The sequence below is a fragment of the Gymnoscopelus microlampas genome, assembly GCF_963454915.1.
Source record: "Gymnoscopelus microlampas genome assembly, chromosome: 1".
Classification (NCBI taxonomy): Eukaryota; Metazoa; Chordata; class Actinopteri; order Myctophiformes; family Myctophidae; genus Gymnoscopelus; species Gymnoscopelus microlampas.
This window is the reverse complement of record NC_139962.1, coordinates 31,921,695-32,195,203: the sequence shown is the minus strand read 5'-3', so window position 1 is coordinate 32,195,203 and position 273,509 is coordinate 31,921,695. Positions and strand designations below refer to the sequence as shown.

The 273,509-nt window shown below is 42.1% G+C and overlaps 1 protein-coding gene across 1 annotated transcript; it reads right to left on the bottom strand.

The window, feature by feature from the left end:
- Positions 1 to 31,424: 31,424 nt before the first annotated feature.
- On the bottom strand, positions 31,425 to 272,651 carry unc13c (unc-13 homolog C (C. elegans); the record flags this gene model as incomplete). Its single annotated transcript, XM_084046368.1, has 32 exons — positions 31,425 to 31,856; positions 33,635 to 33,794; positions 38,244 to 38,336; positions 48,598 to 48,745; positions 57,795 to 57,875; positions 68,969 to 69,028; positions 70,489 to 70,612; positions 73,538 to 73,675; positions 74,202 to 74,290; positions 85,319 to 85,345; positions 86,221 to 86,298; positions 90,847 to 90,924; positions 92,076 to 92,219; positions 98,213 to 98,309; positions 100,898 to 101,024; positions 128,771 to 128,856; positions 134,697 to 134,830; positions 148,593 to 148,721; positions 153,233 to 153,322; positions 177,522 to 177,590; positions 178,518 to 178,674; positions 192,940 to 193,103; positions 194,159 to 194,280; positions 201,868 to 202,037; positions 208,058 to 208,199; positions 227,788 to 228,015; positions 231,364 to 231,583; positions 242,229 to 242,300; positions 246,848 to 246,926; positions 250,989 to 251,035; positions 252,533 to 252,555; positions 268,514 to 272,651. 32 exons carry the CDS (start codon positions 272,649 to 272,651, stop codon positions 31,571 to 31,573), a joined length of 7,800 nt encoding a protein of 2,599 aa, XP_083902494.1. The 3' UTR covers positions 31,425 to 31,570.
- Positions 272,652 to 273,509: the final 858 nt, after the last annotated feature.

Sequence of the window (273,509 nt, the reverse complement as noted above, 5' to 3'; positions counted from 1 at the left end):
CTCATTCCCTGTATCACTCCTTGTTGATGGATGCTAGTTATGCTATACATATGATTGGCTACATGTATGTTGTTTACTTGTTGCATTATGTATGTTATTTAGATAGACATATACTGTTTGCTTCACCACAAATGCTAAGAACGTTATTTAGACAGCATGTTTACATGGTATCTATGGCTCTTTTCGACCAGAAGAACTAAGCAAACCATGCCCTGACGTGAAACATACCACAGGTTCTGGATTTGTTTCCATGTGCTATGGCTCGGTTCTCAGAACCATAGGGCCCTGCTCAGGAGGTGCTATAGTACTAACCCTGAGTTCTGGGAACCCAGAACTCAAAACCTTTCCTTTTTTTATTTTTTCAAAAATACGGAATCTTGAGATATGCTATGTTTTAAGTTTCCATTTAATGACATACCTCCCACTTCAGGAGCGGTTCTGTTTATAATGAAAACTAATACAAAAAAAAAACAGGAAATCACCAGTTCTGGAAAGTTTCAGGTTCTGGGTTACAGTCAAAGAGAGCCATTACTTGGTAGCACTTAATTGTTTTTCTTCACACACTGTACTCTTGCACTCAGAATGAGGGTGTCTAAAGAAAGAAACATCCAAAAAGACAAACAACCCTCATTAAAAAAGCCAGACTAGACTAGAGATAAGTACAACAATGTTTTCGGCCAATCATTAAAAAAAGAATGAAGCATATGGTGAAGAGTAGCATAACTGGATATCACACAGCAGGAACTTCAGCAAAAAAACGGGAGATTTATGGAGTGTAATGGGCCTTTCAAAAGTCTCCATGAAAACCTTGTGTGTTGCTTCGAAGTCTGTCAGGATGTATCCTGCTGAGACTAGTTCCCTAAACCATTCTCCTCCTTCGCAAAGGGAGAGAGTTCTCCTCCATGCTACTAACTAGTCTCCCGAGATAGACTGCTGGCTCACACAATTTCAAAAATGCTTCCGCTTAACAGTCCGTGAAATCGCTGCAAAATTGCGATTTTAAGTGTATGTCCCGCCTACACAAACTTCCCTTGTTTGCCTTGTTTGCCTTTAAGTACTGTAAATCAAAGTAGTCGAAGCCTATCTAGTTTACTGCTTAGCAGAAATGGAAATAAAAACATATATTGGAAAGATATTTAAAAATATAGGGGGTAGGCAATGAATGTAAATGACAAACAGATGACAGCTTTGTCACAACTTTTTGATACAGACTCTGAAGCATTCAAAGGTTTTGGAAGAGTAGTCTGGCTTGAGGGACTAGCTACAGATCACACATAAGAGTCTGCTGTACATTATAGCAGTGCAAGAGAAGCTTCAGAACAACCAATCAGCTGAAACCTGGCACCAAACACATGCCTGTTCACTTCATTGTACGACAAATAGCCAATCTACAAGCTGACAAACGCATCTCGATGTGATGTGTTGTGAGCTCGTAGACCGGCTCTTTTGATTATTTTCGTAGAAAACTAAAATCCCGACTCCTCAGTCAACTCCACACCAAGACCCTTTTAATTTGTTTAAAAATATTAATAAAATGTTGCAGGACAAAACTATCTTCCAACGAATGCAACGGATAATCCAAGAGCGGAAAGAGAACCGTTTCTCACTGTGTGAGACTCCAGTTGCAGGCATTGGGTGTATCAGAGAGCTCTTGCCAATAAATTAAGGCTCTGGCATTGGTTCCCAGTAAAATGTTGGAACACTGGAACGGATAAACCCCAGTTTCTTGGACTTTTGCAAGTGAATCTTGGAGATACGATGGATTTTATACGCCCAAACAAATAGCATTATGATTGAATCATGTTTTTAAAAGAATGACAGAAAGCTTAATTGGAACATTTTGAAACAATTACTGTACATACACCTGGGGAGCGACACCGTTTTATTCACATTTACATACCCTGAAAGATACTGGCAGGACAAGGTAGCATAAGATAAGATAAGTACTCAGTTGTAATCCCACATAACAAACAGTGTCAGAGTCAAAGCAGGAGTCAGTAATCCCAGAGCAGTTCTCGCAAATCTTAGATTTTGAGGGTCAAATTATGAGGGTCAAACTTGGTTTTGGAGCCTGTTGGCTACTGGCACAAAGGACTCGTCTAGGGCAGGAATTTCATGGAGGATATGAAGGCCATGGCCCCTCAGGTAAGCCTTCTGCCCTCAAAAGATGATATGCTCTAAGGCCACAGTGGCCTTGATGCCCTTTTTAAAGACACTTTTGTGTCTTTTGTTGCGATTCTGAATTCTTAACTGACTCCCCTTCTTCATATGAATCACGTGACTCACATTAGTCCAGGGCTGAGCATGAACCTTTGACTCAGGAGTTCCTACACATATTGATAAGGAGTACCTACAAGTATTGATAATTTGTAAATACCAATAAATAATTTTGAGAAATACATACCTAATATAGTCTGCCCTATGCATTTCACTGCATAGGGTTGTACTATGTATTAAACAATGAATAGGTATTAAACAATTAATACAACAAAGTGATTTAAAAGTCTTTAAACAGCATTGAACCATGTTCCTGAAACAACTACTACTGTATAGTGCTGTCCTTGGCGGTGGTGGAAAAAGTACTCAAATTCTTTACTTAAGTAAAAGTACCAATACTGCAATATAAAAATACTCTGTTACAAGTGAAAGTCCAAAATTAAACATTTACTTGAGTAAAAGTACAAAAGTATTGGCATAAAAATGTACTTAAAGTACCAAAAGTAAAAGTACTAAATATTTGAAAATAGCCGTTCTACAAGCTCACAACGTGTCGCGATGCGACACGTTGTGAGCTTGTAGATCTGCTATTTTCAAATAGCCTATGTATAAAATAGGTATGTATAAGTGGTTAATGTATGTTTCATTATATCATAGTTTATATCTGAAAAGTAACTAGTAACTAAAGTTTTCAAATAATTGTAGTGGAGTAAAAGTACAATATTTGCCTCTGAGATGTAGTGGAGTAGAAGTAAAAGTATTGGAAATTGGAAATACTCAAGTAAAGTACAAATACCTCAAAATTGTACTTAAGTACAGTACTTAAGTAAATGTACTTAGTTACTTTCCACCACTGGTCCTTGGTCTTGAAGCAACAGTGGCGCTGTCTACGAATGACAGCGACACTATCCATGGTGCTGAAATCACAGTGGCGCTATCCAAGACTGAAAAGACAGCGACACTATCCATGGTGCTGAAATAACAGTGGCGCTATCCAAGACTGAAAAGACAGCGACACTATCCATGGTGCTGAAATAACAGTGGCGCTATCCAAGACTGAAAAGACAGCGACACTATCCATGGTGCTGAAATAACAATGGCGCTATCCAAGACTGAAAAGACAGCAACACTGTCTATGGTGCTGAAACAACAGTGGCGCTGTCCAAGACTGAAATTATGGCGGCGCTGTCCGCGGTGCTAAACAACAGCTAAGCGAAAGTCACTTATCCTATATTAATTTCATGGATATGAAATCCCCCGTGGCCTTTTGGGGCCCGCTGTTGCTCCATTCCACAACAAACTAGGCGGCTGCAGTTATGAAAAAAAAGCACCTAACCCAAAACTAATTGCAACAAAACGTTTTTCAACTGTTTCTTGCAGTATTAGGTGTCCTTAATAACATACTCAAAGTTTGCCAAAGTTTGAGCACTGGAAAGGTGTTATTTTCAAGATGGCGTCCAAGATGGCCAAAAGATCTTTAAAATAACCTAACTCCTTCATTATTTATCCTAGACAAGTACTTTTTGTGTCTTACCCTATGTTTTGGGGCCCTAGAAATCCACTGGAATTGTCCAAATTGCAGAGATACAATTAGATAATTGTGAAATCCAATATTTTGTTTGTGACTCTATTAAAACCCTCTGAAATGGTCACCCGTTTCAAGTTAACTAAACTAATTATGTCATCTTGTAGACACAAGATTTTGAAAAACAATAAATAGATTTTTGAAGAACTTTTTAACACATTAGGAAGGCAATCAGTGTGAGTGAGTAAAGAGGGGTGGGGGTGGCTACGGAGGTTAGTGAAGAGCTGTCAAAACCCATGTCTCTACTGGGGGCCTAGGCAGAGGGGAGTATGCGGGGTAGGGATGTGTGAGGAGGTAAAAGGGGGTCTGGTGTAGAGTTTAGAGGGCCTAGGGTTCCCCTCAGGTGGGTGGAGGGGAGTATGGGGAGTGGGGGTCACTGGATTGCTCCCTGGGCACTTGGAGCACAGAAGAGCGAAGTTATAGGAGCCAAGGAGACCCTGAGCTTCTCTCCCCCATGTCCGAGGTGCAAAACCTCCAACAGTTGGCTCAGACATGTTAAAGCTATAGTGGGCCACTTGGGAGCTCAGGACGAGTGCTCATATGGAGTTAAAGAGAATGGGGCTTGTCGGCCCCTGTGGTGGTAGTTCTAAGACCTCCACGTTTTGCATCGCGATAGCAAAATTCCAACATTCAAGTGTCCATCATCAAGTCCTCCACTCCCGCCTTAGCCCTGCCTCGGAGGCAGGAGGTGAGGAGGCAAGGAGTGTAATTTTTAAGTGACAGCAATTATGACTTGTCACAGAGTTGGATTGCTGGACTATTTCGGAGCTCGGAGGGTTGTCATGTGGAGGAGGAGAAATGATACGCCACCACGCATTTCAACAAAGACAGTTCCGCAAACGATACATGAAAGATATACAGTACTTGTATCTTGCCATATTTCACTCCAAGTGGCTTTGGGAGCCTGCGCTCACCTGGTTCTCAGCAAGTCCAAAAGCAAATTAGCATTTGGGATGCAAACAATTTCTAAGTCACGCTGGAGGACGGAGTGAGGAGGAGGCAGAAATTAAGCTTATGCGTTAGGCTGAGAGGAGTGTCCCTATGTCGCCTGGCTCACTGGATAGTCCCACTGGTCCCAAGTGGACCTCCATGCTGGCTCCTATGCCCTATGGCGTGAGTGGCCATAGTTAGTGAGGAGGGACCCCCCATAGTGGTGGTTGTAAGACCATGTTGTGCAGGACTGTGTGTCAGGCAGACAGGGGTGTCCCTATGTCGGACTGGCTCACAGGAGAGTCGGTGACTTAGTGACTTATCATTATGGCTCAGAGCGTCCTTTCCCCTCTCCAGAACAAAAAAAATAGTCTAACCATTAGGTGTATACAGAAAGCAATGCTTGTTTGTTGGATAGCAGCAGGGACACAGCGTGGAGGTCGGTTAGATCGGGATTCTATGGGAGATTGGAGCCCAGGGCGTCATGGGCTGTCTCCTATGCCTTCTTGATGTTAAAATTATCCAGAAAAAAAGATCAAGGTTCAAGGTTATTGCTATAGCAGTACCAATCACAAAATAAAAGACATGTGAAATGAATTTTGCACAAAAACCCCACACAACTACTACAATCTCAGGAATAAGACGATGTCTGTGACAAGCAAATCTGAACCCTCTCCGCACCACACTCCTCCACCACCCCTGCCTAGACACCCAAGACAGCAGACACTAGATACACGTTGTGATAGCTCTGTACTGTCTTCCTCTCCAGGCCCATAAGGGGCCATTTCTCTCCACTGTAATATTTGAGAATTTGGCCAATTTGCTATTAAAAAGGTCTTTGGAAATGTGCAGATACACTTATACTGTATGTTGGTTTGTTTACTGTTGAGTGGGAAAACAATGATGCATATTAAGCTAATCATCTGGGGGGGGGGGGGGGGGGGGGCTGACCCCCAGTTTGGGAACCACTGCCCTAGGGGACTAGGATTATTATTTTATTTTTTTGGCAGACACCTTTACAAACAAAATAGTGAAGAAACTTCTCTGTAAGGAATTTCTTCCAAGATTTGTGTAACATTCCCAGTCTGTCAGTTACAGCCATGTTTTTACAAATGTCACAGTACCACCCAGTAATAATTAATTTAATCCTTATTGTTATCAAAAGAAATCTCCTGAAAGCTTCAACAGTGAATTCATGTATAGGTGATGAATTCACCAATCCTGGGCATTATGGCACGTAGAAAAGGGAGAAATGTCCAATTACATTGTTAAATATGCTTATAACCATGCTTATAACCAATTGCTTTATAATTCTATACTTGTAATCACTTGAATATAATTTATATTATGCTAATTAGATCCAAGATCACCAAAACCTGGGGTTAGGCACCAAAATTACTTGTCTAGGATGAATAATACAGGAGTAATGGTATTTTAAGGATCTGACGGCGGCCATTTTGAAAATCGGACCTTTCTAGTGTTCCGATTTTGGTAAACTTTTGATATGTTATTAAGTACACCTGATACTACAATAAACCATTGAGAAACCTTTTGTTGCAATTTTTTTTGGGTCAAATCATAACTGCAGCCGCCTAAACATGGCACAAGCAATCAAGAAGAATCAAGAGTCAACGTTATTGTCAAATCACTGATTTAACACGTGTAAAGAAGTGAAATTCATTATTTCTTTCTTTATTGCAGAAAGGGAGGAGAAGAAAAAGGAGGGGGAGAGGGGGATCCAGGGGAGCAAAATCTAACCAGCAGACCAGCAGATATACCAGCAGCAGACCAGCAGATACAGTCAGTATACTACTGTACAGTAGGTAAAACATAAGGGCAGGTACAGTATGTGCATGAGATTAGACATAAGGAAAAAACAACAAACAAACAAAAAAACACATAGAGCAGAAACTTCACAGGTAGAAGAAAATCATTAGCTTCCCCCCATTATAAGCAGGAATTGTGTGAAAAGAGAAGACATGTGGAAATGGTTAAATAACACTTGGTCCTCTTGCAGCGTTGTAGGTGCAGTTGAAGCCAGCTTAACTTGGATTGTAGCTTTGTAGATTTTGTAGCAGGTACAACCGTAGGGAATTGCTTTATATCTGTCACTGGCTTTCATCGAAAATGAATGATTGTAGCTTTGTAGCTGCCAGTGTGAACGTAGCATAACAAGATAGCAAAACATATTGCAGGCCCCAGAAGAATATGAAATCTGCTATCAAGAAAAATAACATTTTCATCAACCGTAACATAACATAAACCATTTAAAAATGTTCCCCCAATCTATTCTTACTCCCATTCAAAATGTATTTCAATACACTCCCCAAATCCATCTTCACAATACAAGGTGAGGCAATAATCTTCATCCCACCTTCAGGACAACATTTTCTCATTCTCCTTTAGATACAGCACACATACAGACAGTGTAAGGGCACACATTCACTCACGTGCACGTGCATACAAAATAGTACAAAGTCTTTTGTGGTTTTGTGCAATGAAATTAAACATAAGTGCAAGGATGTCTGTCTGTGTGTGTGTGTGTGTGTGTGTGTGTGTGTGTGTGTGTGTGTGTGTGTGCGTGCGTGCGTGCGTGCGTGCGTGCGTGCGTGCGTGCTTGCGTGTGCGTACGTGCGTGCGTGTGGACTTTCAACTGGAAGATGGAAGCCAAACCAAAGGTCTGCAGTAATGAAGCTTTTGATAGATGACCAGAACAAAAGTCCAACAAAAAAGTTGAGGTATAAAATGCAGGAGCCATCCATCACTGATATCATATTGGTAAAGAAGACAAAACTGACGTCCATTAGGGCCTCGTTTCAGCTGCCAAGACAATAAGAAAGTCCATGCTTCATAAGCAACGTGTATCTGTAGTTTTGCCAATGTTTTGTATCAGATGTTTGTTTTGCTTTGATTTATGACGCTCCTATTGCCTTCATATATAAGCAATCTTGTCTTTCCTCAATCTGCCTGGACATAATAGTAGACACGCAGAGGGCACACCTCACTGCCGGTTCACATCTCTCACCAAAATCCTTGACATAAATCACTGGCAAACAGCCCTGATGAATTCCGGCGGCAAGTGACTAAGCGCGGGACAAGGGAGACAAGATGTTGCAGTCACATTGAAAATCACCAAGAAGAATAGGCATGTTGGCACCGCAGGCCCACCGGCCATGGCTCCCATGGGGCCCCGGGGACCCGGCCATCTGTGTGTGTGTGTGTGTGTGTGTGTGTGTGTGTGTGTGTGTGTGTGTGTGTGTGTGTGTGTGTGTGTGTGTGTGTGTGTGTGTGTGTGTGTGTGTGTGTGTGTGTGTGTGTGTGTGTGTGTGTGTGTGTGTGTGTGTGTGAGTGTGCTGAGGCAGCGTAGCCAGCTGTTCGACCGGAGGAACACCCAACAGAGCTGGTGCATTCAACCTCAGCTTCCCGTAGCGCCTTCAAATATTTGTTCAGAATCAGGAAAGGTTGGCAGAGGACTTGTACATGGCTTGTTTTCGCATGACACTGTTTTATACCCGAGTACAAAATAGGTGTTAAGTGGTTATAGCTACTGCTGGATGCCCGCTCAATGGAACGGAAGAACATTAATGCCAGACTTTAAGTTCTACGTCTATATTTCTTCTCAAACGATCCAGGGACTTCTACTAACAAGTGGAAGTCTCCAATCACGCCTTTAGACCAGTGGTTCTCAAAGCTTTACATTTCAAGGATTCATCATTCTGAGAGAGTTAGAGATCTGTACTGTAAGGGTCCATTTGGAACGCCCTCAAGGACCGCTGATGACTGAGAACCACTTCTTTAGACCAGTGGCGTCGTTAGGGGTGGGCTTCGGTGGCTATAGCCACCAATGTTTTGTCCAAAGCCACCAATAAAAAAAAATGAAAAATTAAAAAATTAAAAGTTTTTTTTTTTTTTTGGAATTATATATCTATCACCCTAACCTAACCCTACCCCTAACCCTAAAACCGAAATAAAGTAACAAAAAACGGGGAAAAAAGCACCCTAATCCGCGAAATCCGCGGAAAAAATCGCGCGCGCGCGCTTCGCGCGCGCGCGGGAGGAGGGGCACATGCACGCGCGCTGCGCGCGCGTGCATGTGCCCGTTGCCTGCGGGGCTAAGCCCCCGACCTAGTAGAGACCTAGCGACGCGTCTGCTTTAGACTATAACCTCACAGGAGTAAACTGGCTGAATGTTATAACACAACCTTTTTGACAAGTGTCTGTTGACAGAAATCACGCACGCACGCACGCACCAAATGGAATGGATCCTTAAGGATCCTTTAGGTTCTATTGTACGCTCTCAGAGTTATGTGGGGTACTTGAAATTAAAACATTTGAGAAGCCACTTGGTGTATGTAGAGGGTTAAGCGTAGTTTTCAATAGTATCCAGGTCCACCTACATCCACCTATACATCCACGTCCACCTACATCCACCTATACATCCAGGTCCACCTACATCCACCTATACATCCAGGTCCACCTACAGTACCACTGACCCAGTATGAGCAGCACCAGGACAAGCCCCCCCCCCCTCCACACCCCCCCACAGTCCCCATGGACTCCCTAGCTCCTCACCTCCTGTTGTCTCCTCACCTCCTCCACCTGCATTCATAAATCTTCTTTATGCCCATGTGCCTATAGGGAGCTGTGTGTGTGTGTGTGTGTGTGTGTGTGTGTGTGTGTGTGTGTGTGTGTGTGTGTGTGTGTGTGTGTGTGTGTGTGTGTGTGTGTGTGTGTGTGTGTGTGTGTGTGTGTGTGTGTGTGTGTGTGTGTGTGTGCTTGTGCGTTCGTCCCAGTAGTGCTCTACAATGCATGACATTGTGCCCTGCTGCGTGGTGACTATGTGTGTGTGTGTGTGTGTGTGTGTGTGTGTGTGTGTGTGTGTGTGTGTGTGTGTGTGTGTGTGTGTGTGTGTGTGTGTGTGCGTGCACGCGAAAGTGTACTTAATAAAATGCTTGTTAATATATGCAGAGCATGCATGAGTGTGAGAGTGTGCACATATGCACATAAACGCAGGCTCGCGCGTACACGCATGCTAACACACACACACACACACACACACACACACACACACACACACACACACACACACACACACACACACACACACACACACACACACACACACACACACACACACACACACACACACACACACACACACACACTATACAATAATACTAGTGCATCTGTAGTTGTGTTAATATATACAGAACATGCACGAGTGTGTGAGAGAAGGTGTGCATACGCATACATCTGCATATATGCACACAGTACTATTATGGTATAGTGTGTGTGTGTGTGTGTGTGTGTGTGTGTGTGTATGTGCTTGTGCGCGTGCACATGTGATTTTCCCCTCTCAGCAGTCAGCCTCAGTGTAATTACAGCTCTGTGAGTCTCGGTGGGCAGAGGAAGGCAGGTCTCGTCCCTGTCATTAGACACAGAGAATGCACTTCTACCGGCCGTAACGCTGAGCCATTAACCCGTTCAATCCGGGAACGTATCTCTGTGATTTTCACATTTCTTTGGCTATTCAAAAACCTGATATAAGCAGATATACAAGCTCATAGCGCGGCACCGAGTGAGCTTGTATATCTGCTATTTTTTGAAAAATCTGTAAAATGTGTAAAATATTTTGTTCCAGGGATCCCCAGAAGCAAAGATTTGAGTTACAAATGTTCGCTTGAAAATATATTATATTCAAAGATTTGCACACATTTTTGCGATATAACTCCAATCTTTGCTTTTGGGGGATTCTACAAATGTCTTCTAAATCCTAACTTTTTTTTTGAAAAAAATTAATGTTGCTATAATATCAGCGGTTCTGAAAAATGATATTTATTTGGCCGTGGACCCCCATCTCAAAACATTTTGTTCCAGGGACCCCCAGAAGTTGTAAGAGTTCAAAATGTTCGCTATAAAAATATATATATATAGTATTCAAAGATTTTCACAAATGTTCTACAAGCTCATAATGCGGCACTCGGTACAACGCTATGAGCTTGTAGATCTGCTATTTTTGAAAAGCCAAATAAATCTAAAAATGATGCAGTCAGATGCTTTGCCAGTCTAAATGGATTAAACACAGAGGACATTACAGTTGTTCAGTGCAAAGGGGAGGAACTCTATGATAGCAGTGGTGGATGAAGTATAGGCTATACTCATAATGTTTTACTTAAGTAAAAGTAGCAGTACCAAGATGTAGAAATACTCTGTTACAAGTATGTATTCAGAATTTTACTTGCGTAAAAGTATAAAGGTATATTGGCATCATAATATACTTAAAAAGTGCCAAAAGTAAAAGTAGTCATTATGCAGACAGTCCTTCAAGATCGGCTAAAATATAAACACGCAGTATAAAGATGGGTTTAAGTGGTTCATGTATCTTTTGTAGTCTAAATCTACAAAGTTACTTGTAACTAAAGACTGTGGTGGAGTAAAAAGTAGAGTGCCTCTGAGACGTAGAAGTGTAAAGTATTTAAAAATGTAAAGACTCAAATAAAGTAAAAGTTAAACTTGTTAAATCGTACTGAAAATGTACTTAACTTCTTTCCACCACTGCTTCTGCTGGCCCAACAGTGAGCCATTAAACACAGAGGTCATTAGTTGCTCAGCAGCAGAGGGGGATGAACTCAGCGGTACATACACTGATCATACTCTGGTCATTACAACCAGGGTGTGATGTGACCCAGTGTAGTAAAATGCACATCGTTACTGCCGGGCAGAAACCTCTTATCTCCACATTCTAACTTCTTCAGTCTTTTCGTAAATTAACGCCCTACTTGATCAAACTACAGCATCTCACAAAGGCATCAAAAGTAGCCGATCTACAAGCTCAAAAGCTCGTCTTGGACTTGTAGACCTGCTACTTTTGCTATTTTTGGTATATTATCAGTATATTTTGACATTAACACTTTTGTACTTTTGACATGAGTAAGATTTTGAATGCTTTTACTTAACAGTATTTGTACATTGTGGAATTGTTACTTTTACGGTACAAAATCTCAGTACTTCTTCCACCACTGGACATTAGAAGCTCTGTGTTTGTGTGTGTGCGTGTGCGTGTGTGTGTGTGCGTGTGCGTGTGCGTGCGCGCGTGCGTGCGTCACCTCGCTGCCATCGTGCCGTTACAGGGTCCTCTTGCTCTAATAGATGGGATGCTGGGCTGAACCCTGGCACCGGGCGGCGGGCTGCTGAGGTCGCTTTGGGATCAAACAAAGCTGTAATTGCTTCCACAGCGTGACAGCTTTATGGCGAGCACACGCACATGACGGAGAGGCGGCGAGGGGTGGGAAACGAGGTACGGTGGAAGGTGGAGGTGGGCCGTTTATTTCCTTACCCTAGAGTACAGTCATCTGGCCACAGTTTATGAAACACCGAGCGCGAATGGATGCCATTTCTCAATATTTATGCACGGCCATAATTTGGTTTCTGAAAGGTGAATGATGTAAGATTTTTGGGTCAGAAGAGTTATTGTGTTGTTGATGTGCTATTTGTCGTACAGCGAAGTATAAAATAGGCCGTAAGTGGTTAAAATCTCTCCGTACCTCCCTCTCTGTTTGTCTTCATTCTGTTTGCTTGACAAGCCTCCAGAGACAAGCCCTGTGGTGATCGACCCCTCCAAGCAGGTTTTGACGCTTGTTCAAGGCCACCATAGTGGCACTGATACCAGAGCTCAACAACAAGTCTTTATTTCGTTGTTGCCGGGTGGAAACCTCACAAGTCCATAACCATTCCTTTTTGTTATGATTTTTTAAAAACGATTATAATAGTGAAAATAGACCATCTACAAGCTCACAACGCATCTCATAGCGACACGTTGTGAGCTACAACTTCAATGCCTTTGTGCAACACCCTTGTTGGATGAAGTAGGGCATAAATGTACGAAAACACGTGAACATAACATAAACATAACTGAACTGACTAAAATAACGAAAATATTAACCACTTTAACCACAGGATCCATATTGTGGGGAAAGCTTTCGCTGTAAATAGCAGATCGACAGCGGTTCCGGTAGGAGACAAAAAGGAGACTCTTTGAGTCTCCTACCGGAACCGCTGCCGGTCATCAAATTATTAGCTCAGGAATGCGACAAAACCAAAAACAATATCCATGAATTTAAGTCTCCATGGGGTGGCTAATCGATTGAAAAAAGGTAATTTTGGGGGTGAACTATCCCTTTAAGTGGTTAAGATATAAGGTTTCTGCCCGACAGCAACGATTTGTATTCATTCTCCTGCCGTATATCAGCAGAGCAATATCAAAGCGAAGAACGAAGGACACGATGAGCACAGCAAGCATAGATATATTGTGCTCAGTCTTCATCTCATGGGAGAGAATGCTCAACCACCACACACACACTGCTGTATAAACCTTCTTGTAACCTTCCTAGCGGGGTCAGGAGACTCTCAGTTTCGGTTTACGCTTTGAATTTGTTTTTTCCCCCCCCGCTAAATTGCTGCCTTGCGTCCCCAAGAGACATCACTCCAACAAAGTGAGAACAACTTGTTCTCACTTTGTTGTTTCTTCAATTGATTTTTCACAATTTACCCTGGCAGTTGCTTGAGGGGTACTGTACTGTAAATGTTAGATCCGTCTAAAAACTAAAAACCCTATAAATGCCCCTGACGTTGCGGCTGGCGCCTTGCATGGCTGCCGCTATGGCAAGCCGTCTCAACATTTAATAGCTGGATATATATACTGGATATGTATTCCAAATAACTGCAATTCAATTCTTGCTTTGCGGAAGACTTCAATCTTCCATTGGATATCTAAAACATATCTCTGCTGTCCGGGAGAAACCAGCTCCAAAATGTTCATTTTTCAGGAAATGACGAAAACAAGTGTTAGGAGTTAGGAGGTTTTGTTCATCATTGATAAGAACAGCTGAATGGACCTCCAAGCTCACAATGAGGTTGGAGGTCAAAAGGGGGTGGAGCCTGGAGTCAGCAAAACCAACTAACTCCACCCCACTTTGGTGGAGTTAGCTTAGATCCAATGGAGTTTTTGTCAGAAGCACATTTTAATACTTTCCATTGGTTCAATATTTTTTGAATCAACGGACGTAAAGGGTGTTCAGCACTGATTTATGGGGGAAAAAATGCAAAAGCGGAAAAATTTAGTTAGTTAGTGGTTTCTGCTGGGTAGCAACGATATGACAGATACTGTAGGAGGGTGGTTCAATGGTGGTTCAAAGTGGTAAATGTTAAAACGGCTTGCCATATGCCGATGGATTCGGCAAAGATGATGTCACTGGTAGGCGTGTTTCTGAACTGTCCACAGCCCTCTGAGACACAGAGTGAGTAGACAGAAATGGTACCATATTATAATGACCATTAGTGAGGACCAATTATATGAAGACAGGTTGAAAATGGGTAAAGTAGTCCTTTAAATGGAGATACAATATTCATTAAATTCAGTTAATAGAGATGGAGGGAGAGAGAAAGAGATGTGTGCGTCTGTGTGTCTGTGTGTCTGTGTGTGTGTGTGTGTGTGTGTGTGTGTGTGTGTGTGTGTGTGTGTGTGTGTGTGTGTAATGAAATATGGAGAAGAGCCCTCTTGTCCATGTGCGGCCTCTTAAACCCAGCCAGCGTGACACATATGTTCATAGGACGGAACGCGGCCTACACGGCCGCTGCGCCACGCCGGCGGCTCCATGACAGTTCAGCTATTAATCATAATCAGGGGCAGCTCCGTCACCTTTCACATTTCACTGACGTTATCACGCTCACTGTCTGTGGGCCTAACCCCATTTCTCGGGCATGGCTCTAAGACGGCGCCGTGCGAGGCAATGCATAATTTCGCATATTAGCTTGAACTTTGAATGTTTGCGGATAACGTGCGTGTCATCCCCTTTCGTCACACGTGCACTCAGGCATGGCAAAGAGGGCCAGCGTGGCAGTGGCATATGGCATCCGGCAATCCTGCAGCTTGTCGGAGCCGCAAATATCAGCGGTGACGTTTTGAATACGTACGGCGTCCCCAGGGGTCATAGCTTCCACACTGTGACACTGGTTCTCAACGGCGGGTCCGGGGGCCCACCAGGGTACATAATCGTTGCTGTTGGAGCAGAAACCTCTTATCTCCATATTCTAACTTTTGGTGTTTTTTTTGTAAATGAGCGCCATACTTGATCATACTACAGCCTCACACAAAAGCATCAAAAGTAGCAGATCCACAAGCTCGAAACGCGGCGTGAAGCGACACGTTTTGAGCTTGTAGATCTGCTACTTTTGAATTTGAATCCTGAAAAGTAACAGTTTTGGACATTTCCCCCCGAAAGCGGCGATATTCATCTTGCAGGTGTTTCTCAGCACTTTTGTTTTAACCACAAAATATCACTCACAGCACCTTTAAGTGCTCTGGGGGGGGGGGGCATCTCCCAATTCCCACGCATGAGGATTTAGTTGGTGTTGATTTGGCCTTCTGTTCTTCCTGAACTTCAAAGCTGGAACTTAATGTGAAGGTGATGAGACTCACAAAAATGTTGATTTCTCACTTCCAAAGTCAGCCAAAGTAAACCAAGGTTTCCCACAGGGCTTTATATTATAGACGGCCATACAGACATGCAGTGATGCGAGTATAATATTGATTTATTTTTTATTTTTATACCATGTTTGAAGGCCAAGCCATCTGGAATTATCTCATGTAAATATGTCTGTATTAACTCCTTTTGACTACGGAGGTTAACCCAGAACCTTCCATAAGGTATCAGTATCCTTGGTGTCAGTATCCTGGTCTATGACTATAGAGAATACTAGATGACTATAGAGATGACTATAGGAGATGAATAGTACATGTACACATACATTCCTCCAGGATTGGGGTATTTCAATAAGAGCTTTTTAGTCCACAAAGTGCCCTATAGTGCCTAGAGAAGAGAGTAGAAACCACAATTAGTTCTATTCAGTCTTAAACAACCCATAAGGTGAATGGACGCCGGAGCCTGCGTCCATTCACCAAGGGAGTGAGTTTCATCTGAGGTGACGTTCAGCTAACATTTGTAGGGCTGGGCTGATCAGACCAAGGCTGTCACCACTCTGGCAATCAGACCCCAGGTGTCATCATATCAAGTTGAGTGAGGATGCCCCAGTGCTTTGCACTGTCTTTGGTGCTGAAACCTCTCCTCAGCTCTCTGCTGGCCTTGGTGGAGTAGCTTAGCTCGGGCCCCAAGCGACACTCCACAATGTACTTTCAAAAGACCAATCACAGCTCTCGCTGCTACATACATGACATCATGAAACAGCCTAGCACCAACATCGTTATTTCGGTGTTCTTTTGTCAGTGAAGCATTCACAACGGTGACTGATTCCATTTGGCCAAAGGTGACAGACCGTTGACACACTAGTCAATAATATGCTAACAAGCAGTCAGTTTATCAATGCAGGGAAGGCCGTGCAAAACAATGTACCCAGCTCATTATCAGCATATTATTTATCATGATACTGTATGGATTATCCAGCCCACACATGTATCTCAGTTTATCTGTTGCACATCGGACATTAGAGTCCCATAGCCAGCGGCGACGCCTTATCAAAGTGAGCGCACTGAGGTCCCAAATGGCAATTGCAACACACTAATCCCAAGCAGTGGTGGTAAGTAAGTACATTTACTCAAGTACTGTACTTAAATACAATTTTGAGGTACTTTTACTTTACTGGAGTATTTCCAATTTTCTATACTATTATTTCTACTCCACTAACTCGGAGAGTGTATGAATGTGGGTCCATTTAGTTCCATTCGTACACTACTATAGCATTTAGTTCCATCTCTTTACCTCTGAGAGTGTACGAACGGAACTAAATGGACCCACATTCATACACTCTGCGAGTTACAGACCCGTAAGGGTCCATTTGGAGCCCCTGGTATAAAGGGACAACATCATTTTAATTGTTAAACATACAGTTTAACAAGGATAGTATTAAACTAGAAAATGTGCCCCTCGGAGCACAGGTCTCCGCCAGTACTGTTCCTGATTAATCCTGTCTTACCTCACTTCAAAAGATATAAATGATCTTTTGAAGTGACACACCTATTTATAGGGCTCTATTTCATCATGCGTCTCGCTAGCCAATCAAAGCACACCCTTTCAACATATTGTCACGTGTCACGTGAAGCTTGACCGGTTAGCTTGGTAGACACACGGAAGGACGAGAACGAAAACATAGTCTCCTGGCGGAGACAATTAGTCAGTTTAACAAGGGTAGTATTAAATTAGTCAGTTTAACAAGGGTAGTATTAAATTAGTCAGTTTAACAAGGGTAGTATTAAATTAGTCAGCAAAACACCATTAATCAAATATGTCTGTTGTTTTGTTATTTTATGTTATGTTTTGTTCTGATTTGTCTCTCAGGGGGAGGAGGGTGTGTGGGTTATTATTGATATTATTATCCTTTATGTTGTACTGTGTTATTGAAAACTCAATCAAAACATTTTAATAATAATAATCATTATGCAATCTATGTGACACTATGTCCGTAATGAAATAACCATCACTTGTTCCTTAAATTAAACCCTTAAATGAAACAAATAGTGGGCACAACCGGGGGAGTGGAGGACAACATCTACACAAGGGAAGGACCCAGACACAGACGACTCAGGATGGACAGGGGTAGCTCAAGAGATTTATTAAAAACACACAGGGCCGCTTATGGATAGACGAGCCAGGCAGGGGTCAAACAACCAGGACGAGCAGTTCAGTAAAGGTAAACAAAACCAAAAGGTTAGCAGGCGGAAATGAGTCCAAGAAGGTCAAAATGGAGAAGACAGAACAATAACAGGTAAACAAATCCATAAAGAGCAGGCACCGACCCAACATCACAGGTCACAAGCAGTGGTGGAAGAAGTATGCCAATTTTAAACACTTAAACCTTGCCTGTATTGTTGACCGGAGTCCCTCATGGCTCTATGCTAGGGTCTTTTCTGTTTTCTGTTATTGCGGGGAAAGCTTTAGCTGAAAATAGCCGGTTTGACAAGCTCACAACGCGTTGCGACGCAACGCGTTGTGAGCTTGTCGATCTGCTATTTTCTGCGAAACCTTTCCCAACAATTCGGATGCTGGGGTTCAGGTGGTTAAGTAGCAATGCCACAATATAAAATTACACTGTTACAAGTTATTGGCCTGTATTCAAAATGTCAAAGTACAAAAGCATTGGCATCGATGTATACAGTACCAATTTGAAGTGCACAAAATGTGTCTAAATGTCAGGATCTGTCTCCTTGTACCTTATTATGTAGTATCGTTCCTAATGTTTCCTGTTCTCCTTGTACTTTTATTACCTTGTACCTTGTACTTCCTTGTACCGCTGATGACTACGAAGCCTCATATCAGACTGTACATGAAAAAAAATCCAAATAACAGTGGAAAGAGCATGACCCTCATTTCTCCCAGAATATGACAAAGGGCTCCAGAAATGTGAATTTCACCTAGTTTCACCACACTCTGCAAATGACATGAAACTAAGACTCGAATTAAACCCACGCTCCCCAACGCACTGACAAGTGCACCGCTACTCCACAACGCTTATGTCTAAATGTCAGACAGAAGCACTGCGTTCAGGTACGAGCAAACCACTCTACAAATACAACTCTTCACCTTACAACGGTGGAATTAGCCCGTCTGGCTATGAGCGTCCTCATTAGCATGAAACCACTCGTGCTGATTGGCAGAGGGCAATAGTGCCCCTCTGTCGTTGCTGTTGGGCAGAAACCTCGTATCTCCATATTTTTTTATTTTATTTTATTTTTAAATATTTGTTATTTAAATGTCCTTTTGTGAATTACTACTCAGTGGTGGAAAAAGTGCTCACATTTGTTACTCAAGTAAATGTACCAATACTGCAATGTAGAAATACTCTGTTACAAGTGAAAGTCCGGAATTCAAAATATATATATAGTAAAAGTACAAAAGTATTGGTTTCAAAATGTGCTATCAAAAGTTGAAAGTACTCATTATGCAGAATGTCCCATTTCACAAGTTTTCAAATGTATAAAAGGTAGACTAATCTTTTGAAAATAGCAGATCTACAGGCTCACAATGCGTAGCATCACGACACATTGTGAGCTTGTAGATTGGCTATTTTCAAATGGCCGAAATATATATAGGGCTGAAGGGGTTAATATATGTTTTGTAATTGTAAAAAGTAAAAAGTAATTGTTGTGGAGTAAAAAGTACAATATTTGCCTCCGAGATGTAGTGGAGTAGATCAAAAGTACTGAATATTGGAAATACTCCAGTAAAGTAAAAAAATACCTCAAAATTGTACTTAAGTACAGTACTTTAGTAAAAGTACTTAGTTACTTTACACCACTGGAATTACTAAATTGTCACACAAAAGTACCAAAAATAACCGATATGCAAGCTTGCAACGTGTCATATCGCGATGAGTTGTGAGCTTGTAGATGCTCTTTTTGCTTCTTTTTTAAATAGTTAAAGTGGTTAAGTGTGTATGGCATTCATAAACATTGAACCACTGAAAAGTATTAACAAGATCTTGGGGCTAAATAATAACTGCATTGCATCAAACACAGGTTGCTTTTTCCATTTCCTGAAGAGCAACGGTTTTGGACATACAAGGTTTCCCCCTGACAGTGACGCCACGAATATGTGACCCATGAGTAAGACAGGAGGAATACAAGGGAGGAAAAAAAATGTCTGTCAATTCTAATTAATAGCAGGTGACAGCTGTCCTTGGTCAAATGCCGTTGGTGTATTCCAGTTGGGAACGATGCCCGTTCCCAACACGGGTACCCGTTGTACCCGTGGTCAGAGTAGGCCTACCCGTGGTCAGAGTAGGCCTACCCGTTGTACTTAGTGCAAGTACCTTTATCATAGTACTTATAGGCCAGTCTATGACAACTCCATATATGGGGATTTGTGGATTTATTGACGTTTTTGGAGATCCACTGATCCGAATGATTTCCCAACGGACATGGCACTAACCGGCAGTGTTAGCTACTTTGAAAGCGTAGCTTGTAAAGATACAAGTACTAAGTTCACCATGGCAGCAGACTAGTTCCAATAAACTTTACTTATACCCCTGGTTTAAATGTAGTTTATTACAGCTACATAGTAAAACAAAATATGTGTACAACTATGCCTCTCAATTGAGTTGTACAACTGTAAAAACAGTTGACACCTTTTTTGTTAAATAAATAAAACAAATAAAACAAATAAAACAACTTGGTTCTTCTGGGTTTTTAAAGTAAAGACTAGAAACTTAAAGGACAAAGAAAAAAATTACCCAACATCAGAAATGTACTCAAATATGGCCATAGTTGGACCGGTGACCGGCTGATCCATAACTAGATGACTATAGAGATGACTAGAGATGATAGTAGTACATGACTATAGAAGATGAATAGTACATGTACACATACATTCCTCCAGGATTGGGGTATTTCAATAAGAGCTTTTTAGTCCACAAAGTGCCCTATAGTGCCTAGAGAAGAGAGTAGAAACCACAATTAGTTCTATTCAGTCTTAAACAACCCATAAGGTGAATGGACGCCGGAGCCTGCGTCCATTCACCAAGGGAGTGAGGTTCATCTGAGAAGACGTTCAGCTAACATTTGTAGGGCTGGGCTGATCAGACCAAGGCTGTCACCACTCTGGCAATCAGACTCCAGGTGTCATCATATCAAGTTGAGTGAGGATGCCCCAGTGCTTTGCACTGTCTTTGGTGCTGAAACCTCTCCTCAGCCCTCTGCTGGCCTTGGTGGAGTAGCTTAGCTCGGGCCCCAAGCGACACTTCTGTTAAAGTTTTATTTTATTTTATTGTAGTTTGCGTTAACTATAATAACCCTGGTACTTACAGTATACATTCCACCGCTGATGTGGGGAGACCTGCTGCCTGGCCAGGCTTTATGAAGGCACCTTTGTCATTTCACTTCATCAGCACCCACTGTCTCATGCTGCTCTATAGTCCATAACACCACCACAGTTTTCTTTGGAAGGTTCCCAGCTTTAATGAACCAGATGGCCGGTGCCATGTGTTAAAGTCTCATCAGCTAGGAGAGCCAAGTCAATCCTTAATGTCTTATTGTGTTTCTTTCCTCGTCTTCTCCCGTTGTGATAGGATTTTAAGTGACTGCAGGATCGGTGGGCGCTGAGATTATTGGCAGAGGCATCTGTCTGTCTGTCATTATCTATATTATGCAAGTATTTGCATTCTCCCAGTCATTCACGTGAAATTCTGTGTGGGGACCCATTCACTGATACACTAGAAGATAACATTGCCCTGGCTACTTGATGCTACCCCATGGCCCTGGCAAGGAAAGCCCAGAAAACATAACTGGCACATCCTGCGTGTAATGATATTACAACTTTAAGGCATGCAGTCCTGCCACCCACGCCACAAGAGATGCTTAGTTCTATTCCGGACTATTACTTGTAATGTATTTCTACATTGCAGTATTGGTACTTTTACTTAAGTAACTTTTAAGTACTTTTTCCACCCCTGCAAACATACAGTACATATAAACCTGAGTCACATAGTAGAGCACGAAAAGGCAATGCAAAAGCAGCAAACATGGTCAGGGAGTGGAGCTGGGTGTTCCACCCTCCTGGTGAAACCCCTCACTGTCCGGTGAACTGAAGCACACAACACCATGTGTATTGGAGAAGAGTCAGGGACGTGCTGGCCACTGGGAAATTTGGGACAATTCAGACAGTTTAAAAAAGAAAAAAATCGCAGCAATATTTCCACGCACTTTACGGGCCTCTCTATCTGAGATTCCCAGGCTGAATTAGGGGCCCAGCACGTCCCTGCACACGCTGGTTTACATCACACCCAAGACCAACAGCAAACAGCAGAGGATGGTACTGACAGGGAAGGCATAATGACCAAATTGGAGAGAAAATGGAAAATAAACCACAAAAAAACAGTTGAGCAAAAGTAGCTTTAATCGTTCATAACAATTACTAAAAGAAGACACCCCAGGCTGCTAAAATGCTCACTGCCTGACCGGGAACCTTAATCATGAAAATAGAAATAAATTAAAAAAACAATAGAAAAAGAATGCTTGCCTTAATAAAACAGAATAATATTAAATACTAAAGCAAAACAAGGGAAAGGGACATTAATCTCTATGAGAGAGCAGGAGACTGCCGTTAAAGAGCCACTCAGCCTCCTCTTCTACCCATGATGCATCAGCACCAGTAGACCACAGTTTGCACACTTATCTTAATGTCTTTGTGCGACAGGATTCCTTCATTTCCATCAGCCCCTGTACAGAAGATGGCTGTTGCAAGCGTAACTTTGTGTTGTTTTTGTTTTGTTTTGTTGTTTGTTTTTACTGCGTAACGGTGATGAATGTTTTTAACTGCAGGGCATGGAACATGAATGATTCCTCTTCGCTGCATAGAGGAGGACAAATGAACACATTAAAGAGCCGGGTCATATGAGGACACACTCTGGCTGATCAGAAGAAAATGACATACTGATGCAGGTATAGATTTTCTCTGATGGTGTGTTAGTGTTATTGTCCTCCTTTAGTGTTAGTGTCACTGTAGCCATGTTTGAAACCCATCACTCATTAGTCCTCTGTTAACTCATCCAATTATAATTATTAGTAAGAGGCAGTGTTGTCATAGAAAAGACTAAAAAGTATAGCAATACACCCATCACCCTAAATGGTGGCCCATGTGGATAAAACATAACAGCGAACTTGTTCTATTTTGGGCAAATCCTCTTCTGAAATTATTAAAGTTTACATAAATAGCAAAACATAAGCAGATCTAACCTCTCAAGGTACAAGCTGTGAGCTATTTTGTTGTACAACAAAGTATATATTAAGTGGTTAAAATAAATGTCTATTTAAGCTCACACAGTGCTACTAAATGTTGTTTGAATAGCCTCCCATTCGTCCAAGACATAGTGAAGTTGTCACAGTATAGCCCGACATACAATTACAATTATGATTTACAATGTAGGCATTTAGCAGACACTCTTATCCAGCGCGACTTCAAATAAACAAATAATCCCATACAGTAATACTACCAGGTAAACAATGACCCTAGCATAAATATATGCTATCGGTCATATCTGACAAAACATTCTGCTTGGACCAGAGAAATAGTCTCTCTTTAGCTGTTTAGTCCTCAGACTAAATTATTCTTAAGTACAGTAGGCTACTTGAGTAAATATACTCACGTTCACTCATTATAAGCTGCTCTGAATAAGAACTTCACTAATCAGTGAATCAGTGCTGAGAGATTTTATATGTATCCATTGCGCCTCCTACACAGCTATTGAGTGTGTGTGTGTGTGTGTGTGTGTGTGTGTGTGTGTGTGTGTGTGTGTGTGTGTGTGTGTGTGTGTGTGTGTGTGTGTGTGTGTGTCTATATATATATATATATATATATTATACTGTATCATTCCCTCTGTTCATGAGAAACAGCCTTTAGTAGTCTCTCGGATCAGACCCTAATGATCTATCTATATCGATCAATACGAGAGATTGCCAATAATAATAACAATAATAAAAAACAATAATAACTACAAAAAGTGCTCCTCGGAGCACAAGTCTCCGCCAGCAGACTTGTGTTGTGTCCTATCCGTCTGTATAAGTGTCCTATCCGTCCTGTCTATGTAAGTGTCCTATCCGTCCTGTCTGTGTAAGTGTCCTATCTGTCCTGTCTGTGTAAGTGTCCTATCCAATTGTTACAGTATCCGCCATTTCTCAGCCATTTCGTGATTATTCCTGTCTTACCTCACTTTGAAAGAGGCTAAGACTCTTTCAAAGTGACACATGTATTTATAGGCCGCTATACGTCACTAGCCAATCAGATCACACTATTTCACCGTATTGTCACGTGTCACGTGAGGCTTGACCAATGTTAGCTTGACATGTGGAAAGTGAAAACAATGTCTCCTGGCGGAGACAATAATTACAGCCTATAGGTTTATGTTTGCCAAGCTGACATTATTAGCGCAAATGAGAGACCTCTATTAAATCACTTACTGTATAATTTCAGAGCTTTTGATAAGTGTCCGTTTAGACCTGCATGGGGTCTGCAAAATATTCATGCAAAAGGCTGCTGACGCACTGCTGTCAATGACTGTCACATAAACATTACATTATGAGACTTATGTTGGACATAAACATCCAGGACAGGGTGGCTTCTGGGCGACAGCTCATTAAATATTTAAGGCTAATACATATAACCACATTACTGCAGCTATGAAAAAGATTTAACAGGAGCCATAGAAAGAAATCTCCCAAATGTATCAAACCTCAGGTTAAAATCTCAAACTTGAGTCCTTTCCTTCGACAGTGCATGCAGGCAGTGTGACAGCAGTTAAAGAAGTGGGGAAAGTACTGTATAATGGGGGAAGAGATGAAAATGAGAAATGCTCTTCCATCAATAACTACTGCAATCAGCCAGCCAATAATGGTGGACTGCGTTTGGCCGTGTATGAAATGAATGTGGAGAAGAAAAAAAAAAGTGTCTCTTCTTTTGTGACTTTTATGTCTTCAGAGGTGTTTTAGGAGAAACTCAAATTGGGGATTCAGAAATGAGAAACATGATTTAGTTTCTTTAGCAACAGAATGAATAACACTGGGCAAAAAAAAGGCTTATTTTATTTTTATGATAATGGTGATACTACTATTCTCCGGCACCGATCGGCATGAAACGGCACGCATACTTCCTGGAGGCCAAGGAAGAACCTCTGCCCCAAATGTTTCACATAAGCCTGTTATAGCGCCACCAGGAGGAAAACATTTTTTTAATATTACTCCTCGGTACACATTATCGTCATGTGATCAAGACCTCTCAGTCCGATTTTTCATATTCCATTCTGATTGGTTAAGATTGGCTTTCAAATTTACAGGAGTGGCCCATATTGAAAAAAATTACACAAATCATAAACGCAGTGTCCAATTGTGCGCACATTCCCACTAGGCCAAGGAAGAATTAACACCCTACATTTTTCATGTTGACCTCATGGTGGCGCTATAACAGGCCGATTCACATTCTGTCCTATGACTCTTGAACCGTAAAGTCATATAATCCAAAATATTTTTTTTCCCTGGATTCCTTGGACCATTACGCAACTCCCCAAATACGACACGTCCATTTCCACCTGACACGATTTTCCGGCATGTTGTGTTTTTTGCAAAACACACTATTTTCTACTACTACTACCGATTTTGTCCAAACCTCACCTAAATTGGTATACCATATATCTCTGTAGTCACCTCACAAATGTATCGTTCCACATAAAAAACTGTTGGGTTCCACTATCTTGCCATGCCTCTGTGGTGCAGTAGATAAATCACTGTTTCATAAACACATAAGGTTGTTGGTTCAAATCTGGATTGTGGAACCTTTTCACTCTTCATCTAAAACGGTTAAGTATTAAAATATCCTTAACATCTCCCATGCTTCTATAGCATGAGAGATATGTCAGAGTTTTATAAACACAAGGACCCCCATTCAAGCTCGGGTCCGCACATAATTTGTACTTATGCATATATCCACACCTTTCCACGTACAGAGTCTGATTCATCAAAAACTAGAAAAAGTGCTCCTCGGAGCACAGGTCGCCTGTCCGCCAGGTCAGGTAGGTTATTGTGGCCTCCTGGTGGCGCTTTAATAGGCCAATGTGCCATTTCTTTTTAGGCCTTTCACGACAATCGGACACTGCATTCATGGCAAGGCAAGACATAAATGTTTTCGTGGATGTTGGCGGACGCGCCATAAGTTATTCTTCATGCAAAAACAATCAATGGTGCCAAGCCTCAAATAAAATATTTATGTGCCCAACATTTGTCATCACATATAAAAAATAAAATAAAAGATCTTTGGACAATCTATTGCTTGGATGCATAGACAATTAGACATGATGCAAATTCAACCGATTATTATTGTCTCCGCCAGGCCGAAAGGCATGGCGAGAGAGTATGTTTTACCCTCCGTCCGTCCGTGTGTCCGTCCGTGTGTCCGTGTGTTACCAGCTAATCTCCGGCACCGTTGGCCCGGTCGCTGCGAAACTTTGCACACACACTCCCTGGATGCCAATTCAGAACCTCTGCCTCAAATTTTTCACATGGGCCTGTTATAGCGCCACCAGGAGGCCGATTTGTGCAAAACCCATTTCTTCACATTACTCCTACAGTTTTTAACCAAACGTCATGCAAATCGGTACACAGTATCTCTATAGTCATGTGATCAACCCTGATCTGTCCGATTTCCCATATTCCATCCTCATTGGTTAAGGTTGGCTTCCAAAGTTTGCAGGATTGGTCCGTTTTGAACAAACTGCCTCAAACTATGCACGCAGCATGCGATTTCCGTGAAATTTCAAACGCACATTCCCACTAGGCCGAGGAAGAAATGCCACCCTTTTCACATTGGCATGTTATAGCGCCACCAGCAGGTCTAATTTAGCAAACCACATTTTTGGAACAAAATGCCTCAAATCAGGAATGCAGTGTTTGATTGCAGTGAAAGACCTAAGAATAAATGGCACCATTTTCACATTGGCCTATTATAGCGCCACCAGCTGGCCAGAATAACGTACCTGACCTGGCGGAGACCTGTGCTCCGAGGAGCACTTTTTCTAGTTCATTTTCAGTTGACTGAATTATTAGGTCCCACAGCGTGTTTGCCGTTTATGTAAGTGTGGTTATTGGACCAATGTCACACTATTTATAAACGTTTAATAAGTCTTACCATCTGATGAGAATACAGTAAGGATGGAATCTAACCGTGTCCATTACTCCATAAAATTTGGTCTGATGTCATGCTGTTACAGTCATGACAGACGCCATATTTAGGAACTCTATATATGGTTATGTCTGAGTCAAAATGAACTGTAAATGGTTATGTCTGAGTCATAGTGACAGGGCGGTGGTCATTATAATTGTCTTTCTGAATTTGTAGGACAAATTTAATATTTTGAGGTATCCATATTAGCAAAATGTACTTTTCAAGGCTTCGCATCTATACTTACTGAAATGAACCTGTTTCCAACTGTACTAAGTCTGCTCTGCTTTCCTTCTACACTGCTTCACCCGAAATAGCATTGTGGATCTGATATTTCTGGCGAATGTGTGTGTGGGGGGGGGGGGGGGGCAGGGGGTTAAGTGGTTAACCAAAGGATGTGTGTCCAGCACAGATTTTTTTTTTTCTTTGATAGTGCTTAATTGTGTCAACCATGTTTGAAATGGATGTCATCAATTTATTAGTCCAGTCCTTTCACAAGGCCGCCCACCAATACCCACCCACCCATGTCTTACATGAAATTGCCAAAGACCAGTTGACTTACATGGGCTTGTCTATTCCTGTAAATTCTAAGCTCTTTTAAGATCAACCTTTGTATTTAGTTAGACAAGCTTAAGAAAGGTATTGATTTTGGGTGGTCTTTGCTACTTTCGCTTAACCCATTTAGACCTGTGGCCGATTCTAAAAACGCCTTCTAAATCCTGACCTAAGTTCCCTGAAAAACTTCAAATATTTATTCAAAAATTACAACAAATGTATGTTGCAATATACTGTACATAGCAACCCAGTTCCTGTCCTGAAAGGTATAGTTACAGATAGAGGTAAACTGAGGTATTTCTAAAAGTGTGTGTCACACACCTCATGGTGTACATCACCGTCCCTAACCTCAAACTCTAATCATGACACCCTGTCACAACATGCCTAACATTAAACCCTTAATCTAAACCTAACCCTAAAATAGCCCCGTGAAAATAAGGACCACCTCTGCCCATGATTTTACGCATCTTTATATCTTTGTGAGGACCTCTGGTGCTGTGCACACACACACACGCACACACACACACACACACACACACACACACACACACACACACACACACACACACACACACACACACACAGACACACACACACACACACACCATCAGCTATGTGAAGCAGCAGTATAGGAGTTTACATGCAAGTCAGAGGTGAGTGTTGCAGAGGTCATTCTGCATTCTTTCATAGCTCTATGAGTTTATCCCTGAACTCGCTCTGTATCTTCCCCAGGTCAGGTCAGAGCTTCTTATACTCCTACTGTGGATATTTCATCCTTTTAAATTGCATCATTCAGCAGTTTGATCATACAAATGTAATAGGATATTGCGCTAAGTCACCCTCAGATCGTCACAAGAAAGAATAAATGCAGACACTCGTATCCAGAGGGATTTACAAAGTGCAAAATGCAACGTGAGGGCAATGTGATGCAACACGGACCTGCCTAATGTTGGGTCAGTGTGAAAGGTGTCGTGTATGCAACATTGCTACAGTAAGTGTACATATTCAATGTCTGAAATGAATTATAATTCTGTAGCCATGCTACTGTGCCTAGTGGTGCTGACACAAGCAAAAAATAGAAAAAAGGGGATTTTTGGTAAATTATGCCAATTTGTTGCTGTTAATCATTGAGTCAGAAAGATAGTGTGGAAATGTTACCCCGTCATCTATCATTCACTCCTGCGTGAGGCAGAGGCAACAGAGCTTAACTACAAATATTTGTCTCCACATTTCGGCATCTTAGTCTTTTTTTTATCACTCTCACACTCTTACTCTCTCTTTCTTTCTTTCTCCCTTGGTCCTCTCTCTCTGCCTCCAACTACTGTACTGTATCTCTCCCTTTCCCACTTGCTTAGCAGAGCTGTACGTGGCTCTAAAGTAGAGCCGATACAATGGCATTGATAAATGGAGCTACTTTGTCTGGCCTGATTCGTTCAGGTGATCGGGTTCTGTGGGTTCTTGACCATAACAGGTCCTATGGCTACAGTAAGCAGCTTTGGCAGCATGCTCCCAGACCGGTTAAAGTCAAATCTCAATAGGCTATTGATATCTTGGTTTGAAGCGAGGAGCTTTAATACTCCTGCAGCCCAGGGCTTAAATGAGATTTTCCCAAACCTTGGCATGTCCCAATATAACCACACTTATTTTGTGAAGATGGTTAATGTGGGTCACTGAACTATTTTGAGGTCCTAACTTGAGAAACAAAACCATAAATCTGCCTCTTAAAACCTGGTTCATGTGTGTCGGGGGCAATAACTGCTATACTCAGTCAAGTCTACTGTAACCAAACCTTCTATATATTTTGGCTCTGAATGTTAGTGCTTTATTAAAAGCATTGTATAAGCTACTGGTCCCAGGAGACAGGTACAGAGTCCCCTTGGCAAAGAAAAATATCTATAGAAAATAGTTTGACCCGGCTGCCATAAATTATACTAATCAATAAGTACTTTTCTTTTTTTCAATAAGTACTTTTATAAATAAATACTTTTTGAAGCTACTGTAGCCTGCTTCACACAGCATGTGCCTGCCGTTCCTGTTTTAACATTGTTTCTATTGTATGTTTACGTATGCTGTCTGAATGTAACATGTTGTGTTTTTTTATTCAATCTGCTTTTAACATCATACCTCTGCAGACACAAGCAGAGACTTAATGTCTACCTTTTGCATAGGTGCAAGTATTTTCTATTCAGTTCAAATTTTCCACATGAACCAGATATTTTACCAGATTTGTGACATCCTTATATACATTATGAATAAAAGGAGACTTTTCTTTTGTACAATATCTCACTAAATATATTTACATGACATACAATTCGCCATCAGTGCAATACATAGGAATGTTGCATATTTACCAAATGTTAGACTCTTTCCGTTATGAAGAAAAAATAAAATTGAGATGACAGAAGCTGGTAGAACTAATGTGTAAAAGTAACATGTGCAACTTTCAATATTGATCGACAGCTTCACGACAAAATCATAAAAAATAAAGTCTCAGAACCACCCTATTGACAATCAGATATTTAGCATTGAAAAAGTAAATAGATCCACATGTACAGATATATCTTCATTACAGGTAATGGATTGCTTTTTTGTACAAACATCTTTATATAACTTTGGCAGTTTCTCAGGAACAAACCTAATGGTAAAACATGAAAGGACAAAATATCAAACCGTCAATGTTAAATGTAAGCTCGCCTTCCAAAGCTCATGTTCACAGTGGTCATCCAGAACAGTGATTCTCAAGCGTTCTCAAGGACCCTGGTTTAGTATGCAAATAGGCCACGGACCCCCATAACTCTGAGAAGTGTACAAATGGAACCAAATGGACCCGTATAAGGGTCCATTTGGTTCCATTTGTACACTCTCAAGAGTTACAGACCTGTAAGGGTCCATTTGGGTCCTAACTAGCAATCCTTTAGCTATAGGGGACACCTTGGAACCCACTCAAGGACCCCTGGAGGTCCCCGGACCCCACTTTGAGAACCACTGATTCAGAAAGGCTGGAAGCCAACGGCCGAAAGAACGGAGACAAAAAGAAAAGCCAAATAACGCGTCGTAAAACAAAAAACAAACAAAACAAACGATCACACAAAAAACAAAAGACATTTTTTCCATCATCTCTGCCAAGACTGTTAGCACTGGAGGCTGTCATCATTGTTGTCATGGTAATTATAAAATTACAAACACCTATGAAGGTTTACATAGCAGTCATCGCCCTTTTTTTTGTTGTTTTTTTTCAAACGTCTTTAAAAAAATGGTCTCTTTTTTTTTCACCAGGTGGACTTAAAATACAAAGAGTTTGGAAGGCGTTGGGGGGGAAGGGAGCCCTGCCCCGTGTGGTCAACTGTGGAATCATGGGAGAAGAGACCGTTTGTTTGAGCGGGTCATGCACAACAGAGTGCTGTGTGTGTGTGTGTGTGTGTGTGTGTGTGTGTGTGTGTGTGTGTGTGTGTGTGTGTGTGTGTGTGTGTGTGTGTGTGTGTGTGTGTGTGTGTGTGTGTATGTGTGTGTGTGTGTGTGTGTGTGTGTGTGTGTGTGTGTGTGTGTGTGTGTGTGTGTGCGTGCGTGTGCGTGTGTGTGTGTGTGTGTGCGTGTGTGCTTGCGTGCGCGCGTGTGTGTGTGTGTGTGTGCGTGCGTGCGCGAAAAGGTAACGCAGCGCAAAATAACGAGGGTGCCAAAATTAACAACTCAATAAAAATGAAGACTTTTTTTTCTCTTTTTTAAACCACTTAACCACAACAATTTTCTGTCAATCATTTCTATAATAGCCAATCTACACGCTTACAACACGTCACATCGCGACACATTGTGAGTTTATAGATTTGCTATTTTTAGAACAATTTTAGAAGTTTTTTATTTTTTACTTTATTCATTTTATTTCCGCCTATAATGACATGCCCAGACCCGGGATGCCAGGGTACCAGTGGTTAACAATTAGAACGCCACACAGTCAGAGGATGATGTTACACTGGACAAAATAATCGAGCAAATTTCAAACATACTAAGTTCACCATAATTCATATATTTTAGTTTTGTTCTTTTTTTTTTCTTCTTCTTCGTCTTTTTAACTCTGGTTTGGCACTTTATTGGAACAAATTTCTGTTCAAAAAGACTAAATGTTGTACAAAAGGTATTCCATGTCTCGTTAACATAACTCGTAGTAATATAGTACTTAATAGTAAGCATACGGTAAGTAAACACTTTTACATACTGTAGTTTTAAAATCAACATTCCAACAGATGTTTTTTACGCACATGCACAAAAACAAACGAACACAACTCTCTCTCTCTTTCTCTCACTCTCTTGCTCTTTCAATCTCTCTCTCTCTAGCTCTCTCTTTCATCTCGGGCACTGCCGTTCACATTGGACAGTCCTACTCCCCCCTTAACTGTCTCCAGCCCCCCTCACGGACAGCCCAAATCTTCTGCCACTTCAGTCTTTCTCCTTTCTCTGTGTCACCTTTTTATCCTCACTCACTCTCTCTCTCTCGGTTAAGACATAACACGACATTTCGGTATACTGCATTTCACGGGACCCTCATCATCGTAATCGTCGTCATCCTTTTTTTTTCTTTTTACGAAACCTCCTCCACCGAGCGCACGTCCGACTTGAGACGGACAAACTCTTTGGCCACCTCGTCGTGGGTCCTTTGAGAGAGTATCCTCATGATGGTCAGGCCCGTCTCGTCCATGCAGATGCTCTTCACCAGCGGGTAGCTGGCCGAGCAGCTGGCCTTGTCCGCCAGCTCGCGGAGCTGGATGACCGTCATGCCGATGATGCGGTCCTCGCGGGCAAAGCAGTAGTCCTTCAGCGAGACGTGCAGCTCGTAGGCCTCCGGGCCGTGCTCGTTGCTCAGAATGCTGTGTGGAGGAGGAGGAGGGAGACACGAGATGTGCAAGAGTCAATGCATGCTTTAAACCAGTGGTTCTCAAACGTTTTTCGTGTCAAAAACCCCCAAATTGATATATATTTGTCCGCAGACTTCTCCCATCTGAAAATGTTTTGTGCCGGGGATCCCCAGAAGAGAAGATTTATGAAAGTTAGACCCCGCCCACTGATGTGTACACTGCTGGAATGGTGATTTTTGACACCTGGATCTCCATCGCACTCCGTGCTTTGACATCATTATTTTGGACGTTTGGTGTGCGCTATCTCTCTCCATGGGTGTCAATAAAGGCTTATCTTATCTTAAACTATTAAAAACATAAGCTATATCATTATGTTATGATATATAGTGTTCATTTGTCTCTGGTCTGACATGTACTGTACATGTTGTTAACAATGAACCAACAGGCATGATAGAAACAAACACATCCGTTGAAAGCCTGATGAAAGTATCATTCAGGCAAGACGTATTTCCATGCATACCAATTGCTCGTAGGAATGTGACATTTGACTCTGTTCCTGGATGCGTATAATTTGTCAGTAAAGACTATGACTGGGCTGACATTTCAGGCTGAGAAAGGGGGGTTGGACCCATCGTACGTGTGCCCGTCTTGAGATAATGTGCTCACGCTTAGCGAGTGAATTGGACGTCTCCATTCATGGTGAGCCATTGCTACCAGCCTGCAATTTCTTTAGGTTGTATTCTAATTATTGCCCCACGTCAACTTAATGGCCTCTTAAAATTCAGATGGCACCGCTGTGAGTGAAATTCATATGCGGCCTGCGTTGGGCATACATTGATCTCCGTGGTATTGCTAGGAGCTCACATTTTAACATCAGTCTAACTCTATTACTCCCGCTGGCCTGGCACAGCAAGCATCTGTGATGGAAAGTAACTAGACCTACATGTATTCAAGTACTGTACTTAAGTAAAAAATGTAGGTACTTTTACTTTACTTGCGGATGTACATTTTTCAATACTTTATACGTCTACTCCTACAACTCAGAGGCAATATATTGTGCTTTTTACTCACTTTACAAGTTACTTTGTAGATTTAGATTATTATAAAAATGAAAACACTTAAGCACTATTTTATAATTTGTCTATTCGAAAATCACAAGCTCACAACCCATCACGATGTGATACATTGTGAGCTTATGCAATTTTAAGTATATTTTTAAGTAACACTTTTGCTCGAGTCAAATTTTGAAGGCAGGACTTTTACTTTTAACAGAGTATGTCTACATTGTGGTATTGCTAATTGTCAAACACCTGAGTTTTTTCCCCCACCAATGGTGGTAAAGGGTATAGAATGTGAGATCAGAGCAGAGCCATCCCTTTCTCCCCCCCTGCCAGCTTTTTCGACAAGGTAATACTGCTGAACGAGCACTGCTCCCTAGAACAGACGTGACTAAAACAAATGACAGAGTTAGTGCATGGCCTGTGGTGGCAGACCACCTCCCACCACCTTCTATTTCGTCGTTGTCGGTGCAGAAACCTCTTAACTCCATATTCTAACCTTTTGTGTTTTTTTCGTAAATTAACACCCGTCTTGATCATACTCAGTGGTGGAAAAAGTACTCAAATGTTTTCTGCAGATCTACAAGCTCACAATCTATCACATTGAGACAGGCAGTGAGTTTGTAGATCGGCTATTTCTCTATCTTTCGTACGACGGAGTATATAGGGCTTAATTAAGTGGTTAAAAAGACAGTACCTGTTAAAAACATAATAACCAAAGGGTTAACTCACTATTGGAATGTTTCATTGTACTTTGGGGACCAGTTGTTGTTCTTGGTCTTGGTGCTGAACTTGCGCTTCTTGTCGGCCAGATGGGGCCCGATGGCGTTAACCTCCACGAAGGGCCGGAACATGGCGTTGGTTTGCCAAATGATGTTGTTTACCGCCAACACTGGCAAATGGCAAAACACAGAGTAACAACACAAGCAACATTACACACAAGCAGTGGGGAAGGCTAGAAATTATCCTGTTTTCATTGGGGGGGGTTTGTCATTAAAAAAAATAAGGAGATTTTTTTTTGTTTGGCTCATAGCACTTAACCCATTAAGACCTGAGGCCGATTCTACAAATGCCTTCTAAATCAGCAGATCTCAAACTTTCAAGATTTAAAAAAAAATGCCCAAAAATAGCAGATGTAGAAGCTCGCAGCGCGGCACGAAGTGACGCGCTGTGAGCTTGTAGATCTGCTATTTTTGAATAGCCAATGCTAGAATCTAAAACGACACACATGCTTTACCGGTTTTAATGGGTTAATGATGTGATTATTTGTTATGTTTATCCCAACCAAACACATTGAGGAGGTGGAACACGAGGGAGCATGAATTTTAACAAGCAATATAAAAAAGGTGCAGCAGTCGGCTGTTAATGACCTCCATTTGAAATGTAAACTGACCAGCGCTGGCGAGAGCCCTGTAATGAGCTGCGAGGATGATGGGGCTAATATGCCTCCTACTGAAATTTCATTTCCAATAGCCTATTAGCTAATTTCTGGGAGCACTAGAAGCGATAGTTTTGAAAGGGGACGTTGAGGTGCATGCTCTTGGGGGGCATTTGTGTTTCTTTCTTTTTTTTTATACCAGTTTAGCATATTGAGTGCAAATTTTCATCATTTTTCATCACACTTCTGTTCATCATCTAAGACTGCAGTGTCTTAGATGGAGTGTCTGTGTGTTTAATTGCACGGGAATGTCTATTGGTGTAACAACCACGTAGCTGGGAGTCTGATATTGCTAGCCGGTTTTAGTCTCAATTACTTCCCAACTTTGGCTTTTTGTTAAAAAACAACAACAACACTATTCAATAGCTTGTCAACAAGAGATGAAGTTGAAATGACCCAAAGCTCATTATGCATATCAGCTATTCACTACCATTAGGGCTTCCCAGAATCATCAGTCTGAGAGTGCCAGTCAGGTCAAGTTCTCTCATTTGAATGGAGCTTTTTTTGCGCAGGTGGAAGCATGGTGGGACTACTATAGGCCTGGGGTCCGTTTACCAGAAAGTTGTCTAATATTAGTCGGTGAAAATCAAAGCTGGGACGAGCATTCGCAAACAAACAGCATCATGAAGTTGTTGACCTGTTGTTAGAAGTATTATTCCGTTTTCTACTTGACCGCCGCAGTGTTGATTTTGACAGTGCATTTTGATTTAGTTTTAGTCATAGTCTTTTGAATACAATTCCATTTAGTTTTAGTCATATTTTAGTCACCTGAAATGTTTTAGTTTTTGTCTAGTTTTAGTCGACTAAATCTGCAGTTGATTTAGTCGACTAAAACGTATTTTGGCGGGCCTTGACGGCGTCATAATGGCTGATTTTACACTTGTTTGCATGCTGAAAATAGCCAATCTACAAGCTCGTTGTGAGCTTGTAGATCTGCTATCTTCAGAGCGCAACACCCGAGCGCAACCAAACATAAAATGACTTGTTTTCTAGTTCTACTGGATCTCTTCTCCACTAGTCCCTCCCTAACATTTTAGTCTAGTTTTTATTTGTTGATGAAATTGTCACTATATTTAGTCTTAGTTGTAGTCATCGTAGTTTAGTTTTTATTAGTGTGGTTGCCCAACAGGGCAACCAGACTATAGTACTCTATACACTTTATTTATTTATAGATTAACAATTTTCGAACCGCATCTCCTCCCACAGTTTTTATACCCTAATGTTGTGCCATATATCAAAATGACCGTCCTGAACGGGAATCGTGCGCTTGTATTTTGCTAAGAGATTGGTTGAATACTTTAATTGATATTAATTTATTAGTGCCATTAAATGTCCCCATCCACTTTCATGGAAAAGTGACAAAACTCAAGTTGAAGTATTTTTTTCTCAGAAACCGTAAGAGCTAGAGTTATCAGATTTGGAGGGATAATTCATAATATTGTCCGAAATTATTGAAAAAAATATCACACCATTCGGCCTCATGGTGGCGCTATAACAGCCCCCTTTACGTTTTGGCCCGTAACTCTTGAACCGTAGGTCCTAAAATCAAAATTTCTTTTCACCTGGATTCCTTGGGTCACTACGCATCTCCCCATATAGGCCACGCCCATTTGCGTCAGGATAGATTTTTTGATATTGATTTATTTCTGCATTAAATTTCCCCATCCACTTTAATGGGAATTGCAAAAACTCCCATTCAAGTATTTTTTTCTCGGAAACCGTAAGGGCTACAGTTACAAGACTTGGAGGGGAGGTTAATAGTTTTTTGCAAAATTATTAAGAAAATAATCACACCAGTCGGCCACATGGTGGCGCTATAACAGCCCCCTTTACCTTTTGACCTATAACTCTTGAACCGTAGGTCGTAAAATCAAAATTTCTTTTTCCCTGGATTCCTTGGGTCACGACGCATCTTCCCATATAGGCCACGCCCATTTGCGTCAGGATAGATTTTACGCCATTTTGCATTTTCTTCAAAACACACTTTTTGCTCCTTTTCCTTCAATTTTTTTCCAAATCTCACACAAATCGGTACACGTGATCTATGGACCCCTGCGATAAACCTATCCAAACGGCATTATGATAGTCCTTACCGTTCGTCTGTAAATTGTTTCCAAAGTTAGCAGGAGGGACCCGTTTTACCACAAATAGCAAAAATCACGAACGAAACGTCCAATCGATCCCAAATTTGAATCACATGTCGAGGGTGATTTACTCAACGAGTCCCCAAAAGCATTTCCACTTTGACCCATAGGGGGCGCCACGAATGCGCAAAACGTCACCGCTTGATGCAAAAACATGAATTTTGGGGGGGTCAGTCCCTTCAAAATGAAACGCAAGCGATCTCAGGAGTGACGTGACAATGTGATTGGCGCAGTCTCCCACGGTATTCCTCCCGGCGTATTACTCGAGTCCCGACCGGCGTCGGCGCAACCACACTTTGCAATTGCCAATTGCGACGCGTCTAGTTTTGTTTTTATTTTGTTTTCCTCATTGAAAAAAGGTAGTTGACGAAACATTCAGAGTAACATATTTTGAAAGTTTACCAATTGCACCATAAATGCTGCATCTTTTTTGGGGCTGCAGCCATCATTATGGAAAAATCTTTTATGTTGTTCCTTATTCAGCAGCCACAAGGTCGCTCATCCATACTATCTATTATCCATCCTATTTTTTCTACTGTAGCAGTGCCGGGCAAAGAAACAACAACACTATTTTCAATAGATTGATGACAAATGCAATGGATTCAGCAGGCCTGTGTATCCGTATAAATAGCGAAATTGCATAATAACTTTGTGGTGATTTTAACTTGCAGTGAATGCAGTCTATGGGAGAACAATATAAGGTGCGCTGAAAAGTAATCCATTGTGCAGTGGTTCTCAAAGTGGGGTCCAGGTTTACTTGAGGGGGTTTGAAATGGACCCTTACAGGGATGTCACTCTGAGGGTCCTTGAAATGTAAAAAAAAAGTTTGAGAACCACAGAAGCCATTGTGAGAGGCTATGCAGAATTCTAAACCACAGCTCACTGGAGCACAGTCCCTAATGCTCTTGTGTATTTTACAGAGGAACCATTATTGTGAATTCATCTTGTTTGCTATACCTGCACCAAATTATCTTCTTTTGATTGCTGATTGTGATCCATGACGAGACCAAATTAGAGTTTGACATTCCCACAGTAAACAATGATACCTATTTTATGAATATACAATGCTACTTCCAATAGTCACAGGCTTTTTATTTATGCATTTGTTTTTTTCTCCTTGGAAAGTAGGCTAATAATCACATTTTAACAGCCCATTTTAATGTTAAATCTGGAATTTGGCATTGGATGTGAGGCTAAATTATAAGCAACACAGAATAATAGATGGGAAATTCAGGGGCAGAAACCTAGCCTAAATTGTAATTGGGTTTGGTAGGGGGAACTGGATATTGGATAGGGGGGCACTGGCCCCAAAAAGGTTGATAACCACTGCTCTTGAATCAAAGTTTTGAGAATAATTCATCTGCATATCAAACAGAAACAAGGTCTATGCTGAGGCCCAAGTTTTCTGAAGAATTGTTTTAATGATGCCTTCTGAGTACTGTGCTAGCTAAATGCTAATTCCGTCATTATTCCCAGACACACAAACACCCCAAAACATGACATGTAGTCTGCTGGTAATAATACATTGTAATAATAATAACATCCATGAAAACACAACACCACAACCATTCACACCGCCCAAGGCCAGTCTTTTAACATAGAATTATTTTGTGTCAATTTGTTGAAACCTGCATGAGCAAGATTAAGTTGGGAATTGGTTCTAATAATATAACATAGTTTTGATATGTTGTGGGTTCATTGCCCCGCCCTGCGTGTTGGAACAAGGAGAGTGAATGGGGCACAGTGCTGGAGAGCTCACCCTTCACGCTGACTTTGTGCTCTCCGGTGCCGGGGTGAGAGATGAGATCTACCTGCATACACACCTCCCCCATGGATCCATTGGATGACTGACCTGGATACACACCAACAGAGAGAGAGAGAGAGAGGGGGAGGAAGGAAAGAGGGGGGGAGGAAGGGTGGGAGAGAGAGAGAGAGAGAGAGAGAGAGGGCGAGAAGGAGTTAAAGAGAGTGAGGACAAAAGTGAGAAAAAGAGATAGACAGGGGGAGAGCGAGTGTATGTGTGTGTGGGGGGGGGGGCAGTGAGAGAAAAGGAAGGGGAACATAGAAGGGTTGACAGGAAGAGAAGGAGATAGGGGGAAACGAGAGAGGCAGAGAGACAAAGATAGAAACAGACGCAGAGGGAGAGAAAACAAGTCAGTGAGAGAGTGCGAGTGTGTGTGTGTGTGTGTGCGTGCGTGCGTGCGTGCGTGCATGCGTGCGTGCGTGCGTGCGTGCGTGCGTGCGTGCGTGCGTGCGTGCGTGCGTGCGTGCGTGCGTGAGAGAGAGAGGGATAGAGTTTTGTTTCCACACTGCTCTACAAGCTCACACCGCGTTGCAATGGGACACGTTGTGAGCTTGTAGATTGGCTATTTCTGCTTTGTATGCGACTTTTTCTTCATGGGTGGTTCTTCTGGTTATAACGCAAAACGCAAACAAAAAAAACATTTCAGAAGAACTTCACTGGTTCTGTAAAGTTTTAGGTTCTGGGTGACCCTGTATAGTGGAAAAGAGCCAAGACATTGATCTGAAGCAGGAGGAAAAGTGGGATCCTGTGTACCATGGCTACAAAATAAAACCAGTGTGGAGCTGTAGCACGCCTCATTCAATACCCCCTACCACCACCGCCCCCCACACACACACACACACACACACACACACACACACACACACACATACATACACACACACACACACACCACATTCAACACAGCCAGGGGTCCCGCTTCCTTTCATGACAAAACACGCATGAAAGACACAAACAGAAGGAAACACACGGCAACCCGAAGGATAAATCCATCTCCTTGGTTCCAGGGGTATGGAAAGAGGGCATGGCATGTGGGCTCGGTCGTGTGGCGCGTGCCGCCAGCCATCTGTTACAACAAATCCTTTTCACTCTGGAGTGAATGGAAAAACAAAAAAACAAAAGGAAAGGCTGTGAACCGCCGACAACACTGATGACAAAGGCCGATGCATTTGACAGAGCGGAGCAGACAGGGACAGTGGTGGAAGAAGTACTCCGCAATACCACTATGTAGAAATACAAAGTATGCGGGAGTAAAAGTACAAAAGTATTGGCATCAAAGTATCGTTGCTGTCGGGCAGAAACCTGCTATCTCCGTATTCTAACTAACGAAGCAACACGTTTTTGAACTTGTAGAGCTCATGCTGTAGAGCCAGCTGATTTTGAATGTGAATCCTGAAAAGTAACAGTTTTGGACGTATGAGGTTTCCACCCAACAGAGACGATATACTTAAAGTACCAAAAGTACATTTTTTTTGAAGATCTACAAGCTCACGATGTGTCATATTGCAAGGCCTTGTGAGCTTGTAGATCTGCTATTTTTGAATATTGAAGTATAAAATACAGCTTAATTGTTTTTTTTTTTATAATAATAATCAAAATCTGCAAAGTAACTAAAGCTGTCAAATAATTGTAGTGGAGTAAAAAGCACAATATTGGCCTCTTTAAGTATAAAACATACTTAAAAAAAGTAAAAAAGTACATTTAAAAATGTACCTTAAAGTAAGTAAATGTACATAGTTACCTTTCCACCACTGACTGCAGGGTTCCTACACATTTTCCATTTTAAAATGCCATATACTTTTCCAGACAAAACTTTCGGGAATTCTCAATAGATTTTTCCCATCCAAGTACAAATAGCTAGATGTTTATGTAAATACATGCTTTAAAAATCCAACTGTTCATTAAATGAACAGTTGGATTTCTGACTATGTAGACTGCTAATATGTTGCCAAATAATTTCAAGAAGATTGCATGTAGCTTGGTAGCTCATACAAATCAAATGTTGCTGTCTATGCAGCCTCATTTATTCACTGTGTCCATGAACTTGACATTGAATGCAGCCATAAAATTATGATTTCCTATCCTTATGCAGAAATGATAGTTTACCTTTTCTAATAACTACATCAATACATAGCTCATAAATGTTCCCTCTTTTTTCCATACCTATCCAGACCTGGAAATGAATAAAATCTAAAACCCATACTTTTCCGTACTCGTGTTGGAACCCTGTGACTGTGAACTGCTGACAACACCGATGACAAAGAAAGGCCAACGGGTTTGACAGAGCGGGGAGCAAACAGGGACACATGACAAGTGAGACGGACGGCGTTATAGCGAGCGATGAAGACAGACATTATGAGCGGAGTGACGTGACAGCAATTCACAGGTCAACTGGTTGGGCACAGCTCAATGTCCAACAAGTGCCCGAGGGGCTGTTTCAGGATCGCTGCTTTAATGGAACTGGAACATTATGTTTCCGGGGGAAAAAAAAGAAAAGAATGAAAAAAACAGCAGACCCAGCATTCATCCATTCTGTTGCCCTGTTGCTCGAAGCGTTTTCTCCTCTTTTGACGAAAGAAAAATAGCAGAGGCACTCCGCACTCGGAATGAAAAGGCTGAATAGACCAAATTCATTTGCATCTAATATTTATTGGCCGGCAAGTTTCGGGCACAAGCCCTTCTCGACGGTGTCAAGGTAAAACTTGCAGTAAGGCTTACCTGCCGATATAGATTAGATGCAAATGATTCGACCGTCAGCTATTCAGTCTCTTTATTAAGAGAGAGGGGCTGCAATATTTTCTATGATTGAGCTGTCATTAGAGAGCCGATGCACCACATAGGAATAAATAGAGAAGATTATTGCAGTGTAGAGGTGAGGACAGAATCTCCATTTTAAGCACTTTTTCTTTCTTAGAGGGAACAGTAAGGAGGCATCGGACAGGTAGGCCACCCCACAAGCCATTTGTGGGGTATTGAGTATGCATTTTACATGAGTAAAGGTACAAAATATACACAGTTCCAAAGTGAAAGTAGTTGATAATCTTTTCCAAAAATAGCTATTTTCAAATAGCTGAAGAATAGCAGAGCTTAAATGGTTAATGTGTGTTTTGATCAAAATCTTCAAAGTAACTAGTAACTAAAGCTGTCAAATAATTGGGATATAGGTTCAGTGGGCACCTAAACCTTGTGGGCACCTCAATGTTAAATTGGCTGTTTTTTTTTGTTCTGTTTGTTTGTTTAGTTTTTCCCAAAATGTAAAACAAATTAAGAATAAATGTACACTTTGAAAAATGGTCAGAAATAATGTAAAGTATAGATGATTTAACATGCACAGTACATCATAATCAGACATAAATGTACCCTTCAACTTCTTGTTTATGCCCAAAATGACCATATAATGACCAGGAGCAGGACGTTGCTGTCGGGTGGAAAACTCATATGTCCAAAACTGTCACTTTTCAGGATTCAAATTCCAAAATATCAAAAGTAGCAGATCTACAAGCTCGAAACACGTCGCTTCGCGCAGCGTTTCAAGCTTGTAGATCTGCTACTTTTGGGGCTTTTGTGTGACGCTGATCAAGTGGCGTTAGTTTACAATAAAACACAAGTTAGAATATGGAGATAAGAGGTTTCTGCCCGACAAGCAACGATATTGCATCGTTTTACAACCAGGAACCTCGAGGTCAATTGTTACGACATTATAGTTGATAATAAAATCCTCTATGGAGAAAAGGAGGCCTCGTTACTTCCGGAAACTGGACTGTTAAGCCCTAATTGGGAGCCCAAGGGGCTGTGGCCCCCTCTTTAAAAACCCGTGCCCTCCACTGCTCAATTGTTCCCCTCCAAAACGCCCCCAGACACAAACACAGCATTGCGTCACTACCTGGCCTCAGACGAACAGATGTTAAGCACTCTCAGAGGCAGGTGCCGCTGTCGGCACTTGATGAACGTGCATGTTGATCCAATAGCTAATCAATACGTGCCAAACAAGTAGTACCCATTACAGCTGGTAATGAAGCAACAAGCTTCCTGACTTATGATAATGACGAGGCTTCAGAGAGAGGTTGGAGTGGGTGGGGTGGGACTGGGAGGGAGTTTAGGAGAGACAGACGTGACACAATTAAAGGCCCCAGGCTTGAGGGAAATCAACGCAGCCACACGTCATTGGAAGCTGCTATCGACCACGGATAGAGAGCAGTCAGGGAACATTTCCTACTCGACAGTCAACAACGTAACGCAACGCCATTTGACAAATGTCTTTGTCAAATGGGAACCAAAGTCTATTAACGTCCCAAGTAGCAACGCACAATGAAGTACGCTACTTGAGGAAGTGAAGGGAGTGGAGTGGGGAGAAGAGGAAAGAGTATATTAAGAAGATAAAGGAGAGGAGTGAACAGCAGTCAGTGGGGGAAGAAGTAGTCAGATGTTTTGCTTAAGTAAAAGTAGCAATACCGCAGTGTAGTAACATAATCTTTTACAAGTAAAAGTCCTGTATTCAAAAATTGACTTGAGTACCACGTTGTCATGCTCATGTCACTCAGACATATTGGTCGGATCGGCAGTGTGATGTAGGTGTGAGGGCTCTCACATTGCTCTCTCTTCATGTTGCACACTAGGGCATTAACAGAATTTTTTTTTTAGATTTTTTTTTTTTTAGTGGCTTTTCTGCAGCAGACACGCAGCTGTGAGCTCTGGTGTGACGTCAACTCGCATTCCTTGAGTCCAGTCATCAATGTCATTGAAAAAAAAAAAAAAAAAAAACTTTTTATTTTTTTATTTTTTTATTTTTTTATTATTTTATTTTTTATAATCAAATCGATTAATCGAATATTCGAATACTTATAGGTCGAATAATTCGAATACTAAAAATCACTATTCGTGAATGCCCTATTGCACACCTTGTTCAACCAACCAACTTGCAGCTCATTTCTCTCCAGCAGACCGTATACATATCAGCCATTTTGACATGACATAGTAGGATAAACACAGGTGTTATCAAGGTTCAAGGTTTCATTATTTCCTCATTTGTTACACCTTGTGTACGAGTACAGAAGTGTACAATTATTTTTGTTCTGGCCTCCTCCTGACAGCAGTAATACTAATGAAGTTGTGTTCCATTCAGGTCAAACAGAGTCAGGGAGCAGCTTTTGTGCATGTTAGCTTAATTAGTATCACACCAGTGTTTTACCCTACTATTTCATTTACAAAATGGCTGCCGATAGTTGCAGCCCTACAATAAAGTATTCACTTACACACCTTGTTAGACTGTAAGTACATTAAGTTGAGGCCTCTACTGTGTAATTGAAACTCTTTTGTAAGTTAACCACTTGAACCCCAGCATCCCTATTCTGGGGCAAAGAGTTTCGCAAGCAAGCAACTCAGGTCTGTCTCATTAAGACTATAGCGCAGTGCTTCTCAAGTCAAGGACCCCCAAATTGATAGGTATTTGGCCGCAGACCACAATCTGAAAAGAGTTTGTGCCAGGGACCCCCAAAAGAGAATCTAATTTAGAAAAAAAATAGACACCCCCCCCCCCCCACCCCGGAGAACCATTGGACTAGAGCAGGGGTCTTCAACAGAGGGTCCTCAGAGATACTACAGGGGGTACACCAAATCTTTGTATATGGGGAACATTAGCCTAACATAGCAAGCAAAACACTGAAGACCCCTGGACTAGAGAGTGGTTAAACACTGTAAGAAAGGTGAATGGATGTGCAACATGCCTCCAAGTCTCTTTGGGGTTTATTTGGTTTCCTTCATTACCCGGCATCACCACGACGCCACCGCACCGCATAACAATCGAAAAGGTAATCACATGCCTCCCTGCGCGCACGCTTTGCTAGAATCATCTAATGACCTAATGCATGTGTGTGCCCATGCAGGCCCGAGTGTGTCTGTGTGCTAGGGTGCACGTCAGTTGCTGTTTTTTTTGTTTTTTTACTTAAGTAAAAGTAGCAATTCCACGATGACTTCTGTTTCAAGTACCGGTATTCAAAATTTGACCTGAGTAGAAAAACTAACATTTTGGCATCAATTATACTTACGGTGCCAAAGTAAAAGTTGATGGATGATGTCTGTTTTGTAATACTAATCTAAATCGACAAAGTAACTAATAACTAAAGCTGTCAAATAGTAAAAGTACAACATTTGTCTCTGAGACTGATATAACGATAAGAGGTTTCGGCCCGACAGAAACGATACACTTTCCACCAGTGGTGTGCGGTAAGCATGCAGCACCAGGCCCAGTGTCAGGCCCTGCTGACAGACAGTGTTTACCGGCCTAATGCACGTCACACAGCTCACTGCACACACTTAAGGGACATTTAGGCCAGCTCTCACACCGTGTCAAGAGAGAGAGAGAGACATCAGAGAAACAAAAAACACAGACTTAAAGGAACATTTCACTTGGGCGATTTGACTTCAAATCATTATCACAAATTATTTAAGACTTTAGCCTCAATTACAATTAATGACTGATTATAAAAAATAATAATATATATGGCGGAAATAGCCAATGTACAAGCTCACAACGTGTCACGTAATCGGTGCGTTGTGAGCTTGTAGATCGGCTATTTTCACTCTATTTACTCTGTTCAAGCACTTTGTAACTTTGTTTGGAAAGTGCTTGAACCGTTGTACAACAAACTATAATACAGGGTTATGTGCTCAATCAGACTAATCAATTTAGTCGATTATAATTCCAAAAAATCTAATCTAAAAAAAAATCTAAAAAAAACTACTTCTCAATTATTCAGTCATAAGTTATTGGTTATAAAAAAAAGAGATAAAATACATTTCTGTCTACTCGCTCTATAGGGCTTCTTCTATCGTCATCATGTCCAAGTCAGTGTCATTCAGCCACGCTGTGGTCAGATCCTAAAAGGAGATTCCAAGCTAACAGAAACAAAGGGCTTTCTCTGACTGGAATGTTAGCACACTGAAATAGAAGCCATTGTTCTTGCATTAATGAAACATTTTAACAGCAATTACTGTTGTTCGATAATTGTTTGCAATTATCAAACCTGTCTACCTGGTAGGCACGTTTCTGAAGTGTCCACACAGCCCTCCTCTCAGACAGAGTGAGTAGAGTAGGGCTGTGCCATCTTATAATGAGCATTAGTGACGCCCAGTTTCAAGAATTGAAGGTTGAAAATGGGTAGTCCTTTGAGTCTGATTTATAGATCCTCTTACGACAGTGTCGTTAGCCACAAATAGCAGATCTACAAGTTTGTAGATCGGCAACGTTTGCCGTGCGACCCTGGCAAACAACTAATGCATATCGTCTCTGTGGAGTGGAAACCTCATGTGTCCAAAACTGTTACTTTTCACAATTCAAATTCAAAAGTAGTAGCCGATCTACAAGATCAAAGCGTGTCGTGCCGCTTCGCGCTGCGTTTCGAGCTTGTAGATCTGCAACTTTTGATAATTGTGTGTGACGCTGTAGTAAGATCAAGTAGGATGTTAATTTACGAAAAAAACACAAAAAGTTAGAATATGGAGATAAGAGGTTTCTGCCCGACAGCAACGATATAAGTTATGCATTAGAAAGCAAGAGAGAGTAATCTCAGCGGTACACAGGGTGAAGACTCCTGGCTAAAACAGCGGGTCTTCTATGGCCCATCTGCTTGTCACCGAGAGAGACCGGCTGACTGGCTGAATTGCTGCCTGGCTGGCCTGCTGATTGGCTGTCTCCATTCACGGGCCCGGTTCCTGCCCGCGCTGTGTTCTGCAAGGCTGCACGCCGTCAGGCAAGCGGGGAGCTCAAAGCTCCACTGGACCCGCTGGGCTCAATACCCTGTCCAATCTATCTATCTATCTATCAGGCTCCATGACGTAGATTTCACTGCCTTGTTGCATATGCAAAGACATACGGAAAAAAACAACTGTTCCATAGATTTCTAGAGAAAGAGTGAGAGTGAGAGTGAGAGTGAGAGTGAGAGTGAGAGAGAGAGAGAGAGAGAGAGGTGGGGGGGGGGGTATTCAAATCAAAATGTAATATTTCTACTCATTTCCTTTTCACAGTGAATGAAGGAAATGCCAATAGAGGACTCAATTACAATGACCACCTCCTACAGTCACACCTCAGAGAGAGAGAGAGACAGAGAGAGAGAGAGAGAGAGAGAGAGAGAGAGAGGGGGTACATACACACATGAGCGTCAACTTGACGCCCGGAAGTCGGAAGTCCCGTCCACTCCCATGTTATAGGAAAAACCGGACCGGAACTTCCGGTTTTTAACTTAACATGAGAGTGGACGGGGCTAGCGTACCGTAGCGTAGCGTTGCACGTCAGCATACGCTCATGTGTGTATGTACCCAGAGAGAGAGAGAGGTCCTTCCCCTCCTGACACTTCAGCACGTGGAATTGACTTTCTTTTCCCCCCGAACAAGTACATTTTTAGCCCCTTTTTCTCCCAATTTAGTCAATGAACCCTTCCTCACACATTTCTGTGTCACAACTAACACTGGCTCACCTGCCAGCCAGAGAGAAGCCCCCACCGGGAGGTCCTCCTGCTCAACACCCCCCGCTCACAGCCCATAGGAGTCGCTAGCGCAGCGACAAAGATCACCCTACCCACCTGAACACAGCCCATTGTGTTCCTATAGATAAGACCAGAGATTCCCATCTGGTGGGTCATGAGGATATTGCAAGTGGGCCCACAAATAATTGTGGGCCCACACTAAGATTTTAAATGATAATAGAACATTAATATAAGAAAAATAGTGTACCTAGAAAAGTGTGCTCCTCTGAGCACAGGTCTCCTCCGTCAGGCCGGGTTGCCTACCCAGGGCCTGCAAACAGGCAGTAGCCAATTGGAATGGGATCTGAACAATCTGACTCATACATCTTGATCACATGACCCCAGAGATAATGTGTACCGATTTGTGTGAGACTGTAGTGGAGTAGTAGCACAAAGTGTGTTTTGCAAAAATCGTCCTCCTGGTGGCGATATAACAGGCCAATGTGACACCTTTGGGGCAGAGGTTCTGCTCTTGCCTCCAGGGAGTGTGTGTACTGTGCACAGTTTGACGTCGATCGGTGCGGGAGATTAGCTGTACACAGACGGACACACACACAGGAACACACATGGACGGACGAACAGGGGCAAAACATAGTCTCGGCCACGCCTTCGGCCTGGCCTGAAAAAATCACAGTAATTTTTTCTTTAATACCTTTTCACTGCGACTAACCCTAACCCTAACCCTGTCACACGGATATATAGCACCTAAAAGTATACTAAAGTTCCATTGATCCAACCCGGAACTCAATCGATTGATCATTACAATAAAACATGCTCTAAAAATGCACACCCATCTGACGTAATGTGAAGTAAAGGTCGGCCCTGAGTCTATAAATTCCATTGGGAGAAGTGAACGCGAACACAGCTTCTGTCCGATTCTGTAGCACCATGGTCCCTCAACTAAATATTGGACCCATTCTTCACAAGCCACACATCTTCCCCAACATTCTGACACTGAAATGGCATTTTCTCAGATAGACGAATGAGGAATAAAATCAAGGTTGTTATCGACCTTTCTGTGTCTCAGCAACGCACTCTCACGAGATCCGGTAACAACATTTATTGCACAACCAATGCTTTCATCCACATGCCGTTCACAGCCAGGGAGAGATGGCGGGAGAGGCAACCATTTTGTGTGCCATTTCTTGCCTGGTGGCGGAGCATGGGAAAAGCTTGTGTTAGCATGACGTGTAGACACTGTTCATGACATATCGTTGTTGTCGGGCAGAAACCTCTTATCTCCATATTTGAACTTTTTGTTTTTTCGTAAATTAATGCCCTACTTGATTATACTACAGCATTACATAAAAGTAGCAGATCCGCACACTCAAAACATTCCGATCTTGTAGATCTGCTACTTTTGCTACTTTTGAATTTCAATCCTGAAAAGTAACAGTTTTGGATATATGAGGTTTCCACCCGACAGAGACAATATCACTGTAGTAGCCCAATGTGTTTAGAAGTCGCCTATTATAATAATAGACAGGGATTCAAGGCAGTTAGCCAGATTAACTGCTAATTAATTTAGTCATCTGAATGCATCTTCAATCGCACAAGGAAAGCCACACTATTATTAGACTGTGTGTGTTGTTTAAATGCGAGTGAAGAAGACAGTGTGCAGGAGTCTTCTTTTTTTTCCTATGATAGTAATCCCATCAATTTGAAATGTAGCACAGACACTGTGTGGTTTCAGTATTGATCGTGGATTTGCTTTTTAATGTTCCAATGCACCGCTCTTATTGTATTGGACAATGACGGACAAAACAAACGATGCAATTTTGTCTCCTTACCTTGAGAGGGCTGGGTGCATATATATTTCTTGATCAAGGCATCTGTAGGCTGAGTGTAAAGGCTGAGAGCATATTTCAGGGACTTCATATCGGAGCTTTTCTCAAGGAAAGTCTTCTTCAGACCGTTTCCTCCGGCATGGAAGTATTGCTAGAGGGACACAAAATAAAGAAAGAAAGAAACCACCATGTTTAGTCCAAACATTTTCATGTCAAAGATGGTTTGATTGGTATGGTTTAAAATATGCACCCAGTTCCCCAAACTGCTATGTATTTGAAAATATTTTGCGCAAGGGACCCCCATAAGAGAATATGTGTGTAAAAGAAAAAGAGAGCAGATATACAAGCTCACAACACGTCACATACGTTGTGAGCTTGCAGATTAGCCATTTTTCCATGGCCGGAGTATAAAATAGGATTAAAGTGGTTAAACAAAATTCTATGCTATGTTAAGTAATTTAGCTGGGGACCCTCTGGAACCCCCTCAAGGACCCCAGGGGATCCCGGACCCCCACTATGAGAACCGCTGTATTAAGTTACCACACTGAATTTCATGTTGAACTATAATGTAATGACGGGGTTTCTTTAGTGCAGTGGTTCTCAAAGTGGGGTCTGGGACCCCCAGGGGTGGGGTTCCAAGCTAAATGTGTTAATATAGCATCACAATCATCTTAATCACTGTATCCATTTATACTTTGGCTATTCAAAAATAGCAGATGTATAAGCTCACATCTGCTATTTTCGAAAATATTTGAAAAATATTGAAAATGTTTTTTTTTAAATTTAATAGTGCACTTTTCTTTTACATGAATCTTGTCTTCTGGTGGTCCCTGGCACAAAACCCTTTCAGATGGGGGTACACAGTGAAATACATTTCAATACATACATTTTCGACACAAAATGTAACCACTGCTTTAGTGAGCTCATAGCCAGCTAGTTATTGCACCCGGATGGATAAATCAACAGCGAGTATTTTACTGTGTGTTTTACAGTGTGTTTTACTGTGTGTGTGATGCAGCGTTGGATAAGACTGGCTGGACAGAAAGCCTTTTAAAAGGAGAGACCCTGCCGAGCGTGAAAAAGCAGCTGGGAGCCAGCTCTAATAGCTACCTCCACCAGGTAATTACCATGCACTTACAGCACAGGGGCCTTGCTTGCAGGCGGCGATACGCATGTGTGCTGATCGGTGGTGGGAATATAGTCTATCCCCTCATTTACGAGACTATTTTCATCCCACACATCTGATTCGAAATCTAACAATCAGTCAGTTTCACAGAGCACGGAGGGTTTGCAGTACCAGACACAGGTTACAACACACAAGCAACTGATTTGACCAACAGATTCATGGAAAGAGGGTATAAACAGGAATGTGTTGATGTTGCTGCTGATCGTTTTAAATCCATGACGCAAAAGGAATGCTGCATACCTAAAACTAAACCTAAAAAGGCCAATTCTCCTTTCTGTGTTCACAGGTACTCGCCCATGGGGATTGAATTTAAAAAGATAATTTCAAAACATTGGCACATAAAGAAGACATTCCCGATGGGAACTACTGGTGTGGTAGCTGTGCCCAATGTTACATCAAAATGTAAGACTTAGACACATCCCACTGTGGAAAACCTGTTAAGATTCGTGGCGTGATCACCTGCAGCACCACTAATGATAATCCTGTGGCCCTGCATTCCCAGAGGAGGCAATAAGGAGCGTCGCCTTTTGCAGAGAAATGTTTCACATTCATTATCTCAATACAATGGGTCCTCATGGTTTAAACGAGGAGTTCGACATCAAACCATTCCTGTAACATGTCTTGTCTTTTTAATATTGCATTTTAACATTGCATTTTTATTCTGTAGAGCTGACTGTGTACGATTCTCTGTTTAGTTCAGGGAGCTTTGATTATTTTTCTATATGTGACAGGTATTTTGTATGGACACATTGATGTCTGTGGGTATGTGGGTTTGTATTAAATAATTATTTTCCTGATGGCCATATAGGAACAATGGCTTATGCATCTGCTCACTCTGACACAGACTATTATGTAACTTCATTGTCTGATTGCCAGCGCATCGCGAGTTCGAGTCCCATTCCCGACAATCTTTGCTGCATGTCTCTCCCTGTTTCCTGTCCGTCTCTACTGAAAACTATGAATAAAGGCCAAAAACATACATATACTGTACATTGCAAAAATAGCAGATCTACAAGCTCATTACATCACGAGCCGCTGTGAGCTTGTAGATCAGCAATTCTTTTGGCTGTAATGTGTTGTGAATCAATAGCCTTCGCTGTCCACGATACCATCGTCTCTGTCCGGTGGAAACCTGATATGTCCAAAACTGTTACTTTACCGGATTCAAATTCACAAACGTCAAAAGTAGCAGATCTACAAGCTCAAAATGCAACGCTTCGGGCCGCGTTTCGAGCTTGCAGATCTGCTACTTTTGATGCTTATGTGTGACGCTGTAGTATGATCACGTACAGCGTTAATTTACCAAAAGAATAAACAACACAAAAAGTTAGAATATGGACGTAGGAGGTTTCTGACCCGACAGAGATGACATAATACCTAGCGCCTCTTTAAACATCACCTTGAGCTGTGTGTGAACCATGCTTGGATCCTGTCCCAGGGAGGCAGAGAGAGCTGTGTCCAGGCACTTAAATGCATACTATGCACCTTTCAACAATACCTTTTTCCTTAACCCCTTCAATCCGGGAACGCATCTGTGTCATTTTAATCTTCAAAAATAGCAGATATACAGGCTCATAGCGCGGCACCAAGCGCTATGAGCTTGTACTGTAGATCTGCTATTTTTGAAAAATCTTGAAAATACATGTTGTTCCAGGAACCCTCCCCTCCCTTTCTCAGAAAATAGCAGATCGGGGAGCTCACAACGTGTTGCGTTGCAACGCGTTGTGAGCTTGTAGATCTTTCCCCACAATAACAGAAAAGACCCCAGTATAGATCCCTGAGGGACTCCGGTCAACCATATGGGGTTTAAGTCGTTAAGTAAAAGTAGCTATGGCACAATGTAGACATACTCTCTTACAAGTAAAAAGGCCATGTATTGAAATGTTACTTGAGTAAAAAAGTGATGTCACCGAAATATACTTAAATAAGTAAAAAGGACTCACATTATACCAAATTTGCCCTTTTTATTTTTTTTTATCAGACCTACAAGCTTGTAGATCGTCTATTTTTTTGTGCACTAATTTCCCAGCACTTTGGTCAAATCTGCCATTTGCTTTGTAAATAAAGTTGTATCGTATTCCCAAATACAGAGGCAAATTCTATACCCCCAAAAATATATATCTTAACCACTTTCAACATGGCGGCCCTATTTTGGAAATGTCATTACAGGCAAAAAAATCACACCCTGTGTGAAGGTAGCGGCGCCTTTGAATACATTATGTCATCGATATGTGTTTATAATGTGTTTATAGCCATGTGTCACGTGAAGCTTGACCAATCACTTTGTTGACGGGTCTGACCAATCAGAGCGTTGACGGGTCTGACCAATCAGAGCGTTGACGGGTCTGACCAATCGACGGGTCTGACCAATCAGAGCGTTGACGGGTCTGACCAATCAGAGCGTTGACGGGTCTGACCAATCAGAGCGTTGACGGGTCTGACCAATCAGAGCGTTGACGGGTCTGACCAATCAGAACGTTGACGGTGAACACGGACAAAGTCAGGTATAGAGCGGCTAGCGCCGCTAAAAATGTACATAAATAAGATAAAAAATAAAACACTAGAAAAAGTGCTCCTCGGAGCACAGGTCTCCGCCAGGCTAGGTAGGTTTTGTGAGCCAGCAATGTTCGGAATTCACCAATCAGGACGGAATATGGAAAATCGGACGGATCCGTCTTGATCACTTGATAATGTGTACCGATTTGCGTGATGTTTGGACAAAATGTGTAGGAGTCATATACTGTAAATCTTTGCAAAAAACGGCCTCCTGGTGGCGCTATAATAGGGCAATGTTAAAAGGGTGGCATTTGTTCCTCAACGCAGTGCGAATGAACGTGGAAAGTTTCACCGCAGTCAGACGCTGTGTTCAAGATTTCGGCCTTTTGTTCAAAACGGGCCACTCCTGCAAACTTTAGATGTCAATCTTAGCCAATCAGGATGGATTATGAAAAATCTAACAGATTTCTCGTGATCACATGACTATATAATGTGTACCGATTTGCATGAAATTTGGATGTAATCTAAAGGAGTAATATCAAAAAAAAGTTTTACATAATCCGGCCTCCTGGTGGCGCTATAAAAGGCAAAGGTTCTCTAGGGAGTGCGCATACAAAGTTGTGCACAGATCGGTGCAGTTATAGGTAAAAACCTAGAATCGTCCTGATATACAGAAGCACCACCATGAGGCTGATTTTAAAATGTTCAAGTGGCATTTCTTCCTCGGTCTAGTGGGAATGTGCGTGCATTTTCACAGAAATCGCACGCTGTGTTCATGATTTGAGGCATTTTAGTAAAAACGGCGCACTCATGCAAACTTTGGAAGCCAATCTTAGCCAATCAGGATGGAATATAAAAAATCTGAAAGACCTGTTTGGTTTAATGACTATAGAGATACTGTCTACCGATTTGCGTGATGTTTGGAAAAGATCTGTAGGAGTACTGTCAAAAAATGTGTTTAGCAAAAATCGACCTCCTGGTGGCGCTATAACAGGCCCATGTGAAAACTTTGGGGCACAGCTTCTGCTGTGGCATCCGGGAGTGTGTGTGCACAGTTTCGCTGCGATCAAGCCAACGGTGCCAGAGATTAGCTGACACACAGACGGAGCCACACGCACGCACGCACGCACGCACGCACGCACGCACGCACGCACGCACGCACGCACGCACGCACGCACGCACGCACGCACGGACGGACAGGGTGCAAAACATAGTGTCAGCCATGCCTTTCGGCCTGCCAGAGATAATGAACGATTTGGAAAAAAAAGCTGGATTTGGCGGAGGAGAGAGAACAAGCTGCCTTTCATTTATGTACTGACTCACAGGTCAGGGGTTAAAGTGAAGGAACACATTGACGCATTATAGCAAATTACAGAAGCTCATTTAAAATTGAACCAATGGTATCGACCTTCAGACGCAGACACTATGGAGGCAAGTGTTTCCTCCAGAATCGGAAGCCATTTAGAGTTCAAAGGTTCACAGCTCATTCTCTATTTCCTCCAGGGTAAAAGGTTCTCTCCGCAGGACAATACACTCTATTCTCTCACAGTCAAATAGTAATAAATGCTTAGGCGTGTCGGCACGGAGCCGTCTTCAACGTTTATCAGCGTTCCTCAGGCTCTGTGCCGAAAACACTCAAGTGCTTTTCTTTTGTGATGAGAGCCAAATAAATAAGTGAAATGTGAGTATTTTTGTCCTCCTTGACTTGGGGGAATGTGAAATGTGGTACCTTTTTTTTTTCTTTTTTCGCCCGAATATGCTCACTGGATTTGGGGGTTTAGCAGTCCTCAGAGAATCCCGCTGTTGGAATCGCAACCTCTTTTTCAAACTCAGATTTTTTAAATGCGCTTGGTCAACTAGTCAAGCAAATCTCATATGGTCTCTGTCGGGTGGACACCCAAAAACTGTTACTTTTCGAGTTCAAATTCAAAAATAGCAAAAGTAGCAGATCTACAAGCTCAAAAGGCATCGCTTCAAGCCACACTTCGAGCCGCACTTCGAGATTGCAGATCTGCTACTTTTGATTCTTTTGTGTGACACTGTAGTTAAAATATGGAGTTACAAGGTTTCTGCCCAACAGCAACGATATGTTATTATGGTCTATTTTTCATTGCTTTTGTTTGTTTGTTTGTGTTATGAAGGTCAGCACATTCAAATGCAGCATGTGTTGATTGGTTGAGGTCCTTGGGGTACCATTTTGCGGCGTTAGTTTAGGATTACTTCCATGTTCTACTAACTTATTTGACTCGAGTCCATTTCTGCCTCTTTCTCCATTTGTTTTTGTTCACACCGCTGGCATGAATGTAACCTTTCCCGGCCTCCTGGAGACATTACCGAATTGTGGTGTTAATTGGCTGTTGTCGTTGGAATACTGATGAAGAGAAATGCAGCTTCACGATTGATCTAATCTCGAAGGTGGTCTCCTTGGAGATGCTAGAATCAATTTGTTTCCTCAGCACTTTCACAATATAGTGTTCCCCCCCGGTGGCACTTCTCCGTAACTCTCCACCTGCCCTGGGTAGAGTTAGAGCTTTGTTTTCAAATTGCTTCACTGCATGCCGGTAAACAGACTGTGTTAACTCATTAAGACCTGAGGTCGATTCTACAAATGCCTTCTAAATCAGTAGTTGTCACACCTTCAAGATTTTTCAAAAGAAATGTAAAAACTAACAGATACACAAGCTTGTATATTTGCTATTTTTTAATAGCCAACGCTAAAACCTAAAATGACACAGATGCTTTCCCGGTTTTAATAGGTTAATAAGGGAACGGTCCAATTATTCTTCTGACACACCGCTTTCTCTCTCTAAACATGAACCTCTTTTATCAAACTACCCCCAAGTGTCTACACTAGATTACTCAAAAGATTCAAAGAGGTTTTATTTGTCACTCACTCATACAAGTACGTGTGGAGAAATGTTGTGACCATCCCCTCAGACTGTAGCCTAATAACAATGTCTACACAACAAGATGTAATAACTATAACAAAAGTTTAAAGGGTAAACAATTAAAAAGTAAAAACTTTAGCAACAATAAAGAGAGAAGTGTACAGAATGTAATGGGAGATACAAAGTAAGTGCAAAGTACGATATGTGCAGGGGATTTGACCCCCCAAAAATGTAAAGAATAAAGCGTGTGTAGAGGTAGGGAAGATGTCTAAAACCTCTGCTATCAGCCTGTAAGGCAGTGCTGCAACCGGACATTTTGCCCAAAAGGTGAGGTTAGAGGAAAGGCCATGCAGTCATCTAAATCAATAGGGTTCATCCTGCAATCTGCCGATCAGACTATGAGATGTCTTGTGTGCAAAGTTGACATTTTGGCCTGAGGGTGGCGTGAGAGAAAAGGTCATGGGGTCACTCAAATAGCTAGAGTGCATCGTCCGGGGAGCATGAATGCAATCAGCCAGTTTCATAGCAATCCACCCAATACAATTTGCCATGTCTTGTGTGGAAGTGGACATTGGCCTAAGGGTGCAAAAGAGGAAGGGCATGGTAGCAGGGTGCATCCTCCAGAGCGCATGAGGGTGCTCAGAAAATGGTATGGCAATCCAGCCGGTAGTTTTAGAGATAATGTTGTTTGGGACAAAAGTGGTGGATAGGCAGACAGCCAACTGACAACCAACATTGCCATCCTTTAAAGCCTAAAACGTCTATGGTGTTGTTTTAGAATGTGTTGTTGTTTGGGTGTATATCCGTCTTAGCCAAAAACCTTCTCCTACCTACATAGAACCCTCAGAGAATTAGAGTATCGTTATTAATCCATTAAGACCGGGAACGTGTCATTTTAAGATTTATTTGGCTATTTTGGAAAAATCTTGAAAATGTGTGCAAATCTTTGAATATATATATATTCTAAAGCGAACATTTTTAACTCAAATCTTTACTTGTAGGGGGTCCCTGGAACAAAATATTTTGAGATGGGGGTCCACGGCCAAATACATATCATTTTGGGGGTCCTTGACATGAAAAAGTTTGAGAACCATAGTAACATAGTTTTTTCCTAAAACTGTAGAATCTTTGGGAATTCTATGGAATCCCAAAAAGACATTTTTGGGATTCCATACATTCCAGACATTTTGTAGAATCCCCAGAAGCAAAGATTTGAGTTACAAATGTTCGCTTAAAAAAAAAAAAAAAAAAAAATATATATATATATATATATATATATATATATACAGTATATATATATATATATACTGTATATATTAAAAGTTTTGCACACATTTTCCATTATCAAAAATTAATAAATAGCAGATCTACAAGCTCATAGCGCGATATCTGCAATTTTTTAATATCCAAAAAATGACACAGATGCGTTCCCGGTCTGAATGGGTTAAAAATAACAGTTTTGAACAACACTTTCTAGCTCGTTGTTACAAAAACAGAATGTATTTTGTCACGTATGTGATCCACAAAGGCGGGTGTGAGATAGGAATGCACTACATGGGGGCTAGCAGTGGCTCCGGAGGCAGAGTGGTTGTCTTGGAGAAGGTTTCCGGTTCAATCCCCGGCTCCTCCCGTGGCTTTGACGCCAACGTGTCCTTGAGCAAGATACTGAAACCCCAACTGCTCCCGATGAGCAGGTTGGTTGGTGACTTGCATGGTTTCCAGTATAGAAATACAGACTGTTAACTAAATCGTCGGGTAGAAACCTCTTGTCTCCATATTCTAACTTCTAATTAACACCCTACTTGATCATACTACAACGCAACGTCCCACAAAAGCATCAAAAGTAGCAGATCCACAAGCTTGTAGATCTGCTACTTTTGCTTTTTATTTTATCCATATGTCTTATTTTGGACATAGGAGGTTTCCACCCGACAGAAACAAAATCCTTGTTTAGTCCAATTACTTCAAATAACACAAATAACAAACAAAAAAAACAGAGGACATGAGCTCCCAATAGTAATGTTCCAATCAATGCCGATATGCTGAGCCAAAGCTCATAAGCTCCCAGTGTCTCTGATCTTACTACTCGCTCATATTTGTTGCACAAGTAGATATGGTTTTAAGGGCGGATTCAGACTGGGTCTGATTGATTCCAACCGTTCCCGAGTACCCACTCCCCGCTGGCCAGCATTGACATTGGCCATGATTCTTAACTGTAATGGTACTTATGTGCCTCAGAGGGGCGCTGTGGACTGTGGGGCTTTGGGAGATAGAGAATGTCAGTTGATAGAAGAAGAGTCACTTGTCAGAGCTTAGAGTGAATAATAAAGTTTGACTGTGTTCCTGACGTTGTCTTGAGTTGTAATAATAACAAACAACAATACACAACCAACGGGCCGGCGCTGACGGTCTTTAAAACATCGCAATGTAACATCCTCTGTAATTATCGTATGACAGTGACGTCACTGACGCATCCTTGGTATCTTCACAGTGACGTCACAGACTAATCCTTGGTATCTTTATCCCAGCAGCAGCGCTCGCTATACATGTTTTCTGTTTTTTAAGCTCAGCAGTTTGCCTCCCTCCATGGGGGTTTAGGACTGACAGCAGTAACACAGCTGGACACTCACCTTGATGGTGGGGAGCACCAGGTCCATGGCTGCACACTGCCGTGGAGTCAGACTCCTGGCCTCCTCTCGAGTTACATGCTCCTGGAGAGAGACCCAAAACACAACAAATTGGGAATCAGTGGGATCAAGAGCATGAACCAAAAACAGAACAAATTGGGGATCAATTCAGTGGGATCCGAAGAGCATAAAGAGCACACAAAGTGCACAGCCTTTCACAGCACAGTAGTTTTTTACAACCATGTCTTTCAAACTGGAGTCCCTATTTTGAGCATGTCTTTGCCAGACACAAATAGTCAAAAAATGAAATTGTAAAAACAGAGCCACTGTAAAAATAGCCACATCTACAAGCTCACAACTGCGTGAGCTTGTAGATTGGCTGTTTCTGTCATTTATTATACGATGACATACAGTATATAAGGCTCAAGTGATCTTAAGGTTCCGAAAAATTTATGAAACAAAGCAACACGCAGTGTTCATCACTTTTCGCAGGTTATCTTATGAGAAAACATTGTAATATTGATTGGTTGACTGACATATCTTTTGGCAAAAATACATACAGAGTAGACATTAACATATATATTGTCTCTGTCGGGTGGAAACCTCATATGTCCAAAACTGTTACTTTTCAGGATTCAAATTCAAAACTAGCTAAAAGTAGCAGATCTACAAGCCAAGTTTTCTGATACTTTCCCCATCAAGTACGACGTTAATGTACTAAAAACACACACAACGTTAAAATATGGAGATACAAGGTTTCTGCCCGACAACAAAGATATACAGTACATATCTGTAAAGAGGGTAAAACACACAAAGTCTTGAGCGCTTATTTCCACTGTGGTCCTTGGTGAAATAACTTCAAAAAGCATTTCATACCTGCAGATATTTACGTAGTTTGAGGTACTTTCATAAAATAATTCACATAATTCCAATACCATATAGAGACACCTTCTTATTTCCCAGGAGTTGCCAGTTCATTTTGAAGCCAGATTGAGTAGTGTCCTCGAGCATTTTTAGTACATTTTAATGAACAGAATTGGTACAAAAGCTAATTTTGTTGGCAGAAGTGGTGCTTAAGTTGTAACCTCTGTCTCATTAAATGAAAGCGGTATTAAAGTTGTAACTTCTGTCTCATTCTCTTCGTATTTTTGTGTGTGTGTGTGTGTGTGTGTGTGTGTGTGTGTGTGTGTGTGTGTGTGTGTGTGTGTGTGTGTGTGTGTGTGTGTGTGTGTGTGTGTGTGTGTGTGTGTGTAGTGAATGAAGTAAATAACAATCACTATTCAGGCATTTAGCAGATGCTCTTAATCCAGAGAGATTTACAGTAAGCAAGGTAAACACGAGGTAATACATCAAATGCATAGACATAGTCATCTCTAGGATAATAGGTAAACCAATATCATCGTCAGTCTAAAAACAGTATAATATCCAAAAATAAATGATCTGTACATTGAAACTATACAAACTATTATGCGAGGTGAACAAATGAACCTGGCATCTGTCTACATAACATGCTATCTAAATTACATTAACGTCTTCAGATTACGGGAGATTGGGAGTGAGTCTGCAGTTCTAACTGCTAAGGGGAGTTCATTCCACAGTTTGGGAGCATGAAGGGAGAAGAGTCTGGGACGTGTGGAGCGTTGTCCCGGATGTTTTAGGGAAGGTTCTGACAGCTTCCCTGTGTTTAGGGATACCACATGGCTTTTTAAACCACAACCCATCACTTTTCATGGATCAAAGTGCATTACGTTTGGAGGATGCGTGGGTATTAACAAACTGCAGCTCATTAATTCCTGCTCATTAATCACAGGTCTCAGAGAAACAATAACCAACATCCTGTTGTTAAGAGGTTCTGAATCAGTGGCCAAATTGAGGAAACACTACTGGGAAGGCAGAGCACACACCCGATTAAAAGGAAGATTACCTTCAGGATAACTAGAAAGACAACACGTTACTGTTTTTTTCCATTACTGCATTAGTGCAGCATAACTGCATTGGTACTGATTAAGAGTTGAGCATAAGTGATGACTTTGCAATGTTGAGTCACTTTGTGCCGCGCTGCGAGCTTTTACATCTGCTATTTTTGAAGATCTCTGCAAAAATATCGTGTTTGGAAACCTTTGAATAATTTTGAATTTTTCAAACACAAATCTTCTCTCCTGGGGGTTCCTGGCACAAAACATTTTGAGATGGGAGTCCGCAGCCAAATATATATCAATTTGGGGATCCTTGGCACGAAAAAGTTTGAGAACTATATTCTACAGTATATCTGTTCAGAGACGTGATGCACCCAGAGTCACGACAAGACAACAGCGTTTGTTCTCATCTATATTAGTCTGCCTGCATCCAGCACACAAACAGTGAAATGAGGAGAAACAGGGACAGAAGGTGGGAGTCTTTCAGTTTCTAATTATATTGTTATTCTATACTGCTCTCTGGCTCTCTCTTCTCATCTGTAAGGGTGTGCATGTGTGTTGTAAACTTAATCCATTACGACCGGGAACGCGTCTGTGTCATTTTAAGATGTCTTTGGCTATAAAAAAAAGCAGATATACAAGCTTGTAGCTTGTAGGTACAGAGTGCCGTTCTGCTAATAAATATCTTTCTGGTGAAAATGTGTGCAAATCTTTGAATATATATATTTTTAAAGCGAAACATTTGTAACTGTCTTCATTCATTATATCAGTGGTGCTCAAACTTTTTCTTGTCAAGGACCCCCAAAATTAACGTTTTTGGCCGTCGATTCCCATCAAAATATGTTGTTCCCGAGACCCCCCCCTCCTCCCAAAGCAAAGATTTTAGTTAAAAATGTTGTTTGAAGAAAATATATTTATTCAAAGATTTGCACAATAATGTTCAAAACATTTCAAAAATACTGAGTGCTGCGCTATGAGCTTGTAGATCTGCTATTTTTGAATAGCCAAAGAAGTACAAATGACACAGATGCGTTCCCGGATTGAGTGGGTTAAAACGTGGCATATGGTGCAACTCATTGTGGGCATAGCAAACTTTTACTTGAATTACTGACTCTCTCTATTTAGTTCTTTCTGTGCTGCAAATTGGCTGGCACAGAAGGGCCTTTCAAGCATAGAGGAAGCTGAAACGGGGAATCAAAATGAGTGTTGTGAATTGTTATCTGCTTTTCAGCGTAATTGTTAATATTTGTAGACAGATGTTGACTAAACTGCTAGCTCCCTGTATGTGAGGAGTTACATTTAGTCTCTGTCGGGGTGGAAACCTCATATGTCCATAACTGTTACTTTTCAGGATTTTTAAAAGTATCAAAAGTAGCAGATCTACAAGCTCAGTTTGTAGATCTGCTACTTTTGATACTTTTGTGTGATGCTGTAGTATGAAGTAGGGCGATGTTTCCACATTGTCATGTACTGTAGCATGTTGTCCATTTAAATACACTATTAAACACAGTTAACAGCAATGTCATCGTAAAGGAGGGGGCGGGCGGGTGTATGACCCTTGTGAGATCCATCACCGCTGTCTCGGACTTTGATAAACCCCTGACTTAGATTATTGTGCTGTTATTGTCCATTCCAAGCTATTACTGAGTGATGGAAGTTGCTATACAGTAGCTCTTTACAGCACTGGTTCTCAATTTTTTTTAATTTCAAGGAAAAACTTCATAACTCTCAGAGTTACAGATCTATAAGGCATTGGATCTCAAAGTGGGGTCTCAAGCGAAAGTAGTTAATATATTATTATTTTTTAAAATATATTTTTGGGGGCTTTTGTGCCTTTATTTGGACAGGACAGTAGGCTGACTTTGGACAGGACAGTAGGCTGACAGTAAATGGGGAGAGATATGGGGGGAGACATACAGCAAAGGTCGTCGGGACCGAGAGTCAAACCCAGCTTATGTGGTATGCGCCTGGACCACTAGGCTAACGGACGCCCCCAGCATCACAATCATTTTATCATCTACAAGCTCACAGCGTGTCACAAAATCACAGCGAGCTTGTACATCTGCTATTTTTGAAGAAAAATAATTTAAATATTGAAAATGTTTGGGAAATTTGGAATCATTTTGATTCTTTTTTTTTTTTACACAAATCGTCTCTTCTGGGGGTCCCTGCATGAGGGCCCGCAGCCAAATATATATCAATTTGGGGGTCCACAACACGAAAACGTTTGGGAAGCACTGCATTAGCAGCAGCTTTGACTTCAGTCTGACGACACAGAAGATGTGGCCTGATGTTAGAGCAATAAACAGCATACATAGAGAACAAAGTACGTAAAGAAAAAAAGAAGAAAAATCAATACTGGAACAATCAGTTATGATTAGGATTAAGCAGGAGTTGATGGATCACTGCGGCGCTTATGGGAAGCAGACAGGAACCATACCATCTGCACGCTAATGGAGGCCTCAGATGTTCCCTCGAAGGACATCTCAGAGTGTCACACACGCACGCACGCACGCACGCACGCACGCACGCACGCACGCACACACACACACACACACACACACACACACACACACACACACACACACACACACACACACACACACACACACACACACACACACACACACACACACACACACACACACACACACACACACACACACACACACACACACAGCACCAAACCCCAAAACACACATGATCATGCAACCATGAAGAGATATATCAACATGTACGTATGTGCATAATGTACATACATATAGCCCTAAGCCCCAGCACACACACTCACCCATAATCATACCCATGGAAAACATATTGTAATCAACATGTGTGTACATGTGTACTGCACACATGCATAGCCCCAAACCACAGAAAACACACATACACTGACTATGCACATAAAGTACACACTAATGCATACATTAATGTATGTGTGCATGCAAGCAACAGAGAGAGACACACACACACACGCGCACGAGAACCTTTCACTCAAACCACATACATGCACGTAGACCCGCACATATCGTTTCTGTCGGGTGGAAACCTCATATGTCCAAAACCCTTACTTTTCAGGATTCAAATAAAAAATCACACCCTGTGTGAAGGAAGCGGTGCCTTTGGGGCGGGCCTTAAGTCATTGGTGGTCTGAGTCCACTTACCAAATTTGTACTTGGTAGCATGCTGCAAACTGGAATGATGGCTGTTTAAAGCCCAGCCAATGGGCAGACAGAGGGGGCGGGGCTTAAGTAATGACAGTTAGTCCCTATTGCTGGCTTTAGTCCATGTACAACATTTGTACTCCATAGCATGCTGCGAACTTGAGTTATGGCTGTTTGAAGGGCAGCCAATGGGAAGACAGAGGGGGCGGGGCTTCAGCAATTCATGCTGGTCCCTATTGGTGGTCTAAGTCCACATACCAAATGTGGACTTGGTGGCATGCTGCAAACTGGAGTTATAGCTGTTTAAAATCCCGTGCTCATCCCGTGCTCATACGGGCGCTGGGGGTCCCTGGACCCCTCTTTGATAACTTCATCAATCCATGCTCGTGCCTATTGGTGGTCTAAGTCCACATACCAAATGTGGACATGGCATGCTGCAAACGGGAGTTATAGCTGTTTAAAATCCCGTGCTCATCCCGTGCTTAAACGGACGGACGGCCATAACATACGCTGGGGGTCCCTGGACTCCTCTTTGATAACTTCAGCAATTCATGCTGGTCCCTATTGGTGGTCTAAGTCCACATAGCATATTTGAACTTGGTGGCATGCTGCAAATTTGAGTTATAGCTGTTTGAATTCCCGTGCTCATCCCGTGCTTAAACGGACGGACAAACATAACATACGCTGGGGGTCCCTGGAGGCCTCTTTGCTAACTTCAGCAATTCATGCTCGTTCCTATTGGTGGTCTAAGTCCACATACCAAATGTGGACTTGGTGGCATGCTGCAAACTGGATTTATAGCTGTTTAAAATCCTGTGCTCATCCCGTGCTCATACGGGCGCTGGGGGTCCCTGGACCCCTCTTTGATAACTTCATCAATTAATGCTCGTGCCTATTGGTGGTCTAAGTCCACATACCAAATGTGGACTTGGTGGCATGCTGCAAACTGGAGTTATAGCGCCGTGCTCATCCCGTGCTGAAACGGACGACGGACAGAACATACGCTGGGGGTCCCTGGACCCCTCTTTGATAGCCAGTGGCACGTGTGGCCAATGAGAGGAGAGTTGGCGTAGGCAATCTCCAAGTCCGTGTGTGTGTGTGTATGTGTGTGTGTGTGCGCGTGCGTGTGTTTGTATGTGTTTCTTCTTTGCCGTCAGGCTCATACGGACGGACGGACGGACGGACGGACATACGGACAAAGTCAAGTGTAGAGCGGTTGGCACCGCTAAAAAAAAGTAGCAGATCTACAAGCTGAAAACGTGACAAGCTTGCGGATCTGATACTTTTTATGCTTTTATGTGACGCTGTAGTATGATCAAGTAGAGCGTAAATTACGATAAAAAAAACGCAAAAAGTTAAAATATGGTTTCTGCCCGAGAGCAAGGATATGCAAATACAGAGGCCTACACAAGACCACACACACACACACACACACACACACACACACACACACACACACACACACACACACACACACACACACACACACACACACACACACACACACACACACAGATCACGGCATGTCTCACTAGTAACACATCCTGTTTGACTGTGTTGTAATGGCACTCCCACGCCCGGCTGGTTAGTAATAGAGCATTGTGGTGGAAAGGCTGTACATTGATGCATTACAATGCCTCAGTGAACCTGCTCCAGCAGAATAAATATCCCCGGGCTCAAGGACCAATTACTACCCAACCTGCTGCCTCAATGTACACATTTAGCTGGAGCCACTCGCCATCTAGAGCTATGCAGTGGCGGAAACAAGTAACTAAGTGCATTTTTTACTCAAGTATGTAATGTAAAATGCTGAGCTACTTTTACTTTACTTGATTATTTCAATTTTTAAATACTTCTACTCCACTACATCTCAGAGGCAAACGTTGTACATTCTACGCACGCACGCACATATATAGTCGGGCAGAAACCTCTTATCTCCATATTTTAACTTTTAGTGCTTTTTGATAAATTAACGCCCTTCAACCGATAGAGACGATATATATACAGTATATATATATACACAAACTAGGGATGCCAGGATTTATGTGCTTAAAAAGCGTAAAAAGGTTCAAATTGGGGGGCACGTGGTGCAGTCGGTAGCGATGTCGCCTCACAGCTAGAAGGTCCTGGGTTCGATTCCCGCCAGGGACGCTGTGGGCACTAGAGACGTGTTCTCTCCTCCGCGTCATCAGCGCCCATACCCTAGGTGGGGTTGACGAAAGGGCCTACTCTGTGTGGAGTTTGCATGTTCTCCCTGTGTCCCCTAGGGTAGGTACCCTCACAAACGCCTGATGGAGGGGAAAGGAACTGGTTGGAATAACATGTTACTTCCACGCGCTACGTCTAACCAGGGAAACTTCCCCCTGTCAGGTGATAAGAAGCGGCTTGCTATCTCTCATGCATTGAAGGAGGCGGTGTTCACTCTCCATTCCGACATCTCACCACTCCGACTAGTGGCTTCCGCGTGCGGTTAGGATTAGGGTTAGGGTTAGGTATAGGGTTCGTCAACGTCGGAAAGGCGACATGTCGGAAAGGAGAAATGCACCCGAAGGAGGCATGAGCTTGGCTCTAGGCTCTCCCTAGGCTGGCAGAGGGAGTGTAGCGCCCAGGATAACTTAGATAATTGGCACTGGGTGAAAAAATGGGTTACAAAAATCGTGGGATAAAATATTTTAAGAAAAAAAAAGGTTCAAATTGTAATACTGCTGAATTTAACAGCACAATGGTGGCAAAGCCTGAGAGAGTGAGGTTTGTGCGTTCTAGAAGGACTCCAGATGGACGTGCATATTCATATTAGATCATATTCATATGTGCATTAATCCATGGCAGAAGTGTGGATAAGGTATAGCTAAGTGTCAGTCTACCGTAACAGATGCATGTTCCATTTAATATTCAACAACTTCAGCTAAGCTGCTGTGTTATACTGTAAATCCCCTTTGCAATCACAGGGCATTTTCACTCTGATTCTCCATAGAGTAACGGTGTCGCCTTGCCAAAAATGACAGATTTTCAAGCTAACAATAGATCGCAATGCAACATGCTGTTAGCTTGCAAATCAGTTTTTAGCTGCAAGCAAACCCCATGGTGTGATGGAATACTCTCATTGTCTGGTAGGACCTGGACACCCAGGTATTCCAAGTTACCAAATTGTCGCTGTCGGGCCTCTTATCTCTATAATCTAACTTTTTGTGTTTTCTTGTAAATTAACTCTTTCATTGCCATGGACAGGAATTCCTGTCCAGTTCTGCGAATGGCTCACCTTGCCACGGACGAGTTTGGACGAGAATTCGTTTTTCAGTGGTTTTCCCACTAGATGGCGCTGTTACCTATCCTATGGATGATGCTTTCACTTCCTGATGACGACAGAGCCGGAAATTAGGTTGTTTATTTTTTTTTTTAAATGCTTGTTTACTTCCTGTTTATTTCCTACAGTGAAATGGCCATATCTCTGCTAGATCTCCGTTCCTCCTGCTTTACGGCAAAACAAACCTCATTGAAACGGCCATAGCTCTTGAATGGAGCGGCCGGACAATATTTTTTTACGATTCTACCGGACCCCCCTGCGTGTAATGAGCCGATCTCAGTGAGGACCGCGGTCACAGAGAATATTCCATGATTTTTCAAAGGTACAGTAAAATCGCCGTTTTCGCTGGCAAGGGGACGGTAATTAATTAATTCCGTGGCTGTGCAAGAGTTGACACTCTACTTGATCATACTACAGAGTCACACAAAAGCATCAAAAGTAGCAGATATACAAGCTCAAAACGCAGCACAAAACGACACGTTTTGAGTTTGTAGATCTGCTACTTTTGCTATTTTTGAATTTGAATCCTGAAAAGTAACAGTTTTGGACGTTTCCACCCGACAGAGACAATATGGTTAGTGGATCAAATAATACTTTCTATCAATCAATCAATCAATCAATCAATCAATCAATCAATCCACCCACCCATCCATCCATGTTCAGCTTGTGGACTTGGTACACACTGCAGTGCACTGGTGACACTACCAGTCCATTTGCTGAGAACAGTGGTGGAAACAATGTAGAAATACTCTGTTAGGGCACGGTCACACCACGCTTTTATTTTACCTGCTTTGTCAATGCAAATGCGTGGATTCATGGTCTTGCGCATCTTTCACTCGAATCCACGCATTTGCATTGACAAAGCATTGGCAGATTCTGCCCCATAGGTAAAATAAAAGTGCGCTGTGGCCGTGCCCTTACAAGTAAAAGTACGGAATTCTAAATTTACTTGAGTAAAAGTACAAAAGTATTTGTATCAAAATGTACTTAAAGTACCAAAAGTATTAAGTGCTAATCATGCAGAACATCCCATTTCACAAGTTTTCAAATGTATAAAATGCATGAGCATCTTAAAATAGCAGATCTACATGCTCACAAGTTGTCACATTGCAACGCATTGTGAGCTTGGAGATCGTCTATTTTCAAATGGCCGAAATGCATATAGGGCTGAAGTGGGTAATGTATGTTTTGTAATAATAATCAAAAGCTACAAAGTAACTAGTAACTAAAGTTTTCAAATATTTGCCTCTGAGATGTAGTGGAGTAGAAGGAAAAGTATTGAAAAGAGGAAATACTCCAGTAAAGTCAAAATAACTCAAAACTGTACTTAAGTAATACCCTGGGTTTGAATCCTACACAGAAAGCTGTTTTTGCATGTCAACCCTCCTATCTATTCGCTCCTCCTGGCCTCTCTGCCCAGGCGTGTCTAAAGAAAGGCGAAAAATGTCTTAATAAATGGAAGAGATGTCGTTTCTGTCGGGTGGAAACCTCATTATGTATTCATATATCCTGTTACTTTTCAGGATTAAAACGATATATAGGTAACACTTGCAATGCATCCCATGTCTATGATACATAAATGTATAAATATATCAAAAGCAGCAGATCTACACGCTCGAAACACGGCGCGAAAGAGCTTGCAGATCTCTGACAGCAACGGTTTCCAGTGGACATAAACCAGTGGTGTAAAGTAACTAAGCACATTTACTTAAGTACTGCACTTAAGTACAATTTTGAGGTATTTGTACTTTACTTGAGTATTTCCAATTTCCAATACTTTTATTTCTACTCCACTACATTTAGGATCCAAATATTATACTTTTACTCCACAACGTTTATTTGAAAACTTGAGTTACTAGTTACTTTGTAGATATTGATTATTATACATACATTAGCCACTTCAGCCGTACAGTATATACATTTCGGCCATTTGAAAATAGCCGATCTACAAGCTCACAATGCGTCGCGATGCGACGCATTGTGAACTTGTAGATCTGCTATTTTCAAAAGATTTGTATACATTTGAAAACTTGAAATGGGACATTCTGCATAATGAGTACTTTTACTTTTGGTACTTCAAGAACATTTTGATGCCAATACTTTTGTACTTTTACTCAAGTACATTTTGAATTCCAGACTTTCACTAACAGAGTATTTCCATATTGCAGTATTGATACTTTTACATTTGAGTACTTTTTCCACCACTGACATAAAGCACGTTCAGCAGAATTGGGGATGAGGTGCATAAATCTGAGCGCAGTGTCACATAATGTACTGCAGACTGTGATGACCAGATGACAGGAAGCCTGCTAAGCCGTGAGAAAATCCCTTTGGAAGTGTTGGGGGAAAAGGCCATATCGTCTCTGTCGGGTGGAAACCTCACATGTCCAAAACTGTTACTTTTCAGGATTCAAATTCAAAAATAGCAAAAGCATCAGATCTACAAGCTCAAGACGCTTTCGATCTTGTAGATCTGTCACTTTAGCTATTTTAGTGTGACGCTATAGTGTGATCAAGTAGGGTGTTAATTTACGAAAAAGCATTCAAATATGGAGATATGGAGATAGGAGATAGGTTTCTGCCCAACAGCAACGATATGAGGTTTCTATGGAGTGTGTGACTTGAGAAGGATTTCAGCAAACACACACGCACACGCGCACACACACGCACACACACACACACACACACACACACACACACACACACACACACACACACACACACACACACACACACACACACACACACACACACACACACACACACACACACACAGGATTTCGGTGTGCCAATTACCTTCAGTTTGGACAGCTGTCCCAAGTCCTTGGCTGCAGTGAAGAGCATCTGAGCTCCTGCCTGCAAGGAGAGGCAAAGGAGAGAGACCCGTTCAACAGGAGCAATCACTAGTTTTACCTGCCCGCCTGCGTGCGTGCGTGCGTTTTCAGTGGTTTTCAGTGGTTTGATGTGTTTTTGTTTTAGATTTGGGATTCTTCTTTACTGATTGTGGATGTGTTTGGTACTGTATCTGTGCGTTACATTGAAACACTATTGTCAGTGCACAGCAGGTTAGTAAAGCCTTTACATCCCTTTATTTACAATAATGACAGTGCTTTGTTAAAGTTGTTCTGTGCAAATTTCCAAAAAAAGACTTTTAGCAGCCTCTGCTGGTCATTACCGTCACTGCAGGCCGTTCGTTTATCCTCTGTTACCCAGAATTCCATTCGTTTTCACCGGAAGACGGAAGTGTTTCAAAAAGCGTTCTTTTAATTGTTTTATACGATCTGTGGATCGTTTCTCTTAGCCAGTGGAGCTTTAGTTACCGTGAGCTGTGTTTTCTTTTTCTGTTTTTTTTTCGTTCTTCAAATCATACAATCTCTTACAATCAGCGTGAGTTTCCTTTTGTTATTAGCGCGGTAGTTCCTGGACAAACAGGAACCCGGTGGATTTCCGCTTCCATTTTCCGGCCAGACGACGTCATTTTCGAGGGAACGTCATGCTCGACAGCGTTCAATAGAAAATATATAAATAAAAGGCTTTCGGGGGTGAAATTCATGGAATGGGTGAAACATTTGCCACTCACAAAAGATATACAATATAACTTTAGTTTTACTGAAAACGTTACCTAGTATTACTTTAACTGAATGACTGCCAGAATTATTTCAGATTTTTTGCTGTTTTCTGCCAGAGATTTTTCATTGAAATTAAAAAAGTACTCAGGAGCCGAGATACAGAATTTTTAAGTTTTGAGTTAACAAGGAAGTGGATGGGAGTCTAAATCTTCGAAAAATCATATCTCCTTGGTCTTTGGGTCAAAAAAACATTTTTTTCAATTTTTTTAATTTTTCAATAGAACGCATTTATGCGATCTTGGCGGTCAAGTGCGCTATTTAATAGATCGCATTTATGCGTGATTGGCAGGAATTGAGTTAAAAGCATAATGTTTGGGGGTGATTCATACTCTTGTTGTGTGTACAACATGTAAGCAGCAAGCATGCATGCATGCATGTGTACCTGTTCAGTACAATACACCATAATGTTCTAATCATTGCATAATTTGTGCCCGTGCATGCGTGCGTTGTGTCTGATATTCCATGTCTGGTAGGATTACAAAACATTTAAATAAGCCCTTTTTTAACAGAAATGTGAAGCTGAGTAGACAGCTTTTGTTTCATATTATGTGTGTGTGGATGTAGTGTGTATGTATGTGCAAAAGTCAGACAACTAAGGCACAGAAAGGGACAGAGTGACAGACAGACAGACAGACAGACAGACAGACAGACAGACAGACAGACAGACAGACAGACGGACAGACGTACACTCTGGTCAGAGAGCGGGGGCAGGACGATGGTGTGCTCGATGGTGTTCAGCACTTGCTTCCACAGCTCTTTGAGGACTCGTTTCAGCACGGTCTTCTCACAAATCTTGGCAAATAACATCAAACTGTAAAATGAGAGAGAGAGAGAGAGAAAGGCCATCTGTCACGTCCGGGGACTTTGATGGCATATCATAATAATAATAAAAAAAGACACAAAGACATTAACATTGGCTGGAGGTAACTAATCAATCCATTGAGGACGTCATCAAGCTCCCCCAGGTTGAACAACCAGTATGAAATAAATGCAACAGCTTTAAACTTTAATCTCACCCTATTGTATATTTAAAAAATATACGGAGGAAGGTTTTGGCATTTGCATATCATTAAAGGATTTACCATAATACCCATAATACCCCATTGGCCTCAATGTTGCTTTGACAAGTGGCTGAGAGCAATAATGTGCAGGCTTATTCAAGCCGTACTAACGTTATGGTTCTCTCAAGCAGGGGTGTCATTTGGGGTCCCTGCGGGATGGCAATTATTGTCACCCTCTAGCATTCACATTTAACCTCAAATTCAGCTCGTTTAAGCATAATTTTCTCCACCTCTGAACATTTTTACATTTTTTTGATTTTAGATTATTGAGCTGAGTAAGTGCATCTCATTCCAAGCCCATCCATCTAAATGTGATATAATATAATGTGACACACACGTTATAAACACATGTTTTCTTCTCTGCATACAGTAACATACATTAACCACTTTCTAACCTGGTGTCCCTATTTTGGCCACGTCACTATAGGCAGACATTTTCAAAACTCACTTGAAAAAAAACAAAAAAAAACATTTTTAAACAACATATTTACTAGCTCACAAAGTGTCACATTGCAACGCTTTGTGAGCTTGTAGATCTGCGATTTAATAGCCCCCCTCTAATACTTAATGAAATGTCGCCTCTGCTATCAAGTATGCAAAAGAAGTAGCCTAAACACAATCCCCCAGGTTGAATCCTGGATGGAGAGACAAGAACAGGTGGTGCAGCTGTTCGGGAGCAGACCGTTTAGAAGGTAATTTAGATCATTTTGAGGGCTGACACGCGGAGGCGCCTCAGACGAGCACGGCCTGTAACTGAGATGAAATTGAATTGAATTGCGTGTCATGATGATGGGAGAAGTATAGGAGGCTTCAAGAAACAGACTTTGAACGCAATTTAAAAGTCTGATCTTCTAGCGAGGCCATGTCTGTTTATTGCTTATTACCGATCCCCATTAGTCATCACCTTAACAGTGGTTCCAGAAGAGAAGATTTTGGTTAAAAAACAAATTCAAAATTATTCAAAAATGTCCAATACTTTCAAGATTTTCATTTTCTTTTCCAAAATAGCAGATATACAAGATCGCACAAAGTGATGTGCTGTGAGCTTGTAGCTATTTTTTAATAGCCAACATATAAAATAGGGATAAAGTGGTTAAAATGATTGCAATGCTGTATTAACACATTTTGCTGGGGACCCCCTGGAACCCCCACCAAGGACCCCTGGGGCTCCCCGGACCCCACTTTGAGAACCTCTGCCTTACACTGTGTGAGATCCCGTGTCACTCACGCTAGGTGACCGCTGGTCTCTGTAGCGGCAGGACAGACGGCAGGACAAATCCCTAAACCTACAGTATGGCATGCCATGAACAGACTAGAAGATTTAAAATCTCAGATTTGGACCTGAATATAGACACAACGGCTAATATTCAGCATTGATCAGAGTCTGATATACAATAGAGATATGCTGTAGATGGATAGAAAGAAAGACAGACAGACAGACAGACAGACAGACAGACAGACAGACAGAAACACAGATAGATAGATATTAGGCTACATTTCTAAGTGTGACACGAAAAGGGGACTTATGACACTTGTGTTATGATGTGCGCTGGTGTCAGATCTCAAGTATTTTAATAAGACTTTTCAAAGTCTTCTAGAGCATGGTAGATGTGAGAGGGGCCAGAGTGTAGTCTTTTAAAAGTATTTTCCAAAGTATTCAATTGATTAGTAGAGAGATGTCAGAGTTTAGTCTTTTCAAAGTCTTAGTCACTGTATTCATTATATTGTACTATATAATGCATTCATTCATTAATGTATTCATTGACAAGTGTGCTTGACAATGACTGGAATCCGCAAAAGTCGTTCAGTATGTGTGAAGCATACTTTTCACAGTTTTAAAAGTGTGAATAGCCAATTATGTCTTATCCTTTTTGTTTCCACATTATGCTAACTCCTGAATTCCCGTACACTTATAATAATAATAATAATTATAATAATAATGCATTTTCTTTGTAAAGCACTTTATATTTGAACCAAATCTCAAAGTGCTATTTTGTATTAGTATCAAAAACAAAAAATTACAATAATAATAATAGAACAGTGACATGAATACAATTCAGATCAAAGGTCAGCTATACACAACACAGCTAAGAAAAAGTTTTAAAAAGTTAAACAAAACATACACGGCATCAATGAGTCCAGGCAATCTAGGCAAATGCCTTGTTAAAAAGAAAGGTTTTTAGTGCCCTTTTAAAAGCGTCAACGGACTGTGGTGCTCTCAGATGGTCAGGGAGGGCATTCCACAGCCGAGGAGCAGCTGAGCAGAAGGCCCGACCCCCCATGGCGTGGACGCGGAGGTTTGTCTTGCGTGTTGTCACTGCTATTATACCCTACTGGCTCACCTGCCAGTGAGGAGCCCCCACTGAGGACCTAGTGCCTCCATCCTTCTCCTCCCTTTCAACACCCCCCCGCTGACAGCGGGAGAGGAGATTACCGTCCCGCGAGCACGGCCAATATTTGGTGCTCGTATTGATGCTATGCCAAGCCGCGGAGGGAGGCACCACGATGGATTTCTCTGGAAGTTCATCAGGCATTATTACACTTTTCAAAGAGTGTTTGTAATACCGACCTAGGAATGAACTTTATTGAGTTTTAAAACTCCGTCACCATTTTAGAAACCAAAACTTTTCGTGCCTTCCTAGATGTTTTGTAAAACGAAATTCCCAGAAACTCACTTTTTATCCAGGAGATCCATGAGCGGCCTGAGGACAGTCTCTGCATCCATGGCCGGGTTGCTGCCTTTGATGGGGCCTTTCATCTGGACCAGCTCCTGGTTCATCTCCTTCACGCAGCTTTCGATCACTGGTTTGAAACTGATCACACAACACAAAGTCATTTAAATTTCTCTTTTGCGGGGGCGCTAGTGGTTTAAGGCGCATACCACATATAGGCTCTGATCCCCCATACACGGCCCTTGCTGTGTGTCACTCCCCGTCTCTCTCTCCCTGTTTCCTGTCACACTCTACTCTGAATTAAGCTTCAAATGTATCTTTTGGGTCTTGTGCTAAAACCTCATTCATTATGTCCAAAACTGTTACTTTTCAGAATTCAAAAACAGCAAAAGTAGCAGATCCACAAGCTCAAAAAGTGTTGCTTCGCACCGCGTTTCGAGCTTGTAGATCTGCTCCTTTTGATACTTTTGTGTGACGCTGTAGTATGATCAAGTAGGCCGTTAATTCACGAAAAAAACACCAAAAAAAAAGAAAATACAGGGAGATAAGAGGTTTCTGCCCACGACAAGCAACAGCAATATACACCAACATCAACGTCCATCCCCCAGTTAACACAGTGGGCTGAGTGACTCTAACATCTCCGGAGACACAGAGACAAACCCCTCACCTGGAGCCGAAGACGGCGCTGAGTTCATCCAGCACGGTGTTCAGCCTGTTCTGCAGCTCCTTGAGCAGATCACTGGCTTCGGCATCCAGCTGTCGAGGAGAAGAGAACGACACGGTGTCACCGTTTTATACCGCATCATGTCACACATCTACGACTCTCTCGCTTCTCGCTTCTTTTTTTTTTACGACAATCTAGGTAGAGTACATCCTCGGGAGGATATGCGCGTTATGCCTCATCCGTGGGGATGGGGGTGGGTGGGGGGTTTGTGGGCAGTGGTGGAAAGTAACTAAGTACATTTACTCAGGTACAATTTTGAGGTATTTTTTACTTTGCTGGAGTATTTCCAATTTTCTGTGCTTTTACTTCTACTCGACTACATCTCAGCGGTAAATATTGTACTTTTACTCCACTACAATTATTTGACCGCTTAAGTTACATTACTTTGAAGATTTTGATTATTATTACAAAACATGCATTAACCACTTCAGCCCTATGCATACTTAGGCTATTTGAAAATAGCCGATCTACAAGCTCACAGTGAATTTGTAGATCTGCTATTTTCAAAGCATTTTTACACATTTGGAAACTTGTGAAAGGGGACATTCTACAAAATGAGTACTTCTACTTTCAGTACTGAAGTATATTTCAATGCGAATGCTTTCGTACTTTTACTCAAGTACATTTTGAATTCCAGACTTTTACTCGTAACAGAGTACTTCTACATTGCAGACAGTATTGATACTTTTACTTAAGTACAAAATGTGAGTACTTTTTCCACCACTGGTTGTGGGTAAGGTTTGGTGGCAGGCACAGAGAAGAGAGGTAACACTGCCTGCATGTCTTGCCAGGCTTGGCGGTGATGGCCCTCCCCTCTCTCCCTCTCGTTCTGCCTGCCATCTGTTGCCCGAGCGATGCTCTGAATACAAATTAATGGACGGCTCGCAAGCAGCAGAGCCGGTGTGCACCTGTAATGATTACTATATAGTGTCTGCCAAAACGTCATGAGGCGGCCGTGGTTGTCAGCGATGGAAGGCATGGCAGCAGCAGCCAGGGACTAGGGAGTGGTTGAGTGAATTGGAGGGCATTTTATCTTGCGTGTGCGCGCGCGCGTGTGTGTGTGCGTGTGCGTGTGTGTGTGTGCCGCTGTTTTACTGTTATCTAAGTCAGTGGTTCTCAAAGTGGGGTCTGGGGACGCCAAGGGGTCCTTGAGGGGGTTCCCCAGCAAAAGTCGTTAATATAGCGTCACAATCATTTTTAACCATTTTATCCATTCATACGTTGGCTATTCAAAAATAGCATATATAGCACAAAATGACACGCTGTGAGCTTGTACATCTAGTATTTATTTTTTTGAAAAACATTGAAAATGTTTGGATAATTTTAAATAATTTTTATTTTTATTTTTGACATAAATCTTCTCTTCTGGGGGTCATGGCACAAAACAATTTCAAATGGGAGTCCGCAGCCAAATATATATACATATTTATATATTTGAGTGGTCCTTGGCACGAAAAAGTTTGAGAAGCACTGATAAGTTACAGTAGACTCTGTTCAGTAAGGTACAGAATATCCTAGGAAATCTGTAACACCCCAAAGCCTAGGAGGTAATAAAAGCCTGGGATATCGCAAGGGCCTGGAGCTTTTTTTTTTCTTTACAGTGGAAGATTACTTTTTTTGGGGGGGAAAAAAATATATAAAGATATTAGAGAAAGTTCTACTTGCCTGACTTTGGCTTCGATGTACTATTATTGAGAATTCAATCAGGATTTTTTTTTTTGCCACACGTGGGCTGATTTTAATGAGTTTCTAAATCAATAGCTTTGGGGTATACTTAAGCTGCTACCCCTCCTGACCCCCCCCCCCCCCCCCCCCCGGGTCAGAATTGTCTCTCAGCAGTGATAGAGCAATAAACATAATATAGACTCCAACATCTCCCTGAGTGGACTAGTAATGGAGTTATTAGAATGCTCAAGCACCTTGCTGAGCACCTTCCTGGGCTTAACGCATTCAAACCGGCAAACGCGTCAGTGTCATTTTAAGATGTCTTTGGCGATTCAAAAATAGCAGATCTACAAGCTCATAGCGCGGACCAGCTACTTTCTGAAAAATATTGCATTTTTTTGCATATCTTTGAATATACATATATTTTTAAAGCGAACATTTGTAACTCAAATCTTTGGTTCTGGGGGGGTCCATAATCTAACGTTTTCTAAATCCTAACAGTATGTTGCTATATCAATGGTGCTCCAACTTTTCCATGTCAAGGACCCCCAACATTATGTATTTGGCAGCGGACAGCATCCATTTTAAAGTATGTTGTTCCAGGGACCCCCCCAGAAGCACAGATCGGAGTAAAAAAATGTCGCTTTAAAACATATACATTCAAAGATTTGCTCAAATATTCCACGATTTTGCAGAAAAAAAGATATACAAGCCCATAGCCGCACTATGAGCTTGTATATCAGCTCATTTTGAATAGCCAAATAAATCTTAAAATGACACAGATGCATTCCCGGTCTTAATGGATTAAAGTCTGTATCACCAGCTCATATACCAGTGTCCACTCATAACTTATTTATAAGATTCCCCCTCATCGGAAGCGTCCTCGACAACCCATATAATCAGCTCTGCAAACAAAATTAATTCAATAAGCAAGTAAACGCGTCCGTGCACTGGCTTGTCGTTTGGCTCGTTGTGGCAGGAGAACCTTCTGGTTTATGTATTGTGGATGAGGGACAGGGATGTGCCGGAATGTTTGAGCGTGCGTTTGTGTGTGCAAAGGCATCTCTGAGGTATTTTCTGTGTTTATCTTACTTTTTCTGCTTATAGTATCTGGGATTTCTCTGCGCCTGTGTGTGTGCGTTTGCATGCTATATTGCGTTATGTTTGCTTCTCTACGGATATCGATGCCTGGGAGGGGGTGAAAGAGCACCAGAATGTTTGCGAGGCGCGCAGTGGTGGAAAGTAACTAAGTGCATTTACTCGAGTCCTGTACTGTTCCATTTTTTGTTACTTTTACTTTACTTGAGTATGCCCATTTTTCAATCTTTTATACTTCTACTCCACTACATCTTAGAGATAAATATTGTACTTTTTTATTTTACAGGGATTAATTGAAAACTTTACTTACTAGTTACTTAGTATATAGTTAATGAATTATACTTTGGATATTCGGAAATAGTTTATATACTGTACAAACTCACAAGGCATCATGATTCAATGTGGTGTGAGCTTGTAGATCTGCATTTTTAAAATGTAATTTCTTAAGTTTGACAAAGTAGTTTTACGTTGGGAACTGATAGCCAATAGTTTTGTAGACTACATTTACACAAGTCAATTTTTGAATACAGAAATTATCCTTGTATAACAGAGTATGTGGTATTGCAACTTTTTACTAACGTAAAAAAAGAAGAAGAATCAGAGTACTTCTTCCACCACAGTGTATTGTGTTATGTTTGTGTGTCTACAGATATCGATGGAGAAGGACGAGTCGCCACTACAAGGTTCAGTGCTTGGAGGAGATGGATGCTTTGCGAGGAAGGCTTGGCGCCGCTCCACATGCATGACAGATCATCACATTAGGACCCATAAAAAGCCTCATGCAGCCACCGAGCTGCTCATCTCATACGCCGTCGATGTTGTGGCGGAAACATCGTATGTCCAAAACAAGCCTTACTTTTCAGGAAATTAAAAATAAAAATCACCTGGGTTCTTATTTAGTCAAAAGCTCTAGTTAAAAGGATCCCTGGCTAATAAGACAAATATGCCTTAATACATTATAATTGTCCTCTATAACTAAAATGTAGAATTAAAAACACCTTAAATATTTTATTTATTTTAGAAATAGTTCATCATTCACTCAATAGGGGCAACGCCCATCGCAAGTTGATGATGTCATTTGTCCATGTGTGGTCTAAGCCCTATGGAATTTATGGAATGCATGTGCAAAAAAAAACATTTAAAATATTGATTTGATGCTATCAACTATAAGTATTAATTTTTTTTTTATTTTCACATGCATTCCATAAATTCCATAGGGCTAGACCACACATGGACACACCTTTTAAACCACTCAAACCCTATTATGGTTGACCGGAGTCCGCCACGTTTCTCTGTTATTGAGGGGAAAGCTTTCGCTGAAAATAGCCGCGAAAATAATCGTGTGCCACTCTTGTATACGACGACGTACAAGACATTAATTTAAGGGGAAAAATGCATAAAACGCTAAGATATGGAGATACAAGGTTTTCTGCCCAGTGACAGTGACAACATTCTGATGGCGGATGTCTCAGCTGGAAGGAGGGGGGTGGGGTGTGTAAACGCAAACCATTTATAGACCTATTAGACCGCAGTCACTCTGCCAGGGAGAGAGGGATCTGACACTTATATCTAGAGGTATGTGCATTCACACGCGCGCGCGTGTGTGTGTGTGTGTGTGTGTGTGTGTGTGTGTGTGTGTGTGTGTGTGTGTGTGTGTGTGTGTGTGTGTGTGTGTGTGTGTGTACATTTGTGTGTACATGTGTGTACATGTGTGTGTACATGCTGTCATCGCTATTGATTGTTCAGACCTTGTGTCACTGAGGTAATTGCCCATGCAGGTTTGGAAATGGTTATTTCAGTATGTCGCTAAACAGGTAACATCTCTTCAGGTCCTATACCAGAAATATTATGACATTCTTACTCCTTTTCTCGCCTCCCATGGGGTTCTAACTGGTAACCTTTTACAAAATTGAGATTCTCAGCTCTGTCAGGCCACGTGTATATATATATATATATCTTTTACCGGGAAGCCAGTGAAGGAAATCCAGGGCCTGGTGTGAGAATCTATAGATAACTGTCACATCCCTAGTGGTGATTTCCATACTGAGCCCATACGGTAGGGCGACGGAAACCAACATTTAGAACCAATAAACGACTTAATCTTGCTCATGTAGGTTATTTGAATAATCAACTAAATTGATTAGTCTGATTAACAACTTGATCCTGTATTATAATTTGTTGTACAATTGTGGCGTACTATAATGGTGAGAATAGCCGATCTACAAGATCACGACGTGCCAAGTTGTGAGCTTGTACTGTAGATCTGTTATTTTCATATAAAAATCATTGTTTAATCGTAATCGAGGCAAAAGTTTGAAATAATGGTGGTATTGATTTGATCGCTCGGCGCTAGCCCATACGGTAGCTGGTGCTGCATTCAAATGTCTTTTGAACACTTTGGGCAGCCTAAAAGAACGGTTTGGTTTACAGTACAAAAGGCAGAAACTGACGTTTCTAGGTTTCATCCGGAGAGACTGCTAGGCATTGTAAAAAATATTCACACCGTTTTTCTTCCAGAAATGTCAGTCTGTAGTCTATTATGGCTCAGGGGATTACCCTGGAAATCCGGCAAGAGATTGAATATTGAGTGTTGTTGATATGTATGGTCCGGTGTTTCCCCTACTGTAGACATCAATGCCCTGAACACCAACTGATCACAACATACATACACCATCCCTAACTAATAAAACATTGCTGTGGTCTCCTGTCTATTATACTGTATGTCTTGCCCAGTCCAAATGCACCATGCTATGTAAGTTCCTGTTGTCCTTGCATCATGGTGAGTCAGTATAGTTCTCTGAACCCACACACTGTTTGTAACTATCACCAACAATGTACCAGACAAATCTACAGTGTATCGTCTCTGCCGGTTGGAAACCTCATATGTCCAAAACAGCTACTTTTCAGGCTTGAAATTCAAAAATAGCTAAAGTAGCAGATCTACAAGCTCAAAACGCGTCGCTTCGCGCCGCGTTTTGAGCTTGCGGATATGCTACTTTTAATGCTTTTGTGTGACGCTGTAGTATGATCAAGTATAGGGCGTTAATTTACAAAAAAAACACAAAAAGTTTGAATATGGAGATAAGAGGTTTCTGCCCGGCACCAGCGATATCTACTAGCGCCCTCAGTGATTACATTCAACAAGTCTGGTGGGATCCTGGTGGGATCCTCACTGACTGGCATTGGTGGAGGAAGTACTCACATTGTTGTCAATTAAAAGCAATATGTAGTGAAATAAAGGTTGATATAAAAGCATAATTATAGTTTTATCAAGTTTTCACACATACAGTATTGGATAAATAAATGGACAGTTCCTCTGTCTGTCTCATGTTCTCTCACATTAAACTGGCTTCACACACCTGACCTATTGAGCCTCAAGAATATTCCTCTGGACATGAACATTTGCGGCAGAGATGTCGTATCTAATTTCGCAAACTTAAGGCTCGACATTAACCAAACACCCGATTGTCACCAAGCAGTGATTGAGTGACTACAACCGAAACCTGGAACATTCTAATTTCAGAGGCCTTGTCTCCATGGAGCTCCAAACACAATGAGAGAGACACAGACTTGCCCTGAAACGAAGGATCTTGTTTTATAATATGGTCTCCCCTTTTGGATTGTGTTATCATCCCACAGATCACACTCTGACTTATTGATAACCATTTATGTCATAATGTTTGAATTAATCATTAATCATGATTTTGAATGTAATTATGACATTCACTATATGTGCTTTTTCCAATTCATTCATCGTATTTTACTGCACCATGAGTGGAGAATGCATCACTGAATCGTTGCCTCAGATGGACGTGTGTATTTCTGAGAACACATGTGTTGCAACCAAGCCTCAAGTTACATGCAGCACAATACATATATAATCTATGAAGCCCTCCTTATGTTTTCAGTGGCCGGAAGGCCATGCTATGCCTGGCTCTAGCCAGATGCTCTTCGACGACTATCTCTGCCCATAGCCCGATGCGGCTCTTTTCTCTCTTTCTCTCTCTCTCTGACAACCTTTATACAGTATATAGGACGATGCGGCTCGGGGTTCGGCATTCATACAGACAGCCCAGTCTGTCACTGCTCCTGCCTGCACTCCGGTGTCTTTGCTGAGACCAAAGGAGTAGCCTACAATAAGCTTCCAATGACAAATTGACAACTACAACTTCACGCTTTCAACCAAAATCCAGCATGAATTTAGTATTGAAAAGACTGAGCTGTGCAACTGCCAATGATGTGTTCCTGAAAGTCTACCACCAGTCACAGCCTGCCACCACGTTGCCAGGATAGACACGTTCATCACTGGACCCTTGACACAACACGACTGTAGTGTCTGGTAACTCAGGAACACCTTTGAATTAAGATCAATTCAAGCTGCTCATGGCATTTGATTATTATTTAATTTAACTTTGTCATTCTTACAGGATTAAAGTTAGGTTTAGCTACCATCTGAATCCAGCTAAAACCTTGATTACATTTAATGTGAGTTAATGAGTTTTCCATTTTGTTTAATACTGTCTAGCTTAGGTTTCATTGAATACAATCATTTAAATCAAATCAAGTTTAATCATTGCTCAAGTTGAATTATTATATTTCTTATAGAACACACTGCAATGATATGTTGACACATATCAGCAAGGCTATGTTGAGTAAAGAACCTTTCCCTTCAGATCTTGTAGATTTATTGGTATACTATAAAATAATAATATTTTATTGGTGGTTTTAAAGTTAAGGGTTAAATACAAATTAAGCTTGTGATTATTCATAAGCGGATTTTAATGGTGCACCTTTCATTTCAAATATCTTCATTTTGAATACTCATAATTCCAAATGCATGATTAATAATTTGTTTATTAATAATACCACCAATTTTAATATCTACCCCCATTCACACTACAAATACCACAATGTAAAATTACTCTATTACAAGTAAGAGACCTGTATTCAAAAAAGTATTGGCATGAAAATATACTTAAAGAACCAAAGTAAAAGCACTCAAATCAAAAAAGAAAAGAAAATTGCAGGTTGTTGCATTGCATTGTGACATGCTGTGAGCTTGTAGATTGACTATTTTTTAATAGCTAAAGTATAAAATAGCACTTAAGAGGTTAATGTTTTGTATTAACGTTCTAGATCTGCAAAGTAATAGTAACTAAAGTTTAAAAAGTACATGAGCCTCTGAGATGTAGTGGAGAAGAAAAATAAAGTATTGACAAAAGGAAATACTCAAATGAAGTAAGAGTATCTTACAATTGTACTTAAGTACAGCACGTAAAAGTACTTAGTTTATTTCCACCACTGCTGACAGGCATCCAGGGCCCTGTGCCAGTTGTCATGTCTGCTTATTATAAGCGACTTTGGGCTTGTAAATATTGGTAGTTGCGGTTTTTTTTTGGGTCTTGTTTCTAAAGTGTAGTTGCTTATTTGGGTTTGTTTCCTAATGTTGTTTATAAACTAGTGGTTCTTAAACATTGTCATGGCAAGGACCCCCAGATATTAATATGTATTTGTCCGCAGACCACCATCTGAAAATACTTTGTGCCAGGGACCCCCCATAAAAGATTTGTGTTTCCTTAAACATATATATTTAGCAGATCTACAAGCTCACAATGAGTCGCATCGCAACTCATTGTGAGCTTGTAGATCAGCTATTTCCAACTAGCCGTAGACTAATCGCTTCTTTTGGGCTTGTTTTCATACACCTGCTTGCTTATTTCTCTAGCAACACTGGCCTGTACTGTCCACAGTCCTCTCTCTGGCTGATGGCCTATCAACATCAGTCCAGTCTGGCTTCCCTCCCTCTGTTTCAACAATAGCCCTACACCTCATTTAGGACACACAAATGTGTCCTAAATGACAGTAGGCAGTAAATAAACATTTAACAGTGAGTCATCTCTAAAATGAGAGAAAAGCAAATTATGAAATGGGCCGGGACCCAAAATAATGGCCAATGATGGCAGTCTGTTGAGGCCCTAGCCTGTTAATGGCAGCTGTATAAATGTGAGAGAAGCTCTGAGAGAGATTATGGCTAATCTCTGTTGTTGCTAACGCCCTGATAGCCAATGTCGCTAATTATATTGGCTCTCTGGGAGTTGACTGCTGATAGGAAATGGCTCTCTATGGCACAAACCTACACTTTTGAATATACCTATTATTCTAAATAGTCATTACATCATTTGTGCAGATCTTCTACTCATATGGCACATTTATAGTGACATACAGTGAACCTTCATGCAATTCTTTCATTTGATTGCTTATTATTTTCCACTGTAGCCGGTAGCTTATAGTTTAAATGTACAGAATGTTATTAGATAGCATGTTGTTAATTAGACAGATGCTACATTCATTGTTTGCCTGGTATCCTAATACCATTTCCTAATAATTTCTTGAGGCACTACACTGTTCTATTTTCTGTTATTATTTACCTTGTTTATTGTAAGCCGCTGTGAATATAGGAGTGTCTGCTAAATGCCTAAATTGTAATTTTCTGGGATGATAACACTATATACCATACCAACACATCTATACCATTTATGTCATAATGTTTGAATGTTTCATTCATTTAATCATTCCAATTCATACATTTTTGATTGTAATTATGACATTCACTATTTGCGCTTTTTCCAAGTCATTCATTGTAGTTTACTGCGCCCTGAGCAGTGCATGCATCACTGAATCTTTGCCTCAGATGGACATGTGTATTTCTGAGAATACATGTGTTGAAACTAAGCCTCATGTTACATGCAGCACACTACGTATTATAATCTATAAAGCCCTCCTTATGTTTTCAGTGGCCGGAAGGCCATGCTATGCCTGGCTCTAGCCAGATGCTCTTCGACGACTGTCTCTACCCATAGCCCGTAGCTTATAGTTTCAATGTACAGAATGTTATTAGATAGCATATGTTGTTAATTAGACAGATGCTACATTCATTGTTTGCCTGGTACCTGGTATCCTAATAATTTCTTGAGGCACCACACTGTTCTATTTCTGTTGCCGCTCTCTGAATAGGAGTGTCTGCTAAATGCCTAAATGTAATTTTCTATATCTAGGAAAACAAGTAGAGAGAGCATATGCAATTGTGGCCGGGGTAGGACTGAGTGAGCCATGGTGCTGGGTCTGCTAAAGCACCACCTCAGATAGCAGAGGCCAAACCACAGATCTGGAAGCACTTGAGAAGCTCATCAAACACTGTCTGAAATGCCCTGTCTGAAGCATTTAGCGGTCTGAATGTGAAATGCCCTGTCTGAAGCATTTAGTGGTCTGAAATGCCCTGTGTGAAGCATTTAATGGTCTGAAATGCCCTTTCTGAAGCATGTTTGTTCCCTGACATGCATGCTGAAACGAGTAGAACTATTAGCTTCTAGTTCTGCTACGAGTTGGAATAAAACATGGATACATACAGTACCAAACGTTTATTATACCAAATGAAATGAAACGGTTGTACCAAACGAAACTAATTATTACGCCTCTGGCTGAGGGGAATCATTAGAGGAACACTGTCAGGCGCTCTTGGTTTCTGCTCTTGTTTCCGCCCGCCTGGGGACATGGGGTGAAGTTTTATATATCCCCTCTAGACCGGATCAGAAAACTGCAAAAACAAGTTGATCCCAGTGGCCTGATTATCATACTGAAGCTGCGTGGAGCTTCAGTCTGACATTGGCTGCAGTGTAGGCAATTACAAGGGGGAGGGGATTAGAATTTCCCTAAACCAATCACAAGAGATCCACGGATCCGCCTACATCTGACGTCATCGCACATCTTCTTTTAGCAGATATTCGCTGATTGGCTTGTCGTTATACCCACCCTCACCTCCGACTCTCATTGGACGGTACTTTTTGTACACTTTTTCACACTACAACACCAGACCAAGAGGGGCAGTTAACTCAGAGAGTGGGAGCGGGGTCTATGGTCTGGAACCAGGCTATGATCCCAGTGCTAGCATGGACAGAGAAAAGTGGCAGAGGGGTTAAGACTATAACAACGAGGATGAGATCAGGGTGAGCGGAGCACACTAATACACCTGAAGCATTGGGTGATATGGAAGTGTTCTAGCAGCCTTGTCCAGCATGGGGGTATAATTCTGACTCTGTGAGGACATGCTGCTGAAGGGGGGAGGGGTGTGAGAAGCATTTGGGAGGGTGGGTGAGGGCGTGGCAGCAAGGTGGGCGAGGGTTCAAGGGGGCATGGGGATGGGGGGGGGCGTGCTTTTAGTATCGTGGGGGGTAAATGGTGGGGGGGGGGCAGAGAGGAGGGATGTTTTTTAAAACAGTCCTATTATTATGGCTACACACCTTACAGAAGGTGACAACCCCCTCCTCCTGGAGACAACAGAGAGAGAGATCACACAAGGAGAATGGGGAGGGGGGAGGGCAGAATTAATAAAGAAAAAAACAAACACACACACACACAAAAACAAAACGACAGGAGACAAAACACAGTGTGAAAAACAACGAGCGTTAGATTTTTCGTAAAGGAAGAAGACATGCATGGTGAGCTGTTCAAGGAGCCTTGCTTCTCCTCGGGAGGTTAGACAGACAGACAGACAGACAGACAGACAGACAGACAGACAGACAGTTAAAAAAGGAGGGAAACACATCGTAGGGATACAGTAGTTCTGGACCTCCAACATCTACAGCATATCAAATAACCGGTTTTAGAGAAGGTAGTAGTAGAAGGAGTATTAGTAATAAGGGAACGTGCTTAGAGAGTATAGGGTATACGTCCTTTAGATGGCTGAATCACAGACCTGGAGAAGAAGGATTACGGTTTGTTATCTCATCTCATATACATATCATGGCTGGAGTGCATTCACAACCACTAAAATGTTACCATTCACATAATTTCATCTCTGTCGGGTGGAAAACTCATACTATGTACAAAGCTGTTACTTTTCAGGATTCAAATTCAAAAATAGCAAAAGTAGCAGATGGAGGTTTCCCCCCGAAAGAGATGATATGTCAATGACTCGTACGTAAAAAACAATGTTTTTTTTTTTTTATAATTATGTAATAAATATGTTAAACAAAACTAGATGAAATAGCCTACCTGCTAACAAAATGTAACATTTTACATGTTCCCCCCTAAAATCGGTCCTGTATAAATAAAAAATGTACTATCGATTATAGTTATTTTAAAATCAATTAATTTGATTAGTTCGATAATCCAGTGTGTAGAGAATAGAAGGTAAACAGACCTGTTTGCCCCCCATGGACTCAAACATCTTCTCCAGCTGGACGCGCAGCTGCTGGATGTTGTTGAGCAGGATACAGGGCTGCAGGAGAGAGACACGCACACGCGCACACACACACACACACACACACACACACACACACACACACACACACACACTATCAGTACTCAACAAGTACTCAAATTTCTTTTAATTACTACTTTTTTGAGTCAAGGACCCTCAAATCGATATGTATTTGGTCGCGGAGCCCCATCTGAAAATGTTTTGTGACAGGGACCCCCAAAAGAGAAGATTTCAGAAAAATAATAATAATAGAAAAATACCCTGTTGCAAGTAAAAGTAAAAGTACTAGAATATTGGCATCAAAATATACTTAAAGTACCAACGTAAAAGTACATTGTCAAAATGTGTCAATATGTGTAAAAAAAAAAAAAAAAAAATAGATGATCTACACGCTCACAACGTGTTGCGATGCGACACGTTGTGAGCTTGTATATCTGCTATGTGTAATAGCAAGTTGTTTTGTAATATTCTACATCTGCAGTAGTAACTAGTAACTAAAGCTGTCAAATAAGTATAGTGGACAATTTCCATGCCATTCCCATTCCATTCCAATTCCATTTGTAAAAAAAACATTTTCTAATCCTATTGTTTTTTATTACATTGTTAAATAGTGATCAAATAGTGACAAAATATCAGGCAGATTATAATTCAGTCTGATCACAAGCAGGCTAGGATAAAACGCATCCCCAACGGCGACAAACGGATTTCCTCGACATATGCCCCCTCCAGCAAATCGAAACCTTGACGATGAATATAGTACTGTGATTCATGTAGTAGCGTGTATTACTACAATGTCTGAGCTGAATGTCAAGTGTACCCAATACATATCTAATCTCGTATCGAAAGGTCCCGTTATTTTTCATCTCTTCATGCTTGTGAACCACATCTACAGAACGTGAAACCAGTTGCTGATGACAATAGATTATGACGATCATCGCTGCCAGCCAACCGGTTTGCATAATAAGATGAGGAGATATAATACTTGCACTGTGATGTTGTTGCTGTCGGGCAGAAACCTCTTATCTCTATATTTTATCTTTTTGTGTTTTCTCCCCGTAAATTAACGCCCTACTCGATCATACTACAGCGTCACACAAAATCATCACAATTAGCAGATCGACAAGCTCGAAACGCTGCGCTAAAAGACGTGTTTCAAGCTTGTAGATCTGCTATATTTGCTATTTTTTTATTTCAATCCTGAAAAGCAACAGTTTGGTTTCCACCCGACAAGAGACGATATCCAAGATTGTTTCTCAGCAAGAGCATCGTATTGGTAATATCAATCATTTCTTGCTGTTTTACGTTCATGAGCTCTCAGTCAGTCATGACAGATATTATACTCATTCTGTACCCCAAAACAAACGACAACAACATTCCTAATAGAATATGTGATGGCATGTAAGGAATGTTTTTCTTTCTTTTGAAAATGTTAAATGTCTTAAACCTTTTAAAATAATAATACAAATTTCAGGACACATTACACAATTGTGTATTTATACTGGTGTCTCTGTAGCCCAGGGATAATGGTGCTTCCGCTCAGTATTAGATTAACCACTTAAACCCTCTATTCTTAGTAAGACAGAGCTGCAACAGCACATTTCTCTCTCTAGACCATGGGTGTAGAGAGACCGGGAGGTCCTCAGAGTTACTACAAGGGGGGCCACCAAATATTTGTGTTATAGGAACACATTACGACACGTTGTGAGCTTTTAGATCAGCTATTTTCAAAAGATTTGGTGTAGAGTGAGGAAAGAGCAGACCAAGTACAGAGCCAAAGGTCAAGTTTACAAAGTATTGAGGGTGTCAAGTGGTTAAATGTCTGAGAATACACACTTACATGAATCCAACAAATTAATAGAAAAGATTATGTGTAAACAAACAAAAATCAATAATTTACACAACAATGATGATATGGCTGTCAAAGTCTATGAAGCTCTCTCTCAGCCTAGGGGTCCTTGGCCTGAAATACGTTGAAGACCCCTGCTTTACACAAAATGCTTCTCCCAGCGCGTCGCAGCCCCCCCTCTCCCAATGACTTGTGTATTGTGACAGTGATATTACATTAGATATTCTGTATCAGGATGAAAGCAGGGGAGACCCTCCCCCCATCTCCATATTCTAACTTTTTTGTGTTTTTTCGTAAATTGATGCCCTACTTGATCATACAGCATCACACAAAATTATTAAAAGTAGCAGATTTGCAAGCTCAAAACGCAGCACGAAGCGACGACTTTTTTATGAGTTTTGTGTTACGTGCCTCCCCCTTCAGGAGTGGTTGTGGGTATAATGGTAACCATAGGACTTCACACAGGTTCAGGTTTCAGGTTATGGACGGTTCTGGGTGACCCTTCATCATTGTGGGAAAAGAACCATTAGATTTGGTTCCTGGACAAACCAATCACCCATGATATAATAAGCTTATCTGTAGCAGTAGTGCATAGACTACAGTACCCATGAAGCATTGGTTGTATGTGACTTCCTGGTTACTAGTAAACTTGTTGACATTACGTTACTTCACGGTGACTCAGTCTCCTTCATTATACGCGGTGTCAGAAGTGGGATTCAAACCTGAGGCGTGGGTTCAAACGTAATATCAACAATTCTACTTGTTGACATCACGGTACTCCACCGTCTCCTTCATTATACAATATCTACCTGCAAGACCCTTTTAGCATATACCATGTTTGTCTTTGCCATCTCATAGCCATCTCTACAAAGAGTTCTCACAATTTTCTGTGGGACAAATATGCGGTGACTGGAGTCACCGCAGTGTCTGACAGGCGGCGGCCCTGTCAACACTGCACAGAAACATGTGTCTCCCACACTAGGAGGGTAAAAACGAAGGGCTGTCTATTAGACCTATCCACATTATAACTTCAGAGGGCCAGTGTGGATAATTAGGGCAGCAGAAGTCTCCGTGCTGTGTCATCCGTCACATTAAACAATAGACATGGCGCGCTGCGAAATACCAATGACTTTCCCCACAATAGCTAAGGGCCAGCCCATGAATAATTGCCTCCCACTTAATAGAGACGCTTTGTTGGGAGCATTAAAGAAGACAGCGCACAGCTACCAGAGCTCTAAAACTGTGGTTCTTCTCAACGTCAGGCCCTGGTTGCCCTCCAGGGTTCCAAAGTGGGGTCCGGGGACCCCGAAGGGATCCTTGAGGGGGTTTCAGGAGGGTCCCCAGCAAAATGAGGCTGCTAAAAAATAGCAGATATACAAGCTCACAGCGAGCTTGTAGATCTTGTATTTTGTATTTTTGGGGTCCCTGGAACAAAAAAAGAATTCAGATGGGGGGGTCTGCGACCAAATATATATCAATTTGGGGGTCCTTGACATGAAATAGTTTGAGAACCGCTGCCTTACAGGTCTACAACTCTGACAGTGTACAAATGGAACCAAATGGGCCCTTACAGGTCTCTTTGGTTTCATTTGTACACGGTCAGATTAACACTGAGGACTGTCAGTCTACATTTGGGTCCCAGAGCAACAAAAGAAAACAGTATCAATTGGGGGGCTGTGGCCTAGTACTTGTCGAACTGGGGGTTGAAATTAAAGAGGCTGAGACTCACTGAACTGAACTATACTGGAACCTCAACCAACATTGTGAAATCCTCATTGTTAAATTAACTCTCAGAGTTACAGTGGTTCTCAAACTTTTTCTCATCAAGGACACCCATATTAATATTAATATGGGGGCCACAGACCCCCATCTGAAAATATGTTGTGCCATGCCGGGACCCTCATACAAGATTTGTGTTGTTAAAATGTTTCACAAACATTCAAGATTAAAAAAAAAAAATCTAAATTTGTTGAAAATAGCAGATCTATAAGCCCACAGGGCGTCACAATGCGATGCGCGACACATCAGCTATTTTCCATATAGCCGATGTACAGCATATAGGGTTAAAGTGGTTGATCCGATTTTGATGCTACATTAACACATTTTGTTGGGGACCCCCCGGAACCCCCTCAACGACGCCTGGGGGTCCTCGGACAACGTTTAGAACCACCAGTGCTCTAAAAAACATTCTAACACCTGCCACCCTGACAGATAATGGTAACCATGGCAACACCAGCGAGAGGCTTTACATTATTTTCCATTCTGGCCACCATGAAGTGCACTGCAAGCCAATGTATTCTATTAACCTATTAAGACCGGGAACGCATCTGTGTGTCTTTTTTTTTTTTTTGGCTATTCAAAAATAGCAGATATACGAGCTCATAGTGTGGCACTCAGTGCCGCACCATGAGCTTGTAGATCTACTATTTTTGAAAAATCGTGAACATTTTTGCAAATCTTTGAATATATGTATCTTTAAAGCAACCATTTTTAACTCAAATCTTTGCTTCTGGGTGTCCCTGGAACAAAACATTTTCAGATGAGGGTCGGCGGCCAAATACATATCATTTTGGGGTCCTTAACATGAAAAAGTTTGAGAACCACTGATATAGTAACATACATTTTTCAGAAAACTGTTTTTGTACAATCGGAACCTCAGGCCTTAATGGGTTAAGAGAAAACTGGAAGAAGTAAAAAAAAGAAAAAGTAAAAACACGTACCACATTCTCCTTGCTTAGATGCAAGTGAAAGTCCTTGGTTATGATTGCGGCGTATTGCAGAAGAACTTTGTTGATAGTCTGTGGGGGAGAAAAGAGAGAGAGAGACATGCCGACTTTATAATTGCCGTCTGTTTGCTGTACTCTATTATTAGATCGCTGGCACTCGACAAACACCCCCCCCCCCCCCCCCAGCAGTCAAAACGTAATAATAACCAGACAGACCAAGAAGGAGGAGAAAAATAATAAAATAAAGGACAATAAATACCCACGTGAATCAAGCCTCTGAGATCAAACTGTTCTAGTGTGAATTATTGCCGTCTGTAAGAGAATTACTTTGGAGCGGTCGTGACCAGTGGGTGTGAGAAAGAACCCAACTCCAGTGTTTGAGTCAAAGTAGATACAGTATATATATATATATATATATATATATATATATATATATATATATATATATATATATATATATATATATCGTCGCTGTTGGGCAGAAACCTCTCTCCATATTTAAACTTTTTTCATTTTTTTCATAAATTAACGCCCTACTTGACCATCCCACAGCGTCACACAAAAGCATCAAAAGTAACAGATCGACAAGCTGGAAACGCAGCGCGAAGCAAGGCGTTTTGAGCTTGTAGTCGATCTGCTACTTTTGAATTTTAATCCTGAAAAGTAACAGGACATAATGAGGTTTCCACCCGACATAGACACCTTATGAAACATTACTCAACTACAAGTGAAAGTTGCCATGTCAAATTTCTACTTAAAGTTAAAGCACTGCAGTAGTTTTAACTGGAGTAAACAGTGCAAATAGCAGATCTTACAAGCTCTATGTTTGAAATAAGCGGTAAATTCATAATGTAATTGTTTGCCTTCCTAGAAATGGGTGGTGGAAATGTAGTGGATTGAAAGTATACAAATACAAATACTCGAGTAGGCTAAATACTCAAGTAATTATACTTATCGTCTCTGTCGGGTGGAAACCTCACGTCCAAAACTGTTACTTCAAATTCAAATTCAAAAGTTTAAAAAGTAGCAGATCTGCAAGCTCCAAACACGGCGCAAGAGCTTGTGGATCTGCTACTTTCGATGCTTTTGCATGACGCCGTAGTGTGATCAAGTAGGGTGTTAATTTACCAAAAAAACACACCAAAAAGTTAGAATACTGTATGGAGATGAGAGGTTTCTGCGTTTTGTCAGTGTCCCCCACCTGGTGGTGACCCCAGACTGACCTTGGCGAAGCGGCACATGAAGTGAGCGAGTGCCTGTGGGTTGGGACACTCCAACTTCTTGATGATCTCGAAGCTCTGGTTGAGCTGCGTGAACACGTCCACCACGGAACAGGAGAACAGGGCGTGGTCGGAGGTCTGTACGAACTGTAGGAGAAATACACACGCAAGCAGATTGTCATTAGTTTTGTCGAACTAATGACAAAAAAAACTTCCCATATATTGGGGTGAAGTGCAACAATGTGCAAACACAGCAGCAAGATGTGTGAGCCGTTCTGACAGGAGAAGGATATCTAAAGTAGGATATGTAGAGTAGATAAAGGAGAAATATGAAGAGAAAGTGTATACTGTAAGTGTAGGAGAGGGACAGAGTAGGGAGAAGGTAGGAGTGAAAGAGAGAGTGAGAGAGATGGAGTTGGGGAGGTAGAGAGAGGGAGAGGATGTCCAAAGCAGTTCAGGGGTTGTATGGGGTTGCAGAGATTAAAGATAGAGAGAGAGGAGTTAGTGAGAATGTTTTTTGATTGATTGATGTATTCATTGTACAAATAATGTGTGTGTATACAGTATGTACAAAACATAAGATGCACATTTTAGTCAAAAGGATGGCACAAGAAAGCCCAGAGTCTTATTTCCATTGTGGTCCCATAAATACAGTTAAACACAATAAAATACATGAAATGTAGTCGAGACAATGTGGTATTTAGAAAACTCTTTAGGGAGGACTTTGAAGTAGACCCAATACATTTTGTGACGGTAGGCAACTCATTCAATAGCTGCAGAACACAAAAAAGAGGCCTTTCCAATACGGCTTTTAACTTTGTGTGGAACAAAATGTGTGGCGCTACCCCTATGGAGTATATATGCACATCACAAACCCTTGAAAAGTATTTGCATAAACACTTGGGTGCCTTATTTTGCACATTTTCATGAACGACACTCTCTGTTTCACTCAAAGAAAGATACAGAAGAGTGTTAGCCTCATTATCAGACTGAAGTTGTGTGGAGCTTCAGTCAGAGAGAGAGAGAGAGAGAGAGAGAGAGAGAGAGAGAGAGGGCAGGGATAGGAAGGAATATTAGATCCTGAGGCCTATCAACAGTTGGTAAAGGCAGCTAGTACTTTATTTCAGGAGAGCACAGAGGACAGTGCATCAACAAGGCAATTACTGCATGTCTACATCACTCCTCACAGAGCCCCATGCCGTCAGTCTGAGTTGCAGCAGCTGCTAACAATGGCAGCTACACAGCTGTGACGCTAACGTCTAACACCTGAGTACAGTATCTACCTGCACAAGCAACACCACCACAGACAAGTATGATACAGAGGAGACAGAACAGGAACGTCATAACAACGCTAAAGATGGCGGCACAAACAATGTAAAAAGCTGTCCCAATGTGCGATTATGTGAAAGGTGCCCCCCCCCCCTCCCCCATACTAGTGCTGTGTTTCCGAAACGCGGCCCTCACATCTAGGCCCGATCAGAAAAAAGGTGCTGCGGCCAAAAAGAAGGAAAGCTGCGGTGGCTAAAATGTTAAGATGTAGTACGAAATGTAGTTCTTTATTAACCGTACAATATGTTAAGTACATTGAAGGCGGGAAAAGAAGCCTACAGTATATTATAGCCAGAGCTCTGATCAACAGTCTGTGGCAAGTTTCGGGGCAAGTGGAGTGTTCGTGTGTTGACCAACCCCTGACAAATTTTGGAGGTCATTTCAATTAAAGTAGTAGGAGAGGATAGGATAGGATAAGTAGAGTTATGATGTTTTTGTAATATTGTTCCTGCTGTTCTACGCACTGCCAAGTCAACCAGGTGAAGAAATCACAGTCTGCGGCCCCCATATTAACTCTTTGACTGACAGAAATAAAACATTGTTTTGCCACGCCACTGCCAGAGATTTTCGAGTGTTTTCACTCACCTTTGCTTTTATTAACCCATTAAGACCGGGAACGCATCTGTGTCATTTTAAGATTTATTTGGCTATTCAAAAATAGCAGATATACAAGCTCCAAGCACGGCACCGAGTGCCGCGCTATGAGCTTGTAGATCTGTTATTTTTGAAAAATCGTGAAAATTTGAGCAAAACTTTCAATATATATATATTCAAAGCAAACATTTGTAACTCAAATCTTTGCTTCTGGGGGATTCCACAAATGTCTTCTAAATCCTAACGGTATAACAAAAAAAAACATATGTTACTATAATCAGCGGTTCTCAAACTTTTTCATGTCAAGGACCCCCAAAATTATATGAATTTTGGCCGCGGACCCCCATCTCAAAATATTTTGTTACAGGGACCCCCCAGAAGTTGTTGAGCTGTTGAGTTAAAAATGTTCGCTATGGAAAAATAGATATTCAAAGATTTGCAAATATTTTCACGATTTTTCAAAAAATATATTTTTGAATAGCCAAAGAAATCTTAAAATCACACAGATGCGTTCTCTGTCTGAAAGGGTTAATTTCCCAAGGCCATTAGGGTTTTATGGAAGATGCTTTTGAACATGTTGCTAGTTTAAACACTTCAAATTCCGTATCCTCACTTTTAAGTTGAACATTATTATCGGTCGAGACAGTCATTTTAACAGAATATGATTATTTTACGACAAACTTGCCAATTGCCACATCTTTTTCTGCACAGCGTGGATTGAATATTGATTGATTGATTGAATGATTTATTCAGAAGTTTGCAGAGAAAAAGCACATGGAAGTACAGTTTACAATACAAGGTCAACTAAAATGGATCGCCCAGGAAAGCCGCAATGGCTTGTTTCAAATGGGATCCTCACATACTGAATTCATGAAGACAATAAATGACAGACAGATATACACTACTATGCAGTATTGTATCTGACACTCATAGATTTGTGTTGTTCATCTCAGTTTCATAAGGTAAACTGGATGATGAATGTGTACAAACATTGTCGGAAAGAAATATTTGTCCTTTGGATCAATGTTCAACATTGTTAGCCTGGCATGGCCAGACTAATATCACTGCCTAGATATTAGTCTGGAGTCTCTGTGTGGAACAATGTGAAAGGAGCCCTCCACACTAGCGCTGTCTCCAAAACAATTAACTGTGTGAATCGATAACGTTGCTGTCGGGCAGAAACCTCTTATCTCCATTATCTCCACTATTCTAACTCTTTGTGTTTTTTCGTAAACTAATGCCCTGTTTGACCATATACTACAGGTCACACAAAAGCATTAAAAGTAGCTGAAACACAAGCTCAAAACACGTATCAAGCTTGCAGATCTGCTACTTTTGCTATTTTTGAATTTGAATCTTGAAAAGTAACAGTTTTGGGACATAATATGTCCCAAAACGTACTTTTTTCTTACTTTTCAAGATTCAAATTCATGAGGTTTCCACCCGACAGAGACGACAAAGACAGTTGTGTCCTTGCCTGGAGGAGCTCCGATAGCTCTGTGTGAGTGTCTCTGTAGCGGCTCTGTGGCAGCGTAGGCGTTTGCCTGACTGCAGCTGCAACAAAGAGTGGGAAAATACCTCGAATAAAACGTTCAAATGTACTTAACACAGAGTTCAAAGTCAACCAACTGCCCAGGAGTGGGAGTTTTACTAGCCTGTTAGCCCCGCAGGTAATAACTTTCAGTCTGTGTGCGCTCGGTGAAAAATCACCCTCAACAGCCCGAGTGCGAATGGAACGCTGAGCTGTTGAGCAAAGACCTGACAGCCATAATGGTGTGACCGGGCTAGAGGCCAAAATCTTTAGAACCCCCCAGTTCCTGTAAACAACCTATCACTACATTCACTAACCACTGTTTGCTTTGCTGTCAGCGGAAATAAAGCCACGTATTTACAGGGGGGGGGCAGTGTAGAGCAGTGGTTCTAAAAGTGGGGTCCGGGGACCCCCCCCACTAAGGGTCCTTGATGGGGACCTTACAGGTCTGTAACTCAGAGAGTGTACAAATGGTTGTGATGATAGCTCTACAAGATCTACAAACTCACGGCGACGCGCTGTGAGAATGCAGACTGGCTATTTTGCTATTTGTGGTACGACAAAGTATTTGTTAATCTACTTTAAATCAAAAGCACGTGTTCATATCAGGGTATATTAGGACACATTCATTTGTAATGGGGGTCCATGGCCTCAATCAAAGTCAATTTAGGGTTCCCTGACATGGAAACAGCCACAGGCTAGTGTGTGAGACAGATCTGAGCTGGTACAAGTCTCCCACAGCGCTGGGAGCATCTCCAGAGTGCACAGCTTCAAAGTTAAAAGCATGTTTAACTTGGTGGTTAGGGAAAAAAAAGAGTGTCACACTTTAAAGGTACTCATTAGTCTGCTATAGCAGCAAGGGGCCAATGACATGACTGGAGTTAGGAAGATGTTAGCAACACTGTCTCTAATGTCTAATGGTGCATAAACACACATTCTATCATATCGTTGCTGTCGGGCAGAAACCTCTTATATCCGTATTTTAACTTTTTGTGTATTTTTTTCGATATTGCTTGCTACAGTATATCAACCTTGTCGGGTGGAAACCTTATACAGTACCTCCAACACCGTGACTTCTCAGGAAATGGAAAAAAAAGAACATGCGTTACTACTGTATAGTTATCATTCAGTCACAAGCACAAAATGAATCACTTTCACCTTAATGTCACGATGCGACATGTTGTGCGTGACACTCTAGTCTAGTCCAATACACACACACGCACACGCACACACACACACACACACACACACACACACACACACACACACACACACACACACACACACACACACACACGTGACGTGAGTCTGTCTGTTGGACTCAGATGGACTCTGGCAATTCAATCTATTGCCATTTAGGAGTTGTGCCTTTCCATTTACCTGTCTTCACTCACATTATGTCATATTTTATTCTGTCACTTGATTGTTCCCAATGTTCCCAAATGGTCACTTTACTTTACCTCTGACCAGAACCAATGCACTTAAGAAAACAGTAATGTACAGAGCCATTGCATTCTGGGATGTGCTCCCCCCACATTTGACTCTAACAAGAAATACATTTGGTTTAAAAAAAACTTAAAGGGATAGTTCACCTCCAAAATGACTTTTTTTTAAATATCTATTTGTCACCCCATGGAGACTTGAATTCATGGATATGTTTTTGGTTTTGTCGCATTCCTAAGCCAAAAATGTGATGACCGGCAGCGGTTCCGGTAGGAGACACAAAGAATCTCCTTTGTGTCTCCTACCGGAACTGCTGCTTACCGGGCCGCTGGTCATCAAATTATTGGTTTAGCAATGAGACAAAAACAAAAAAATATCCATGAATTCAAGTCTCCACTGATCGATAGAAAAAAACATTTTTTTGGGGTACTACAACTAACAACTACAACTATCCCTTTAAGGAAGCAATAATCAGAAAGGAAATTAGATTAGATTGTTATTATTTTTGGTATTTTCGGACAGACAAGCCTATTTTTTTTGTATTTTTTATTTTACTGTTAATCTAAACTTTGATCTCTTAGTTTGTGTTCTTGTTCACTATCATTGATTATGTTGTACTGCATGTTATGATTTGTATTGTAATGTGTTTTGCTTGGACCCCAGGAAGAATAGTCTCCACTACGGTGTAGACTAATGGATCCTTAATAAACAATAAACAATGTTGACAGTTTTGACCTTTTTCCAACGTAAATGTACTTGTAAGCAGGATGCTGTTTTCCTCCCCAGTAAGTTATGAAGCTCTTAAAACGCAGCAGTAGGCCTGTCACAGTTCTTACATAATTGCCCCGATCGCAATTATTTGAGAGAATAATGTTTTGCATAACCATCAGAAGATGAAACATTTTCAAAAATAGCGGAAAAAGCTGATCTAAAAGCGTCACACATGTTGTGAGCTTGTAAATCTGCTATTTACACATTTTGAAAACAAAACATTATTAAATGTGGCCTACTTATTACTTATTGCGTTTATTGGTAGTCATCGTCAGTCATTTCTTTGTATTATTGAAGTTGTTTGTCATGTCTGTCCCATGCAAGTTTTTGTTTACAAAGCATAAAAGGTACATACATGTAATTTCTATTCATATGTTTCGTGCCAAAAACCCAATTAATCATCAAGTAAAATGTCATGGTGATTGGTGACAGCCCTGCTTAACAGTGTATAGGTGGCTATAGGTGTACTCACTCCATCCTTCTTGTCCCGTTCCAGAGCCCCGTTCAGGAAGTCCATGGCAACGTCTTCATTCTCGTCCAACCACTGGATGACGAACGGCTCAAACCACCTGGAAAGACAGAAGCCACCGTCACCTGTCACACCTAAAGCGGTGCTGTAGCCTACTACATATGACTTTGTGTTTGTATGTATGTATTTAAGTATGTATATATGTATGAGTATAAACAGCTGCAAATGATTGCAACACAAAGCTGCAACTTATTACACTAATACAGTATACTGAGAGAGTGAGAGCAACAGCTGCAGCCTGCCTAATCTTTAATTAGGAGTATTTACAACACCTGGGCGTGAGGCACTGCTTACTTCACACTGGGGTGTGACATTTTCTGTAATTGATTAAATCAATTAGTTTGAATAACTGTTGCACCCCTACTGCCAAGTGTGTAATAAAACAATGTGTTCTTAATATTTATCAACAATAATAACATTTAACCTTAGCAGGGTGTTTGTAAGGGCTTTGTAATTCGGCTGGATACCTCATATGTCCAAAACTGTTACTTTTCAGGATTCAAATTCAACAATAGCAAAAGTAGCAGATCTACAAGCTCAAAATGAGCTTGCAGATCTGCTACTTTTGATGCTTTTGTGTGAGGCTGTAGTATGATCAAGTAGGGCGAAAAAACACAAAAAGTTAAAATATGGAGATAAGAGGTTTCTTCCCGACAGCAACAAAATAAAGTATAAGTACAAACGATCTGAACACAGGATTCTTTGAGCCTGTGGAGTAATTGGCTGGAGGACGGCAAGAGGACGGTGAGAGGACAGAACAGATGAGTCGGGGGAAGAGAGGAGGAAATACAGTTGCTAGCAGAATAATAATGGCACTGTGTGTCTGATTCACTTTCCCATTTCTCTGGTTTAATGTAGCGGTGGAGTGTGTCCTCAGAGGCACCCACCCACCCCACCCCACCTACCAGCACCCCAGTATGAGGGCATCTGCTACAGCAGGGAACAGCCCAGTACACAAGGTGGGTGTTTGAGAGAGAGAGAGAGAGAGAGAGAGAGAGAGAGAGAGAGAGAGAGAGAGAGAGAGAGAGAGAGAGAGAGAGAGAGAGAGAGAGAGAGCAAGAGTGAGAGAGAGGGAGAGAGAAAGTATGCGCATGCCTGGGTCTGTGTGAGGGCGCGGGTGTGTGTGTGTGTGTGTGTGTGTGTGTGTGTGTGTGTGTGTGTGTGTGTGTGTGTGTGTGTGTGTGTGTGTGTGTGTGTGTGTGTGTGTGTGTGTGTGTGGGCGTGTGGGCGTGTGTGCGTGTGTGCGTGCGTGTGCGTCTTGGAGAATCAATGGTGCTGGGGGTATAGTGTGTGAATGACAGCTATGGGGAGGGCAGACAAGTCATTACGCTAATAGACTGGCACAGTGGATGGGAGGGGGCAGGGCATACACACACATGCAGCTCACCCTGCACTGCTGCTCTCGCTCCAACAATGCAACAACTGAACACCTGCTACTGTATATCGTTGCAGTCGGGCAGAAACCTATTATCTCTGCATATTCTAACTTTTTGTGTTTTTCCGTAAATTAACGCCCTACTTGATCATACTACAGCATCACACAAAAGCGTCAGATCTGCAAGGTCGACCAGTTTCAAGCTTGTTTCAAGCATCTGCTTATATATATTTTTTTATTCATGGAACCTGAGGCTCGGCCCGGCCAGACTAATTAGCATACATCTCCGGTCCGGTCCGGCACGAAAACGTTGGGTCGGGTTCGGGACGAATTTGAGAACTCTGCAATACTGCAATACTCATACTCTATTGCGCTGGTTCCCAAAGTCGGGCCCGGGGGCCACCAGGGGGTCCAAATGGACCCTTATGGGTCTGTAACTCTCGCCCCTTGGAAATGCAGGTTCCACACAGAGATTCCAGACTAATATCTAGGAAGTGATATTAGTCTGGCCATGCCAGGCTAGGTCCATGCTGGCCTAATGCTAATCAAACTGGAGATCCTTGAAATTAAAAAGGTTGAGAAGCTCTGAACTAAACTACTGTATACTGTGGAATCCAAACTTTATCCCAGCTTTAGGTTCATGTAAAAAAATAAGGCAAAAAAACTATAATAATGGCATTGGTAAAATCGCGTGCGCGCGCACACACAGTGATGTAAAGTAACTACAGTAAGTACATTTACTCATGTACTGTACTTAAGTACAATGTTTTTACTTTACTTGAATATTTACAATGTTCAATACTTTTACTTCTACAGTACTCCACTACATCTCAGTGGCAAATATTGTATGTTTTACTCCACTACAATTATATGAAGCTTTAGATACTAGTTATTTTGTAGACTTTGATTATTATTTCAAAACATACATTAACCACTTCAGCCCTATATACATTCCGGCAATTTGAAAATAGCCGATCTACAAGCTCACAATGTGTCACGGTGCAACGCATTGTGAGCTTGTAGATCAGCTGTTTTAAAAAGATACATTTTGAAAACTTTTTGAAATGTATATATGAGTGCTTTTACTTTGGTACTTTAAGTATATTTTGTTGCCGATACTTTTGTACTTTGACTCATGTCCAATTTTTATGCAGTACTTTTACTTTGTAACAGAGTAAATCTACAGTGTGAGTACTTCTTCCATCACTGTGTGTGCGTGCGTGTGTGCGTGCGTGCGTGCATTGGACACTTACAGGGAGTACTCAGGAGGAACATCCTTGAAGGCCGATAAACCTCGTACGTACTCGTTGTGGAACCATTTAACTTTGAAGTGCAGATTCATGTACTCGGTGCTCTTGCATAGGCGGTGCTTGTCATGTTCTGCAACGCAAGTGGGGAAGAAAAAAACACACACACAAACACGTTAACACACAGAACGCACACATGGTCCCCCCGGGACGCTCCGAGTGACCCACATCCTAATTAACCAACTTAACACCCCATATGGTTGTCCCTCAGGGCTCCTGCTATATAGCGTCTTTTCTGTTTTCTTTTCTTGTGTGGGGAAAGCTTGCTGAAAATAGCGGACCGACAAGCTTACAATGTGTCGCAGCGTGACACGTTGTAAGATGTAATACCGATGCTGGGGTTTAAAGGAGTAGTTCACCCAAAAAATACTTATTTTCTCTCAATTACACACACCATGAAGCCTTGAATTCATTGAGATTTGTTTTGTTTTTGTCGCATTCAAGCCAATGATGACCGGCGGAGTCTCCAACTAACTGATGACCCGCTCATCAAATTATTGGCTTAGGAATGCAACACATAAAAAATAAATGTCCATGAATTCAAGGCTTCATTGGGGTGTGTAATTGATAGAAAATAAGTAATTTTTTGGGTGAACTACATTACTCCTTTAAGTGGTTAAGTGTTAATTCAGTTAGGAGCTACAGTATGCCACATTGCAACTTGGGAAAACTAGCTCACAAAGCACACACATAATGTCATTTTCTGTTTAAAAATAGTTAAATAGACATGTAGGCAGGGGCATTTTTATTCCACATTTAAAACAACAGCGTTGAACCAAAGTTCTGTACACCCAGGAAACAAATATAAAATACTTTATATTTGTTTTTATACTCGGTATAAAACATTTGGGGACAAATAGCAGCACATCTTTAACATCCTCATTTAACTCTGAGAATGTGCATACATTGACAAATTGATACTGAGGGTGTTACTGTGCATCTGCCAGGGTGTTTGTAGCATTTTAACTCCTCACACCAACAATTCATCCTTCACTCTTTCTTGACATACATACGCACACACGATCTATAGCCAGACTTATACAGTACTTAGCTGGACGCTTCTGTCGCACACCAAAAATAGCAGATCTACAAGCCCACAAGCATGTAGATCTGCTATTTTTGGTATGCCACACTCACACACAAGTAAGTATAAATCAAGCCTATAGCAGGCACAAACAAAAGAGAGCAGAGAGTAAGGCTGAGACCCCCTAATACTGTAGCCTGAAATCTACAATAAAAAGGCTGACTGACTTATGTAAAGCCTCGAAGAAAATGGAACAATGTAAAGAATAAATAAAGCAGAGGCTCTGAAAAGGATTGCAGAACATCTCAGAGCATTTGGATGGCTGCAAAAATAAATTGAAACCAAAACGGTTTCCAGGATGCATCGACATGACGGGTGAGTCATTTACTCCTGACCGCTTAAGACACTGAAAAAACAGAAAGCTCTCTGGAAACCCCCTGGAGGAGAGGAGAGGAGAGGAGAGGAGAGGAGAGGAGAGGAGAGGAGAGGGAGGGAGGGAGAGGGAGAGAAGAGGAGAGGGGAGGGGATTTTTGTAATGGTAAGCGTCCTTGGGTTTTTGAAAGGCGCTATATAAATTCAAGTTATTATTATTAGTATTATTATTGGAGGAGAGGAAAGGAGAGGACATGACAAGACGAAACAAAATGAAAACAGGGCGCAACAGAGCGGAGGGGAAAAACGAGGTGATCGTCACCAAAGATGGCAGAAACAAAGTGAAAGACGAGAGGGAATAAACTGTGAAGAACAAAACAGAGTGATGAATAAAAAATGACTTGTAATATGAGATTAAATAAAGTACAAGAGACACAAGGGTAACCAGACAGCATGGGATTGTGGCGGATTCAGACTGGGTCTGATTGATTCGAACCATTCCCGAGTACGACTGCCCGCTCCCCGCTGGCCAGCATTCACATTGGCCATGATCCTTCCGTACCCGAGTACACTGCATTCAACTGTAATGGTACTTATGTGCCTCAGAGGGGCGCTGTGGACTGTGGGGCTTTGGGAGATAGAGAATGTCAGTTGATAGAAGAAGAGTCACAGTCAGAGTTTAGAGTGAATAATAAAGTTTGACTGTGTTCCTGACGTTGTCTTGAGTTGTAATAATAACAAACAACAACACACAACCAACGGGCCGGCGCTGACGGTCTTTGAAACATCGCAATGTAACGTTGTCTGTAATTATCGTATGACAGTGACATCACTGACGCATCCTTGGTATCTTAACAGTGATGTCACGGACTAATCCTTGGTATCTTTATCCTAGCGGCAGCGCTCGCTACACATGTGTTTTTTTGTTTATGTTTTTTCACGGTCGTGCTACTCAAACTCTAGTGGGATTATTATTTCTTGTCAACTTTCAAGTAGAACTATCAGAAGGTATAAACCCAGCTAAAATAATGTGTCATTGGAACGGATGGTTTTCACTTTGCAGTGTTCCGTACCAGAGTACACATGAATAGGACCCCAGACTACCTCCCCAGGGGTTCCCAGGTGGCAGGTACGGTATGGTGATCCGTTCCGGGGAACGGTACGCAGCGTTCACACTGATCACAACATCTGCCAAGTGTTCCCGGGTGCTCACCTGGGGCCATAGTCTGAATCCGGCCAATTTGACAGAAATAGACAATCTTCACGCTCATAATGCATCACCTTGTGACACATTGTGAGCTTGTAGATCGGCAAATTACGGTGAAGATATTTAGTGTTGAGCAAAAATAGGAGGGGGCCAAGTAAACTGCCCTAAAAGACCAAAGTCCAGTAACTTTGCAAATTGAAAAACAAATACTTACACATTTAGACATGGAACACCAATACGTAATTATACCTTTCAATCGCGGAACCCCTTTTGGTGTAGTTGTTTCTGTATACAGTATAAAGCAACATACATTTTTGTAATTTATTTGAATAATAATTTAAGTTTTTCAGAAAACTTAGGTCAGGATTTAGAAGGTGTTTTTAGAATTGGCCTCAGGTCTAAAGGGGTTAAAGTGTTTTAATTGGCCAGCCAAATGTGTTATCGGTATATAAGTGATATTTCACTAATTGAAGTTCATCAGGTAATCGTTTATACCGGAAAATCATGAAGGCTGATTTGACCTTTGAGACAAATAAGTCAAATGTGTCCAACAAATTTAGCTACTGCGCTTTGTAAGTACACAACCCGTGGGAATCTGGTCAACAAAGCATAGAGTTTAAGTGGTTAAAAAGACAGATGGATGAAGCCACAGAATGACAGCGCGTGTCGGAATACATCGTAAGACAGTTATCGACTGTAAGGCTGAGGACAGAGCAGTCAGAGGTAATACAGAGGACAGAGAGAGACCAGGGGCTTTGTGATGCGTCCCGTCCTGTCTCTTATAATTACTATCCCCGGTTTTATTAGCTCCGCTGTTCATCTGAATTCCTGCCCTCTGATTTCTGCAAGGCACTCTATGATGAATGTCCTCAGAGTGGCTTATTATGTTGGACGACTAAAGAGCAAGTCAGGCCAGGGCCAGGGCTAGGATGGCCACAGCTTTTTTAATGTATTTTTTAGCTCTGGCAGATTTGTCAGAGAGCATCATGGGACACGAACGGAGGGGATCAGGGGTGGCGGGAAGCCAAAATGAAAAGGAGAACGTATGCAGCCCGCGATCAGTTAACCCATTCTATCCAGGAACGCATCTGTGTAATTTTTTATTTCTTTGGCTATTAGAAAATAGCAGGTCTGCTATTTTTTTTTTATCGTGAACATTTTAGCTAATCTTTGAATATATATATATTTTTAAGTGAACATTTGTAAGTCAAATCTTTGCTTCTGGAGGTCCCTGGAACAAAATACTTTACAAATGTTCACTTTAAGACATAAATTCAAAGATTTGCACACATTTTCAAGATTATAAAAAAAAAATGCAGATCTACAAGCTCATAGCGCAGCACTCGGTGCCGCGCTATGAGCTTGTAGATCTGCTATTTTTGAATAGCCAAAGAAATCTAAAATGACAGAGATGTCCCGGATTGAATGGGTTAAACAAAAATATATTAAACCCAAACACCACTGGGATGGGAAAGACAGACATGGAAGATAAAGATGAGCGAAAAGAAGAAAGAGAGAGGAAATCAGAGGACTGAGGAAGAGGCATGACATCCCGAGGAGGATGACACACCCACAAACTATACATGTTTATATGTTTTACTATACTCGTGAGGACACGAAACATTTTAGGACAGCAATTTTATGAATGCCATTTTAACCCTAACCTTACAGCAGAAAATAGCAGATATAGAGAGCTTGTACATCTGCTATTTTCAAATTCTACTGTACTGTAGGGGGGAGAGAACAGAACAGACCAAGTATAGAGACAACGGTCAAGTATTGAGGGTTTAAGTGGTTAAATGTCTGAAAATACAATAAAATGAATCCAACATATTAACACATTACCCGCCAAAGACGCAGATCTATGTTCTATTTAATTAGTGCATTTGCCCGCCAAGAACGCAGATCTGCGTTCTATTATCAAATTATTTATTTTTTGGAAAATTCCACAAGGGGCACCCTAACACAGCTTTGGAATGATCGATCGTCACTCAGAGAAGAAGTATGTGGATGTGACGTCATTCCAAAAAACGTCACATCCATCCACCCTGACTATGGGATTTTCAGAAAAACACTCCCATCTCAGTTTCTTTTTTTTGCATTGAAAACCACCCGTTTTCAGCGGGCCATAGCCCCAAAATGTCCGATCACGTTTGGAATGTTAATGTTCCATTGGACACACGGATCCCTCCACCTGCACTTTTTTTTTTTTGTACACATCGTGGCTTCCACGGCGTTTCAACGATCATCTATTTAAGGTAATTACACTGGTAAGGGGATAGAAAACGATGTTTAATATCATGGCGGGTAATGTGTAAATAGAAAAGATCATGTGTAAACAAACACAAACATTAATTGACACGTTATTACACTGATGACAGCGTCTGTCAAACAAGTCTATGAATCTATCAATGCAATCTATGAAAAGGTTTAATCTGCAACACAATGTAATACAATATGTAGTGGGGGTCCCTGATTCATCTGTCTCTCAGCTAAGGGGTCCCTGCTTCATCTCTTTCTCTCAGCTAAGTGGTCCCTGATTCATCATGTCTCTCAGCTGTGGGGTCCCTGCTTTATCTCTCTCTCTCAGTTAAGGGGAGAATAGTAATACATGTACAAGTACTATGCACACACACATACGTAACCCCCCCACTCACACACAAATGGACTAAAATAAAACAGATAAGCAGGCGCGCGCACGCACGCACACACACACACACACACACACACACACACACCATTGCGATACACACGCGCGTGCACATACAGAATCAGATGCACACAAACACTCTACATCAAAGGCGAATCGAAATGGAGGCATGGCACCCAGCTGTCACATATTAATCCTGATTACTCTCTGATGAATAGCACAGCGCCTGCCACACTTGTCTCTTCCCTTGAGTGCCCAGGGGAAATATTTACATACACTTTATATATTTACCTGGGGATAAAGCCATTCAAACGCATAAAGCATCTGTTTCTGTGCTGAGACAGGGATTATTCCAAGGTTTTAACGACGAGTCATTGTGTGGATTAGTCACTCCTCATTTCCATTTCCCACAAACTCCAAGTGAGTCTGTACTTAATGAAGAACTATACCTATTTCTCAGAAATGAGGTTTGGATTTGTGCTTACTCTTAACCAGTACTCCATACGTCTTCTTCATTTCCAACAACACCGATAATGCTGCCTTGTGTATCTGCCAATACAGATACTGTAAGTAAGTAAGTGGCTTATTCTCGGTAGCAAGAGTGTCTATCCCGTTTTCAATGAGCTAGACCTCAGGGAGATGGATTGCTGAGGTGGAGTGCAACAACACCATGGTCCCAGTACTTGCTACACAACATTATTTACCCAAGCTGTGCTACTCGTACACTTAGTTGCAGGCAGTGCCTGGGATTGAACCGACAACCTGGCGGTCCAAATGGAAAGTGCTCGACTGAGCTAACCGCACACATACTGATACTGTACCTACTCCCATACACTTTCATTTCTCTTGAACCACTATTACTGTAAGTCGTTAACTAATCTATATCCATGCAGCTAACACTCTCATTTCATATATCTTGCATTATGTATAACAGCTAATTCCAGCCCCGCATTGTGATTGGCCAACAGTCGTAACGAGACATTACAGAGCCGTGCCAATAACCACAATAACACCGACGGGCAAATGGAAAACGCCTCATCATTTATCACTATAAATATAACTCTGCCATTGATTACTGTTCAGTGTGGATGCTATAGGAAGCTCCTGCCCCTCTGGCATCTTCCTTCAGCTGTGTGACAGTGAGATGGTGACACATCTCATGCCAATCATTTAGCACCTGTGTTTGATTTGTCAAAATACAGTTACAGTCTAGACTACGATTAATGGTGTGTAATATCTGAGAACAAACTGGCACTTCAATATCACAACACACTGTCACACAGTTAGCTTATCCTTCGTATTGCCCGCACACGCACGTGCAGACAGACAGCAGACACACATTCACAGCAGTGTGCATACGGCACACACGTGTGGTGGCATACTTTCAAACGCTCACAGGTCAAGTGTGCACACAAAATCACCTCTGTATGTCCTGCTGAGACTTCTGGGTCACACTTATAATGAAAGGCACACACTGTGGAAATACGTCACACACACACATCCCATCTCCCCTGCCCGACACAAAACTGACCGTAGCATTATGCTCTTACCACCACGTGTAATGAAAAGAGCACGCACGCACCCCCACCCCCCCCCCCCCCCCCCTTCCAAACATACACACACGCGCACGCACGCACGCACGCACGCACGCACGCACGCACGCACGCACGCACGCACGCACACACACACACACACACACACACACACACACACACACACACACACACACACACACACACACACACACACACACACACACACACACACACACACACACACACACACACACCTCGTGGAAGCAGGCAGAGGACGGTTAGGAGACATCGAAATCAGTGGTCAGCAGGTGCTCTATTTGAAAAGTGTGTGTACACTGTACAGGTTACTGTAACTGGTACTGTTTACACAGTCTCAAGGAGACAGGTTCAGAACTGATGACACACTTGGGGGCGCACGTGTGTGTGCGCACGCATGCGCTTGCATGGTTGTGTGTATTCTCATATGTATTCTGACAAAATGTACTTGTGTTCTTTCCTCCATCTTATTTAAGCACTCTCCCATGCTGTCTGGCTATATACCCTTGTGTCTCTTGTACTTTATTTTATCACATATTTATATTTAAATTAATCATGATATTTTTGTTCTGTTTTGTTCTTCACAGTTTATTCCCTATCGACTTTACTTCAACAAAATAATACACTTCATTCATTCAGATGTAGAAAAGTTCTATTGCCAAAATTAAAGCTCAATTATGTGGCTGTATTCGATCTCCCTGCTCTTCTATTGAGACATTTAGATCTTGTGCCTAGTCAAAATTCTATTTCTCCCCAGAGCAAGCAGGCATGTGCTTGTATTGGCTCAGTGGTTAAAATTCCAGCACTTGTGGGGCGCCCGCTGGCCTAGCGGTCCAGGAGGATACCACATACGCTGGTAATCCAGCTTGACAGCGTGTCGAGGGTTCGACTCCAGATCCCGACGACCTTTGCTGGGTGACTCCCCCTCATCTCTCGCCCCATTTCCTGTCAGCCTACTGTCCTATCAATAAAGGCATAAAAAGCCCCAAAAAATATCTTTAAAAAAATCCAGCACTTGCACAGGAGTAACGGGTTCAAATCCGGGGGGTTGAACAAGACATTTACACAGCGCATCTTTAATAATTTACTGCTTGATTAGGAGGAATCACATTAACCTGTCTGTGTGTACACCCATCCTTAGCCAGTTCAAACACTAATGTGTGTTGAACGTGGAGATACATTTAAAATGTGCTGAGAGGACATTTATCCCATCTCCAATACCACCCCTATAAATGTCACAGGATTTGTGGTTCAGGCTCTGAACCAGGGCTGACCCCAACACCATTCTGTCCAGGTCTGAAATAAGCACCCAGCGTAATGGTTATTCATTCATGAGGTTGTAAAGGGCCTAGAACTCTCCATCACAACTCGCTCTGAAGTCATAAAAAGGTGATTCTATACAAAAGGACTGTAATTCTGCACCCCCTTTGCAGGCAAGGTTTGTGGGATATTACATAAAGTTATGTCTAATCTTTCATACATTGTGTGACTTTTTAACAGTGTTGGTGTTGGTGAGTCTACCGCTGGTGGGACGCTATTTTAAAGACGTCACGCGCACGTCGCAAATGAAAAGTATTAACAAGAGCTTGTGACTAAATTACAGTGGATCCATTTGAACACAGGCACTTTTTCCCCGTTTCCTGAAAAGTAATTTTGGACATACAAGACAGCGACAATAATATGAATTACAGTGCATTGCTGTTTGTAAAGGTATAGAGGTAGGAACAGTTAATGAGAATGGCATACTGCAGGCCATTGGTAAGGATAAAAGAGACAGCAGGGGAGGACTCTTTCAAAAGATACAGCTCCCCGTCAGAATCTGCTGCCATGCAGCGCGTAGAACAAGAGCAGTCAAGCTGGTGGGGGGATCAGTCAGCATTGATTATTTCCACAAAGCAAAACGTACAACATTTTATGTTTTTAAGTTTAATCCTGAACGGCTGTAACTGTGAAATAGATTTATTTTCATGTGTAACAATTATACATTCATTTTGTAAAAGCAAAGCTTGCGTATATATTTGCTATACTGCTATTTCCATGGTGAAATTCGCCTTCATGGCAGAACTTCATGGATATCATATGCCAGTATGATAGTAGCAGAGTCAGCGCTGCTGTATTTACACTGGACTGTTTATGCAAATCCAAATCCAACCTCCTGGGACCCATCTCCTTGTGTGAGTGTGTGTGTGTGTGTGTGTGTGTGTGTGTGTGTGTGTGTGTGTGTGTGTGTGTGTGTGTGTGTGTGTGTGTGTGTGTGTGTGTGTGTGTGTGTGCGAGCGCGCGCGCGTGTGTGTGTAACGTGTTTGTGTGCCTGCCCTTGTGTGGTTATGTGTGTTATCGAATGTTCCCGTGCGTATTAATTGAGCATGCACGTGTGTGCCATGTGTACATGGCATGCATGCGTGCGTGCGCTGGTGTGTATGTTTGTCTTACTGGTGGTACAAACATCGGGGGGCTTTAATGAGGGACAGATCGGCTCAGGGGGTCCCTGGTGAGGATGTCATCTTGTCTTGGCTGAGCCCACAGGGACAGACAAGACTCAGAGGGGACTCGCTCACTTCTCTGCCTCATTGATTTAAATTCCCCCCCACCTCCCCCGCCCGAAAATTATGTCCCGCCGCGATTCATCGCCGCACTCTGATTTATGAATCTATGAGCCTTGTGAAAGGCCAGATATGCCGAGGGACAGCCATGAGGATCACAATGACAGACAAGGCCAGTATATAGAGCTCAGTCACATAATTCCTTCACATAGGGGTCTGACCTACTTCAGTCAAAGGGGTCCGCTAAGCCGCGTCAAAGGGGGACCGCTGACATGTGGCCTGACTATCGTCTCCGTCGGGTGGAAACCTTGTATGTCCAAAAACATACTTTTCAGGATTCAAATGCAAAAATGGCAAAAGTAGCAGATCTACAAGCTCGATTTTGTGTGACGCTGTAGTGTGATCAAGTAGGGTGTTAATTTACAAAAAAAAAGTAAAAATATGGAGATACAAGGTTTCTGCCCGACAGCAGCGATATAATATCATCGCTGTCAGGGCGGAAACCTTGCACGTCCAAAGCGGTACATTTTCAGGACATATCAGGACATTCAGGAAAAATACAAAAATAACCTGTGATCCAATGTAGATATCATTTTAGCAACAAGCTCTCGCTAATACGTTTCATCATTAGTTCATTACTGAAACCCACAGACTTAACCACTTTCACTTTCAACATTTTTCTCCAAGCTCACATCGGATCACAACGCGACACATTGTGAGCGTGTATATTGTCTAATCCTGCTATACTTATGTGCAACACTGTTGCATGAGGAAAAAGGTAATTGATTTACAAAAAACAAAAATAATAAAGTAGAAATATGGAGATACAAGGTTTCGGTTGTAGACAACGACGATACAGTCCAAAGGCTCAGAGAACAGAGCGGCTGCAACACAATAGCTCTTTATGCAGTCCTGATGCTGTTGGACACATTGTGTCTCCTGGCCTGCTGACGGCCATCCATCCACTATACAGGCCCACTGATGCAGCTCTGCCACCAACGCAGCTCCATGACAGAGTCTACCAATACAGCTCCATTGTACAGCCCACGGCGGTTCAATTACAGGGCCCACTGGTATGGCTATTATAACACCACAAGCAGTGGTGGAAAGTAACTAAGTACATTTACTCAAGTACTGTACGTAGGTACAATTTTGAGGTAGCTTTACTTTACTTGAGTATTTCCATTTTTTGATAGGTTTTATAATATTATAATACTCGGACAATAAGCACCCAACATAGACAATATCCAAAGCACTCCTCCGCAAAAAAAATCAATCAATGAATAAATAAATAAAAAGGTTTATTTGGACACTCTAAAAGAGCATATTATAAATACAATGCATTCTACTGAATCCTAAAAACAATATGTGTAAAAAGCACTCCTGGATTTCTGGCATTGGGACAACACCTGTGTTCCATGATAATGCATCCTCTGTGTCTCTTGCCAGCAAAATAGATAAACACTGTCAAACAGACAAACAAGCAGACAGACCAGACAGTGAGCTGAGATGAGGGCTTTAGCACACATGCTGCCATGTTGAGAAGCAGCTCTGAGAGATAATTATTAGATACACAAACCTTGTATCTCCATAATATGTCAAAGTTGCATGTTTTTTAGTTGTCGTTTCTTTTTCATAAATGAATGCCCTACTTCGTCATACAAGAGTGTCGTGCAGAATTAAATCAAAAAATAATTGAACGTGGAAGTGTGTCTGTGGGTGTGATAAATATTGTCTCTGTCGAAAACCTAATTATGTCCAAAACTGTTACTTTTCATGATTTAAATTCAAAAACAGCAAAAGTAGCAGATCCACAAGCTCAAAACGTTTCGAGCTTGCATATGTGCTACTTTTGTCGATTTTCCATGTATTAAGTAGGGCGTTAATTTACGAAAAAACACAAAAAGTTTGAATATGGAGATAGGAGGTTTCTGCCCTACAGCAACAAAATATAATTAAAAGTATTGACAAGAACTTTGCGACTGGATAAGATAATAACTACATTGGATGCATTGGAACACATGTCATTTACCATTCCCTGGAAAAGTAACGCTTTTGGACATAACAAGGTTTACGCCCTACACAGCGACAACGATACTAATCTAATTGCCGTCAGACTCGGCTTGATTCAAATCAGACGTTCTACCGTTGCGATGGAAGCGCCGCGCATGCATGCCACAGCGCGACCTCTCGTAAACAACCATGTAGACAACAATCCCACCAAGCCGTGCCCGGGGGAGGGGAGTGTTGTCAGAGAAATTGAAAACGAAATTTGATTAAACAATTTAGGCTGCACCAGTGGGCTACAAAATATGTGTTTACTGCGCTGCAAGAACATTAGATCCTTAATGACACGCTTGGGGAAGCGCCGCATTTAAAAACTAGACTGTTATATCACTCCACTGCATGGTGGATATATGGAAGTATACAGAACTTCATTAAGGAGCTAGTTTGCGCTGCGATGTGTGACCGCATCAACCTTTGATATTGTATTACTGTCTTCCCTTCTTGAAAAAGAGAGTGGGGCCATTTTTACTGCGACAAACGGGAAAGCTGAGAGGGGACAACGCACAGTAAAAAAAACATTGTGGTCGTTTACAGCAGCGGATCCACAAATTTAAGTATTTGGCCGCAGATCCCAATCTAAAGATATTTTGTGCCCCCCCCAGATTTGTATTGTTAAAATGTCTGTTTGAAAATAGCAGATCTACAAGCTCACGTGTGATGCTAAGCGTGAGCTTGTAGAACAGGTCGGCTAATTTTAAATAGCCGATGTTCAAGTGGTTTAACTGATTTTGATGCTATATATATATATATATATTTTAAAAAATAGCTTTTTCTGCCTTTATTAATATCACAGTAGAATCACAGTAGATTGACAGGAAATTGGGAGAGAGAGAAGAGGGTGACACGCAGCAAAGGTCGTCGGGATCGAACCCGCGACACGCAGTCAGGCTGCTAATGCAGACTAGGTGCCTGGACTGCTACACAAGCCGTCCAGGACATTTTCATGCTAAATTAGCAGATTTAGCTGGGGACCCCCAAGAACCACTACTCCACTGTAATTATTTGAAAACTTTAGTTACTAGTTACTTTGCAGGTTGAGAATACACTTACAGAACTTAATAACCAATTATCAAGTGATGTGGGCTCTCTGTGGATACTCTCCCCAAACTCTGGAGGATCAAACACATTCAAAATTAATAGGATAAGAAATTCTAAAAGAGGGCAAAGAGAGCAAATCAATAGGTATTGTAAAGCTCTTGAAGGGATGTAAGGGGGGAAAACAACGTATACATTTATTGAACAGATGATGATTTTTCGAAGGACTTAAACCTCACAATGAGACATGTGGACAGGGGCCTGTAAGAAGCAACCGGGGGGGTCGCGATGACTTTCGGGGATCTATCATACTGGATATAAAGTTGAAAAGGTAAGGAAAACCAAAAATCTCTGGCAGTGCATGGGCGATTGATTTATGTATTGAATCTGGCAGTGAAAGCGTTAAGAGGAAAGCGCCACGGATGTGTGCTTCAGTTTGCTCTCAAAAGCACCTCTCCTCTCTTGGCTCTTCTTAAGATATTTTATAACATGGCCTAAGACAGTGTTGATATTAAATTACGTTGCGGGACTCTTTCACTTGTTAATGCTGCCTCAATCTAAACTCCCAAAGGAGCCGTTACGGCTTCCCTCTGATTCAAGAGGCGAATACTTCCCTTCCATTAATGTCTCAGATCCAGATATATCGTTCCTATTAAGCCGACTCACAGAACTATTTTGTTTTTCTTTTAACACCGAGTCCAACCTCCGAAACCTAAACTCCCAAAGCAGCAGTCCCTCTTCCTTAAGCCTCTCTTCCCTCAGGCTACCATCCTATTTCACTGTCTCTCAAACATGCACAAATGACGCTCACACGCTGCCAAACGCACACACACAACAAACAAACAAACAAAAGCATCACATTCTGAGTCATGCCGAAGCGATGGCAAGCCCTTCTGTCTTATCTGATGAAATGAAACCAGAGTGGATATTCAGAGGATCTGTCTGTCTGTCTGTCTGTCTGTCTGTCTCTCTTGTGTGTGTGTGTGTGTGTGTGTGTGTGTGTGTGTGTGTGTGTGTGTGTGTGTGTGTGTGTGTGTGTGTGTGTGTCTCTCTCTCTCTCCCCCTCCCTCCCTTCCTCCCTGTGACAGGACAGAGCTACATACGGACCAGCAGAGCAGTGGTATGGTTCAGTATCAGTGGTGTAAAGTAACTAAGTACATTTACTCAAGTACTGTACTGTACTTAAGTACAATTTTGAGGTACTTTTACTTCACTGGAGTATTTCCAATTTTCAATACTTTTACTTCTACTAGTACTTTTACCACCAATGTATGGTTCAGTACCATCTGCCCACACTGTTGTTCTGTCTTCTTATCAGGGTCGCCATCATTCTCTCCATCATTCTGGGTGTCACTCACTCTTATACATTTTTCTCTGTGTTCCTTCCTCGGTCTCTCTCTCTCTCTCCTATCATCATACTGACCAGTGGTGGAAAGAGTACTCACATTTTGTACTTAAGTAAAAGTATCAATACTGCAATATAGAAATACTCTATTGTAATGTCTGTAAGTCTGTAATAATATATGTACTTGAGTAAAAGTACAAGAGTATTGGTATCAAAATGTACTTAAAGTACCAAAAGTAGAAAGTACTCATTATGCAGAATGTCCCGTTTCACACATTTTCAAATGTATAAAAATCTTTTGAAAATAGCTGCGATGCGTCGCGATGCGATGCATCGTGAGCTTGTAGATCGGCTATTTTCAAATGGTCAAAATGTATATAGGGCTAAAGTGGTTAATGTATGTTTTGTAATAATAATCAAAAGTAACTAGTAACTAAAGATCACATAATTGTAGTGGAGTAAAAGTACAATATTTGCCTCTGAAATGTAGTGGAGTAGAAGTTAAAGTACTGAACATTGGATATACTCCAGTAAAGTAAAAATACCTCAGAATTGCACTTAAGTACAGTACTTGAGTAAATTTACTTGGTTACTTTACACCACCGACAGTGACTATTATTAGCCTCTTGTAAACCAGATTTATACTCAGTTGCACGCCAGTGTCAGGTGCCGAAAAGAGGCAATCTACAAGCTCACTATGCATCACACCGTGACGCATTGCTAGCTTGTAGAGTCGCCTCTTTTAGTATGAAACAGGTTCATATCTGCCATGTCTCTATTGTTCTCTCAGTCCTTTTATGACTTCGTAATTCCATCATTCGCTAACTCCCAACTCTCTCTCTCTGTCTCTGTCTCTCTCACGCACGTGTGCAGACGTGCACGCGCACACAGAGATGTTAAAATTAGCAGCAGCATCCCTCGCTGTGCCAGAGGCCCTGGCACCAGAGGCACTGCGAACGGGAAGTGGAGAATACATCAAAGACTTCATTAAGTAATGTGAGTACACGGGCAAGAGCACGCACGCACGCACGCAAGAGCACGCACGCACGCACGCACACACGTGCAAACACAAGCACTCTCACAAGCACATACATGCAAGCTCATAATCTATTTTGTTCTTCTCACTTTTTCTCACAGTACATTCTTTCACAAATGCATGCATGAACAAATTCACCCCACACACACACACACACACACACACACCACAGAGAGCCAGCCGTCCCATCACTCCTGTGTATCGTCTTATGTAAACAAGTCAGTGTGAGTTAATTCCGTCTGGTTGGAGGAGAAAGGAGGAGCGGGGAGCAAAGACACTGGCTCCTCCTGGCTCTGAACTATGATGACCTCATTAGACACATTCGGAGGGAGAAAACCTCCGACACACATTACATATACATAATGCATTATGTGGTTGCACGTGTACTGTCTCACACACACACACTCACACACACACACACACACACGTATTACTCGATCAGCTATTTTCGGTGTGTGACACCGGCACACACCTAAATCGCTGCTGTCGGGCAGAAACCTCTTATCTCCATATTTGAACTTGTGTTTTTCGTAAATGAATGCCCTACTTGATCACACTACAGCGTCACACAAAAGTATCAAAAGTAGCAGATCTGCAAGCTCAAAACGCGGCGCGGCACGTTTTGAGCTTGAGCTGCTACTTTTGATACTTTTTTAGCGGTGCCAACCGCTCTAAGCTTGACTTTGTCCGTATGTCCGTCCGTCCGTATCAGCACGGGATGATGAGCACGGGATTTTACACAGCTATAACTCCAGAGTGCAGCATGCCACCAAGTCCAAATATGGTATGTGGACTTAGACCACCAATAGGGACGAGCATGACTTGCTGAAGTTAGCAAAGAGGGGTCCAGGGACCCCCCGCGTATGTTATGTCCGTCCGCCCGTTTAGGGCACGGGATTTTAAACAGCTATAACTCCAGTTTGAAGCCTGCCACCAAGTCCAAATTTGGTATGTGGACTTACACCACCAATAGGGACGAGCATGAATTGCTGAAGTTATCAAAGCGGGGTCCAGGGACCCCCCGCGTATGCTATGTCAGTCCGCCCGTTTAGGGCACGGGATTTTAAACAGCTATAACTCCAGTTTGAAGCCTGCCACCAAGTCCAAATTTGGTATGTGGACTTACACCACCAATAGGGACGAGCATGAATTGCTGAAGTTATCAAAGCGGGGTCCAGGGACCCCCCGCGTATGCTATGTCAGTCCGCCCGTTTAGGGCACGGGATTTTAAACAGCTATAACTCCAGTTTGAAGCCTGCCACAAAGTCCAAATTTGGTATGTGGACTTACACCACCAATAGGGACGAGCATGAATTGCTGAAGTTATCAAAGCGGGGTCCAGGGACCCCCCGCGTATGCTATGTCCGTCCGCCCGTTTAGGGCACGGGATTTTAAACAGCTATAACTCCAATTGGAAGCCTGCCACCAAGTCCAAATTTGGTATGTGGACTTACACCACCAATAGCGAGGCGCATGACTTGCTGACGTTATCAAAGAGGGGTCCAGGGACCCCCAGTGCCCGTATGAGCACGGGATGAGCACGGGATTTTAAACAGCTATAACTCCAGTTTGCAGCATGCCACCAAGTCCACATTTGGTATGTGGACTTAGACCACCAATAGGGACCAGCATGAATTGCTGAAGCCCCGCCCCCTCTGTCTTCCCATTGGCTGGCCTTCAAACAGCCATAACTCAAGTTCGCAGCATGCTACGGAGTACAAATTTTGTACATGGACTAAAACCAGCAATAGGGACGAACTGTAATTACTTAAGCCCCGCCCCCTCTGTCTGCCCATTGGCTGGGCTTTAAACAGCCATCATTCCAGTTTGCAGCATGCTACCAAGTACAAATTTGGTAAGTCGACTCAGACCACCAATAGGGACCAACTGAAATGAGTTAAGCCCCGCCCCAAAGGCACCGCTTCCTTCACACAGGGTGTGATTTTTTATTTGAATCCCGAAAAAGCAGTTTTGGACAAATGTTGGGTTTCCACCCAACAGAGACGAAATCTAAATTATGGATGAACTACAACCTGCTAAACCTAACCTCTAAATTGTACTATAGTTGTGTGAGGACATTTGGCCACACACACACACACACACACACACACACACTCACGCACGCACGCACAAACTCACTCTAACAGGTCCTGAAATGTGACTGGTTGTGCATCTGTGACTCCTCCATTACCAGGCAAGCTGTCATCAGTGCCCCCCGCGCCACCCACCCGTGCACGCGCGCGCACACACACACACACACACACACACACACACACACACACACACACACACACACACACACACACACACACACACACACACACACACACACACACACACACACACACACACACACACACACACACACACACACACACACAGCCGTAGGGCCTATGTTGCCGTCCTGTCCAGTGAGTGAGTGTGCACACAAGACACAACGCACTGAGTGGTCATAATTACAGTAATAGAAATCCTGCTGTTCTTCCTCTCATGGTTGACACAATGTTTGACTGAACTGTACTCTGAAACCTTCACATTTTTTCTGTTTGCAAAACCCCCCATGTCATTCTGTCCAGGGGTACAATAGTAAATCGAACTAATCAATTCAATTAAGTTTACAAAATAGTGTCACCAAATATTGTCACAAAATAGTGTCACAACATGTTGCAATGCGACACGTCGTGAGCTTGTAGATCTGCTATTTCCCTACAAAATCAACACATTTTAAATCTACAAAGTAGCTTTTAACTACAGTTTTCAAATAATTGGTGTGGAGCTAAAAACGTCTACCTCTGAGATGTGGTGGAGAAGAAGTATAAAGAATTGAAACATATTTAGTTATGACTTTTCATTTTTAATTTTGGTTTTGGTCATTTAGCCAACATCCCAGGTCTTGCCCAGTATGCATCAGAGCCCACAGAGACAGCCAGTATTAACCCCTTCAATCCGGGAACGCATCTCTGTCATTTTAGATTTCTTTAAAAAATATATCAGACAAGCTCATAGCGCGCACCGAGTGCTAAGAGCTTGTAAATCTCCTATTTTTGAAAAATCATGAATATTTTTGCAATTCTTTGAATATATATATATTTAAAGCAAACATTTGTAAAGCATTTTGTTCAAAGAATTGAGTTACAAATGTTCGCTTTAAAAATATATACATTCAAAGATTTGCACGAATGTTCAAGATATTTCAAAAATAGCTATTTCATCTGCCAAATCAATCTAAAATGGATTGAATGGGTTAAAGGACAACATGAAGTGTCTTGTTCCTCTGAGGAGCACTTCTCTTTCTGCTAAATTACCGCTCGTTTGATCCTTCCAGCTGCTTGTGTTTTTGCTCTACAGCAGCTTTTGGCTCCCTGCAGAGACTAGGCTGCTGTGATCGAACAGGAGCCTGCATGGTGCTGGGTTCCACAGCAGTTATCCTCAACACACATCCACTGGTGGAAAGTAACTTAGTCACTTTTCCTCTTCGTACCCTATGGGACGTAAGGCTTCAATGAGCGCTCTCCATTGCATTGGGTCCCTAGCAGCATGTTGCGCCTCTCCCCATGACAGGTTCATCTGTTCCAGCTCTTGTGTCACAGTTCTGCGCCAGGTGGTTTTGGGGGCCTCCCAGGTTTTCCTTTGCCTGGTGGTGTCCATCTTAACTCATTCAGTTCCATTGACGTGTTTTACGTGTTTTTTTCCCAAAGGCTCTGAGTGCCATTGACGTGTTTGACGTGTTGTCAGCGTTAATCCACAAGATGGCGCTGTTCGCAAACCAGCGATCACCATCTGTATTCAAGGATCGTATACTTAAGTACCATTTTGACTTTAATTGGAAATGTCCATTTTTCAACACTTTATTCTTCTACTCCACTATGTCAGAGCACTATTAGTCACTTTTCAGGACCTGTTATGAGAGAGAGAGTGTGTGTGTGTGTGTGTGTGTGTGTGTGTGTGTGTGTGTGTGTGTGTGTGTGTGTGTGTGTGTGTGTGTGTGTGTGTGTGTGTGTGTGTGTGTGTGTGTGTAGGTAGGCATCAGCTTCCCTGATTGGCCAACCCAACCTCTACTAAATCTACTTTTCAGATTGGCCAAGGTTTGCAGCACGTCTGTGCAGCCGCACCGATATAAGTGGTGGCAAGCAGGATAGAACTCCATTCTTATACAGAGCAATGCACAACACATCTTTATGTCTCTGTCTGTCTGTCTGTCTGTCTGTCTGTCTGTCTGTCTGTCTGTCCGTCCCCCATGAACAGGACATCATCAACACCATGTCAGCGTTTTTTGATGACATCAGGGATCCCTGTTTCTCTGGCTGCTCATTGCCTCAGCACACGGCACACGCATACACACGCATACACACACACATACGCACACATACACACACGCGCTAACGTGGACACATAAATGGCAAATGGTAAATGGTGCGTTTATTTAGCGCCTTTATCCAAAACACTTTACAATGTGCATTACATTCACAACCCAATGACGGAGGAAACCATGCAAGGCACCAACCTGCTCATTGGGAGCAGTTAGGGGTTCAGTGTCTTGCTCAATGACACTTCGACAATAACTCAGGGGGAGCCAGGGATGGAAAACCGGGAACCTTCTGTTTCCCAAGAGGCCGCTCTACCTCCTGAGCTACTATACTGCCGGCCCACACACATGCACCCCCACCCATGCAAGCAAGTGTGGTCTGACACCTCTGGTAACACTTGATATGAAAGGCACGTATACTGTACGAGTATGCACACGCACACACACACACACACACACACACACACACACACACACACACACACACACACACACACACACACACGTAATGCAACATTACATTTCCTATACATAGCCCCTCCCCATGGTGATAACACATCACATTCACCATGTCATTAACCCCTTGAGACCTGAGGCCAATTCTAAAAATATTGTCTAAATCCTAATTTTTTGCACAAATGTTCACGATTTTTCAAAAAATAGCAGATCTACAAGCTACGAGCTTGCAGATCTGCTATTTTTCAATAGCCAAAGAAATCTAAAATGACACAGATGCGTTCCCGGTCTTAAAGGGTTAAACTGCAGCAGTAAATAATGCATCAACCTCTATATATCGTCGCTGTCGGGTGGAAACCTTGTATGTCCAAAACGGTTACTTTTCAGGAAGTGGGAAAAAAAAGAACCTGTGTTCCAGTGGATTCAATGCAGTTATTATTTAGTCACAAGCTCTTGTTAATACTTTTCATTGGCTGTGAGCTTGTAATCGGCTATTTTAAAAACTTTTGCACGATACTGTTGTATGACAAAGTAGGCTGTTCATTTACAAAAAATAAATAAAAAAAGTTTAATGTGGAAATACATGGATTCTGCCCGACAGCATTGATATGTGGTCTGCATGCATATGTTAGTGTCTGTGTGTGTGTGTGTGTGTGTGTGTGCACACACGTGTGTGCAGTGCATGTGAGTGCAGTGCATGAATTATCAGTGGTTCGGCACCTGGTTGCCATAGCAACTCAGTGGCCTTAGTGGGGAGGGGGGCACGCGTGTGCTGTCGAGACAAGGACACATTGCTGGGAAGAGATTTTACTGCTCCTCTCCTCTGCCTTCAATGCACGCACGTATACACACACACGCACGTATAGACACATGCACGTATACTCACACACACGCGCGCATGTCTACACACAAACGCACGTATAGACACACGCACGTATACTCTCACACACACACACACACACACACACACACACACACACACACACACACACACACACACACACACACACACACACACACACACACACACACACACACACACACACACACACACACACACACACACACACACACACACACACACATATACACGCATACAAAGCAGGTGTCAGGAATATTCCCAAACCTTGACCTCAATCCAATCCCCACTATTGTCGGAAACCGGTCTACTTGGGTTGTTGTCTTCCCTGTTGACTTCACCAGTCTCACAGAACTTGGTCCTAAGTTTGGAAATGGTACCAGGGCTGAAATCGAATAATGCTGTCACTCTATATAACGGAACACCAGCTTCCACTTGCCCTATTGCACGGACGGGACAAACGTGGCATCTTTCCATGGGGGCAGCGTTACTGCTTGGAGCATACACAAACTCAACAAAGTTGCAGAACCCATGCTCATGTGCCAGTCACACACCTGTGACTGGTTTTGAGTGACCTGCCAGCACACACCTGCTGGCAGGTTGCTCAAAACGAGAGTGATTACCAAACCAGGGTGATTTTGGCAATTTTTGGGGGTGCTACCCACACGTTTAGCTGTGTTGCTCATTCCACGAATGAAAAACACACTACCAATTATTAAAAGGGAGATACAATTGACCAAAGTTAAGTTTCCAAACTTTTTGTGGGTAGTTTATATATATATTTAATTAAGAAGTAGTGAAAATATTTTCACTAGTTTGGTTCCCGGGGCAAACAACTCATTTCTCTTTTGGGTCTTGAGCTAAAAACATTGGGAACCACAGGATCACAGTGTGCACACAGACAACAGACAGAGCACAGTACTCGTCTCTCAGGGTGCTGTAGTGTTACTGTACTGTACTCTCCTTTTCACTGGAGGCAGCGTAGCGGCATGGCTGACAGGGAGTGATGGATGGCAGATGCTGTGTGGAACTGGTACAATAACAGAGCGGGGGGAAACGCAGCTCTGACAGAGATGCAGACCCCCATTCTGTCTGCCAATGTAAACACAACACACCATGTCTGAGCCGGACATACTTTGTTTGACTTGTTGGTGTGAATACAATAAAAATGACGACTATAAATGGACACTCTTTACACGGTAGACTCCTGAGTGTAATTTAACTCTGAGAGTGTACAAATGGAACCAAATGGACCCATAGGTATTTGTACACTCTCAGAGTTACACATGGGATAGGATCCATTTAGTTCCATTTGTAAACTCTCAGAGTTAAAGTAAAACTGATAATATTAGTGTGTAAGAGGTCATTTTGTCAAATGTACACATTTACCACTTCTCTTCAGTCACAGAGCTCCCATGGCTCACAAGGGTTAGGACAGTCTTATTTTTATTTTTTTCCCGTAATTCTATTTTTTTTTCAGTGATGATGTACCGACCAAAGAAAACACAATGTTTATCTCCAACACAAACACAAAAACATGTCAAAATGGATATATAATTTGATTTCATTGTATCCTGGAATCGATCTGATCTTGTGCTGCTTATTTCACCAAGTTGTGTTGCAGCTGCGTCCGTCGCTACCCCCTGGCTGTACCGCCATGCCTACTTTATCTTTTAATAGGCCTTGTAATGTTGCAGACCGCCACATCTACTTTATCTTTTTTTAATGTTTAGAGTTTAAAGAGTACTTTGGATTTGGCAAGATTCGTGACGGATACAAAGTTCTCTTTCTTCCCATGACAAATGAGTCGTGACAAGACAGAGTGTTCTAAAACCCCACAAACTCATTTGTCAACAGCGACGTAGCTTGTCACTTTTTTTTTGCATTCTATATGCAACAACATATGCTACTGTATGTGTATTTTAATGACACTGCTTTTGTACTTTTACTCAAGTACACATTTTGAATGCAGGCCTTTTACTTTACGTAACAGAGTATTTACACATTGTGGTATTGCTACTTTGACTTGAGTAAAAAAATCGGAGTACTTCTTCCACCACTGATGAAAGGCTGTGTGCCTGTCGCTGTCAATCAGAGGTGGTGCTTACCAGTGGTGTAAAGTAACTAAGTACATTTATTCAAGTACTGAAACTTCAGTATCATTCTTAGGTACTTTTACTTTACTGGAGTATTTACAATTTTCTATACTTTTACTTCTACTCCACTACATCTCAGAAAAAATATTGTACTAATATATTCCACATACATTAACCACTTGTTTTATACCTCGGCTATTTGAAAATAGCCGATCTACAAGCTCACAACGCGTCGCATCATCAGCATATTCAATGTGGCCCTCTGGAGTGAGTGTGGAAACATAGTGGCCCTCTCCATCATCAAAGTTGCCCACCCCTGATGTAGAGAGACAGGTGCTGTCTATGGCACTGAAACATTCACCTAATGATACATGTAGAGTGAAGGGTGCTGTCTATGGTACTGAAACATTCACCTAATGATGCATGTAGAGTGAAGGGTGCTGTCTATGGTACTGAAACATTCACCTAATGATACATGTAGAGTGAAGGGTGCTGTCTATGGTACTGAAACATTCACCTAATGATACATGTAGAGTGAAGGGTGCTGTCTATGGTACTGAAACATTCACCATAATGATACATGTAGAGTGAAGGGTGCTGTCTATGGTACTGAAACATTCACATAATGATACATGTAGAGTGAAGGGTGCTGTCTATGGTACTGAAACATTCACCATAATGATACATGTAGAGTGAAGGGTGCTGTCTATAGTACTGAAACATTCACCTAATGATACATGTAGAGTGAAGGGTGCTGTCTATGGCACTGAAACATTCACCATAATGATACATGTAGAGTGAAGGGTGCTGTCTATGGTACTGAAACATTCACCTAATGATACATGTAGAGTGAAGGGTGCTGTCTATAGTACTGAAACATTCACCTAATGATACATGTAGAGTGAAGGGTGCTGTCTATGGTACTGAAACATTCACCTAATGATACATGTAGAGTGAAGGGTGCTGTCTATGGTACTGAAACATTCACCTAATGATACATGTAGAGTGAAGGGTGCTGTCTATGGTACTGAAACATTCACCTAATGATACATGTAGAGTGAAGGGTGCTGTCTATGGTACTGAAACATTCACCATAATGATACATGTAGAGTGAAGGGTGCTGTCTATGGTACTGAAACATTCACCTAATGATACATGTAGAGTGAAGGGTGCTGTCTATGGTACTGAAACATTCACCTAATGATACATGTAGAGTGAAGGGTGCTGTCTATGGCACTGAAACATTCACCATAATGATACATGTAGAGTGAAGGGTGCTGTCTATGGTACTGAAACATTCACCTAATGATACATGTAGAGTGAAGGGTGCTGTCTATGGTACTGAAACATTCACCTAATGATACATGTAGAGTGAAGGGTGCTGTCTATGGTACTGAAACATTCACCATAATGATACATGTAGAGTGAAGGGTGTTGTCTATAGTACTGAAACATTCACATAATGATACATGTAGAGTGAAGGGTGCTGTCTATAGTACTGAAACATTCACCTAATGATACATGTAGAGTGAAGGGTGCTGTCTATGGTACTGAAACATTCACCTAATGATACATGTAGAGTGAAGGGTGCTGTCTATGGTACTGAAACATTCACCTAATGATACATGTAGAGTGAAGGGTGCTGTCTATAGTACTGAAACATTCACCATAATGATACATGTAGAGTGAAGGGTGTTGTCTATGGCACTGAAACATTCACCTAATGATACATGTAGAGTGAAGGGTGCTGTCTATAGTACTGAAACATTCACCATAATGATACATGTAGAGTGAAGGGTGCTGTCTATAGTACTGAAACATTCATCTAATGATACATGTAGAGTGAAGGGTGCTGTCTATAGTACTGAAACATTCATCTAATGATACATGTAGAGTGAAGGGTGCTGTCTATGGTACTGAAACATTCACCTAATGATACATGTAGAGTGAAGGGTGCTGTCTATGGTACTGAAACATTCACATAATGATACATGTAGAGTGAAGGGTGCTGTCTATAGTACTGAAACATTCACCTAATGATACATGTAGAGTGAAGGGTGCTGTCTATGGTACTGAAACATTCACATAATGATACATGTAGAGTGAAGGGTGCTGTCTATGGTACTGAAACATTCACCTAATGATACATGTAGAGTGAAGGGTGCTGTCTATAGTACTGAAACATTCACCTAATGATACATGTAGAGTGAAGGGTGCTGTCTATGGTACTGAAACATTCACCTAATGATACATGTAGAGTGAAGGGTGCTGTCTATGGCACTGAAACATTCACCTAATGATACATGTAGAGTGAAGGGTGCTGTCTATGGTACTGAAACATTCACCATAATGATACATGTAGAGTGAAGGGTGCTGTCTATAGTACTGAAACATTCACCTAATGATACATGTAGAGTGAAGGGTGCTGTCTATGGTACTGAAACATTCACATAATGATACATGTAGAGTGAAGGGTGCTGTCTATGGTACTGAAACATTCACCATAATGATACATGTAGAGTGAAGGGTGCTGTCTATGGTACTGAAACATTCACATAATGATACATGTAGAGTGAAGGGTGCTGTCTATGGTACTGAAACATTCACCTAATGATACATGTAGAGTGAAGGGTGCTGTCTATGGCACTGAAACATTCACCTAATGATACATGTAGAGTGAAGGGTGCTGTCTATGGTACTGAAACATTCACCATAATGATACATGTAGAGTGAAGGGTGCTGTCTATGGTACTGAAACATTCACCTAATGATACATGTAGAGTGAAGGGTGCTGTCTATGGTACTGAAACATTCACCATAATGATACATGTAGAGTGAAGGGTGCTGTCTATAGTACTGAAACATTCACCTAATGATACATGTAGAGTGAAGGGTGCTGTCTATGGTACTGAAACATTCACCTAATGATACATGTAGAGTGAAGGGTGCTGTCTATGGTACTGAAACATTCACCTAATGATACATGTAGAGTGAAGGGTGCTGTCTATAGTACTGAAACATTCACCATAATGATACATGTAGAGTGAAGGGTGCTGTCTATAGTACTGAAACATTCACCATAATGAAATGTTTGCTTTAAAAATATATATATATTCAAAGATTTGCACACATTTTCAAGATAAAAAAAAAATATTTATTAGATCTACAAGCTCATAACACGGCACCGAGTGCCGCGCTATGAGCTTGTAGATCTGCTCTTTTTGAATAGCCAAAGCTAAGTGGTTAAAATGATGTTGAACTAATTTGCTGGGGACCCCCTGGTACACCCCCAAGGACCACTGGTGGTCCCCGGACCACTGGTTGAGAACCACTGAAGTAGAGTGAAGGGTGCTGTAGCCTGATTATCAGACTGAAGCTGTGTGGAGCTTCAGTCTGACATTGGCTCCAGTGTAGGCGATTACAAGGGGGAGGGGATTCGAATTTCCCTAAACCAATCACAAGAGATCCAAAGGATCCACCTCATCACACAGCTTGTTTTAGCAGATATTCGCTGGTTGGCTTATCGTTAGACCCACCCCCGACTCTCATTGGACAATACATTTTTGTACCAAATAAATCCTAGGTTCACATTACAACACCAGACAAGCGAGGCAGTTCACTCAGAGAGTGGGCGGGGTCTATGGTCTGGAACCAGGCTAGAAATATTGTATTGCAACTGAGAACCTGTTTTCTTTTAGTTTTCTTCAGGGTTATTATTATACTAATAGTATAATACTAAACTAAAACTAACAAAATAACCAAAACTAGAATTGAAAAAAACAAACAAACTTGTAGTTAAAACATTTAAAGGCAGCCTTTTTTTTTATTCTTTTTTTTACAAAAACTATAACTAACTAAAATCATGGAGAAAATGTCCTTAGTTTTAGTTTTGGTGGAACATCTTGTCTAACATGTCTAATATAGCAGATCTACAATCTGTGTATCATAGGTAGCTATTCTACACGTGAATTATACAATTAATCAGAATGGGGCCTGTGCTGAGAGTCTATAGCTCCGCCCCTTCTTAGCTTATGCAATCTACTGTGGCAATGATTTGTTATCAATACCTATTACTGTTAGTGTCACACAGTGCAGCCCGATTGCACTGCTCTGTAAACTGTCCCATGAGGCTGGCACACACACACTGTATGCATGCACTTAAATCACAATATCACACACACACACACACACACACACACACACACACACACACACACACACACACACACACACACACACACACACACACAGAGCACTCCACATACAGTATCTTGTACAGATCCTCTGGTGGGTAGTTGAAGTGTTGATCGATGGTTTAGCTTGATTAAAAACAACTTGTCGGGTCTGTGCAGTGGTCAATACAGAGAGAGCATGGTAGTGTAATGTAGATAGGCAGCAGCACACAGCCGACCACAGATAGCCCATAAACAACACTGAGATAGCAGCCGGTAAACAGCACTCAGACACCACGTACGACACACATATTTGTGCACTTAAATCACTATCACGAACACAGACACACAAATACATTGTCGATGTCGGGCAGAAACCTCACATCTCCAGCATTCACATTTTTATGTATTTTCCCCCGTAAATTAATGACGGTTTTACATCTTTCTATGGGTTGTATAAATATTTAACCAATGACATTTTTTAACAACAGCTTGTGACTAAATACCTCATATGTCCAAAGCCGTTACATTGGTTAAATATTTATAAACCCCACATAAAAAGGAGTGTGCAAACGCACGCACGCACGCGCGCGCACGCACGCACGCACGCACGCACGCACGCACGCACGCACGCACGCACGCACGCACGCACGCACGCACGCACGCACGCACGCACACACACACACACACACACACACACACACACACACACACACACACACACACACACACACACACACACACACACACACACACACACACACACACACACACACACACACACACACACACACACCCACACACACACACACACACACACACACACACACACACACACACACACACACACACAAACAGGAGCTGAGGGGGCTCTTTATACAGAGTTATTCATGCATTTTTATTTCCTACAATACATTATTATTTATAAAGCGTTATCTTGTTGTGGCCGATGTTATTTAGGTTTTTAATGCCTTCCTGCAATAATTGATGTACTTGAACAGAGTTGACCTGGAAGCCACAACACACGCTCACAACACAAACACATACAATATTAATCCCAATGCGTTTCCCATTACTGACCTTCCATGGCGTACTTCATATCCAGGGCGAAGAGGTTCCACGTGATCTCGGCGCTGATCTTACCCATGTTCAGCTCCTGCGGAAACCTGGCGAGAGAAGATTGAAACAATTGAAATGAAGAGCCATTCATTCCCTCATAATAATAACACGCTCGGCTGGGCAGCCTGATGGCTTCTCCAACACCCCACCACTTACCAGATGTGCAGGACGGATGTGGAGGCAGCAGGCAGGCTCCTAATCTAAACTATAATTCCTCACCATTTCAACACAGACAGAGAAGGGAGAGGGAGGTGGGGAAACTGGGACGTACTGTAAGGCGTGATTCAAAGAAGTGGTGGAGATATATTGTTTTTGCTAGGGACCCTCTGTAACAGTGGTTTTCAACCTTTTTCATGCCAAGGACCCTTAAATTGATATACATTTGGCCGCAGACCCCCATCTGAAAATGTTTTGTGCCAGGGACCCCCAGAAGCAAAGATTTGAGTTAAAAATAAAAATAAATATATTCAAAGATATGCACACATTTTCAAGATTTTTCAAAAATAGCAGGTATACAAGCTCATAGTGCGGCACTTGGTTTTGGTTATTTTTGTTAATTTTAGTTTAGTATTATAATATTAGTATTATAATAACCCTGAAGAAAACAGGTTCTCAGTTACACTACAATATTTCTAGCCTGGTTCCAGACCATAGAACCCGCCCACTCTCTGAGCGAACTGCCTCTCTTGTCTGGTGTTGTAATGTGAACCTAGGATTTATTCTGTATATCTACATTGCCGTATTGATACTTTTACTTAAGTAAAGAAATGTAGTACTTTTTCCACCACTGTGTATATTTCCGCGTGAAGATCTCACTAAAGTCCTATGATCAGTGTTGTTACCGTAGATCCCTCGGGAGTTTGTGCAAACACAGACATCATGAAAAACAAGATAGTTTTCCTCCTGATTAGTTCCGTCTGAAAAGGAGCCATTTTATTGTCAGAGTGTCTGGAACAATACAGTATGAGAGCTTGTGAGGAATGGATCCAATATTCACTTGGATCCTCAGAGCGAAAAAGGAATCGGTCATAGTCTGTGCTCTCTGTGGTCACTTCTACGTTTAAATTAAGAGACTCGCTACAGCATTGGTTCTCAAAGTGGGGTCCGGGACCCCCAGGGGCCCAGGGGGGTCCCCAGCAAAAGTAATTAACATAGCCTCACAATCATTTTAACCAGCGTATACATTTATACGTTGGCTATTCAAAATGAGCACATGTACAAGTTCCTGCTATTTCTGAAAATATTTGAAAAAAACATTGAAAAATGTTGGATTTCTTTTAACACAAATCTTCTCTTCTGGGAGTCCCTGGCACAAAACTTTTTCAGGTGGGGGTCCACGGCCAAATATATAACATTTTGCTATACTGTACTTCTGGTCAATCAAGGAAATCAATCGAAGTTTGGGAGTCCAAGTTTCTCTCACCGTCTTTGGTATAACTCAGGCTTAAAGAGAGGCCCAGCATGAGAGTTAATGACAGCGAGAGAGACAACAGAGAGAGAGACAACAGAGAGAGACGGTGACGATGAGGCGGTGACTCATTTGGTGAGCAAATTGTTATTTTGAAGGCCTATGGATTACCAGTCAAACCTTTAACATCAATGGTTTAATTATCCGTGTCCTCACATGGTGGGTGATGGGCGGACATTTACAGACGAACGACGACGAGAGCCTCGGCTCCACAGGAAGGTCAATTTCCTCTGAAACATTTCTCTCTCCCCCCCGCCCCGACACATTACATTACATTACATTACAGTCATTTAGCAGACGCTTTTATCCAGCGACTTACAATAAGTGCATTCAACATAGGTAGGGAACGAAACTACTAATCACCAGAAGTCTTAAGTGCATTTCCTGCAAAAACAAGCAACCAAGAGTATACCTAGCGCTAAGGTAAAAGTGCTATATATCAGCTACCTACTTTCTTAAACAGATGAGACAAAATAGCAAAATCAAATGAGCACAAGCTAATACAAAAAGTGTATCGACTAAACAAGATCCAATAAAACAGTACAACAATACAACAAGAGTTCGTACAACTAGTTAACAACAAGTAAGCCCTTGAGTGACGAGGCAATCAGTCGCCCCGAGGTGGCAGACCGAAGTGGTCGGGCAGGGGTGTAGGCATCAACCATAGCCCGGAGGTAGGAAGGAGCTGTTCCTTTCACTGCCCTATAGGCTAGCACCAGGGTTTTAAACTGGATCCGAGCTGCTACGGGGAGCCAGTGTAGAGAACGGAGAAGGACACACAGACCACCCCTGTCAAACACAATCGCCAGGACTATTTCGTCCAGAACAGTAATCATTTGCTTAGCGCGGACATTTCCGCGGGGCAAACAATCACGCGCGCGCACACACGCACGCACGCACGCACACACAGACACTCGCACAATATACGCACGACTCAGCACCAGTGCTTTGTTCAACTCCACCTCTGGCATGCCCTTTATGTGGTGGAACAACATCCAACTCTGTGACAACTAAAAAAGATTTATCCTCCTCACTGGCGACAAATAAAAACAAAACCAAAAAAAGCGCCCAGTAAACAATATTTTTTCTCTTCTTGTTGTCTGCATATCTCCCCCTCCCTCCCTCTCCCCTCCTCCCTCTCTCTCCCTCTCTCTGTCTCCCAGGCTTTCCTCTATTGTCTTGTGTTCTTTCCTTCATACTCCCACAGTGTGTTCAAGGCTCGCTAGACAATCACAGCCTGGAGCGAACCTTTTAAACGTATGTCATGACGGCGCACGGCGGCGACAACAACCTCTATTTATTTGCATCTCGTGAGCTTCATTATCATTCTCACACTCGAAGAAGTGCCGTGCCGCCTGTGACAGCGATGCTCTCCTCTCTGTGTTTCTGAGAACTAATCAAAACCTGTTTTGTTCCATCGACCTACATACATACATATACACTAACACAACATTTCAGAGCCCGAGGGGTTTAACCCATTAAGACCTGAGGCCCGATTCTTCAAAATGCCTTCTAGATCAGTTAGTTTTCAAGTTCGTGTCAAGGACGCCCAAAATGATATGTATTGGCCTGCGGATCTCTCTGAAAATGTTTTGTGCCAGGGACCCCCAGAAAAGAGATTTGTGTTAAATAAAACATCTAAATGATTAAAACACATACTTTCAAGATTTCAAAAAATTTCAAAAATAGCAGATGTACAAGCTCGCAGGGCGGCACGAAGTGACGCGCTGTGAGCTTGTACATCTGGTATTTTGATCTGCCGAACCTGGAGAAAAAGGCAGTGCTGCCTCTCTTACAAAGCTTTGTAAGGATCCTGAGTCCCGCAATATTCTGACTGGAACTTCCTTTTCACTCCCAATTAGCTTTGCCACCCCGTCGGACATGAATTTTAATAGCCAACTCTAAAATCTAAAATGACAACAGATGCTTTCCCGGTTCTAATGAGTTAAACCATCATCGACAGCGGGGGAGTCACCATGGCAGAAACAAACAACCACAAACATTCACAGGCGTTTCTCCAGAGGTGGTTCAGAGGTGTTGTGGGGCTGTGTCATTAGACACTACTGTGAGATGACAGGGAAGCAGTATACAGGGGCTGTGGTTGTTATATTATGAGCTATAGGGAACCGTTTTGACAGCGGAAAGTCTTAACTTGCCCCTTGGGGGGGTGTCCAAGCCAATGTTGCTATCTACGGCAGCGGTTCTCAAACTTTTTCAGGTCAAGGACCCCTAAGTTAAAGTTTATATGACGTTATTGTATCCTAGGACGAGTGGTTACAGTAGAACATTCTCATAACTCCATCCCGAGTCCACCGCAGCTTAAAATTTGAGGGGGAGGTCTGTGCGCTAAATCGCGTATTTGTATCTGTTTTTTTTTTGGGTGATATCTGACATTCATATTGACAGAAAACTCTCCACAGTGTTAGATGCGTCCCTCCGGAAGTCTTGCAAGACGAGATTTCACCTGTGATTGCATCCAAGTCCGCTTGTAAACACTACGGCTGCCCATTTGGGACAAAAACACTGTGGTGAGGTTTCTGTCATTATGATGAACATCAGATATCACCAAAACAAATTGTGATAAAAATGTGCGATTTAGCGCACGGACCATCCGCTCACGTTTTTGCTGCGGTGGACTCGGGTTGGACTTATGAAAATGGTTTACTGTACCACTCGTCCTAGGATATAATAACATCATATAAAGGTAAGAAAAAGGCTCGTCCGGAATTCTCTTTTAATGTGTATTTGGCCGTGGACCCTAATCGGAAAAGATTTTGTGCCAAGGACACCATACCATATTTGTGGTGTTAAAAATGTAAAAAAAAATCAAAACATTTTCAACGTTTTTGAAAATAGCTGATTTATATACAGTAGGGCCCTGGGGGTCCCCGGACAACACTTTGAGAACCCTTACATTAGACCACGGACCACCATAACTATGAGAGTGTACACTCTCAGAGTTACAGCAACATAAGGTCCATTTGGTTCCTAACTATCCATCATTTATCTGGGGACCCCCTGGAACCCCCTAAAGGACCCCTGGGGGGGTCCCCTGACCCCTCTTTGAAGGACCACTGATCTACGGGACACGTGTATGTGTTTTGCCCTGACTTGACTTAGTCGTGGCTGAGTTTTGGGCATTACATTAATTTAAACCAAGCAGAGAACAAAAAAAAGAAAGAAAGAGCAAGAAAAAGGGGCTGAGAAAGACGTACAGGGAGAAAAACTGAAAGTAAAAGACACCTCTGTTTAGTTTCTGCTGAGGCAAGCAGCACTCGGGTTTTCTTCAAGTCACATGATGATGTTTGATTCCCCCCACAGTCCTCCTCCCCTGCGGTGTGAGCCCCACCTCCCCCAACCCTCCCCCATAGGACACAAACACACTCCCACGACACGCCTGCATTCCATACATAATAAATAAATACATACATCTAAGTCTCAATAACGGGCTGGTGCAATATCTATTCATACTTCCTCAAAACCCAGTGTGAACTTTAAAAGCCTGAAAAATTGGCATTGAATTTAATAGGCTTTGGCTGACAGGAAACTCCCATGACCCCCATAATACTCCCATAGTACAGTGTTTTGCACTGAAACCTGAAACTTCCAAACAATGTACTAATAATGTGCATTCATCCGAAGGCTCTTGTGTTGCTATAGGAAGCTAAGCCAAACCCCTTGGAAACATTCACATATTGCCAACCACGCCTATTAAGTTCTAACCACAATGTCCTATATAAGGCCCCATGGGTTCATGTACAATAACCAGCTAAACTACTTGCTGCCCGGCAAGACAATATGCTTCAAGTATTGACAATATTGGGAAATATAAAAAAAATAAAATAGCAATGACTGGAAAACCAGAACAGACTGAAAGACTGACTCAGCCTTCGTGTAGGCGACGATAGAAAGCCCTTCTGAGATAGACAGAAAGGTTGCCTCATGTCAGGGCTTTATTTACAGAGGAACATTGTTTGGAGCTTGTTTAATTCTTTGCCTGGATTGTGCTAAGGCGCAGCCTGCCATCGACGAGAAAGACGATTCTTTTTTAATATAGAACCAGGAGATAACGTGATCCGAAGATGTACTGCTCCATTCACTTTCTGGTTAAAGTATTTGGGAAATATTCTGTATCTCGTCTCCTGTGTTTCACTATGTATTTTTGGGCGAGACATGCTATTTTCAACAACGTATAAAAAGCGGAAGCACAGTGAAACCATCCATGATTAGCAAACATCAGGGGATCAATCATACTAGAGATAAATATCCTGTGACAACTTGAAAAGGTAAGAAAATCGAAAAATCGCTGGCAGTCTGGGCTTTATTTATTTGTATATACTCTGGCAGTGAAAGAGTTAAGGGGAATTCAGTCACTGCTATTACATTATTTTAAATATAGTGACACGTTACAGTACGTACTGGTTAATGACGGGCGTGTAGCCTGTCCGGTCCTCGTCGATCACAGACACCATGAGGGTGATGAGCTTCGGCCAAAAGTCCAGGTTCTTTATTGACGGGCCCTGCTCCTCACGGGGGATGTCCTGCTTCTTAGCCTGGAGGGGAGAGAGAGAGAGAGAGAGAGAGAGAGAGAGAGAGAGAGAGAGAGAGAGAGAGAGAGAGAGAGAGAGAGAGAGAGAGAGAGAGAGAGAGAGGTATTAGGAGGAGGGTGTGTGTATGTCGCCTAAACAGAGATGATGTTGAGTCTAGAGTGAAAGGCAAAATAAAATGTCTGCGCGCATGGCCTCAGGAGGTGCACGCACGCACGCACGCACGCACGTACGCACGCACGCACTCGCACGTACGCACGCACGCACTCGCACACACGCACGCACTCACTCGCACACACAAATGTATGCCCAAACCCACAGAGGAGCTGAGGGGGCTCTTTATACAGAGTTATTCATGCATTTATATTTCCTATTGTACTGTAGTTATTATTTATAAAGCGTGGTCTTGTTGTGGCCGATGTTATTTAGGTTTTTAATGCCTTCCCGCAGTAATTGATTTACTTGAACAGAGTTGGCCTGGAAGCGAGAATCGGAGACTAAACTTCTCTAACGGAGTTGGACCCAAAAAAAAAGACCTAAAAACAGAATAACTTAACACACGGCCAAAGGCTGTGGATCTTATAAGAAATGTTTCTCGCATGGCGAAGGCTGAATTTATCTTTAGCTCAAACTGAGCCCAGCAGTGCTCACTTCTCAAGCTTTTAAAAAAAACAATTCAACTGTGTCGTCAGTGTCTATATCAACTATACATCAACTGCTATTTTCCCGTCTAATTGGTGGAGATGGTTCTCTGATGCCACATAGCGAGAACATCTCCACAACTCTGTCCTATAAAGTTGAAAAGATTCGACACAACTGCTCATTATTCCTCCAGTAGCCATCTGTTCCGCACTGAGACAGACCCGAGACAGAGCTTCCTCTTGTGAGTAAAGCTAACTATCTCCTGCTGGCTCTGACCCCAGTGGACCTTATGGAGAAGATATAGAGGATATCAAACAGTGGTGGAAAAAATACTCACATGTTTTACTTAAGAAAAAGTATCAATACTGCAATGTAGAAGTACTCTGTTGCAAGCAAAAGTCCGGAATTCAAAATCGACTTGAATAAAAGTACAAAAGTATTGTGAGCTTGTAGATCGGCTATTTTCAAATGGCCAAAATGTATATAGGGTTGAAGTGGTTAATGAATGTTTTGTAATAATAATCAATCTACAAAGTAACTAGTAACTAAAGTTTTCAAATAATTCTAGTGGAGTAAAAGTACAATATTTGCCTCTGAGATGCAGTGAAGTAGGAGTTAATTCTGTAAACTGGAAATACTCCAATGAAGTAAAAAAAAAAAACCTAAACATAGTAGTACAGTACTTGAGTAAATGTACTTAGTTACTTTACACCACTGATATCAAAGAAGCACAGTGGAGACCCTGCTTTTGCAGCTGGAGCCCCCAAACCCTGACACGAGTTGTATCGGAAAGTTAGCTGCATGGGGACCCCCTGTCCATATGTCCCATGGTGCGGTTTAAATCCTCAGAAAAATCATCTCTGTTCAATATATGTACAGTACATGTACACACACATTTTTCTCCCCCCGAAAAACAATCCTGAAAGAGCTTTAGATATGTATTCCATATCCTATGAATTATGTATGGGATTGATCCTCCAGAATTCGGGTAATCCGAGAGTATCCAGCAGAGAGTCCACAGCAAACGTACCGTCGCAAATCGACTAATTCTGCATTTAGTGAGTCTCTGATTGATGCGTGACTGAAGACAAGTTGTTTGTAGTAAAACTCTGTATTAATGCTTTGGAGATACGCAGAGCGCAAGACACTACCGGGGTTTTCACAGGTGAGCTTAAAAAAAGCCATGCCCATTTTGTCCTTCCCGATACCAATTCCAATACCTGCAATTTGCGAATCGGTCAATACAGAGTACCGATCCGATACCAATTTCTAATAATAAAAGCTAGGAATGAATAACAATTGTTGCAGCCACAAGCTAGTAAAATAATCATGTGAATATAGTACAGAAGGATATCGGAACAACTCTAGACTAAACTCTAACGTGAGGGAGTGAGTCTTTAAAACAGAACTTTATTGAGTGGCTCAATAACACAAAGTTGGATTTCTGTTTCTTTACCTTATGGTCTTATTGCTTTTATTACTTTACTGTCATTTTGATGTCCTTTTCCTCTATTAAAACGGGTCCTCATGTTTTTATTGTGTTGTTCTTGTTACTTTTTGATTATACAGCACTTTGGTCGACGGTTGTTACTTTTAAATGTGCTTTATAAATGCATTTGGATTGGATTGAAACGAGCAGTGATATTGACTACAAACACACTGCAATGCACATAATCACGCACGCACACACACAAAGCACACCCAGATATGGTACCATTGACACATGCCGGGTTACTAGGATGTGTGCATGTGCATGTGCACGTACGCCCGCCCCTCGCAGCAACAAAGACATGCCGTACGCACAATGACACTAATAACGTTAACTATCAAAGTCATCAGGGTGCAAGTCAACTCTTGAAAGCAGTGGTGGAAAAAGTATTCACATGTTTTACTTAAGTAAAAGTATCAATACTGCCATGTAGAAATACGTCCGGTACAAATGTCCGGAATTAAAAATGTACTTGAGTAAAAGTAAAAAGTATTGGTATTAAAATGTACTTAAAGTACCAAAAGTAGAAAGTACTCATCATGCAGAATGTCCCATTTCACAAGGTATCATTATGTATAAAATGAATGCAAAGTCTTTTGAAAATACCAGATCTACAAGCTCACAATGAGACGCGATGCGACGCATTGTGAGCTTGTAGATCGGCTATCTTCAAATGGCTGAAATGTATATAGTAGTGCTGAAGTGGTTAATGTATGTTTTGTAATAATAATCAGAATCTACAAAGTAAGTAACTAGTAACTAAAGTTTTCAAATAATTGTAGTGGAGTAAATGTATAATATTCGCCTCTGACATGTAGTGGAGTAGAAGTAAAAGTACCGAAAATTGGAAATACTCAAGTAAAAATACCTCAACATTGTACTTAAGTACAGTACTTGAGTAAATGTACAGTACTTACAGTAGTTACTTATACACCACTGCTTGAAAGTATGCACAAGTAACCAAATGGACCTGTTAAGGTCAATTTGGTCACATTTGCATATTTTCAAGAGTCGAATTAACAGTAACAGTATTTCAGTGTATACCCTGCACGTACGCACGCACACGTCCGCGTTCCCTCCGTGAGAAAATGTGTTCCTGATTAATAGAAAATTGTGTTAAAAATGAAGCATATTCCTATTGGGTATTGGATAACTCGGAGCTGAATTATTTAAGAGGCACTAATGACTGCGGCGTGTCACTGAGGGGACGTTAGCATCGAGAGTTCGGGGAGATGGGAACACGCAACACGAGGCAATTTATCCTCTACACTGGGCTTTAGAAGGTAATCCATTCAGGGGGCGAATAGCAAAACAACTTGTGCCCCAGCCACCGGTTCACAAAAAAAAACTGCATTCCTTCATTGGACATGTCCCAGCCAAGGAAGGCACTCGAGAGCGTTCACTTGTCATGCAAATGACGCGACCGGGAGGACTAAAGAATTTCATCTTGTGGGAACAGGGGATTACTTTGTATCACTTTGCATTTCGTTGCTTGGGCAGAAACCTTGTATCTCCATATTTAAACTTTGTATGTATTTATTTTGTGGCAATTAATGCCCTACTTCGTCAAACTACAGTGTTTGATTGAATACTTTATTAGCCGTTTGCAAAAAGTATAGATGAACAGTTATACAATAATGCTAAAAGGCACTGAGGGTTCGTTTCCACTGTGGTCCTGTGTATTCAATTCATTCAAGACATATCAAGATATTCTTTTGGCAAGCTAGAGGACTTGCAAATTGCAGACAGGTACTCTTTTATGATGGGTTTGAAGGAGGGTAGGGAGTCACACTTTTTGATGGCTATTGGTAGGGCATTTGTCACACGAAAGTAGCAAAAATAGCCTATCTACAAGCTCACAACGCAGTGTGACGCGTTGTGAATTTTTAAAGTGAAAGTGGTAAAAAGGATAGTTCACCCCCAAAATGACTTTTTTTCCATCGATTAGTCACCCCATGGAGACTTGGATTCATGGATATTTCTTTTGTTTTTGTCTCATTCCTAAGCCAATGATTAGATAACCGGCAGCGGTTCCGGAAGGAGACACAAAGAGTCTCCTTTGTTTGTTTCTCCTACCGGATCCACTGGTCATCAAAGTATTGGCTTAGAAATGCGACAAAAACAAAACAAAATTCCATGAAATCAAGTCTCCATTGGGTGACTACCGGTAATCGATAGAGAAAAAAATATTTTTTTTGGGTGAACTACCCCATTAACTGTGTCTGTGGATTTTATGAATATTGAACCAATGAAAAAATTATTAACAAGAGCTTGTGACTAAATAATAACAACATCGGATCTATTAGAACACAGGCTCTTTTCTTCCATTTCCCGAAAAGTAACGATTTTCGACATTTCCACCTGACTGCTGAATGTTTTACTGGTGACAATCCACAACGTAGCGTAGAGTAGTAGACTCTCATTTCGAGTCCCCGAGCAGCAGCAAGCCATGCACAAAGCTTGTCCCTTTTGCTGTCAAAGCCAGCTTCATGAAAACATAATCACTATTCGTGTCATGTGAGGTCTGTGTGGAAAGGTAAATCCGGAACAAGCCCCGTTGGATCGCTCAAGAGGTTTAACAGCACATGTTTTCCGCTCGGCAGCCACGTCGTCGTGGAGAGCGTTTTTTATTTTATTTCATGATTCATGTGACTGGCAGCTGCATGCTGTATGCAGGCCATTAACCCATTCAATCCGGGAACACATCTCTTGTCATTTTAAGATGTCTTTGGCTATTAAAAAACAGCAGATATACAAGCTCATGCCACGCTATGCGCTTGTAGATCTACTATTTTTGAAGAATCGTGAAAATGTGTGCTAATCTTTGATTGAATATATATATTTTTAAGCGAACATTTGTAAAATCTTTGTTCCAGGGACCTCCAGAAACAAAGATTTGAGTTAAAGATGTTGTTTAAAAAAAGTATTCAAAGATTTGCACAAATGTTCAAGATTTTTCAAACAATAGCAGGTCTACAAGCTTGTAGATCTGCTATTCTTGAATAGCCAAAGTATGAAATAATGGTTATAGCTCAAATCTAAAATGACACAGATAAGTTCCTGGATTGAATGGGTTAAGCAGCTGCATATTGGACTCACACGTTTTGTGGGGCCGTCCGTCACTTTACCCAGCAGCACTTTACATTTACCCCATGGTTTACGTTTACCCCATGGTTTACACCTGGAATTTACATTTACCCTATGGTTTACATGTACCCTGCACTTTACATGTACATGATGCACACCGTGTGAGCACACAGGCTACAAGACGGATTAGGGCTGACGAGTGATGAATTGATTTTGAGGGGCGATGACATATTCAGGTGTGTGTGTGTGTGTGTGTGTGTGTGTGTGTGTGTGTGTGTGTGTGTGTGTGTGTGTGTGTGTGTGTGTGTGTGTGTGTGTGTGTGTGTGTGTGTGTGTGTGTGCGCGCGCGCCTACATGAATGCGTGTGGCTATTCATCACCCCTTCTTCCTCGTGTGCATATTGCAGATGATGGCTAAATCGCTGAGTGGAGGGGTCTGAGTTGTATGTTTTAACTCTTTGACTGCCAGAAATAAAACATGGTTTGCTAAGCCACTGCCAGCAATTTCTGAGTGCATTCACTAACCGTTGAGAAATCTTAGCATATTATTCTTCACAACAATACACCCGCTGATCGCTTTAAAAGACATAGGATGGTCTCATAGAATTGGAGAAAAAACATTGTGCCGCCGCAATAATCCATTCCATAGTTATGGGCAGTTGAATGTGGGTTGTTTTCGCTCAACAGAGAACGTAAGTGATGGAAGCAACGCGGAGAGAGAGCGCGATGGGATTTACAGCGTGAAAGCAGGAAGCATGCTGACGTAGTGGAAGGTCACACCTTGGTGCCGGTGAATGAGATGCACCGATGATGATGGCAGCGCACCGGGCCCGGTGCTGGTGTGGGAGGGTGACAGGCTGCTTAATTGGAGATATGAATAATGGAAACAAAAGCCTCAGCAGGGGGTGAGTCAGCTATGCAAAAACCCTTTAAGTCCCTATGGAAAGTGTGAGTGTGTGTGTGTGTGTGTGTGTGTGTGTGTGTGTGTGTGTGTGTGTGTGTGTGTGTGTGTGTGTGTGTGCGCGTGCGCGTCCGTGCGTGCGTGCGTTTATGTGCGTGTGTGCATGCATCTCTGTGTGTGTGTGTGTGTGTGTGTGTGTGTGTGTGTGTGTATATATATTTGTGGGGAACAAATGTCCCCACAAATAGTCGAATTTGAAAAAAAGCAGATTTATGGTTAAACATAATTTGTAGAGTGGAACAGATCCAGGGTGGGGTATAGGACTAGACATTTAGAGGTTAGGTTTAGGGGTTGGAGTTATGTCTGATTTATGGTTAGTTGTGTGCCAGTGTTGTGCACTGAAAATATCCAATCTACAAGCTCACAACGCGTCTCAGCGCGACACGTTGTGAGCTTGTAGATCACATATTTTCCGCTTTAGGCTTAGGGTTAAAAATGGCAAAAAAACAAACCGTAAAAACATATCATTAAAAAATGGCTGTCCAAAAATGGTGATGTCCTCCCAAGTGTATAAACACATTGGCCCTCATTTATCAACGCGGTGTAGACCAAATAATGGGCGTACGGCGAGATCACTGCAATTTTCGGCATTTATCAATATATCCTGACGTGGGCTTTATCCTACGGTACGCTGAGATCTCACGTCTGGTCGGGACCAGTTGTTGACGTTGGCTGCACCCGTTTATTCCATCCTAGACCTGCGGAGCAGCATTGTTTGACTGTCTGAGAGGCATTGGACACCTAATCCACTCATAAATCTGTATATCTACACTAATAAATAATCCCTGTGAAAATATAACATTTTATAAAGTAATTTAAACAAACTGCTTTAACAGTCATTCAGATAAGATTGTAGATCTGTCTGTATTGAAAATAGCAGATCTACAAGCTCACAAGCCAGCAACGCGTTGTGAGCTTGTAGATCTGCTATTTTCAAAATATACGGGCGCTTTCTGCGAGAGCACTCTTCTGCGCGAGCACCGGTCTAACAGGCGGCGCTGCTGTTATATTTTCATGGCCACCGGGAGATCAGACATTTAACCCATGGTCCAACACACACCAGCCTTCATTCATTAATGTTCTCTCCAGGCTATCTCTCATTAATGCGGAGCGGGACGGGACTCGCCCGTCCGACGGTCCGAGTCTCACTGGAAATGGGAATAGCCTACATGAGGGCTTTATTTTAGTGTAACTCGAACGCGCACTGCTCGGTATGGGTTAAATACATTAATCTACAAAAGTATTCCATTCATGCCGATGTGATTGGTATCATAATATGTCATTCATGTAGGCTACAAGCCTACGTGACAATACGCTACGGGCGTGTGTGTGTGTGTGTGTGTGTGTGTGAGAGAGAGAGAGAGAGAGAGCGAGCGAGAGAGGCGTGTGCGTGTGCGTGTGCGGCGAGGCCAGCGGGGGGGGGGGGGGGGGGGGGGGGGGGGCTGTTTCTTATTGGCTTTTCATGTCTTTGGTCGTATTCTGGTTCGTCTTCATGTCGTAAAATCGGGGCGTTTTGAGAATATTTATGGGGCGTGTTATTTAAATGACGCTCGTTTCAGCCGTGACATTTATCAACGCTGGGACCAAGTGTAAGCTCGGATCAGCTGTGTAGGATGCGTTGATAAATGTGACTTCGACGTTGGTGTACGCCGAATATATGGAAAAATATACGGCGGTTTATACGCTGCGTTGATAAATGAGGGCCATTGTGTTTGCGGGTGCACGTATACAGTGCGTGTGTACAGTGTGTGTGTGTGTGTGTGTGTGTGTGTGTGTGTGTGTGTGTGTGTGTGTGTGTGTGTGTGTGTGTGTGTGTGTGTGTGTGTGTGTGTGTGTGTGTGTGTGTGTGTGTGTGTGTGTGTGTGTGTGTGTGTGTGTGTGAAGGTTGGTGAAGGTTGCGTCCTTCCCCTGGCTAAGGAGGATGTGAGGTATGCATTCAGCCAAAGCTGTGTAACTCCCAGCCGTCTCATGGGCATTCCCCTCACGTGGACGCTACACACATTGTTAGAGGTGATTAACTACTAGCGCCGTGTCTTCAAACAAGTCAACAAATCAACCTCATGGGCTCTAACCCCCGGTCCTCCAGCTACTACTACTCACATCCCTCACTGCTGGAAGAAGTAATCTGAATATTTTACCTAGGTAAAAGTAGCAATACCACAATGTAGAAATACTCTGTTTACAAGTAAAAGGCCTGCATTTAAAATTTGACTTGAGTAAAAGTTACAAAAGTATTGGCATCAACTATACTTAAAGTACCATTAAAAACAAACAAAAAACAGATCTAAAAGCCCACAACTGGTCACCTTGTGAGCTTGTAGATCTGCTATGTTTTGGCAAGTGACAGTGTCGTATGACGAAGTATGAATCAAGCTTAAGAGCCCAGTTTAGTTGCAGAGTGCCCACAGCAAGAAGAGGGCAGGGGTTGGACCCAAGCCCCCAGAACTACGGTAGAACAGTGAAGCGGCCAAGCCTGGTGGTCAAAGCTGAGAGAATGCACTTAAATGTTACTGCGCGTGCATCTCCCGTTTGTGCGCTTGCTCACGACACGTCACGACCAATGGAACCAATGTAATGTATCCATATTGGTTCCATGAAACCAATATTTCTTACTTCCGTGTGCTTCAAAACGCCACTCAGCACTTTAATAGAAATGAATAGTTGGGGCGGGCCAATCCGCCCTCTAGATATATTATAACTCTATGTTTGGACCACACATGGGCAACATAATCAAACATCTCAATCCGGCCCTATTAGTCCTCAAAGAAAAACAAAATGACCCCCCAAAAATCTAACAAGGCATCATTGTTAATTCAACTCCAATTCATTATTAGTAATTAATATGTACCATTTGAGTACATACCTGCATGCCTTATTCCATCTCTTTGTACTCAAATGTTAAATGTTTATAATGTAACAGTGAAAATGCATAACACATAATGCAATTTGTTTGATAATAAAAACGTAAAGCTGTAAAAATACATTTTAAAAGTTGGCCCTATTGTAAAGTAGCCGTGTCTACCAAATTCATGCAGTTTTAACATAATTCCGCATTGTGTTTCAAGTTTCAATCTAATAGCCCAACGTGTGGCCCCTTCACTCACTTTATCGAAGTCAGTATGGCCCCCTGGAAAGAAATGCTGCCCACCCCTGTTGGACACTTACCACAGCGACGACTACCCCAGAGATGCTAGCAGTTAGTGTTCATGTTTAGCGCTCATCATTCATCATTCCATGTCTCTAAAGGGGGCGGGGGTGGGGAAGCATTAGCATTCGCTCATAAATTTTCGCAATGTGATGGCAGTCTGTACGAAACTCTGAGTGACAGACTGTGTGACGTGACCAAATTCCTAAAAGCTACGGGGCCAGTTGGGCTGATTGGAGCCGCAGCTTCTGTGGAGCAGTGGTGGAAAGTAACTAAGTAAATTTCATTGCTGTTCTGCAATGAAATCTCCATATTATCTCCATATTTGAACATTTTGTGTTTTTTCATAAATTAACACCGAACTTGATCATACTACAGAAGCACAAACGCATCATAAGTAGCAGATCCATAACGGCATTTTTTCGAGCTTGTCGATCTGCAACTTTCGCTATTTTTTTATTTGAATCCTGAAAAGTAACAGTTTTGGACATATGAGGTTTCCACCCCGACAGAGAACACATTTTGCGCTTCCCTCTGAAAGCATCCTACAGCACACCAAGCCAAGTATTTGGCAGTAAAAAAATATTTTGTTTTCTTTCCTGTTATCGGCAGTGCTTTCCCTGAGGGGAAACGCAAAGGATTTGAGGCGTATTTTTACTCCTGTATTCTTCTTCTCCTTTATGTAGATTATACTCCAGCAAACATGGTTGAACCACGCATGCATGTATATGTGCATTGACGCATGCACATGCGTGCCAGTGACTCCCACACACCCACCTCCAAAAGACTATTCGAAACTCAATTGCCTCTATTCATCTGTCAACTTATGCGGTTACATTTCCATAAAGTGTATACATGTGTGTGCATGTGATCGCATCCGTGGTTGCATGGATGCAGAGAGTTTCCGCTCTGTGAGTCCTTGTCATCATCATCATCAACATTCTGTCACAAAAGGCTCTCTCGTCCTAACACGCGTGTTTGACCGATTCCATCTTTCCTACCGCCTTTGCAGTGGTGGAAAGTAACTAAGTATATTGTTGCTGTCGGGGAGAAAGCTCTTATCTCCAAATTCGATCAAGTGCTGTACTTACCAAGACATGGTATATATATATATATATATATATATATGTTTTTCACCCTTTTAGAGCATACCCACGGGCAAAATGAGGACATATATATCATTAGATGCCAATTTTTTTTTTAATTAACTATTTTTGTGTATTCTTATGTCAAAAGTCCCTAAATGTTGCATTTTAATTACTTGCTGTAAAAGCAAACGTACTGATAGACCTTTATGAATATAAATTAAACTTGATTTCATTCACCTGTTTGATTCCCATAGCTCATGCTCCTCCACTCGCACCTGATTTTAATTACAGGGCTGCTCTGTTTTGAATCTCATTCAAGATGACGTCCAGACAGTGTATTAGTCGTTTTAAACTTATACAGTACACTACAATGTGTATCTGAAAACATTTTAGACTAGAAATAATCAACGTAGTAACTTGAACAACCTTCACACTGCCCCTCTCTTTCTCCCTCGGGCTGAGTGTCATGCAGGCTACAAACATAGCCTTATCTGGCTAATGCCTTGCCCATAGCCCAAGGGGATGGGAACTTCTGATTGGTTCAGGAACATATAAGCTACCGTTTCAGACTGAAACTTCAAAATAAAATGACAGATAAAGCCATTTCACCAGGTTTTTAATGAACTAGGAAGGCATCTGTGTCATTTTAGATTTTAGCGTCGGCTATTCAAAAATAGCAGGTACACAAGCTTGCAGTGCATTATTTTTTTAACATTTTTGAAAAATCTTGAAAGTGTTTTCAAGAATTTTGAATAATTGTGAATTAAGAAAAAGTTTTGTAGAATCTGTCTACTCCTTCCACCAACCTCTGTCCCTCTCCCTCCATCTATTTTTCCCAGACCACCACCAAACTTTTTAAATCCTCCTCCGTTGCTACCAGGAGATTTAAGGAGAGCGGTTAAGCTGAATAACCCCAGCCCATCTTAAGCCCAGGGATGGAGGGCGCTCTGTTATGTAAGTCGCCCGCCGTCAGGGATGTTGTCACAGTCAGCCTAGCCTGACCCCATCAAGTCCAGTGTCACCAACGCTCTGCATCCACTCAGGGGGAATGTCATACTTCTGCCAATGTCACAGGTATACCTGGCAGGTATGAATATAATAATCACCAGTTCCACTGAGGGTTGCTTCGGTGGGGGTGATAGGGTGTCGGTGGAAGGTACATTAAAAGTATTGTATTTAAGTAACACATTTAGCATTTCCTTTTTTTGATACTCCACTAAGAGGCAAATATTGTACTATTTACTCTGACACTATGTTTTGCCCCCTGTCTGTGCATCCGTCTGTCCGCGTGTGTGTCCGTCCGTCCGTGTATGTGTGTCCGTCCGTCCGTGTATCCATCCGTCCGTGAACAGCTAATCTCCGACATCGTTGGACCGATCCGCGTGAAACTTTGCACACACACCCCCTAGAGGCCAAGGAAAAAACGCTGCCCTTCATTTTTCAAATCCGCATTTTATAGCGCCACCAGGAGGCCGATTTATGCTGAACATTTTTCTTGCTATTACTCCTACAGATTTTGTCCAAACATCACAAAAATCGGTACACATTATCTCTATAGTCATGTCATCAAAACGGACCTGTCAGATTTTTCATATTTCATCCTGATTGGCTGATTCTACTACGGTGTACCTGGTCTGGCGGAGAACTGTGCTATGAGGAGCACATTTCTGACATCTTTAGTTACATTGCAGATTCAGATCATTAGCACAAAAATAAGCATTAACCACTTAAGCCCTTTTTCATACTTCGGCTATTTGATCGACAAGCTCACAATGCGTAACTTTGCACCACGTTGTGAGCTTGTAGATCAGCTATTTCAGTTTAGTAGTTTCACTTTAGGTACTGTAATTACATTGTGATGCCAATTCGTTTGTCCTTTTACTCAAGTCAAATGTTTAACGTTCGTTGTACGTTGCAGAATTGCTACTTTTACTTAAGTAAAACAAAAATCGGAGTACTTCTTCTTCTGGCTACCTTGCAGGTATGAATCTAAATAATGATCAGTTGGAATGAGGTTTTGCTTGGGTGGGGGGTGCTGATGGAGAGGCAGGCAGGGAAGGACGGGGCTGCAGTGGACGGGGGACGTTAATTAGCGAGAGCATCTATCTATCCGGCCGGTTAATTGCTTACAGCCCCTCAGGCTGTTTAAACAGAGGACGCTTATTATTCAACTTTTGTGAGCGGATAGCACCACTATTACGACCTGAAGAAGACATTATCATCCCTCCCCCTCCCCACTCCCCCGCGTGGGGGCCATTTTCCATTGCGAAGGGGCTCTGTGAATAATCTGAGGGGTTGCGTGACTGAGTGTACTTGCAAAAAATAATAATGACCGTGTAATTATGTTTTTTGTTGTTGTTGTTCTGTGTGGGAATGTGAGCGTGCCGTGCGGCGCTCGGTGATGGGCACTGATCGAGACACGCCCCTGGCATTCCTTGGTGGTTCTGTTCTTCATTTTGTACGCTGTGCACACACTATGTCTGTTTAGCATGATTAGAAAAAACGTTTTTTTTCCAGAACGCAATAAAAGAAAGAAATTCACAGAGGATACAAAGAACGAAGGTGACAGACGTTTGCAGCAATATTATTATCACCCATGATTGTTTGCAATGACTTTCAACACAAAGTTATTATAGGACATTGTAATGCAAAGTGGCCATGCAAACAAAGAGTTGAGTTTCAAACGGAAGCTAAGGGGCCTATACATTTTCTCCATTGAGTCTCCTACCGGTTATTCAATTATTGGCTTAGGAATGCGACAAAAACTAAAACATCTCCATGAATTCAAGGCTTCATGGGGAGAGTAATTGATAGAAAATAAGTAACGTTTTGGGTGAACTACTCCTTAAGGTGTGTCACGTGTGATTATTATTACAGAACATTACATGAACCACTTAAGCCCCATTTTATGCAGTGGCTATTCAAAAATGTCCCACACATTGCGAGCTTTGTTGGTCGGCTATTTTCTAAAATGTATGGCACATTTTTTAAAGATTTGAGCACTACTTTGATACTGCAAGTATATTGTCTCTGTCGGGTGGAAACCTCCTACGTCCAAAACTGTTACTTTTCAGGATTCAAATGCAAAAGTAGCAAAGCTTGAAACAAGCGCCACGTTTCAAGCTTGTAGATCTGCTACTGTGTGATCAAGCAGTAGGGCATTAATTTACTAAAAAAAAAACATCAACAAGGTAAAATATGGAGATAAGAGGTTTCTGCCCGACAGCGATTTGCTGCCAAGTACGTATGTACTTTTACTCAAGTAAAATGTTGAATACAGGCCTTTTTACTTGTAACAGACCTGAGTACTCCTTCCATCACTGTTGAATAGCAGTGAATGACCGACAGCTTGTTTACCTGGTCCAGCAGCGAGTTGTACAGTTCATGACAGTTGTCAAAAATGTATTTATAGGTCGAGTCCAGACACGCTCTCACACAGTCCTTCACCACCATGCTGGCTCTGGGAGGGCTCTGCAGCTCTTGTACCTGGAAGGACACACACACACACACATTTAATATATTTATTTATGTTCACATTTTACAAGAGAAATGTGAACACACACACACACACACACACACACACACACACACACACACACACACACACACACACACACACACACACACACACACACACACACACACACACACACACACACACACACACACACACACACACACACACACACACACACACACACACACACGTATTATTACTGAAGGATGACAATTTTATGAATGCCATTTTGAAACGTTTTTTTTGGGCAATTTTCTTTTTTTCAAATATATTTTTCTGCCTTTATTTATAGTTTGCAGTAGAGATGGAGAGGAAACAGGCGGAGAGAGATGGGGAGACATATGCAGCAAAGACCACCGAGAACGGGACTCGAACCCACGGTGCGCTGTCAGGCTACTTATGAGCATAGGTGCCCTCACATTGTGAGCTTGTAGATCGGCTATTTTCAGTGCACTTCACCGGCGTGCAACTATGTATAAATCAGGCATTACTCCAACCTTAACCCCTAAACCCAACCTCTAACTGCCTCCTAATCCTATAACCCCAACCTCAATCGTTTCCTAATTGTAGGCCTGGACTCAAGCATGAAACGAATAAACAAACACATTCTTGTCAGTAGCAAGGAAATGGTGAGTGGGAATACAGCCCTCAGTAGTATAGTTATACAAGTACACACACACACACACACACACACACACACACACACCTACATGTAGCACATTAAAACTGTGTAGCATTAACACTCAAGCCACACGATCAAACACGCTTGCATCAAACACACTGGAAGAGCACCATCCACATCCTTAAACTAACATTTGTGTGGCGAATCCACCGCCTGAGAGCTTTTCTTGAACTACACACGTGTGAAATATTCATATTAAAAACTGATCCGCCATCTTACTACCTCGTGGAAAACGCAGCCTCCTCCTCAACATCTATTATGTACACACGTAGTGTATTTCTAAACATTTTACGGCATATTAATACGGCGTGGTATATGAGCGGCCCAGAACCCTATAGCAGAGAGTGGTATGGTGTATTATTATATGCACGGGTGTACGGGTGCAAAAGTGAAAGTGCTGGTAACGCAAAGTGACGGCTTTCATTCCTCGGCTCACAGCTGCCATCTTAGCTACGCCTCAGTGCTCTGGTTCCTACGCATCACGTGCGCGCTCTCTCTCTCTCTGTTTCTCTCTCCTCTGGAAGAGAGAGGGAGAGAGAGAGAGAGAGAGAGAGGAGATAACGGCGCCCAGAGCCTCGCCTATACCCACTGCGAGGAAGGAGGAGACGGAGGAGGAGGGAAAAGAAAGCGAGAAGGAGCACACAGAGTGCAGTGAAGGGGCATTTAAAATGCAGACTTAATGTACATACATACATGCATGTCGTTGCCGTGTGGCAGAAACCTCTTATCTCCATATATTAACTTTTTGTGTTTTTTCTTAAATTAACGCCCTACTTGATCACGTGTTTTGAGCTTGTCGATCTGCCACTTTTGATATTCTTTCATTTGAATCCTGGAAAGTAACTGTTTTGGACACTGTTTCGGAGACGACGTGCATGCGTACATGCACGCACAAGCATGTTTGTATATGCATGCGTGCGCGCAAACATTTATCTATGTGCACGCGTGCACGCACAAACATTACCGGACAACTCTAGGGCTGCGACTGTCGATTATCTTGTTAGCGATTATTGTATCGACTACTTCTTCGATTAATCAGAAAATCGAGATTTATTTATAAATATTCGTATTTATTTTTATATCAATGAATCAATTAAGCACTTAAACCCTATTTTAGGACTTTGTCTTATAACAGTGTCATGATTTTTCTTTTTCTTTTTTACAGCCCATTTACAAAGCTCACAACACGTCGCATTGCGACAAGTTGTGAGCTTTGATGTAGATCGGCTATTTTCAAAACAAATTATGCTTTCAAATTATTTTAAAACTAGTCAAAAGTCAATTATCAATTGATTTTGATTTATTTATTGTCAATTATCTTTTATAATCAATTAGTTTGATTAACCCTTGCACCTCTAACGCAGACTTAATGCAGTGTGCACACACAGGCATTACCGGGACAACTGCAGCAAAAACAACAAACCTCAACGAGTCATTGATTCCACCCGTCTCTGTCGGGTGGAATCAAACTCCAAAACTGTTACTTTCCAGGAATCAAACCAAAAATAGCAAGCAGATACAAAAGCTCGATTCCAGCTTGTGGATCTGCTACTTTTGATGCTTTTGTTTGACACTGTAGTGTGATCAAGTAGATCAAGTAGGGCGAAAAAACTTTACACAAAAAGTAAAAATATGGAGATAGGAGGTTTCTGCCCGACACCAACATATACAGCACAATACTCTCACCCAATCAAGAGAATGTGCAACAACAAACGATAATAATTTCCATTTAGTATATGGATGGGGATCATAAAAAGGATCAATGTCCATATTTTAAGCGGGGTGTTGAAAGTGACAGAGTTTATAGTGCTTGTGGTGATGGTGTTGGATTGATTTCTTCCAAATGAAAGGTTCCAAACAAAATCCATCTGGGTTCATATGCTTGATATTGATCAAAGGAGAATTTCATGGCCATGACCAGTATTGACCACAGTCAAAACAGTCATAAATGATGTCAGTCAGCAGTGGTGGAGAATATCGTTGCTGTCGAGCAGAAACCTCTTATCTCCATATTCGAACCTTTTGGGGTTTTTTTCTTCGTAAATTAACGCCCAGTTTGATCATACTACAGCATCACACAAAAGCATCAAAAGTAGCAGATCCACAACATCGAAACTTGAGGATCTGCTACTTACAGTATGCCGTTTTTGAATTTGAATCCTGAAAAGCACATTTACTCAAGTACCGTACTTGAGTACAATTTTGAGGTACTTTTACTATTTATACATACACTCCACTACATCTCTAGAGGCTAATAATGTACCTTTTACTCCACTAGAATTATTTGACAGCTTTTGTATACTAGTTACTTTGCGGATTCTGATCATCATAATATAACATACATTAACCACTTATGACCTATTTTATACTTCGGCTATTCGGTAAAATAGATCGTCTATTTTCGAAAACGTTTGAATTTTTGACAACATTTTGACACATTTGTAGTACTTTTACTTTGGCACCTTAAGTATATTTTGATGCCAGTACTTTTGTACTTTTACTCAAGACAGACAGACAGACTTCTCAGGAAACTGTTACTTCTCAGACTTATTGACTTTCACTTCAAAAAAACATAGCATCGCAACACATTGTGAGCTTGTAGATCGGCTATTTTTTGCAACTTTTGCTTGAATTTACGGAAGAAAAAATAAAATAAAAACAAAAAATGTAATCATGGAGATACAAGGTTTCTGACCGACAGCAACGTCATGTGATGCAAAATAGCAAGGACACAGCGGCACTGAGGAACAGGAAGGATACCTGCTAGTCCACTGCCTTTTATTATTCTGTAATCTGTTGCCAAGAGGGATGTGCTTATAATAACTTGCAACAAACGCAAGCATGCACGTTTGAATTTGTGTAGTTGTGGAGGACATCGGAAAATAGCTGAAAATAGCTGGAATTTGGCCGAAAACTACAGTAGCATATTTACAAGCTTGTGAGCTTGCTATTTTCCATGACTCTACTTTACATGACTCTGCCACGCAAATACGTATAAATAAGGCTGAGGCATTACTCTAACTCTAACCTCTTGATGTCTAAACTTAAAACCTTCTAACCCAAAACCTTGCCTACTTGTAAGCCTAAGCATCTTTTTTTAACCATTAAACAATCATTTATCTAATGAGGACCAGGAAAATAATGGTCCTCACAATGTGTATTTCTCAAATTCTACAATACTTGTGGGGACATGTGGCCTTCACTAGTATAGTAACACAAGTGCGCACACACACACACACACACACACACACACACACACACACACACACACACACACACACACACACACACACACACACACACACACACACACACACACACACACACACACACACACACACACACACACACACACACACACACACACACACACACACACACCCTTAGGTGGAATTGAAGCTCACTTCCCGGTATCTCGTTCAGCCTGCTGTTCCTATTAATGGCCCAGCAGATGTTGCCATTTCACCTTCTACTGTTTGCAATACATTTTAATCTCAATAGAAGCCAATGAGGTTTTGGGAGAATTTGATTTTATTACCTTAGTAAACCTTTTCATAAACACTATGTTTTCAATAGCTAGTTTAAAGTCTTTTTAAATCATCATGATATGCGTTTAGTTCATTATGGTCCCATTAATGGCATAACGTTTGTTACATCTATGACTGACACACACACACACACACACACACACACACACACACACACACACACACACACACACACACACACACACACACACACACACACACACACACACACACACACACACACACACACACACACACACACACACACTACCTTCATCCTGAAGAAGGTGATGCTCGTCAGCAGGTCCACGGTGGACTTCAGGTCTTGGAGACGTTCAGGATTTCCTGCTGGGAAATTATCCTGCAAGGGAAAAGACAGATCACACATCTTATGTTAATATGAATACTGTATACGGTACCACGTGTTGAATCACACAATATATACAGTACAGTATACTGTGTACGTATCTATAGAGACTCACACAGATATATCAGATATATATCTCTGTCGCGTGGAAACCTCATGTGTACAAAACTGTTACTTTTCAGGATTCAAATTCAAAAGTAGCAGATCCACAAGCTTGAAACGCGTCGCTTGTAGATCTGCTACTTTTGATGCTTTTGTGTGACGCTGTAGTATGATCAAGTAGTAGGGTGTTAATCTATGAAAATCTCACTCCCAAGGTGTCACATTTTACCGCTCTGTCAGTAGCCCTGAAACGGGACGCCCTGAAACGGGACGCCCTGAGAGTGAAGTTTTGACGTGAAGGGGATGCCATGGCGACAACGCATGTTGACAAAACTATCCCTAAACCTAACCCATGGGGCGGCCATAGCTGAATGGTTAGTGAGCCCGCCTAGGGAGCCAGAGGCCCTGGTTGCCCCAGGTTCGATTCCAGGCCATGTCAGCATATGTGTCGATGAAATGAAATTTGTCCCTGAGCAAGACTCTTAACCCCTAATTGCTCACAGGTTCTCATTGGAAACAAGACCGCAAGGACTTTCATGAACGACCTGTTAAAAGGAACTATCCTATCCTTATCCTTAACCCAAACCCAAAAAACTCTGCCTAAACCTAACCTTAATCCTAACCTCACAACAACTATGCGGAGAGAGAAAAAAAAAAGCTGCACCCACGGTGGGATTCAATCACGGGAGGTTGCAGTTACTAGCCAAGTGCTGCTACCAATTTTGCCACAAGCCAGCTGGCCAAACTCTCGATTCCAGTAGTATTTGAAGCTCCAATGCGTGCCTTTTAGTTGTTGTAGTCTTATAGTGACGCATTAGGGGGTGAAAATGACAGCGCGGCAATAACTGACGCGTATCTGTGAGAATGTGTTGGATATACTGTATAGAGAATTACACAGATACACACAGTACTGTCTACTATGTATAGAGTTGGAGGGGGACATATCTGATTGAGAGAGAGAGCAGCTGTGTCATTGTTTGTGAAACCGCCCACCCCGGCATCACGTCACCCAGAGTCCCCGAAAAAAAAAAACTGGAATTGATTAGGGAGCGACGCCCAGCAATCATAACTAAGTGAGCGTCTGTCTTAATCGTTAAGTGGGCAGGGGAACCGGTCACCCGCTGATGAAGGCCTCTATTCCAGGGCCATGAAGTCATCAGGCTGCTCAGAGTAGCGTGACGGGGCGGGCATATAAACGCCGACAGGGCCTGAGGAAAGGCCATCACAAGCCACCCTATACATTATATTTTATCCCTCTCCTTCTCTCACCGGACAACACCCTCATAAAATCACTCCAGGCTATACCTTTCACCCAAGCCCCCCCCCCCCCCCCCCCCGCCTTCTACCACTACTGTCAACAACTGAGGGAGCAGAGAACCACCAGCAAACATCTGGGAAAATAGAGCTGTTAAAAATAACAGCCGTTCTGTTTGACATCACTCAACAGGAGAGTTGTATTCTGGTGGTATTGGTCATTCGGCACCGGACAATGTTTGCTTGAGTGCTTAAGGAGGAGCCGTGGTGGTGGGGGAGGGAGGGGTTGGGTTGACTGAGGCGATCTAAGGGTATGTTCACTCTGTCCCCCTGGTATGAATAAAAAAGCACCGTCTAGTGCTTTTTCTGCTGAAAATGAAAAAGAAAGTAAAAGATAAGAAAGGGGGATTATGTTTCCAAAACATTGCTCGCACTAGTAGCTCTGTATTCGTCGGTATTTTAGCCTTGTATTTTGGTCTAATACTTTTTCCTACTGTGCTGTCGTGGCTATGACTGTCAAAAGGCAAGAGGAGAAAAACTGCCTTAGCATTTAGCATTTTTTTTATTATTATTTTTTGGCAGAACTTTACAACAGACCAATTTATACATGTGAATGGAAATCGTTCCGGCTGATACCGACAATAAGCCTCTTGGACCCACTAATTATACTGTTGATTATTATGCAAACTAATTGCGATTGTCTCAAATAAATGAGATCAGGCGATCATGTAATACAGTGGTTCTTAAACTTTTTCATGTCAAGGACCCCCAAAATGATAGGTATTTGGCCACGGACCCCCCTCCCCCCATCATCTCAAACATATTTGGTGCCAGGAACCTCCAGAAGCAAAGATTTGATTTAAAAATGTTCGCAAATAGCAGATCTACAAGCTCTACAAGCTATGAGCATGTAAATATGCTACCTATTTTTGAATAAACCAAAGTATAAAATATGGTCCTTGAGGGCACACTAACAGTGACAGGCCTAATAGCAGGTGGCAGGCCTGTGGTGTGTGTGTGGGCTGAAGGCCACGCCCGGCGGTGCTAGGAGCTTGGATGAAAGTGCTTTTTAAAGCTCATTACTTCAGGCTAAAGCAAGTGGCACTTTGAAGACCTGTTGCAGAGAGCTGCTGAGCCAGCAAACCTCCCCCGACAGCAGACATGATTTATCATGATTAGTCAGCTGATAAAGAGCGGCCCACGTCATTTTCTCGCATTTCTCCGAAACTTAAAAAACTATTCTCAACTTTTGAATGTGCTCTCCGCTCTGCCAAAGAAATTGCACGGGCCAGCACCTTTTAAAAAGTGGCCGCCTTTTTGGTAATTTCTCATCAGTTTTACAGTAAAAATGGCACTACCTGTTCTTTTTAAGGATGACATGTCATGCCCTAACGGACCATTTGAAAATAAAAATGATTTTATTTTTAATATAACGGATAAAGTGAGAGTGAGAGAGTATAGAGTGCATGAATTTTATAGCATGCCCATGAGAGTGGATGTGGATGGTGGCTTTAGGATGGGTGATTCAAAACCACACAGCCAAGACCTCTATCTACTGGGGGATGGTTTGTCCTAGCCAAGACCTCTATCTACTGGGGGATGGTTTGTCCTTAGACACTTAAGACCTCAGGCCGATTCTACAAATGCCTTCTAAATCAGTACTAATCAGTAATCGGTTTTAATAAAAGGTAATCTAAGCAGACATACAGTATTCTGGTTCGTGGAATCATTTAGTTTGCTCTTTTGCTTTTAATAAGACGTGCTTGTTACTGTTGGGCTTTTCTTTGGCTCAGAAAACATAACTTTTGTTTTTTTTCCATCAGTGTCTTTTACGTGAATGAAATAGTTGTCTTAGTCGTTTATCATCTCTTTATTATCCTTTGAACAGTTTCAATAAAAATAAGATTTATTTTTTATGGTTATTATAAGCTTCATCTCCAGACACCGATCTCCTCTAAACACCAGAACGCTCATACTATATCACAATATCCTTTTTGTATTAGAGGGTAGGAGTTTTATAACAGCTATCACTGGAGACTCTTTGTAGAAAACCGCATCGTCAATAGGCCCTTAAATGCCATCTCTCTTTCAGACTCTTTCAGCAAATCTCTCTTTATAGCCGTTCATCTCATGCGCTCGTATGTACTGTATCTTAGCCTTCACACATAATGAAAGCATTTGCCTCTTTGTAACATGGATTCTACAGAGGACCTTCAAAGGCAACCTTTGGTGTCGGGCAGAAAAATTGTATCTCCATATTTGCATTTTTTGGGGGATTCAATAGTGCTGTGTAAAAGTAGTCGTGATGTGTTGCGAACGTGTAGATCGGCTATTTTATAAACATTTTGAAAGTGAAAGTGGTTGTCTCTGGGTTGGAGAACAGGTTATTTTTTTCAATTTGCTGATTTTCTTTTTTTACATACATGGTTTCCACCCAACAGCAACGAATTGCATGATATTATCTTATCTGAATACCATAGAATACTCGTATTCTAAAGAATGAATCATCTCTTTTCTGAATGGGTGTTTGCCAGGATAGATACGGTCTCTCTCGGCTAAGGCCATCAGTGGTACCATCAGTAGGTCTATAAAGTATATTGGTTTGTGTTTCTTTAGTTTTGCTAGCAAAAGGAGAAGAATGGCCCTCAAAATCACTACCAGAACATCAATACATTACTTTCAAACATTATTCAGTGGATTTTGCTTGTGTTGTTACCACAGTGCTTTAGTAGTCATTCAGAATGACATTTTGAGCTACGTAGTGTGATATACAGTGGCAGAGGAAAACATGAACTAACCTAAGGCACTAATACCAACATGAACCTTAAACTTTCCACTTAACATTTATCTGATGTTAATGTGTTTTGTTTTGCTATTATTTTCTATTATCGGAATTGTCCTAATGCCGCAAACGCCAGCTATCACCACATAGATTAAAACAAACACATTAAGATTTGCTGATGCTATTTGACCCAGATGTAGAAGCACTCATCAAAAGTGAATTATATTTCTGTCTGTATGAATCAACTGCACCGTGTCCTTTTGCAGTTCAAACATTTAATCAAGAAAACGCAGAATGGTTAATCCACTGAGCCCGGGCTTTGTGTATCTAAAATGAGGTTTAACCAATTTGTAGTTTCTTTGTTGAAGTTCTAACAGCTGCTGTCTGACTGGCAGAAGCAAAACATCCCAACAAGGTCACAGAGGAACGCAGAAACGTCTTTTCCACTACTCTGCTCTTAGTCTATATAGAGTCTGGAACTACACATCCCGAAAGGAAGCTGTTCATGAAATATTATTTACATTTTATTTTGAATTTCCATTTCTGATAAGCAGCAAGCTATATATGCTTCGATTATTTTTGACTTAAATTAGGACAAATTTGCGCAACTGTCAAGACGAAACGGAAGCCGGGAGGAAGCGTCATATCCGCTTTACCCCTGGATCATTTTCAGAGCTTCCGTGCTCCAGACTGTATGACGGAAGCATTTCAAAATTGTCAGATGCAACAGTCTGGTCCGCGAGACTATCTCTGCTATTTAAGAGCACGCTCCAGTCCCTGAGTCAACTGAATGGCTTAAAATGTTATGATCAATATCCAATAGGACGATGTACAGTATATAATAATATATCATATTATATTAACACTGAAATACATATGCTAAATCAAATTTAAATGTAAATTCATTCATGTATTAAAAGTACTGTCCTCGACCAATATTTATAACAGAACATGCAAGATTTTTCCCTGACGCTTTCCAAGGTTCTTATGTACAATACTTGTTCTCCTGTAACGTGTGTGTTCTGTTATTATTTACCACCATCCTCTCTTATGTTAAATATGTTCCGTTAAAAGTGCTTGGTGAATTGACTTGACAAATATAACCACGTCCTCATTCATGATATCAGCCATTAGTCTGCTAACCAGTGTGGTGAAGCGGTGACCTCTCTGATGTACTGTATATGACACCATGCACTTCAGCACTAATGCTGGATTACCAAAACATGGGGCTTCATCAGCATAAGTAGAGGTTTTAACTAATGGCTCTTTGTTTATTAGATGTAGCATCACATTGATCCAAGAATGGTAGCTATTCCAGACTGCATGATGAATGTGATTTGTAATGACTTTATAACAGAGGCACAGAGACAGGGTAATAATTACCAAAAGATTGATGCTGGGCACCAGCGGGGCCAGCTGTGAGCTGGTGACTGCACGATTGTTGGTTTATCTATGGTGCCCACCGTCTCACCGTATCAGAGAGAGATTCATTTTCATTTCACTCTCAAAAACAGTCCTGTCTCTGTGAATACAGTAGATCTGCGATCTGAGGATATTACAAGTGGGCCCCCAAATAATTGGCAAAATACATCAATTTTAATGATAATGTAACATTAAGATTAAAAAAATCATGCAAAAAGTTGTGGTATTTTTTCTTTAAAACCTTAAAAGAATGTCATACCGATAAGCATAAAGTATTCTGTGTTAGTTTCATTGATCCAAGCCAGATCGATTGATTGATCGTTAAAATAAACATGCTCTGAAAATGCACGCAAATGAGAAAGCAAACACTTTCAAGATTTTCAAGTGGGCCCTGATCCAAAAAAGGTGGGCGACCACTGCAGAAGATTGATTTTGTTTAGTTACCACAGAGCAGACAATGAATGCTCATGCTCGGAGATGCTAATACAGATGTGCATGTTTTGATTATGTAATTAACTAGGCAAACCTCTATGGCAAAATTAACATATATTAAGTCATCACTTGGTAATTTTTCTTTTTTTAATATATCTTTTGGCATTGTGTTATGTTTCATTTCAGACAGATGAGTGTGTAGAGACATAACACCAAGGAGAAGGAGGAAGTGTGGACGCTCGCATAATTATCGGGCATGCCGATAATTATGCGAGCGTCCACACTTCAAAATGATAATGTTCTGTAAACGGTGACACCAAACCCTGCCTGCCTCCATGGAGCCCACATGCAAGTATAGTAATTTGTATATACTGTAGCACAACAATAAGGCAATTCAATGTGCTTTACATAAAACATTAATCAAAGAGAGATTTGAATTCAATAAAAAGGAAGAAATGTTTTTTTTTTGCTCAGGACAAAAGATCAAAAACTCAATATAAAGAACAATTAAAAATAAAAACATAAAAACATAATAGAGTAGATAAGTAGACATAGAGTATTAAAGTGTAGAAGAAAGAAAATAAAACATCTCAATGAAAGTCAGCTGCAAAAAGAAAGGTTTTTAGCTGTGATTTAAAAGAAATGAGTTGCAGCACACCTACAGTTTTCAGGGAGGGGGGGGGGGAGAGGGAGAGAGAGAGAGAGAGAGAGAGAGAGAGAGAGAGAGAGAGAGAGAGAGAGAGAGAGCAAGAGCGAGAGAGAGCAAGAGCGAGAGAGAGAGTTCTACGTGGTGCTGAAAGACACATGCATTAGGATGCATGGATAATCCAATGATCTATAATTAAAGGAGGTGAGATAGTTGTAGCCTACCTGAGGTAATGCCAGCTAGCCTATCAGATAGCGTTTCATAATCCTCTCCTCATCCCTGTTTATTGAGTGCCAGAGGTTTTTTTAAAACAGGGTACAGCCATTGCCAGCGTTTTTTACCGTTTATTGGCGTGTGTTTGCAAAAACGTAATATTACGTTTTTGGCACTAAATGTGTTTTAATAACACACTTTTCTGAGGGTGAGTGAGGTCCGATTGCATCCCAGATTCTCCTTCTGAAGGACTTGGATTGGCAGTCAACTTTTCGTTCATGAAATTGCTCTGAAAGTGATCCAAACCATATAGTTTATGACTATCGTTTGCCGTTTAAAGTTGTGGTGTGGACTGTGCCATTCACTTCAGTTAAGGCGATTTTTTTTATCGACATATTTATAGTTATCGTTATAGTTATGGTGCTTGAACAGCACTTAAGACTGGGGTCTGGCACTCACCAGAAGCATATGGTCCCTGTACCAAGCTGGTGCCCACCAGGTGCCCCAGTCAGCAGTGTCAGGTCTGTTGCCAAACACCTTGGCATCTTATTTGATCCCAGTGCACACATTGACAGCCACATTAATAAGCTGTTTTTATCATCTCAGTAATACATGCAGGTTGAGATCCATTCTTAGTTTTAAAGTCGTGGTGATATGGCTTTTTTTGTCATTTTAGTTTCAGTCTCAAATGGCCTCGCAACCAATCAGAAGGTCCCATCCCTTCAGGGAACACTGGAATCTCACTCACTGCAGCTGTGTGCAGCCATAATATAATATTATAACTAATATTATAACTAATATTAGTTATAATGTATCTAGAGGGCGCACAGCCCCGCCCCCAGCTATTCATTTCAATGAAAGTTGCTCAGTGGCGTTTGAAGCACCCGGATGTCTGCCGGAAGTAGAAATATTGGGTCCATTGGGTCTATGCAATACTGGGTCCAATAGGCGTGGCCATACACCACGGTAGAGGCACGCGCAGTAGCATTTTAAATGCGGATGTAGTGCATTCTCAGATTGACCACCAGGCAACGGCCGCTTCACTGTTTCCATTGTTTTCACTGTTTGGCCGCTTCACGTGGTTCTGGGGGCTTGGGTGCAGCAGAGGGCTGGTGTTTGTAGCCTGCCGCTCATGCTGCCCAAGGGAGAGAGAGACGGCCAGTGTGAAGCTAACACACTCACTCCACAAATGGCCTATCGTGACTTCTTGGGACAAATGTGACCAAAATGTCGAAACAATGTCGTTTTGAGCTTGTAGATCTGATCATTTTGCTATTTTTTTAACAGTTTTGGACTTATGAGGTTTCCAACCGACAGACAACATTACACCCCAATGAGCTCATGCACAGCCTGCGTCGTTGAGGCAGAAGACAAAGGTGTCTTCTTTCAAATGACTTTTGAAATTGACAAATTTACTTTTATTGAAAGATGTTAACAAAACGTGTAATGCTATTGTTTGATTCCCTTAATGTTTGTATTTATTACATTTATTTGTATTTCTCAGTGCACTTTATATTTGTATACGTCACTGTATAATGTCACTGTTTTTATTCTGTTGCTGATTAAACTTATATAAAGCATCTCGTAACTTTGTTTTGCTTTACAAATAGAAAAACTGTTGCTATAATCATCCTTATTATTATATAACAATTGCCAGTTTCATATTTCATTGCATACTGTAGAGATGAATTAACCGTATAGCGTTAGCATTCTTTCTAAGTTCATTGTTGAGTTGGTATTTTGTGTCTCAGCGTATAGCCCATGCACTATGGCTGTCATACTAATGTTCTTAAAAACTTAAACTTTCAGGAAGATGGAGGAGGCTGACTCATTGTTTGCGCCACGGAGAAAGAGGGTGTAGCATCGCTCTTGTGCTGGGATTTTATCTAGTCTCTGTCGGGTGGAAACCTCACGTCCAAGACTGTTACTTTTCAGGATTAAAATTTTTAAAAATAGAAAAAGTAGCAGATCGACAAGTTCAAAACGCCTCGCTTCACAAGCTTGTAGATCTGCTACTTTTGATATTTTTGTGTGACGCTGTAGTGTAGATCAAGTAGGGCTTTAATTTACGAGAAAAAAACACAAATATAACATATATATATTAAATATGGAGATAAGAGGTTTCTGCCCGACAACAACGATTTATTTATTTACTTCTTTTTTTATTGTCTGTCAAAAAAAACATTCAAAAGGCGTTAGCTGGAGATTATGGGGATTTTGCTGTGTGGAAGAGCAGATTATCCCACGTTCTTCAACAATGTCACTCTGCCATTGTTCTTCCACAGCTTTGTTCCCCCGGCCGGCAGAAAATCACCGCTCTCCGTGGACAGTAGTGGAAGAAGTACTCACATTTTTATTTAGGTAGGTAAAAGTATCGATACGACAATGCCGAAATTCTCTGTTACAAGTAAAAGTCCAATATTCCACATTTATTTGAGTAAAAGTACAAAAGTATTGTCATCAAAATATACTTGAAGTACCAGTAAAAGTACTCATTACGCAGAATGACCCATTTCACAAGAACTGTCCCAACAAGAACTGTACTCCACTACGCCTCAGAGGAAAATATTGAACTACTCCACAACAATTATTAGAAAAACGTTGAATTTGAACAATATGGGTACTTTTACGTTGCTACTATTTTAAGTACATTTAAGTACACTATATATTTGATGCCAATACTACTATATATTACTACATTTTACTCAAACAATTTTGAATACAGGCCTTAAAGATACTTTTTATATTGTGGTATTGCTACTTTTTCTTAAGAAAAAACGAACAGAGTAGTTCATCCACCACTGCTCTGTACACTACATGCTGGGCTGTTAGGAATGAGTTTGTTCAATGCGTGAGACACTCACACACACACACACACACACACACACACACACACACACACCTCAGTGCAGTAGAGTATAGTCACAGTGCAGAGAGACACACACACACACACACACACACACACACACACACACACACACACACACACACACACACACATCTCAGTGCAGTAGAGTAGTCACAGTGCAGAGAGGCAGTCATGAGTGTCTGTCAGGTCCTGAGAAATGAAGGGCTTTCACTGTGCTGCAGGTACAGCAGGGGTTTAAGTAGCTGTATCCTCAAGAGACCAGAGCCAAGCAGATGTTACCAGCGATAAACAAAGGGAACGACACGGTAGTGTGTGAACCCCCCCCCCCCCCCCCCCTCACATGTGCTCGACACACCATAGCAGCCAGAGTAACACCAATTTAGGAGCAGTGATGGAACCCCTGTAGTCTTAGAGCAGTGGTCCTCAACCTTTTTAGGCCACGACCCCAAAAAATAATCTGGGGACCCCCCCGCCCTGATAAGCACTTGGAATGTAGGAGTTGAGGCATTACATTTAGTTTCACTCATTTCCCAAAGATCTAAAAGCTCACAGCGCAAAGCAAGGCGTTGTGAGCTTGTAGATCGGCCATATTCAAAATGTTTTTCTCTTTCTTATATTATTTGACAATTTGGCCAATGTGTGACCAGTTTTTAGGACAGCTCAAGCGAAGCGAGCTGTCCTCTATGGAGAGAGATGAAAGGCAACTGAGGTATGTGGGATGTAACCTCTGCAGGCTTATAAAGAGAGGAGGTGGCTTAGGCGAAAAAGGGGCGTAACGGGGCGTGATTTGGTCAGGGACTCTCTGTTTGTGGGAAAAAGTGGGCCGGCTTGCTAAAAAAGGGTCTGGTTGCCACCGATTGGTTGCTGCAACTTGGATTCATGCAGGGAGACGCCCCCTCTTTGCTCCAAACACCGATTGGTTGCTGCAACTTGGATTCATGCAGGGAGACGCCCCCTCTTTGCTCCGAAAAATTTGGAACGGCTGCCTGTTGTCACAGGCACTCAGGCACTGCAGAGAAGTAGACACAGTGGTGGAAAAAGTACTCAAATTCTTTACTTAAGTAAAAGTACCAATACTGCAATATAAAAATACTCCGTTACAAGTAAAAGTCCAGAATTAAAAATGTACTTGAGTAAAAGTACAAAAGTATTGGCATCAAAATGTACTTAAAGTACCAAAAGTAAAAGTACTAAATATTTGAAAATAGCCGATCTACAAATATTTGAAAATAGCCGATCTACAAGCTCACAAGGCGTCGCGATGTGACGCGTTGTGAGCTTGTAGATCTGCTATTTTCAAATAGCCTATAGGTATGAAATAGGGCTAAAGTGGTTAATGTATATTTCATTATATCATAGTTTATATCTGAAAAGTAACTAGTAACTAAAGTTTTCAACTAAATGTAGAGTAAAAGTGCAATATTTGCCTCTGAGATGTAGTGGAGTAGAAGTAAAAGTATTGTAAATTGGAAATACTCAAGTAAAGTACAAATACCTCAAAACTGTACTCAAGTACAGTACTTTAGTAAATGTACTTAGTTACTTTCCACCACTGAGTAGACATGTAGACTATAGACTATGGAGGCATCAGAATTTTGTATTAAATTATAGAATGCACCAAAACATTAATAAGTGTTGACTTGAATCTATTTAAGCCACAATAAAGCCCCGCTTTTATTTTTGATTTTTATTTGGGGTTTATTTAGCATAGTTTTAGATGATTTTCTGTGCACATTTCTTCATTTAAGCATCGCGAGCTGCGAACGGCCTTTTTGCATGTAGTTGAAGCGCAAGGGGCGGCGGGGGGGAGAGAGTCGCAGATAGACAGCTGGAGAGTTGAATAACCTCCTCTTCAAATAACCAGATTTATTTACCAAAGTAGCCTATGTAGGCGACCTACATGTTTATGTTTTAGCTTAGACACGGGTAGCCTACAATAGTTGGTAGATGATTGGTAAATTATTAACCATGACAACGACTCAAAGACTTTTATTTTGTACTTTCTTGAACCACAAGCATATCGCTGCACCAGTAGGCTACATGAGAGAGAAAAAGGGGGGGGGGACCACTTGATACACAAAAACAAAGCTGGCAATGTATTGCTAATATCCAGGGATGCTTTGTTAGGCTACAGAGTGCAAAGCACTACATTTAGCCAGTGAGAATTGCAGTGTACATAAAGTGCGCTCGGAAAGGTTTATTTTAGGAGCGCTTTGTGATGCACCGTGCAGTCAAATCCGCGGTGTCAATAAATTCCACTGCCCGCTCTTTGATGAGTCCTCCATCCTCCATGAATCGAATACAAACTGCAACTAGTTCCCGTTTGGAAAGCGGGAAATCTTTATACGCGAGTAGGCCTATTGCAAAATATTGTCCAATGTCCACTGAGTTCAGCCTTTATTTTACCAAGCAGGACTGATGTTGCAGCCTGAAGCAGCTTGCCCTGAAAGTGGTTTAGGCGACCGTTCGTTTAGGCGTCCTCGCGTCGCTGAGTTTGCTCTGGACAAACTTTTTTTTTTACGCTGGTGCCATTGCTGCCTCTCTGCTGTCTCAAGAATCAAACATGAAGAGAACGAGGCCACTCAGGCCAGGACATGTGTGTGGTGTTTATATTGTGCGCTTATGTCAATAAACCGGTTCTGTGAATGAGGGACACAGACAGACACATTTCACACTCGAGTGTGAAATGGGATTCTGAGAATACACATTGGCTCAATTGCTCAAAAGACCCAACATCCTCCAGACACGCAGGACGTAGAGAGAGAATGGATGTGTATTACGTTATTTGTCAGCCTTAAGTATAGGGGCGATATTCATAGTAAATACACAAAAAGCTGTCTGGCGGAGTTAAGGCACAGTGGCCCTCATTTATCAACGCGGTGTAGCCCGAATAATGAACGTACGGCGATATCACCGCACCTTTCGGCATTTATCAATATATCCTGACGTGGGCTTCATCCTACTTTACGCTGAGATCTCACGTCTGGTCGAGACCAATTGTTGACGTTGGCTGCGCCCGTTTATTCCATTCTAGACCTGCGGAGCAGACGGTCTGACAGGCATCTGGACACATATATCCACTCCAAAATGTATATCTACACTAATAAATAATCCCTGTGAAAATATAACATTTTATAAAGTAATTTAAACAAACTGCTTTAACAGTCATTCGGTTAGGCTTGCAGATCTGCATGGCTGCGTTGGCTATTTGAAAATAGCAGATCTACAAGCTCACAACAGGTCCCATCACTACGCGTTGTGAGCTTGTAGATCTGCTATTTTCAGCGCAGCAGCGATTCTGCGAGATAATTTTCGGGAGCCCCGAGTCCCCGACATTCTTTTCATGGACAGTGAGGTCCAGAGAGAGAGAGAGAGAGAGAGAGAGAGAGAGAGAGAGAGAGAGAGAGAGAGAGAGATAACCACGATAACGCAATGGTGATTATGAACCACGTACCCAAACCCGTTAAAGGCTGCTTTTCCCAAGCTGAACTATACTATTGTTCAATGAAAAGCATTGTAATCCGATTAGTGGCCATTTTTTCATAATGTATTCGAGTGCAATACACCTACCAACCGATAGGGTCACTCTGTTAAAAGCATATGGCCACCGATCAGATTAAAATGCTTTTTATTGAACAATACGGATGATACAGGTACTTTTGAGAGCCCATATATACATGTAACCTCCGTCGCCATGGGATAAGCACTTTATCTTTGAAATATGAACGTTTATGTAGATGTACGGGTCATAAATGGAGAAAGTGCAAACACTAGGTTGAAGTTCATCCATGACGGTCGTGACAGTCGACCGTCGTGTATCCGTGGCTATTACTCCCTCTAACATTTCCCATGTTTTTAGCAGTGGTGGAAAAAGTACTCAAATTCTTTACTTAAGTAAAAGTACCAATACTGCAATATAGAAATACTCTTGTTACAAGTAAAAGTCCAGAATTCAAAATTTACTTGAGTAAAAGTACAAAAGTATTGGCATCAAAATGCACTTAAAGTACCAAAAGTAAAAGTACTAAATATTTGAAAATAGCAGATCTTCAAGCTCACAACGGGTCGCGATGCGACGCGTTGTGAGCTTGTAGACCGGCTAGGTATAAAATAGGGTTAAAGTGGTTAATGTATGTTTCATTATATCATAATTTATATCTGAAAAGTAACTAGTAACTAAAGTTTTCAAATACATGTAGTGGAGTAAAAGTACAATAGTTGCCTCTGAGATGTAGTGGAGTAGTAGTAAAAGTATTGGAAATTGGAAATACTCAAGTAAAGTACAGATACCTCAAAATTGTACTTATAAGTACAGTACTTGAGTAAATGTACTTAGTTACTTTCCACCACTGGTTTTTAGTGTATTGAAATAATGTCATGCATATTTGTCCAGTGCATAGCCTACTGCAGGCCTTGTTGACTAGATTTAGAATAGATTTTTAAGCTCTTGCTCCTGAAATGATCGATTATTTTTTAAGGGGAAACGCCATCATTTAACATGCAAGTCAATGGGTGAGAAGGACATTGCCAGGCACAAGTGTAGGTAATTAATGTATTTGTGCAAGATGACCCTGCTACTGTATATAAAATGTGTATATTACTCGTTCATCATGGTTCATGTTCAAATAGCTCAATCCAAAATATAATGCTGTAGGCCTAAGTGTTAGGCTGTATTTACGCACCTGCTTAATTGTAATTAATGCTTAAATATAGTTATGACCGGTATTTTTTATCAGATGTCTGATACATTTGATTCATTCCGGACATTGGGACCAGCAGGTTACAATCCTATATCGTAACCCCTGGTATTGACCACATTGCTTAGCAGAGTTCAGTGATGCAAATGCATGTCAAGTTGATCAACAGATTGTATTATTCTCCAATGCAATAACAGTACTGAAATGAAGGCTATAAGGGCAATAATGGGAGCCCTTTCTTTTTTAAAGTAACTTCAAAGTTACTTTTCACAGTAACGCATTACTTTTTGGTGTAAGTAACTAGTAAAGTAACTGAGTTACTTTTACATGACAAGTAACTAGTAATGGTAACTAGTCACTGGTTTTCAGTAACTAGCACACCACTAGCACAACACTACAACGGTGTCTAACCGAGAGTTATACTTCTCCAGTACAACGGTGTCTAACCGAGAGTTATACTTCTCCAGTACAACGGTGTCTAACCGAGAGTTATACTTCTCCAGTACAACGGTGTCTAACCGAGAGTTATACTTCTCCAGTACAACGGTGTCTAACCGAGAGTTATACTTCTCCAGTACAACGGTGTCTAACTGAGAGTCCATGCAGATCACAGTTGACAAATATTATATATTATCGGAGCTATTATTAATGTTATCGGTTTTATCGTGATGACGTCATAATTCCTGATATCGAACCGATAATTATCGGGCCGATACTTATCGTGCACTAATAATTTTATCGCAAATTATTGTCTCCGCCAGGCCGAAGGCATGGCGAGAGAGTATGTTTTACCCCCTGTCCGTCCGTGTGTCTGTGTGTGTGTGTGTCCGTGTGTCTGTGAACAGCTAATCTCTGGCACCGTTGGCTTGATCGCAGTGAAACTGTGCACACACACTCCCTGGATGCCAGAGCAGAACCTCTGCCCCAAATTTTTCACATGGGCCTTTTATAGCGCCACCAGGAGGCTGATTTGTGCAAAAGACATTTTTGGACAGTACTCCTACAGATTTTATCCAAACATCACGCAAATCGGTGCACAGTATCTCTATAGTCATGTGATCAACACAGATCTGCCTGATTTTCCATATTCCATCCTGATTGGCTAAGGTTGGCTTCCAAAGTTTGCAGGATTGGTCCATTTTGAACTAAATGCCTCAAATCATGAACGCAGCTTGTGATTTATGTGAAATTTAACACGCATGTTCCCACTAGGCCGAGGAAGAAATGCCATTTGAAAATGTTCAAATCAGCCTCATGGTGGCGCTATAAAAGGCAGATTTGTGTTTTTAACTATCTGCACCGATCTGCGTGAAACTTTGCACACATACTCCCTAGAGGCCAAGGAAAAATATCTGCCCTGCATTTTTCACATTAGCCTTTTATAGCGCCACCAGGAGGCCGACTTATGTAAAACTTTTTTTTTTTTAGATTAAGCCTTCACATTTTTTCCAAATTTCACGCAAATCGGTACACATGATCTCTATAGTCATGTGATCAAGATGCATCTGTTTGATATTTCATATTCCATCGTGATTGGCTAACATTGACATCTAAAGTTTGCAGGAGTGGCCCGCTTTGAACAAAATGCCGCAAATCATGAACACAGCGTCCAATTGTGGTGGAACTTTGCACGCACATTTGCACTACGTTGAAGAACAAACGCCACCCTTTTAACATTGCCCTATTATAGCGCCACCAGGAGGCAGATGTTTCTTTTTTATATTACTTTTAATTTTGTCCAAACATGCAAATCAGTACACATGATCTCTATAGTCAAGTGATCAAGATGGATCTGTCAAATTTTTTATATTCCATCCTGATTGGCGAATTCCGAAAATTGCTGGCCCACAATAACCTACCTGACCTGGCGGAGACCTGTGCTCCGAGGAGCACTTTTTCTGGTTTTTATATTTTTCTCTGTTGTTGGTGACAACTCTAGTACGACGCCACGACGGCACGACGGTGTCATGAATGCGTCCTTTCACAATATTGTGCGTCAGCGACGCAGGACGCAGGCCTATGAGCATCTCTGCTCAGTGCGGCTGCAGAGTTCATGTGCAACATCGCATGGCTGTGGCTTTACAGTTTTCCTTCGCCGTGTCTGTAGGTCACCCCCAGGGACCCCCAAGGGTCTCCAGGGACCCCTAAGGGGGGGGGACGACCGCGGACCTCCTTTTTTTTTTTTTTTTTTTTTTTTCATCCCATGCTTTTGTACCCCCAAAACTATTTTCTTTTTTTTTGGGGGGGGGGGGTCCTGCGCTGTCCATCATGACATCTATGTCATTCTTTCTTGTTATTGTATAGTTTGTTGATGACTTTTGATGCATTGATGATTCATTTCATTTAATTTTTTTGGTGTATTAAAAAGGTCATAAAGGTCTTTAAATTGTTACTTTACTGTCATCTGGGGACCCCCCTGGGGGTCCTGACCCACAGGTTGAGAACCACTGACGCATTGTGAGCTAGATCTGCTATTTTTGGCTAAAAGTAGCCTACTCATCATTATGCAGAATGTCTCTGTTTCTTTAAAAAATACTACAGTACAAGCTCAAAAAGCGTTGTGATCTACGAGATACAAGCTTTAGGTTCGGCTATTTCACTTTTTTTTTAATACTTATAAAAAAGGAATGGTTTTGGACATTTTACACCCAACAGTGACGACATGCACTAGTCAGTAACGTTATGTGTCTCAAAGAAACCGTCATACATTATTTTCACACCTTGTGACCATCAAAAATAACACAATTGTACAAGGAATATTGTCTCTGACGGTTCGCACAGTGCGACACCAGAGCGCACACACACACACCCCCTGAGGGTGCTTAGTAAACAAAGTGTCAAAACTAAACCAACAGCCTGCATCCCTCAATGTCTGCCTTGAATAATGCTGAACTTTACCATCAAACTTGAAGGAAACAGCAAATGCCAGATGGGACAGGCTAGCTGTTGCGAGGTGTCACGATGCATCGTGATTATACCACCACAAAGTTGAGGGGGATGAGGAGGAGAAAAAGCAAAAAAAAAAAAAAAAACGCCAGCGTAGCACAATGCAGAGTGGCAGCTCCACTCCCAGCCGCTCCTGACTCATTCCAAATACAACAAAAGCAAACTCAATCTGCCTCAGAATATAATTATAGGGAAATCCATACAAGCCAGCAGGCAGACAGGGCCAGGTCTGAATCCCATTACTGTCCACTAGTGGCAAGCTAGCTCTGTGGGATGGAGGGGCGGAGAGAGAGAGAGAGAGAGAGAGAGAGAGAGAGAGAGAGAGAGAGAGAGAGAGAGAGAGACTGTCAAGTATGTGTTTGTGTGTACGTGTGGGCATGTACAGTACATGTGTGTGTATTTGTGCCTGGAAATACACACACAGACACACACATTTACACACACACACACACACACACACACACACACACACACACACACACACACACACACACACACACACACACACACACACACACACACACACACACACACACACACACACACACACACACAGTGTTGCTGTCGGGCAGAAACATATATATATAGTTGCTGTCGGGCAGAAACCTCTTATCTCCATATTCTAACTTTTTTCGTAAATTAACGCCCGACTTGACTTTTTTTTACTTTGTAATATGTTGTTTTGGCAAATAATGCCATACTTCATCTTACAAGACGGTCATGGAAAACTAGCGAAAATAGCTGATCTACAAGCTTGCTTGATCTACAAGATATTTTCACTATTTTGGAAACATTGTAAAGTGTAAGTTATTGTGTCTGTGGGTTTTTATCAATATCTAACCAATGAAATGTATTAGTAACAGCTTGTGATTAAATATTAACCACATTGGATCCATTGGAACACAGGTTATTTCCTGAAAAGTATTTGGACATACAAGGTTTCCACCCTGACAGCGATATACAGTATGCCTGTATGGATTGATGTATGTGTCTGGGAGTGTTTGTCAGTGTTGACAGGGGAGAGGCAGGGGGAGGGGCTGACGCTGGCAGGTGAAGCCACACTGTGACCACGCTCTCTGCCAACGTGTCATCGGCAGACAGCCAAGCCAACTGGAAAAAAAGAAAAGGACAACATTGTATAAAGGCTGTCTCTCTCTTTCTCAGCCTCTTCCTCGCCGCCTCAGTCTCTTTCCTGTCCAAATCCAGCTTCCTTCCACCCCTTCTTCCAAATCCCCTCTCTCTCTCATTCACTCTTCTTTCCAATTCCCATCTGTCTCTTAGTGTCTCCGTTAAGTCCTGTCTCGTTCCCTCCGTATATCTCAGCCTCCCGCTGAACAAAACTCCCTCTCCCCCGCTCCCCTGCCAAACAACATCCCCGTCTCCTTCAAAGTCCTCTCTCTCTCTCTCTCTCTCTCCCTCTCTCTCCCTCCCTCCCTCCTTCTCTCGTCCTCTGCTAGCTGAGCGGCGGTGTCACTGCTGGGGTGTGTTGTCACTGTAATCACATGTAGCTTCGCTGCTGGAGAGCAGAGGGGGGACCAAAGCAATCAGGCCGCTCACAGACAACATTGCCTTTTGTGTCACATTAAAGGTGAGTGTGTGATCCGTCAGCCACAGTTCATCGTTTAGACTCAGCAGCCAAATGCAGTGTGCTCTCTCTGTCTCTGTGTGTGTGTGTGTGTGTGTGTGTGTGTGTGTGTGTGTGTGTGTGTTCAAGTACAGTATATCGTCGCTGTCGGCCAGACACCTTGTATGTCCAAAACGGTTACTTTTCAGAAAATGTAAATAAAAAATAAAAAAAATAACCTGTGTTCCAATGGATCCAATGTAGTTATATTTTACTTACAAGATCTTGTTATAACTGTTATAACCAACTTTTAACTGGTTAAATGTTTATAAAACTCACACACACACTTTCACTTTGACTTTCACACATTCTCAAAACTAGTGAAAGAGGCAGAACTACAAGCTCGCCATGCGACGCGTTGTGAGTTTGTAGATAGGCTATTTTCGCTACTTTTGCGTGGCACTCTCGTACAATAAACTAGGGTATTAATCTGTGAAAAAGATGTGTGTTTTAAACAGGTAGCTCAAATATGGTTATGTGTGTTTTAAACAGGTAGCTCAAATATAGTAATATGTGTGTTTTAAACAGGTACCTCAAATATAATTATGTGTGTTTTAAACAGGTAGCTCAAATATAATTATGTGTGTTTTAAACAGGTAGCTCAAATAACATTATCTGTTCGGTAACCATGTACCAGGGCTATGAAGTCTACTGCTGCGTTCACGCTGGCAGCTACAAAGCTACAGTCCACCATTCTTTTTAAATGAAAGCCAGCGAGAGGAAGATACAAAGCGACGGCCAACGTTTGTAGCTGAGACAAAATGTACAAAGCTACAATCCTGGTTGGGATGGCTTCAACTGCAGCTAAAGAAACCTATACAAAACAATCAACTGTTGTTTAACCATTTCCACTCACCTTCTCTCTTTTCCTGCTTGTAATGGGGGGGGGGACTAATTATTTCCGTAAGCCAGTTCTTTTTAAGCCCAGGCTTTTTATCTTTCTCGCTCATCGGACGCACGCTTGAGGTCAACGAGCGTGTAGATCGACAATTCAGCGACTCGACAACAGATTTGCATCTCTTTGTAGCGATGTATCTTTTGTGGCTGCCAGTGTGAACGTTAGTGCCATGCCTTTGAACGGGTTTGTATCATTCTAAGAACAAAAAAATGTAATAAATGTTTGGCTACAGAAAAAAAAGGATTACTGGCAGAGCTAATGAAAGATGAGATTGATAAACATGAAATAAAATGTAGTTGCATAGCAACTGGTGCTGTATTCGAGACCACCTAAAGCCAGACCGAGTCAAGGCCGAGTAAAACTGCAGTCGGGACTATCTTGAGACCGAACTATGGACTATAGCAGTGGTTCTCAAAGTGGGGTCCGGGGAGTGGGACCCGGGGGGGTTCCAGGGGGTCCCAGCTGAAGTTGTTAATACAGCATCACAATCATTTTAACCGCTTTATCCATGTATGTGTTGGCTATTCAAAAATAGCAGATCTACAAGCTCACAGCGTGTCACTTCGTGCCACGCTGCGAGCTTGCACATCTGTTATTTTTGCAAATATTTGAAAAATATCCAAATGTTTGAACATTTTCGAATAATTTAGATTTTTGTCTTTTCACACAGATCTTCTCTTCTGGGGGTCCCTGATACAAAACATTTTCAGATGGGGGTCCGTGGCAAAATACAAAATACATACAAAGGTTTGAGAACGACTGTCATAGGCATAGTGGACCAAAGGCGTTGGCTGTGTTGCTGCGGTCAGAGGCGCCGTAGCCTATCATGTTCAAGAGACATCTGTGATTTACATGTCACCTTACATACTATATGCTACGTAATATCAATCTGGGGTATAGATGTGCGTGCGTGCGTGCGTGCGTGCGTGCGTGCGTGCGTGCGTGCGTGCGTGCGTGCGTGCGTGCGTGCGCAGTGGTGATTGAATGGGTGTACAATATGTGTGCACCACTGAGTGTAATGTCTGTCTCTACAGCAAGTGTCTTGTGTGGCTATGTCTGTGCTGTGTGTGTGTGTGTGTGTGTGTGTGTGTGTGTGTGTGTGTGTGTGTGTGTGTGTGTGTGTGTGTGTGTGTGTGCGCGCGTGCGTGGACACGGGAGGCTGAGGGTGTTTGTAACAGGATTAACTCCCATGGGTTTGTTCTTGGGAGAATGTGATTTCAATCTTCCTGAGTAGACAACAGGGCCATCTCAAGACACTGAAGCCTGATTTATATACATTCGTCGCTGGTCGGTGTCGCTCGCCGAAAATAGCCGCTCTGCAAGTTAACGCCGCGCCGCGTCCGCGCCACGGCCTTGGGTTTGTAGATTGGCTAATTCCGGCATGCGACAATGGCTGGAGCATAAATTAGCCATGAGGGACGCAGATGGCAATCGTACTGCATTCTCTGAATAGGGGTCCAGTGGGAATAGTAAACCTCCTAATTCTCTGCCACAAACGCACACGTGCGAGCGCACACGCACACATACACACACACACACACACACACACACACGCACACACACACACGCACACACACACGCACGTGCATTCAGTTGAGCAGCCACATAGTGATTTTCTCAATCCATCCATAACTGATTAAATTTGATCTTGTCATTTCATTTTCTTCATGTTAAAGAACAGTGTGCGTGACAGATTATGGCGCTTCAGATCTATAAATTGCTTATGCACTGCCGTCCATGGAGCAATCTAATGAGAGTAAAGTGGTTTCTTCTTGTGACAACGGCACCATTCCACACAACAATGCTCAGAACCTCAGGACGCAGAAAGTCATTAAAGATCTAATAAGAAAACGTGCACGACCTTTGACCTAAAAAGATTCTCCAGGGCCACACTCTCTCTCTATCACACACACACACACACACACACACACACACACACACACACACACACACACACACACACACACACACACACACACACACACACACACACACACACACACACACACACAGTCACCGTTGTACATTCCGTGTAACAAACTAAAGTCTAAAGTATATTCAGTAGCACGGTATTGCTTGCTGTGTTGCTGGCCCCTGGAGGTCAAGGACTGCCTGGATAGCCAGGCTCCCTTGACTCCCTTGGGAGGTCAATGACTCTGCCTGCCTCCCCTGGCTCCCGTGGAGGTCAAGGACAACCAAAAGAGCCTGGCTCTGTGTTATGTTGTTAGCTTGAAAGTCTGCCCTTTTTGGCAAGAGACACCATCGTGAAAGGGATTGTAAATTGATCACCACCCCGGCCACAATCTGTTCACACCTCTGCTACGACCGCGGCCAGGCAGGGGCAAGATTACCCCCATTTCTGAACAGTTTCCACCCGGCTACCATCAGACTGTTGAACAAGATAGACCTGATCACCGCCTGTCATCAGGCTGGCCGCCTGTCAACACTTTCCTTTCCGGATTTTTACCATGTGAAGTCTTTGCCCTACGTGGACTACCATTATATGTGGACCTGCCAATGCATTTATTTGACTAATCTCATGGACATGCCTGCTGCTAAAGTACTGTACTGTATGTGGTCCTACCGATGTCTTACCACTTTTTGCACCTTATGTTTAACCTCACGTACATACATGATGTGTATTTCGTTGCTGTTGGGCAGAAACCTCTTATCTCCATATTTGTCTCCGCCAGGCCGAAAGGCATGGCGAGAGAGTATGTTTTACCCCCTGTCCGTCCGTCCGTCCGTCCGTCCGTGTGTCCGTCATTCGATCTGTCTGTGTACAGCTAATCTCCGGCACCGTTGGCTTGCTCGCAGCCAAACTGTGCACACACACTCCCTGGATACCAGAGCAGAACCTCTGCCCCAAATGTTTCACAGGGGCCTGTTATAGCGCCACCAGGAGGCCGATTTGTGCAAAACACATTTTTTTACAGTACTCCTACAGATTTTGTCCAAAAATCCCACAAATTGGTACACAGTATCTCTATAGTCATTAAACGAAACGGGTCTTTCAGATTTCTCATATTCCATCCTGATTGGCTAAAAATGTCTTCCAAAGTTTGCAGGAGTGCACCGTTTTGAACAAAATGCCTCAAATCATGAACACAGCATGCAATTTCCGTGACATTTTGCACGCACATTCCCATTAGGCCGAGGAAGAACTACCATTTGAACATTTTCAAATCAGCCTCATGCGCTATAACAGGCCGATTCGTGTTTTTTCCTATAATTGCACCGATCTGTGTAAAACTTTGTATGCGCACTCCCTAGAGGTCAAGGAAAAACCTTTGCCCTGCATTTTTCACATCTGCCTTTTATAGCGCCACCAGGAGGCCGACTTGTGTAAAACACATTTTTTTATACTAGGCTACTCCTTCCAATTTTATCCAAATTTCACGCAAATCGGTACACATGATCTCTATAGTCATGTGATCACGACGGATGTGTTTGATTTTTCATATTCCATACTGATTGGCTAAGATTGACATCTAAAGTTTGCATTATTCATTGGCTTGTTTTGAACAAAATTCTGCAAATCATGAACGCACCGTCCAATTGCGCTCAAACTTTGCACGCACATTCACACTATGTTGAGGAACAAATGCCACCCTTTTAACATTGGCCTGTTAGACCTGTTGGCGCCACCAACAGGTCTAATTTAGCGAAACACATGTTTTTGACAAAATGCCTCAAATCATGAATGCAGTGTCCGATTGTCGTGCAAGGCCTAAGAAGAAATGGCACCCTTTTCACGTTGGCCACAATAGCCTACCTGACCTGGCGGAGACCTGTGCTCCGAGGAGCACTTTTTCTAGTTTTACTTTGTGTTTTTCGTAAATTAACACCATACTTGATCATACTACAGCGTCACACAAAAGTATCAGAAATAGCAGATCTACAAGCTCGAAATGCGAGGATCTGCTTTGTCGATCTGCTATTTTTGAATTTGAATCCTGAAATATAACAGTTTTAGACATAATGAGGTTTCCACCCGACAGAGATGATATATGTTGTAGATATCTATGATTTTGTTTTAACACACTTCTTCACAGTCTTTTTCTCCTTTCTGAAAGCGACAAAAATTATGGAGCTTGCACAAAAAAAAAAAAAAATTCACCCACTTCCTTACACCTCTAAACCTGTGATATGACGAATTAGTGGCAACTCGTGAGTCGTGATGGCGTACTCCTCCACACCTCCTTCTGTTGGGAGGTTTACCGTAGCTGCTGTGCAATGTGGGTTGTTTCAGTGCACAAAGGCATGCACTCAATAAGAAGAAACAGATTAATACAATGCAGTACATACCCGATATTTGGAGAGGTCAATCCTCAGCGAGTTGTGAAGTTGATCCAGCAGCTTGACAAACTTCTCCCTCTGTTAAGGAAGACAGTAACAACATTTTGTAAACAAAGTCCCTGGGCCATGTGATATATTCACATTTACAACACACTCAGCTGCCTGCGCCTTTGTTCTGCCTCCGGTGATTCCATTTCAGATTCCCTGGAATAAAAATCATTTTAAGCACAAATGCTGAAACACTATTTACCGGCCTGAATATCTTTGACGCCTGGCTACATTAGCTTGTTAAACGCTCTATCAGCGACCACTGAGCACTTTGGGGACTTCACTGATTTCAACAGCATAACTCTTTTTTTTAGACAGGTGGCTCTGGGGCCGACTTTGAAAAATTAGTGTTTTTTAATAATTCATGTTACACAAATATTTCTACTCTACTTTATTCCACCTCAATTCCTCTCTGACGGCAGGTCAGTAACACACAGCTGAAGTGTCACCTTGACACTGTAACACCGCCACACCACGTGGCACACCAAGGTCCTTGATGTGCGCAGCTGGGGCAGTATCAACTCACTATCTTAATAATTTACAGAAACATGAAGTGAGGGATCCTCTGTTCCAAATATTAGGACATCTGCACAGTGCAGGTTTCAAGTAGCCTGGAATACAAACTGATTTGCTCCGTTCGGCCGTTTGTTTGTCCTCTCTTCACTTCTGTGAGAAAAAAACAAATCAGCCGAATGGAGCAAATCTGTCTGGATTCCAGGCTAGGTTACAAACTTGAAACTACTGAATGAAATAGTGTAAATCTGACCAGCAAAGCTTTGCAAAAAATCCTTGCATTATTAAGGCCTGTTTCCTACCAAAAGACCAACCTTTTCTGAATCCGTATTTCAGAGCGAAAAACAAATCAATACGATTACATTTCAGCACAGAACTTTTCAATTATCTCCCCAGTCAGCCAGTTCTTTTTTTCACCCCCTGTAGAACAAAGTGAGGCCTTACGCCAAAGTTGGAGGCGGCGAACCGGTCCGAGGCGGAGGCGGTGGTGGTCGTGGTGGTGGTGGTGTGGGCGAAGTAGGCGTTGATGTTAGCCAGGAGGTTGCTCATCACCGCCGGCACGCCGGGACACATGTACTTGGAGGACAGACAGGAGAAATGCCTGCAAAGGAGAAGAAGCAGAGACACAGCATGGTCATGTGTTGCTGAACCACACCACTGCAGGTGCAGATACTAAATATATACACAACTTTTCGTGCCAAAGACCCCCAAATGGTATTTGGCCGCGGACCCCCATCTGATTTTTTTGTGTGATATTTTTTGGAGATCTGCACTTTTTCAATAGCCAACGTATAAATGGATAAAGTGGTTAAAATGACTATGGTTATTGAAATGATTAACTACTTTAGCTGGGGACCCCCTGGAACACCCCCCAAGGACCCCTGGGGGTTGAGAACCAATGATGTACTGTAAGCATGGGGCTTGCAGCTGGAGTTTTCCTGATCCCACCAAACCAATGGCACAATCTGTGAGGGGAAGAGTGTATGAGTAAGTATGCCCCGGTCTCTAATCTCTACCGTTAATGTTTCCCTCGAGAAAGGCCATTTACTCGCCTGTTGCAGCATGTGGTTGCAACAGGCTGCTCCCCAAGTGTTTTGTCTTAATGTGAATGAGGGATTTACTAAAAGACAGACAACAACAAAGGATTTGTGCTGACTTTATCCACGCACCTTCCCCTGATGAATGATTACTCCGACTGGATTTAACACAAATAATTCTGCTTGGTTCTAATAGAGACACACACACACTGCTTTTGAATGTGGTACCAACTAGTAGTGTTGGTAAAAAACAAAAATAAAAACACCCTACTCGGTCCAGAAGAGCTGCAGGTTTAATACATTTTAACTTGATGAAACCAGCAGTGGGACCTCTATTATGACTGGGACCATCCTGAGTGGTTCCCCAGGCCAGCGTGGAGATATAATCCCTCCACCTGGTCCCGTGGGCCTCCTACCAACTGGATGTGCCTGGAGGCATCCTTTACTAGATGCCTGAACCCCCTCAACAGGCTCTATGTACAGCAGCCATATTAGAAATAAATTGGGTCTCTTCGATTGCGTCCTTCACAGGTCTTACTAATTATACTAATGAAGGCTCTGTTCTATTTAGTGTAGCACAGTGGTTCTAAAACCTTTTATTTGAAGGATCCCCATAACTCTGAGAGTGTACAAACGGGTCCATTTGGTTCCATTTGTGCACTCTCAGAGTTACACACCCGTAAGGGTCCATTTGGAACCCCCACAAGGAACCATGAGGGTCCCTGGACCACACTTTGAGACCCACTGGTGTAGCACAGTGTTGCCAGTTAATTGATAGCCAATCTCAGCAGCCGGACTCTGTTTGACCAGAATAGACGGGTTTCATGTTTGTAAACATTGAGAGGACTAGAAGCTCGCCCCCGCTACGCGGGGGCTCGCGTCTAGCCCGCGGCCACGCCCACGTAGCGCCCGCGGCCACTTGGCAGCTCATATAAGTGGCGTAGCGTCCTGAGGGCCAGTGGGGCCGTGGCTCGGTCAGTGAAGACCCTGTAGTGCGGATGATATGTGGCATAGAGGGGCAGATTGTAAATCCCCAGAGGAAACATCCGTGGGCTACCATTGGTTCAGCGATGTGTGCGGTCACCCTGCGGCCCCTCCTCCTCCACCAATGTGCAGTATTGAGAGCCCTGACGTCACAACAATTGGAGCGATGGGCACTGCACTCTGGTTGGTTAGGGTACACCTAGGGCCCAGGTAGAACCCAGTTAAAGCCTGCATGGGCAAACCCAGTTAGGACCCGCCTTGGTCCCACATAAACATGGCTAGTTGGGGCCCACCTAAGGGCCAGGTAGAAGCTACTTATAGCCTGCATGGGCATCGCAGTTGGGACTGAAGTGGATGCCGCTGACATTGCTGACATGGGGTCCATATGGTTTAGCCCACCTTGAAACCATATGGGAACTACGCTGGCATGCAGGCTGGAATGCAAACGCTGCATCATACCTGTAGTGTGTAGTTTGATGTTGTGTGTGTAGCAGATATACCTGCAGTGTGTAGATCAATGTCCATATGAAAGTCAATGCCCAGCAGTGTTTTTTTTTCTCCAGCAGAGTTTCTAGTGTCTCTGTCTCTCTCTGGAAGAGGTTGCACATGAACTCTGCAGCCGCACTGAGACGCTCCAACACAAACACTCTGACATTAAGCTGCTTCACACAACAAACATCAGCACCACGCTGCTGTTTGTCCAAAAGACACAATATCTCCTCTCCCACCGACGTCATGTGTTCATTTATCGACAGCCGTACAGACTCCTTTTGACACATTTTACCTGGTTTATCCAGCTCTCACTGACTCTCCACATCGGGCTGTTATAGCGCCACCATGAGGCTGATTAGAGAAATCTCAAGTGGAATTTCTTCCTCGGCATAGTGGGAATGTGGGTGCAAAGTTGCACGGAAAGTGCATGCTGTGTTCATAATGTGAGGCATTTTGGTCCAAACGGAGCAGTCCTGCAGACTTTGGAAGCCATTTTAGCCAATCAGGATGGAATATGAAAAATCTGAAAGGGCTTTTTTTGTTAATGACTGTGGAGATACTGTGTACCGATTTGCGTGATGTTTGGGCAAAATATGTAGGAGTACTGTGAGAAAAGGTGTTTAGCAAAAAGCGGCCTCCTGGTGGCACTGTAACAGGGCCATGTGAAAGAAATAGGGCAGAGGTTCTGAATTGGCATCCAGGGAGTGTGTGTGCACAGTTTCGCTGCGATCAAGTCAACGATGTGAGAGATTAGCTATCACAGACGGACGGACAGGTCTTGCGCCATGCCTTTCGGCCTGGCGGAGACAATTAAAAAACGAAAGTAAAGGAAATTACCATTTCTGCAACAAAAGTAGTCAACAAACTATACTATAAAAACATTGGCCACATTGTCAAATAATCTAAGAAAGAGGCAATCATGTAGAAAATAGCCGATCTACAAGCTTACAAAGCCTGTCAACGTGAGGAGTTTCGAGCTTGTAGATCTGCTATTTTCACAATATTTACTTGTGGAATGGAGTCAAACAGAATGGGGGGGTGGCCAGATCAATTACGTTTTTTTGGGGGGGGGGGGCGGCCTGAAAGGGTTGATAAGCACTGCTCTAATTGGAGCGAAATTATCTGAAATTACTACATGACCATAATGCAGCCTAACATGCGTTGCACGGGGCGGTCCTGCCATTACGTTAGTTACTGTAGTTGCTGTGGAGCTACATAGTTCTCCAGAAGACACACACAAACATACACCATCTACAATGGACTAACTGAGCAGCAATATTGACATTCACCACACGAACGTGCATTGTTGACAAAGTGATTGCACAGCCGCTGCAGCCTGCAGGCATGACAACCACGTTCGCGTTAGCTACATGCCACTATCATAGCTCCCTGTCCGTCGTTGCTGCGACTGAATGTGATGGCTACAGCAAGCTCTCTGCGATGCCATTGTCTGGAGACTGATCCTGGCATGACACGACCAATGAGAGTGAGCGCTGTCGTTGTTGCTAAGATACGGTGGCGTCACTGCCCCATAGCTTGTAGATCTCTCACACATGATTGGCGTAGGCTGCGTTGCCAGGTCTGACTGTTTGTATAAGCGATTTTGGGCTTATTTGGGTGCACTTTTGGGCTCGTTTCCATAGACCACGGCAACGCTTATTTCTTTCCCGTGACCGATGTGGCAAAAAAAGGTGCAAAACGAACCATCCGGAAGTAAAGTGCGAGATGAAATATATAGCACTTTTTGATTATTAGAGAAGGAGACAGATGTGAAGGTGGAAAATGGAATGTAGGAGATTATATAGTTTTTCATGAGCAATTTTTGTAGCAAGTTGTGAGTGAATTGGGCCACTCCTGTGGGTGGGGGGCTGATTAGAACCATTGGGGTTTGGGAAGGAGACGCTCTCTGTTTGAGTGGAAAGATATGACCGCGCAGAGGAGGGGGTAAGCCAACTAAGCCTATAGAGGGCGCCATTACCCGCAGCAGCTCTGGTCAAATGTCCATTCATAAAAGAAATGATCTTCACCGGGTTTAATGAAAGTAGATTAAATTATGCAGTTTGTAATACCTTGTTTACTCAATAAAAATGATTTGTTGGAAGTTGGATCTGTTTGTATATAATAGCAGCATTATGCCTATTATGCCTATAATAGCAGAATTATGGCTAGCTAACTCCCGAATATAACAACAGAGTGAACGGCGCAACAATTCGTTTCCCCCAGGCATGCGCAGATTGCGCATTCTGCTCTGTGATGATGTCGCGCGGAAATCCGTCTATGGAACAGAGCCTTCGTTAATATCATTGGTAACACATGTGAAGGAAGTAAGGAAGAGACCCAATTTCTTTCCAATGTGGCTGCTGTGCATAGAGCCTATTGGCTCCTTTCTTACAAAAAGGAGCAGTGTCTCTACTCCGAGTCTCTCACAGATGAATGATCTTCTCACCATGCCAGCCAGCCTCCTGAGAGAACCCATTTTGGGCTACTTGTAATCTGAAATCCCGCTCTTTCGGGCATGAATTGTCCCATATCTCACGACTATAGTTGATAAGCAGGAACGAAGATCGACCGGTAGATCGAGAGCTTTGCCTTATGGCTCAGGTCTCTAAACCTTATGGCTCAGGTTTCCACACATGTCGGGTGGAAACCTCATATCTCCAAAACTGTTACTTTCAGGATTCTAATTAAAAAATAGCAAAAGTAGCAGATTGATAAGCTCAAAGCGTGGCTCTTCGTGTAACGTTTCAAGCTTGCAGATCTGCTATTGTGTGACGCTGTAGTATGATCAAGTAGAGCATTATTTTAAGACAAAAAATGTTAAAATATGGATGCAAGGTTTCTGCCCGACAGCAACGATATGTATCAAATATCCAATGTTGCTTGCCACCACATAATCTATAATATTAACTTCAGTACAAGTGGCACATTAAGGTGGCTATGTTTCACTTTCATTTTTTTACTGGCTTTTATAACCAAAAGGCTTCGCTCTCAAACCTGATATAGACAACTAAGAAACCACAAGGAAGTGGAAAACATTTCCAGAAAGACATAATTTTGTGCATTTATAGACAGACATTGTCACGTTGTGGTTAACATTTGTACGTATTAATTCGTAAATCACAAGAATTCATGTGCCAAGTTCAAACCGGGACGAGAAAGGGAAACTTTTCTTTCCATACAGAAAGGGATAAATCTTCCCTCTCTACCTCAGCCTGCTAGAGCTTGTAACAGCAAACAAGAGGGGTGCGTGGGTTGACACTTCTGATTCTGAGATAACGCACGCACGCACGCACGCACGCACGCACGCACGCACACACACACACACACACACACACACACACACACACACACACACACACACACACACACACACACACACACACACACACACACACACACACACACACACCATCTGTGACAAGAACTTCCTCGCAGTAATGAACTGTTGGAGCCTTAGAGGCGTTGGTGGGGTCTGGGTGAGCAGCATATGCTCATTGTAACACTGCATGTTTCCCTGCTTCACCAAACAGTGTGGGAGAGACGTATTCCCATTATAACTCACTAATACATTTTACAGCTCATCTATCAACAGTTTGGTGGCAGCCAATTACATTCCTATTCAAGCGAAGCTAAAAGATCTCTGCATCAGTGGAACGTCACATGCATACTGTAGGTACATTGGTTCTCAAAGTGGGGGTCCTTGGGGGGACCATAGCGCGGCACTATAGCGGTGCTCATAGCGTGGCACTTCGGGCCGCAATAGGAGCTTGTAGATCTACTAATTTTGAAAAAAAAAAAAAAAGGTTTTGAAGCGAACATTTTTAACACAACTCTTTGCTTCTGGGGGTCCCTGGCACAAACTTTTTTCAGATGGGGGGTCCGTAGCCAAATACATATCAATTTCCTTGACTTGAAAAGGTTTGAGAACCACTGTCATATAGAGGTGGACCAAAGGCGCTGGCCGTGTTGCTGCGGTCAGAAGCGCCGTAGCCTATTATGTCTAATAAGAGACATCTGTGATTTACATGTCACCTTACATATATGCTACATAATTATGATCTTTACATATCAACTTAATAATCACATGCTCAAGGCTCCTCAGTTAGGTGATGTATTATTTATTTAAATTGCATATTAAACTGCATACTAAAGCAAATGACTAGGGGCTCCGTGCGCTCTCTGATCCCCAGTTGGATATTCATGATGACCTTACAGTAGGTACAGAGACAGATCAAGAATTCCGGGCATGGGGCGTCCACTGGCCTAGCGGTCCAGGCGCATACCACATAAGCTAGTGATGCAGCATGACAGCGTGTCGCGGGTTCGATTCCCGTTCCCGACGACCTTTGCTGTATGTCTCCCCCCCATCTCTCTCCCCATTTCCTGTCAGCCTACTGTCCTGTCAAATAAAGGCATAAAAGCCACAAAAAATATCTTAAAAAAAAGAAAAGAATTCCGGGCATACTTTTTGAGTAATTTGACCTTTGGTACTTGAATATTGGATGCCAATACGTTTGTACTATTACTCAAGTCAATTTTGAATGTAGGACTTTTACTTGCAACAGAGTATTTCTGCATTATGCTATTGATACTTTTAATAACTAGAGCTGACACCTACGCCGCACCGCCAATCCGACAAATATGCCCATGTATGGAGATCTCTGCATATGTCAGTCCTTGTCCCTTTCATGCCCATATGGAGCCGACTGATTTGTTTGCACCTGATGCCATGACGACACATTGAGGTTAGACAATACACTCCATATTTGGGCGTAGCTGCATTGGGAACTCCTTTTATGGTTATGGCTTGTCGGCTGGCCACTCCTCCCTTAAAGGAGTAGTTCACCCCAAAAATGACGTATTTTCTATCAATTGCACACCCCATGAAGCCTTGAATTCATGGGATTTTTTTTTTTTTTTTGTCGCATTCCTGAGCCAATTTGATGACCGCCGGACTCAATTGACCTGCATTTGAGTCTCCGACCGGTCATCAAATTATTAGCCTGCCCCAGCGCGTCTGATATCTGGCATAGAGGGGCGGATTCAAAATCTCCGGAGAAAACAGCCGGGGGCTCCCATTGGTTCACAGAGCTGTGTGCCCGCCCCCGCCCCCACCCCTCCTCCCCCAATGTGCAGCGTTGAGAGCCCTGACGTCACAACATTTGGAGCGACGCCCACTGCACTCTGGTTGGTTGGGGAAATGAAAGGTTGACTCCCACTTCCTATGCCAGGAATGTCAACAGTCCGGTCCAGGCTTTCTTTTTGAGCAAAACGCGAAGGAAAATAAAAGCCTGAAGATTGAGGCTATCAAATTATTGGTTTAGGAATGCGACAAAAACTAAAAAAAATCTCTATGAATTCACGGCTTCATGGGGTGAGTAATTGATAGTAAATAAGTAATTTTTTGGATAGAAAAAAAGTATTTTTTGCACTATTTTCAGCGAAAGCTGAAAACAGAAAAGCCGCTAGAACAGAGCCCTGAGGGACTGTGGTTAAGCCAATTTTTTATATAAAATAAAAATAGGTCTTCTTCCACCACTGTCTTCGTATGCCCTCCTTAACCTCATCCTCTGCACATCTATCACCGTGACAGGAGTGTACACACATACACACGGTTGGAACTGATCCTGATATTTCTGTCTCTGTCTAATGTCAGGGTCCATATAACTGGAATGACAGTTTTCCTCGTGTCCTTGTGTGTAATTGTGTTATATATGGGCACCATGTATTGAGTGGCTGAGGCAAGGATGAGGCAAGGATGCTCAGTATGAGGCTTTGTCTGGGAGCATTGCCAGGGTTAGCCACTTTCAACCTGGTGTCCCTGTTCTGGGCGTGTCATTTTAGGAAAACCTTTTCAAACATTAACCCATTAACCCATTCAATCCGCATCGGTGTCATTTTAGATTTGGGCTATAACCATCATTATATACTTTGGCTATTCAAAAATAGCAGATATACAAGCTCGTAGCGCGGCACTTGTAGATCTGCTATTTTTGAAAAATCGTGAAAATGTGTGCCAATCTTTGAATATATATTTATTTTCTAAAGCGAAGATTTCTTCTGGGGATTCTACAATGTTCTAAATCCTGATATCAGTGGTATCAGTGGTTCTCAAACTTGTCAAGGACCACCCGAAATTATATCTATTTGGCCACGGACCCCCATCTGAAAACATTTTGTTCCAGGGCAAAGATTTGAATGAAAAATGTGTATAAATATTCAAAGATTTGCACACATTTTCACAATTATTTTTCAAAAATAGCAGATCTACAAGCTCATAGCTCAAAAAGTAGCAGATATACAAGCTCATGCGCTTTTTTGAATAGCCAAAGAAATCTAAAAATGACACGGATGCTGTCCCGGTCTTAATGGATTAAGACCCGAGGGCGATTCTATAAATTCCTTCTAAATCAGTAGTTCTCTTTTTCGTGCCAAGGACCCCCGAATTTATACATACACATTGGCTGCGGACCCCCATCTGAAAATGTTTTGTGCCAGGGACCCCCGGAAGAGAATATTTGTGTAAAAAAAATGTTAAATTGTGTTAAAAATATATATATTTTTCAAACACTTTCAAGATTGATCAATATGTCTCAAAAATAGCAGATGTACAAGCTTTTCGTGCCGCGCTGTGAGCTTGTATATTTGCTATTTTTGAATAGCCAACGCTAAAATCTAAAAAGGGCTTAAACTGGTTAAAGTTGACATGGATGCATGAAGACTTGTGGGCTCATCTAAAAGGTTCCTCAAACTTCATACAGGTATAGGTACGATTATGAGGATTTTAATTCTGTTATGCGTATGTTATTTTATATCTGGACAGTATGATTTAATCATTACTGTATATACAGTAGCATGATGGGGATATGGTATCTATCTAGACTTCCGAGCAGACCAATTAGGGCTTTTTTTTATGTATGTCCTCCTCTTAAGGGTATGCGAAGATGTGAGTTATGGTCTTTACTGTATCATTTACCTCAGGGTGGGACAGCTGGGGGAAGTGATTCTCAACCTTTTTCATTTCAAAGACCCCCCAGTTTAATACGATTTTTTCTTTCTTTGAGACCTGTACACTCCTCTGTGTAATTTAAAATCAGACGGTACAAATGGAACCAACAGGACCTTTATGGGTCCATTTGGTTCCATTTGTACCGTCTCAGAATAACAGACCTTTATCTCCACAAGGGCTGATAGGGACATTAATAAATGGATATAATAAAGAATCAGACATGGAATATACATCCCTCCAATGACAGGATAAAAGGACAGGGCTGCTAGACGGTTCATAGTCAGACAATGGGATAATTGTGTAGGTAAGACATGTTTATTGTATGGTACATGTTGGGGTTTGGTTCTAATTTAATAACCTTCTCGTGCCAAGGACCCCCAAAATTATATTTATTTGGGTGCGGACCCCCCAATCTGCAAATGTGTTGTGCCAGGGGCCCCCAGGAGAGAAGATTTCAGTTAAAAAATGCAAAATTATTATTATTATATAAGAACATGTTCAAAAATAACAGATGTACAAGCTCGCAGCAAGGGAGGAAGAAGTGGCCCAATTTCACGCCAATATGGCTGCCGTGCATAGGGCCAATTGTGCTTTCACTCAGCTTCTATAGTGTATGTGTGCATACGGTACTGTGTAAGCCTGTGGTAACAATTATGTATGTGCGTGCGTGGCTGTGTGCGAGTGTGGCCACGAGCATTCGTACATAATGTGAGTGAGTGCATGAGTCCACGCGTGTGTGTGCATGCATGTGTGACTGAGATAGCATGTGTGTACGTGCGTATGTCTGTATCTACAGTACCACAACCAAAAATGCCTACAGTACATTTATATTCAATGCTGTAAGCTAGGAGCACAACTATAGCAAAGATTGCTATAATTAACTTGAGCAGAATTATTTATGAACTGTGCAGTATAGAAAGTGGATCAGTAAAGTCACTTCAATCAATATACCCGGAAGAATTTTAGACACAATGGGAAAATGCACATTGGCATCAGTCAGTCCAATTCCATTGCATACGCATTTTATAGAATATGAAGAAAACCGAACACAATGAAAATATATGGAATTTGTATTTAAAAAAAAGTGTTTGATGGACAACTGTCATCGATTTTGAGATATCTTGCGAGTTCATTCTGATCTAGGGTTCCTCCTGCAATCTGCCTGTTTGGGGATTTGATAACTAGTGTGAAATATTGTCATTTTGGCCTCGGGGTGTCGCTAGAGGAAAGGGCGCGGGGTGACCAAAATCAATACATCGGTTCAGGGGAGCATGCATAGCAAATTGCATTAAAATCCAGTCAATGGTTTTCAAGATAACTTCCAAAGTGTTGGAATGACCGACTGAACTCCGACAATCCTCGGAGCCCGGCTCCTAGCGGTGCTAATAATGCTGCCTGCTGATTTTGACACCAAAATCCATTTGTTATGAGGTTTTGGAGGTGCTCAGTCGATAAATATTGCACAAAAGCTTGTTAGAAATGACAACTGACTGCTGTCTTTGCTTCGGTTCAATGCGCCAGAGGTCCTTGGAAGATAGGACCAAGATGGTGAATTTTCCATTTTAAGAGAGGGGGAAATCCTGTGTGGTACAAATGAAATGTTTGGTTGAAATGATTTATTACAGAGTCCACACCATGTAATCAGAACCAAAGGGACACACATGCACACACACATACATGTTCATGAACAGACACACACATGTACAAGCACACTCACATGTGCATGCATTGTGCACACACATGCAATACTGTAGTATTGTGCGCACACGCACACACACACACACACACACACACACACACACACACACACACCAGCCGACTTGCTGTCTCTCTCTCTCTCTCTCTCTCTCTCTCTCTCTCTCTCTCTCTCTCTCTCTCTGTGTCTCTATGTCTGTCTCTGTCTCTCTCTCCTTCTCTCTCTCCATCTCTCTCTGCCTCTCGCTCTCATCGGGAGGCCTAATTAATTACTCTGCTTTCAGACTCCAAATTACCCAGGAGCACTTGGGGGAGGCGAGCAGAGAGAGAGAGCGAGAGAGAGAGAGAGAGAGAGAGAGAGAGAGAGAGAGAGAGAGAGAGAGAGCAATGATGGCATCAACTCAATCCCCATGGTGCTCTCAGAGCGATGCTGTATCTCCCCAGCTCATTTTCAAAAAAGAGAGACGCCACTTCCTGTAGCCTTGAGCCCTGTGCTAGTGCACACATACACACATACTATACACACTTCAGCACGTGTACTATATACACCCCCCCCCCCCCCCCCCCCTCACACACACACGTCAATTTGTGCTTCCAGGGGGGTTGAGAGAGACGGTAAACGCGAGGAAAAGAGGAATGCAAAAGCAGAGACTGAGAAGCAGAGCTAGACGAAGAAAGGGCAAGAAGAGTGGAGGATAGGTAGTGTGGATGTAACCCTATCGGGTTAGGGTTAGTGTGGTGGTACTTGAGTGCGAATTTGAGGAACTTTTATTTTACTTGGGTTTTTAATGTTTTTATACTTGCTACTCCACAACAAATATTGTACGTTTTACTCCACTACAATATTTTGTAAACTTTAGTTTCATGCTACTTTGCAGATTTAGCTTATTAATACAGAACATGACTTAACCACTTATGTTATACTTCTATTCAAAAATAGACGATCTACAAGATCTCAACGCAACGCATTGAACGCTTGTATCAGCTATTCACGAAGTGTGACAATTAAAAAAAAAAAGAATAGTACCTTGACTTAGGTACTGTAAGAATATTTTGATATAATGTTGTACTTTTACTCAAGTCTAATTTTGAACACAGGCCTTTTACTTGTAGCAGAGTGTATTTACAGTGTGGCACTGCTTTCTGAAGTAAAACAATTATCTGAGAACTTCTTCCACCACTGAGTGGAGAGTAAATGCGTATATATGTCGGGTGGAAACCGAGCAACGATATATTATAGAGGTATACTGGGTGTGTGCCGGATGCCTTTGTAGGCGTTTAGAGATGCATCCAAGCCCATCATGTCAGGAGCGATTGGGAGTCAAGGTTCCGTGATGGAGGGTGCAGGGAAGGAAAGATAGGAATCCTTTCATAAATTCCTGGTGATGCATAATAAGCGAGGCACGCACGGGGACCCCACAGCATTAACTCCACCTCCGCTAGCTAGTAATAGCAGCCACTTACAGCTCTGCACGTCTGCACTCACTCCCATAACCTAGCGGCTGCATGCTAACACATTCCCTCATACACTGTCTGTGAACCGCTCTCATGTTGTAACAAGGCCATCACATACTGTAGCAAACGCCACAGCCGGCTCCCATCACAAAGAAAAACAATTTATTTTTGCTGTCGGGCAGAAACATTGTAGCCTACGGTTCTGTATGTCTACAACTGTTGAAACTGCTGAAAAAAACATAAATGGATGAAATACAGAGATAATATACAAGGTTTCTGCCCAATTAGCGATGCATTGAAGACGGTAACCACTGTTGTATTATGTATTACAGTCGTGTCTCCAATCTATAATTCCATGCCATTTATTGCAAGTAGCAGCAATTGACTGCAGTGCTGCTATTCCACTTTTAGTACATTCATATTGTGTTTGTTTGTTAATAGATTGCCAACTTCGCAACACAGGGCACACGCCTTCGGGCTGTTGGAACACCAAGGCCATGAAAGATTCATCTTGCAGATTTCAGTTTTTAATTGGTGTACACTCAGGTGCATTTCAGAAGAACAATTGACCCACAACATCTTTGCACTTGCACAGCAAACACCAAGGCATTGTTTACAGAGTCAAGTGGTTATCACTGAGAGGTTTAGCCCTGTAATGTCCCAATGCTTTTAAGCCCAGTATCCTTATTGTGGGGAAAGCTTTCGCAGAAAATAGCAGATCGATGAGATTCGCTTGACGGCTCTGGCCAGACGTGTGGGTATAGTGGGAGATCTCCAATCATCTGCGGCCCAAAACAAACCTGCCAAATGCTTTGAAATGTTCAGACCCAGTTATAGTAACGAGAACCATTTGAAGTCTCTATAGCTGAAAGAAGCATTTAGAGACTGACTTAACCCCCCAACCACTCCCCAGGAGCTGTTAAAAAAAGTCACCCACGCACCGCTTCTAATAGCGGCGACTGAATTCCGGGTAGCCTATATGCAAATGTCCTTGGCAAATACCCCAACTACTACAACAACAACAACTACTGCTACTACTATAGTCTACAGTGAGTAGCTGCAGCAGTATCTATGGAGGGTAGATGCTAGCTTTGATGCATCATGACACATTATTTCACTGCGTTTCGCCATACTGGGCAGACTGGAGAAACTCTTTGGTTTCTTTTCTAAAGCTTATACTTTCCAGTCAATTTTAAGGCAGTGTAGAGCAGTGGCTCTCAAAGTGGGGTCCGGGGACCCCCAGGGGTACTTGGGGGGGGGGGGGGGGGGGGGGGGCAAAAGTAGTTAATAAAAATAACAGATCTACAAGCTCACGGCGCGTCACTTTGTGCCGCGCTGTGAGCTTGTAGATTGCTATTTTTTTAACTTTTCGAAAAAAAATGAAAATCTTTGGAAAAGTTTGAATATTTAGAACATTGTTTTACATAATTCTTCTCTTCTGGGGGTCCCTGGCACAAAACCTTTTCAGATGGGGGTCTGCGGCCAAATACATACAGTATGAATTTGGGGCTCCTTGACACACAAACGGTTGAGAACCACTGGTGTGTAGAGAAACTAAGGGTAGACATATGGAAGACATGCAGTTCCAGTCAGTCTCCAGCTGGATGTGAAAGCCGGTGACGCTATGATCACCTGGTTGAGCAGATAACCAGACAACACATTAGGTGTTGAAGTATCGGAGATGATCAGATAACCAGAGTCACAGAGAGACGGAGAAGGTTAACCAAATTCGCATCCCTATTCTGGGCATGTCAAGATAGCCAATCATTTGGCAAAAAGACAGGCAGACATTCGGTGAAAATGGGCAAACACCTCAAAATGATTTGATCAAAATGATTTGATGTACAGGGGAAAAAAGGAGGGGCCAAACAGACCCCCGGAGGACCCCGGTCAACTAAATATACAGGCCGGGTTTATTGGGTCAGAGATTGTATCCCTGTAATCAATAGGCCCTGAGGTGGTTAAGAGGTTTTGTTTCGCCCCCCCCCCCCGTTTGCGATTGATCAATCAAATTTAGACTCTTCCAAGACTCCGCCCACGTCCTCCAAAAGTAGATTGTGCTGAGGAGACATTTTTTACAGCTCCTCTTCCTCCTGCCCTCCTCTGCTCATCCCCTGTTTTTTCTCCTCCCACTCCAAGACAGTGACGGATGAGGCTGTGTGGGGGCAGGGTCATAGATCAGGGCGGTACTCACGTCATGGCCTGATAGATGGACTCCACGCCATATCGCATGGCGAACTCGTCCACTATCTCCTGGGACACGTCGTCGAAGTAGACTTTCCACGCCTCGTCCCCTTTCACCTGGGGGATCTTCACCGCCCCGCCGTTCTTCACCTCCGTCAGGTGGTGGAACAGGTTCTGAGGGTGAAAGATAAGGACCCGGTACCGGCTGTTAGAATCATAATTGATGTAAGAGTCGTGCGGCTTTGTCAAATAGGACCGGGAGCCACTTCTGAGTTGCAATCTCAGTTTTTGATGTGACTATATATACTGTAACACGTCTCTATTATTATGTGTGCCTTTCACAAACAAGAAAACAAGATAAATGTGATCGTAATAGTTTGGTATATGACAAGTAGGATACAGTATGTCTACAGTTTTGTATGTGTTCAGGAATGCAGAGAGAAGAGATACAGTAAGAGCAAGATCTCTACAGGTATTTAAGCAGTCACAATGCACCTACAATCAGAACCACGTCTCCCTTCGACCCTGGACAACTGTTCCATGAAAGTTATATAATTCGTCACTGTCTGGCAGAAACCAGCTAACTCCATTTTTCAGCTTTTTAATTTTCTTTCATAAATCAGTGCTATTGAACACCCTTTACGTCTGTGTGTTGGTTAAGAAAATATTGAACCAATGAAAAGTATTAAAAAGCGCTTCTGACAAAACTCCATAGACCATATTCACACGGCGTCCATTTTGGAATTTTACATTGAAAGTGCCACCCCATTACCGTGGCAACCGGGGTGGCACTTCATTGACTTAATAGCAACATGGCCGGCGTGTGAATATGGTCTATAGGATCCCCAAACTATCTGCTAAACCAGCTAATTCCACCAAGGGGGGGTGTGGAGTGAGCTGGTTTTACTAACTCCAGACTCCACCCCCTTTTGACCTCCAACCTCATTGTGAGCATGGAGGTCCATTCATCTGTTCTTATCAATGATGGACAAAACCTCCTAACTCCACTTTTTATTTCGTTTTGTTTTGGGTTAGCTGGTTTCTGCCCGACAGCAGAGATAAACCACATATCCTTGTAGTTTCTGACAGCTGAAAAGAGAACTAAAACATGTGAATCTTCAAAGCAGCTCCTCGAGGAGGACGGTGGAACAACAGTTGATGAATGGAAACGTGTGCAGCTGCCCTGCTCTCACACCGAAAGATACGTTATCCCGACGTGTCTACCGTACCTCATGCAGACAGGTGTACTGGCCGTGGGGCGGGGCCACCTTCTCCCTCTCCTCTCCCTTCATCTCCACGCTGATTTTCAGGCGGATGGCGCCCGACACCGCAGACTTGTCAGTTCTCTTATCTGCAACACACAGAGGCCATGGCTGTTTGAGTTCTGCTGACAAAGGCCCATACTGCCGAGATGTGTTTGTTTTAGAGCGCCGCAGAAGCATTAACCTGTTTAAGCCGGGAACGCATCTGTGTCATTTTAGATTTATATATTAAAACAAAAACAAAAATAGCAGATATACACTCTGTGCCGCGCTATGAGCTTGTAGAGTCAAGTGTCTTGTAGTTCTGCTAAATTGTGAAAAGGTGGGCAAATCTTTGATTATAGAGATTTTTAACAACATTTTTAACGCTTTGCTTCTGGGGGTCCCTGGAACAAAACATTTTGAGATGGGGGTCCGTGGACAAATACATACATCGTATCAAAATAACTATTAGGATTTAGAAGACATGTTTAGAATCCCCAGAAGCAAATATTTGAGTTAAACATGTTTATAAATATATTCAAAGATTTGCACACATTTTCACGATGTTTGAATAAAGTATAGAATAATGGTTTAAGTGGTTACACATATGTGTTCCCGGTTAAAATGGGTTAACAAGCACAAAATCCAATGCCAGGCGAGCGCACACATTCATTTTGCTCCGTGCCTTTGCCTTGTCTGAACACCTGTCTTTCTTTGTCCCTTTAATTCACACTTTCCATTTCCAGTATAGGTTAGACTTCTATAATAGCCTTTTCCCTTAAAAAGCCCTGTGGCGATACTACTACTACAGCTCATTCAGAATGCTGCTGCCAGGAGATCTAGGCATACTTGTTGGGGGAAATGAAGTCGTAAGAACAGAATTATGTATTTGTGTAGAAAACAAAGAGACACATTCCGTCGCCGAAGTTCTTATCGCCACAGCTTTCAACTCCAAGATTGTCTAACTAGCTGAAACACCACACAGTGGTGGAAGACATACTAGTTGTTGTTTTTTTACGATTCTACAAATGCCTTCTAAATCAGTAGTTGACGGAATTGATATATATTTGACTGTGGACCCCCATCTTAAAAATGCCTTGTGCCAGATAAATTAATGCCCAGAAGAAAATATTTGTTTAAAAAAAGAAAAAGAAAAAAAAAAGTTCAAATATAGCAAATGTACCAGTAGATGTGAGCTTGTAGATCTGCTATTTTTGAATAGCCAACACAAGAATCTAAAATGACGCAGATGCTTTACCAGTTTTAATGGGTTAAGTAAAAGTAGCAATACCCGCAATGCAGAAATACTCTGTTACTATAATAAAAGTCCTGTTTTCAAGATTCGTCATACTTTTTCAGAAATAGCAGATCTACAATTATTTTTTGTTTTATTACCACAATCTGCAAGCAACATACCATGGACCGTTTTGAAGAAATGATGTCTGAGGAGGTTAGGAGGTACGAACACCTCTATAAACACCACTCTCTGAGGGACTACAAACACACCAGATGGCAATTCATTTGTGGAGTTAAAAAGCACACACTCTGTCCGCTTAAGAGTGTCTGTCGCCAGAAATTGAGAAATCCCAGAGACAAAATTATGAATTATGTCAAAGCACGTCCGAGGCTGATGAAAACACACAGCGGAGAGTCAGGTGGCAAAATAAATCACCATTCCAGCACTGCATAATATAACTGCATAAACGGTTCAGCACTCAGAGTGGAGCCGCATCGCGTATAAAAACAATTTCATCCTCAGAGAACTTGTTCGGCTTCAGCAAACCGTAAAAAAAAGAAGAAAAAGATTCAACTGCTTTTGGAGTACGCTGTCAGCTTTACTCAGGGACTGGTCAGTGGTGTTGGAGGGCTCTATAAATACTGTACAACTTAATGTACCATTCTAGAAAATCTGTGAGTTGAAAAAGCAACATTTTGGTTGATAGTTTGGTAGATAGCTTAGATTACAAAAAAATACTTATTTTTATGTACTGTATGCTGTCAGAAAGATGAACATTTTACACCAGTTCTAATGTCTCTGCATTGGCTGCCAGTGTGTTATAGAATTGACTCTTTGTAGAATTAAAACAACACATGGTGAAGCAGCATTCAGTTACTTACTATGCTACATAATATAGCTGATATAAACTTCAAAAAGAGCTTAGATCTTCCCCAATTCTGGGTATTTCTTTATCTATTTTTAAGATAGACTTCTCTGTTCACCTCTGCCTTTCTGCTGCTAATACTGTGAAACCAAACTGCACTGTGACCGTTTCTGCCTCTTATTGTTTTGTATTTGTATTGTTTTGATTATGCTTTTCTCTTTGTAATACTTTTTTCTTTGTCGTTTTATTTCTTCTTTTTATTGATTTTATTTCTATTTTGTGTGTATTTTATGTGAAAGCACTTTGAACTGCTTCAGTGTATGAAATGTGCTTTAGGTCTGATTATTCAGTGGTCAATATTGAGATGACAGATTATTTAACATGATTACTCATTGACTTTGGAAACATCACACATTTATTGAACTTGGTGAAGGATTTTCTTGAACTTTTATCTGTCTTTTTATCTCCTTTATTGTTTGCTCATAAACCACTTTGTACTTGAACTTCAAGAGGATTAAATTGGTCGTATTGCCTTGTTGTGCACACACCACTGAGTAATACAATACATTTTGCTCCGTAATGCATTGTTCTTTGTCAGACTCCTTGAAACCAAAGTGTTTCCAAACAGATGAATTGTTTTTACTTTACTTGTTGACCAAGGGCTCTCTTTCTGTCATCTCTGTTTAGCTGAACTAAACAGCCTATAAACTGAGCGTGAGTTTGTGCTTTTAGAGAGGGAGGGGCGACAGCACACCGCTGTAAAAAGGGTGCGCTGGATTTATAACACAAGACAGAATGAGAGCATCCTTGCGAAACGGATTTTCTTGTTTTCATAATCATTGGAAGCCAAAATCGTAATTTAAAATAAAATGTGATTAATTGAGCAGCCCCTGGAAATAAATTTGCCTTTCTTTGTATTGCCTTTCCTTCATAAAGTTTCACCTTATATAACCTGACTCTCTAGCTCAGTTGTTCATAAACCTTTTTACCCAAATTGATATGTATTTGTGCCAAGAACCCCCATACAAGATTCAAGATTTTTGTGAAAATAGCAGATCTACAAGTACATAACTTGTAGATTGGATATTTTCAAATAGCCAATGTGTAGGGTTAAAGTGATTAAAATAATCATGATGCTATATTAACTAATTTTGCTGGGAACCCCCTGAAACCCCCTCAAGGACCCCTGGGGGTCCCCGGAACCCACTTTGAGAACTACTGCTCTAGCTCCAGGTCAGACCTTTTATATGTGACTGAAATATGTCAGAGTTAAAATAGTGACCCAACTCTAATAACGAGCCAACTCTTATTCTACCGCATGGTTAAGATATACTGATCAACTGTCTTATGGTCTGTTCTTGATAGGTTCTTGATATCAACGCTGTCGGTGGAAACCTTGAATCTCCAGATTTCAACGTTTTTATGTTTTTCTCATAAATGAATGCCCTACTTCATCATACTACGGTGTCACACAAAAGTTGCAAAAGTAGCCGACCTACAAGCTCACAACGAGCATGTGTTGCTCGTTGTGAGCTTGTATATCAGCTATTTTTGTATTCATTTTGGAATTATTTTTTTCTTTTTTTATACGAAAGTGGTTAAGTGTGTCTGTTCCTGTGGGTGTCATAAATATTGAACAAATGAAATGTATTAACAAGAAGTAGTAACTAAATAAATAACCACATTGGATCCATCGGAACACAGGTTATTTTTCCCTCCCATTTTCTGAAAAGTAGCATATTTGGACATAGAGTACAAGGTTTCCACCCGAGAGCAACGATATTAATGTCAGAGATGTCAGAGTGTAGCCGCGTCCTGCTCTCATAGCAAAGTTCATCCCTCTGACCCACATGCACACACGCACTTACTGTACATGCACACACAGCAAGTCTGACCCCACAGCAGAAACTCACAAGCGTTTTGAGCTTTTAGATCGGCTATTTCCACAATATTTGGAAAAGGTTTGAAAATATACTAAACATTTTCAACATGTAAATGATTGACAGTTATGCAAACAATAATTGTGATTATCTCAGTTAACTGTGATTAGGTGATTAAGTAATAATTGTTACAGGCCTACACACACACACACACACACACACACACACACACACACACACACACTTGTGTATTGACAGCCCTAGTTTGTCCCTGCTGAACTACCGTCATGCCTCCCTGCTCTTTGATCTACTTCCTTGTACCTGCAGTCTATTGTTTACACTAAAGTGAAGCTTACAGTGCAACCATACCTGGTCTTCGGTCTCCTTATTATTACTGGTGTCATATCCAGCCATATATGGGTATACGACACACACCCACCCACACACACACACCCTGTGTGCGACCTCCTGACCTAGAGTGTGGACAACAGCTGCTGTAACCTTGGTCTCTCTCACACACACACACACACACACACACACACACACACACACACACACACACACACACACACACACACACACACACACACACACACACACACACACACACACACACACACACACACACACACACACACACACACACACACACGTGAGCTCCCCGAGTCTACAGATGTGCCCTGTGACCCCCATCCACCACCCCCCTCCCACGGATCTCCCTGTTTCCATTAACCTCAGACCTTCACAGAGAACAGCCTGCAGGGGATTCTGAAGGAAAAGAAAAGTGGATAGAATGTTGGGCTGGTCATTCTATCCACAATGATACATCTCTGATCCCTGAGCGATATCATGAACCTTCCAGACCTCTCAGGTCATCTGGGAAAAAAAGGTCTGCTTTCCGTCCCTGGAATCTAAACTAAAATGTGAAGCAGTGTTTAGTTTTCATGCACCACATATCTGGAACAAACTCCCAGAAAACTCCACGTCTACAACAAATCTCAGCTCTGTTTGTTTGCCGCTGCCTTTTATTGAGATGTTTTTAATTATTCTTTTGCACTGTCATTTTTCTGTCTATTCTTCTTTAATTTGTTCTTACTGTATTCAAATGTCTGTTTTTGTGTCCTGAATAGGTGTTTCCTTTTAAGGAGCTCACACGCAAAGCGAAGCGGCGCGTTTTGAGCTTGTAGATCTGCTACTTTTGCAATTTTTGTATTTGAATCCTGAAAAGTAACAGTTTTGGACATGAGGTTTCCACCCGACAGAGAAGATATGCATTATAAGGCCATGTACTCCCACTTGACATTTTTGATCTCTGGGACTGCAATCTACACTGTCAAATCCTCAGTGTTACAGTAACTCCGACAGTGTATACAATCTTTTAATTTTTTCACTTTTACACCGGAGTTACTCGGAGTTACAGACCTGTAATGGTCCATTTGGTTCCTAACCATCCATCATTTACAGTAGCTGGGGACCCCCTGGAAACCCTGCAAGGACCCCCTGCGGGTCCCTGCACCCCACCTTGAGAACCAGTACTCTAAGTCAGTGGTTCTCAACCTTTAAAGGCTGTGACCCCCTCAAAATAATCATATTTGAACTGGGGACCCCCCCTCCCTAATAAACATTTTGGAATGTATTGGAAGGCATTCAATTTAGTTCGACTCAGTTTCACAAACAAATATTGTGAAAATAGCCGATCTACAAGCTCACAACGCCTCACGTTGCGAGCGTTGTGAGCGTTGTGAGCTTGTAGATTGGCTATTTTCAATATCTTAAATTATTTGACAATTTGGCCAATATTTGACCAGTTTTTTTTAATAGTTTGTTCATGGTCTTTTTCTTTGCTTTTTTATTGTTTTGTTTTAGGTATTAAAAAGGTCTTAGAAGTCCTTAAATTGTAACTTCATTGTCATCTGCCAAATCCCCCCCCCCGCCCCCGCCCCCGGCCAAATCATGTGGGGACCCTAGGGGGTCCCGACCCACAGGTTGAGAACCACTGCTCTAAGTCACCACTCAATCACAGTTTAACCACGCCCTGGCGAGTGAGCTGCTCGCTCATTCCATCCACTGTTTCCAATGTGAGATGAGTTCCCCCCAGACCTCTGCAGGCAGAGTGGAGTGAGAAGACGAGGGCTGGCCATGCGAGACTATCTCTCCAGTGACCAGAAAAATGAAAATGAAATTCTAAGCTAGAGAGATGAATGAGAAATATGACACAAAAAAAAAGACTGAACCGGGTTTTGTAGAGAAGAGAAGAGGCGACTTTGAAAGAGAGCTGAAGTATCTTACGGAAGAGAGCAACTGGAGCAGGATCGGACCAGGCGTCGGAGAGGGCTCTTTAAACATTAATTGTGGACATTATAAAAGGCCCCGTGCGACAGTACGGGGCGAGGGAGGGGTCACTATTACTGGAAATTGCTCCCGTTTAGCTGGAGAGGCAAACAAAGAGTGCATCCGCTGGTCATAATAGTTCAACAGAAGTGGGGCTCCCATTATGCAGCCGTTTATCCTAGCATGGTCCTCTGGAGGCAGAGAGGTGGGGGCCGGTTAGGCTCGTGCGAGCGAGGAAAGACGGATGAGACCTTGAGGTGACGGCAAACATGTCCGTCTCAATGCTGGGGATCTGGGCCATGGGCGGAGGGAGAATCAAATGAGCTCCCTATTATCAGACACCAATGTCAATACTTCAAAAAGCTATACTTATGTCCATGAAAACCATTAAAACACGACTTTAAGAGAACTCTGAGTTTAAAGGTGCAGTACTTGACATGTATTTGGTTAAAATGTGTCAAATAGCTCTATATTATAATATGAATCAGCCATAGAGTGTTTATTCAGTAACAGGGGTCTCCTCAGCTTTTGAGCAAACAGAAGACTTTCAGGTCGGGATACCATTTTTATCCAATCAGGAGAGAGATACTCATACAGGATAAACAAGTGAAATTGGAAGTGATGACACAAAGATGTGGAACTGGAGAACACTACAACATTTAAGAACAATGGGTTCTCTCTCCTGATTGGTTGAAATTGGCAACCAACATGAAAATGTATTGTCTATTTGTTAAAGAGCTAGAGAGACTGGGGAGACCCCTGTTATTGAACAAAACCTTGATAGCAATGAATATTATCAGAATGTAGAGTGTTAACTAAAAAAACATTTTATGTTTTAACAAAATAATATCACTTCCTCTACCTTTAAATTAAAACGTTTGAGAGCCACCGCTCTACAGCAGTGGCTCTCAAACTTTTTCATGTCGAGGGCCCCCAAATTGACACTTATTAGCCCCCGGACCCCCATTTGAAAAGAAATGCATGCCAGGGACCCCCGTAAGAGAACATTTTTACGGCTCCAGCAGGGATTCTCAACCATTTCAATTTCAAGGACCCCCCAGTTTGACATGCATTAGGGCTACGGTCCCCCATTGAATGGTATTTCTATCTCTGCTACCCCTATTTATATTGTAAAATCAATGCTAATATAACTCTGAGAGTGTAAAAATGGAACCAAATGGAGCCGTTAGGGTCCATTTGGTTCCATTTGTACACTCTCAGGGTTACAGACCCTTAAGGGTCCATTTGGTTCCTAACTATGCATCATTTAGCTGGGGACCCCCTGGAACTCCCTCAAGGACCCCTAGGGGTCCCCGGACCCCACTTTGAGAATGAAATGCTTTACAGCGTGTTGTCGTCGTTGTCATTGCTGTTTACGTACCCAGGTTGTACCACACGTCCATCTCTCCGCTCAGCATGCGCACCTCGATGATGGTCTGGCCCAGGAAGTCATCCGACTCGCGCTTGAAGTGCTGCTTGACCCGCGACTTGATGTCGTCGTCCTCATCCCACACGCGCACCTTGATGCGGTCGGTGGCGTTGTGGCACTCGCTGTGACGATAAAAAGACAAGCAAAAGAAGAAACAGCACTTCAATTGACTCATTACGTCGAGCAGTGTTGATTTCGTCGACTAAAACTAAAACCAAACGAAAAATGGCCGTCGCCTACCTTTTGCTAATAGACTAAGACTAAATATATTGACAATTTCGTCAACAAATACAAACCAGACTAAAATGTTACATTTGTTACAAATGTTTCATATAACTCCTACAATGTTCTTTATAAGATGGCACCGTTTCTGTGTACTCACTCTAGTGTCTCATTGGTGGACAGTGTACAGTTAAGCAACCTGCCTACCAGTGACATTGTCAGTGGGGATTCCAAGCTAATAGAAACTGCAGGCTTTCTCTTCTTGGAAAGTTAGCATTCTATAATAGAAGCCTATAGAAGCATTCATAAAAAGAAAAACATAAAATATAATAAGAAAATCATGTCTGAAATGACCAAACCTGCCTACAGTACCACGCAGAAGGAAGGCAGGTTTCTGAACTGTCCACAGCCCTCCTCTGAGACACAGAGTGAGTAGACAAACATGGTGCCATGTTATCATGAGCATTAGTGAGGGCCAATTATATGAAAATAGTTTGAAAATGGGTGAAATGGTCCTAAGTATAAAAACTATATAATGATCAGAGTGCACTTCTTACACCACAGATTTAAATGAGGGAACCTGCACTGGGTGCATGTGTGTGGGAATGTGTGTGGGAATGTGTGTGTGGGAATGTGTGTGTGTGTGTGTGTGTGTGTGTGTGTGTGTGTGTGTGTGTGTGTGTGTGTGTGTGTGTGTGTGTGTGTGTGTGTGTGTGTGTGCGCGTATCAGTAAAGTCAAATTCAAGCTGACATACTGACAGCCTATATCAGCCTAACAAGCTGCTCCCACTGCATCCATTCACAGCACGTCATCACAAATCACAAGGCTGCTGCACAGCAAGGAGCACAACTGGGAGGGATAGCATGTTCCTCTGCACATGTTAAAATGATCCCTTGCTAATAAGCCTCATATGCCTTGATACATTAGAATTGCCCTCTATAACTAATATTAAAAATTAAAAACACCTTAAATATTTTATTTTAGGATTAGTTCATCAAGCATTAGTTCACTCAAGCGGGGCAATGCCCGTCGAACGTTGATGATGTAATTTGTCCATGTGGGGTCTAGCCCTATGGAATGCATGTGCAAATAAAACGCAAAGAAAAGGAACCAAATGGACCCTCACGGGTCCATTTGGTTCCTTTAGTACACTGTCAGAGTTAGATAAACACTGAGAATTTCACAGTGCAGATTGGGGTCCCAGAAATCAGAATCCTTTGATCAAATGGGGGGTCGGTGAACTAATGCATGCCAAACTGGGGGTCCTTATGACAACGTTTGAGAATTGTTGGTCCGCTCCCTCCCTAAGACCAACATGTACAGTAAAGGGGTTGGCAGTGACAGGTGCTATACAAACATAGGGGGAGTTGGAAACGACTAAAGTAGGGAGAAAAGGGGGGGAAAAAACAATTTAACAGTTGATTAAAAAACAATAATGGTGTGGGTCCCATGTGGATCTTAGAACTTCATGGGGCGAGTCATCAATGACGTATAACTCCTTATTTGGGCCAGGTTTTCAAGCCCAATCTGACCCCTCTTTGACTTCAATTCAGAAACTATAAAACATAAATATGTGAAAATCAATGTGTGGAGGTACTTCCTTGGCACTGCCTTGCAGCATGCACAAGAAATATGGCACTGAGAAGTCCACTGGTAAACACCGGACACACACACACACACACACACACACACACACACACACAGATGCATATACTGTACACACGCATGCATGCACACTAGAGGGGCACAGATCTCAGTTTTAGCCGCGGTTGTCGCGGATAACCGCAGTTTGGGTGGATTTGGGTCAATCAAATATAAGTATTAATTAATATTGGATAAACCGCGGGTGAAATAATGCACATAATTATGTGACATGCGGATGATGCAGTCGGTGCGGACCTATTAGGATGATATAATCAATGCGGATGGATGGCGGATGGATAATGAACGTATACACACGGATTTGGGTGACGAAAACCCCCATCCGCGCATCTGTAATGCACACACACACACGCGTGCGTGAACGCCTTGCCACGCTTCGAGCTTGTAGATCTGCTACTTTTGAAACGTTTGTGTGACACTGGAGTATGATCTAGGGCATTCAAAGAAAAAACACACACGCGCGCATGCACACACACACACACACACACACACACACACACACACACGCACAAACACATACACACCCACACGCTGCCCTAGACGCCTGAGCCCTTTGTCGCCACACCGTAAAGAGGCCCCATTCATTGTTTTCTCCACTCACACAGAAGCACATTGTCATTTATTTTAAATGGCAGGTGCCACTTGCAAGTTGTCATTTACCTGTTAACCTCACGCAGACAGCGGGGGATGTGTTGTCATTTACAGAGAAAAATGCCGGCACTCACGCTCTGTCCTTCAGGTTAACGGAGGCGTTTCGGCTCTATGAATTCATCAGCGTAAATGATTCAGGTGATTACACTGATGAGGGCACAGAGGCGAAAAGTGTCAGTTCAAACCATGTTGCCATTACTAAATTAAAAGTAAAATAAAAAGTGCCGAAAGACAGAACGTGAGTGTCAGTGGTGTAAAATAACGAAGTACATTTACTTAAGTACAGTACTTAAGTAACATGTTGACGTATTTGTACTTTACTTGAGTATTTCCAATTTCCAATACTTTTACTCCACTGCATCTCAGAGGCAAATATTATACTTTTACTCCACTACACTTATTTGAAAACTTTAGTTACTAGTTACTTTGCAGATATGAATTATTCCATTATAAAACCTACAATAACCACTTTAAGCCTATTTTATACCGAGGCTATTTGAAAATAGCCGATCTACAACGCGGTGTGAGCTTGTAGATCGTGTAATTTCAAACTTTTTAGTACTTTTACGCCCAAGGCGTCCCCGGTGGGAATCGAACCCAGGACCTTCTAGCTGCGAGGCCACAGAGCTACCGACTGCGCCACCGTGCCTACAATTTAGGCATTCAGCAGTAATCTAAGATCATAGGTAAACTGAGAACCTAGCATCAGTCTAAACAATATAATATCCAAAAATGATAATCACAGAAACTATAGAATGCCAGGTAAACAAATGAAACCTAGCAGCATCATGTCTAAATGACATGCTAAATAAATTGCATTTTAAGAGTAAGACTGCATGGTCGTCAAGGCTAGGTGAAGTGCAACGGGCTGAGGTGGAGTCTGAAGAGGTGAGTCTTCAGATTACGGCGGCAAATTGGGAGTGAATCTGCAGTTCTAACTGCAATGGAGAGTTTGTTCCACAGTTTGGGCGGCAGGTGAGTCAGAAGGATACAACATCAATGACAGCACACAGATGTGTGGGGGAGGAATTAATTGGCATAACAACTAAATTGGGGCGGTAAAAAAGAGAAAAACGTGTCGCTCTGTGACGCGTCGTGAGCTTGTAGATCTGCTATTTATGACATATTTAGCGTTCAACAGCAATGACGACAAGATGGGTTCAGATGAGGAATAAATGAAAGCCTGACAGATTGCACTTTGATCTGACTTCTTTGGGTGCGACAGATAGACAGACTCTGCGGTATTATTTTAACTAATCCTTTTCTAAGTGCTGGCTGCCGGTGCACTCGTCGGGGCATTCTGCTCAGCGCCGAGCATCAAAGTAATGTATCGCTCTATTAATCTACAGCGCTGTAGTGTATGGTAAGGTACGGTACGGTACGATGGGGAGGAGAGTTTTATTATGGCTATCACTGGAGTCTCATTTCAGGTATGGATCCAAGCCTGTAACCACCATCTGAAAAAAACACTCTTGTTTGTGTCTCTCACGCACGCACACATACGCACACACACGCACACACACACCTGCATCTTATTAGCACCGTATTACATTAACGATGGTAATTACAGCGGGTGTTTGTTTAGGTCTATCAAACAATGGTGTGGTGTTCTCCTGCACCTAGCCCCTGGCGTGCCTCCATCATGCGCGTGCGTGCGCGCACACACACACACACGCGCATCATGTGCACACTACACTACAGTATCTCAGCCCTAACATAAAATGCCTTGAAGTTTCTCAGCATCAAAGTTATTTGCATATTAAAAATTCAAAGGTCTGCATTTTATTTGTGATGCATGATGTGTAACACTACAACACTACACAAAGACAGGCACGTACGGACGCACTGAAGAACAAGAGTAATGCACGTTAGAAAACCATGGTTTAGTATTAAACTTGCATGCATGCATCACAGAATTAGCTGATGCGTCAGATGTCTAAATAAATAAGATCTCTCTGGGGCTGTTCTTTAAAGCTTCATCCATTATAAAAAAATTAATACAAATTAAGAACAACTAAACCTAATTCATCGGCTAATGCTGTTTGTTCCCAGACCTGGAATAAAGATGTACAAAATAATCCTTCGCATTTGTTGAAACCTGCTTGCATTACCAGATAAGCATCACATTTGAAAGTAAAAAGCTTTACTCAAAGCTGTAGACAACCACAGCACTACATTTGTCATCATGAGATGTTTGTTTGTTTGTGATTGTGTGAAGTTGCCTGACACTAATACACACTGATTGGATTAACCACCTACTCTCTATTCCATAGGAAAAAAAAGCAGATCTACAAGCTCACAACGGGCCACATCTTTGAATGTTTTTGAAAATGTTTGATCATTTTTGGAAACTCCCTGTTGAAAGACAACAGGGACGCCAGCTTGAATGTGGTTAAATCCACCCATCTGGTATAGTCTGAGTCAGGAATAACACAGTGATTTGGCAGGATTTGAGAGAGTGCGTGCCTCAAACAAATGAAATGAGAAATATGGAATAGGACCACGATGGAAATAAGCTCTCTGGGCTTTTTAGAGTTATCCTTTTGCCATTGTGCGTGTGCAATGGAACATTGGTGCACCGTGCATTATGTTCCTGTGTCTGTAAAAAACGGATGGTGTGTGTGGGGTTGGCTAGAGTCTAGAGCAGTGGATCCCAAACTTTTTTAGCTCAAGACCCAAAAGAGAAATTAGACGTTTGCGGTACACAGACTAGTGAAAATAGGCGATCTACAAGCTCACAACGCGATGCGAAGCGTCGTGTTGGGATCTTGTAGATCTGCTCTAAAAAGCGAGAGAGCTTATTTCCATCGTGGTCCTATTCTATATTAGGAGTGAGTTTCTCATTTAATTTGTTTGAGGCACGGACTCTCTCAAATACTTCTTAAACATTTGTTTTCTAATTCATGGAATTTCTTAGATTTTTTTATGAATTGTTTTTGAAAAATGTTGTTTTGACATTTACACGTGACCCATACAAATTTGTCCAAACCCACTGTTTGGGAAACAGTGGGCTAGCTAGAGTCTGGAGAGATTTTCATCTGACCATGTGGTGAGATTTTCATCTGACTAATTAACGCGACAGCCATTCGGCTGCCGTTTTAAGTGGTCAGATGGGTGGGCCATGTGGATTTTCAGAGAATGTTTTATTTAATGTATTATTGTTAGTTATGTCAATGGGTCTCAATGGGATTTTAATGACCAGAAAAGAAAAAACACCATGTTGTTTTTATAAATATTGTCAATGTTGGGTGGAAACCTTATATGTCACTTTTCAGGATTCAAATTAAAAAGTAGCAAAAGTAGCAGATCTACAAGCTCAAAACGCGCTGTTTAGTGCCGCGTTTCGAGCTTGCAGATCTGCTACTTTTGATGCTTGATGCTTTTGTGTGACGCTGTAGTATGATCACGTAGGGCGTTTTTTTTTTACAAAAGAACACAAACAGTTAAAATATGGAGATATTTTAAGCAGAGCTTTCTGCCCCCACAGCAACAATATTATCATTCAAATGTTAGTGATTTACCAATTATTTGGAGGCCCCAAAATCGGCCCACAGGTTGTGAATCACAGGTCTAGCGAGACGCACAGGTTCAGCATATAGTACTCACAAGAGGAACTTCTCGTCCCACACCGGGTTGAGGTTTCCAAAGATGGTCTTGGTTCGGCGTTTGGTCTTGCCCACCTGGACTGTGACGTACGGATCACTGGAGCCGGTCTTATCTTTGGCCTGTAGTCCCTGGGCATTCATGACTGAAGGGTGGAGAAGGAGGGGGATGGATGGAGGGTGTGGAGCGAGAGAAGAAGAGATCACAACGGTTAAAAAATACAAGTGCATTTGGACAGCGAGTCCTCCAAGACAAGTGGTTTTCAACCCTTTTCATATCGAGGTCCATTATTTATTCGGCATTTGAGCCACAGAACGACCGTTTGATGAGATGTAGACTCTCAGACCCAAAACGTAAATATTTTGTTATCGTTGGATAAGCTTTTGTCCATAATTCCATGCTGTATTGATGTGGTACCAAGCAAGAGGAGAGATAACAAGTAAACGTTGATCAAAGGAACAATTATTCTATATCTCTAATTATGTAGACTTCTTGCAAATTAAGTAATGCTGATGTTTAACAATAGTTTAACTCTTGAGAGCGTGTAAAATGGACCCATAACACACCCGGATGTCATGGAAACTAATGACATCCAGGCAAATCTTCGCCCCTTTTCCAGTGCGATGCTGAGAGAGCTTCTACCAATTCGAGGGGAAGATGTACCGTATGGTGTGAGTATTTCACTTGCATATGCACATAAAAATAGATGTCTGCAAACTGGAGAAATAATCTATGACCACAGTCCAAAGTATACATGAGAATTAGCTTGAAGTAAATCAAACTTTTCTGGAATGGAAATACTCTTGTACAACAGCACATCCACCCCACCCCCACCCCTGGCCTTTTCGCAATCGCAAGCAATCCCAAAACCATTATAGCCATAGGTTTAGAAGGTTCAGCTGTGTATTCCCTGTGGACAGCACACGCCACCCAAGAGAGACGAAGAAAGGGAAAAGCAGAGAGTGAGTGAGTGAGTGAGTGAGTGAGTGAGTGAGTGAGTGAGTGAGTGAGTGACTTCAATTATGCCATGACACACCTATTTTTGCGTGTTTTCCCGTGTAAAGAAAACAAACAAACAAAAAACACATAATTATGCAGAATGAATTGTGGGTGGGAAAAGGGTATAACTGAACAAAGCCAGGAGTAGGGTTACAGTGCTTTCAACAGAGGGCGCTATGATTAAATCATGCACCGAGGCATCTCCCATTAAGCAGCCACAGCCGCAGAACAAAATGCCATTATATAAGAGTTGTAAGTCTAGACGAGACGTGACATATCTGCATGTGTGCATGTGCCAGCACACCCATGAGCCCATGATAAATCACTAAACACACTGCAGCATAGCGCACATATACAATGTACACATGCACCCGTCCCCTACACACAAAAACACTCAGACACACAACAGACACACACACTTGTACTTTCATTTTTTAACCTTAACCCGAAAACCAAAAATACCAGATCTACAAGCTCAGAGAGCTTGTATATCTGCTGTTTTCAGTGCATGACAACGGTACGCAACTGTATAAATCAGTATACAAGTATAGTAATACAAGCACACGCACGCACACACACACACACACACACACACACACACACACACACACACACACACACACACACACATCCAGAAGACGGAGAGACAGTAGTATTTCAGTGAACCATAAACGGGAAGAAGGACAGTGGAGGCATTAAATATGTATAAGTGACAGGCTAAATAATTCAGGGGACATAATATATCCCCCAGCCACACAGGGTTGCTACAAATGAGGAGCTACGCTGTGCGCTGCGGGCCCAGGGCACGTTCCAAATCAAATGCCTTCCGTCCACAAGACAGAGCGATGAAAGAGAGACAATATGGAATATATATATATATATATATATATATATATATATATATATATATATATATATATATATATATATATATATATATATATATATATATATATATATATATGTATATGTATATGTATATTATATATATATATATATATATATATATATATATATATATATGTATATATATATACACATACACATACAGATACACACACACACACACACACACACACACACACAGTTGTTGTCGAGCAGAAACCTCTTATCTTCATATTTTAACTTTGGGTGTGTTTTCGTAAATTAACGCCCTACTTTATCATACTACAGCGTCACAAAAAAGCATCAACAGTGGCAGATCTACAAGCTTCGCGACGTGTTTCGAGCTTGTAGAGCTACTACTTTTGCTATTTTTGAATTTGAGTCCTGAAAAGTAACAGTTTTGGACATAATGAGGTTTCCACCTCGACAGAGACAATATACTCTGCGTGTGTGTGTGTGTGTGTGTGTGTGTGTGTGTGTGTGTGTGTGTGTGTGTGTGTGTGTGTGTGTGTAAACAAGCTATTAAAATGATTCAATTAGATGAATAATATCGTATTTCCTTTGATATGTCCGTCTGTCACACGCAATGATGCTGGCTGTGTTGATGTTGCCGTGTCCTGTCTTCTATAGTCATCATGTGACCAGTGCTGTGCATGACCGCGTCTGTCAGCATTTACAGCACATGTAGAGCTGTACCTAAAGCCTGTTAACTGATTATTTGCCAACATGTCGTCATAAATGTAGGTATACATTATACATTCTGCATTTAATGTTGGTTTTAAAAGAGTAGTGTGTTTTAAATAGCCGGCGGCAATATGAGCGGTATTTATGTGTGTTTTGTAAAGTCCACACGGGCGCACTTTTGTTATTTTTGCCCTGAGGGGAAGATTGCCTCGCTGAATCTGTGCTTCATAACTACTGTAGTAACTAGCGGGCACTGTGTGTGTGTGTGTGTGTGTGTGTGTGTGTGTGTGTGTGTGTGTGTGTGTGTGTGTGTGTGTGTGTGTGTGTGTGTTTGTTATGGGTATTGTGTTATAAAAGCCTGCACTGGGGGCCCACTGCAACTAAGTATCACCATCGCCCTTAAGGGGTCCATTTGGTTCCATTTGTACACTCCTGGAGATATAAACCCATCGAGAAACACTGTCAGCTAAATGCCTCAAGTATGAATTAAAAGGGTCCATTTGGTTAGTGTCCATATGCTCTCGGAGTGAGGTGGGGTGATCTTGTACTGCTATTTTTTTATTTAATTTAGAAAAAGTTTATAACATGTGTGGGAACATCGTGTGATATTTTTGAAAATGATAATTTAGAATGACATGACCAAAAACAGGGATGCCAGGGTTAAAGTGGTTAACACTTTGGATTTGACTGTGTGCATTATGAAAGAGCACTGCTATGTCCCAGTCACCCCTGAGCAAGGCAGGAAAAACCCCTCATTCAAATGACAACTATGAGAGGATAGCGTTGCTGTCGGGCAGAAACTTCTATATTTTAACTTTTTGTGTTTTTTATAAATTAACGCCGTACTTGATCATATTACAGCGTCACAAAAGTATTTTAAAAATAGCAGATCTACGATCTGCTATTTTTGCTATATTTGAATCCTGAAAAGTAGTAGGAAATCTAGCCACATTTAAATTGAGTTTTACTAAATAACAGTACACCTGTAAAAAACACCAGAGTATCAATTTAAAGGTAAGGTAAGTGGTATTTCTTGAAAAGTAACCGTTTTGGACAAATGAGGTTTTCAACCGACAGAGACAATAGACTGGTTGTCAAAGTGGGGTCCAGCAGGGTTTCTTGATAGGGTTCTAAATGGACCCTTACAGGTCTGCAATCTCTGAGAGTTACGGGGGTGCTTGAATCAAATGGTTTGAGCACCACTGGGGGATTGAGGAATGGAGTACAATGGAAATGAGTGAAAGAGATGGCGTTTTCTCACTGCAAATGTGCTTTAATAGGCCCCTGCTTCATCATCTCCAGTATGGCAGAGTGAAATGGGCGGTGACTGGCGGAGAACACTGGCAGGTAAATGGACAGGGCGATTGGCAGACATATCGGAATTAGCTGATTACTGAACTTGTATGGGTCTCGTATATCATAGCCGGTGAGAAATATTTAACACCAAAGGCTCTCAATTATCCACATTTCAGCTGACACAGGCTATCTAACGGTCACAGCGAGAGAGAGAGAGAGTGAGAGAGAGAGAGAGAAAGAGAAAGTGCCTCCCAATCAATGGCAGTTGGTGTTTATCAAAATGGATAATAAATAAATAATGACTTGATGAATACATCTTAAAATGGACAAGTTCGATACCAGGTCCTGAAAGGCAGATTAAAGCCGCCCATGTTTTTCCTCACGTCTTTCTCTCTCGCTCCCTCTCTGTCTTCCTAATTCCCTTCGTGTCTCTCTCTCTCTCTCTCTCTCTCTCTCTCTCTCTCTCTCTCTCTCTCTCTCTCTCTCTCTCTCTCTCTCTCTCTCTCTCTCTCTCTCTCTCTCTCTCTCTCTCTCTCTCTCTCTCTCTCTCTCTCTCTCTCTCTCTCTCTCTCTCTCTCTCTCTCTCTCTCTCTCTCTCTCTCTCTCTCTCTCTCTCTCTCTCATTGACATTGGCAGAAATGCAAGCTGGGCAATAAGTCAGAGACGAGCGGAGCCGGAGCCCGGCAGGTTACCATGGAGATGGATGAGAGTGAGGACCAAGGGGGTCTAGCAGGACTGTACAGATGTTTCACAGCATACAAGAGGCTCATGGATACAGATGTTTCACAGCATACAAGAGGCTCATGGATACAGATGTTTCACAGCATACAAGAGGCTCATGGATACAGATGTTTCACAGCATACAAGAGGCTCATGGATACAGATGTTTCACAGCATACAAGAGGCTCATGGATACAGATGTTTCACAGTATACAAGAGGCTCATGGATACAGATGTTTCACAGTATACAAGAGGCTCATGGATACAGATGTTTCACAGTATACAAGAGGCTCATGGCTGCAGATGTTTCACAGCATACAAGAGGCTCATGGATACAGATGTTTCACAGTATACAAGAGGCTCATGGATACAGATGTTTCACAGTATACAAGAGGCTCATGGATACAGATGTTTCACAGTATACAAGAGGCTCATGGATACAGATGTTTCACAGTATACAAGAGGCTCATGGCTGCAGATGTTTCACAGCATACAAGAGGCTCATGGATACAGATGTTTCACAGCATACAAGAGGCTCATGGATGCAGATGTTTCACAACATACAAGAGGCTCATAGATGTGTAACCACTTAAACCACTATTTTATACTTTGGCTATTAAAAATAGCAGCTATTTTTGAAAAATCATCAATTTGTGCAAATCTTTGAATATACATATTTTTAAAGCAAACATGTTTAACTCAAATATTACTTCTGGGGGTCCCTGGAACAAAAACATTTTGAGATGGGGGTCGGCGGCCAAATACATTTTTGGGGGGTGAAAAAGTTTGAGAACCACTGAGAGAGATATATATACATATATATATATATATTAGGCATGTAACGATTTATCGTATATCGATTTAAATCGATTCAAAGTGGTGACGATTTAAATCGATGCAATAAAATATGACATCGCGATGCAACCAGCAGAGGGCGCAATCGAGTCAGACTCCCTACCTTGTTCTCCGCCTACTATTTTGTCCGCTCAGGGCCACCATAGCTGCCTGCGTTCGTCTCTTCTTCACTCACTGAATGGCAGGCTATGAACGGCAGAGTAGGGTTCACGTCCTCTCAGGCTATGAGATCTAAACAACTAGGCGATCGCAGTGCATAAAGAGGGAAATGTGCGTCGCATGTAAACATGTTTATTTGATTGATGAATTGCCCAAACTATACCGTTTACCCCCTCCCCCGTCTGACGATGTTGTTAGCTGTCTGATTTAAACTCTGTAGGAAACATACAACTGATAAGGCTTAATGAAAACGGCTAATTCTGGAGCCCCTCGGTGCGGCTGCAGAGTACAATGAATAATAATCTAATTTAATAATTTAACAATTGTATCAGACCGCTGAAACGCCAAACTCCTTTCAACACTGTCTTTCAGATATATAGCGAATTTCATTGATATTAATCAATTAATTCTTATCTAATCTCATTTGGAGCAGTTTAAAACAGTTTCCCTTATTACTGTACATAAATGTGTTGTTTTATACAGAATGCTGAGAATGTAGCATAGATAAAAAATAACTTGTAAATCCCAAGGCTAAGCCTCAGTTTGTTTATTTGAAGGTTTTCTTTATAATTTATTTAATCTGGGATATATGTTTTAAAATTCATTTATTTCATAAGACTTATATATTTAAAGTTATTATTTTACAAATAAAAAAGTATATGTCTTAATGTGACAGTTAATGCATGTACCTCGTGAATAAAAAGGCTTTATTTAATTTCATGTATTAAAAAGAGGATAAGAGAAAATGTAGTTTTTTTAAAATACATGATTTTTGTAAAATAAATAATCAAGGTTTTCAGTAATTTGTCTGGAAAATAAATGTGCTAAAAAAATCGTTAAAAAATCGTGAAGAATCGTATTGTGAACCTCGAATCGTGATTCGAATCGTATCGTGAGTTGAGTGAATCGTTACATGCCTAATATATATATATATATATATATATATATATATATATATATATATATATATATATATATATATATATATATATAGATAGATAGATATAGCATATATATAGCAAGTGTTTTCATAAAACTGTTAGGGTTTAGAAGACATTTTGTGAATTGAAACATCAGGCCTTAATGGGTTAAATAGCTGTGTATAATGAGATGTAAAAGTTGGTGTTTTTCACAGTCTGGCTGTGGGTGATCATCACGCCAGCCTTGGGAAATGGCTAAGTGATCATGTGCCCAAAAAGGTTGCCCACCCCTGCTATAGAGACACTTTGAACTCCATGCACTTCAATGGAAGTAAGAGCCCATTAGCGCTTGGCGGAATGGAAGAGTGGTGCGTTGTGTGGCTGACGCTTTTCTTTTTATTGGCACAGAAAGAGTTGAAAGTGTCTAACGTTGGAGGAGCTGCTGAATCAAACATCACCTGTCTAACAGCAGCGGGTGACTTTAATCAACTGTCTCAATGTGAGCCAACCAATTAAAAGCTGTGTACAAGGCTCTGATGGAGAACCTTACGGTACAGCATATGGTTTCAGCAAAATCTCAGATGCAGACTAACCTTGCGTCACCACGGAGGAAAAGCCAGGTTTTCATTCTAAAACTGAGCCATGTGTTCCGGTTAAGCAAAAAGGAGAACAAAAAAGGGTTCTGGTGGTGGGGAATCCCCACACAATGTGAATCAATAAGTTTAGTCTCGCTAGTTGTGATACGAGTTAGAATAAAAGATGGATTATACCAAAAGAAACAAAAGGATTATACCAAACTAAACACATTTTAACCTAGGGGAATCATTGTGGAGGTGCACAGCTTTTGGTTTCGGCCACCTGATGACGTAAAGTTATTTCCGCTGCAGAACGGATCAGAAAACCGAAATGGTATTGATCCCAGGCTACAGTACAGTAGGTGCAGACTGTTTTTTGATTGATGAGGTCTTTTTTTTTACCTTGCAAATGAGTTTTCATTGATATACCGATAAATAGGGACGTAAAGTATACTATCTTAGTTTCATTGATCCAAGCCGGAACACAATCGATTGATCATTAAAATAAACATGCTCTGAAAGTGCACACAGCCCAGCCATCTGACCCTTTAACACGCCTAGCCATTATTGTAAGATGAAAAAAGGAAAAAAATAACTAATAATAATCCTGATTTGATTAAAGCCATAGGAGGGGAAGAGGTTGGTTTTGTTTTGTTTTTGGTCAGTTGGCAGCCAATCAACTGGCTGGCCTCTAACTCATTCATGGCTGGCGGTCACGACTCATTCCTCCCACTGCCCCATGTCCCTCTGAGCTGAACGCAGTCGGCCTCTTCTGAATGTCTTCTCTTTCCCTTTGTGAACAACAGGTTCCTCACACCAAAAGCTGTGACTCATCGGCCACTGTGACGGAAGGGGTACCGATCCGTTAATAAAACAATAAGGTGGGTCAAAGAGCCACATACTGTACTGTAGGACAGGGATACGTTCGTTATTGTAGCCTGGCATTGGCCAGACTGGTAACATAGATTCATTCTCACTTTCCTTTCCGGTATCAGTCTGGACTTCGGCCCGAGTATGAGAAATCAGAAAATGATCGGGCCAATCAGTGACTATGTTTGAACTGCTGTCCGTACAACAGTGAAAAGCATCAAGATCATTTTCCGATTTCTCATACTCGCTCCCTATGTCCCGAAGTCCAGACTGATACCGGGGAAGAACGTGAGAGTGAATCCACATTATCAGTCTGGCCAATGCCAGGCTAACGTTAATGGGATTCAAGCAGAAACCAGTCTTAAGTCCAAGAGTGGTGGAAAGTAACTAAGTACGGTATTTAGTATTTACTCAGGTACTGCACTTGATTTGAGGTACTTTTACTTTACTTGAGTATATACATTTTTTCTATACTTTACATTTCTACTCCACTACATCTAAGAAGCAAATATTGCACTTTTTACTCCACTACATTTATTTGAAATCTGATAATTTGTCTCAAACGAAGTTACTTTGTTGATTTAGATTATCATTACAAAAACAAACATACATAAACCAATGTAGTAAAAAACAATGTTTTACCTACAACCTCCCGTTTGATGCAATTTAATCGAAAACACCCACCGACTGCCCTTTCTAACAAATTCGAATTATGCTCAAAGTGTTTTTTTATTTACACTTGGGTCTAACCCTTGCGTGTTAATGTGTAACACCCACTCAGTACAAAAGTGATTCTGTTTTTGTTTTGTTTAGACGCAATGAATCACCCAATATTGGATAGTGAATCAAGCAAAGTGCGATTTTGCAGTTCCCCATATTTCCCAATATGGGGACCTGAATCAAGCACAATGGATGGTTTTGAGGGATCTTTGAGGCAGAGCCCGTAAGGAGCTGACGGTATTTTATTATGTACTGTAGTTAAGATGTATAGGACTTGGCCCTCATTTCTACACAGCGAAACTCTAAGCTTTACTGCCTTTTTGTGGCTCTTGTAATGTATTTAAAATTTAGTGCCAGAGGCACCGTGGAGGAATCGAACTGCACAAAGTCTCCAAAGTGGTGGGCTGGAACTCCAGGACGTCCCTGCTAATATATGCCCTTATACAGTGGTGGAAAAAGAATACTCAAATGTTTTACTTAAGTAAAAGTATCAATACTGCAATACAGAAATACTCTATAATAATAGAGTAGTGCTGATGCCAAAAGTAGAAGTACTCATTATGCAAATATCCCATTTCATGAGTGTTCAAAATGTATCAAAATCTTTTGAAAATAGTAGATCTACAAGCTCACAACGTGTCGCAAAGCTACACTTCGGACACAAAGTAAAGTGGTTAATGCATGTTTTGTATAATCAAAATCTACAAAGTAACTAAAGTTTTAAGATAATTGCAGTGGAGTAAAAAATACAATAGGCTATGTGCCTCTGAGTTGTAGTGGAGTAGAAGTAAAAGCACTGAAAATTGAAAATACTCCAGTAAAGTAAAAATGTATCCTCAAATTTGTACTCCAGCACGGTACTTGTGTAAATGTACTTGGTTATTTTACACCACTGGAACGTTTACCCCCGTGCCCCTGCTAACAGGCCCTTCTAAAGCAAAACTATGGCTAAAGCTCACTCAAGATTTAAGAGTTAAGTAAGTGTGGGGTTTGCTGAGCAGCAACCTTTTCAACGTTCCTGCTGAAAGACGGCCAGCAACACTTTAATAAGGCTTCCACCAGTCGATTCCTAGTGCTCCACACTGATCTCCCCGAGGAATCTCTCTACAGCCTCTCTAATGCTCCCTCACTTATGTCAGCAAGAGTAGAAACATGGTCTAGCCCGGGCTAGAGGTGGAACTCCCACTGGGGGAGAACACCACAGGGCTGTGTGCACTCTGCACGGCACACACTGTTAGTTTGATTCTGGAGGGTGCGGCTATACTGTAAAGGAGCATTTAGAATGAAGGTTAGAACGGAACCGAGTTGACTGCCGACCGATCAACAGCGGGGGTCTCACTAGCAGTATTGCATTTGTTGACTTAAAGGGATAGTTCACCCCCAAAATGACTTTTTTTATCGATTAGTCACCACATGGAGACTTGAATTCATGTATATTTTTTTTGTTTTGATATTTTTGTGTTTTTGGCGCATTCCTAAGCCAATAATTCGATTGGCAGCGGTTCCGGTAGGAGACACAAAGAGTCTCCTTTGTGTCTCCTACCAGAACCACTGCCTACCGGTCCACTGGTCATCAAATTATTGGCTTTGGAATGCAACAAAAAAAAAATATGTCCATGAATTCAAGTCTCCATGGGATGACTAATCGATAGAAAAAAATAAATTAGAACACTATCCCTTCAAGTGAAATTATCAATACTGCAATGTACAAATACTACTTGATGTACTTGAGTAAAAGTACACAAGAATTGGTATCAAAATGTACTTAAAGTACCAAAAGTAGAAAGTACTCATTATGCAGAAGGTCCCATTTCACAAGTTTTCAAAAAAATCTTTGAAAATAGCAGATCTACAAACTCACAATGAATGTGAATGTGTAGATCGGCTATTTTCACATTGACTAAATGTACATAGTGACTTTCCACCACTGCGCACGCCCACATGCCCGCACACACACACAGCTATCCTCAGCTAATGCTGAGGATTTCACTGTGAACAGCACAACACTTCAAATGAAAGCCTAATTACATTATTATCATCATCAACATTATGTTTGGGGGCTACGGATGGAAATGAGCTCTATGTTAAATCTGGTATACTTACACATAATCATGACTATGTTACTCATAATCATATTAAGTGTTCATTCATTTGCACTGTCCCTGCCAAATACAACAATAAAGTAAAGTTAACAGTCAATTAAACGTCTTCATGATCGATATGCAGAAACACAAACCTCAGCATCAACTTTGAACCTCACAGATCGAACCCTGTAGATCTCATCAGTTTCAACATACCACCCTGGCTCATGTTTCCATCCTGCCCTTTACAAACATCCATTCACTTAATCAACTAGGGCCATAACATTGATTTTCCCCACACACATTAGAATGAAAGCATTCCCATTTCACAGTATGATGAGCAAACTATCTATTCAAACAGTCAGGAGGTTAGCTCTTATAGCAGAGGTGGACAACCATGTCTTTTGCGAGCCTCAGAGTCGATCACTGGATGGTTTGAAAAGTAGTATTTTCCCCCCGAAAAAAAAGCAGATCTACTAGCTCACAACGTGTCGCAATGTGAACCGTTGTAAGCTTGTAAGCTCGGCTATATTCGAAGAGAATACGTATACAATAGGGCCCTCAATTTAGCTTGATTCAGTTTCCCATATTGGGAAATATAGGAAACTGCTAAATCTCTCTTTGATTCATTCTAAACATTTATATATATTTTTAACAGCATCACATTTGTACTGAGTGGGTGTTACACATTAACAAGCAAGGGTTGAGCTGGGGTTAGAGTGACCCAAGTGTAAATGAAAAACACTTTGAGCATAATTCACATTTGTTAGTCTGTTTAGAAAGGGCAGTCGGTGGGTGGTTTTGTTTAAATTGCATCAAACGGGAGGTTGTAGGAGGTAAAACATTGTTTAACAACTAATTTTCCATTTCCTGACCCTCATAAAAGATTTCTTAGTTTGATATAATGCATTTCCCTGTGGTCCTGTTATGCTTGTTGAGCAGTTTCCCACCGTAAAATTGTCTATTATATACTTCTTCCGAGTCTCAGCTTGACATCAATATATGATTTGCTGTAATAGTTTGTTCCAATAATAATATTGTGTCTTTCTTCCTTCAGCTTGTGTCAAGATGGGATTTTTTTTGCCCTTTGCTGTCTACTCTGTTGCCACCAAAAATCTGCATTATTGTATTTCATTCATTTTTATTTCATTTCATTAATCTATATTATTATGTTACGCACTGGAGGGCATAAGCTCTCCTCGCCTATTGCGAGGTGATTTTGAAAATCAGTGCAGACGGAGGTTATTGCAGTCTGCAGGGCATTTTTATGTGAACGAAAGCTCACATTAACGCTTAAGAATGAACGTTAGCAATGTGAAATGCATCGATTATTGATTCACGTTAGATGAGGTCCATTCTTTAGATATGTTAGATTTTATCCCCTGGCTAAAGGAATGTATTATTTTGTAATATATCGACTCTGTTGGGTGGAAACCTCATTATGTCCAAAACGGTTGTTTTCAAATAAAAAAATAACAAAAATAGCAGATCTACAAGCTCGAAACGCGTATCTTCGCGCCGCGTTTCGAGCTTGTAGATCTGCAATTTGTTATGCTTTTGTGTGACACTGTAGTATGAGTAGGCGCTATAACAAGTAGGGTGTTAATTTACAAAAAAAGTTAAAATATGGAGATAAGAGGTTTCTGCCCGACAGCAACAATATATTTTGAAGTGGACTTGCTGACCCTGCTCTGGAGCAGCTGGGTTAACACCAACTTTTCAAGATTAGGTGCAAAGATGTCTGAAAACATGAACAGTTTATTGGAAATGTCACCCTACTAGCTCCGTGGGCTAGTGCCCATAATTGTTTATTCCACAATTCAGCTGACCATGTTTTGTATCTTCCCTGCGTTGAGTATTTGCATGTATTGAGCTTCTACTCCACTACATCTCAGAAGCAAATATTGTACTTTTTACTGACCACTATATCATGCACCTATGCAATATTTTATCTACAAGCTCTCAATGAGTACTTTTACTATTTTGATGCCAATCCTTTTGTACCTTTTGAATGTAGGCATTATACTTTTAATAGTATATTTTTTATAGTTTGGCATTATAACTTTTACTTAAGTGAAAATCAGAGTACTTCAGCCACGACTGAAAACATCTCAATTCACTGTTATAATATCCAGGGTCCCGCTGAACTAGGTTTGCCCAGTTCAATTTGCTAATGTTTACATCTATTTTTTTGACTTCTTCTTAAAAACCTCCCAAATATGCAATTTATTTCCCATGCAGTTGCATTTTTATTATCATTTGAACTCTGTTTGTAGGGAGTTGCTTCTATGTTTTATTCATTAGTGTAAATGTACTGAACCAACAGCGGTATTAATCAATGTAGAGGCAAAAAATGAGGCCTTCAAGAAATGTGCTGTCTCAAACAAAACAGTGTAATAACAGCGTGGCTTCGCTCCGCAATTGAAAAGGCTTTCAAACGCTAGATATATCTATAAATCCACAGAATCTCTGAGAGAGAGAGAGAGAGAGAGAGAGAGAGAGAGAAAGAAGGAGAGAGAGAGAGAGAGAGAGAGAGAGAGAGAGAGAGAGAGAGAGAGAGAGAGAGAGAGAGTGTGAGTGTGCGTGTGTGTCTATGTCTGTCTGTCTGTCTGTCTGTCTGCCTGCCTGCCTGCCAATCCTGTATCTCGAGAACCGTTCAACCAATCGACTTAAAACGTGTGTTTTAACTTCAATGTAGTAACTTTCATCAGTATTTTTGACATTTCCTAGTGAAAGAGGAGCTGTGAGCATCTCAGCCAATCGCAGCGATGGGATTGGGGTAGAACTGCACCAGAACTTTCCACCTCCAGACAGCGGCTATATGCTTGTCTTTTAAGCAGCTATGAGCACCTCATTTTGGTGTTGCCAAGTAACCATGAGATGCTGGAGGTCAAGTTTCTGTTACTGTATTGACTACTCCTCAACTCAAAAGGATTCAAAAACACATTTTACAGTGTAAAATGCTCCATGCATCACACCAGATTACTTCCACATTCCGCACGTCTTGTTGACATCTTTCTTCAATCGATGATTGGATAATGTTACATACATTATATAAGCTAATTTAGGGCAAAGCACAAGCTTATAATGGAGATCATCATTCCCCCCGAGAAGAGGGGGTGGGGCTTTGGCGGTGACGTTCTGTGTCCACCATTTTGAACATCGTCCCAAAGCTATTTTTTTCTGCTCTGATGATTGAGGAGCGAGGAGGGATATCTGAGAGCAGTGGTGGAAAAAAGTACTCAAATGTTTTACTTAAGTAAAAGTATCACTACTGCAATGTAGAAGTATACTCCGTTACAAGTAATAGTCTGGAATTCAAAATTTACTTTTACAAAATTTACTGCAAAAGTACAAAACTATTGGTAGCAAAATGTACTTAAAGTACCAAAAGTAAAAGTACTAAAATGTTTGAAAATAGCCGATCTACAAGCTCACAACGCGTCACGATGCGACGCGTTGTGAGCTTGTAGATCGGCTATTTTCAAATAGCCTAGGTATAAAATAGGGCTAAAGTGGTTAATGAATGTTTTATAATATAATAATTACTACCTGCAAAGTAACTAGTAACTAAAGTTTTCAAATAATTGTAGTGGAGTAAAAGTACAATATTTGCCTCTGAGATGTAGCAGAGTAGAATTAAAAGTACTGAAAACTGGAAATACTCCAGTAAAGTAAAAGTACCTCAAAATTGTACTTAAATACAGTACTTGAGTAAATGTAGTTAGTTACTTTACACCACTGCTGAGGAGCTGTGACCGAGGAGGGATACACAAAGAGCAGCCTTTCCCTGAAGATTTTTCAGCTCAACGCCAGGACGTTAATTACTCCACCCCTACATCTGGCAAATTAAGGCAAGAACACGGGGAGCCTAAATTAGGCTATGTTTATTTCATCCACAACCCTTTTTGTTATGTCATAGATCTCATTAACAGCACCCTCCTAACATGTGTGTAACATCATACATATAGCAACTGTACTGCTATATGTATGGGATGTACATGTGTGTTAGAAAAGGTTGAGGTAACAAAATTCACGATGTTATTTGTTATTTAAGTGAAATAAATGTGTTTCATTGTGACAGTGGCTTGGAGGGGCGGGTGGGGGGGGGGGGGGGGGGTGCTAAATCAGTTACAGTATGCAGTGTGGGGGGTTGCATAAATGAACAATAAGAAAATGCATGAATTAACTAGAAAAAGTGCTCCTCGGAGGCAGGTAGGTTATTGTGGCCTCCTGGTGGTGCTATAATAGGCCAATGTGAAAAGGTAGCCATTTATTCTTCTTAGGCCTTGCACGGCAATCGGACACTGCATTCATGATTTGAGGCATTTTGTTCAAAACCATTGTTTTGCTAAATTAGACCTGCTGGTGGCGCTATAACAGGCCAATGTTAAAAGGGTGGCATTTGCTCCTCAACATAGTGTGAATGTGCGTGCAAAGTTTGACCGCAATCGGATGCTGCGTTCATGATTTGCGGCATTTTGTTCAAAACAAGCCACTACTGCAAACTTTAGATGTAAATCTTAGCCAATCAGGATGGAATATGAAAAATCAAACAGATCCGTCTTGATCACATGAGAAAAATGCAGGGCAAGGGTTTTTCCTTGACCTCTAGGGAGTGCGCTTACAAAGTTTTACACAGATCGGTGCAGTTATAGGTAAAAACACGAATCGGCCTGTTATAGCTGATTTGAACATTTTCAATTGGCAGTTGTTCCTCCTTCATAGTGAAAATGTATGTGCAAAATTGCAAGGTAATTGCATGCTGTGTTCATGATTTGAGGCATTTTGTTCAAAACGGAGCACTCCTGCAAACTTTGGAAGCCATTTTTAGCCAATCAGGATGGAATATGAAACCCGTTTCGTTTAATCACAATTTTGCTTTTACAATTCTATAAGGATTGTTTTATATGCCTGTATCTATATAATTCAAATTAATTCAAGTTCCTGCTTTTATTGTTGCAAACTTTAAGTAGCATGATGTCATGTCCATTTAAAGAAACAAAGCTGAGGCAGAGAAAGCAGAAAATAGCCTGCAACCCCACATTTCAAAACGAAACAATGTAACCACTTTGGGTTTCACACATTGCCAGGAAAAGCAGAGCTACAGCCGCATGCAAACTCTGTCATAGACAGGTATTTTATTGTGGTAATACAACCAACGTAAGTACCCATATCTTGCTCGACACCACCCAGAGCTAACACTAAATGAGTTAGCTAAATGAGCTGCAGCATGCCAATGGACCCTGAGGGAACATTGTATAAACTACCCAGTGGTTCAGAGTTAAGCAAAATGCAGCACAACGCCAATTGCTCATATCTCCAAAGACCTTCTTCCATATACAGCAAGTAAGTAAACAATGGTTCCCGAGCCATGTGGCCCATATGGTCAGGAGCTTATCTCCCGTTTCTGTAGCGTGAGGCGACTTGATGTACAAGTACACCCCCCAGCCATGATGCTAGTATGTCGCAGGGACTTACCCCCCAATCCAACCCTTGATGCTGAGTGCCAAGCAGGGAGGCATTGGGTGCCATTTTTATAGTCTTTGGCATGACCTGGTTGGGGAATTGAACCCCAACCTCCCAATCTCAGGGCGGACACTCTAACCACAGTAGCATGGTGGAAAATACAGGTGTGAGAAGTCAGGTTTTTGTCCTTTCACATCCTCCTGACCAGAGCTTTACACAAGAATCCCAGACGATGCAGTCAATATCTGTAGCAGCTGAATTAACTACATGTCAAAGTGCTACGTGCACACCCTCAACCTGGCCTCACAGCATGCTCTAAAGCTGTTGCACGATTATTTGGACAGGTACAGTACGATGCATGAGTGGGATTTTCCACAGAAGCGCCAAAGGACTCTTTGTTTTGGAGCAAAAAAGTTGCTGGAGCTCCTCGAGCGCAGACTGGTAATAGAATATATCAACAAGGTGGAACAGTACGGATGACAGTTGAACGTTTCCTCTATTATTTTACAATTATAATCACATGATGAATATGATAAGTAAAACACTTTGCTTTGCTAGTACCACATACACTATCAAATAAGTAAGACATGGCCAAAGTCCTGCTCAGGGGCAAAAGACTATTGATATTGCACTGTAGTTAAATAGAATAGTTGTAATGTTTGTATGTTGTATGTTACTTTGTTATGGTCCTGGAGATGCAGTCGGCTAAGGTATTTTCGCATTTTCAAATGTGGCTCCCTTTGATATAAGTTTTGACACCCCTGAAATAAGTAGAATGGTGTCAAAGATCGTATGCGTATTTGTCGTACCACAGTGTTTTATTTGTTGTGCCCTGTAGGAAAAACAAAAATACCCTCCTGTGCACCGGCAGAATTATGTGGGTACACTTTTGGGGATTCCAGGCAGGCACCAGCAGCCTGTCAGCATTTGACGGGCAGAGGAGGTGAAAAGGTACACAGTACTTTGTCACTGTCTGGAAAAAACGTTGGACTGGTGGAAAGAACACCGTCCTGATTAGTGGTTACCCTCTCCTGGTCAAGCCTGCTAAGCAGTACTTGTGTGTACCAGGGACAAGTGTCTCTGTTGAGCGTGTGTGTGCTTTACAGCTACAGTATATTATGTGTGTACGCCCAACTCTGCCACCCTCAGTGGGGACCCTCGACCTACGGGGGGAGCCAGGCTCTCCAGGTGTCTCTTGACCTCTAGAGTGCCAGGCTCTCCAGGCAAACCTATGTACCCTTGTTCCAACATAACGGCTACATTTCGTCCTTGACTACCGATACTGATATGGTAAAACAAATATGGTACAGATATGGTTAAAAAACGAATAACTCTGTTATGGTAAAACTGTTACTTTTCAGGATTCAAATAAAAAAATAGCAGATCTACAAGCTCAAAACGAGCCACTTCGCAACCGCGTTTCGAGCTTCTACATCTGCAATTTGTAATACTTTTGTGTGACGCTGTAGTATGATCAAGTAAGGCGTTAATTTACGAAAAAACACAAAAAGTCAAAATGTGAGATCAGAGATCATCAGAGATATTTCTGGATTGCTATGGTAGTTAAGATAAGATAAGATATACGATCTTTATTGATCCCGCAAGGGATATGCAGTCACCAGAGGTAGCACAGCAGTTAAGATACAGTTACAGAGCAAGTACTGTACATAACACTCCCCAAAGAAACACCATCAGTAAGGAACAATAGTATACATAACAGTATCCTCAACAAACTTGCATTATGCAGGACAAAATAAATAATAATAATAATGCACACAGTCAGATAGTGTCATTACTTTGATGAGCTGGTGTTACTTCAGAGGTAATTGGACTGTTGGCCCAGCAAAGCGGCCATCATAGTGTGCCTCATGGCTAACGGCACTTCCTCTTGGGGTAGATGAATCTATCACCCCACCTCCCCAAATCTCCATGTGGTTTTGCTGATGCTGGGTTAGAGAGAGCTTTAAGAGTGGATGATCAGCAAGCAGTGTCCATAACCCCATTGTGAGTGTTTTGAATATGCAAGCTTATGACTCATTAAAGTGTAATAAATGCTGATGAAGGTAGCTTTGCTTGCTGCTGAAACTTTCGTTTCCTCTAATGCCTTAATAAATTACTGGCACCAGAGCTACGAGTGTGCAGCTACTTTTATATATATATATTTTATCATTAAACTTTAATTCCAAGGAAAATGTCAGACAAATGAATCAACTGCGGAACATGCCACACTTGATAGATGTTGATGGGCCGTTATGTATTAAGAGTAATGTGTTGACAGTTTCTGTAATGATGTTGAATATTCACACAAGTTTATGATACCAAATAGCGGAAAAATTAGCCTGTGGAACACTGACTTATAGTGACTGCAGATGTGAAAGCTGCATGAATTGATTGTTTGTGTACACACAGAAAGATAAGGGTTCTGAAATGGTTGTTGAAAAGGCTACGGTTCCTTCCGCAAATAACCTTTTTGGTGGTTATTTGATGCACATTAAATCACTTAAACCCTAGTATACTTATAAGGCACACATTCACAGAAAATAGCAGATCTACAGAAAAAGGGGCAGACCAAATATAAAGCCCTGGGAGACACCGGTAGGATGAAGTATATAGGGTTTAAGTGGTTAAGGACTCTTTAAAGAACCTTGGTCTGAAAAGGTTCTTTCTTGAACAAAATGGTTCATCTATAATGGCATCACTCTGAAGAACCAGTTTCGGTTTCCAGCTGAGGCCTTTCATTTTCCTGTGTGTATCTGCTGTCTACTGTCTAGGCAGCGCACACACAGTTATTGTAATAATGCATGGAATAAAGCAAAATAAAATCTATGTTGCTGCTGTTCTGTTCTACATACAGCCAACCAGTTGAAGAAAACATAGATTGAGGATTTTACGACATTTCTGAGACCATTCATTCATGTTTATGGAAGATGCTCCTAAACATGTATGTATTCATCCACCTATAGAACAAACATGGGTAAATTCCCTTTCTACAGCACTGACCCCATCCCTTGAATCCCTTGAAAGAATGTGGTTCACTGGCTTCCTTTAAAACAGCCCTGAAAATGCACCTTTCAGGAGGCCAAAGATGGAGGTAGTTATCACTTCTCCCTTAGACAGGCGTCCCCCCCCCCCCCCCCCCACAACCCCTCTTTACCCCCATATATTTGTGATGATTGAATTTTGGTGTTATTTCTTTATATGTTGATGAATTGAATACATATAGGACCCCAATGGAAACAAGACCGCAAGGGCTTTTTTGGTGTTATCCTTTTAGACCAAGTGTTTGACTGTACTTGTGCTGTTTTGCATTTCTGTCTAAGAAAATATTCAATTAATCAATTCTATCCCTAGTTGGACCACTTCAAAGACTCTTTGAAGTGGCCATGCTTTCAAGGCATTGCTTTCAAAGAAGACATGCTGGCTTCTATGGAATCCAAATGACTGTCAATCAGTCATGGGCGACTGAGAACTTGAATTTATGTAATAACAATGCCACTGACCTGTAATGGTGATCTTGGCGGACCACTTGGAGGTCCCCTCAAGCACGGCCTGCTTGGCTCCCTTCAGGTTGGTGGAGAAGTCCTCCTTGGAGGCCTGGAACATGTCCTGGATCAACTCGAACACCTCGGGACGGTTCTTCTCTCTGATCTTCATGCGCTCCTTCATGGCCATGATGATGTTCTGCGTCTTGTCCTCGGCGCCGTGCTTGGAGCTCTTCTCCACCGCCCCTTAAAACCCATTCAAAACCGGGGAAGCATCTGTGTCACTTCAGATTTTAGCCAAATACAACATACGTTTTTCAAAATATCTCTTAGGATTTAGAACAGTGGTTCTCAAAAATAGCAGATGTACAAGCTCACAGCGCGGCACGAAGTGACGCTCTGTGAGCTTGTAGATTTGCTATTTTTTGTAGATCTTGTAGATGAGCTTGTAGATCTTGTAGATGAGCTTGAGCTTTTTTTATTATTTTTTTAAATGTTTGAAAAATGTTCAATCATTTAGATTTTTTTTTAAACAAATCTTCTCTTCTGGGGGTCCCTGGCACAAAACATTTTCAGATGGGGAGGGGTCCACGGCCAAATACATATCAATTTGGGGGTCCTTGGCAAGAACATTTTTGAGAAACACTGATTTAGAAGGCGTTTGTAGAATCAGCCTCAGGTCTTAATGGATAAAAAAAAAAAAAAAAAAAACAAGGTCCCATTTACAGGGTGGATAACAGAGGCCTGGGTGAAAGTAGTTTGGCATGCAGCGTCAGCTACAAAGTGTAGATGCAACCCCTGAGCAAGCAAGTCAGTACAACCCCCATGCAGAGGTGCACCGATCGCTCACTACTACTATAGGCCTGGGTCCTAAGATAGCAAGATAGGAAGATTAGTAAATTGCTTTGATAAGCAACTATCCCTCCCTGCACATTTGGACAGAGAAACACAAAGAACAGGAGAATGTTCCTAAAAATAACACAAATTCCCCAGAGCTGATGTGAGCTGATGTGTGCTGGTGTGTGTTGCTGTGTGAGTACATAATGGGCAGTGGTGGTGTAAAAAGTACTACATTTATTTACAAGTATGAATACCACAATGTGGAAATACAAGTTCGGTATTCAAAATGCACTTGAGTAAAAGTACAACAGTTTTGGCATCAAACTATACTTAAAGTACCGAAAGTAAAAGTACTCATTATTCAAAATGACCAATTTCACACTTTTTAAACATTTTGAAAACGTGAACATACATTTAATGTATACAAATCTTTTGAAAATAGCCGATCTACAAGCTCACAACGCATATAGATTGTGAATAGCCAAAGTATAAGGCTGAAGTGGTTAAAAAAGTAATCAAAATCTACACAGTAACTATTAACTAAAGTTTTCAAATAATTGTAGTGGAGTAAAAGTACAATTTGCCTCTGAGATGTAGTGGACTGAGTAGAAGTAAAAGTATTGAAAATTGGAAATGCTCCAGTAAAGTGAAAACACCTCAAAACTGCACTTAAGTACAGTACTTGAGTAAATGTACTTGGTTACTTTCCACCGCTGCATATGGGCTATAGGGGGAATCTCATACATTGTGTGTGCATAATAACATGTGAGAGAGAAGTCAAGAGAGGGACATGTGCCAGTTATTCCTGGTCCTCCTGTGTCTAATCAAGTTATCATCCGCCATCTCTCCAGTGGGTTCACGTCGCACAGATTGAATTGAGATTTAATATGAACCGGCATCTGGAATTAAAAGCTAACGCATTTTTACAGCAGCCAGAGTGTAGCTAATCCAGTTAAGGTGTGAGAGGATTGCCGTGAGCATCGCCCTGGAACCCGCGTGACACTCGAGCTGCTTTTAGTCAGTGCTGTGACAGGGTGGTGCATGGTGTGCCTGACTGAAGATGCTGCTTTGAGATTCAGCCACGAGCAATTAAACTAGTGGTGTAAATGAAGCGTAACTCACAGACGTCACTGGAAGGGGGACGCGCGCAGTGGTGGAAAAAGTACTCGGATTGTTTTACTCAAGTGAAAGTATCAATGCTACAATAAAGAAATACTCTGTTACAAGTACAGTATAAAGTCCGGAATTCAAAATGCACTTGAGTTAAACGTTCAGAAGTATTGGCATCAAAATGTACTTAAAGTACCAAAAGTAAAAAATACACATTATGCAGAATGTCCCATTTTAAGTTTTCAAATGTATTAAAATCTTACGAAAATAGCAGATCTACAAGCTCACAATGTGTCGCATCGCAGCGCATTGTGAGCTTGTAGATCGGCTATTTTCAAATGGCCGAAATGTATATAGGGCTGAAGTGGTTAATGTATGTTTTGTAATAACAATCAAAATCTACAAAGTAACTAGTAACTAAAGTTTTCAAAGAATTGTAGTGGAGTAAAAGTACAATATTAACCTCTGAGATGTAGTGGAGTAGAAGTAAAAGTACTGGAAATTGGAAATACTCAAGTAAAGTACAAATACCTCAACATTGTACTTAAATACAGTACTTGAGTACATGTACTTAGTTACTTTCCACCACTGAACGCACGTTATACGCAAAGCCCCGTAACATTACGTTCGCTTGATGTTCTTTGTTGCACATTCATTTTTTCCATGTTTTCGACAGAACAATATGACCTCTGGCTGAACTGACAGGACTTGTCGTCCGTATCGTCTCTGTCGGGTGGAAACGTGCAAAGTTATAATGTACGGTTTCGTGCATTCGCATTTAACACATACTAATCGTGGGAATCCAAATTAGTGCCTAATCACTGTGTCTGACCCCATAATTGGCCTGGCAACTGAATCCTGGCAGATCTATCCTCTCCGCTTTCCAATCATCTGTCTAAGACTCTAAATGAAGAGACTGCAATAAAGAGTGCACCGGCCACCCCCCTTTTTTTTGGAAGGAGAAGCCTTATACTGTATGAGGTACAGTAAAATGAGATGGAGAGAGAATGAATGTATCACAAGAGATGGAGAGGGAATGAACACTCACAACGCGTTGTGACGCGTTGTGAGCTTGTAGATCTGCTATTTTCAAACATTTTTGTACTTGTGCTTTTGGTACTTTAGTACATTTTGATACCAATACCAATTTTGTACTTTTACTCAAGTAGATTTTGAATTCCGGACTTTTACTTGTACATTTCAGAATTGATATTTTCGTAACACTTGCTATGCATACCATGTATATAATGCCTTATAAACATACTTATACTACATTATAATCTGCTTATAACACTGTATACTGTCATTATAAGTCGCTATAAGTGGTGATTTGTTGCTTTAAAACATTATAGACACAATTATAATAGTTGACCTTATAAGTCATTATAGAATGCTTTATAATGTGTTATGTTTTTTTTTATAAAGCATTATGAGCATTCATGAGTTCTTATAACTATAATTATACAGTGTTATAATACAAATTATAATACATTATAAATATGTTTATAATGCATCATAGACATGGGATGCATAGCAAGTGTTACGGATACTTTTACGCAAGTAAAACATTTGAGTACTTTTTCCACCTTTGGTACGGTAGAGTGAGCTCGGGCAAAATGCGCCCGTGTAGTGCCGTCTCCTTACTTTGTAGACAGTCGGCGTTGAGCAGGTCCTGGCACTTCTCGTGGCATTTGACGCGGCACTCCGAGCAGCACATGCCCTGGCGGGCGATGCCCCACAGCAGGCCCTCGCACTCATGGCAGTAGGTGGGCGCCGTGGCCGTCCACACCTCAAAGTTATGGGGGGTGGTGGAGGAGATGGGGTAGATGAGGGCCTGGAGGGTCTTCTTAAAGACGTGTTGTTTCTGTGAAGATAAAATAACATGGAGACGGGTGGAGAGGTGAGTTTCAGGCATAGAGGTATAATATAACTAGAGGGCGGATTGAGCACCCATCGTGACCTAGCCTGGTTCCAGACTAATCTGCCAAAGAAAAAAAAATGCCCTCTGCAGATTAGGTCTGGCCCCTCTCAATAGAGATTGGCTTTCTCTCCCTCCAAAGTTGTGAGGGACCAATCAGGGCCCAGTATGCAAATATGGGGCGGATTTATCACCAGAGGCATTTTTTTTATTTGCCCCTCGGAAATGCAGGTTCCACACAAAGATTCCAGACTAATACCTACGCAGTGATTAGTCTGGCCATGCCAGGCTAACCGTGACCATCTGAGCAGCAGTCATCAGCTGGGTGAAACTGATTTCCCCCCACTGGATTGATAAAGGTAGAGAGTAGGTGAGAGTGAGAGAGAGTGTGAGAGAGTGAGAGAGTGAGAGAGTGAGAGTGAGAGAGTGAGAGAGAGAGAGAGAGAGAGAGAGAGAGAGAGAGAGAGAGAGAGAGAGAAAGGCTCTCTCCCACTCACTTTGCCAGCCTAGGCTGGCTCAAGTTAAACAACTAAAAATGGGACTGGTCTTCAAAATTGTAAATACTGATTTGCCCGAAATACCCCCTATACCCGCATATCTGTATAAATACCTCGAAAAAGTTAGTGACACCCACAGTCACAAAACTAGAGGGAGCGTAAACAACAATCTGGTATCACCCACCCATAAAACAAACATGGGCAAATTCTCCTTCTACAGCACAGCCACGAAGGTATGGGATAGTCTAACCCCATCCCTCAAAAAATGCAGTTTGCTGGGCTCATTCAAAACAGCCCTAAAAGCTCATCTTTCTGGAGGCCAGAAAGATGCTTCTTTTGTACATAGTGGTATTTTTTCCTCTGTATTTTTATGTTGATTTTTGAACTGTTTGGTTGCTACTATATAGACGGGTTTCCTGTTAGTAAACATGAGAGGAATATGACCGCGCAGAGGAGGGGGAAGCCTATGGGTGCGTTTGGAAATTACGCACCGGAGCACACTCGCCTATTAGTTTGTATTGGCCAGTGCGCTCACTGCCGCTCAGGGCTGTATTTTCGAACGCGCCTTTCACCCGGGCATGCGCAGATTGCGCATTCTGCTCTGTGATGACGTCGCGCGGAAATCCGTCTATATGTCTATGAAATTAATTCAAGGACCCCAACGGAAACAAGTCCGCAAGGACTTTTTTGGCCGGACCTTTTAGACAAAAGTAGTATAAATGTAACTGTGTTGTTTTACATTATTTTGCCTAATAAACATTTCAATCAATCAATCAAAGGCAACATCAGTGGAACAGATGAGAGAACAACAGAAATGAAGACAGAAAGTTGATATCATGGGGAAAAACTGAAAGAAAGAAAGAAAGAAAGAAAGAAAGAAAGAAAGAAAGAAAGAAAGAGCAGGGATAATGAAAATGATGATAAGACGAAGCCTGAATCTGGTGGGTTCTCTAAGGACAAGGAAACCTGTAGAAAAATCTGTTTTAACGCTATCAGATGAGGCCCCGACACACAAACGCAGCACTTTGATTGCTTTTTCACCGACGCTCACTAAGATCTGAAGACAGAGATTAGAAAAGAAAAAAAGAAAAAAGGAGAAAAAAAAGACGGGGCAATATTCTTGCATCCGCTGAGGGGGGCAGGAAAAGCCAGATGTCATAAAACAAACTTTTACAGTAGTCTAAAGTATGGCACGGCCCTCAGCGGAACTAATTCAAAATGATATGTGCGTCTGCATTCTTAGTGGAACGATATTTACGATTCGTACACTCCATCTAGAGAGGGATGGCAGTTATCGAAGTACTCCCCCCCACCTCCACCCCCCAACCCCACCTTGTATTATCCATCCATCAGCAAAGCGGGATTTTCCAAACAATTCCCTCTTGTGGGCGGTTTACTCCTCTCTTAAACCATTAAGACCGGGAACGCATATACTGTGTCATTTCATATTTTTTTTTATATATTATTTTATACTTTTGGCTATTCAAAAATTGCAGATATACAGGGTCTGGTATTTTTTTTTTAATCATGAAAATGTGTGCAAATCTTTGAATATATATATATATTTTTAAAGCAAACAATACACTCAAATCTTTGCTTTTGGGCGATTCTACAAATGTCTTCTAAATCCGAAAAAAATATAATCAGTGGTTCACAAACTTTTTCATGTCAAGGACCCCCCAAAATGATATGTATTTGGCCGCAGACCCCCATCTCAAAATATGTTGTCCCAGGGACCCCCACCAGAAGCAAAGATTTGAGTTAAAACTGTATATATATATATATATAAAGATTTACACACATTTTCACAATAGTTTTTCCAAAAAAATGCAGATCCACAAGCTTGTAGCGCGGCACTCGGTGCCGCGCTATGAGCTTGTAGATCTGCATTTTTTTTCAATAGCCAAAGAAAGCTAAAGAGACCCAGGTGCGTTCCCGGATCGAACGGGTTAAGCCGAACGTATATATATACAGCATGATGAGTTCATGAGGCCGATCATGAACAGTGCAGGTCAGCCGCATGAAGAGTAAATCAGTGTTACGTTGTATTAGGTCCAGATTAACAGCCTGCCCCCCCTAGTCTGCTGGCTTTGTTCACGGTGAGTGGTTTACTGTCAAAAGCCTCTCAAAACTGAATACTACTCCACTCCGGTATATACAGGCCCTGTCTGGCCTGACTGCTTACTGTAAAGGGAAGCCTCTTCAAACTGAATGCTTTACTGAGCCGGTCTCGCTGAATAACGGGCCGGGATTTGCCAATTCTTGATGGGAGAATCGATGGCCGCAGTAAATAAGGCTTTTACAGTGTGCGTTGTCCAGATGGAAAGAGAGAGAGAGACACAGGGGGAGAGAAAGAGAGAGAGAGAGTGGAGGGGGTACAGCCCACAGCAGTGTTCTCTTCTATCGAGTTCTTCCACTCCTCTTCACTTCTGTTACAACCCCCCTTCTCAAGCCCCATGTGTGCTGACAATGAATTACAGCTCAACAGCACTGCTGGATCCCAAAGAAGACTACACACATACAGTACTCACACACGCACATGCACGGCTGCACGCACACAGCCACGCACGCAGTTGCACACTCACACACACACACACACACACAGATGATTAAATGACACCAGATGACAAGGCGAGGGGACAATCCTACAGTGTGGGACCGTGGACGGTCTCTGCTCTGAGCCGCCGTGGCGTGCCCTATGAATACAGGACAAGGACCTTTAATGAGATATCCACAGAGAGAGAGAGAGAGAGAGAGAGAGAGAGAGAGAGAGAGAGAGAGAGAGAGAGAGAGAGAGAGAGAGTCAGACGAACCGGGTAAATGACTTCTCTTTTAATCTCGGGAAGATGAGACGAAGCAGATGTACTGCCCCCCCCCCATGCCAGGAAACCCTTTACACCAGATTTAAATGTCTCTAATACAACCCTGCAGGACATGCGCTGACAAACGTTTCCACGAGTTAAGACATCGTTGCTGTCGGGGCAGAAACCTCCTATCTCCATGTTTTAACTGTTTGTGTTTTTACAGTGTCACACAAAAACATCGAAAAAAAAGCAGATCTACAAACTCGAAAAGTGGCTTTTATTTGAATCCTGAAAAGTAACAGTAAAGGACATATGAGGTTTCCACAACTTGACGACACTCTCCTCTGTGACAATCCCCTGCCTCTTCTCTGGTCATTTTTCTCTCTCACAGACACCCTTAATTTTCATTAAATCAAAAACAGAAAAGGCTGTTCCCGTGGATGTAATGGTTTTTTGACCTGTTGACAAATCGATTTAAGCGATTATAAACATAATCGATAATTGATCATTACATTAAATAGTGGATTAATAATCGATCCATCCTCATTATATGCAAAAAGCTTTTAAAAAAAACACTCAAAATAGTTAAAATAGCATATCTACATGCTCACAACGTTTCGCACAGGTGCGTTGTGAGCCTGTAGATCGGCTATTTTACACTAATTTTGTACGACACTGTTGTGCGATGAAGTATAAGATTAAGCGGTTAATCGATTCATAAAAATGTATTAATCGAAAACGTTATCAATAGAATTATCACTAAGAAAATAATTGATAGTTGCAGCTGTATTCTAAACTCTTTGCAGTGATTAAAACCAGCCTCAAGCTTTGGCTAAATTCAGCACAAATACTGTATGTCACCGCCAATGAATGCCTTGTTTTGACTGTATTTGTCATAATTGATTCTATTATCTCACACTGACGGACTGTTATGTAGTGTGTTGTTGTATTCTGTAGTGCACTTGCTGTTATGCGTTTGTTTTCTTTGACTACCTGCCCAGGGACGACAGACGTGAAATGAGCTACGAGCTAACTGGGGTGCAATTACTTTTTAATTGAGCTTTCTCAATCACTGTCTCCCTCACTAAACAGACCAAAAACAATCATGTGAATGTTGCTAAACTTGTTCTTTTCACCGTATAATAGCCACTGCTGAGCCCATAAGCATGGGCTTAAGGAGGCAAACCAGGTTTCTGAGAGCTGTTAAACGTCCAAAATATCCCTGTTCTATGCATCTCTGTTTTCTCCACCGCGACCGGATTGATACCGCTGATTGATTCTGTTCCGTTTGTGGGAAAACAAGCAATAATGATCAACATCAGTATACAAAACAAAGAGTGTTTACTGAATGCAATCAGTTTAGGGCAGAAAATAAATGATTTGTATTGCCCCCACCCTTGCCGTGTTCAAAGCCTCCCTCAAAACCCACCTTTTCAGACTTGCTTTCCCCGCCTAACTAACTTCAAATCTCCCTTTCTCCCTTTTAGTCTTAGCGTAATGTTTTTCTCTTTGCTCAGTTCTCAGACTTTTAACTATTTCTCTCCCAATAAAGTTGTTTATTTTGATTTGTTTTGTAAAGTGACTTTGGGTACTATGACAAGCACTATATACGTTTGATCTATTATCATTGTGGCCGATTGTACAAAATGTTAAAGTTTTTAATTGTCTTATTTTAACGTATTTAATAGCGGAAACGGCATATCAAATAAATATTCGCAATGCATTGTGAATCAATGCATTATATAAGCTACATTGTGAGCTACCATTTTCTTTGGCATTTTGTGGATAAAGTATATCTGACTGGACATTATGAAGCTGTTTCTCAGCGAATTAAAGTTTATACAATACAGAGAATGAAGGCTGTATTGTGTTTCAGTGCATTCTTCTGCACACACCACTGAGCAGCATGCTTTAGCCTCACCACACAGCTGCTGCTGCTGCAACACCACCGGGCGTGCACGTCGTCAGCCAGCGGAAGAGTGGTCATGTTATCCACTGGTGTGTGTGTGTGTGTGTGTGTGTGTGTGTGTGTGTGTGTGTGTGTGTGTGTGTGTGTGTGTGTGTGTGTGTGTGTGTGTGTGTGTGTGTGTGTGGAGATAAACACTTATGAATAGGACAGAGGTTTTCAACAGGGGGTCCGGGACCCCTAGGGGATCCTCAGAGATACTGCAGGTGGTGGGGGGGTCGCCAAATCTTTGTGTGATAGGGACTTTATCTATTTTTTATCTTTACATTAACCACTTGAACCCTTACATCCCTATTCTGGGGGGAATATTAGCCGAAAATAGCCGACATTTTCTGCGACGCGTTGTGAGCTTGCTGATCAGCTATTTTCAGTGAAGAGGTTTGTACAAGGAAAAAAAGAGAAGACCAAGTACCGAGCCAACGTTCAAGTTTACAAAGTATCGAGGGTTTAAGTGGTTAAATGTCTGAAAACACACATTTAACATAAATCCAATATGTAGGTCGGGGGGGGGTGTCCCTGCTTCATCTCTCTCTCTCTCTCTCAGCTAAGGGGTCCTTGGCCTGCAGACTTAGAAATGAACAATAGTACTGGTAATAATAAATGGTATACAATGGACCTCTCTGTCATTCTGTCTGAGTTCTCTCTCCCCAGGTGGCCTCACTAACCACTCAGCTATGGCCGCCCCGCTACAATAATACACGTCACACAGTGTGTGGTAAGCATGTGAATGAAGTGTAGTGCTTCATGTGTCAGTAACATGGGGTTAGCCTGCGGTGAGCAGTGGTGGAAAGTAACTAAGTACATTTACTCAAGCACTGTACTTAAGTACACTTTTGAGGATTTTTTCTTTACTTTACCGGAGTATTTCCCATTTTCAATACTTTTACTTCTACTCCAATACATCTCAGAGGCAAACATTGTACTTTCACTCCACTGCAATTATTTGAGATTATTAAATTTAGATTATTATCACAAAACATATATTAACCACTTCAGCCCTACATATATTTTGTCATATACTGTAGATCGGCTATTTTCAAAAGTTTTTTTTATACATTTTGAACTTGTGAAATGGGACATTCTGCAGTACTTTCTACTTTTGGCATTTTAAGTACATTTTGATACCAATACTTTTGTACTTTTACTCAAGTAAATTTAGAATTTCTGACTTTTACTTGAGTATTTCTACATTGCACTATTGATACTTTTACTTAAGTAAAACATGTTAGTACTTTTTTCCACCACCGGTGGTTAGCCCCTGGTGGCCTTGAGCACTGGGCATGTTTGATCCAGCTATAGGCTCTGAACTCCCTCTCTGCTTTCAGCAGCCGTTCTCCGTTTCTCTGCCTGCTGATTCACTGTCATGACCAACCTTCCTCATCCACCTCTGGTGCTCTTCACCTCTCATATCATTCTCCATCTAACGGCATCTTCAACCCCACTGGGAAATCAATACGCTCCTTGAATGGATCAGAGGGTATTTGTGTTTTCTATAAGCTTGGTTCTGCAAACTGGTTGAGATCTGCCTCTCAGGACAACGGCACGTGTCAACATATTTGGGCAATGGTACAAAGGCACCCTCTGGAGTTTAACCACGTTCTACTTGGCAAACAGCAGATCAATACTCGACACCTTGTGAGCTTGTAGACTGGCAACATTTGGTGAATTAGTCGACGATATTAGCTATCAGCATGAGTCATGGATATGGTCTAGAATCTGGGTGTGGTACTGCCCATCCCCGTTCCAAGCAGCTTACAAAAAAGTAAGGATTTATTGCAAATTGCAATATAGCAAATATTGCTTTTGGCAAGACATAGTCCTCCACATTTCTCTTAGCCTCCCGTCCCTCCATTTGTCCAACTGAGAGGACAGAGGACCTGGCCCTCTCACATCCCTCACCAGGTCTATGTGGACAGTCCCAGCTAAAAGCCTCTGTTGTTCAGATGTGTGAACACAAACACACACACACACACACACACACACTCACACACACACACACACACACACACACACACACACACACACACACACACACACACACACACACACACACACACACACACACACACACACACACACACACACACACACACACACACACACACACACACACACACACACACACACACACACACACACACACACACACACACCCCATTTGTTTCTGCTCTAAAAAACAAAGAGAGAGAGAGCGAGAGAGAAACAGACAGACAGAGAGACAGACAGTGTTCACAATTGTTACTATGAACACTATGAAAATGCCACACTTTTGTTCGGTTCATCACTTTACTCTCTCTGTCTGTTGAAACTGACCTGAATTGATGAGAGCGAGAGCGAGAGCGAGAGAGAGAGAGAGATGAAGCTGATAGAAACGGCAAGACAGAAGGCGAGAGAAGGCCTTGGAGAGAGATCAGATGGCGAGAGGATGAGAGAAAAAGGAGAGGACGGATGGGGGGGATTAGTTGGTCTCAACATCTGCCCATGGGGAGCAGAGGTCATTCTACTGGACATGCCTGCCAGGTCAGTGCCGTTAGTGACACACAGTGGGCTTGATGTCCCTCTCTCTCTCTCTGTGATGCCCAGCCCACCCCCACCCGCTTCCTTCTCCTCTCCTGAACAGCATATGGTGGATTTTTTTGAGCTCCCTCGCAGTCCTTACAGGGATGCGCTCTCCTGGACGTAATGCGGGTATAAAACTCTGACATCTGCTCGCCCTACTTAACCACGGCCGCGCAATCTGCAGCTTTTGCTCGGCTCCGCCCCGACCACCAATCAACCACTCTCGCTCATCGCCTCGTCAGTCTCCCCCCATCGGGAGGAGTTACGACATCAAACCCTAAAGTCCAAACCGTCCCCTTCAATGAGGCCCGCGGCCGTCAGTTCACAACCAGAGAGAGAGAGGCCTGTCTCTATTTTTTTGCCTCGATGCAGTGGTGGAAAAAAGTACTCAAATGTTTTACTTAAGTAAAAGTATCAATACTGCAATGAAGAAATACTCTGTTACAATTAAAGTCCGGAATTGAAAATTTACTTGAGTAAAAGTACAAAAGTATTGCTATCAAAATGTACTTAAAAGTGCCAAAAGTAGAATGTACTCATTATGCAGAATGTGCCATTACACAAGTTAAAAATGTATACAGATCTTTTGAAAATAGCAGATCTACAAGCTCACAATGCATCGCATCGCAACACATTCTGAGCTTGTAGATCGGCTATTTTCAAATGGCCGAAATATATACATAGGGCTGAAGTGGTTCATACATGTTTTGTAACAATAATCAAAAACAAAAAAGTAACTAGTAACTACATTTTCAAATAATTGTAGTGTAGTAAAAGTGTAATATTTGCCTCTGAGATGTAGTGGAGTAGAAGTAAAAGTATTGGAAATTGGAAATACTCAAGTAAAGGTCAAATACCTCAAAATTGTACTTAAGTACAGTACTTGAGTAAATGTAATGTAATGTAAATGTAGTTAATACTTTACACCACTGCCTCAATGGCACACGGAATGCTGTGGGATCCGTGGCGCGCGGAACGGCCAAGTCATGTGTGTAAAACAGAATAAAGCATACGGACATGTAAACACGTCCGTGTGCGTACACACAAACTGGGCCAGCGGTCTGTGAGAACAGAAAGAACTGGGGGGTGTGGGGATCGGTGATTTAGTGCATGATGTACACTGTGCATTGTTGACGCAGTCGTAAACTGCAAGCTTCGCCAGGCTGCTCTGGTCTGAGGCTGAGTTGATGTCCGCTTGTTCAGTTTCTCTGAGAAATGGCATGGCACTGGCTGCTTTGCAAATCATAACACTTCCCCAACCCAGAGGCAGGAATGGATCGCAATCAATTAATGCAGAGAGAGAGAGAGAGAGAGAGAGAGAGACAGAGAGACAGAGAGACAGAGAGAGAGAGAGAGAGAGAGAGAGAGCTTTAGAGGTCAGTACAGTACAGGAAGAAAGATAGATACTTTCACCATTGATTGAGATCCTTTTCCCTATGGCTCTGCCTTCTCTGAAGCATTGGTTCTCAACCCCCCCCCCCAGGGGTCCTTGGGGGGGGGGGCTACCAGGGGGTCACCTCTTAACCACTTTAACCTTTGGCTCTTCAAAAATAGCAGATATACAAGCTCATTATTCATTTTAAAAAGCGAATTTCTTTTAACACATATCTTTGCTTCTGGGGGTCCCTGTTGGCACAAAACGTTTTCAGATGAGGGTCCACGGCCAAATACAGACTAAAGTGGGGGTCCTCGTCTTGAAAAAGTTTGAGAACCACTGCTCTAAAGCACCATGTTCACTGCTGAAGCACGACAAAGGCACTGCTTGAAGCACTGTCTTATGTACATACGTGTCCGTGTTCAATACAGAAACACAGTGTTCACAACAGAAACATCGTGATCACTACTGAATAACCATGTTCTCTTCTGAACGCATGGCTGTTTAAAGAGCCATCTTTTTAATTTCAGTTCCTTCTATCCTGCGTACTCTGAACCCATGTGACAGAAGGAGCACAGTGCAGAGAGCGACTAGCTGACCTCAGAAACTGATCTGTGCATTCACAGCATCAACGCCCACACACACATAACTATGAAACTGCACACACACACAGGAAGCAAGAACAAATTAACAAATGAATGAATAAATAAAAGCTGTGACGGTTACACTTGGGGTGGGGTTTGCGGAGGTCTCATTGGATAGTGACGGCACACAGGCCCCATTTAAAGAAATAAGGCCGGTGACTAATGCAATGCATCCAATTTTCATCCCGAGGAGGGCCTGCGCTCCTGGCAGTGATCCGATCGCAGGGCATCCATCAAGTACACTATTGCAAGCAAACCGAGTTTGGAGCTCTGACAGTCTGTCAGCGTTCCAAAGCCCCCGCAACCCCCCCTCCCCCCTCCCTCCCACCCCAGAGCAATACAGTCTATGTCCTGACACAACCTCTGCTCTGCTTATTAGCTATGTCCAGCTATGCCCATCCATCCATCCATCCATCCATCCAGACATCCTCCATCCATCCATCCATGCATCCTTCCACCCACCCACCCCCACCCCAGGCAAACATCCACTTCCCTCCTGCCAAGCCCCCCGCCCCCCTGTCTCACAGTCTTGCCAAGACTCCCTCCCCGAAGAGACAGAGAACATTGAATTAGCGTCTCCTTCAGTGCCTCCCCATGCAGTAGCATCCATCCCACCCCCATCAGTTCCGCCTCCGCCGGGGCCTTGGCCTCCATTACAGCAGCTCGGTCCTCAGTGTGATTGTGTACAACAACAGAGGCAGATAGTCAGGGCACCGGACAGCGTAGTATACTGTAGGTGTACTCACCAGGTCTTCGTTATTCAGGGTGGAGCGGTTCACCAGAGCGAACGAGATGCCTGCCTTTCGAGCAGTGAGGGTCTGTGTGAGCAGCAAGAGAGAGAGAGAGAGAGAGAGAGAGAGAAGAGATACATAAAGAGAGAGAGAGAGAGAGAGAGAGAAGAGAAAGAAAATGTCAACAGATTAAATCCACCCACATCATTATGCCCATCAGCACTACTAAATGAATTTACACACATATTGTAAGACTCCTGCAAGAGACGATGCAAGACAGATAGAATTTAACAGCCTGTAAAAGCACCGTGAATTATTTAGTGGGAGGGGAAGAAACAATATATAAATAAATAAAAGTATTGGCACTATGAACAGAGCACAAAATGCATCCGGAGTGATACGCAATGAAAGCGACACTTGTATTTCAAGTTCTGCGCTGTGGCCCTCATGCTGATTAGCTCAGGCGTCAGCTTGTTTATGTGGACTATTTGATCCTATGGGGTGAGATGGTGGGATAAGACATATCTACGTTAGATCTGTGGATGCTGTTTACAGCTCCACGGGGGCAGAGACCTGCAGTCAGAACATTAAAGGGGAGAGAGATAGAGGGAGAGAGAGGCATGGGGGGGCTAAAGGTAGGGTGGCACTGTCTGATATGTTTGTTATGATTGATAATATCACAATGTAATAAGAACAATGTAATAAAAACATTAACCCTGGCATCCCTATTTGGGCAAACGTCAACATTTTTAAAAACAACAAACATTTGTGAAGAAGGCCGATGCACGGCTCAAAGGGTGGTGACAGGTGCGTAAGTCAAAACATGCATCATTCAAAAGGAGATCTCTGATGGTGAAATCAAAGAAGAGGACCCGCACACTGTCACAAACTTGCAAAACAATGTAGCTCTTTATTTTGACGTTTCGGTTGTTAGACCTTCATCAGGACAGCACATGTTGTCTGTCCTGACAGTGTGCGGGTCCTCTTCTTTGATTTCACCATCAGAGATCTCCTTTTAAAAACAACAAACAAAAAAACCCTTTCTCTTTATTTATTTTTAATAAAAGAATAGAAGAAATGGTAGATCTAGCTTACAATGTATCGATTGCAACACATCTTGAGCTTGTAGATATAGTAGTTTTTGCTATGTGTCATATGAATAAGAATATAGGGCTTAAGAAAATGTCCCCCCTTCCCCCTTCTGTTTTTCTTTACTAATGAAACCATGCAGAGACTTATACAAAGAGAGAGAGAGAGAGAGAGAGAGAGAGAGAGAGAGAGAGAGAGAGAGAGATTGAGAGAGAGAGAGAGAGAGAGAGAGAGAGAGAGAGAGAGAGAGAGAGGGAGAGAGAGAGAACTTACCAAGGCCTGTGATATCCAGAAAGCCGTGGAAAAGAGGATGAGGGAAACAAGAGATGGCGTTAGGGATTGACTTTGGGGGGACGGGGGGACGGCTTGAGAGCAGTAAAACAGTAGAGTGACAAATTATTTATCCATACTGAGTGCATAGGTGTCTCAACTGCCATGCAGGACTGCTGCGTTGGCGCATCAGAAAGCACTAGACAGGTTGCTGCTCGCTTGGGAGACATTATACAGTCCTTATATAAGTCATGACCCATTCATGCATCAAAGTGTTGCTAATTTGCAGTCATGCTTGGGCCATTTATATTTGGTCCCATGTCTTTTTGGTTTGACGCACTACATTCTGCCGTCTGCCCTGCACAAGATACGTGTGTGACGCAGTTATAGGGGCCTAACGCGAGACAACGCACACTCATGTATGGGGTGAAGCCAGCCGACTCACAATCAGGACACTGTGACTCACACACATATAACACAGACGCACACACACAGACACACGTGTATATTGACAGACTCCCACAAGGTGCACACAGACAACAACGCACGCACGCACACGCACACACACACACACACACACACACACACACACACACACACACACACACACACACTCTACTGTAGCCACTATGTTCTTCTCCATTGAGCCTGGGTGACCAGAGATATAGAGAGGGAAATAGATAGACACTTATCCCATTCTAGTGGCGGTTATGTAAACGGAGAAAATGCAGACATGGACAGCTGACGATATAGGATCGGTCTTTTAGCACGACCCTCTCATTTTTTTTTAATGGTAAAGATCCATGGAGGAGGGCCATGGAGCAATGTAGGAGGGCACGTGACCTCTACATGATCTGTGAGTGTTGGTGTTCAAGTTCATTTACATGCAGTAGCACCGCTGACATTGCTGCAGGCAATACAGTTATGTCCCTGTGTCCAGAAGTGCTTTTTTGGAATCAATTTCAACAGGTATTGGGTTTGTTGCTTTTGTTTGCACAGGGTTCTTTTTTTTTTTCACCCCGCCTTATAAAACGATAGGAACTCTCTCGTCCCGAACCAGTCAGAACGGCTGCTGCTGCCTTGAAGCAATCGCACAGCAAATGGGGGACATTGACAAAGAGAGGCATGAGAAAAAAGGACCAATTAGATCGATCGACTACTGACTTCATCCAAGGTGTAAAAGGCTTGCTCGGTGTCACTTTTACACGATTTAAAAGCCTCACACAGTTAAATCACAAGTCAATGAAGTCCTCATAGATATATTTTTGGGTTGAGTTGTCAACATTTCACATTCATTTGAATGTTTAGCACCAGCCGAACAGAGGCACCAATAAAATATATTTAACCACATGAACCCTAGCGTCCCTATTCTGGGCATGTCAAAATAGACACACATTATGAAAATGGGTGAACATTCTGCAAAAATATCAGACCGACAAGCTCCCAACGAGTCACCACGCGAAGCATTGTGAGTTTGTAGATCAGCTATTTTCGGCTAAGAAATTTGCCACAGGAAAAAAGGAGGGGGACCAAGTATAGAGCCCTGGTGAACCCCGGGCCACTGAAGTACATATAGGGTTTAAGTGGTTAAATAAAGTCAAGCATCAGTGAGGCTGAAATCTGACAACTCACTGAAAAATATCACCCATAGCTGTTATGGGTCTATGTAAGAATGGCAAATATACACGCAAATTAAAAAATAATTAAATCATAATTAAAAAAGAACAAAACGACAACCCATACTTACCAAGACATTGTTGGTTATTAATTTCATGAGAGATATAGACAAATAGCAGCATCAACTCATGTTGTTCACTGTCAGATTAAACATTCATCAGCAAACTACATTTAATGCTAAATCAAGGTGCTTCGTCATTCACCGCGAAAATGGACTTAGTCAAAGTCTCACATCTAAACCTTAACAGTTTCCTTTAGGTTCTATGGACAGGAAGTCTATTCTAGATTTGTTCACTTAAACAGGCTGTCAAGAGGCTACTACTTCAGTCTTACTTTCATTCTACATGACGAACACAAACAAACACTGACAAGACTGACATACAATACCAGACAAACAGGTATAGAATGGTTATAAACAGACACCAAGAATAATGGCATCGGACAGGCTAGGTTTGTCAGCACTCCGTGGGAATGAGGACTGTGTGTGTGTGTGTGTGTGTGTGTGTGTGTGTGTGTGCGTGCGTGCGTGTGTGTGTGTGAGCGTGCCGTGCGCTACTGCGCTTGGACGTGGCTGGTACAGTTTGCTACAGTGGGACGTTGTCATTCTCTGTGAGGAATACATTATGACACATTATGTTGCAATACAAACAAACATCAGCGCCACACAGTGCAACCTAAACGCTCTCCCTAAAGCGTTTCATTAACGGGCGTCTCGACTCGCCGTTTGGTCCAAGTCAACGTTATAGCCATTAATCTCCATCACATCTAGTTGTATAATGAGTGGATTTTTTGTTTTCTTTTTTTCTGTCTCCTCCATGCCGATCGTTTCGGGAAATACTTCTGACACTTTATGAAGACATTTGCATTTGAGATTACACGTCCCCCTGGCTGTAGCTCATTATCGTTTTAATAACCCGCTCTTTGTTCCCTTGGCTTTGTTTTGTCACAGTGCTGTGCGAAAAGTGTCGCGTCTAATGAAATAATTACTGCCATTATTGCATCAAAATGGGACTGGGGCAGGGGTGGGCAACTTTAATGATGGAGAGGGCCACTATATTACCACACTCACTCCAGAGGGCCACATTGTACATACTGTCAGGTCATTCTAAGTCACACAAAAGTAGCAGATCTACAAGCTCAAAACGCGTCGCAGTGCGACACGTTTTGAGCTTGAGTATCTGCTATTTTTTACTACTTTTGAATTGGAATCTTGAAATGTCTTTTGCCTTTTTGAATTAGAATCCTGAAAAGCAAAATTTGTATTTAATTTCAAATGCATTTAGTTATACTTATGCTAACTTTATGGACTTAAATATAATATAGACTGAAGTAATTAAAGCGGGTCATGTTTGCATGTTTGGAATTGTAACAGCTGAAATCAACAATAAATCAGTATTCTGATATTAACCTGCGTGCCGCATTAAGTGAAGGTGGGGGCCGCATGTGGCCCCCGGGCCGCCAGTTGCCCATGTATGGACTGGGGGGCTACCTTGTACGCACACAGCAGCATTCCACATGGCGACGGTGGCCGGTGCGGGGCGCCACTCGGATGGATTTGACATAAATCACGCATAACCTTGTTGCAGTAGATAACTCACCAGGTCTCGGACAATAGGCACTGTCCTCTTGCGGCGTAAATCTGGCATGCTGTCAATACCATAAAGAATGCTGCCAGACCTGTGGGGAGCAGACAGATTTAGGGTGTATTAATATCATAATAATGCCGCGCTGGGGGAGACATTACTACGCTGAAAGGGAGCCTTGATTTACACTGGCAGTAAACATCGTGGATCACACCTCTTCCACAACCTGTCTGCCCACCGGCCCCTTTCTCCTCTTCCCTTTTTTCCGTGCGGGGCCGGACGACCTACACTAGTGGGGCACCCGGTGATCTGTCTTCCAGTAGTGGAAAAAGTACTCAAATAGTTTTACTTAAGTACGAGTATCAATACTGCAATGTAGAAATACTCTGTTACAAGTAAAAGTACGGAATTCAAAATGTACTTGAGTAAAAGTATAAAAGTATTGGGCATCAAAATGTACTTAAAGTACTCATTATGCAGAATGTCCCATTACAAGTTTTAGCCCTAACCCTAACCCTAACCCAAATGTGTCAAAATCTTTTGAAAATAGCAGGTCTACAAGCTCACAATGCGACACATTGTGAGCTTGTAGATCTGCTATTTTCAAATGGCCGAAATCTATATAGGGCTGTAGTGGTTAATGTATGCTTTGTAATAATAATCAAAATCTACAAAGTAACTAGTGACTAAAGTTTTCAAATAATTGTAGTGGACTAAAAGTACAATATTTGCCTCTGAGATGTAGTGGAGTAAAGTAAAAGTATTGGAATTGGTCTTTCTCTCACTTTCCATAGAGCACCCCGTTCCCCATCTCTATTTCTAGATCCTGTACCTACCAGCTCACGTATACACACACTCCAGAGTGGCACTGGTGATGCAACCAACAGTAACCAACAACCTTGACAGAAAAACAGCTAGTGACTAAACAACTGGAGAATAGGGACTACTGTATGCTAGACCTGGATTTCGGTTCAACATGTTCTCTTGAAGACACTACAGGGGATGAATGTCAATCCTTTCACTATCGGGTGGTATCTCGCTCAGTCATCATCACCCGTACCGTACCCAGCAGGGTTAACAGGAACTTGTCTGAACCCCTGACTACACACCAAAGAACAGTGGTGTAAGTAAGTAAGTACATTTACTCAAGTACTGTACTTACATACAATTTTGAGGTATTTTTATTGTACTGGGGTATTTCCCATTTTCAATAGTTTCACTCCTTCTCCACTACATCTCAGAGGCAAATATTGTACTTTTACTCCACTACAATTATTTGAAAACGTAGTTACTAGTTACTAGTTACTTTGCAGATATAAGTTATATTATAAAACATACATGAACCACTTTAGCCCTATTTTATACCTACAAGCTCACAACGCGTCGTGATGTGACGCGTTGTGAGCTTAGGTGCTATTTTCTAAAATTGTAGTACTTTAGTAATACTTTTGGTACCTTAAGTATATTTTGATGCCAATACTTTTGTAATTTACTCAAGTAACATTTTGAACCCAGGTCTTTTACTTGTAACAGAGTATTTTTATATTGTGGTATTGCTACTTTTACTTAAGTAAAATATCTGAGGACTTCTTCCACCACTGCTAAAGAATGCACATAACAATGATTACATGATACGTAATTGGGTCTCATGACACATCAGACCCAGTACACAAAACTGCAGACAAACAAATGAGATCCACAACTGTGTCCAGTGGTGAGACAAACACATCCTCATCCTCAAAACGGAGAAGATAGTATTTGACCCCTAATCCTTTCCGAGATCAGTCACCAGTGGTTATATCCTGGTTAACCTGAACATACACTAGCCCAGGTTGACTCTTATGGGTCTTTTCCACTTCAAGAACCGTGCCCTTGGTCGTGTGAAGTATTTCACAGGTTCTCGAATGGCTTTCATACGCTAGAGCTCAGTTGCAAATAAAGTCCGAAAGAACTCACTACCTGCTCAGGAGGTAACCCAGAACCTATGCATTCAACATTTTTCAAAAATAGCAAAAAAATGGCCGACCTACAAGCTCACAACGCATTACGTTGTGTTGTGTATTATTGCGTTGTGCATTGCATTAAGTATTATTAGGGTTTTTTAATGACATACCTCCCCCTTCAGGGGTGGTTAATGAAAAAGTAAACACACAAACCAAAAACATATCGCAGAACTTTCTAAGTACCCATCGTAGTCGAAGAAAGCCATTACAGACACCTGGGCATATATATGCTTAACATTGAAGACAACCTGACATGGAGAGTTCAGGTACAAAATGTCTGCACTAATAGGGTCCAACAGCGGCTACACTTCCTCCTACGTAGGCTGGGAGAGTTTGCTTTCAAACAGAAAGTGTTGCTCCTCTTCTACCGCGCCGTAGTTGAGAGCATCATGCAGTGTGGTATCTCAGCTGGGTTTGGCAACCTCGGTGTACAGCTGAAAGCCCGGATTACAGTACTAGGCTAACACAAAGAGCCATGAAAAACCATGGGAGTCGGGCAGCATCCCACACTCCGGGCTGTCTGCGATGAAACTATCATCAGACAGGCTCAGGAGATTATTTCAGACCCCACACCATGTCCTCCAAACCAGTACCAACTCCTTCCCTCGGGCGGATGCTTCAGAGTCCCCCAGTGCAGCTCGACTGCTTTAAGAACTCCGTTGCCCACCCCCCCCATGTCCATCAAAGTCCTAAATGTGTGTCCATGTGGAATGCTGACATTCTGTGTATGTGCTGTATGTCATTTTGTATTTTGTATTTTTTTTTACAGCATACTCATGTGACACACATGAAGTGTCCACAGCTAATTTCCTTTGGGACAATCACCTGTGATGCTTACATGATGAGTGCATGTGAATTGTATTCATTGTTGTGGAGTGTCATTATAGCAAGAAAATTGCCACTTTGCGAGCAAAAGATTGAAAAGACTCAAAAACCCTTTCTCCTTCCTTCCTCAATTTCAGCCCTCACTCTTTCACCCACCTGCGGGCCGGGAATTAAAGGCTCCAGTTTATCTCTCTCTTCTCTCCCTCCCTCCCTCCCTCCCCATCATTTCAGTCCTCTCCGTCTCCCCGGAGAGCGATGAACGTGATGCTCCGTTCCCTCCGGAGGAGGAGGAGGAGGAGGAGGGTGGCATCACCTTAGCTGTCACTCAGCTCCCTCTAACGACCTCGATGTGACATCACAGAAAATCAGAGGCTTGCTAACACCCTGCATGCAAGATATAGCAGGTCCACCGCGGACCACCTGGCAGCTTGTCCCCCCCCCCCCTGCTACACCGGCGGAACGACCCCGGAGATAGGGATCTAGAACCTTCCCATCCTTGCCAAGCAGGGACTGCCCTTCGCCTCACCCAGGGAACCCACACAGCGTGATGCAGACAGGCTGGAGCCGCGGCTTGGGTTGGGAAGGGAAGAACTGCAGAGGAGGATTATACTCTGGGAGTTTCACAGGTGATCTCCCCCTTAATCTAATGTACATACATTTTTAGGCAAGTTTGCATTTTGATTGCTGTTTTAATCTTTTCTTTTTTCTTTTTTTTTACTTTACATTTTACCTTTGAGGCTTTATTCCAAAGTGATAATCCATGGTTATAAACTCACATATTTATTGTATAGCTTCCAGTATATCGTTGCTGTCGGGCAGAAACCTCTTATCTCCATGTTTATTTTTTTTCTTAAATTAACGCCCTACTTGATCATACCACAGCGTTCAGACAAACGCATAAAAAGTAGCAGATCTACAAGCCTCGAAACGCGACGCGAAGATCTGCTACTTTTGCATTTGAATCCTGAAAACTAACAGTTCTTGGACATATGAGGTTTCCACCCGACAGACAATATTCACGTCTTCCTCGTGCCGCCCCGCTATACAAGAGAACAATTACATAACCCTCATGTGCACGCCGCTGTGGGTGCAGGAAAATAGCTAATCTACAAACTCACAGCTCATGGCATTGCGACGACGCGGCGTGAGCTTGTACATCGGCTATTTTCACTGTGCGACACCAGCACGGCAACCGTGTATAAATGGGACATTATTCTCCAAAGTACACCCAGCAATTATACTTGGGGAAGCATAATGCCTGTAGCATCTCTGCTATAGCACAGGTGCGGGGGGGGGGGGGGGGGGGGGGGTTGAATAGTAACACTCACCCTCCTGTCAAAATGCCAAGTATTTTGGGATCCAGACTTTTGGGAGGCTGCAAAGAGAAAAGAGAGGTTGCACGGTGACATATACTGTACATGTACTGTACAACAACACGACGTGCTAGAGTGCTAAAGTACAAACACAAAAGGGCAAAAGGACAAGCAGAATAGAAATGTACTGTATGGGGGGGCAAACAGCTAAACTTAGGAGAGATACAGTAAGGCTAGGAGGTAATTATTTTTAGTGTACGAGCGAGATAAACCATAGATGGGAGGAAAGGAGTGCTACGATACATGGAAGGAGGGAGGAGAGAGACCACATTGCACCATGTGGTTGTAATTTCACGGTGCTGGGGATCACGCTGGGCCTGTTGAACACTCCCTCTTCCTCTGGGAAGAAGGCGTGTTAACAGGTGCACCGTAACCACTTAAACAACAAAAAAATATATATATTTTGGGGGGGGGGGGGGGGGGGGGTTTGCCTTTATTTATAGTTTTCAGTAGAGACAGACAGGAAACAGGGGAGAGACATGCAGCAAAGATCGTCGGGAAGGGGACTCGAACCCGCGATGCATTGTCAGGCTATATTGGAGCCTAGGTTCCCGGACCGCTGCGCCAACCGTCCGGGCCAAGGTGCACCTTAACCATTTTGGTGGCCCTATTCTTTTATTTATTTTTTATCCAAAACGTTTTTTAAACATAAAAAGATATATATATATTTTTTTCAAGTTGATCAAAAATAGACAATGTGCAAGCTCATAGCATGCCGATGGCTAACTATGACATAGGTTGGTTAAGTGGTTAAAACACAATAATAATCTTCTGAAAAGAGGGGAAGAAACTATTCAAAGTGACAGCAGGTTTCGCTAACAGACACGTGCAGCATTGCTTAACGCAGTGGTTCTTAAAGTCGGGTCCGGGGACTCCAAGGGGTCCTTGGGGGGTCCCAGCTAAATTTGGCTGTTCAGAAATAGCACATATACAAGCTCACAGTTTCACTGAGAGCTTATACATCTGCTATTTTTGAATATTAAAAAACACATATCTTCTCTTCTGGGGTTCCCTGGCACAAAACCTTTTCAGATGGGGGTCCATGGCCAAATGCATACGAATTTGGGGGTCTTTGAGATGAATTGGTTTGAGAACCACTGCCTTAATGGTTTCAGTGGAACTGTATCCTGTGAACACGGACACAAGCACATGCGTGCACGACATACACACGCCTATTGTATCACGACCACTTACTGTTGTATACACATTACACAAATGGACACACACATGTACAAGCACAAACAATGTGCATCGCTTACAGCCACACACACACACAGACACACACACACACACACACACACACACACACACACACACACTTTACACACACACTTTACACACACAACACAATAGTGGACACGCACACATACACACATGCACATCCAAACACAGGCGCACGCGTACCGAGATGCTCTGATGCACAAGTACACACACACACAAATGATTATAGGCAAATCACATGAGCATGGGGGATTCATGTTAAAACAATTATTGGAAACCTGAGAGTCCAAAGCACTGCTGTCTGAAAAGACAAGAAGAGGAGGGAGGAAGAGAGAGAGACAGTTAGGAAGGAAGGCAGTACATAGTCAAATCCTCAGTGTTAATTTAATCCATTCAATCCGGGAACGCGTCATTTTAAGATTTATTTAGCTATTAAAAAATTAGCATATCTACAAGCTCATAGCGTGGCACGATTGAGTGCTTGTAGATCTGCTATTTTTAAAATCGTGAAAATGTGTGCAAATCTTTAAATATATATACATTTTGAACTCAAATCTTTGCTTCTGAAAAAAGTTTGAGCACCAATGATAACATCATAAGTACAAACATTTAAATAAAATAAAAGAGTTAGGGTTTGTAGAACCCCAGAAGCAACGATTTGAGTAAAAGAAATGCGGTTTAAAAAGAAACATATACATTCAAAGATTTGCACAACTTTTTCACAACTTTAAAAAAAATGCCAAAGACATCTAAAATGACACAGATGCGTCCTGGTCTGATTGGGTTAACACAGTGTACAAATGAACCAAATGGACCTGGGGAAGTGTTAAATTAACCCCAAGGATTTTACTGTGTAAGTCAAACACTTGACTCTAATCTCTAGCAAAGTACAGTAACAGTGCAGTGACACAATTTAGTTTTGCCAAACAAAATTATGCAAAGAAAACTGTCAACACGTGTCCCAAGGCATAAGGGCCACGAAAAGATTCCTCAGTAATGACTGGAATAAAGGAAGATCTGTGTCGCATACATAAAGTAGGTGTGAATCAATACGGTAGGAATACTAAGCACCGCCATTGATCACTAACAGCACATGACTCGACGGCCATATAACCGTGAAGACATGGGGCATTAGGTAAGCTTACAACTCTACGCAACAGTATCGCTTTGCCTTTGAAGAGGCAAACTGGACAGGCGTGTTAAATAAGCCACATCACACAGGTGTAATTACCTAGCTATTGATCTGTGGATGATAAATGCCGGCCTGATCGCGACGGAACGTGCTGCCCGCTGAAAACTGCTGTTCACAAACGTATATATATATATATATATATATATATATATATCAGACGGCTGTCCCGCGTGGGAAAATGTGTCACAGCGTCTGCTGTTGGATAGGTACAGTGCAGTAATTGCAACACAAAGACTGAGGCATGTTGGGAGTCCGGCATAAACCCTGCAGCGACAAGTCAGATGAAGTTTCTTTCTTTCCGTTTCTTTCTTTGACTGCTACACTGACAGACATGCACTGCCTCCTGGGATATTAAAATATGACTGATCCTGGCACTAATTGTTTGATGCTGCATTGTAAAATGTCAACATTACAGAGGGGAACAAAACAAAACAGGCTGTCAATTCTCAACTTCTGTGAAAGGCTGACTTTTTATTGCAGAAAACAACATTTTTGCAGACGTTTGCACAAACCACCACAGTGCAGTGTTCACAGCCACACTTAAAAAAAAAACCTAAAAAACAAAAGAAGCAGAGATATATGTGGGTGCGAAGGGCACCCACAGATGTCTCCTGCTAAGCCACTTAAGAGCACACCCGGAACCACATAGAGCCATCTGTACAACCTAGCTGTAGACTGTAGCCCCGCGGCTACGCCGGTGCAAAGCACGCAGGGCGAGATAGGAGAGATAGGCCTACAGTAGAGTAGGTGCTGATATAAAGGTCGTTTCAGAGTGGGGCATTAAATCTGCGGGAATAAAAACGTAATCGATTGGTAGAAGAAACTTGGCTTGTGCCGTGGGAGGCGGTGTGTTGAGATAGCGGCCGCCGCAGTAAATCCTGCGGTTGGGCTGTGGTGACACGCATGGTCACCCAGCACATTGACCCCCGGCTCACTGGAGCGGAAAATCCTGCACATGGCTGATAGTGTAGCCAGGTACCACTACCCACACATCCAGCCCACAGACGCATAGACCGTAAAATCCTCAGTCGTGATTTAACTCTGAGAGGGTGTACAATTGCAATATCAAAATCACTACAAAGTATCAATCAATATATGATGTGGGTCTAGGTGATACGACTTCAAATCAATATGACTGGACGGTTATTTCAAACTTATTACGGTTAATGAAAATAGCTGATCTACAAGGTGAGCTTGTATATCAGCTATTTTCACTATGTTTGTACATTACCATTGTGCAACGAAGTAAGAAATACATTTATTTTTAAACCTGGTTCTCGATTATTCGATTAACCTACAGTACATATGAGCAAGATTAAGTCGGTTATTGATTCTTAATATCGATTTAGAAACCCTACTATCAAGTCAGCTGGAAATCACTGAGGTCTGTCTTACAAGGCAAGGCAAGTCTTGGCAGGTATAAGTGCAGCAATGTAAGCCTAAGGTATCACGAATTGAGGAAACAAGTCATTTTAAAGAGGTACATTTTGGGCCATTAATAAAAATAAAAGTTTTCTTTTGAGTGCAGCAGAGAAGAAAAACTAAAACAAAAACAAGTCGTCCAAAGTATAGAGAACAACGCCGCACAGGAACATGAGAGCACACAGCATGAGAAATGGTGATGGCAAGGAGAGAGTACAGACATTACATCTTTGTACTTCTCATTGATTGGTTTGTACTTGATGTACAAAGGAAACGGTATGCTCCCACAGAATCTAACAAACTAATTAACTGTCACTGACACAACGTCAGACAACTTCTGCAGGTGTGGGGAGACAAACGTGGAAATGGATTTGCCAAGGTTGCATTAGTTAAGAAACACATTCAGCTTGTGGCTTAGAAAACAACGCCATTCCATTTCGGTAAAAAAAATCACAACAATTCACTGGTTTTAAAACTGCCTGGTTTGGTGGATCCTGTGGATAAGCAGGCCAAGATCCCCTGTGGAGTCTCCAGTTGCAAGTCTTGCTCCTGAACTGAAAAATTCAGCAGCCCAGGAAAACGTTTAGGGGCATCAACTGTGAAAGCATTTGCCAAACATTACTTTGAATTTCAACTTGGTATCCTCGGCAAAATGGTATCCTCTCTCAAAAGAATGAATTGAGTCGTATGAATATAGTGCTATTAAAATGGCAACGCTGTGGAACCTTGCACTGCTGAATAAAACAACAGCAAGCAGTGCAGATATAAACCCACATACTAGAAGATCTCCCCACCACACAGGGAGCGATGCATAAGGGTTTGTCGTCATCCACATCTAGCCTACCCTCTTCTCTTGTGCCTATTTTTTTCGACTGTGACTAAACAATTGTGGCTGAGGCAAGCTGATGTCAGACGGCTTACTTAGTTCGATTTCAACACAAAAGAGAAACCCCTCTGGGCATGTACCAGGAATAGAACATAACACTCATCTTTGTGCATCCCTGCACAAACAAAGCAGGTTATACTGTAATGTGACACAAATAATCTAATCAACTCTTAATCTAATCTAAAAATTACAGTATCTTTATTATTTTGTGTTAGTGGTGAAAATGGTGGTGTTTGGCGAGAATAGCTGTGCATTACCAGATGCAGGGATGAAGATGTAGCTATGGATGTTGTGGTAAGACTTTGGGTGAGGAACAAGACATATATACCGTAAATTTCGGACTATAAGCCGCGGCGTTTTTCCCATTTTTCGACCCTGCGGCTTATATAACGGTGCGGCTTATCTATGGATTTTTATAGCTAACGGCCACTAGGGGACCTCCTAAATCTAGGGATTTTACACCCGCGGCTTATAGTCCAGTGCGGCTTATATATGTACAAATCATTCAATTTAGCTGCTGCGGCTTATATTCAGGTGCGGCTTATAGTGCGAAAATTACGGTAGTCTAATTTTGACGTCACCTCCCTGTCCAATCTTTAGTGATCCATTGTAAGCACTGTGTGTGCAGTGGTGGAAAGTAACTAAGTAGATTTACTTAAAGTAATACTAGGTAACGTTTTCAGTAAAACTAAAGTTAAATTGTATATCTTTTGTGAGTGGCAAATGTTTCACAACACCCACTCCATGAATTTCACCCCCGAAAGCCTTTTATTTATATATTTTCTATTGAACGCTGTCGAGCATGACTTTCCCTCGAAAATGACGTCATCTGGCCGGAAAATGGAAGCGGAAAAGCACCGGGTTCCGTTTGGCCAGGAACTACCGCGCTAATAACAAAAGGAAACTCACGCTGATTTTAAGAGATTGTATGATTTGAAGAACGAAAAAAAAAACAGAAAAAGAAAACACAGCTCACGGTAACTAAAGCGCCACTGGCTAAGAGAAACGATCCACAGATCGTATAAAACAATTAAAAGAACGCTTTTTGAAACACTTCCGTCTTCCGGTGAAAACGAATGGAATTCTGGGTAACGCAGTAATAAAGAAACGGCCTGCAGTGACGGTAATGACCAGCAGAGGCTGCTAAAAGTCGTTTTTTGGAAATTTGCACAGATCAACTTTAAGTACTGTACTTAAGTACAATTTAAAGTTATTTGTACTTTACCAGAGTATTTCCCATTTTCAATACATTTACTTCTACTACACTACATCTCAGAGGCAAATATTATACTTTTACTCCACTACAATTATTTTAAAACTTTAGTTACTACCGGTAGTTACTTTTTTGTTTTTGATTATCTTTCCACTCAAACAGAGAGCGTCTCCTTCCCAAACCCCAATGGTTCTAATCAGCCCCCCGCCCACAGGAGTGGCCCAATTCTCTCACAACTTGCTACAAAAATCCCTCATGAAAAACTATATAATCTACTACCTTTCATTTTCAACCTTCACATGTGTCTCCTTCTCTAATAATCAAAAAGTGCTATATATTTCATCTCGCAATTTACTTCCGGATGGTTCGTTTTGCACTTTCTTTGCCACATCGGTCACGGGAAAGAAATAAGCGCTGCCGTGGTCTATGGAAACGAGCCCAAAAGTGCACCCAAATAAGCCCAAAATCGCTTATACAAACAGTCAGACCTGGCAACGCAGCCTACGCCAATCATGCGTGAGAGATCTACAAGCTATGGGGCAGAGACTTCCCAAACCCCAATGGTTCTAATCAGCCCCCCGCCCACAGGAGTGGCCCAATTCTCTCACAACTTGCTACAAAAATCCCTCATGAAAAACTATATAATCTACTACCTTTCATTTTCAACCTTCACATGTGTCTCCTTCTCTAATAATCAAAAAGTGCTATATATTTCATCTCGCAATTTACTTCCGGATGGTTCGTTTTGCACTTTCTTTGCCACATCGGTCACGGGAAAGAAATAAGCGCTGCCGTGGTCTATGGAAACGAGCCCAAAAGTGCACCCAAATAAGCCCAAAATCGCTTATACAAACAGTCAGACCTGGCAACGCAGCCTACGCCAATCATGCGTGAGAGATCTACAAGCTATGGGGCAGAGACGCCACCGTATCTTAGCAACAACTACAGCGCTCACTCTCATTGGTCGTGTCACGCTAAGAGCAGTCTCCAGACAATGGCATCGCAGACAGCTTGCTGTTACTGCTGTAGCCATCACAGTTAGTCCCAGCGACGACGGACAGGGCGCTGTGATAGCTGCCATGTCGCTAACGCTAACGTGGTTGTCATGCCTGCAGCGGCTGTGCAATCACTTTGTCAACAATGCACGTTCGTGTGGTGAATGTCAATATTGCTGCTCAGTTAGTCCATTGTAGATGGTATATGTTTGTGTGTGTCTTCTGGAGAACTATGTAGGTCCACAGCAACTACAGTAACTAACGTAATGGCAGGACCGCCCCGTGCAACGCATGTTAGGCTGCATTATGGTCATGTAGTAATTTCAGATAATTTTGCTCCAATTACAGCAGTGCTTATCAACCCTTTCACGCCGCCCCCCCCCCCCCCCCCCCCCCCCCCCCCCCCCAAATAAACGTACTTGATCTGGGGACCCCCCCATTCTGTTTGACTCCGTTCCACAAGTACATATTGTGAAAATAGCCGATCTACAAGCTCAAAACGCCTCACGTTGAGAGGCTTTGTAAGCTTGTAGATCGGCTATTTTCTACATGACTGCCTCTTTCTTACATTCTTTGACAATGTGGCCCATGTTTTCATAGTATAGTTTGTTGACTACTTTTGTTGCAGAAATGCTCATTTCCTTTACTTTCCTTTTTTTATTGTCTCCGCCAGGCCGAAAGGCATGGCGCAAGACTGTTTCACCCCCTGTCCGTCCGTCTGCGATAGCTAATCTCTCACATCGTTGACTTGATCGCAGCAAAATAACAGCCCGATGAGTCAGTGAGAGCTGGATAAACGAGGTAAAATGTGTCAAAAGGAGTCTGTACGGCTGTCGATAAATGAACACATGACGTCGGTGGGAGAGGAGATATTGTGTCTTTTGGACAAACAGCAGTGTCGTGCTGATGTTTGTTGTGTGAAGCAGCTTAATGTCAGAGTGTTTGTGTTGGAGCGCCTCAGTGCGGCTGCAGAGTTCATGTGCAACCTCTTCCAGAGAGAGACAGAGACACTAGAAACTCTGCTGGGGAACAAAAACACTGCTGGGCATTGACTTTCATATGGACATTGATCTACACACTGCAGGTATATCTGCTACACACACAACATCAAACTACACACTGCAGGTATGATGCAGCGTTTGCATTACAGCCAGCATGCCAGCGTAGTTCCCATATGGTTTCAAGGTGGGCTAAACCATATGGACCCCATGTCAGCAATGTCAGCGGCATCCACTTCAGTCCCAACTGCGATGCCCATGCAGGCTATAAGTAGCTTCTACCTGGCCCTTAGGTGGGCCCCAACTACCCATGTTTATGTGGGACCAAGGCGGGTCCTACCTGGGTTTGCCCATGCAGGCTTTAACTGGGTTCTACCTGGGCCCTAGGTGTACCCTAACCAACCACAGTGCAGTGCCCATCGCTCCAATTGTTGTGACGTCAGGGCTCTCAATACTGCACATTGGTGGAGGAGGAGGGGCCGCAGGGCGACCGCACACATCGCTGAACCAATGGTAGCCCACGGATGTTTCCTCTGGGGATTTGCAATCTGCCCCTCTATGCCACATATCATCCGCACTACAGGGTCTTCACTGACCGAGCCACGGCCCCACTGACCCTCATGACGCTACGCCACTTATATGAGTTGCCAAGTGGCCGCGGGCGCTACGTGGGCGTGGCCGCGGGCTAGACGCGAGCCCCCGCGGAGCGGGGGCGAGCTTCTAGTTATTACAAAACATACATTAACCACTTCAACCCTATCTGTTTCGGCCATTTGAAAATAGCCGATCTACAAGCTCACAATGCGACACATTGTGAGCTTAGATTTGTATACATTTTATACATTTGAAAACTAATGAGTACTTTATACTTTTGTACTTAAAGTATATTTTGATACCAATACATTTGTACTTTTACTCAAGTACATTTTTTATTCCGGACTTTTACTTGTAACAGAGTATATCTACATTGCAGTATTGATACTTTTACTTAAGTAAAAAAAACACTGTGTGTGTGGACTGTGCAGGGTGCCGTCATTATTCTGACGGCCCATTATTCCAACATCCTGTTGGTCCGACTGGCCCCATTATAACTATCCCTATCCCTAACCCTTACCCTAACCTCAAACTAAGCTAATGGTCGCTAAAGCGATGTCGGAATTAAGAGCAGACCCCCTGTGTAGTATGTGAACCCATGAGCCGCATAAATCACATGTTCAGTGGGGAAGCCACACCACTCCTTTAGCCAAAATGTATTTTTATAAATACCATACTTCACCTACAGTACAAGTGCAAAAACGCTTAACAAGAACGATATTGTTATAAAAACTAGATTTGCTGGAAAAACAAGACGGGGGTCTAATAATAGCATGGCTTCCATGTGGATCTCAGACTTCATGTGTCCAGTCAAATAACATCTTAGTGTTTTTCCAGTAGACTGCACAGAACTGTAGGCTAGTTCTCTCCAAGACAAAAAAAAAAGAAAGACATGCCATCTCCGGTTTACCTCCCAGTATCTGCGCAAAGTAGGTGGGCGCCTTTTTAGCAGGTTGGAGTCTATTATTTCCAATAGAAGAGTGAACGTGAACACAGCTTCTGAACGATTCTTTAGCCCCATTGTCACTATTGGACCCGATCATCACAAGCCACACAATCTTCCCAAGATTCTCATACTAATATGGCTTCTTTAAGAGAGACAAAGCCGGAGAAATTCTACTTTATCGACCTTTCTCTGTCCCAGCTACATACTCTTGCGGGATCTAGCACCAGTAAACATTGGACGTTCGCAAGATCAGATTGTCCCCACTTATATAAACCCACATACTAGAAGATCTCCCCACCACACAGGGAGCGATGCATAAGGGTTTGTCGTCATCCACATCTAGCCTACCCTCTTCTCTTGTGCCTATTTTTTTCGACTGTGACTAAACAATTGTGGCTGAGGCAAGCTGATGTCAGACGGCTTACTTAGTTCGATTTCAACACAAAAGAGAAACCCCTCTGGGCATGTACCAGGAATAGAACATAACACTCATCTTTGTGCATCCCTGCACAAACAAAGCAGGTTATACTGTAATGTGACACAAATAATCTAATCAACTCTTAATCTAATCTAAAAATTACAGTATCTTTATTATTTTGTGTTAGTGGTGAAAATGGTGGTGTTTGGCGAGAATAGCTGTGCATTACCAGATGCAGGGATGAAGATGTAGCTATGGACGTTGTGTCAAGACTTTGGGTGAGGAACAAGACATATATACCGTAAATTTCGGACTATAAGCCGCGGCGTTTTTCCCATTTTTCGACCCTGCGGCTTATATAACGGTGCGGCTTATCTATGGATTTTTATAGCTAACGGCCACTAGGGGACCTCCTAAATCTAGGGATTTTACACCCGCGGCTTATAGTCCAGTGCGGCTTATATATGTACAAATCATTCAATTTAGCTGCTGCGGCTTATATTCAGGTGCGGCTTATAGTGCGAAAATTACGGTAGTCTAATTTTGACGTCACCTCCCTGTCCAATCTTTAGTGATCCATTGTAAGCACTGTGTGTGCAGTGGTGGAAAGTAACTAAGTAGATTTACTTAGTTACTTTTACTTAGATTTACAGTTCATACTCTTGCGGGATCTAGCACCAGTAAACATTGGACGTTCGCAAGATCAGATTGTCCCCACTTAGGAGACCATTAGGATTAGCGTACCATTTCGCCCCTAGTGGCTCCAATTGGGATAGCGTATCTTCTTAAATTAACCACCTTTGGTTCGCTTTTCCAGAAGATGGCATAAACATTTCCTGTTCCGGGCCAATTTCCCATAGCTTTGTTTGATTGGCTCAGCAGCAGATTTGAACCGGTTGCACACGATACCTTGTGTTTCTGGTTAAAATCTGCTGCCAAGCCAATCAAATGAACAGGGGTGCACTTAACTGGTGCGCAGGTGCGCATGCGCACCCAAAATAAAAAATGCGCACCACATCAGGCGACGCAAGGCGCTTTTGCGCACCAACAGCTGGGACAGGAATTTCCAAGCTTTTATTTTTTAGCAAAACTAAAAAATAAAAGCCTGGAGATCGAGGCTAGGAATTTACTTCCTGAAGCCACACTCACACAATCACTCTAAAGCACCCGTCGGCCCCATGTACAGCCATTAGGCACAGGGGTAGAGATATGACTCGCGTCGCCTCGCATCGCCTCGCATTGCCTCGCTGCGTGCACGCAGCCAGCAGCGGCTGTTAGAGGCACTCGTCACCGATGATGAACGCACCGTAATGGTGCAAAATATGCCGTGAACGTCCCAATCTGGCGGATAAAATCAGCGCAGCAGCACAGGGCACCAACCTTGGGGGCTTTACCTAACAGCGTGAGAAATAAAAACGGCGAAAATCGGCGGAATTTAGAAGCAGAGCGTCCTTTTTTTCTCGCCCCCCCCCGTTGACAAAACTGTCCCGTGGGCACCGTGCTGAACCCCCCCCCCGTTGACAAAACTGTCCGGTGGGCACCGTGCTGAGCCCCCCCCCCCCCCGTTGACAAAGCTGTCCGGTGGGCACCGTGCTGAACCCCCCCCCCCCCCCCCCCCATTGACAAAACGGAACGGGACCATGCGCACCAAGTCACATCTCCAGGTGCTCTTCTGCGTACCAGACCTAAAAAGTTATGTGCACCCCTGCAAATGAATGAGAAGCTGACCAGGAAACAGGAAATGGGTATGCCACCTTCTGGGAAAAAGGGAACTACAGTAATGCACATAGAGCCCAATTATTTAGTGGCCCACTTGTAATATCCTCACGGCCCAAGAGTGGGCCCCGGCCTACAGGTTGAGAAACACTCCTATACAGCAACAAGACAGAGAGTGTTGTTGCACCTGTTTGGGTGGGACAACGTAAAAGTCAATATATTTAAACTACATTTCTAATACTTTATAGAGGTTTACTATTAAGTTACATACTAGTTAGAAGGCTATTGCCGATTTGGATTTCCACTGGCTATAATAACGCAGATGATGATGATGACTAATATCTGTCTAAATGTTATTGATCAAACCTGCTGAGGTTCACGTGTCAGTCAACAGAAAGTTGACAGAGAAGCTGTATTGTTGCTGTGAACGCAGACAGCTTTGTCAGGATTGTTATACAGGGACGTGTCTCTCAGTCAGCCTGAGGTTCTGGCCTGTCATATCATTTACATCATAGCAGGACAGTTAGACCATCTGAGATCTCTGCCAAGGGTTTAGACACTGACTTGTGAACAGTGGTGGAAGAACTACTCACATTATGTCTGCGTCATAGTTATGTGGCCGTGGTCTTGCCTACATATATATGGAAGTATGGGGTTTGTTTATGGTTGTCTGAGTCAGAGTGACGTGGCCCGTCCGCCCGCCCATTAGCCAATTAAATATAGATCAAATAGGCTCAAGTACTTAATGTATGTTTTGTATTAATACTCCAAATATGCAAAGTAACTAAAGCCGTCAAATAATTGTAGTGGAGTAAAAAGTGCAATATTTGCCTCTGAGATGCAGTGGAGCAGAAGCATAATGTCTCACAAAAATGTAAATACTCAAAAGTAAAGCAAACGTACATCAACATTGTACTTAAGAACAGTACTTGAGTAAATGTACTTAGTTACTTTCCACCACTGCTTGTGAGTGTACAGGCCTATTGACACGCCTCTAGATTCTACCATCCTGCATGTTTCTAAACATCAGGACAGCAGCCATTGGAAACATTTATTTGATGGTTTTATTTCCTGCCACATCATTACAATTTATGAACCATATGTCCTTTTGTTTGCTCATGAAAGGCAGAGAGAGAGACAACATCATGTATCACATTAAATTATGGTTAAGGTTACTGAGAGAGAGAGCTATCCCTTATCTATTGATTTCATCAGCTCACATTCCTTAAAGTGACTCATGCCATTGTCATTGTACAGTATACGTTTAGGTGTTCAAGATCACAAAAGAAATATCACTTGAAATTCCGGTTTCAAGATGCTCTCTCCCTTTAACGGGCCTCACAATGATAGTCGAGGTTCTCAGATAGAAAGCACTTAAGCTCATTGCATTATGTAACGGCCTTGGCAAGGCCCACAAAAGGCATAATTATGTGAAACTGGCTGTTTTTTTTTCTATGAGTGGAAGCGACTGGAGGGGAAGGCTCACCGAGAGAGAGAACTAAAGCTGACACCATCCAGGGGAGAATAGTCACAGCAGTTAAAAAAGAAGCTAATTAATTAATTACTCCACAAAACTAGACAGGGTATCCAGGGGTATGTGTACTCCCCGTTTTGTTTCTCTTATATAGATACATTGGATGTCATGTCTCTTCCGTCAGCTTTGAGCGTGAACTGTGCAGCGTAAGACTTTATATCCAATGCCAGAGGCAGGCAGTCAGTCGAAGAAAGCGTGGAAACCTCTCAACTAGAACGACAACCACAACAGATCTGTATCTTTCATTTGCCATACTCCCAGATATGGCACAGTAAGCATAAAAAAGGGTCTGCCTCTTTGGATCCCCCAGGAGCAAAAGCAGCAACTTCACAAGCCGGCAGACCTCTATAAATATTCTAAGTAAGGCTGACCTGGTTACAGTATGCCCTTGGGAGTGCGAATTAGCATCTGAATACGGACTGTGCCGCTATGTGCTGAGTGAAGACAGGGCCCTGACAGGGAGTCACAAGCACTGCCGAGACTCCCAAACAACCTGGACCCTGCCCTCGGTCCCGGGATGGCCAGTGTGCTGCCAAAACACGAGCACAGTGAGCGCACATTAGTTGAGAGAGAGAGAGAGAGGGGGGAGGGGGTTGGGGCTGGAAGGCAAAGCAAGAGACAGTAAGACACGAGTGGGAAAGAGACAAAAAAAAATGTGTGAGAAGAGAGAGAGAGAGAGGGCGGGGCGGGAGAGTGCTCCACTCTGACTTGAGTGTCCTATAAATTAGACATGCTGCGCTGTCATCAAGCCAGAAGAGGGCAGGGAGCATTGCCCTCGCACCCAAATCTTATCTGGGCAGACAGCTATAAATGTACCAAAATAACACTTAGGGCCCATTGATGTATGTATCTGAGAAAATGATCACAGCTGACCAGAGAACGGTTTGTCACGTATATAAAGGTCAAGCTGAATTCTAAAGCAGTAGCTTTCACTTCTAATGCCCAAAACAGTCTGAGTCAACCCCTGAGTCAACCCAATGCCTTTCCTCGGGCTATGCCATCTATCCAATCAAGTGAAGGATGTGTTCTCACTGTGTCGAGATGCCATGAAATATGTCATTGAATCCCTGGGGGACACTAAAGTCTCACGTGACAAAAAGAGTGGTCCTTCAGTATGTCCTTATGTGCCCATTTATGGGCACTCATTAGGTATGTGTCCTTTATGCTGTTGAACAACAACAGCCAAACGCCATGCATGATTTATACACTATGGTCATGTGATCTCGCTACTGGTCGTTAATCAATGAAACTTCCCCTCCAGTATTTCATTTTCCAAGCTGTTTTTCAGCTCTTTAGTGTTTTGCTGAGGCATCATTCCAGAGGCATTATAGAGGTTAATATAATTGTTTTCCTAATATAAATAAAGAGCGTTTTGAGTGTGAAATTCAAAACTTTAAGCCGATCTTTACACAGTATAAAAGTGACATACTGTACCATTAGCCTCACTATCACGCCAACTGTATTTACCAACAGCGAGAATCAATCAACTGCTACTCCACCTGGTCGCCATAGCTGTTGGTGTTTGATTTCATGTCCACATACATACAGGAAGTAAAATTCCCTGTTGAATTGAATATGTGCCCAGATCAAAACTATGGCCTCTGATTGGTCATTTCTGATTCACAGTCAGCTGTCACAGATGGATTGTACTTTTTCTTATAATAATATTAGCATGTAGGCGATCAGTCCCTTAAGAAGGATACTCTACACATCCAAGCAAAATTACCATGGCAACTATGGCATACCAACTAAACAAATAAAATAAATTGAGAAAATTGTCTTTGGTGCCAAAAAAAGAAAGGCTGAAAGACAAAGTTATTGCCCTCTTTGACTTGGATTTTTTATAGGCTAAAGGCCAAGCCAGAAATGGTGGTGTAATTATGGATTCAGATCTAGGGTAAATATTAATATCCAGTCAAATGCCTAACAGTAAACCACATCTCTTGAGGTTTATCGTTCTGTTATGGTTTTATTATGTCATACGACGGTGTCACACTCCAAAAATGATCTACAAGCTCGCAATGCTTGTAGATCAGGTATTTTCGGAGTGGGACACAGTCATATGCAGGCCTGTCGCAATTATTTGAGATAATCGCAATTATTTTGCATAATCGTTTCCATGTTGAAAGCTCTTCATACATTTTCAAAATGTTAGTTAGTTTAGTTTATTTCAGTCAATTTTGTGGTAACATTACAATAGATGTTCCAAAAAATATATGTTCCAAAATTTGCGGAATTAGCCGATCTACAAGCAGTCATAGCTTGTAGATCGACTATTTCCACTATTTTGCGAACATTTCCGAAAGCATAAGGTCATTAAATGTGTCATTTCTAAAAGCCAAACAGAAACGTAATATTTGTTTATATATTCCAACGTTAAATGTCAAAAACGCAATTAAATCGTTAATCACAATTATTTGTGTGCCAATTAATCGTCAAGTAAAATGTCATAATTGTGACAGCCCTAGTCAAATGATGGAGTATGAATTAAGCCATAAAGACCGGGAACGCATCTGTGTAATTTTAGATTTCTTTGGGCTATTCAAAAATAGCAGATATACAAGCTCATAACGCGGCACTGAGTGCCGTGCTATGAGCTTGTAGATCTGCTATTTTTGAAAAATTGTGAACATTTGTGCAAATCTTTGAATATATATATATTTTTAAAGTTAACATTTGTAACTCAAATCCTTGCTTCTGGGGGGTCCCTGGCACAATCTTTTGAGATAGGGGGTCCGTGGCCAAATACATTTTGGGTGGTCCTTGGACATGAAAAAGTTTGAGCACCACTGATATAGCAACATACGTTTTTCAGAAAACTGTTAGGATTTCGAAGACATTTGTAGATGCGTTCCGGGATTGAATGGGTTAAGCGTTAGAGTGCACCACATTTGTCCCGAGAGTTGTTGGAAATCCTGCTTAGAGGTTTACTCTCCGTAGGTTAATTGGTGTTGTTCCCCTACAGGATAGTCTGGCCCACAATCTATCACATTAGTGTGTTGCTTTACCTACAGGTGCACTTTGTGTAATATCTATACACTGTACTGCCGCACCTGCTTCATTGAAAATGCTCAAGCTTGCAGTAGCTGTTAGCTGTTCCACTTGTAGGTCAACGGCCTATTTCATTTTAAATAAGAGAAGAAATTCCCTTGGCTGGGACCCACCATTGCTAGTAAGTTTTGCATTCCACATGAAAGCGTTTTCTGCCTCAATGAATCAATGCTAACATACGTATACATACATTTTTTGTTCAAACACATCTCACTCTGGGTCATGGCTCAAATACTACAGAGACACTACAGTATTACAGGAAATGGAAAAAAATAACCCATGTTCCAATGGATCCAATGTTGATATTATTTAGTCCCAAAGTACTGTAGGGTATTTCATTTACAAAAAAAAACGTAAAGTTGAAATATGGAGATAAAAAGGTTTCTGCCCGACAGCGACAATATAACATTGGATATTAAATTGTTCATACTTGGTGTTACTGCTTGCAACCCCACAACCTGCTACTATGTAATCCAACACCATGCGAATACAAGTCTAACCTTGACCATAACCAAGACAGCCACCTTAAAAAGAAAGTCCTCTAAACAAAGACCTACGAATCGCTTGTACCAGTGGAACATAAATTCCAAGACACTATATATTGCCAACATCCCCACAGAATTGATGTTTAATAACTCAACAGCTTTTCTATGGGAATGTAAGCACACAATAGCAAAATATTGTTATTGTGCTGTCACTAATAGAATAGAAGACATTGCTTGGCAATGCACTGAGATAATATTTCAGTGCAATGCCATGTATATAATAATATAATATACTATAATGTACTATACTGCATACTATAATGCCCCCTGATATAATTGTATCAGGGGATTATTATTCATCCTTATTAGCTTAAATAACCATAAAACACATCAGGTACCACTGTGAAGATGCAGAATTCCTTACTGTATGCATAAGCAGACTATGCCATGGATGCATTAACCTGACACCGTCAAATGGAAGAAGCTTGCAACACAACTTTGTTTCACAGGCTACTTCCATCTGAGACTCCATAAGCAGAATCGATGACAGACGGTTTTTCTTTTTTTCAAGCTACTAGGCAGGTGATTGGATGATCCCGCCCCTAGCAGCCGCTGATTGGTTCGAATACGCAGCGACCGGACAGCTTAACTCCCTGAGAGATTCCAGATCAGGGTGTGTATTGAATTGATGACTCAATACCGCCCTCATCTGGCTAGTCAGGTTATGGATGCATGTGCTGTATAAACAAATCACTACACCAGAATTGCACATGATAAAACATGTGATGATAAGGAGAAAAGAGACCTACCCCCTGCCAGGATCTGCTGCTCCAGTTCAGCCATCTGTTGCTTATAGGCCCTCAGTGCCGCCTCCTTGAATGTCGGACGGATTCGCTTCTTGGGTGGAGCGGGAGCCTCGGCAGGCTTCTCCTCTGGAACATTTTGGTTTTCATCCTCGACCTGCTTTTCTTCCACCTTTTCAGGTGGAGGAACCTCAGGCACCTCAGTGGTCTCCTCTGGTAACTCCTCGATCTCCTCTAGCTCCTCATCATCTTCTTCATCCATCCCCTCCGTTATTTCCTCGTCTGGGTCTTCTACATCCACATACTCCACCATGGCATCGTACTCGGCTGTGTCTTCTGTATTTGGGTTCTCGTAGTCCTCGCTGTACTCTTCCTCATAGTGCGCATCCTGACTGCAGTCGTACTCCAGAACGGGTGCCTCGGCAGGTGCCTCGAAATCCTCTGGAGCCTCGAAATCCTGAGAAGCCTCATTGGCTGGAAAGGTGTCAGTGTCATCTGGTATATCATAGTCCTGAGAAGTCTCATACTCCTGCACCGCCTCCTCTGTGTCCTCTGTCTCATTGGCATTAGTTTTGTTTTCCAGGTTAGCTAGTACCTGCTCCATCACTTCAACATAGTCGGTCTCATCATCTCCTGGCTGTTCCTTAGCTTCTCCTACAGCTTCTTTTTTATCTTCCTCCGCCTTGGGCTCTGTGTGGACTTCTGAGTTGACGGTCGTGCTAGGCTCATTGGCATTAGAGGTGGACGGTCTGCGGAAGCGTCCCATGAAGGAAGGAGTTGTATTGGGTGGAGTTTTATTGGGTGGCTCTTCAGTGGGAGTGGGAGCACCCGGCTTCCATACAACCGCCATAGCTGACTTGGCCCTTTGTAGTGTAGAGCCAAAGCCAAACCCAAAGGACTTCTCGCTGAGATCTATGCTGAGCCTGCTGCTCCAGGTCTTGGGCACTTCCTCTACTTTTTCTGTCCGGATTTCACTCTGACTGCGGTACATGGTTGCAGTCTTAGTCTGGGTCTGATGAAAGCTATGATTGACATCAAGTTCAGGGAACTTCTCCTTGGGAAGTGTATTAGCCTTCTGGACCACTTTAGGGGCCTCTTTAGATGCCACCTTAGGAGTCTCTTTAGGTGCTACTATAGGAGCCTCTGTAGGGGCTACCTTCATAGCCTCTGTGGGTGCAACATAAGGGGGTTCAATAGGGGCCACATAAGAAGCATCCATCGATTGTACTTTAGGAGTCTCCTTAGAGGCTACTTTTGGGACCTCCTTGGGTCCCTCTTTAGGGGTCACAGAGGTCACTGCAGTTTCTTTTGCAACAACCTTTAGGCCTTCCCTAGGAACAAGTTGGACAGGCTCTTTAGCAATAACTTTAGGGGGCTCTTTAGGGGACTCTTTAGGGGACTCTTTAGGGGATTCTTTAGGAGACTCTTTAGGGGACTCTTTAGGGGATTCTTTAGGGGTTATAGCAGGACTCATTACTGGGGTTATCTTAGGGCTCTCCTTAGGTGACTCTTTGGGACTTGCTTTAGGAGTCACAATTGGGCTTGCTTTATTAGTCACAATTGGGCTATCTTTAGAGGCCACTTTAGAGGTCACTTTCGCGGCGGCCTCTTTAGCAAGGGCTTTGGAAAGTGCTTTAATCGGCTCTTTAGGAGCGGCATTTGTAGCTTCATTAGTTGTGATTTTAGGACTCTCTTTAGGTGGAACGTGTGAAGATTCTTTGCGTGCTACTTTAGGAAGCTCCTTTACTGAATCTTTAGGGGATGCTTTTGAGGACACTTTAGGTGCAGCCTTGGCTGACACCTTAGGAGTTTCCTTAAGTGATACTTTGGGAATTTCCTCTTTAGGAGCTACTTTAGTAGATGCTTTATGGGTACCTCTGGAGGCCGCTTTAGAGGTTTCTTTAGATGTCACTTTAGTGCTTTCTTTAGTGGTACCTTTTGAGCACTCTTTAGAATGACGCTTGGATGTTTTGTGGACAACCTCCCTCTCAGCAATTGGAGGTATGATGTGGGTAGTGATAGGCGGTAGGACAGTGTCTCTGTCAAGCATCATGAAGTCTTCATCCCCTTCAAATTGCAAGTCAACTTCCTGGCACTTAGTGATGTTCTCTGGGAAACCAGGTATGGTGGAGGGGTCAAAGGGACTGCTGACCTCTATAGAGGCCTCCAGGCCAGAGTCGGCACCTTGCTCCAGGTGATGCCAGTCTTTCCAGGGAGAAAGGTCAGCCTGCAAAGAGAGCTGAGAGCCACTGTAGTGACTTCTGTCCCCGGACATGCAGACCAAGCCATTGCTCACCCCACTGTCGATAGTTTCAGTGGTTTCCATCTCGTTATGCTCTGTGTATGGTGGGTTCTCCTGGCTGAGTGGGAGGCTGGGGCTGGCGTACCAGGAGGATGCCATGTCCTCTTGTTTCCTCTGCCATAGCTCCTGATCTGAGGAGGAGATGAGGGTGCAGCCATTGGCCCGTGTGAAGTACTGGCTTTCTGAGAAGTCTTCAGAGTATGACTGACAGAGTTTTGAGCAATCAGATTCGGAGCGGCTGAGTTTAGGGGTGGAAAAGTCACTGGAAAGCCAGCCAGGGGTCAAATCAGAGTAGTAGGCCTTTCCTTGTTTATCTGGGTCATCATAAGTGTCATCAGCATAGTGAACTGAGCCTGAGTACCCTGCTTCATCACATCGGCTATGCTCATGGGACCTCCTCTTCTCTGATTTGCTTCTGTGAACAGGCTTTGAAACCACCATTGCATATTTATTCCTACTCAATTCATCTAGCTCTTTATCACTGTCCATTGAGTCCCAGTCATCACTCTCTACAACCTTATCCTTCCCTGAGCCCTTTATATCCATGCTTTCATAGGTTTGTGAGGAGGACATTGCTTTGTCTTTTCTCTCCTTTCCTTCATGGGTTAAACTATCAGTGGAGACAGTTATACCTGTCCCTTTAAGTTTATAGCATTTTTTCAAGACAACGTCCCTTTCTTGGGTTGTTGCAAATATAACAATAATAGGGCGAGGTTTTGCATTGGAACATTCTCTTTGTTGTCCTAACCTATGTGCTAACTCGATTTTAATAGTTTTATGTGCATCAACAAAACCCATTTTATCTTTCAGAATTCTATATATAACACTCTCTGTTTTCTCTGGCCTTTCCTCAGGAACATTGAGGAACCTCAGAGTTGAGTTGTTGGCCTGGTGGCTGATCTGTTTAATGTAGTCATGGATGTCACGCGTTTCCCTTCTGGACTGGACAAACCCTGTGCGGAGTTGCTCAATCTCACTCTGCACGACTTCTACACTGCTAGAAATTTCATCGATGGAGCTCTTAAGGGCATTTACATGGCCACGAAGCTCGGTCAGCTCCGTCTCTATCTGACTGATCCCCTGCAGTTCCTTGAAGATCATCTCCATGACGTCCTGGGTCTGGGTGATGCATCCTGTGGAGGAGGAACCGGGCTCCAAGGTGGAGCTCTTCTGTTGCCTTCCAGCACGATCCAGGGACTTGCTCCGCATACCCAGAGTCTTTCTCCAGTTGCTCACCTCGGAGTCTGAGGAAACGCATTCCTGGCTCTTCTTCCATTTCCTCAACTTACGGAGGGCGCCCAGCCGGAGCGTGTGCAGGCTGGAACGCTCCACCCGCTCACCCTCTGAGCTACCATCAGAAGGAGCCAAGCTGATAAGGCTCTTCCTGTTCCGTCTCACTGGCATGGTGTGAGATTTGTGTTCATCCAGTCTACGGACGGGCTTGGTCTCACTCAGAGAGTCAGTATAGCTGCTGTCAAAAGAAAGAACCTCCGGACAGAAACTTTCATTATTGTTTGAAAGAAGAATGTTTTTGGGGAGTCCGTTGGCTATAGCTACACGATAGCTGAACGTGGGTGAGAGCGATGGAGAGTCGGTCTTGCCGTCGTCTTCCTCAAGTGATATGTTACGTGCCGAAGAGCATTTGGAGATCTTTTTAACAGTGGTCTTCAGCGTGGTGGAAACGTTTGGAATAATGCGTGCTTGCAAATCAGTGGTCAATTTAGGCTCTTTATTTTCACTACTCGCTTTCTTCTTTATGGGGTTCGCCAATTTCTTTGTAAACATTCCTTTGCAAATCTTTTCAATGTAAGATGATATGGTTTGGATTAGGGCAGAAACCATGGAGGGCAATCCAGTACAGTTTTATATTTCGTCCAGTGAAGCTAAGGTTGGCTTAGAGAGGTTGGTGGGTCAGGCACAATCGACCTGGACTTGTTGAATCTCAGCTCAGATTGACTGAAACCTCAGTTTGGGTGAAGACTCACAAACACTATTAAATCCAGTGGACCTCCAAGAGATAAGGTGCATTGCTCTGAAAAAAAGGGAAACAGAATATTTACATTAAACTTTATTCAAACACAATTTCTTCTTGCTCAAACAAAAACATAAATCACAAAACTAGACATGCATCATATATAGAATCATTCAGTTACCAATGATTCTATATATATATATATATTTGCAGTGCAATGAAACAATATTACATTTAAAGCATGCAGTATGGCTGCAGTTTCACAAAGGGCAATCCACAAAGTCTAATGTATATAACTATTTGAGAGACGGATGGAAATACTCTTCACACAAAGCCCACTCATTGTCTTTACATTTGTCATTGCCCATAAACTCGTAAATGTCACAGGCTTCCCACCAAATGCTACAGACCATCACAGCACCCCATTAGTAATCTCTCAAGAACAGATTCTGCTATCCGCTTGAATCTGTCGGTGGGGGGTTGTCATATCGCGTACACACTGGCCTACAAGTGGACGTGCCTTCAGATCAGGAAGCAGGCCGCGCTTTACCCAAACAAACCGAAACTCATTTAACAATAGCGTCCTCGGAGCAGACAAAACCACAGAAAGATATTCAAATTTTAACTTGCTCTTTCATCATAGAAACAAGTGGGCTTATAACCAAAACGATCCATGTTCTCTGGGAGAAGTGGTGTTAGTGTTTATTGTTAGTGGGAATGAAAACATA